We start from the raw sequence: 280,094 nt of genomic DNA, 5'->3' as shown, positions 1-280,094 counted from the left end.
GGGCTGGGCTGCCCAGGCACGCTGGATGGTAATCCCCCCTTGAAAGGGCAGCGGGGGAAAGTGATGACAAATTCCTCCAGTTCATCAAAAACCCCCAATTCAACTATGTAGCAGAACTTTTGAAGTAATTTATCAGCATTTATTCATTTTGTCCCAGCACAATCTCTATGGAAATGTAAAATTCAGCTACTGTATGATTTTCGCTTTGCATTGACTGGAAAGAGAAAGAAAGAATAGGTTCTGTTAAATTAATTATCAGCATTGATTTCTTGTCTTTTTTATATTTTTATCCCAAGACAGAGCCCTCGGTAACTTTGAAGAATCTCTAGCACTCAGGCTCAGAAAATCGATCTAGCAGTTTCTGTGAAGCAGCATTTCCAAGCCCCCCCTTCCTCAAAATATACTCTAAATGTTAATTTGCATGCTTGAAAGGAACCAGGTGATTTGTCATTATATTTGCCTCTTCTCCCAGATGTAGCTACTCTTTCCCCTCTTAATTGATTTTCATATTTAGATTCAGTTCTAGGGAAAGTAATTTGGGGACTGAATTGGAGAGGGAATTAATAGCTGACAACAAACGGGAACTTCGATGGGACTTCATTAGGCCATCCAAGCGCCCAAACTGTTCCTCTCTTCCTCCAGCAGCTTCATTTCCTTGATCTATTATAAATCATTATATTGAAAAACAGCTGCTATATAGAGACTCCTCACTGCTTTTGCAAAGCAGAGGCAAAAGCTGCCAGATAAAGGGGAAGAAGTTGTTTGCAAACATTCATTGGAATAAAAGCCCTGGATGGGCTCGCCTGGCCCTGTCAGTCATTGCAGCTCGGGTGTGCAGGATCCGCACATCACCGCAGCCCGCGGCCGGAGCACAGGGGACCATGGCCAGCAAAGACAATGCCACAGGGGCTGCTGCGATGCATGTCCACATGGATCATGCGTGCTGTGATGCACGTTCCCGTGCATCTGCATCTCCGGCTGCATGCAGTGGGAGCGGAACCCACACTGGGGAGGGGAGACGTGCCCAGGGAGGTGCTGTGACTTGCCCAGAAGAGATCTTGTGTCCTGAAGGCACCCAGGGAAGTGCAGACATAGAAAACAGCACAGAAATCTCCCCGGATAAATTGCATTCCAAGCCTTTGACAGCTGGCAGCCACAGATTGCAGCACCCTTCGCCAGCAGAGGACACATGGCAGTGCCCACATCCCCTCCCCGCTCAGGGACCTCAAAGCACGTGGGATGCTTCTGGTGGCCAAATACCTGTGAGCTTTGCTTGAAAGAAGCCTGAAGCTCCAAGACACCCTGGTGCTGGCAAGCCCTCCTGCCCCTGGGGCCACTCCAAGCCTCCTGGGCAGCCTCACAAGGCATAGCCCAGGCAAGCCTTTGGTAGCCTCTATCAACCCAGAGCTCTCGATAACATTACTTAATTAACAGTCACGAGGACGCCAGGCAGTGTAGCTCCAGCTGATGGGAATTACCCAACACCAGAAGTTCCCTGGGTTGACCTGCCCATGGAGTTGCATGTCAGCTTCAACCCTGGTTTTACTCATTGCCATTGAACTTTTAGCACCTGAACTTGTCAAAAAAAAAAAAAAAAAAAACCACCAAAAAACCAACAACCCACCAGCCAAAAAAACCCAAACACACCACCTGGAAAAAACAACCCATCTTTTAAAGAAGAAATATTTTTCCAGCAGTATGTTTCATTTTAGGGCCATTCCAACACTAGCTAGCTAAAGAAAGCAGTTTCTTCCTCTCTCCTGCTGTTCTAAACACAGTTAATTCTTTTATAAATTAACTTGCACAATGTCACAGTACATTACCTCACCTTGGTATATTTTTATTCTGAACTTTCCATGGCTGATAAATGGAACAATGCTTGGATTTTCTCTGGGGGTGTTTTACCCGTAGTGTAACTTATTAAAATACAGCTGACTGCAGAAGAAATAGCACTTTTTCAACAGGGTCCAGGTTATCCAGTGAAACATAGATAATGAATAATGGTTTATGGCAAAACTGATAAATCAGCAGCTATTACACAGACTGGCCCTGTGGTTTCCTTTAAGCATTGGGAATTGCTAGGCAAGGTGCCATGGACCAGTGGCTAGCTGGAAAGCAGGGGTCACCTCGGGGGGTGACGACTTGGGTGAGCCCCCAGAAATGATGTCCCTGCCCACTGCTGCCACCAGGGAGCTGTACCCACTTCTGCGGCCACTCTAGTTTGTTCCAACATTTTACCCCCGGCTGTGAAATGCTGCTTTATCTAGTAGAGCAAGGCGGGTTTGCTTCTGTGTGTGTCTGCTCGCCCCCGTGCGCAGGGCGGGACACGGCAGCAGTGCCCAAGCCACGAGCAGGAGCCTTGTCTCGCTCAGCACTGCTGGCTACCCCTGCTGGGTCTGGGGGTGCACATCCCTTGGGGTACCCACCCCCTGCCAGCCAAGGGATGAGGATCCCAGCTGGCTGTCCCTGGGGAGTGGGGAAGGGCGCTCCCACTCCCAAAGGTTCAAGGATGTTGGGCATGTTTCTCCAGTTATTACCCACCTTTGCAAAGGCTGCCCCCCCCCCCCCCCCCCCATCAGCTACAGCCAGCTCCTAACATCAGCTGGCAAACACCTGTCATTCAAGTCCCCCTGCCCACCCCATAGCAGAGGTGAGGTGGCTGCTCACACCACCACATCCCCACTCCCAAACCAGCTCCAGTTTTATCCACCGGCAGCCTGGCTTGGCTTTGAAATTGAAACAACAATTTCAATGCAAAAATTTGAAATTGAACAATTTCAGCAGCCAAGAAGAGAGAAAGCAGCTCCCACGAGAGCCAAGAAGTCATCATACCCCTGGGTGCTCCCATCTTCCCACGTTTCTAGAGACAGGCACATGCCATGTACCTCAGGTGCTGGGGACAGCAGTGGCTCTGGACCAAAGGCACCAGGGTGCCTCCAGCAGCATTGCAGCTCCTCTGCACTGTGGGGCTGGGGGCAGCTGTGGGGTGGGGGGAGCAGCCATGGGGCAGGCAGCCCTGCCCAGCCAGGGCTGCCCTGAGCCCTGTGCTTCCAACAAGCAGCACCTGCCTCTAGCATCCTCCCTCCTCAAAGAAGAGATGGAAACCCTCTTTTTCCCTTTCCCTCTCTTTTATAGCACCCTGAGCCAGGGAGGGACCATTAACCCTTCCCTGCCTGCAGCCCCTTGGCTGTAACCCAGCTGCCCACCAGGCTGGGCACCAAGGGGACATCCTAGGGGTAACTGGTGCCTGTGTGTTATTCCCATCCCATTTTTTTTCCCTTTGCAGACCCCATCATTACCCAGGGCATTGCTTGGCTGCTGCAGGTGGTGATGAGAAAAAGCAGATGTTAAATAGGCTCATTTTCTCAAGCAATGTTAACCCGGGGAATAAGCAGCAGAGGGGCAAATGGAGCTGCTGGAAGGATCAAGGCATCGGGGGTGGGGGGGGTGGGGGTGAAGGACATGATGGGCAGGGAAGGGAGGTGCAGTATGCCTGTAGGTGGAGGAGGACAGCACTCTGGGATCGCTCCAGCCAGTCAGCGTGACACCATCCAACAGGCACACTGTGTTGTGTGGGGAGGCTTGGGCTGGCCCCCGCCCGGGTGACGTCCAGGGATGCTGCCAGGAGGCCTCGGACTCTGCCGGGTAACACTGAGTGACCCCTTCAGTGCTGTGCCTCAGTTTCCCGACTTGTACCCCGAGGCTAACCTCAGTTATCAGCAGTGTCGGTAGCGACGTGTCACGCGTCCAAGGTACAGTGAGAATCTCTGCAGAGAGATGTAAATCCAAGTCAAACACTTCTTCATACCTCTGCGGGAGCTCAGACAGCAAAGGGCTCAGCCAGCGAGCCCCAAGCCGACAGGAGGGCAGGAGCGTGTCTCGCTCACAAGCCCCCAGTGCTGCTTGCTTAGAGATGGCTCCCTGTTCCTGCCGCATGCTGGAGCATCCCAATTTTACCCACGGTGTGACTTGACAAATCCAGGGGTTGCACATATGGTCTCTGCTCAGTGTTTAGTTGGGCTTCAAAAAAAAAACTCCTTGCATTTCTGTACCGCCTGGAGCTGAGCCTGGCTGGGTCTCTGGGATGGGCAGCAGTGAGCAGGGTGGCCGGAGGCACCAGGCTGCTGGAAGAGGGCAGCTGGCTGAAGGATTTGGGATTTCATGGAAACCTCCCTCTGCATCCAGCACCCCGGTGCCAGACCCCGCACAGCCCGTACCCGCAGCACAAGGGGCTGCAGCTTTGCAAGGCTGGGCTTAAACCGCCCCCGACAGCGTGTGAAGCCTCCCTTTTGCTGGTCAGTGGGTGTCTTTGCTGACAGCTCCCTGAGACTATTCCTCCTCTCTTTAATAAATAAATATCTCCTCTTCCTCCAGTGGCAAATCTGCCGGCATGGGCAGGAACCCCGCAGCTCGATGGCTGGAGCTGCTGGGGCAGAGAGGTGCTGGGGAAGCAGGGCAGCAGCCGTGGCTTTCCCAAATCCCTTCTTAATTATGAACGATGAACACTTGAAAATCTGACCTGAGGTGGCTGTTGTTGAGTCATCCTCTGTTTAATTGCTTGCAAATATTACACTGTCTCACAGTGTGGGCTGTAAATTACCAGCAAATAAAGTGTAGAAGCTGCTTTACAGCTAATACATTGCTTCTTGGGAAAGTTTTGGATTAAATGCATCTTCCTGCTGAGCTAACAGTCCCTTCCCCGGGGATCAGGCTACGGCAAGGGGTGTGGGGGGAGGCAGAGCAGAGGATTGGCCTGGGGGATGCTGACCTCTTGCTGGACTATGCCTGCACCTTGCAGGCAGGAAGAGCCATGGGGGTGGGGGGTGTAAAACACAGAGGCATGCAGTCCGACTGCTGTGACAATGTTTGTGCCTCAGAAGTGCCAAGCACTATTTATCAATATTTCCCAATACCCCCCAAGGTGAGTCTTTCTGAAGATTTCAACATGAGGGTTCATTAAGTGACTTCAAGTGAAAAAGAAAAAAAATATAAAATCCACTATTCAGCAGTACAGATTTCCTCAGAGGCTTCTGTTATTATCATCTTCCCAGTTATGAGTGATTTATCCTTGATGTTCCTGGCTTGGCATACATTCTGCAAATTATCACTTCCGTTGTGAATCCAGTCTGTCTTGACACCCGGGCAGAGGGGAGGCAGCCACCATGGGTGCCAGCATTCCTCCACCTTCCCCGGCGGTCCCCAGGGTCTGGGCTGTCCCTCTGCCCCTCACAGAGCTGGGGCAGCATCCGTTGTTGATGTCTCTTAAGCTCCGGCCATGGGCAGCCCTGGGTGGCTACAACTTGTTGCAGGATGTTTTGAGATTGGGATGAAACCGGGAGGTCCCTGCTGTGGGCTGGTGGAGCCTTTTGGGGCTACTTGGCTGGTGCCGTGGGGGTCTCCATCGCCGCAGGTGGTGGTGACCCGGCTGAGGCAGGACTTCTGACAGCAACAGCCCTGTTAGGAAGGTCACTAAGAACAAGACTGTTGAAATTGCCCCCAAATTTAATCTTATTTAATAATTCCCATCTCTGGCCTCCAAGAACATCTGCCCATCACCAAAATGCATCTGTCTGAGGGGAAGGAGGTGGCAGCTGTTTGGGAAGCTGAGCAAAAATGAGGATAAGCAGAAAATACCAGCAATGCTGCTGAGCCACCTGGCTGTCGGGGGAGCAGAGCACCTCCCAAAACCAGACGGTGGCCAAGCAAAGGAAGAAAGAAGTGTCTCCCCTCCCTGCCTGTAGCTGATGGGTTTTTTTCTAGGCACAGGGTCAGATGAATTGGGGGGTTACAGATAGCCCCAGGGCTGAGCCACTGCCGGGGGAAGCTCCGACAAGGGATTTGGCGCCGGCACTGGCTGGTGATAGCTCAGGACTGCAGCAGGATCTCCAGTCACATTACAATGGCAGATTTCTAACCTGTGACAAGCTCAAAACGATGACTTGGATGTGGTTTGCCCATAACTAACAGGAAATAATATTTTACATTGTTTCTAGATCATTCTTGTCATCATGCCGAAAAGGGAATGGTACTCTTTGAAGTGAAGCACCCCCCAGGACAATCAAGGTTATTTCGGGTTTTATAACTTCCTGTTGGCCATTGGAAAACAGGAGGCAAAATCAACAGCAGCCTCAATCAAATGTACCCCAACCCACTGAGCCCCTCTGATTTCCTAGAAAAGGCAAATTAAGTGTTAAGAAGCACTACTACTTTTTCCCAGTCTTCCTCCGTGACTCCAAGATGGAAGATAATTAATTGATGAAGGAGCCTCTTTCTGTGAAGGCACTTACTCTACTTCGCAAAGAAATGCAGACTGTAATTAGCAGGGTTTTTTCGTTCAGCGTGTGCAACCTGCAAATGCTCGGCAATCCTTTCGGGCTGCTGCACTGGGGGATGGATCATTTATAGGTGTTGAGCAGGGGTCAGTCCTTCAGGCATTTCAACAGCAGCTGCTGGCACAAATGAGGATTTTTCAGAGTCAGCCAGTGAGTTTAGCTACATTTAAACCCAAAGTATCACCCTGAGGCAGAGGGAGATATGTCCACGCTCTGTCAGTCCCCATCATTGATGGCTTTTAAAAGTCCTGCAGGTTCCCCCTCCTCCCCATCTGCTTCAGACACCTTGCCACGACTGGGCTGCAAAAGAAAACCACGGCTCCTCTGAAACACAGGTGGGAAATGAGATTTATGTTTACACCAAGCATGACAGGTAGAAAGACTGAGGTTGTTTTCTGGGGGTGCCCCGTCGGTGTGCTGCTTGCCCAGGGCTCACCCAGCATCTCTGGCAGACTGGTCTCCCTGCCGGGCACCCACCTCACTCTTTATTTGGGAAACATTAGCCATCCCTTAGGAAAAGCCTGGGGCAGCCAGAAAGCCATTTCCTTTACCAGAAATACCTGGAAGAGAGCAAAAGAAGTGGGGAGGAAGGAAGCTATAAAGCAGAGGAAGCTGTAAGGCATTTAAAACCTTGATTCTGCCACGCTTAGGAGCTGGAAAGGAATAAAAGAGTATCTGGTCTTTGTTCACCCCTGGAGCCACGGTTCTGGCAAAGATGAGCAAGAACAATAAAACTTCCACCAGTCCTAGGTTTGTCCTTGATGAATGTTAAGGATTTTCTCAACAAGGACTCTGAATAGTGTGAAAATAATAACAGAAAACATTTTTGTTGTCTCCAGGGAGGAAGATGCACATAAAGTGTTTTTTCCTGGCTGGGCTGTGCTGCCTTAGGTGCAAATAGCTGCTGCACGGATTTCAGGAGCCACCCTTGGAGAAACACTGGAAGGAAATTTGTCCTTCCCTCCTTCCCTCTCTCCTTCAGCTAATTTTGTATTTCTCTTTCTGGCTGTGCTGCAGAGAGTAATGAATGTGGGTGATTTGCCATCAGATAAATTGTATGCCATTAGCTGCCTGTTTAGAGACCATATTTCCTCTTTGTGATGAGAGCTCAATATCTTTCCAATGAGTTATTACTTGGAGATCTTCTAGACCTGGACTTTAAGTACCGAGCAATTACTGTGTCGTAATTCCAGGGCTGCTCACCTCCCTGCTAGACACAGTCTGTTAAGCCTCGTCAGGTTGACTGGAGGAAGCTTCTCCAGTTTTAAAAGAACAGCTTAATGCCAGCTGTTTCAAGCAGCTCCCTTTTCCATTCTCCTTTCCCACCCAGCATTTTCCGTCACCCACTGCCATCTCCTCGCCCTGCCCAGCAGTGCTGGGTGGTGAGGGGGCAGGTAGCTGGGGCTCCAGGGTTGCAACCTTGCAACAGGAGTGTATTGGAATTAACAGAAAACTGGCCAAAAGCTTCTACCTCCACATGCATTAAACCATGGCACTGCTGCCCCGTTATGCCTAAGCTCTCCCAGAGGGCTGGCAGAGCCACACAGCCCAGCTCAGCATCTCCCGGGGGTGTAGCCCATCGCTAACACTGCTCCCACCTCGCCTGCTTGGTACCTCCACCGCTGCCAGCCCCATCAGCCTTGGGCAAACTCCTTCTGCTCTAGGGCCGTCTCCCCTGTTTACAGAGTAGGAAGAAAAGTCCTTCCTTCCTTTTGGGAAAAGCCTTTGCCCTGGGACACAACTCCAGAGCCACGTTTACATCTTTAATACAAGCGATTCCTGTACTCCAAGCTCCCAGTCAAGGCCAGAGCTCAGTGTGGCAGCAGCAGAGGTTCAAGCAGTGGGTTTGTCTTTAAACCTCAGTTTTGGGGAGTATCAGCATGTCCTGAACTTTCATATATCTCAAGGAGTAGTTGGTGATGTTGGAGGGCACATTTGGAGCTGTTTGAACAAAAGGTTCCCAAGAGATGCCCATTTTCCCCTCCTAAAAAATGAACTACAAAAGTAATCCATGCTACTCCGAGCTTCGCAGGGCGCTGGAGCTGAGCCTGGCTCTTGTCTGACGTGACCGTGGCGTGGGCTGGAGGGAAGTGCTGCGGCTGCAAGAAATGGGTGCTCTAAAACCAGAGGAAAAGCACCAAAATGTTGCAAACAGGGCAAGCCAGCCCTTGTGCTCCCAACATGCCCAAGCACAGGCAGTAATGCTGCTTCCCTCAGGGACTGGAGGCCAAGAAGAGACGACGTACCTGGAGGCATCGTCCCTTTTAGCAAACCACCAGTAGCTCCTCTGCCTGCAAACCTGGGCAGTCACTGCCATCCATTTAATCCTGAAAAAAAGCATTTATTTTTTATTAAAGAAAACAGGAACAACAAGCAGAAAACTCAGGTCTCGAGTTGTTAATGTGGAGGGCACGGTGCCTGGGGCTTCTCATGCATTTTTAAATGTCTCAAACTGCAGAAGTGGAGAAGAGGAGAGCAGAGTGCCCCCGGGCTGTCCCACAGCCCCCTGGACTCCTGCTCCGGGCACCTCAGCTCCTCCCAGCCCCAGGGCACACTGGTTCCACAGCATCCCCAGCAGCCTGGGTGGTGGGACAGGGCAGGGTGCAGCAGGACGGGATGGGATCAGCGAGATGGGATCAGCAGGATGGGATCAGCAGGATGGCATGCAGTGGGATGTGGTGCAGCAGGATTAGATCAACAGGATGGGATGCAGTGCAATAGGATGCAGTGGGACGGGCTACAACAATAGGATGCAGCAGGATAGGATGAGCAGGATGGGATGCAGGGGACAGGGTGCAGTGAGCCATGATGCAGCAGAGAAGCCAAGCACTGGTAGGTGCTTCCCCAGCCCTGCTGGGAGCCACTTCAGGAGTGGGGCCCAGCTCCTGCAGCAGCCCCAAACACTGACTCAGCAAACAGGTTTACTCATGAATGACGAAGAATATTAGTTAAGGGAGAACATCCCTGATAAGCAATTAAACACCTAAGTAAGCCTCAGGTGGATGGATGGATGGATGGATGATGAGCACCTGATTTACCAGGGTAAAGTCTCTATTACAGTAGAAATGCTAAAACTGAGCTAGCCAGGAAACTTGCTTTTCTTCTCTCTCTCCATTATTTTTTTTTTAAGGCCTCTTCCTGCTTTTGACATCGCTGCATCTTCAGGCCTTGCAAAATCTCCCCATACACTCACAAAGGCATCGTGTACCTGACAGGCTCAGTGGGGTGACCCTGGCTGCTCTTGGCTGGAGCTGCTTGTTGGCATTGAAATCTCTTTCTATGCTTCCCACGGCTGTATTTCCAACATCAGATGCAGGAAAAGCACCACATCATGGGACAAGCCAGGCAAAGTGTCCCACACCACAGTCAGGTTTGTCTCCCCCTTTCCCTCCTCCAGGAAAGAAAACAGGATTATTCTTTGCAGCACTGGGTTTTTTCAAATGACCAAGTAATGGAACAAACCTATGGGAGATGTTTCAGCCTTTCAAACTGCTGATGGTGAAATGTATCCAGGAGACCAGGCTAATACCAGGAGTATTTTTAAATAGATCAAATAATCATTGTTTCTCAAAGCCAGATTTTTATGTCTCAGGCCTCAGGCAGGTAGAGTTCAAGTGCATTTCGATAGCGTATTAATCGTGTATTAATGAAGCCCGCATACACTGCTTGCGATCTTCAAAGGCATTCTTGTTTTTGAACTGTAATTGTTCACTGAGAAATGACAAAACAAACAGCAATTACACTGGAAAAGGGATTTAAAAAAAATTATGCCAGTAGGACTGGAGCTCATAAAGCAGCGCCAGTGATACATACACATTAAACTGTTGCCAATTCCTGGAGAAGTGAAAGCACAGAAGTGCTTGTTTTCCTGTTTTCTCTCTTGTGCCTTTTTTTATTATTAAATTTTTGCAGTGTGAGCAATGCCCAGGCATGAAGGCAGATGGTGCATCTGCAGCCAGACCCATGAGGAGCTCCCAAAACATCCCCAGGCTGAGATGGGGACTGGAGCTGGCCTTTCTGGTCCCTGGAAATGCCAAATAATTCCTCCGCAGCCAAGGTGCCCAGCGGAGCCACGGTACCGGGAGCTCCCCTCCAGCATCGCTGCCCTTTAGGAGCAAAGCTACAGGACATGCCCTGAAACTGCTCCAGCCTCTCCAAAAAGACGAAAGCTTACGCACCCAGAGGGCATTTTTATTAGCACGGTGTTAATAATCCATTATATTTATTAGAGTGGCACTGTCCCCCCGTACGTGCAATCGGCAGAATTCTTTTCCATGAGATGATATAACCCATGCCAGACCTGGTGTGCAGAAAACTGTTGATAACAACGTGGGGCCATTTATTTAGTGTAGTATTGTTAAAGTGAAAACGCCAGCCAGGCAGCGGTGGCCAATTACTGTCAGCGCCTACCTGCAAATAGGGAAAAATTCCCCTTCCTAGGAAGGAGAAAGAGAAGTTATGGACTGGACTCGGTGCTGTGGCAAGGCAAATAATAATAATAATAATAATAATAATTATTATTATTATTATTATTATTATTATTTCTGTGCCTGGAAAGATTAGGGGCTGAAGTGCTCCCTGCCTGCTCTGCCACTCTGGGCTTCCACCTTTATTTTTGGAGCCTTTCTAGTTTCAGACTGGTTTCTCTTTACCTTAAGCACACTTTCCTATTAAAAACAGTGTATTGTTGAGACCTAACCTACTGTCACTTAAGTAGCCTGTATAAAAACGTTAAGCAGCACATGGCTGCTGTCAGCTCTATAAAGAAGCTCTAAAACCACTGAAGCATTAGAAGGCTCTGGCTGAAGGGCTGGATCCAGCACCTGCCAGCATCGCCGCCCCCTGAAAGCACAGGCAAATAAATACCTCTCTGCATCGACATTTTCCACTAATTTGCAAAACTGAGTCATTGCAAAACTGAGGAATTTGGGATGACAAAAAATGGAAAAGCTCGTCTGCCTTTTCCTGCCTGTGAATAAAACCTAAGTAATATATTAATTTTAAAACCATAAAGAATATGAAAATCAGGAACAAAGTGCTCAGCTCCCTCATTGCAGATAGTACTTATCTTGTTTAGAAAATCAGTTTTAAATGCATGCTCAGATAAGCTTATTTTTTCATCTGTAGCTAGCACATTTTAAATGGTTTTATTTAACTAATAAAAACCATTTTTGATGCTGTTTATTGGGCATCTCAAATTGAAAACCAATTTCCATCTGAATAGACCATGGCACATGTTGTGAGTCCAAAATTAATAATCATCTCATAAAAGAGAAACGCATCATTCCCTATATTATAACATAATAAAAAGTAAACACGAAGAATTGCCATAAATGTACATTAAGCTACATAATTGCTTAAGTAACCTCACATACTTGAAGTGTTTTCTTCTGTTTAGCAAAAAAAGGAGTTGTAAAAGAAGCAAACCTGTAGATTAGTGGTTACCAACTAAGAAGAATCGAGTTAAGAAAATACTTAAAATGTACAAATGTGAAAAAAGTTCAAAGCCAATCATTTAAACCAAGCTTTCTGCTGTGCTAATTTAAATCATGATTGAAATAGGTGGCTGGAATGAATAGCCTCTGAAGTCTTCATCTTTAAAGTGTCCTGCACCCTGTGAAGGGCAGAGGAAGGGTGTGGGGCAGCCCTGGCATGCCAGGGGACGTGGTAGGACAGTGGCAGGGGATCTGCTGGGTCTTACCCCCTGCAGCCCTCAGGCTTGTGCTGAGCTCTCATGGATTAAAAAATATAAATTACGAGTGCCAAGAGCTGCTCAGGGTCATTAAATCCTTCCCAGCCCTGGCTCCATCCAATGCTGCACACTTGGATGGATGCTTGTTCCACAGTTGTTCCTGACTGCACGAGTCAAGGAAAGAAGACAGTGATCTGGGGAGAGTCAGAGGTATTAGAAAAGAAGGGGTGTGATGGCTGATGCTCCATTTTGATGCACATCCCATGATGTTCAGGAAACATGACCCATAGTCATGGAGCAGGGAGATGGGGTCTCAGAACCCGGCAGCCACCAAATTCATCCCTTCTCAAGCTTTATATGCAAGTTTTATAGGAAAGCATTAACCGGGATCCTCACAGGTAGGCATCCTACAAGCTGGATGGGATTACAAGGGGCGGCAGATGCTTGCCAGCCCCACAGCAGCATCCCATCTGCTAACACATCCCACCTTGATGAGAGATGGGAACCACCTTGCTGCTGCCATCGCTGTTGGGTGCTGCGGGGAGCCCGGGGAAGTGCCGTGTTTGCAAAGCCCCACGAAAGCACCCATGCCAGGACATGCCCCGCACGTAGCCACGGGTTTCCCACCACGGTGGAGCAGCAAGGACTTCACGTCCCTCCGTGCTAGGCTCCCGTGGTCCTTCACGCTGCTCTGGAGGAAGCATAGTCTTTTTGGAGTGGATGGGGAGATGTCTGAGGAGGTGATTTTGGATTTTAGCAGGATCCAGGGCAGCCCAGAGGACACAAAAGGATGTGGCGGTGCAGCTTCCCACTAGCTATGGCAACATCCTGGGAAGGTACTTGGAAAAAAATCCAACTCCTTCCTGGCATCTCTCCTTCTGACTCGCTTCCAAAGCACGCCCCCGCTCCCAAGCAAACCAGACCATCTTTCATGTGAAAGAGAGAGGCTCAGCAACATGTAGCAATAATCTGTCGTTTTCTATTCCACTGCTCAGTGAGGAGCCTCTGGGGATGGCAGGGAAGGAAAGGGACCTCAGAATAGTGGCAGATTTTCTGTGCAGCTGGAGAAGCTTTCTGGAAGAAAGAAAAACCTGGAATAGAGCAAATATTCCCATTCCTATCCCAGGGAACGGGCTTGGGTACAAGCGGAATGTTTTTGCTTGGTAGGGAATAGCTAGCAGCATCTGTCGCAGCACAAACTAGCCGGCTGCAACAGGGTCTTTTACCATCACATACCAGCATACTCTTCATGCCAGTCCCTCTGCTGCCTTCTCCTAGTCTCTCCTCACCCAGGGCATGCTCTCTCTCTTCTCTCTGCTTCTTGCTCTCTCACCTTCTCTTCCTCAGCCACTCTCTCTTCACTGGCTCTCAACCACTTAACCAGTCACACCTGCACCTTATCTACATCGGCCAACCCACAGCTGTATATTATCAATGCTAATTAACCCAGCTTCATTCCTCTACAAGCATCCACTTGGAAGAGGTGGGAGGCTTCAAAGGGACATCTACCATCCTCAGCCATCATCCCCAGGGCCAGGACTCCCTGGTCATGTCTGCTTTGGAAGCTGGCTTAGCTTCTGCTGCCCTATCAAGACGTTGCCCCGCTTCGTGTCTTGGCATCAGTTGCTCCATCCGTGGAACGGGCACCTCTCGCCTTGGCCCAGGATGGCTGCGCAGTGCCCTGCCGGTGCCTGGCCAGCACGGCCCCCGGCTCCCACCTCCACCTTGAACCCTCCAGCAGTTGGTGCTTTTGGAGTGAGAGCAAAAAGGGCATTGGCAGAGAGATGTACTAAAAATGCCACCACCTCCTCTGGGAGGAGCACCCACATGCTGGCACCCGGGTTGGCTCCAGGCAACGAGCATCTGCTGTGCGTGGCTGGAACAGGAGGAGCAGGACCAGGCTGCACCACGCCAGACCCTCCCTGCTTCGGGACTGCAAGAGGGACGGTGCCACCCATCCCCACGGGAGCCACCGGGTGCCTGCAGGTGCTGCGCTGACTGCCAGAGCGCAGGCAGGCAGCAAAGGCACGGCCAGTCTGAAGCCCCTATTCAGGCCTGCAGGTGGGACCACACCGAGCTGCGCCCATCCTGTCTCCACCATTGGTCCCCTGCCGTGCCTCCAAAATGAGACCTGAGCATCTGAGCTTCATACTCTTCATCAAACACTGCAGGCCTTCATCCCCTGCCCCCATCCTGCAGAAAATAGAGGAGATGCCTCAAGCCAGCACAGAGGCAGGTGCCCTGTAGCCAGGGCTGCTTTTTGCCAGGGATGGGACAACAGAAGGACCAGGACAGCATCGTTCCTTCTGCTGGAGCACACAAGCAGAGAATTGGTCTCTGGGCAGGTGGGAGGCACCTTTGCACGACCCAGCCCCAGGAAGGTGCAGACCCCCAGCCAGCTCCCTGCCTGAGGAGCAGGCAGCAGGCACTGAGCTACCGCGATTTTTGGTGCCTGCCTGACTTGAGTTTTGGCCACATCCCAGCTCAGTAATTTGCAAGTTCCTTACCACCGCCTTGTTAAACCAAGCTGAAAGCAAGCCGTGGCAAGGAAAGCATTTGCAAAGCACCAGCACCAGATGTCCCAAGTCCCAGGTGAGCCTTGCCTACCATAAAAAGCACCAGCTCGAGGGTTTCTTTGTCTCGCCAAAAAACAAGTGCTAAGGCTAAGCACGGCCTCACGCTGCCAAGGGGTATAAATTGGCACCTATTAGCCATCCTCAAAATAACTCTAACTTGTTTTGACATAATGAGGTGATTAAATCAGCATGAGAAATTGTGCTTCTTGAAGCCAACAGGACATGGCAAGATCAATAGTGTTTCAAATCTCAGCACAATTAGGGAAAGGTTTGGGGAGGGGGGATGCCTGCATGGGCTTCATTGAGCTTGCTATGCCCTGCCAGCCATGCTGGGCTGGGACAAACGGGATCTGCATTGACCCACAGCCCTGCCTCCTTTGTCAGGGCTCTGAGGGCTGGGAACACACAAGGATTGCCTAATATGCCTAATTTCACCCATTTTTCAGCCTGCCCAAACCCATTCGGTCACGTGAGGACATGTTGCAATGGGTGCCAGCTCCAGTCGGTGACCTGCCACCATCTAATCACACCTACTGCCCACAGGTTTTCCTGCTGCCAAATTCTTGCTGTAGCAACCAACTCGATGTGTTAAAGCTGGTGTTAATACCGATGGACTCCCCTGGGACAGTCTCTGTTAGCAAAGAACATTTTGGCAAAGAGTTTGGTTTTGCTTCACCAGACAGGAAAATGAGCAAGAAAGTCACTGCCCAGTGCGTAAGCCTGGCAGCAAACGAAGGGAGTTTGCTGTGTGGTGAGAAACACCCAAGTAGCATCTCGGGTTGGTGTCTTCAGCTGCTCGAGCAGGAGAGCATCTCCACACCATGATGCAGGAGAGGATCAGCCAAGCATGAATACATGGGTGACGGTTCCAAAAATCAACCTTCTGCCAACACCAGTTGACGCAGAAGCAGCTCCCGGACCCCCAGCCTTGCACTGCTTTGTCAGACCTTCAGGCTCTCCATGTCAGCGTGGATCTGCAGAGCTCCACCAAGCCGTCCGCCTCCTTCCCGCTGTACAGACATTTCCAGCAGATTTGCAATGACCTTCAAAGGCTTGTCTCTGTTTGGCCAGCTCTCATCTCCGATGATTTGGTGTCTTTCTGGTTCCTGCCATGCAAATAGAGGGATGGGAAATCTTTGGGCAGCAATAATTCACATCTAGACATCACAGGGACTGAAGATAATGAAGGTTTTTGAAATCCAACAATAGTCCCTAAATGCTATCGGGTGCTGCCTTTGCCTTTCTGTCTTCATGCTTCAGGGGCAAATTATTCCTTACAATCTGTGTTCCCAAACCCTTTCGCCTGAACTCCAGAGAAGGATTTCAGTTAGGTCTAGCACAACGTATGGTCATTTGTCATAAAATTAGTTTTGTTCATTTATCTCCATTCTGCCTTTTTAAGTCCTTTTCTTGCGTGCTACTTCGGCCAAATTCCCAATTCCCTGAATTTATTATCACTATAAAATGGTTGCCTGCTCCACAGCATGACCTAGACGCGCACCCCACCGCGATGCTTTAGAGGCCTTCGTCTGTTCCTATGGCAACTGGAAAAAAAGAGGCAAGCACTGCAGCCAGCGTGGGGACGGATCCTGCATGGATGCTGACACCCCCCGCCCAGCTAGGATGCTGCGAGGAGGCCCAAAGGACATGGAAGGGATATGCAGCGCTGGGATGAGCGGGGCAGAAACACACCTTCCCGGTGGTTTCTGTTCCCTGGTCACCTCATAGCAGCTCTGTGCTCGGTCCTTGCATGGCCAGGAGGACGGCTCTGTTGGGATGCTGGATGGTGCTCGATGCTTCGCGTGTTGCAGAGGGGCACAGTGTGCTGCGCTCAAAGCTGGGGTGGGATGGAGAGAACAGGCACTTAGTGGGTAGTTGGGTTGTGGGTTTAACTATGGGGACATGGGTATCAGCCCCAGGCCACCTGGGTACCCGCAATGCTGCCCACCCAAAGCCCACCCGCTGCCTAAGGGAGCGCAGCTGGCACGGTGCAGGGGCCTGGCACCTCGCGATGCCACCCAGCTGGGTGGCACAAACCCCTGTGCCCTGCTCAGCCAGTCACGCTCTGGTTTCGCACTCTGCCTTCCAAGGAAAATAGCTCGCACAACCCCTCTCCCTCCAAACCAGCCACCTCTGCCACAAAATGCTGCTTCTGCAAAATCTACTGCCTTTAACCTGTTGATAGACATTAAGGCCTTTACTTTCATTTACTGATGTTATTCTCTTTTAATTCTTCATTAATCAATCCCCACGTCAGCCACTCCATCAGTTTGCCCAGGATCGAAGTGGAGCTGGCAGGCCTGTAATTACCCAGGTCATCTCATTTATCCTTTTTAAACACTGACAGAGATCTCACTTGGGAAATCAGCAGAGCAGATTCAGCTCTTGTTTTTGACACAAATACGATTTTGTTTTTCCTTCTGTGATGGGTCCCTGCCCTCAGGCTGGGGAGCCTGGGGGAGTTGCCTAACCAGCACCTTGAGTACAGACACAGCACCATCCCAGTCTCCTGTAGCATCCCAGCTTTCATTAAAAGCTGGGAAAACAGCATGGAAGGGCCCCTTATTCTCTCTGCAGTGCAGGGACTGGCTGCTCTACTGCTTGCAGAGCATGAGCTGAGTTTCGTGTATGGCTCTTAGATGTCATGATAAAATACAGTGTTGCCTAAGCATCCCCTGCTCTGGGGTCTATGTCACCGCCTCACACAGCAGGGTGCTTCCCCCCATTTCCCAGCTTGAAAACAAATGCTCAAAACTAATGCAGACTCTGGCCTTGCCCCAGCAGGAAAATTGGATTATTTTCTTCTGGAAATAACCCAAGGGAGCTACAAATCTCTCCATCCAGGGTGTCCACTGCAGTTCCTGACCCGGTGTCCCCATGCGGCTCGGGGTGCCGGCGCACATGAGCATCCCTGCAGAGCTGGCCACAGGGCTCAGCCCCGAGGGGGAGGTGATGGGCAGGGCTCTGTGTGCCCCCTTCCCTACCCAGGGCAGCGGTGTCAGGGCCAGATGCTGCCCCTGCAAGGAGTCACAGCTGCTCTTTACCCGAGGCTGAGCTTTCCCTAGTCAATCAAAACACCGTGATGTCGCACCAGCCTCAAGATGAGAAAAACAGCATTTGCAGGCAACAAACATTCATATTACGGCTCCTTCAGCAGATAACTTATAGCCACCTATAAAAGCTACGTGCAGTGTGCCTTCTGAGGCCAGGCTGCTTTTAACACCCATCAAAAGACACTGAAAAAAATGAAGGGGGATGAACAAAAGAAGTGATGCTACCGAGATGCACCCTGGCTGCATCACAGGGGAGGCAGCGTGTTTACACACACCTATCACCTTTGATCTGGCACTCCTCGTTTCTGATTTCACACTTACAAAGGGTGCTGCTTATTCAGGCAGCGCCTTAAGCAACTGACCGAGCACCACAGGTTCCTGCTGCAGACAGTACAAAACGTGCCAGAGATGGATGGGAAATAGCGTCTCCTCCGTCTGCAGCCACGCGGTCTTGACATGCTGGCAGGAGAGATGGGCAGAAAAGCCTTCGCTTGCTGCCATCTGACAGCCAGAGTCCAGGGAGCCGGGGCTGGAGGTGAAAGAGAAAATAGCTTTTCTGTTTAACTCACTTGTAGGAAGGAGGAGGAGGTTAAATCGGGACCAGGAGCGGGTTTGCAAGCCTGGCAGAGAGCGCAGAGCCACACTCATGACCTCCGCTCAAGGCTGCAAGAGCTTCTCCCTGAAGGCAGATTAAAGCATGGGGGTTTTTGGTGCTGGGATGCACGGGGAACCTAAGCAGACATCACCAGGCTTCATCCAATGTTGATCAAAACCCCTCCGGGAAGCGGCTTTATACCAAAGGATTTGTGTGGGATTGCTGTTCAGCAGCAGAAGGGTTTGTTATGAGCAAAGGCGCTGCGGGGAGGATACCAGGGGATGAAAAAATGCTGCATTTTAATGCCCAAGGCTGGCTGGGTCTCGGTGGCATTTGCCTCTGGCTGTTGCTTTGTAATCCTGGCTTGTGCTTCCCAGCCTCCCAGCAGGTCCCAAAAGCTGGGGCCCAAAAGCATGAAGCAGAAAGGCAGTCTGCTGCGCGGAGGAGGTGGTCCGATTGTAAGGGATGCTCTGCAGGGCTCAGCACCCTGGGGACTGCTCAGTGCTGCTGTGAGGAAGGAGACAGCAGCAAACCCTATGGCAGCATTGGCCAGCCAGGAAAGCTTGCAAAAAGGTAACAGCCTCCAAGCAAGTGTTTGTGTGTGAGTTGCAGAGCAAGCGTTGCTGCAAGACTCCCAGAGGATGCTCAGCACTGCTCCAAAGAGGCTAAAATTTGGGTTAAAGGAAAGGATTGAGTCAACTGCCTTCCTTCCCTCCACCTGAAGGCATGTTGGCAGGGTCCTTGGGGGTGGGAAGGGACCCTGGCTCCAGGGCAGCCTAGGAGACATCATGGGGGCTGCTCCCACCCAACACTTTGAGCTCCAGCTGAGCAGACCCAGGGAGCCTGTGCTGAGCTGCCTGGCGAGGGACACTGCTCCAGTACTGTCAGCTTCTGTCTATGCCCAGGCTACTTCATTTTTTGTCTCTCCTGGCTGCAAGCTGCTCCTTTCCTTTCCAACTGACCTTGGGCTCCTCTTCCTATCTACTGCCTGGCCCATCCCTTTACCACGGAGGTGGGATGCACCTGTCTCCAGCATCCCAAGGGGATGGCTGGAGGCAGCATGGTCACCAGGGGTGAAGGAACCCACCAGGTCCTTCTGCCTTCCATGGCCAGAGCCATCAGCAGGGAAGGGTGTGCAGGACCACAGGCTGTACGGCCCCAGCGCCACAAGCCAACCTCACGCTGTACTTTGGAGAACCACCACCAACATGGAAAGGGTGAACACCAGGTGATTTCTGAATGTGGCAGGGAGCGTTTCTACCTGTCCCTGTTTCTGACATGATAAACCCTGGCACATTATAAGGAAAGAGCCCACTGCTGTCTGAAAGGCTTTTAAAAAGCTTTGTTCAATACATGTGTGGTTGTTAAAAAGCCTGGCATCGATTCTCCTTGCACGTACCCGCCAGCCCATCCTTCCCTGACCTCCCAAACCTGCTGCTTCTCCAGCACTAGGATCCCTTTGTGTGGCAGCACTTCACATAACGCACTCGGTATGATGAAGCTATGCAGCAGAACTCACGGAAACGTCTTTTGAGCACACCTGAAGCTGCTTGTTAACCAGAAGGAAGATACAAAGAGCACAAGCTACTTACTGGGATATTATGGCTTGCATGTGCTGCTTGTGCACAAGCCCCATCGCTACCTGGCAAACTTCTCAGGAATTCAATAGTGCCGGGGATTTTATAGCTGTGGGGATGAAGCTGTGAAAAATAAACATGCTTTGTTTGGTAGCTTCCTGCCACTTGTGGAAAACAAAGTTGTTTCAAACACTGGGACTTTAAAGCTGGGTATTTTTAAAATAATAATAAAAAAAATATTGAAGGAGATTTCCAGTCAACATCTGAACAGTGAGATGAGCTTGTTTGGGAAGGGTGGGGGAAGGAGCTGGAGGCTTTAGAAACACTCACCCCTTCTTCCCTCCCGTGATACCATTGCGACAAACTGAAAAAGCCCTCCGCCTCACGGGGTCTGCATCATGCCACCTCGCTTCTCAGCGCTGCGCAGGGCTCGGGTGGGTGTTATGGCTGGGTGCTGGGGGGTGAGATTTCTTGCAGGAGCGAAGGTGTATGTGCTGTGGGGCGAGCACCAGCCCCGCTTGCCCCACACCAGGTGATGGGGCAGGATGAAGAGCCTCTGACCCACAGCAGGCAGACTGCAAAGCAAAAGCTGCTCACCTGTGGAAATACAGCCCAGCAGCTGCAGGAAGCATTTCCCTTATTTACAACAACTTCCTGGGACTCCAGGTCTGAATTGAAAGTGTTTGCTCACTTTCTGAGAAGCTATTTAGTCCTGTACAGAAACACACAGCATCTCCATAAATTTCAGCAATGTCCAGAGGGCAGCATGATCACAGAAAATGCCCTGACCACGAATCCATCAATCTCTTCAGGAACGAATCAATTTTTATGTGCTTGTAGCTGTGGGGATTATTGTTGACCTTGTGAAATCATAAATAGAAGGCACTTTTGGCACAGTCCCTGCTTTCATCTGGTTTATTTTTCTCTTCCTCTCTCCCCCACCTCCCCATTTTTGGAAGGTAACTGCCTACTTTGCAGGCAGCCTGCCTACAGCAACCTCCTTTGGAAAGATCCATGCATCTTTTTTCGCTAAAGACAGAAGAGCCTCTTGATGCTCCTGGGCTCCATCTCCTGCTGGGGGAACACACCCAGCTGGTGCTCAGGTTAGCATCAGCACGGCATGGCCAAGGTGGGCAAGCATGGCACTTCTACAGAAACAGGATCAGGAATTCTAAAGGTTTTTGCAATAATCCCCCCTTGCTCTCCCACCTCCTGAGCCTTCCCACAGACAGCTACGGGTTTCTTCCTACAGCAGTGCAGGTATGTCTTACAGCATCTTACACCAAAAGTGCCTGAGCAAAATGCCATGAAAAAAACACCTTACTTATCTTGGATTTTAACTATGCCACCCTGAAGCAGCAGTGTGGGATGCTCCAAGAGCCTGTTCAGCCTTGGATGGCTGCCTGGTACTCTCCCAAGCTATGTTAGACCCACACTGAAATGACCTGCCTTATTCCTTGGGGCATTTTCCTTGCCTGGCCAGCTAAGAAAACTAGGGATGTTTTGGTGTTTGGTAGATTGCAAAGTGGTTAAGCTTTGAAGAGGACACAAATGAAGAACTGATACAAATGAAAATGTTATTTTTTCCCTCCCGTGCTTCTGGAGCATCCCTACCAGCTCACTTCATGCAGGTTCCTGCTTGGACCAGAGCCCTGATCATCAGCACCGTGATGCAAGGAGCAGCTAGGCACTGCAGGATCCTTCCCTCCGATGGACCATTTTGCCTCATCATCAATTACCCATCTAAGGAAACAGCAAATATTTTTCTGCATCTTGCTTCGGTGGAAAATAACGTTATATTTTGATAGAAGTTCTAACACCCCAAGACAGCAGCTAAATCACATCTTCACATCTCTTGCCTCTTCCAGGCTAAATGGTTCTATGATTCCCACTTGCACAGGCTCTGGACAGGACAGCTGTGGATTTGAGGAACCCCCACACACACACCCCATGCCATGAGCATCACCTATCACCCTATTTCTGACTCCCAGGGATTTTTGGTGGTCGGAAGGTGAGTGTTGCCCATGCTGCCCTTGAGCAGGCCCTGACATGGCTGCACGGTTCAGGGCTCATACGCCAAGAGCCACGGAGAAGGAGGGTCAGAAGGGTTCTGGAGGGAAGATTTCACAGTGCTTTGGTTTTGCCATTGTCTTGGCAGTCAGTGCTATGTAAGCATCTTCCTTCAGCTCCCTGCCACAGCTGCGAGCCAGTATTGCCTGGGACTGGCACTTACCATGCCTGAACCTGATCTTTCCTTCTCTTTTCTCCCCTGCCTAATAAAACAGCAAACCGACCATTCCTCCACACAGCTGTTTGCACCTAGCACCTTTGCAGAGCCCATCCCAGGCTTGGCACTTTCTGCAAGACAGTAACACTCTATTCCCTCACCCACACTAGTAATAAAAACAGGGCTCAGACTTTCACAGGTTTTAAAGAAAACGAGAGCAGGGTCTGACCCTCACAAAGGATGGGACCAGTGCTGGGATGCTGCTCCCCTGTAGCCCGGCTGCCTGGCTCGCAGCCGTGGGCAAACAGCTCTGCTGCTGAATAAAGGCAATGTAGTGCCCCAGCAGAATGTGGTGAAATGAATAAACAAAATGCAAGGCAGCCAGCATGAGCAGTGCTTTAATCAGGTCAGATGAAAAATTAAGTTTAAAAAAACCCAAATCTCAGATTCAAATCTATTTTCTCAACAGTTCATGAGTGGCTCAGCTCCGGAGAATGAGCAAGAGGAGAGGATGAGGGCTCTGCAGAACGTGAAGAGACATGTCTGGGTCCTGCTCCCCTCTGCTCAGCACAGCACCAGCTTCTGGCAGATGTCCCAGGGGATGTTCAGTGCTAGGCTTTGTCTGAGCAAGCCTACTCGCAGCCATCACAGCTGGTCCTCTCACAGGGATCACGAGCATCCCACAACCAGGATTTAAACCCAGAATTGCCCTTTGCCAGATGTGAACCCAGATCTGGCAGGATCAGTTCCAAGCAGCACCTCAGGCTCCCCACGGGCACTGAATCATGCTGATCCAAGAGCTCTCCTCCCTGCTTATCTACTCCTGGGCATCCAAGTACAGGAGGTATCGCAATTGCTTGCACAGCCCTCCCCAGCTTCAGCCCCCCCTGGCTGGTAGGACCCCTGGATGACCAGCAAAGTTCATTTACAATCATCATTAACTCATGGCCACTACCAGAAAACAGGGACAACTGCAGGCAGCCCAGCCAGCAGGCAGCATGGGTCCATCAGCTGATGGCCGGGAGCACAGTGGCAGCCAGCCCTGCTCCTTCCCCAGATAGAGAGCCCGGGGTTGCCTTTTTCTTCCTCTCCAGCACCCAGCCAATTAACTAAATAAACAAGGAAGCAGCAATTAACCCAGTCTTGGCCTCCCTAGCACCCTGCTAGCAATCCTCCCTTGCATGAAAGCTAACAGATTTCCCTGCCACTCCATACAGCTTGAGGGCACAAAATCAGCCATAATTTCTCATCCCCTACCCCTCTCCAGCATCCCATCTGTTCCACAATTCCCAGCCCCTCCAGCCTGCTGCCCTCACTGAAACGTGCCCAGCAGATGCCTTTGAAGTGACATCGGACCTGGAGAGCTTTGCCTGACCCAGCACCTCCAGTCGCTTGGCCTGGGGAGATTTGCAGATGCCGGTGCCTCGGGTGCATCTCAAGAGCTGGCTGAGCCCCCGCACGCGGTCCCCCCCTGTGGCTCCCAGGGCACGTGGCCCAGGGGTCACTTGACATCCCCCAGGTCTGGGAGTCAGGGTTAGCGTGACCGGTGCTGAGCAATGCTGAGCAGGGGAGCGTGGGGCAAGGGGATAGTGCAAATCTGGAAGACCAGGAGCACACAGATGTATGTGAAACCCAGTGCCAGCAGAGCCGGGCAGTGGGATCTGTTTCCCAGCCAACTCCAGACAGGCTTTGGGGCTCGCTGCGGTCTGGTCAGACCTTTCATTCCCCCTGGGCTTGAGTTTCTGAGCATTTAATCTCAGATCAAGAGCGAGCTGCAGTTTCCTTCCCTAACTACAGACATTTGCTGGACTAGAGGGGAGTTCCCAGCCATGCCAGGGCATCCCTAGACTGCCTTGTTCAGTGCCTCATCCATCCATCAAACATTTCACGGCTCTTGAGTCACCATGGGGCAGCCCAGCCCTACAGCTCGGGGCAACCCTCCAGTTCTGCCCCATTTGCCAGCCCATACCCTAAATCACCCCCCATCTCTCCCCAGACTGCCCTCTGTCCCTGACCCTGTTGCTCAACTCTGTTACCTGGATGTCTGCCCCATCCCTGCATATCTCCAGCTCACCCATCACTCGTGGCATCAGGGCAACCCTTCACTGGCACAGACAGGTGGCTGGTGAGGCTCCTTCCACCCACACCCCGTGTCAGCCTGAGCTTCCCCAAAAATTAAGGACAAGCTGTTCTGCAGCTGGGGCAGGGCCTTGCTGTCACACTTAGCTGTGGCCTGGGGTCCTCCGTTCTTCCCGCAGGTGGAGACACGCTGCAGCCTCACGGAAATATCATGCCCGCTTCCTGGGAGCATCGCAGCAGCTTTACTGCTCCGGGATAACTTACAAGGCCGGATCGCATTTCCCCACAAAGAATCATGCCCTTACAGATCCCACAGGAATGAGGCAAGGCACAGGTTTTGTAAAAGTACTAAGGAAAAAAAAAATTATGTTTTACAGACCCATCTTCTGCACAGACAGGCAGCTCTTTGAAAGCCAGAGTGCCTTGTAAAATCTGGGTCAGTTTTGTGAGATTATTTTGAAGGAGTGGAAAATCATTTTGACAACTTTTCAAACTACCCCATTTTGGCTTTTTTATTTTTTTTCCCCCTGAATAAAGCGCCTTGGAATGACTTTTTGTCTTTATAATCTACTGAAGTTAAATCAAAGTTAAGACCCAAATAAAACACCCCAAATGATTGGCGACAGCTCTGTGAACTTTCCCTGCAGAGCCAGCGGGGAGCAGCCGGGTCTCTCACCCAGACCAGCACTGCCACAACTGATTAACTGACTCGGTTAAATCACTCCTTGTCTCCCTGATGCTCCTCATTTAAGCCCAATTCCCTTTTATTTCCAGCCCAGCAGCTATCAGCCTGTGGGACAGAGACCAGGGAGCTGCATTCCCATCTGGGAACCACTGATGCCCTGTTTACAGGACGGGAATGAGGAATAGTCACATTACAGAAGAGGAGCATCCCCAGCCTGGGGATGGAGCTGGCTATACCTTGCCCTTAACACAGGCTGCGGGCACTGCCCTGAGCCCCTAGACTCGCTGCCCAGCCACAGGCAGGAGCTGCCTACAGAGCCCCCCGGCTTCCCACTGCATGCGGATGGGCCAAAACTCACCATCCCACATATGAGACCCACCTGGGGACATGAACCTGGGTGACAGCAGCACCACAGTGCAAGCATCCTGGGTGCCACTGCACCAGGATTCACCTGCTCCAGCAGATCTCATCCTGATCAGCATCATCTTCTCCCCTTACCCCACTGCTGCTATTTCAGGAAGGACTGACCAACATCCATTGCCGTGACCTTCCCTAAATACAGACTGCACAGTGCAAGATGAGGCTTTGATGAGCAGAGAGGTGGTGAAGGAGATAACGAGCCCACCCCAGGGAAGCAGGTCACACCCAGACCCCTTGGGGGGCTACTACAGCCCCATCTGCATGAGGACCTGCCCCACAGGGAGGACACCCAGGCTCCAGGGGGCTTTGATCCCACACCTGGGTGCTGGATGCTCCCAGGGCCACCCCCTCCAGCACTCTCCTAACACAGCTCATCAGGCTCTGCAGTGCAAGGACTGCAGACAGAGCAAGCGATAATTTCATTTCCCTTGCAAATGAGGCCCCATTCCTTCCCCGTCCCCAGCACCTCATCAGCAGAGCCGTCACCTCCACTCCGCTCCCCACCAACCCTCACCGCCTCCTCCACTCACTTCAATTTGTTCACCCAGCCCCAACAAACAACCATTTCCACTTTGTGAAGAGCTCTGGCTGTCATCGTGTTCTTACCATCTTGTCGCAGTTGATCAGGCAGGTTTGCTTATTAATGGAGTTATGACAGTTAACTATTAATAACAACTCCCTTTTCTAGCGAATGTGGTTCCCAGAGACCTTCCCTGATGCCAGCTGCTGAAGGCCATTGCCATGTGGATATTCTGTTTAGGATGGGATGATGCAACAGGCTGGTGCTCTGCGGATGCAAGAAAGGGCTGAGATGTGGGTGCAGGGAACTGGAGATCCCTGGCGGGTCCCATCTCAGCACGATGCCCCCCCTGAACCCCCAGTCCTGCAGCCCTATCGCTCACTCCTGGCAGGGAGTATTTTATCCCCCTGTTTCCCCATCCCTTGCCCTCCTCCATCAAGGCTTTCCCAAACCCACCCATGCAGGGTGAGGGTCCAACATCAGCCAGCCCGAATCTGCAAGTTTTGCCAAGATGCTGACTATTTTGTTATATTTAAACTGCCCTGGAAGCACACCTGGTCACGACAGACCTCTCCCCAGCAAAGGTGCTCTTGAACTACACTGTATCATAGCACAGTAATTAAAACCAAGCCTGAAATCTTCCCAGGGAATTCAGAACACAATTAAGGCTGCAGAAAACTCCAGAGAACAAAGACTTGGCGCTCCAGAGTCCCTTCCCAGGCTGGGGGCAGGGGCAGGTGCTGGGTAGGGGGCACAAGGAAGCAGCCACAGGGTCACGTTACCTGCTGGGTAGCACCTGTCTCAGTTTCCCCGCCTGGGTTAACGCATGGTCTCCCGTGGCGTGGATTCAGATCTCAGCAGTCGCTGGCCTCCCAGAGAGCTGCACCCCACAGCTGGGATCCTGCACTGCCTTGGCTGGAAACCCTGCAGGGAGCAGAGAAGGACCTACTTCTGGGGGCACCTTGCTACCCTCCCAGACCTCTCCACACCCCGACCCAGCCCAGCACGTTGGTGCCCCCCCAGCCAGGCTTCCCCACACTCCGCCCTGGCTGGTAAGGTACCCAGTCAGTCCTGAGTAGCCCCGAGGCACCGGGGATGGGCTTCAACCTCCCCCTACAAAGCAGATAGATGCTGGCCCCACTAAGAAGAGCCAAGACATCCAGCTCCACTTTCATTAATTTCTGTTGAATAATTAAACCCTGGGAAGTTAATACTTACTGCTTAAAAACTCAAAATGCAATGTTTGTAATTACTGTTTTATTGAAACATTAAAAATTAAAGGGCATCCTGAGGTTGCAGTTAGTGCAAAGCTGTGCTTGGCCCCGGGTAAGGCGAAGCTGAGCTCTTAGGCACCAGCCCAGCTGGGGGGGTGTGAGGCACAGCCCCTCCACCCCTCCCACTGCTGCAGAGATTAGGCTCTGGGATCAGCAGCTACAGGAGGATAAACCCGCCAAACCTGGGGGTCCCAGCCACAAGCCCTGCCCAGTCTGGCTCCTGAGACTCAAGCTGCCTATCTCAGGATGGAGGGGACCCCGACAGCCCCAAACCATCACCTACATTGCTGCCAAACCCCCCCCCCCCCCCCCCCCCCCCCCCCCAGGGCACGGGATGGGGATATCAGCTCACCGTGCCAGCCTTGGGGGTCCTGATCCCTCCTCCTGCAGCCAGGCTCCAGGACCAGCCCAGAGCCCCCACCCACAGCAGCACAGCCCAGGTGGCCTCTATCAGCCCTTTGTAGGCTCCAGCTGCTCCCACCCTCCCTGCACTGCTGGGTGGGCTCGCTGGGGGCCAGGCTGCTACATCTTGCCCTCTGGGAATAGGTAGCAAGGGCAGAACGGTGCTTTTAGGACCACAGCTGTGAGGAATCCTCATCTTCTCCCCCTGCCCAGGTCTTGTGTGGTTCCACCCCTTTTCCATCACTTCACTCCATCACAAGTGGAGATACTCAGTCTTGAAATTTGTAGCCAGAGCATCTGCTGGCCTTGCAGAGCTCGGGCATATCTGGGGTGGCAGAATGTCCTGATGGGGGGCGGGGGTAGTGGTGGCTTCTCCCACCCCGGATCAAGGGTGCACAGTCGGTGTGCCATGTCTGACGGGGCAGCTTCATGGCAGACAATAAATGGCTGGAAATGTCAGCAGGTGTTTTCATGCATGCAAAAAGACAAGCGGGTGGGCTGGAGAGTTACCAGCTCGCGGTGAGGTGCTCATCACCCACACATGGAGGACCCTTCTGCCAGCTGCTGGCCGGGAGATGCTGCTGGGTGCAGGGGAAAGGTGCGGAGGGGGCACGGTGAGACAAGGCAGAGCTGCTTCTCCTCTGCCATGGGTGCTGGGGAGGTGACCCTCAGACGCACCAGCCCAGGTGTGCCAGCCTGCTCCGTGCCAGGAGCAAGGCTGGAAGGGCATGGAGGCATTGTGTTTAAAATGCTGCTGCACGGCACAGCGAGCATGGCCCGTGGGAGGGCTGACAAAAGCCACCTCGGTCCCCACTGAGGGCATCTCTCTCTTGCAAAGGCTCAGCCTGGGGGTGATGAGGCTTCCCGTGTTTTCCCAAAGTCCTATTTTAGGAAACAAAATAAACACAGAACCCAAACACGAGATTCTTTATTGGGTCTGGGTGGGGAGGAAGAGCTATTAAGGGCTATTCACATCACCTCACTGCTGCCAAGCTGAAAGCACCCCCCCATCCCTCCTGCTGCTCCACTGAGAGCATCCCCCATCCCTCCCATTGCTCTCACCAACCCCTTGTCCCAGTCCTGCCCTTCCCGCCCAGCCTCCATGTCATTTCTCTCAGGAGATGTGTCTCCTGCTGCATTTCCACCCCCGGTCACTTTAATGTTCATCTTTCTGCACAATTCACAGTCCTGAGTGTTGTGTGGCTGAAAGCCCAGAAATATCCATCAGCTCTTTCCCCACCAGCCCACATCACTCCAGTTTGAGCTGCTCGGTTCCCCAGTTTGGGGCCAGGTTGCTCCAGTTTGGCCCCCTAGTAGCCCATCTGGGGGTTGCAGTGGGGCCCAGACCTGCTCTGGAGCATCTGAAGGTCCCAGTCATCCCATGCTGCATGGACCACACCATCCCCACGAGCCAGGGACCAGCCTGGCGGGCTGGCCCCACAGATTCCCAAACTGGTTTCCATGGCAGCTAGTTTTCAACTCTCTCATCAGTCTCCATGGCAATAAGGCTTCTCCTTCCCCATCCAGGGTGGTGGGGTGTTGCTCAAGGGTTCCCACAGCAGCTCACTTCAGCTTGAGAGCATCTCCCAGGTTCCCAGCAGCTCCCCCAGTTCACCCCAGGAGCTCTGCCTTGTAAGAAAACCAGCACAACCAGTGCAGCTTGCTACACCTGCACAGACAGCATCTGCCCACATACCTGAGTAGCCAGATGGGGCACAAGCTTGCTGCAAACTCAACGAGAGACAACAATAATTTTTCTTCCTTCTGCCTCCTGCTCACCCCCATCCCTGATGGTTTCCTGCTGCTGTCTGCTGTAGCTGGGGCTGCCTGGCAGGTACTTGGCGCTCTCTCAAACTGAGACAAGCAGGGTTGTAAACCATCCCTCTGGTAGAAAGAGACAAGCTTTGTAAAAATGATGCACAGCAGATGCAGATTAATTTTTTTTTTACAGTCCTGTTGAGGATTTCAAGCTAGTCACCGATACGGGACTAAAAATACCACTGGAGTCCTCGACTTTTTATTTTTCCCATTCAATGACACTTATAACAAAAACGCCCAACCAAAATAGCACCTAGAAAACTGGACTGAGCCCCTCGTGGGTGATGGCAAGTGCTGGAGGTGGGGAGGTGCAAAAGCACCGGCTGCGTGCGGGGTGGCTGAGGTAGGATGCAAGGATCATTGCCTTTCCTCTGCAGCAACACAGGCTCTCATTGAAGATAACCCCCGAGATCTGCTGTGCACAAGTTCTCTGTGGCTTTGGATAAAGCTGAGCCAAATGTAAGAAGAAGCATAATCCTGTATTTTCTGCACTGCTAAATATTGCCAGTAATCATTCTGGGGGCCGCTGCAGCAAGTTTGTGCTCTCCAGGGCATTTAATAGTGCTTTGCCCAACTGCTTTGGTGCATCCTGCACACCGGACACCCGATATTCCCTTTGGGCCATGCTGGGAGCCAGCCCTTGGGGTGAAGCCTCTCCAAGAGTTCCCCTTTCAGCTGCCCAGCCAGTCCTCGGTAGGGCAGGAAAGGACCTGAAACCAACCCGGCACTGGCAGCAGCTTTCCCAGCACCAGGCAGCAGGCAGGCAGGCAGGGGGGTTGTGGCTGCCGGGTATAATTCTCACCCCACGGCCCCAAAAGCAAATTCCCCAAGGTAACAGCAAAGCTGGGCTGCGATGCTCCCCGGGAGCTCCCACCAGCAGGAGAGGGGTGCAGGGAAGAGATGTTGGGGTTTTGCTGGGTGGGCTCTAGGGAGCAGTGGGGGGAAACGGGGGGAAAGGGGGTTGGAGCTGGGGCTGGGCTCAGTCCTGAGCTGCTGCAGGGATCCCGAGGAGTTCAGAGCCCACCGGCACCCAGGGGACAGCAAACGCCGTCAAGAGCGGTGCAGGAGGAAAGGACTGCTCCATGTTCCTGCTGGGACCAACTCGTCACAGGAGGACGCTGCTTAATTAATGTGCTCAGAAAAAGAAGAACAAGCAGATGTTTTCATTCAGGCTCTTTTTAGCATAAAGCAGCAGCGGAGAAGGACAAAAAAAGTCAATGAAAACTCCCTGCAGTTTAATTTTTTTGGTAGCAAATTGCTTAAACGGGAGCACAAGCAGTCAAACTCAGTGTTCTTGGAAAAGCAGCAATGATGCAATCCAGTGCATCACACCCTGGAAGTCATGGGGGGGTCTGGGCCACACAGTACTGCCTTCCCCCTACCCCCAGCCTGGGGAGCAGCATGGCGAGGGGACTAGACCTGATCCCATCCCCCCCAGGGTGCGCCCGGGTGGCAGCGGTGACAGCTTTGGTGTCAGGGACGCATAACTCCGTGTCCTCTGCTTTTATAATAAAGGCAGATAGTGCAGTTGTTGCTTGGGGGGAAAGATGATTAACCACTATAATCCCAATTACAGCTTCTAATTAGGATTAATTTGTTGAGTTAATTAGGTGTGGAAATCTGTTGCTTCCCAGATTTCTTTTACGAACTTCTTGCTCCCAAGCCCAGTCTCTGCACGGCCACAGCTGGAAGGGCAGAGGACTGGTTGCTACCGTGTGATAATGCAGAGATTGCTGTGGCACTGTCACTGCTGGTGACAGCTCACCAGGCTCCACTTTAGCACCCAGTTGCTGCTCTTCGTTTGACCTAGATGGAGAGATGGCAAGATTTGGGGACAGGAGCCAAAGTGGCTCAAACCACAGCACCAAGCCTGAACAAGCCTTTGCAGAACAGAAATGTTGCAAGAGCCTGGGGACGGCTGTGGCCAAGGAACATCTTTGTTGCAGCTGCATCAAAGCATGCAACTGCATGGTTGGATCCTTAGAGGTAGAAGGGGTGCAACACCCTCCCCAGTTTCCAGAGCAAACGCTGGAAGGAAATCGCAGCGTGCCAGGCTCGGTGAGAGCAAAGGACGTGGGGCAAAGCACATGCAGGGGGCTCGGTGGACAGCAGAGGTGTGGGGCTGGCAGGGACAGGGACAAGGAGGCACCGCAGTTGGAGGGCAGCCAGGTTTACCTTGGCCTGAGGAAAGCGCTGCTGGAGGGGTGTGAACCAGGCTCTCCCCAGCTGCAACTGCTGTACAAGACATGGGCCTTGGAGTGGGTCCAGAGGAGGCCACAAAAATGGTCAGAGGGATGGAGCAGGGACGTCCTGCCGTGAGGACAGGCCTGAGAGTTGGGGCTGTTCAGCCTGGAGAAGAGACGGCTCTGGGGAGACCTTAATGCAGCCTTTCGGTGCTTAAAGGGGGCTTATCAGAAAGATGGGGACAGGCTTGGGCTTGTAGCGACAGGACGAGGGGGAATGGTTTTAAACTGAAAGAAGATAGATTCAGACTACATGTAAGGAAGGACGTTTTTTACAGCGAGGGTGGTGAAGCTCTGGCACAGGTTGCCCAGAGAGGTGGGAAATGCCCCATCCTGGCAGGGTTCAAGGCCAGGCTGGATGGGGCTCGGAGCACCCTGGGCTGGTGGGGGGCATCCCTGCCCATGGCAGGGGGTTGGACGAGGTGGCCTTTAAAGATCCCTTCCAACCCAAACGGCTCTGTGATCTCTGTGATCTCTGTGATCTGCCCCAGCACTGCCCAGCCGGGCTCACCTCGCTCCCCTGAGCCACACGTACAGATCATGCCCGTCCCCACCGCAGCAAGACAGCTGGCAGAGCTGCCGGCACTTCCTATTATTTTTCTCAACACTCTCCTGAAAATTAATTAATTCAATTAATTGATTAAATAAACAATCCTCCAAGCTCAACAGCACTAAGCCAGCTGTGCACCACGTCAAGCTGCAAGAACATCACCCATTTCCAGGCTGACTTCCCAGGTCCCAGTCTCAGCAAGATGAAACTGGGGTAAGCTGGGAAAGGATTGGGGCTGCCGAGTGAGGGGTTGCGATACAATGTTCAGCAAAAAGTTGCACGCACACCTCTGAAACAACTGCATTTCCATGCAGGTTGCAAAGTCTTTCCTTATTTCTTACAGATGATGTCAGATGCTTTGAATCCTTAGATGAAAGGAACTAAATTAGGGCAGATCGTTATTCCTGGTTTATGGTTTGTGATTATAGAAAAGCTGATACTTCTGGTAGCTTGCTTTCAAATAAAGCAAACCTTTGTCCTGTTTCCAGTGGGCCTCTACTGGGAGCTGGGTTCCAGAGGGTGAGAGGCAGTGGAAACCCTCTGAGGGACAGCAAGGAGAGGGGCTGCGCACCCCACCAGCCCCTCTCCTCCCAGCTTTCCAAAGTCAGCAGCCAAGTGTTGGCAATGGGCACATTATTCATATATTTTTTGCCCTCCTGAGGCCCTTTAGGCAGCAGCGGCACCTGCACCCATAGTCCCTGGCTGGAGGTCAAGCCCCACAGAGGTACCTAAGCCTCCCCAAAACACTCCCTCCTCTCCCCATCCTCCCAACCTTTAATTTTATTCCCCTTTCCAGAAGACCTGGATGCTGAGGGCTGGATCCTGGCTTGGCTCCCACACTGCCCAGGCTGGGGGACATCCTGCTCCCCCACGGGTGCTGGCGGGAGAAGCTGCATCCTTAGCATTTTTGCTCTGCTTTGTGGATGGCTCGTTGGCATTTCTGTGCCTGCCTAGGGAATAATATCGAATGGGCCCTATCTCTCCTGAGAAAATATCGATCCAGAGTTTTAACGGCTTTCCGCTAACGAGCCACAATGAGTGTCACTGGGCATCACTGCTCGAGCTGATAAGAAAGGGAACACTTAGCCCCACAGCTTTGAAAGGGGGTTTCACACACACATACACACCCACCCACCCCGCAGGTCCTTTCTAATGGAAATTAAGAAAAAGAAAGAAGAAAAAAAGAAAAAAGGCAAAAGATTTCTCTATTTTTTCACTTGATAAGTCTGAAGACAGATTTTCAATTTGTTAACTTTCTTTATGGCTTTGGCTTTGCCAAAGGCAGGCAGAGATGAGGGAAGGGGACAGGAGATTAAATGCATTAGTTTATTTTGGGAAGTCTTTCTACAGGAGGGAAAAATAATAAAAAAAAAAAGAAAAAAAGTGTGACACCAGGGAGACAGGACTCAATTAAAGCAAGACCTTGAAATACATGAGCCAGTAGTCCTGACCACAGGTCCATTAGACATCCCTGTCAGGTGGCGTGCTTTGGTTACCAGAGGTTGTGTGGCAGCTAGATCCATCACCTGGGGAAATAACCACTGGTGCTTACATCTTCAGCAGCTCCTTGATCTAGCAATAAACCCGTTAGGGGAAATAAATGGGTTTCTCTTGCCTGGACTGTCCACATCATGGATGCAATTTGCCATTTTACCGGGCTGCTGATAAGCAGGGGATCAGGAGGGAAAAGCCGTTTAAACGATTTCCTAATAAAGGCCCAGATAAGAGCTGAGCAGCCCTATTACCTCCCTCCGGCTGTGATTTACAGCCCAGATTGCTGCTCCAGGAGCTGAGCCTCTGTAGGGGACAATGCGCCCAGCTGGCAGCGGGATGCTGAGGGGATGCCAGGGCAGGGACCACCTGCCCTCCCGCCAGACCCCCCCCACTGCCCCAGCCGCACTGGCAGCGGAAGGTTTCGATACCATCAACATTAAAAACGGGGGGGGGGACACACACAAAACCTCCAGAAAGTTCTGAGTGGAATTACTAAGAAGAGTCAGGCTCAGAAACAAAAATTGCCCCTGGCTCCGTTTCTAGGTATGGAAAACAGATTTCCAGAACAGTATTATTCTTTAGACATGCCTGTCCTGGTTTCACAGCCAACAGAAGAGGAAAACAGGCTTAAAAACACACCTTCCAGGAGGCTCTGCCTACTGGATGACACCAGAGATGCCATCAAAAGGTCCACACCTCCCTGCCCCAAGGAGATCCCAGGGGCTCCACACACACGTGCTCTGGTTGTTAAATGAACTGTCCCATCCACCAGCATCAGAGGGTGTAGGTGACAGCTCCTCTTTTGATTTTTAATTGATTTTATTCATAGTTTTGACACTCTTCCCCTCTTTTCCCCCTCCCAGCTGGGGATTTCTTCTTTGTAATTAGCTGTGGTAATAAGAATCTTTTATATAGCAGCGCCTCAGCTTCCCTTCCAGTGCTCCTACTAAATAAAAAGTTACTTTAATGTCTGTATCACTCTCAGATCTCCCTTCCAGATGGACATGTCCTGGCCGGGGAGACCGGGCAAGCACCAGAGCCCTGTTTGGGCAGGAGCTTGGGAAGGCAGCGAGATGCTCCAGCGATTGCTCAGGAACAGAAACAGGCAGAGAAAAAGCATTTCCAGGTGACAAAGTCTCTTCTCTTTTATGCCAACTCCTCTGGCAGCTGCTGCTGACCCAGTAGTTCCATCCCCTGCTGCCACCTCCGTGTCGGGGTGCCAGGACTCAGTATGCCCCACAGGCCTGGCACACGCACCCCCACACACAAATTGGTGCCAATTCTGCACCCAAAGCCACCGCTAATACCCAGCACCGGTATTACCAAACCAGCCAAGACCCCACCTTGCCCCTACATGGGATTTTACAAACCAAAGCATCCTCCTGCTCCCAGCAGCTGGGGCTCCACATGGAATGAGGCAGGAGGAGCTGCCCTGAGCACCCACACTCCAGTCCCTGTTACATCAAGCATCTGCGAGTGATGTGCGATCACCAACAGACCAAGAGAGGCTTTTCCCCAGGCAGCATCCCACCCTCAGGGCAGCACCAGGAGCAGACCTCAGCACCAGCTGACAGGGCAGAGATGTGACAGGTAGTACCAGAGCATTGCTCAGCCCTATCACCCAAATTTACAGGCTGGCTCGAGATCCAGCAAAGTTCCAGACAGATCATTATTTCCCACGACAGCAACGAAGGTGAGCCAGCTGCCTTGTATTTCAGCTTGCACAAAAATGCTGCTGCCAGGGGATAATTGGGACTCCGCCGTGGGAGGCAGGCGCTGGGCTGCCGTTAGGTGAAGGATATTTTAAAAGCAGCTGAGCAGAACCGGTGGAGAAAGCTGCCCAGGGAGGTGGTGCAGTGAGCACTGTCTCCGCAGGCATCCCGAGCATCTTGGTCTCTAAAGCTCGCTTAGATATCCTATAAAACCAGGTTTTATTTGGTCCTTACAACCCTGGGAGGTGAATCGCTGGTGATTCCTGCTTGCAACCCCCCGTGCCTCTCACAGGCCAGCTCCTGCCCAGCCAGTGCTCACAGCAGCTGGGCGAGGCCCAGCCAGTGCTCACAGCAGCTGGGCGAGCAGGGCGGGAGCGTTTGCCAGGTGATGCTTTGAGACCGAGATGAAAAGTGCCGTAGAAAGGCACAAGGTACAGTTGTTCAGCTCTGCAAAGAGACACATATTTATACACATGCTGGCTGCAAGACACAGAAATTACTTAATCAATCCTTCCTCTTGTCTGGTGTCGCAGGCAGGACGGAGGCTGCCTATGCAATTTTGTGCTGAAGATGACAAACTGCTCCGGGATAACAGCAGTCTCCAGCTCCTGCCTCATTGAGTGCAGGATGCGGCCGTTCTCACCGTGGTGGGCTCGCAGGCTCAGCCAAAGGGATGCCCAGAGGTCAGGAGCACCCTGCAGTGTTCCCCTTCCCAGAGCCAGAGCGAGGAGATGGCAAGGGGAGCAGGGGAAGCCTGAGGTCTGTCTGATGCTGTTGCACAGCTGAAGAAATCCGATTTTCTCCCAAAACCTGGCTGCAAGACACCAAGTCATGGGGAGGACAGGCTGGAGGTGCCAGGACCACATGGCACAGCTGCAGTAAATGGCTGGGTCAAAGGGGAGACCTCATGCACTCATCCTGCCATGCCACTGCTCTCCATCAGTCACTTTGAGCCGTGGGGGACAAGCATGCCAGGGCCTGGGACCCTGCAGTGACATTGCCAGGACAGGCTGCCAGCCCACCAGCCTCCCTCGCCTGCTGGGCCAGGGGCTCTTCCAGGCAGGGAAGGGCTGGGAGGGAGTTTCCAGCTCACAATTTCCCAGCCACGTGTTTTATGGGATGCAGGAGTCTCACCATCAAATGCTTCCAAGCAGCAGGAGGGCTGAGTACCAACCTTACAGCAAGACACTGGCAGCCTGGCTGCGGGGAGCAACACTACAAAACCCACCCAGGCCACCCCAGCCAGCACCCACCCAGCAAGGGGATGTGCCGGGAGGGGAAATATAGGAAGCAGTGAGAGCTCCCCTGAAGTGAGATGAATGTCATAAAGAAAGGTTAAAAAAGCAAAGACCACACATGGAAGGGGGTTGCTTGGGGCTCACCTCTTCCGGTGGCTGCAACATCTGGGGCATGCAGAGATGTGATGTTGCTTTCACAGCTGCTGAGCTGCCCCCTTTCCCTGGCCTCGGTCTGTGCCCACCGGCAGTTCCGCTCAGCTGCTGCAGCACGTCCTCCTGCCTGCTCACTTGAACCCTGAGCAGCCCCGTGCCCCCACCGTCACCTCTGGTGCCTCGGTCCCCGAGGGATGTACAGCCCCAAGCCCCCGCCATCACCTCCAGTGCCTCAGTCCCTGAGGGATGTACAGCTCCATGCACAGCCCAGAAGAGAGCAGAGAACCACGGGGGGCTGGGGGGGCTCACTTTGGGCACCTCTGCCCTGCCAGCAGCATCGCTGCGGGGTCCAGCATCCCTCCTGGGAGCCCTCCCCAGCCCCATCCTGCCCCTCGCTTCCCATGGACAGTCTGGGGGCCATCCAGCCCCTGCTGGCTCTTCCTGGGGACACCAGGGGGACAGACCCCACTGTGTCCCTCCAGCCCAGCCACTCTTCTCAGGCTCCCCCCAGCCCCACAGCCAAGGCAGGCACCGGCAGCCTCCCTGTGCCCCCCAGCACAGCTCTGCCCAATAACTCCCACAGAAAGGCTGGGTGTTGCTTCCCCTTTAATTTACCACTTGTCATGGGGAGGGTTAAAAAAAAATAAATCAATAAATAAAACAACCTAGGATGCTTGAAGAAGATGAAAACCCTGAAACTGCAGTCTGCTGGTGGCTTGTCCTGTTGCCAGAGGAGGAGAGGGGTGTCCCTGCCCCCCCCCCCTCCTCCCCACCACCCCACCCCAGTGCCACCAGGTCCAGGTGGGTTCGGATGCGGTCCGATGATGCTCCTCGAGAAGAAAATGAAACCAAACATCAGGACATGGTCACTCACAGTTGACTGGCGGATGAAACAACCCCCAGCGTCCGACACCCCTGGCTCACCCGCCAAGAGGGACCTGTCCCACCTCCAGCTATTGCAGAAGCTTTGAGAAAGCCACTCGTTACACGTTGCATGTCGCAAACACGGGACACACACACACCAAGTCACAAGCAGTCCCTGCACAGAGCCACTTGTCCTTTGCGGTAGTCGCGGCATGGGCAGAGGCGCCGGTACTTGGTGTTGTAGCCCGCGCAGCTGAAGAGCAGTGGCTCCTTCTGGAGGTAGCACTCGTGGACGTTCTCAGCCACTGCTGGGTAAAGATGGTTCATCTCATACTCGGTGCTGTCGCAGGTGATGCTGAGCCTGGAAACAAAGACAAAGGTGGGTCAGTTCAGGTGAGGAGGCTGCCTGAGGTTTCACTGAAGGGTTTTTAGTGCTGTTCCGTCCTTCCCGGGGAGGTTCCTTCCCTAAGCGTTGGGGCAGATCTTTGCTGGTTGCATCAGGAACCGTAAGTGCTCTGCTTGGCACCCCCTGGCTGGCTTATTACCAGCCCAACACACCATGCAGGCAGCGGTGACTCTTGCAACGCAGCCCTGCAGCCCAGAGACCACCCCGACCCTCATGTGGGCCAGGGATGGCTTAGGAAATCATGCACAAAAATCCACCCAAATCTTTTATATCCCCCCACTGACCAACAAGCCTGTCCACTCTCGTGGACACCTTCCACAGCAGCTAACGTCCCCTACACAAAAGCACACCAGTTCAACAGATGCCCACGTGCCCCCTGCTAGCCTGGATCAGCCAGCAGAACTGGGGCGGGCATCACCAAATGCCCCGAGGAGCAGCAGAAATGCCCAGTGCGGATCTCAGCATCCCTCTCCTACCACCCATGCCCATGCCAGCAGACAGAGAGGCAGTGCTGGCATCGCCCTCCCACCAACCCCTCTCAACTGGTGAGTCCCTGAACAAGCTCATTTTAAAGTCTGGAGTGGGGCATGGAGGGGAGGGTGAAATCCAAGCCCCAGCCCTAATTTATCGCATAAAAATGTCACTGGGATTCACAGCACCTGCCTGACCAGCATAATAGCAATAGTAATGCTCGCATTTTAATTGCCCATAGAGCAGCATGGAGCTTGGTGGCAGATTTATACTCTATTAAAACTTCACCGCTGTGTGTTCAAAATGCAGTTTTATAAAGAAAGATTATAAAAAAAAGAGAGAAAGGGAGAGAGCTCGGAGGAGGTGGAGAGGAACGGGGTGAGGGAGAGATGGAAACGTGCCTGGAAAGGCTATTGTTGCCTTCTGAAGTGTGAAGCTGGTCAAGGCCAACACATGCAAGCAACGGGCTGCTCTCCGGCAGCACCCTGCCCGCACTGCCTTGTGCATGAAGGCACCTCAATGGGATTTCAGCAAGGAGGACATGAGGAAAATGGGTGCTGGGGATGGGGGGAGCAAAGGGATCATCCAGCTGATGGTCCCCACCACCACCTTGCTGTGAAGGTCACAACTCACTGGAGAAACACCTCCTTCTTGTTGAGGAATCTGAAGAAGGTGGGCTCACAGACCAGCCCGTGCCGCCGGCACGTCTCAGTGCAGGCGTGCTGGGTCTCCGACACCCACACCTGCAGCGAGCCCACTGGGGGCCAGGCGTGGGGGTCCCAGCTGGCACTGGGGGACCACACCAGGTGAGTGGCATTGGGGGACAGGGCCAGTGGGCTCGGAGGGCTTTGCATAGCAGGACTCTTGGCCTTGGGAGGCAGTGGAGGAGACGACGTGGTGCAGAAATCCTGGTGGGAGAAAAGACAGTGGGTCAGTGTCCAGAGGGACAGGGTGAGATGTTGGGGATGGAGAAGGGAGGGTGCTGGTGGGACAGAAGGACACTTGGGCTGCTGAGTTTGCTTCTCAGGTTGAGGTCACCTGCATGCATAGATGGCATCCCCTGCTGTGGAAGATGAAGGCATCAACCCCCTCTTCTCCCAACGCTACCTTACTTTCTGCAGCAGAAAGGTCTTGACCCAGACTCATTACCTCCAGCTACTTGCAACCACCCCCCCTGTGTCTTTGGTTCATGGCAAATCTCCCCCAGCCCCCATCTCCTGGTGCTCTCTTCAATTAGGCCACCAGCTGCACAGGGCTGGGACCCGGGGTGCCACGCTGGGGAGCTGCACTGGCTCAGTGGTTACTTACCCAGAGGAACAGGAACAGACCCATGGCAGAACAGGGACGGTTCCCCAGGGAGGACAGGGATGCTCCCCCAGGGAGGACAGGGACGTCTCCCCAGGGAGGACAGGGATGATTCCCCAGGCAGGACAGGGATGCTCCCCCAGGGAGGACAGGGATGCTCCCCAACCTGGTGCTGAATGTAGGCGTGGATTCGCTCCAGCATCCCCTCGCAGGTGTACTCGTAAGGCAGGTAAGGGTCCACCTGTGAAGGGGGAAGAGCAGAGCACAGGCAGCAAGCAGGGACAGCCTTGTCCCCCCACTGGGACCGGTGGCCTGGGACAGCAGTGCCCCAACCACCGAAGCCCACGGCTCGTGTCTGTCCACCAAAGCAAGCAGAGCATAAAAGTAGGGCTGGAAAAACTTCACAAGCCATAAAGCACTAGAGAAAGAGGGTGAAGGATTAATTTTGATTCATCCCATGTATCGGTGACAATGAAGTTACCCTGTTCCATTTTAGTCTCACTTTTCTTCGGTTTTGGCACGTTATAAAATAAAATCGTTTTTTAAGCAATAGGTCACTTCCAATTAAAGTATGAACTGTTTCAGCCCAAGAAACACTCCGCAAATGCAGGCAAGGGGCTGGGGGGGGGGGGGGTAATCTTAAAGTAGAGGGGTGTAGTTAAGACTGGTAAAGATGCCAGGCTAATCCTGGTTGGTGCCCTGGGTCTGGTCCAGCATCCTCTGTTCCTCTGCTCCTGTGTGCTCTGACCTCAGCACGGCTCTGCTTGCTCAGAGGAAGGTCCAGGCTTTGCTGCCCCGGTACTGCAACCCACCAAACTGGCCGGTGAAAAGCCCAGGGCTGGGACTGGCTGTGCACAACATAGGAACAAAAATCACTCTTCTCCCACTGCCACTTCACTGAGGGTTTGCTGCCCAGGGCAGATGGCTGTGATGGGGTGGAAGCCCAGTCCCAGAGGCTTGGTGCTCCCCGCTGCCGCCGGCACAGGCTGGGACAGGGCAGGGATGCAGCAGCCGGGTACACACTGGAATAGAGGAAATGTTAATGCCCACGTATGTACATGCCGGTGCTGCACCCCCACATTGATAACTGCTATTTTTACAGAGCCAACGGCACTTAAACCATGGTGTATTTTTAGCGTGGGTTACAAAACACTGCAGGTCTTCGGGAGATTTCTGCCAGTGCTCTCTTCCTGACGTCACATCTCCCTGTCCCAAGAGCCACCCTTGGGTCCTGGCATGGAAACCCCCTTCTCTACACAGCGACTCAGCAGCATCCCCCAAACAAGCATATCCCTGGCACACCGAGAGCACAGGTTCCGGGCGAGCAGGCAGAAGCAGGCAGAAGCAGGCAGAAGCAGGCAGCTGGGCTCACTGCCCTCCAGCAGTGCCAGCGCACAGCTGTTGCCCCAGAGTCAACAGTGATTTTCCCCAGGGGAAGAGCATGGCCAGGACGGCTATGTCATTGATCCACCCCCTTCTTCTGGAACAAATAATTTTTAAAGGAAATTTCTGCCCTGGGAGGACAGATTTTTCCATACTCCCTTATTTTTCCAGAGAGATGTTACATGAGATGCAGACGGTGGCGCGTGGAAGGGTCTGGTCCTCGCCCCCCCCCCCCCCCTTTCCCCCCGTGCATCTCTGCAAAGCTTCATGTAAAAGGATTATAAGCAAGAATACCCTAAAGGTAATTAATCCAGAAAACACCATTTCTTCCATTTTCTGAGCTCTGCGCCTCCAGAACAGCTAGCTGCTTTTGTAGTACCCATCAAACCCAAGCTCAAAGGCTCACTCTGCCGAGAAGATCACTCTAAGCATCTCCCTGCCATAAATACCCCACCTGAGATCTCAGCCAGGCTGGAAATCACAGCTGCTCCATCTAATTACAGATGTGCACGCTAATCAGGGCTGACACAATGACAAGCAATTCTTGGCTCTGAATCGCTGATGGGTGCTCAGTTAACTGGGGTAGAGTCCTCCACAGAGCAGAACTGCCCATCTGGGTCACACAGAGCCTGAGCCAGGCAGGGTGCTGGGTGCTGCCTGGCACCCATTCAGGGGGGAGACAAACCCCCCTTGCTCAGCACCACCAGTGCTCAGTCTCACCTTACAACTGCTTTCATGGCCGCAATGCCGGGGGGGGCTTTTCCCAGGACCCCATCACACCAGGCATGGTGCAGATGTAATTCTGTAAAACAGTCTCTTTCCCCCAAAATACTGCTGTGGTACCCAGTGGGATGCAGCACATCCACAGCCAGGTGGAGGCAGAAAACCTCCTTGTACTGGCACATGTAGCTGGAGGTGATGTTCTGGGCACAATCCCACCTGCCCGCAGGCTCCTGGGAGCCCTCTGGGGTCCAGGAGCATCAGGAGGCTGCAGCCCCCGCTCCTCCAGCCCCAACACCTCTATGTGCCCCCCTCATCTGGGGGCTCCCCCAGAGGCTGTCATTTCCCCCTGCTCCACTTTCCCAAGCTCGTTAGGATTCAGCTCCTGCACCCAGGACTGACAGAAAATGCCAATTTTGAGAAGGTAATTGTTTAATTAAAATCTGACAGGCTTGGCCTCCTCTTGACAGCCGTATCGTTAATGCCACTCCCCACACTGGGAGCTCAGGATCTCTCCAGAGCCCTGGGAGGGAGGAGGAGGAGGGGGGCTCTGAGGTGGGGACCACAGCATCCCGCTGCCCAGTGGAGCGATGCACTGGATGCCACGGGAGGGAGCAGAGGGGGCGGTGAAGATGGAACTTTGCCATCCTTTCCCCCAGGCATCAGTGGGGAACACAGGACCAGAGCTCTCCACCAGCCAAATGGGGAGTTACTGATGCCCCATGGGGATACCTCCATAAGAGCCCTGGTTTTATAATCTCCAGCAGGAATCCCAGAGCTGAAAAGAGCAGTAAGTCTCCCTCGCTCAAAAGGAAAAGAAAGGAAAAAAAAAAAAATCCAAACGTCCTCAGACAAGTAAGTAGAAAAATAATGCCATTCTCTACTAGCACGTAACAGCAGGCTGGGAACATTTTAACCAGCTATTTTCGCTGTGATGTTTAATACGCCGCTCTTTCAAGCATAGTCTGAAATGTATAATTTTCCATTATATTCCTGTATGTTTGACTTTAATATAATGAAGCCTTCTCCCTTCACTACATCAGAATATTGGGTCTATTAAATTGCTTGTGCAAGGACTATTTTTGACAATAGATGAAAAAGGTGAAGGCTAAGAAAATGGTGGTACCTGCAAACCTCTCTCCTTCTCCAATCTCTAACCCGTGGCTAATGGCCATAATCCATCATGAGGACAAGCCTCCTGGCATCACCTTTCCCTGGGGGACACAATTTGCGTCTTGGCCCCGTGCAACTGTGCCAGGATTTGATCTCTGAGCTGGAGGGGTTTGGTGATTCCATGATTTCAATTTTCCTTACAAACAGGTCAGGGATGCAAGCCAGCAGTGAAACGCAAAACTGCTCCAAGGGGGGATGAATGGCAGAGGCACAGCTTGCCAAAAGCCTTCCCCAGCAGCTGCAGGGTGACCTGGAGCGGGTGCCACCTGCAAAAGGACAAGGGAGGGGTGCACAAGGGCTTTTCCTCAGGGTGAGGCTTGGACAGCTCTTCTGGCTTAGGGGGTGGCTTGGATGGGTCTGCTCCATGGGTGGGTAAAAAGCTGCCCGGACAGCTGAGCCCAAGGCATGGTGGTGCATGGGGTCACAGCCGCTGGCGGCGGGCACAGCGGTGTTCCCCAGGGCTCCGTGCTGGGGCCAGCCCTGTTGAACGTCTTTATCAACAATCTGGAGGAGGGACTCGTAGGCATCAGTTCGCAGATGACACCAAGCGGGGTGGGAGTGCTGATCTGCAGGGGGGCAGGAGGCTCTGCAGGGGGGTCTGGGCGGGCTGGACCGATGGGCTGAGGCCAAGTGCGTGAGGGTCAACAGGGCTCCGTGCTGGGTCCTGCCTGTGGCTCACACCAGCCCCAGGCAGCTGCGGGCCAGGGGCAGGGGGCTGGGAAGCTGCCCAGTGGGAAAGGGCCTGGGGGTGCTGGTTCACAGCCGGCTGGGCATGAGCCATCTGTGTGCCCAGGTGGCCAAGGTGGCCAGCAGCCCCTGGCTGGCATCTGAAACAGCGTGGCCAGCAGAGCCGGGGCAGTGCCCATCCCCCTGCGCTGGGCACCGGTGCAGCCGCCCCCCGAGCCCTGGCTCAGCTCTGGCCCCCCACTGCCAGGGGGACACAGAGGGGCTGGAGCGTGTCCAGGGACGGGCAGGGGGCTGGGGAAGGGGCTGGGGCACCAGGCTGAGGGGGGGCTCAGGGGGGAGCTGGGGGGGCTCAGCCTGGAGAGGAGGGGGCTCAGGGGGGCCCTGATCGCTCTCTGCAGGTGCCTGACAGGGGGGTGCAGGGGGGGGGGTTGGCCTCTTCTCCCAGGTAACAAGCGACAGGACGAGAGGGAACGGCCTCAGGTTGTGCCAGGGCAGGTTTAGACTGGATAGTAGGGAAAACTTCACTGGAAGGGTGGCCAGGCACTGGGACAGGCTGCCCAGGGAGGTGGTGGGGTCACCATCCCTGGAGATGCTCAGAAGATGCACAGATGCAGTGCTGAGGGATGTGGTATGGTGATGGACTTGGCAGTGCTGGCTTAACAGTTGGACTTGACAATTTCAGAGGTCTTTTCCAACATAAATGATTCTATGATTTTGCTAACCCAAGCCATGTGTAAACCATGACTCAGATCCTTCTCCAGAAAGAAGTTTCTTTCAAGCACATCGAGGTTGGTGAAGGACACTGGCTGCATCTCAGCGGCTTTATTTGCACATAGACAGCAGCCAGCCCTGCCAGCAGACCCGGCCGGCTCCAAACACACCAAAGGAAGCTCTGCCAGCTGGGCTGGAGCTGGGGCAAGGCTGTAGCTGTAAGGATGGCACATCCCACCTGGAGGTCCACCACGACGGCTGTACAGCCAGGCCAGCAGCCACCTGGCCAAGGAGCCGCGGGCAGGCTGGGGCAGCTGCAAATAATGCTAAAATATTGCTGAGGCCTCAGCAAACTCCCCAGAGCCACTATGCTCTAAGCCAAGGCAAGCTTGTTTGTCAGCTTGACTGTATCAGAAATACTACCGGGTTGATAAAAGCAGCTTCCCAAAGGCTCTCAGGGGTTCCCAGCACCCCGGACCCTGGATCCCAGCACCCAGCACGGCACAGCTGCTGCCAGGAAAAGCTGTTGGCAGAGGCAGAGCAAAGGAGACACCTCACAGCTTCCCACAATATCCCATATCCCCAAAAATGTTTTCCTGACTTTTGCCTGGAAGATGCAAAACTAAAGCTGTGGGATAAGTGATTTTTCAGTTGCACAACAACAACAACAAAAAAGAAAAGAAAAAAAAAGAAAAGAAATATCCTTTTCAGGTCAGTTTTCAATTTCTAATGCTTCCACCCATCAAGGCCAGGAAAAATGCTGTGTTTCAGGTTCAGCAATCTGTTTGGGTTGGTGAAGCAAAGGGAAATACATCATTTCAGATACAAGCCGTCCTTTCAATAAAATGGCAGGGTATTTTTAAACAAAGGCAGGCAGATGGGAAACAAAAACATACTATTTCATTCCAGTAATGTTGAAATGAAATGTTTTGACTGGAAAAATAAATTGATGGTGGTTATTCTGAAACACAGACACATTTTTTAGATATTCTGATAATGAAACACCCCATTTTCACTTTGGGGGAAAAAAAGGCATCAGTAAAATAGTTTCTCTGAGCTCCAGTGCCTGGCTGGGAACAGCCACATTAAACTGCCCAGCCACCAGCTTTCTGCCGCTCCTCCTGCTAATGCCCTTGTTTTCAAGTCCTGCTGTAACAAACAGTACTTTAAAGACAAGACACCAAGGGATCCCTGAAGCCAAAGCCCATAATAAGGCTTTTAAACCTGTAAGGTAGGTCAATTTTTAAGCTTAATTGCCTTGACAGCATCTCTAATAAAGCAGACCTTTCTATTTAAAAGATAAAAAGGGGAAAAAAAGGAGGGGGAAAAAAAAAGTTGCTGTGAGTTATTCACAGTCCCTGCTCTGCTTCAGGAGGATTTATACAATATCTTTAAAAAAACCCAGAGAGGTGAGTTGGAGATTAAACCAGCACGCCTCTTGGTGGGAAGGAATAACTTTGCTCCAGAACGACTGCACACTTTTAATGCAAGCGGGATGTCAGCGCCTTGTTTTATCATCTGAGACAAATTTAAGTCTTCAGCCTCCCAGCAGCCGAGGCTAATTGCAGCGGTCGGGATGCTCCGTGGGAGGGGACCTCAGGGTGGGGTCCCTGGACCCACAAAGATGGGTGGCAGCTTTAGCTGCCCTGTGGACCCATAAGAGAGAGTTTCTCTGACTATACATGGTGTCACGCTGGAATGGAGAAGAGAAAGCAGCTGCCCCGGGATGCCTGGCCATGGCAGCCTGGCCGCACAGGCAGCTGTCGGACCGCGCTGGCGTGTGGGCACCCTCCTTCCAGCTCTGCTTCCCCTGCCCTCCATCAGCTGTTCAGCAACTGAAGGAATGTTAATTAAGGGAGGGAGGTAGCATGTGTTGTGACCGTACCACAGCTGCATCGACATGAAGAGTGGGAACGGGGAGAAAAGCCGAGACGGGAGCTTGTCTTTGGGCAAAACAGGAATCGGCACAGCAGTGGCACGCACTGGGCGAGCACCTGGTGCTGGGAACGGCAGGTCCCCACACCCGTTCCTCCTGCATGGTGCCTATCACACCACCAAATCCTTTCCTAAAACCTTTTTTCTTCTTTTCTTTTTAACCAGACATTATCGTTAAGCATCTAAACAACCTGGTCCACATCCAGTCAACACTGCAGCACAGCACAGCTGCTCAGGAGCCAGCAGAGTCCTTTCCCCCACCCTTTAATCCTCCATCATTTTTAAATTTTTTTAGTAGCATGACAGCACCAGACTTCACTATTTTCTTTATCCTTTCTGGAAAAACTGAAAATCTCTTTTTGTCTCCTGAAACAGAGAGCAGCAGCTCCCGGCCACCCACCTGCAGTGTTGCCATCTCTTCAGCTCAGATGGTGGAGGGTCAAGCACTAACAGCTGGCCTGGCAGCACAGCAGCAGGGATGTAATTATTTTTAATTTAATTTTAATGGAGATATGGGAATGAATGTGCAAAACAACAACTGTTTTCGTAAGTTGGGTTTGTTTGGTCTTTGCAAACTCATAGAGAAAATCAGCACAAGGTGAATCACTGCGGCAATCACTGGGGCAATAAGCTGCGAGACCTAGGCAGATGGCATGGCCACATCAGCTGAATAAAAGTCCCCAAACTGTGACAGACACCAGCCTCTGCAGCCTCTAATGCAGGAAAAAGCAAGAATGACACCTCTCTGGCCACCATCACCCCAGTCCCCCCCAGCACCACGAACCCCAGACACCCACAGCCTGATGCAGAGCCCCAGTTTCACAGCACATCACCATCCTCACGAGGGGACGGCTCATCCCAAGCGAAGCAAATTGCACGCAAAACGGCTATCAGCACTTTCCTCCCCTCCAGGAAAATTGACTTTAATAATTTGGACAACTTGAAAGGCTCCTGCCACAGGGCAGGAGGTAAATATTCATGAGGGAGCTTTTCCAGGGCAGGCGCAGCGGGAGCGCTGCCTTCCCAGGGGGTCCCTGCATCCCCCTCCTTCCTTACATCCCTTCATCCTTCACAGAGGCAACTCCTGGCGCTCCTCCTATTGATTTGCTCAATCCAAATGATAATGATAAACAGTGAAATGTGGGAACAGCAGGTGCACAGGTCTGCAACTCTCCGGGTACATGCATAGAGATGCTCTCCGGGTTTATCCTTGCTTCATGCCAGGTCCCAGCAGTGCCATGCATCTCCAGCAACCTCACCCTCCTGCTCCCAAACCTCATCTCCCTTATCTTAGCTTCCCCTTGCTCTGGCTCTGCCCGGAGGATTCCCGGGGGATCCCTCAAAGGCACAGCTCTGCCCTAGGGAAGCACCTACCACACTTGGTACCAAAGTAAGGTGGGAGCACGCATGCCCCCGAAGATGCAGGAGAGGAAGATTTCTGCCTTGCACATGCAAATAATTTCAAAGGGGAACCAAGGAAGGAAAAGCAACCAGTGCTTGAAAGGGAGAGCCAGGCACCAGCAACCACTGCTGATACCTATCCCTGCAAACCCAGTAGTGGGGACATAGCCCCACCACCACCTCCGAGCCGTACCTGGGTCCTCACGATAGTTTTGATAGCAGCTTCAAACTCTTCGGAGTTATTGTAGTCGACAGTCCACACGTGCGGCTTCCCGATGAAGTCTTCAGCATATGGGTGTTGGGAGGACACCTAAAACACAGTAGCGGGAGCTGGTTTTTGCAATCCCTGCCAGAACGGCTGCTGTGTACCGCTCACAGCCATGATGGCAGAGAGAAGCAGCAGGCTCTGGCGCAGACACACAGTTGGGTTTTAACCCATTGCACATAGGGACATGCTGGAAAAAGCCTGCCTCTGAAGCCAGCTGCCCCCCAGCCTCAGGCTGATGCTCTAAATTCCTGCTGGGTTGGGATGCTCCATTCCCATCAACACTGAAATCGCCTCCATAGCCCTGAATATCTCTGCCTTTGTAATACAGGTACAATGTAACCTTGACCCGAGCCATCTGCAGGTCTGGAGTGGCAAAAATAGACCAAACCAGCAAGGTCTGTGAAGGCACCATGTCTCCCAGGTTTGCTAAATCCAGAAACAAGGCAGACAGAAAATCCATCACCACTGAAAGCCAGGAAAGTCTGGCACCAGGAGAAAGCGGCGCTGGAAGCTGTATCACCCTGATGCCACAGGCAGCCCTACGCACTGATACCCACAGCCACCCGCCCCTCACCAGGCAATTTTTGGGGATCTACTTCTTTGATTTCAGCCCCAGAGCTGCCTTTTCAGCCCCATGCTGCTGCAAGGCAGCCAGAGCCCAGATCTCCTCTCAGGAAGGGAAAAGAGAGGATGCTGAGCAGAGGAGGTGTTTCGGGGGCACTGTGAAGCAGTGCAGAGGGGCCTGAAAACCTGCCAGCTGGAGGAGGAGAGCAGTGCATGCTCTGTATTTTATGCTCCAGCTTGCTCTCCTTTCCTATTTTTTTCCTCAACTGGTTTTGATCACCTCCCTCCCCCTGGTGTATAAACACCCTGGGGCATTTCCCAGCCCTCACTCCGGCCTCCAAAGCACAATCACAGCACCCACCCAGGATGGGTGCTAACACTGGCAGCTGATTAGGGGGGTGCATGGGACAGACATGGGGGGGTCTAGGACAGGCTAGTGCCCCCCACCCCATGATGGGTGCCACTGAGCTGGGCTGTGGCAGGGCTGAGCCGCAGAGTCCCCCAGCAAAGCCCTTCTCAGCAGGAGTGAGTGTTGCACTCCATTATCCACTCTATTAATAATAAAAGAGGCTATTTTCTCAACCCTTTAACTTTTAAAGAGTTCCTACTTCACTTAGATTGAATTCCCAGTGACAGGCAAGCCTGGGAGGGATTTTGCCCCCCTGCACACCACAGAGGCCCTGGTGTCCCTCTGGGTGTACAAAAGGATGAACAGGGGAGCATCACCCCAGTTTGGGAGCAGGGTATGGGGGGTGCATGGATCTGGGCTGATGGGGAAGAAGCTGGGGGTTTTGGTCTGCAAAAGTCTCCTGCACCACCTTCTCTTTTGCAACCTCAAACCCACAGCAAGTCCCCTTGCATCCAAGCGCTCCAGGTGGAAACGATGAGAGGATGGAAGAGGGGACCCCGTCTGTAGGTACCCACGCTTCTGCATTTGGAGGGGATTTCACACAAAAAACCCAAAAAACTCTCCATTTAGCTACTGCTCCTCCCGGGCTGTCCCGAACCCTGGTGTAAAGGGAGTGGCTCCATCCAGGCCATCCACTCGCCTCCTGCCAGACTTGCCTCTCTCGATGTTGGCTTCCCACGGAAGAACTCGTGGTTGAGGGAGCTGTGCGGGGGGTTGAAACGTGCCTGCAGGAAAACGCAGCCGTTGGCGATGGCCTCCAGCGGGGCAGGACCCTCGTAGGGGAACCCAAAGCCAATGAAGAGCTACAAGGGAGAAGCCCGTGAGCTGGTGAGTGAACGTGGCCAAGCCCATACGAAAGTCTCCCAAATAACCCACCAGCATCGCTCTCTGCCGCGCTGGCCCTGCACACCGAGCCTCTAAGGCAACTCCTTGCAGTTCAACACCCCATAGCTTAAATGTGCTAAAACCTCCCCCTGCTCCATGGCTCACAGCCCACCCCTGCAAAGCAACGGGGTGTTCAGGAGCTGCAGGTTCCCGCATGGTGCCTACGACCACCATACTGGCCCTGTATGGAGAAATACTGCTTTGCCAAAGCCATTTGGGCTGGTGAATCAAAAACGTCCCCCCCAGACACCAGCTGAAGGTGACTGGGATGTGCCTGCACCCTGCACACTCCCTCTGCAAATCCCATTTATTTTTATCATAGCTGTGGAGGGAAGGGGGGACCCACCCTGCTCAGCAATAAATGAATTAATGAGGAAACTTTGTGCTCCGTCTGCGGGCAGTCTGCAAGGAGAAACTCATCAGACACATCTTGATTTGAAATTATGTGCTCTGCTCTACTCCTGGCTAATTAGCCCTGCTGATAGCGCCTGCCAGCCTGGGAGGAGTGCAGATAACCGCCTCTCCCCACTCCCCACCTCCTTCTTTAATTATGTTTGAGTCCTCACTGCTGGCTGGTTAGCAGAGGCCGGGGTCTGCTGACGCCCCGTCTGGCCCTCACCTACCTTCGCCTTTCTCAGCAGCTGCTGGAACTCGTGCTGTGGCAGCAGCCCATGGTTCTTCACGAATGCTGGGACCTCGGGCGGCCGCTGCGTCTCATAATAAACTGTACCATGGATCTCCATGTACTTGTTGAGGATGGTCAGGAACTTTTCCTTGCCCTGGGGACGAAGGCATGGGTGTGAACAGCACCAGGAGATGCAGCTGCCCGCAACCCCCCCCCCACCCCCTGCTCCCCAAACCCGCATCCCCCCCTCCACATCCCTCGGACACATGTCCTGGACCACCCCAGGCTCCCAGTGAGCCTGGATGACGGTGGGATCCACCACCCTGCACATCAACACCTCAAGCCTCTGCCTTGCCTGCTGTCTCTGCAGGCAACTTCCACTCTGGAGCTGATGAATTAAAGGTTTCAAGAGGTTCAGAGGGAAGTTTCCAAAGACCAGAGCTTGCTAAAGGCCTCTTATTCCAGGTAACAAGTCCCCAGGATTTTCTCACTTAAATTTAATCCTGTTTCACTACTTGGAAAATTAAGGGGGTCATCAGTTTTCTTCTTTTGGAAGCTTTCCTCCTTTTGCTCTCCAAAGAAGCCTTTTATTTTAACAATTCCTCTACTGCAGAATTTTTTGCTTGGAAAAACCACAAAGGGACCATCCTTTGGATACTGCATTTTTAGCTTGTTCCAGTGCTGCCTGCAATAGGCCCTGAAAGAGCAAAGACTGGGAGGGAGTAAGGAGGTATAAATGGGGAATTTGAAAAAACTCCCTATGTTACCTTAAAGCCTCTCTGAACACTGTATTTCTTCCCTCTGCCACGTATCCCTGGACTTCTCTAAGGCTAAACCCAAGTGCTTTTGGTGGGATTGAGGCTGCAGGGTGAAACCCTGGCCACAGTGCCACTAACACCCAAATCAGCACGGTTTTGACATCAATTCCCTAATACAACGGGCTTGGGGAGATGGGAGCGAAACACAGTTTATAGTCCCTGCGTAGCGCCTGGCACCACCGAGCATCACCTGGGGGGACCGATCCCCCTGCACGGTGGTGGGGCTGGCATGGGAGGCCCCCGCCACCACTGCATCTGGGCACCGTGAGTTGCTTTGACCCATGGAAGCTGGGGAACAGCCTGATGAAAACAGCTTTTCCCAGCTTATTAAAACTTCAGGTCCTGTTGCGAGCCAGAGGTGAGAGGTTCAGAGGGGTGGGAAATGAGAAATATGGGAAGGTAGGTTTAATGAAATGTTTCTAAATGTCAAAAAAGGATCCTGCTCTGGAGACAGCACTTGATCCAAGGCTTGTAAATAAACACCCAGCTCCAGAATACGGAGGTGTTCTCTTCCTTCCTAGACCTCAAAATCACTCAAGATGAGGAAAAGCCCCTCTTCCCCCTTGTTTTATTACATGGGGTGGCACAAGACGTGAAGAAATGCCCAGGCAGCCTGGTCTTGAGGAACAGCCACTAGCAAGAAACAGCCCTAGCCCCTTCACCCGGTAATAAATTACCTCAAATATGCAGTTTTTGGGAAACTGATGATATTTGTGAATTCTGGCTAAAAGGAACAAACATTCATAGTACTAAGGACGGAGGGAAATGTGCGTTCTGAGGTTTTAACTCTCTTTAGTGCCTTCCCAAATTAACCTATGTTCAGCTGAAACTTCTGAGTAAGAAAGGGCATGGGAATGATAGAAAAAGAAGACAAGATGTGGCATTTCCCCTAAAATGAGATGTTGTGGGGTTTCAGTAGGTCTTTCAGAGAGCCCCTGGCTAGGCAGATGCTGGAGGGATTTGCTGTCAGACATGGGAGGTGATGAAAAAGCCACAAACACCAGTGAACAGGAGATGGCATGGCTGGATTCTGGCCCACCGCAGGCATTCCTGTGAAGGCAGAGCCCCTAACCAGGGAAGGTGGGGATGGAGAGGAGATACAGCCCTGGCTGCACCAACCCACAAGATCCTGGCAGCTCGGGAGGACTGAGCCTGTGATGAGTCACAGCCGACTCCGGCAAAACATTTTCTCTCATGAGAAGATGCACAGAGGTAAAGCCCAGCAGCAGCTGGTGCGGTACAGTACCTGCAACTGGAACAGCCCCAGGCGGTGCACAAAGGGAAAAAAAAAATAAATCAAGAGACAGTGAGAATTAGCTCCTTTTTTCAAGCCCTGGAAGGAAAAGCCGCTGGCTAGCTCTGGATAAGATGGCGGGGGGAGTATACACATCCCCTGGCTGCTACAAGAGATGCAGGGGAGATGTTTCAGGGGGGGTATTGCCCCCATGCAGCTGCCCACCCCTCTCCCTGAGGCGCTACAGGTGGGGGCAGGCAGGGGACAGCACAACCCCTTTCACAGGGCACTTGAAAGCAGAGAGAAACCAACTCCCATCGTATCACAGGAAATCATCTAATCATTATAATTAATTAGATACAATCATTGCTATGAAATCCTCAGTCTAAGCAGCCTGTGGGGAGGAAGCATCACCTAGAGCAAAGAGCAGGGGCCGGGGTCTCACCACCCTCTACCCCGTTTGCTCAGAGGCACTGGACATGTCACATCATGGCAGCAGCCTCAGCTTCCCCTCTATGAACAGGGCAAGGATGCTTCTCTGCAAACGCACTGAGATCTGCACCGTAAAAACTGGGGTAAGAGCCTCACAGCTCTGCCCAGGACTGCCCCTGCCCACCCGGGGGCTCCCCGCAGTGCCGAGGACACCCACCTTCCAGATGCTGGCCTCCTTCCCGTACACCACCGCCATGCTGCTCACTTTGTTGGATTTGATGAATTGCCTCTCTGTCTTGTTGAGCTCCTCCGACACGAAGCCCATGAAGGAGTTGTCGGGGGTGTGAGCTGCGGACACCAAGGGGAGAAGACACGTGGCTGGACAGATGTTTTCTGGAACCTCAGCAGGGTTGAGGCTGCAGCCCCACTGCAGCACGGGGGCTGAGATGAGCCCAGCTCCAGATCCTTGCTGGAGCTTGGAGGAAAAATGACATGAATCCCTATACAAGCAGCTCATAAAATACAGGCTTTGGAACTCGCTCAAGCTACTCTTTAAAAAGTAAAGCATTTTTAAGGCTCTAAATGGGCTTTATCCGGCCAGGAAAAAGCAGCCTTTGAGTCACCCAGCGCCCAGTGGGTCACCAAGCTCCTTTCAGACAAGCACATCTCCTTTTCCAAGCCACATGCCGAATCAGTGAGCTGCCTCTCACCTTCAGAACCCCAGCTGAAATAAAACCAGGCTTTGCAACCAAAACCACCCCACGACTCCCCTCCCAGGGGCTGGAAGCTCCTGGCTGTGCCCTGTGTTCGGCCCTGACTGGGCTGGAGCCAGCAACCCATCGCAGAGGAGGGAGGGTCTCCCTCCTTGGATCATTTCTATAGCCCAGAAAATGGCCAAACAGATTTGGGAGCTCCTTGCAGGCAGCGAGCAGGCAGGGGAAGCAGGAGCAGAGCCAGGGAGGATGGCACTGCCTGTGCATCACCTCCCGAAGGAGGTCAGACCAGCTTCTGCGGTGCCTCTGAGCCCCTGAAACTGCACCGCTGTGCCCCCATCCCCCACTCACGGAACATGGTCATGAACTGGGTGGGCTGCAGGTTCCAGTAGCCCCAGTTGGTGCGGTAGCCACGCAGCGTGGCGTACTCCTCGTGATTGTACGCTGGCTCTGTCCCAAAGGTATCGATGACCCGGACACGGCACCTGGGAGAGGAGACAGGACACGAGGACCTTGGTTTGAGAAAGTCCCACTGTCAGGGACATCTGGTGTCCCCAGGCAGCTCATCCTTTGCCTGTTCCCCGAGCAGAGCATGCAGGAACATCCCAGGCAGCTCTTCCTGACCCACCGCTCCCCCCTGTAACTAGCAATTCCCCCTCGCAGGCCTTTCATCTCCCTGACCGTCTGGAGAATGATGCATCTCCTGAAGACTTGTTAATGCTTTTCCCAATATCCCGGGAATGCTGAGGCAGGCATTACCAGCACAAGACTGAGGAGAGAAGGGGAGCATCAAGCAAGAGAAGAGCAAAACAAGCGGAATGCGAGAGCAAATGCATTTATAATAAAAGCAATAACACCGCTTGTCATTTTTCTCTCTAATAAAATTGTGTAGGATAGTGGAATAGATGGGAGAAAACATAATAAATAGCAGGACCATCAGCACTAAATTAAATCACATATTTTCCTGGCTGGTGATGTACCAGGGGATGATGACATTTGTCTTGATGCTGAAGGAGCCAGGGATGGGGCTTGTAAATACAGAAGGCTCGCGCTTTCCTCCGTGGTGTGGCCACCCCTGTCTGCACGCTGCAGGCACAGTACTTGGAAGCACACACACACTGCAGGCACATGCAGGGTTTTGGTTGTTTTTTTCCCCCAATTCAATCTGTTCTAATGAAGTTTTATCTTAAACACGTGAGGCTCTGGAGCAAGCAGACCGCCTCGTGCTGCAGCAGCAGGGGACACAGAAAGGCATCAGCTGGCAAAGCCAGGCAAAAATCAAAGGTGCAATCAAAGGGTTCGACTCCTTGGATGTGGGGGCTATCCTTCATGGTCATTAGCATTAGTCTTTGCTTGCTAATTAATGAAATTGAGAGTAGAGACAGGAGTGACTTTGCTTACCTGTATTTCTTAAAGGAGAGCCCCATGTGCTGCTTCATCTGTTGGAGGCCGTGGTAGTCAGTGTAAATCAGGTCGAAAGGCAAAGGATTGGTCAAGGGGCAGTTTCCCCGTCCCGGAGGCACCCCTAAGTGACTGGGGAGAAGCAGGAGGGATCAGACCCCCAGTCCCATGAAAGCCTTGCAACACAAACACTCCTTTCCCTGCCAGGTGTTGAACAGGGGCCATCAACCAGCTCCCTAGTTGATAGAGAGAGAGGCAAAGGATTGTCCTCTCCCCAGTCTTTATTTCCTGGGCCAAAATTCTGAGATTTTGGGGAGTCCTCGTCCCTCCCCACCTTTGCACCTGCTCCAGCCGAGTTCCTGCTCCTCCCGTGTGGATGATGAGGTTTGTGCACAGCATTCTCAGCCCGGCTCACCAGCATCTCATTCAACAACACACACTCCCCTGGACTTCTCTTGCGGCAGACACCAGATTTCATTTGCTTTCATTGCAATCACATTGGTGACAGACTCGTAAAGCCACCTCTTTCCCCTCCTCCCTGCCTGCAAGGCTCCCAGCTTAGCCTAAATCTCCCTGTTCCCAGCCCCATATCCCTCCCAGCCCCATGCACCATTTCTCTTACTCCAGTCCTTACAGGTACCCACCACATCCCCAAGCATCCTCAGCTTCTCTTTGACTCTGGCGGCGCCACCTGTCCTTGGATGTTGTGCGTGCTTCTTTAACATTTCTCACTTTTTGCCCCATTTATGAAACAGTTCAATAAAGCTGGGGCAGCGGGACCCTGGGTCTCAGTGGGTTTTCAGCTAGCTTCTTACAACAGTACTGGGTCCCTCTTCCCTCCTCCAGCAGATAAAATGCATTATGAAAATCCAGATAAACTAGGACTGCAATCTCTTTATCAAGATCATCAGTTACCTTGCTGCCAGGGTGATAGGTGATTAATCTGGCATGATACGAGGCTGGTAAACCTGAGGCATGTCTCCTTCTATTTTCAATTACCTCTGTGAACTGATGAATCCCTCTCTCCAAAGCTGTTCCACTAAGTGTACCATTGATGTCAGCCTGACAGCCCATCTGCTTGTCTGGACCATGTTTCCTCCTTCTCAGAAAAAAACCTGTGACACCTTCCAGCTTCAGCAGGCTTCTCAAATATCCTTGTTACATGTACTTGTGATTTCTGAGTGCCAGTTTGATCAGAAATACAAATGATCCACCCCTCACTTTCAATGCTCTTGCATTTTTTTCTTCCTCCTAAAGAAAATAATTTCTCATCCTCACCCTCATAATCCCACTCACACCCAAAGAGCAACAGCAACATCCTCATGGAAAACCAAAATGCTGAGCTGATTTGGTCCGCCCGGGCTCTGCCCCACTCCCACCAGTCACCTTGTTTCGTTCTCAGTCCTTCTAACAGGGCTGAGGAACTTCTGTTTTATTTTGCAAGTCTGAGCTCAGACAGTGTGAAATCTCACTCTCAGTTCCTGCCTGCCAAGATGTCTGTCTTTGTTTTCTTCTGGGCTCTTCACTTACTCCTAGCACCTATGTGGAAATAGGAATTTATCCCAGCCATCCCCCTAAGTGTTTTCCCTTTTCTAAGGAATAAAAGATCCAGCCAGATTTTACATTCTCAGGCTTTGAAGCTTTCCCTCTTTGTGACCTCTCTCACTGGTTCTCCCAGTTTCTCTGCATTTTCCCTTCCGAACCTGAGAATCCTCTTTCCAGCCCTACCTGGCTTTTATCTGTTGCTCAGCTGAAGCTCACATGGACCCACAGCCCAGGGGTCCATCCTCTGAGAAGCACTGCCAGAAGGTACTCACCCCTTCCACGACCTACGACAATGCACAGCGTTTCATCTGTGGATGTCGTGGTGGCTTGCAGAGGAAACTGCTGGCTCCCCCAGCCGGGGAACAGCCAAGTGATACAGTTATCACAAGCATATCACAATCTCTCCGATCTCTCACTGATCTTCACCAACATCATCAGAAGGGGTCATATGCAGCCAGTGAAATTGGTTAGCCGTTATAGATATGATAAAGGGCTCTTGGTCTCCTCCTGGCCACATCTTCCTCTTCTTCTCATATGGCTCGCAAGCCCTTGAGCGTTAGGCACCAAGATCCTTCTTCCAGCCCCATCCCAACCTGAGACCAGTGAAAGGTCATCCCAAAATCCTGACCATGACTGTGACTCCAGGGAGCAAGGAAACATAGAACCACATTGCTCGCCAAAACCAGGCAAACCACAGATTTTTTAATTTAAGGCGAAGAGCTGCACTTGCAGCTGCTTCATTGCTCTTGTCACAAGGAATATAAGCATCAGCACAGGGCAGCCCGGCCGGGTCAGCCGCAGGGGAAACAGGTTGCAATTTTACCACTTTTCTGCACAATTTTACATGACATGGCTGATTGGGAAGATGGCAGGAATAGAAAGGCTCTCACTTCCAACAGCCACCTCAGTATGATAAAAAGGACAACAAGGCGACCCACCCCTCCTGGGAAGGCTGAAGGGGAAATTTTAAGCCAGTAAAAAACCCCAGAATTTTACAGAGATGCAATACTAAATATCGCATTTGCTCGCATACATGCTGTTCCTTCCTCTGTCATCAGCCAAATGGCAATGCTGATTTACACCAACCTGGCACTGCAGCGCAGCAACTCAACTGATCCATAAACCTTGTATTTATCTAAAAATCCCCAAACCCCACTCTTCTTGCAGCACACCCCATCCTCTAGCTGGTACATATCGCACAAGCTGCTGCATCACAAAATCGTCCAACATTTTAAAAAGCCCTGGCCAAGCTTGACAAGGGGCTGCGGGAGACAGCAGGGAGTGTACCTCACACTGAAGCCTCCAACAAACTCTCCACCGGTTAGGCAGGGCAGGTCTGGCTTCCCCCACTTGTCCTCATCACCACAACCTGCCACACGTCCCCTCTCTGGGTGCTCGGGACTTGCCACATCCATTTGTACTCCCAGCGCCAAGGCTGTGAGGCTGGAGTAGATCTAAAAGCAGGGCTGGTGTCTTTGAAGCAGAGCATCTCTCTCATTTACCCCCCTTCTCCTTCCTAAAAGCTTTATAACCACTGCTTTTAATATTCCAATCACGGAAATCTGGGCTGCACCTCCGAGGTGGGGGGGGATTTCTTTTTTACATGCCTCCTTATTTAAACATTCTTTATTCAAGCTTTCATCATTTGCCAGTTAAGTCAACTAATTTTCTACTAAACCCAATTTCACTCATGGTTGGAGCGAAGTTTCCCTGATTTTTCCTTGTGCCATGTACTATTAATGGCACTTGAAATTACGCAAATAAAATTGATGAGCGCAAATGCCTTCTTCTCAGCCAGCACAGCTGAGAGATTTGTTTTTGAAAACCGCTTGATCCCTGCTCCTGGAGAAACCTTCCCTCCCAGACCAGCCAAGAATGGCGACCAGCTCGTGTCCGGGCTCAGCACCTCCAGAGCCCCGCAGGTGACCCGGAGACTTGTCCCATCCCGACATCCAGGATTAGTGCATCGGCTCAGCCCTCACTCCTCTCTGGGAGAGAGCAGCCGAAGCAGCTTCAATCCAAGCGGATGCAAGTGCTGAGCTTGCCTCTCGGCCAGCCGCTTCCACCAGCTGCACCTACTCCAGAATAAATCTATAGCAGCTTCTTGTCCTGCTATTTTCCCCTTATAGGTACTTTAATCAACAAGGAGATGCATCCCCTTCCTAAGCATGGTGCAGGCTCTATGAAATCAGATAACTGCGGGGTTATCTTTACATCCCATTGACCTATTTTCAAATTAACCCAATGTTTCCTTCCACATTACCACTCCTGGGGCTGAAAAGTCCAGCACTAAATGGACCTCATGGGCATCTGCTGGCAGGCTGGGCCAATAGCCTATAATATATTTAATTGCATCTTCTCTGCCCCCATCTGCTGTCATCAGCAAGGCAGACTGCAGCAGGGAAAATGGAGGAGGGCTTCTGTCCTTTCTGCTCCCTCAGCTTCTCCCTGTCTACAAATGCCCAACAAGCACAGGACCATTATCTGGTGGATGAAAGGTGCCGGAGCCAGGCTCCTGGGGGTCTGTGATGAGCCCATCATGAGCAATTTGAAGTGCAAATCGGAGCCCATGAGATGAACGACCCCCTGCCTGGCCTCTGCTCCCAGCTCTTCCTCCTGCTAGAAGGGACATGACAACCTCAAAAGTGAGGTTTTTCAAGCAATTGCAGCATGCTTTTTAAGCTACACATGGTTTTACTTTTGCAACATGCATCTGGTCTGTTTCTCTGGCCCATCATCGATCCCGTGTGACACAGCACTACCCATCTGGGGGGTGAGGTTCAGCAATCAATTTATTTATTTACAAGGTTCAACAAAACTGTTTTCTCATCATGGAAGGATGCAGCACTTGCTGGAAACCTTTGCAGCATGTCCCTAGAAGACACCTAATGCTGATATTTTGCTGCTCATTTGAGCAACAGCAGCTCCAGTGGGTCCAGGCAGGGCTCTGCTGGGAGATCCCCAGGAAGGCATTTTTTCTGGGCTGCAAAGATAATCCATGAGGAGTGAAGACTGCTGGAGGCTTTGCATCTTGTAAGAGGACTGAAAGCCAGAAATGGGGAGTCAACAGTCCTGCAGGGCTGGAGGGGGGGTTTTATCCAGGGGCTCCCAGCTGGACCATCTCTGGGTGTGATGGAAACTCCACCCTCCCCAACCTCACCAACCCAGAGGGGCTCTGGGCCCCCGCAGGGAGGATTGAGCCTCCCCCAACGCCAGGCGTAACCTCCTCTCACCTCTACAAATTACCCAACAATTAAGAAGGTTATGATAACATTTATGTGACAATGCAAGTTTTCTGCAATGGCAAAGAACTCAGCGAGCAAGTTGTCACTTGGCTACAAAATAAACATATTTCATGAAGGAGTGCAATTTAACAGCTCAGTAATTCCTGCTAATTTATGCACCTTCCTCTCCTACAAAATGAAGCCCTCAAAGGTAGAAGAAATCCCCCTCTGCCGCTCCTCACCACAGCCGGGCGGCTCATCCCCATTCCTCATGTAGCTGCTACCAGCAAAGCTCCGAGCCACCTCCTCGGAGGTGCCAGGAAGCTGCTGTAATTACGGGGAGCAGCTTTCGCAGTCTCGTTTCGATGTACCTGGCTTTTCACTGCAGAGCTGCGTGGCTGTAACTCTGCAAGCAGCTGTAGCCGGCTGAAGAGAGGAGGAGCAGGGGAGGTGCTGGGACCCACCATCCTCCAGCAAGAGCTGCCCTCCCGGCCAAGCAAAGTCAGACTTGGAGATGCACAGGAGGGTGCCAGAGCAAGCAGCTCTTTCTGGTCAGAAATTCAGCAAATAATGAAGAAACTTCCTGGGAAAGGGATATAAATACTGGGACTCCTCCAGGGAGCAGCAGAAGCTGAACACTCAGGTGCTTGTGGTGCCTGTGCAGATGAGCTGTCCTCTCCAGTCCCAACTGCTCCAGCAGCTCAAAAGGGAGGGACAGTTTTAGCCAAATCTTCACGAGTACCACTACAGCAGAGCCGATTTCTGCCCACTGACATCCTGGACCCATGCCTAACCCATCACCTAAGATATGTCTGCTGGAAACGTGTCCTGATTAAACTACAGACTGGAGAATCCAATGAAGCTTAGACATACAGTGGTGTGTCCAGCATTTGTGTAACCTCTTGGTTCAGTCTTCATCGTCTCTCTTTGCAAGGGCTTGCAGCAGTCGAGCACCCACAATAGGGGGCATCATCTTCAGCTCCCACCAAGACCTGTAACCAAATGTCCAGCTTTTCCAAAGCCTGCAACATCCCATACACACCTTATCTCAGCACAAAGATCAAAGCCTGACCAGAAAAAGAACAACTCAATAGCCCTGACAGCTTACAGAAACACTCACTCAAATAATGAGAACATCGGATGCTGCATTAGAGGCTGAGGTTTCCTCCTCACCAGTGCAGAGCTAATAAATCCCACAGCCATGCCACGCAGCTCCATCAGGACCACACACAACTTGTCACTTCTGGCTGTTTCCACAAGCAATTCCTGGCTCGCCCACACAATGGCAGGACTGTATTTGCCAGCTGGCGAGGGAAGGTGAAGCCTGGAGCCTGGGCATTGTGCAGGTTTTCATGTGAACAGATGCAAGACAGAAAGATGGGGTTTACCTGCCAGGAAATAATTAGAAATGTCTTCGTCTGGACATCGTGTTTGCATTTGAATGGCCCTTTTTGCAGCCTGAATACACCTTGGTGACTGTGGAAAGCGCAGGAAAATACCAGTTACAATACATTGCCAGGCAATGAGAGCGGTGGCAGTGGGAGGTGAGCCTTGTCCTGCCGTGGTGCTGACCCCACCGCAGCCCATCCAAGCCACCTCGGCACACAGAGGGTGGCTCGTTGCCCAAACCACACACTGGCCACGGCTACTGCTCAGCAGGGAAAGGGCTGCCAGCATGGGATCCAAGCATGTGCTTAATTTTAAGCGCTTTGCCAGCGCCAGTATTAGAAATCCAGAGCTTAACACTGGAGCAATTAAGCTCCAGGAACACTTTGTAAACCCTGACCCCACAAGGCACCAAATCCTGTTTTCTTCGACTTTCTGTCCTGCCTTATGAGCAGTTAATTTCAAGGGGACCATTGCAAAAAGCATCTTTCAGCATCTCCAAGATCAATACGCCCCACAGTTCCAGCAGCTCACAGCACCGCACCCCCATCTCCCTGAGCCTTAGCCATGCAAAAGCAGCCAGAGATGCCGACATCACCATTCCCAGGACCTAAGGATGGGGGTAGGAGCTGGAGGTCCCAGCAGCGCCCATTGTGCCCGTTTTCCTGGGGGGAAAGGCTGAGCACATCCCTTCCTGCCTGACCTTGGGGCATGGGTGCTCCAGAGGAAAAGGCTCAGATTATTGCAGTTTTTGCACGGGCACAGCCATCACTCCGAAGTGCTGCTTGTAATTTTCCAGCATCTACTCATAAGCTGCCTGATCAACAACCCAGCTCAGGTCTTTCAGGCACTTCCCACTCCTCCCCTACAAGCAACACACATGCACACCGGCCTCAGTTCTCACTTCCCTGCAAGCACATTTTGGCTACCAAAGCAGAACAAAAGGTCTTCAGCAAGAATAGCGTTTGCATCCGTATTTGGAATGTTTCTTCCCTCCCTGCTTCAAGACAGGGCTCAAAATGCTGCTGGGCCCCTCCACTGCTGCTACACACCCAGCACAAACTCTGGATGGGAAACAGCTCCCGACTCCCTGCTCCAGCTCCACGCTTCACTTCCCTCCCCAGGAGCTGCACATGCCCAGCGGTACTTTGCACCAGCCACCAGATAGCTCCATGTTTCACCCCTTGCCTCTCAAGATGCATCAGAAGATCCCAAATTCACCAGGAAATGCAGAAGAGAACAAACATCTGCACTCCATTCAACTAGAGGAGGAAAATTAGCCTCTAATAGGACACGGCAGTGGAATTCACAGGTCTTTAAGGACTACAGAGGGCAAAAATAGCTGGATAAGCTAGCCCTGGAACACCAGGGCTCAGCTCAGTGGCTTCCATCTCACACCTTGCAGAGGCATTTGGACAGTGCCTCGCTGAGCCGTGGAGCAAGCCTGCAGATCCCCAGAGCTCCTTGGCTTCACTCCCAATTAACACTGGTCCCCCAAACTGGGGCAGGAACCATTTAACACCCCCACTATTCACCACTTCGCATCTGCTTCTCTCCCCGCCGCAGCTGCTGGCAGGGAGAGGTGCCCAGCACACACGGTCACTCTCCCAACTTGTTTTCACCCCCAGTCCTCCAGCACCAGTTTTTTGGACCAGGGTACTTACTTTCCCTCCTTGTTTGCCCAGTCTCCAGCATTTCAGGGCCAATCCTGATGACTGCCTCCAGGCACTGCTGCACTGCAATCAATATAGATGCTAATAATGAACAGTTCTCAGATAACTACTGTGTACGAAGGCAAACCTTCCAGTGATCCCTTGCCAATGATGAATACACATCGAAAAACCATCTCCGAAATTTGAAGAGACAAAAAACAAACCAGGCGAGAGGTTATTTTGTGCTGAATAATTTACACATGCCAGCCTTTGCTCTGTGAAGGCCGTGCTGGGCAGGAGCAGCTACAGCTCCAAGTCATGAGAGGAGCAGGGGGTGCCAAAGGAAAATAAACAAGAAGCAGACTCAGCATTGCACATTGCTGGAGCAAAATATCCCCAAACCTACCCCAAGACTGGTGCCTGCCCTGCTGCAAGCTCAGCCAGAGACACCTGGTATGGGAGAGGACAAATTTAGCCCCAGCCTACAGCGGAGCAAAGCTTTGCTGCTTCAGGAGGTTGCACAGGGGCAGGAGGGATAAGAAAGTACTTGGCCCTTCCATGGCAACACAGCTTTAGCTTTGCTTCATCCCCCAGGCCAGCTCCAGCCCCTCACACATCCCCCAGCTTCACTCTGGGTACCAACCCCTGCCCAAAGCTGCAGCTACAGGTAAAGTCCCCTCCAGACTTTAATGAAGAACCCAAGATCAACTGCTAGCACAACCCAGGATTAAATACACACGTTCTGCTAAACCTCCCACGTGCTCGTGGTCAGGCAAAGGCTTATCTCAACATTCCTTGGAGCCACCGCTGATGCTGCACCAGCCCGATGACAGGGACATTGCTGAGAGATCTGCAAGTACCGAGCGGGACTGCTGGGACCGCTCAGTCCTCCTCTCAGGGGGGACCTCTGCTTCCCCTCTGACACCCGCACTAACCCATCTCCTGACTGAGCTGCAGGAAGGTCCCAGTGAATACTTGGGCTTGGTCTCCAAAGGGACAGAAGGGACCCAGCTACAGTCCCGGCTCCTGCCCTTACCCCAGCCCCATCCAGATGGAAGTGGGCCCACGGTGTGGGTGTTCAGCATTTCAAATGTCATCAAAGCCAGGCACAGGACATGCACATGGGGAGGTGGGAGTGGTTTCTATCACTGGGACAGAGAGAAGTACAAGATGCGCAGCCCCAGCCCAGCTCGCTCAACTCGCTCCCCATCACAGCTACGAAGGGGAAGGGATGGACTGCTGTCCCAGGCATCCCAGGCGACACAACTAAATCCACATCAGAAGAGGAGGTCTCACCACTACCAGCTGACGTTGAAGCTCCTGCACTTCTGAGAAATGTGAAATACTACAGGCAGCAATGCAGCTCTCCCCAGAGTCACTCACAGAGGGAAACACACTGCAAAGTCCCCCTAAGACTCAATTGGCTCCTGCCCCTCCTTAAACGACCACCGTGAGGCTCTTCATTAAAAAACACAAGAACCACACAACAACACAACCCTCCCAGCCATTAACTTCTTTCATCCTTGAGTACACGGATATTATTTAGCACGTCAATTTAGCTCAGCACGCCACGCGGAGATCGCCATGATGTATGCCCGCCTCTCTGAGAAGCTGCTGCCTTTTGCATTAGGACCAGGATTATTTTTTTGAGTTAATTAGTCGGGAGCTAATTCCGTTCATTAATTCTGAATGCCGCAGGGGCTGGGTTGTTTTTTTTGTTGTTGTTTTCTTTCCAGGATTGTTGGGTTTTTTCACTCCCTTTTCAGCACAGCTCATTATGGGGCCAATGCTATCTTAGAATCACCCAAAACCTGCCCAGTCCCCAAGGCAGCTTCAGGTTTTTCTCCATTTATAACCCATCCTGATTTGCATTTTCCCTGGCACTTGTCCTCCACTCGAGATGTCTCACAGGAGGTGAGAAAACCTTGCGGGTTACAGGAGGCATCAGCATCAGCCCAGTAATAACAGAACTGCATCAGCAGAGAGGAACGCAGCACAGTTATCCTCTCCCTCTTACTTTTTCCATCTATTGGTCCCTCTTGGAGACAGAGTCCTGTCTAGACACACTTGTAGGGTGTCTTGGTGTAGCTCTTGGCACACTCTCACCCTGCATCGCTCCATGCTCCACAGCAGAAAAAACCCCACCCCTCTGTGGGAAGTGCCCCAGCAGCAGCAGATTCCCCCGCAAGACCCCAAGCCACCACCAGCACCTCCTGAGGGGGGACTCCTTGGTGGCTGCCACCCCCCTGCAAGGGACACAGGTTATTTTTGGCAGCCACCCCAGCTGCCTGCCTTGCAGCGGGGCAGGAAGGGAGGGAGGGAAGGAAGGAAGGAAGAGAGCACAGCTGCTGCTCAAACAACACCGGCAAAGCCATGGGGGTTGAACACAGCCACACACGGTGGGAAGATCCAGCAACCTGCAGGACACCTGCATCCTGCAGCCACATGGCCACCAGCCCTGCAGACAGCACCCCTGGGGAATGGAGGGGTGAAAGGGAGCCTTTCCCATACCCAGCTCTAGGCAGGCGTCAGGGAACACAGGTGATGCTGTGTGCTGACAGCAAGGGACTAACGCTGCTCAGATCCAGCGCTGGGAACCAAGGGCAGAGCCCTGTCCCAGACACCTCCTCCACATCAGCCCCGTGCAAAGCCCTGCTGGCAAAGCCTTACTTTGCAACAGTACTTCCCACTTTCCTGGGATGCAGAAGGGATGGGATTGACCCTAGCCATGATGCTGGTGGTCTGCTGCCCGAGACACAGGTTGAGGAAAAGCCACCCCCCAGCCTTTGCAGACCTCATGCTCTCATGCAAGACCTCGATGCAATCCACAGACGTGCAGGGAGCAACCCTCTTGGGGGGGAACCACACACCCATAGCACCACAGCACCCACCTCTGCAGCTCCTTCAGGGAGACGGTGACCCTCAAGCTGTGTCCCAGGAGAAAGAGGGCAGCCAGGATGTCAGCCCACTGCACCATCTCGCCCAGCGGGCCCCCCTTCAGCACCCGTGGGCTGAAAACATCCCCCGACTCCTCCGTCAGGAAGCCGATATGGATCAAGATCTGGAGAGACAAGAAGAGGGGTCAGTGCTGGGATGGGTGGCACTGGGGGAAAGGGACAATTTGGGTTTTCCAGCCTAAAATGACTTATAGTCCCTGATTCTCTCCAGCTCCTTTTGCACACTGTAGTTACTCAGAGAAATCAGTCGGGTGTAAAGACAAGTGATCTATGTCCAATTAGCAAAGACCCAATAGTCAGAGTTTACCAGTTCCCATCGACTGGCGCTCTGTATCTTGAGACCAGGTTCATGTTCCTGATGCACATCACGGTGCGTCCCACGGACTGCAGCCAGATCTCCTGGCACACAGAGACCGAAGGGTAGGGCACCACAAAAACACCGACGGGCGGGCCAGCAACCTTGGCATCTCCCTCGAGGAGATGTGCCAGACTCCCCACCCACCACTGCTGGCTGGCTGCCGGCTGGACACTGACTCCCACCCACCAGGACCCCTCTCCAAAATTCACTCCACTTGTTCAGCAACACCAGAACTGCGACATCCCAAATGCATGCAGAGTCGTGTCTATGGACCACAGACTGACTCTGCAGACCTATGTGCTTCCATAAATGAATTTTCCTCCCAGCTCACTCACGTCCCAGCTGTCTCCACTCCCTGTATTGCCAAAGGCTCAGCTTTTTCATCTCCACACCACAACCCCATTGTAAAATTTGCTCGTACGTGTTTCTGGTCCCTCTGCCGGCCCTTCAGCTTCTGCTCAAGGCGCCGAGCCGCCCGCAGCCACTGCTGCGCCAAGTGCCGGATCCTCTTCTTCATGAAGCTGAGGGACTCCTTGCCCGTGCCGATCAGCTCCAGGAGGTGAGCCAAGTCGCTCCGGAAAGCTGCCTAGGAAAGGAGCATGCTCTACATTTTGAGTGTGGGAAAAGCAGCTGCCAGAGGAGCCCCTGGGTTGCCACGGGGGCTGGCAGAGGTTTGCCCACCGTAGCTGAGGTGCTTTGGGTTTTGCTGGGTGGACAGCTTCCCCTGGCGCCACCAGACTTGACACCAGAGCTCCTCCACTTCATGCACCAAATCCCAGGGGCCCCGTTGGACCCAGAGCATCTCATGACTTCCCGGATTCCTCAGCACAGCACAGATATGGACTTGTTGGAGTGGGCCCAGAGGAGGCCACAAAAATGGTCAGAGGGATGGAGCAGGGACGTCCTGCCGTGAGGACAGGCTGAGAGTTGGGGCTGTTCAGCCTGGAGAAGAGACGGCGCCGGGGAGACCTTACTGCAGCCTTTCGGTGCTTAAAGGGGGCTTATCAGAAAGATGGGGACAGGCTTGGGCTTGTAGCGATAGGACGAGGGGGAATGGTTTTAAACTGAAAGAGGGTAAATTCAGACTAGATATAAGGGAGAACTTTTTTATGATGAGGGTGGTGAAGCTCTGGCACAAGTTGCCCAGAGAGGTGGGAGGTGCCCCATCCCTGGCAGTGTCCAAGGTCAGGTTGGATGGGGTCTGAGCACCCTGGGCTGGTGGGGGGTGTCCCTGCCCATGGCAGGGGGTTGGATTAGGCAGCCTTTGAAAGTCCCTTCCAACCCAAACCATTCTGTGACTCTCTGAAAACCCTCAAGAGGCATCATAGCCCTGCTGACACTGCTGGCTCTGTGCACATTTATTTGCAGCAGCCTTGCAGCCGTCCCCCCCAAGCCCCCTGGGACCAGCGGACACAGGCTGCCCACCTTACCTGTGCCCGAGGCAGCGGCTGGGGCGAAGGCAGAGCCGCCGTCCGGTTTCGCCACGGCAGGGGAGGGCAGAACCACTCGACTTCGCTGAGGTAGATGAGGAATGAGCACTCGGTGCCGTCCACGCCAAAAAACGCATAGCAGGGGTCAGAGGTCCACCTGGCCCTCATCCACTGCGGGGGGGCAAAGAAACACACGGGGCTCGTCCTCTGGCCATGAGGGGACATGGCAGCCCTGCGAGCTGCCCCTGCTATGGGCAGTCTCTGTTCCCCACCACCTCCCTCTAGCTGGGAGCTAGAAATGAAGGGCAGAGGGTGGATGAAGGGCTGCAAACCAGCACGCACCCAGTGCCCGTGTCGTGGTGCCTCCAGGGCACATGGGGCACAGGCAGAGAGAGCAGGGTCTGCTGGGGGCTCCCTGGGTTTCTAACACTGGTTCCTGGGGGCTCCCTGGGTTTCTAACACTGGTTCCAGCACCAACACGTGCCTTCCCCAGGAGCAGAGCCATTAATCCTTAGAAAATGATATACCACAGGGTTTTCTTCTGGTTAACTTTGCTGGGGAGCAAGCTGAGCTGCTGATCTCATCACCTGGGGCACAGCAGGGCAGGGAGACAGATGTGCCAGCGGCCCCCCCAGGGATGATTTCACATGATGGAGAATAACCAGTGACCAGAGCAGTGATTTATCATCCACCGCAACGGCTCTTGCCAGCCTCTTCCTAATTCAACTACAAAAACAAATCTACTCAGGAGACAGGTCACTGAGCCCAATATGTAAAACACAGCAATCACCCGGACAGGAGATCGAATTACAGCCTTCCACAATTAAATTACATTATGAATTTACTCAAATTGTGGAAGGAAAGGATGCCTAGCACCAGGGGAAGAAGAAAACACAATCCCTCGGTATCATTTTAATATACACTTCAACATCTTTTCAGGGGGATCTGGCCCTGCAGAAGACTGAGCTTGAAGAAGGAGGCTGGGACAGGGAGGGAAAGAGGGTGATGCTTTTAATTAGTTCATGTAAATATGCTCTCTGACAAAGCAATCATGCTCCAGGCCGAATGCCAGGCTGCATTCAGGTGTAAAGAGCAGGCTGGGTCAGGCAGGACATCCTATTTGAGATGGAGGTCCTGGCCAGCTTAACAAGATGCTCTTCTGTGCAGTGCTAAAATTATTCCCCAGACACTAGCTAACCAGATCTGTAAAGATGATGTGACAGTGCCTTCTCCTCACCATGCTTCTGTCATTAAACTGCAGGCAGAGGTGGTCTCGCAGAGCTGATTCTGCTGCTGCCTGCATAACTGGGTACCATGGCTTCAGTGCTTCATATGACTAAATATGAAGGTTTACACCTTATTACTGGGGGAAAACAGTTACACTCGTATAGCAACGGCTCCCAGAGGAGGTCAGACACCTCCCTTGTGTTTTCTCCTTGCAGCACAGCCATGCTTTGCTTTCTGTGTCTTTGGCTCTGCTCCTCCTTCTGCAATGGGCCATACCTTTCCCATTTTAAAGCAGTTTTATTCTGGAAAGCATCCCCCTCCCCACTGCCCTTCCTAGTGTAACCCCAGGGTCGTTGCTCTGTGCTTTTCCCAGCAGCTTCCACCCCAGGTCCAGACCCTCTCCCAGACCGGGAACTCTGACTCACCTCCACTTTCCCAGCGCAGTCAGGGTACTTGGGGTCCCTGGGCACCTCGCACTGGTCCCTCCTGCCTTCCCCCACTGCAGAAAGACAATTGGGATACGGGGAGAGCCAGGACGTGCCAGTGGAGCAGCTAGAAATGTGGGGAGGTGAGGGGTCTGCTCATGGGCACCTCGGCTGGACCAGCAGACAGACCCATCCCACTTGATGGACCACAATACCAAGATGTGAAGTGTCTTCCCCGAGGTCAGGAAGGAAACAGGAAAACCCCCAGCCCTGCTTCAACGCCAAGAGCACATTCCCTTTTCCCAGACTGCAGCACGTCTCTTTATAGCACCTCTCCACTGCTCTCAGCCTGGTCCAGACCCCAGGTCCCACTTATCCATGCTCCTATTAACCATCCATAAGCAGGCTGCAGTATCTAAGGAAGCACTTGACAGCCTTTACACTGTAAACTTGCAATACAAATTGTCCTGCTGAGCTGTTAAGAGGTAACTCAGCCCACAGGGTCAGCCCTGGAATAAGGCACAAAAGTGGCTGAAAAGGTAATAGGATCTTTTCTCCTTCTGTGGTTAGATTACTAAAAGACACCACCCCTCTTATAAGCCCTCCTTTGCCTGTAACTGAAAACACGTGAAGAGGAAGAGGCAACAAAAGCATCTTCTACTTGATGATGCCAGCCCAAACCCTAAGAACAATGCAGCCATGTGGAGAAACATCTGGAGAGCCCAGCTGCCCTCCCAGCACTGCTGGAGTGGGATGGGAATGACTCTCCTGACGCTGGATCCCAGCCCCTGGACTTTGGATTCAAACTACCACATTTTTCTATCCAGGTGTTTGTGCTGGCAGTATTCCTCCTCTTTAATACTTCATTTAATTCTGTGGCATTTGTTTCTGACAGCAATTCAGATTTGTCACCATTCCTCCCCCTTGCATGCATGAGTTTCCCAGGTCTTGCTCCTCTGCAGATTTATCTCCCCCGCTCTCGAGTCGTCCTGGGCCAAATGACTTGATGCTTTTAGGAGAACATTACTGCTGTCAGAGACCACAGAGGCTGGTTCCCTATCTAGCCTCCTTTTCCAGCCTTCCTGGCTGTAACAACAAGGTGAAAGTCCTGGAAACCTCTGAGAAGGCTCAGACCACACTCAGGACCTCCTCTCTCTCAAAACAGTGGTGTGACCGTGTGCAGCATCCACACGGAGCAGGACACAAACAGCCCTAGCAGGTCTGCTGAAGAGCATCAGGTGTCCTACTTAGCCCTGCAGTCAGGAGTGATGTTGGGTAACCTCAGATCAGCTTCCATCACCCTGCATTTTTACCAAATTTTTCACTACCGGTAGGCTTGGCTGGATCTCCCTATTGCAACTGCATAACACGTAGGAGGTTTGGAGCACAGGGACCCCCCAGGGACTCTCACCTTTCCCGTTCAGGAGGCTGTTCCGGAGAATCTGGTCTACTTTTATTGCAATGTCTGAGACGTTTTGAGCTATAGCTTGAATCCTCTCCATCAACCCGGCTGCTGGCGGGAACCTGTGAAAAAAACCAAATTGACTCTGAAAACTTGATGTCTCCCAGTGGTGACACTCAGGGGTGGCTATGGCAAACTGGTCATCCTTGGAAGCTGCCTGCAGGTTGAACTTAGCTCCGGGATGCAACATGGGAACACCTGGTCCAGTATGTATGAGACAAAGAAGCCAGTGCCTTCCAAGGTTTGACTATAAACCTGCATAAATCAGTATTCTGCCATTTTTCACAGCATGCTGATAAACACGGGTTCATCTGTGCATTTTACACAGGGAAATATTAAATAGGCTGGAAAAAATTGTTTTTCTTATTTCAGATACGCTGTGTTTGAAAAAGCTCTGCTGTGATTATTGGCATTGCGGTGCATGTAGGAAGCCGTGCTGGGAATAAAAGGGAGAAAAAAACAAAAATACAGAGAAAAGAAAGCAAAACCAGAGGAGGGATGAGGAAGCTTATGGGCCTGGAGCAGGCTGCAGAGAGATGCAAAATATGCAGGACATGCAGGTGGCCTGAGCCAGTCCATCCAGCAAAGATTTAGGCGAGCGGATTTCCAGGTCCTGCGGCGAGGAGCAGCAGCAAGGGCTGTGCAGGGACAGGGTGCTGGGGCAAGCATCAGCAGCTCTGCATGAGCCGGGGTTGAGCTGGGTGTTGCAGCCCCAGCAGAGCCTACAAGCACCTTCGCACCACAGCCTGAGATCAGATTCCAGGGGTTTGAATAGCTGTGTATGCTGTCTATCGAATTAAACCTTGCAATCAATACCGTCCTGGGTAAACAGCACCATTAAACTCATCTACATAACACACTGTGTAGATGGAGTGACAGAGCACTGTAAAGGGCCGGGTGTCAATTAAAACCTGGTGTAATACATAAAAGGGCAAGAGAACTCCATCCATCAGCAGTGGTGCCCTGCCAGGCCTGACAAGCAGCAAGCTCTCCACCTGCAACGCCTCGCCTGCCGTTTCCACTGCAAACAACCACCACGTCTCGATGAGCGCCGTTATTGCAGTAAATAATTTCCCCTTCTGCAGCATCTGGGTCATAAGTTTTTTCCTCCTGCTGCTGCTGAGATCATTATAATACAAGGAAATGTCATAAGCAGTGAGCAAAACCGAAAGGGCTACCTTGAATACTCTTGGCACAAAAAATATGTGCTGATGTCAGGTCCTTCCCGGTGAAGTTTTATATTTGTTCTCCAGCAGATCAGTGAACCTGAAGGCTAGGATTTAAAATACCTCTGTCCTCAAGGCTAAAAAAATCCTAGTTTTATGAACCAATACTGCTTCAGTTGTTGATTTAAAGTCCATTCGCTAGCAGCAAGCAGCCCACATTTTTCCTTCTGGCATGGTTTATGACCATCAATATTCAGCCTGCGTACCTCCACAGGGAGCCACATATCTTAGGCTTTTAAGAAATAGTAATTAAATGCAGAGGACACCATTGCCCCCAAGTAACTTTCAACCTTTGCAGAGAATAAACCCCAGGTATCCTGCCAGCTACTGTAACCGCTGCAGCAGGGACGCTGCTCCCGAGGCCCTGGTAAAATATGGGCACAAAATTGACCTGCAATAAGCTCTGCTTGTCAGCATAACTCCGAGGAGATAAAATGTTCCTGGTCTGAGGGCTGCACAGCCCAACCAGCCCTGAAAGCTTGCACCCCCCTATGTCTGCAATGCTTTTTCCGCCAGCAAGCAGCCATCAGATGATGCAGGTGATGTGCAGCAGCTCAGCAAACAGGGAACAGCTGGGATGGTCAGTTTAGGAGCAAACATCACAAGGACGCAGCGAATTTAGAGCCAGCAAGCCCAACCTCCTGCTCCAGCAACAGGAAAGGAATGTTGGCTTGGTAGAGATGCTCCTTGGGTTTTTCCATCACTCGTGGCAAGGAGCAAGGATGACCACAGCCACAGCAGCCCTACTCCCATGCTTCAGAGCACCTACATTAGCCCATGATCCAGCTCCCGCTTCCTCCCAGAAGCTATCCCAATTCTCACTCAGGTCCATACCCTCTCCCAAACACCCAAGTAATTAGGTGAATGTCAAAAGTCAACAGCAGCCTCAGTCCCCATCTCCTCTCTGATGACCTCCAGAGCTCGGCTCAGCCAGGGCTGAGCACCCATGGAACATGTTCAAACAAAAATCAGGATTGTTATCCTAAATAAATGGTTTTCTTCTAAGCCCAGCCTTGCAGCCAGCCTAAGTCCTGCCGGAGCTCCAGCCACAGCAGCAGTTTCCACCGGGTGATGGACCTGGCCCAGCATCTATGCCAGCTTGCCCAGCTCTTGTAAGCTACAGCTGCTGCCCAGACACAAAGATTTCAACTCAGAGCCCTGTGGTTAACACGTATGTTCCACCATCACACTCGGGCAGCTCCAGCTCTCACAAACAAGACAGCCACGTTGTACGGGCTCTGCAAGGCTTTCCCTGAGGGTTACTACAAAGTGATGCAAAAAACATCCACTGTGGTTCTTGGCATGTATTAAGAAGATAGAAAAAGGTAGAAAACGTCCCCCCAGTATAAGAACCAGGCTCAGATCTCCCACCGCTTGCCGGCTCATCACATTCACATGTCAAATTACTTTCCTCCAAATCCCCGTGACTTTGAGCGAGGGATTTCATGCTCAGGGTGAAGAGCTACGCTCCCACATTGGGAGCACTGATGGGCCCTGGTGGCAGCACTAACACGGCAGCACTGAGTCGGCTGCCTGGGTGTTTTTTTCTGCTGGGCAACAAGGCTATCACTTGAGCAGCAAATTTCATTTAATGTATTAAAGAGATGACAAGAAGGTTAAGCATAAGTTACATCACCTATCATTACAGCGATTTGTCACCTGGGCAGAGGACAAGAAAATAAGACATTTAAAGCAAAACCTCAAACGCAAAAAGGTTTTCTGTAGCTCATCAGAATTTGATGCTTTATTCTTAGTAACTGGAAACACCAGGAAAGACAAGGTAAATGGCTTATTTTGCTCAGTGGCAGCTAAGCAGAAGGGGAATATCCCACTGCCTGTCTCCATCCGAACTGGGATGCCAGCACCGCTTCCACCTGCCCAGCAGAAAGAACTCGCTTCCAGTGCTAACACTACCACTGCACAGGTAGCAGTGGTGGGCTTTTTTTTTTTTTCTTTCCTTGTTGCTTTTTACATTTTTCTATAGCAACAATATAAATGCCACAAAAATGCACTGGGGCTGTGCCAGCCATTGAAACTACGGTAAATTACTATGGGTTTTCTAGAACGAATTTTTCCCTGGGACCTTAAAATCGTTTACTACAGCAAATACAGTACTTTTACTTCTAACCATCAATATTGATTTCATCTTTATTATTTTCAGATTTATAATTCCCCATGTTGATTAAGATTCAGATCACACAGCGCCTTATAATGCACTGTATACAGTATTCATCTTGTCTCAAAAACTGCTATTAAGATGTATCTTTCCCCACTGGCAGATCATTTGCCATATAATATAGCCAGAGGTTGAGTTTTCCTTTACTTTTTTATGCATTAATTTGGTCCACTTCACTTTGTCTCTTGTCCCCAACCCCGCAGCAGCAGCTCAGGTTCAGCCTGTTTATCCCTTTACAAGGCACTGTATTTTTATTGCCTTTTATAAAAGTGGCATTACGAAAAGATGAATCTCTTTCTATTTGTGTGTTGTCTTCATAATACAAGCTCTAAACATATTTGCTTGCTCATCCGATATTTCTTGCTATTAACTGGTGAAAGCAGTGACTTTGGGAAGACCAATACAGATGGAGAAAAGCAGATGTTTTGAAGATAATACATCAATAAATGCACCATTCGCACAGAGCAGTTAACCAAAGGATTTCAGCTTGCTCATTACCATGTCTGTGCTACCATTTGCCTCTTTAAAGATACTATTATTTTAATTTTTTTCCCCCCTCAAAGACCCAAGGCAGAGCAGAAAGCAGCTGGGAAGGGCGACAGGGGTTGGTGCTGGGCTCTCGCTGCTTCCCCCTAACATCCAGCCCCATGACAGCCTTGCTCTCCAGCGCAGGGAGCTGAAATCCCAGAGGCAGCACTGATGGATAACCCTTCCTGGCAATGGGAACAGGGCTTTTCCCATCCTCCTGGCTCCTGTTGCAGCTTTTGAAGTGCTACCCATTAAGATAGCTGGGGTACCTCCTGGAGAAATGAGCACCTAGGGCATCTCCAATGGGTCACCCCAGGGGCTCAGGCTCCTTTCTCCCCATCCATCCATCCATCCATCCACCCATCCCCTTAGTGGGACGAGCTCAGAGCCACCCAACAGCCGAGGGGTCCCCAGGGATGTGGGGAAAAGCCCTCATCCAGGCGCTAGATAACTAAAAAAGGTAATTCAGTTATCCAAGAAGACAGAGCAATTAAGAGCTTTGCTCCTCTGGAGTAAGATAATCCAAGTAAACCTCATCGATGCTGGAGGTAAAATTTGGGGGGGGGGGGGGAGATCCATGCCATCATGCACATCTCTGCACGCTCTCCGAGGTGGCTTGCATCCAAAAAACTGGGAGCCAGGGCTGCCCACAGACACAAAGGGACTACTGGGTGGCTGATGCTCTCCCTAAAATGTGGGTCATGGTCCCCTGACACCAATGGTCCTAACAGGGGGTGCAGAGGGAGAGGCAGCAGTGGCTGGGCAGGTGTCCACTCATGAGACTCAGCTGTGTGTTTTGTGTTTATTTGACTTGTAATCCTGACTTTAATCTTCATAACTCTGGTGCTGGAGCTATTACCCTAAGCTTGGATAAACAGCCTTGGCTTGGTTTGAGCTGGTGGTCCATGCAGGGGAGGGGCAGCACACGGGGTGCTGTGACAGCGAGTGCAGGGAGGGTCCCGTGCCCTGCTCCACCCAGGCAAGGCGCAGACAACCAGGGAGCAGAGAAAAAGCCCAAAGCCCTGGTTGCTATCAGCTTGGCAGAAATTTATAGCAACATTAGGGGGGCAAAAAAAGTGCTGGGGCTGAAGCACAGGACTCTGCTTTTCTACCGCCAGCACTGGCTCTGCCAGGTCATTCAGCTGCTCAGCGCCTTTCCTGACATCAAACAAGGACAGCGATGCTGTACCCAGCTTTGCAATCTCCCCAAGGGACATGTACACGAAGGCCCCTGCCTAATAAGTTGGTTTATTCTTCACAGGCAGCTCCAGCCAGTCAATAATATGGATATTGACCAAAAAATGGATAAAAATTTTAAAATAAATAAAAATATTTTTTAAAATATCACAGAATAGAATATTATTTCTATCTGTATATGCAATCTTTTCCAGTACACCTCAGAGCTGAGACAAACAGCTCAGTCTCCTCTCCATCAACACCTGAATAAAGACCAGAGTTCGCTCTGGCTGCATTTGTGCTCGCTGGGAATTCACCTGGGGCAAATATCCCAGAGAAAGCATCTGGGGACTAGAACGTTCCTTGGAAACTCACATGAAGCAAATACCAGGCGATGCACGGGCAGAGCCCTGCCTGAACTCCTCCAAATCAAGTTGCATAATAAATCACGCCATAAATACCGGAGTATTTAACTCACTGAAGTTACTTCCATGTATTTTAATTTCAGTTTACTGTGGGTGACGTTTCTCACACAAATGCATTTAGAGGACCAGACCCTGAGACCTGACCAAAGCCCACAGCTGCACATCCCTGGGAAGGATGCTGCCACTTTAGCAAGCTAGCAATAAATTTCAGGAAAAAAATGATGAAAAAAACAACTTTCCAAAGCCAGTATCTCACTGACACAGGGAAAACTTGCCAGCAAAGTATAACCAAGATCATTAATTAAAATATTTTATGAACGTTACAAAGGGCTCTGAGATCCTTCCCAAGCAGAACACAGGGCCAAAGCCACAATCCCAAACCTTTGCTTCCTTCCCGTCTCCCAGAGCAGAACTGAGCCGAGCCATACACCTGGGCAGCAGCGCGTTTTATTTATGTGAACAGAATTCACAGACAGGGGGGTCACAGGATCATCGCTTTGATGTATGTTGATCATCACTTGATTGGGGCATAAATCAGATCTATTTGTCTACATGCTTGAGTAGCCTGATACAGGCTGCGAGAAACTGCCTTTGGTGAGCCGTGAAGACGTTGCCAGTCTCGGCTAAGAGGGACCTTCTCAAAAGTGGGACTAAAAATACCCAGTTTTGATCATGGATCCCTGGGGCAGGGGATCCCCTGGGTGAGATGCTCTCCAGAGCCCGTGCTTTCCTACAGCCCTCAGCCTCTCGTTTGCTTTGCCAGCTGAAAGGGTTACTCTCGCAGCCTGTGTTTCCACCCTCAGCACTACAGCCTCCCTCGATGCCCCCCTCCATCGTGCCGATTCCCCCCCGGCTGGGAAGCCCCCAAGCCTGCCCCTGCGGGGGGGCACTGCTTGCTCCCAGCTACTCCGAAATCAGGGACATCTGATGGAAGGTTAATAGAATCTTTTTCCTTGCAAGGTAAATCAGACACACAGCCCAGGCCACGCTCCTCCCCACCCCATATCACCACCACCCCAGCACTGCCCCAAAGCCCTGGGCTCTGCTCGCCCCGGGCCACCAGGTGCCGAGGGCTTTCCCTGTACGAGCTGCCCAAGACAATACAACCAACCACAGCACAAAGCCACCAGCAGCAGTACTTTGCCTCCATGTGTTAATGCACCAAGAAGCCTCACTTGCAAAGCCCCGTGATAAAGCAGCACCCAGCGTATTGATGCTTTGGGATGGAAAAGCACAAAAAAAACAGAAAGCAAAGCCTGTCGCAGAATTAGGTTCAGCTAGCTGAGCTGGAGTTGGTACATACAAGCCTGGGAGCAGGAGGGGAGGGTGACGTGGGCACCTATACCCCCACCATGCTGGCAGTGCCCATCACCCCCCTGCTGCAAGTCTCTCCCAATGAGCCCAGAGCCCCTCAGGCAAGGTGGGGGCACATAGGACCCTGCTCCCCTTGCCACCCTGCTAGTGGTACGTAGCCACCTTTCCACTCTGCCTTAGAGAGAAAACCAATTTATCTCCATTGCCCAGGCATGAATTGCCCCGTGCATCTCCTCCCCTGACTCCGGTGGGCACCCCAGACTGGGGTGTCCTCAGTGACCCCCTGCACTGTGCCCACCATGGCCAAGTTAAGACTGAAAGCATCCAGTACTGGCTGGAGACATCCTCAGCAGCCGGCAAGAAACAACTCATCACCTATGCCAGGATGAAATGGGATACAGAAGCTGTGAGGAAGGAGAGTGCTGGGGAGGAAGACTCCCGCAGTGCTGGCTGCTGGGCTCTCCTGCCCAGCTGCACCCCAATGCTGCTCCTGCAGCCGAGCTCTGCTTGGCAAAACAACCACCCACCAAAGCCAGGCTGGACCACAGGACAGGTCTTACCTTCCCCACAGGCTGCGCTGGGGGGCTCTGCCCACACCAGACAGCTTTCACACCATATACCCCCAGCCTCACCTTGCGGATGCCCTGGCTGAGCCCTGCAGCGCGCCAGGGAGGCGATGCAAGAGGGGTCTGAGACCGCTCCAGGCTCACCTGGATAGCAGGGGACCGGGGCATCTGGCAGCACTTGCACTAAAGCCAGCTTATCAACAGCAACGACTCAGGAATTAATAGACCCAGGCTGGTAGGATGCAGGAACATCACCCACTTAGTGTCATATTGTGAGACTTTTAATTACTGGGGGAATATGGAGTCATGTAATGATTACAAGAACAAATACTCAAAGTGTGTGGATATTAACTGAGCCTTGGCAGTAATTAAGCTTGAAGATTAATCAGTCGTTAGCAAATAACAGCCTTTGCAGGCTAACCGCTATGTGGGGAAGAGGGATGACCAGGGATGCCAGCACTGCAGACCCCAGCCTTCCCCTCTGCCACGTCCCCACAGGCACAGGGTGGGCAGGGGCAGCCTGGCTGCTGGAAGAGGGCTTCTCCGAGCCCAAACACTGTTGGGTTATGGTGCCAGCTTGGGTCAGCCACATTGGATCCCTCCCTCCCTCCCTCCCAAGCACTTTCCAGCAGGGGACCGACACTCCCACTGCAAACGAGTATTTCCCTTGCCCAGTAAATAGCTCTCCAGGAGGTTTCCATAAGTACTTCTAATTTCCTTGCCCTCTGATGATTTACGAGGGTTGCATTCAACTAACGGTAGTATTGAATTTTCTGCAGCTGACTGGCAGGCTGCTTGCCCTCATTAGGGAACCCATCTTTACCTTCCCAGCAGGGGGAGGGTGCGGGCAGCATGTGGGCAGTGGGGAGCCCGGGGAGGGCTGGAGAAGGGATGCAGCAATGCCTGGAGCCACATCAGGCTGGTGCACAGATGCAGCCTGTATCCTCTTACCACAGCATCACATCCCACAAAAGCCCTGGGCAGCTCTTCTAAGGAGAATGTTGGACATTTGGGTTTTCCGAGAGTTTTATCTCAAGCACTGCAAGAGGCTGGTGGGCTATGCATAGAGGCACCTGTAGAGTATTCAATCAGATAGCACCTACACCACAAGGAGCATCCTGGAGCAACTTTTGGCCATGTAAAGCTGCCTGCTCTGGCAGCTGGGAGGCTATCCAAGGCAGGTCATAACACCTTGCATATTTAAATTTCTCCTTCCACATTCCAAGGAGAAAAGCCACCCCTGCCCTCCGCTGCAGTGGTGCTGGAGAGGAACAGCACTCACTGGCTATTCCATAAAGCCCACTGAAGCCTTCACCCTCCTTCCTCTTCACTGGGGCTCTGCAAAACCAAGCCCTCCCAATTCCATCAGAATTCCAGTATCAAGCAGGGGAGCACTTTGTAAAAACAAGAATTAATCCACTTTTATGCAAGAGGAATTGCAAAGCCCACGCTCGCAGCTTTGCTGAGCAGGGAAGGAGACGAAGGTGGCTGCCGTGCTAACCAGAGATGATTTAAAGAATAAAATCCCTTTGAAATTAGTACCCTTTAATTGTATTATCTTTTGCTGACAGCTTCAAGTCGGTCACTGGTGATCAAAGAGACAGAGACAGGGATGGTGGAAACAAGCCCTTGGTGAAGTCCCACAGCCCTAATAATGAACAGCAGCAGCGTGTCTCTGCAGCCACGGGGCTGATCGGGGTTCAGGAGACACTGCTTGGACCCAGTGCAGTTGGTGGTGACCATTCCCTCTCAGCACACGAGGTCCCCAGGGGCTGCAGCTGGTTACCCCCAAAGGGTCGGGGACCTCCGGACCCCGACTCTGTGGGGTCTCAGCCCAGGCTCTGCAGCACCTGCTATTTGATCCCCGCCAGGATGCTCCATGCAGCTCTGGAGAGCATCCATCAGAGCAGCGGCATCAGCCCCGCACCAGGCTCTGCTTGGAGCAGGGAAGCAGAGGGGGTGTATTGGCTCTGCACCCTTCCAGCTGCCTTGTGCACCCCGCAAAGGAGGGCAGGGACTGAGACAAGCCAAGAAAGGGCACTACAGACACAGGAGCAAGTGTGGCAGGAGAAACAGAGCCACTCAAACCTGCTGAGACCCAGCACAGCTGTAACACTTACCACAAGTCTCCTCTGACCAGAGACCTCAGCCAAACCTGAGGGGTGCAGGGAAGGAAAGCACTCAGGAAACACTTCACAAGCACTTGCAAAGGCTGCTAGTGCTTCATTACAGACAGCACAGCAAAAATCCATCCACAAGAAATCTCCCTGCAACAGTTGCTTCATCTGGAGATGCTCTGCGCCATGACCAAAGCCTGACCTTCAGCAGCTAGGTGAGAACAAGATGACACAGATTGGTTTTGATGCAGGATCAAGTGAAGGGACTTCAATGTACTTAAGGGGTAATTTATAAGAAGCAAAAGGTGATAAAGTAGTTGTCCCTCATTTTCTACCCCTGAAAATGAAGACATCTGTAATCTTAACTGCTCAAGCCCATCTCAGCACACGCACAGAACCCAAAGCTGTTTTGACGTGCTGGGTCCATAAGCTCCCATCCTCTCCAGTCTCTCCAAGCGGTGGCCCCGGAGTCACCAGCCACACAGCAGATCTGAAACACAAGATCCCCATTTACAGCAATTGTTGCCAGCTCACAGAAATGCTTTTAAGTTTCTCTCTTGGCTGCTGGTGTACAGAAATTGCCATCACCTGAAATTACTGTTCTTTTAAGAGGAGATTGGCCAAGAAAATCATTGAATGTGAGTGAGTGCCTTCCAGTTGCTGGTGGTAATAGTCCTATCCATTCCTCTTCAGGTTTACTGTTGTCCTGGATGCTTGGGTACCAGCCAGCCTCGTAACAACAAAATCCCCAGCACCTGCCATCACCGAGGTAAATTAAATTTTTCAGTGGTTGAAATTATGCTACTTAAAAGGCAAGACCATGTGCTCCAAGGCTGCCTGTGCAGTTTTAATTCATGTGTGCACAGCCTTTAATTACAGGCTCACTTACTCTATTTTCCATTATAGGTGCAAAAGAGACTCATAAGGAAAGCGGGAGAGAGAAATGGAAATGCTGATGGAAACAGGGAGGCACAGGAACCCTACCGGCTGTGGAGCGCAGCCGCGGCAGGAGGCAGAGGTGGGAATGCCAGGTGGGAGCACTGGCTCCCAGTGGCACAGAACAGGGCAGCAGTGACCACTGCATGTCACACCCCTGCCACCACCACTCATGTGTCACCTGTGACTTCACCTGAGTAAAATCTATGCTGGTACCTTTTCCACATTGCAAAGTCTGCCCCAAGCGCTGCCCCTCGGTTTCTTCATCTCTGCCCCTCCACATTCAAGTCACTTTAGTTACCATTTTTGGAGGCCTTAGCATGACAGCCAAATTAGTATTAATAAATGTTTAAAGGCTCTCAAAGCAAAGGGAGATGTCCCTTTAGCAAACCAGGGTGTCACAATGGGAAGGTCTGATGGCATCTCTCAAGCTGCCAGCCGGGACAGATGCCATGTGCACATCACGAGGAGCCAGGATGCCAGCTCTGTGCAGCCACCGTTTAAGTTTGCTCCTATTTCATTTTAAGCCTTGCTCAACTCCAAGGCTGAACGTATCAGCCCTGGATTTCAAACCACAATCACTTCCACAGCTACCTGAGGAATGCGGGTACAAAGAAACCAGCCTGAGCTCACTCTGGGATGTAATGGCGGAGGAAGCAGAGCCCACGCACCAGGTACTGCTCCAGCCATCGGCGAGTGCCCCCTCCAGCTCCACCACGTGAAGAGACGCCCTCCCACACTGCAACGCTAGCAGCTGGGACAGGTGCTACAGGAGACCCCCAAAATCACAGTAATTTCAGAAATCCCCAAAGAAAAAAAAAAAATGTCAAACGATTGCAAAAGATCTGCCCAAGCCCCGTGCCCCAGTGGGCTCCACCATTCCCACGTGGTGGCTCAGCCCAACACCGCAGAGCACACCGGGGGCTTGGTGCTCCTGCACGCCCCCCCCCCCAGCCTGGTGCCGCCCCACGGGGTCTGCATGGGGCATCAGCACAGCTGACTGACCTGTCCAGAGGGAATCGTGCTTCATCCCCTTTGTGGAAGTCAGTGCTATTCTCCAGCCTGGCCAGGATGTCCATCCTCTTCATCAGCATCTCCAGCATGTCGCTCATTCGCCGCAGCACCCCTCGGGACTCCAGCGCGCCCATCACTGCAGGCACACAAACATAGCAGCGTAGGTTAATCCCTGCCTGTGCCCAAATCCAGCTGGGCTGCTGCAGCTCCCAGTAACCCCCAGTTATACCAGCCCTGGATCCAGCTTCCTCACCTGCCTCTCTGGGCATAATCTCCTGACTTGTCCACCCAATCCAGCCTGTCCTTGGTGCTCACAGGAAACCAACTTTGTTCTCAAACACTGACCAAACAGCCTTTCATTTTGCACTTCTGTTTTTCACCCTCCTAGACCCAACCTAGCCCAGCAGCCTGCCCTTGCCAGCAGCCTGCAGGGGATGCTGAAGGAAAAGCATGCGAAATGGAGCAAATAGGCAGCCCTCCCCCAACATATCCTCCCAGCAGCACCAGATTTTCCTGTTGCAGAGATTTTCTTTTCTACCCAAATCTGCTACAGGGTGGGTGCCACAGCACTGGAAATAGCTCCATCTCAAGAGCTACATCTCAGCAAATTCCCTCCAGCGGGGAAGGCCCCTGATTCCCAGCCCCGTTTAACACCTTTTCCTATGGGTTTGCATGGCACTGACCCACTGCTGTGTTGAAAGTGCCGGGGGATACATGAGCTCCTGGCTCACAGTTTGATCTGCTGTCTAGTGACAGGCAGCCCTGAGCCTGAAGCCAGGGAACAGAAAATAAAGCTCCTGTTTCATCTCAGCACAGCTCATTTCACGTTAGTAATAACTTAATCAGTGCATAATCCCCTGAACTTCTCCCGTTTAGCTTATCTCCGCCGTTCCACTCACATGTTCTTTTTCAAGAGGCAGCACATATTTAATTTAGGGAGCAGCAGGAGCTGGGCGAGGGGCTACTGGACACTCCAGGTGGCTATCAGGTCCTACAGACAGCTCATGCATCTCCAAACAGCTGCAAAACCGAGTCTTGCAAAGCCAGAGGGTGGCTGTGCTGGTGCATCCCCTGGGTCCCCCATCCCAGCACAGCACGCCGCACCCAGCTCAGCCCCGGCGGTGGGATGGAGTGGGGCATCCCAACAGCATCGCGTGCCAGGGACAGCCCCAGCACAGACTTCTCCTCAATACAGGAGCTGACTCAAGCCATTGCACCTGTCAAACAGCACGGGCGCCAGCCTGAGTGTGAGGTCTGGATGGGTTTGGTATTCGGATGAGAGCAGTGCTTATGGCCATGGTGGGAACCGGCTCACCACGATGGCTCCCGCTGCTGCAGAGGTGGAGCCCCAGCTCCATCCCTACTCCTCCACTAAATCACCCGCTAACTCCAGCTCCAGATGCTGCAGCACTGGAGCCCCAGCTGCCAGGGGTCAGTTCTCGAGCTCTGATGGAGGTGGGCTGCATCAGCACCACTGTGGAACTGTGGGCTTCGGCACTCGCACACCGCCCTGCCAGGCTCTCACCACAGCGGGTACAGGAAAAGCACCGCACCCCTGCAACTGCCTGTCACTGTCAGGCAAACACAAGGGGTCACAAGCCAACCCTTAACCCCTCCAAGAAGCTGACACCAGGCCAGCAAGCCCTCTTCAAAGGTTGGAGGTTCCACACTTAGCTGAGATTATCAACAACATGTTGTTTTTCCTGACGCTATCTAATAAAACAGAAGGGAAACTAAGTGCAAAAGCAATTCCTCAAAAAAAAAAAAAAGAAAAAAAAAATTAAAAAAATACTGCTCATGAAAATTGAAACTGGGCTTTTCCCCAAACACTCCCTGGACAGAAGTTGGTGACTTCTTGCTTGAATCGGTGAGTGCCCAAGATCCTGAGCAGCCTCAGACCTCCCTGGATGCGTCTGGGAATTCAGGAGCCAGCTTGACCCATCCCACCAGGGAAGTCGCCTCATCCCCCAGGTAGGACACAAGTCACAGCCTGCCCCTTAAAGGGCAGCAGTGCTAACAAACTTGCTATTAAAAGATGCTAGTTGGGGAAAAAGGGGAAACTTGGACCCTGGAGCTCAGTTTGTACAGGGGCCTCCCCAAACACAGCTGAGCAAACCAGGCAAAGACACGGCCAACAAAAACAAAAGCTCTGAGACGGTCTTAAGTCAGAAAACCTACGTTATTTCCCCATTGGACTGAGCCCACTCCGGTGACATCCCTACATCAGCTGGGCTGTGTTCACAGCTTGCAGCCCCTGGCAGCACCACCACTCCCTGCCTGCCACAGGCAACTTCGAGGACCAACTGGCCCCAGAACGGGGATTTTTGCACAGGATTTGCTCCTGCTTTGACATCCTGGCACTGCCAGCTGGTCAGAGTTTAGACCCTGAATGCAGTTTTTGAGCGAGATGGAGACTCAGCATCCGTCTTGCGTGCTTCTGTGCTGGCAGGTGTGTCTGGAGGTCAGGAAAAGGACCTGATACATTCCTGACAGCTGGCCAGAAGAGCTTAAACCACAACCACCACATTTCCATGGACAGAGTAGTACCCCTGGCCTAAGGATTTGGATCCCAGCTTGTTTTGGAGGGGTCAGGTCACAGTGGTTCACTGGAAGGATGCAAGGATCATGCCTGGGAAGACGATGGAGATGACTGAGAGCCGCTGCTGCCTTCTCCACTCAGGGCTGGGCTCTCCCCCCAGTTCATAGCCAGGCTGCGTTCATTTAATTACAAAGGCCTGTTTAGTGGTGTAGTTAATCTGAAATTTAAATATCTGCTTGCAAAGCACATGCAGAGACACAGCTCTGGCCCCTAGTTAAAAAAATACACAGACACGTGTACAGAGCTCCTCCCAGCAGAAGAGACCTGGAGGGTCCTGAGGGGTTTGGGATGGGTCCCAGCAGCCTCTCCAGCCCCTCCAAGGGAGCCCAATGCTGCCTTGGGGGGAGGGGCGGAAAGGGAAACTGAGGCACGGAGCTACACAGGGCTTGCTTTTCCAGCAGGCAGCAGTGAGCTGATGTCCTGATGTCCGTGCTGGGCACCCAGGGGTGCTCAGCACCACATCCCCACAGCCCAGAAAAGCTCCTCAGGGATCACACATGCTCAAGCAGGAGCAGGAGACAGAGATTTGCTGCTGCCTGGGCTACATCCTCACCCAGGCAATCCAGCCAAGGATGCCTGCTCCAAGTCCTCACTGCAGGAGCACAGTTGACAACAGCTCTGCTCCCAAACCACTAGGGCAGGACAAGAGTATTCCCACTGGGGAATGAAACTGTTTCCCCCTGGATCCCAGAGATGCCAGCAGTAAGCAGAGCCGCAAGCCCCAGCCCCACAGCCAAGCCCCTGGCACCAGTCCCCCCAGCTCTCCTGCTGGCTTCATTGAGATTTCCCCTCATGTCGCTGCCACCATCCAATTCCCCAGCTGGTTCTGAGCAATACCGGGATGCTTTTCAACAGCAAAGCCCTGAGTTTTGCTGTCAAGTGAGCGGAGATATTCCTTCTCCAATGAAGAAATAAAAAAACCATCCCAAATCCTAAGTAAAAACAGCAATTAAAAAAAATAAATAATCTCAGCCTTCACTGGGTTATCTTTTCAGGCACCCTGCCAGAAAGCAGAGCTGTCATGGGGCACATCTCCCCCCAGCCTTCCCCTGGCTCTTGGAGATGAAGTCAAAGCCCTACCTCATCAACACCTCTCTTTTTCTGTTCTTGGTCTTTTGTTGTTGTTGTTGTTGTTGTTCCAGAAGCTTAAGGAGGATAACAAGAACGATTTGACATTTTTGGCAATGATTATTACATCTCTTGGAAAGTGTGTCTCATTAAAACCAAAAGAAAGGAGGAAAAGTGCTGAAGCGACTTTTAAAAATGCAAGAGCCAGGATTAATTTGTTAACCTGAAGCGGAGACCCAGACACCCGCCAAATGGCTGCTTGGCTGCCTGACAGCGCGTGCCAGCGATGGGGATCCGGAGGGTCGCAGAGAGCCCCGTGGCACCCCCAGCCGCTCCCCTTAAGCCAGTGATGAAGATCCCCAAGGGACTTGTGAACAGCACTGCAGGCAGACGGGATAAACCCAAACCTGACTCAATACCATGAAGACCCAGTAAAACAGCCCTGTGAGCCACTTTTTTTTTTTTTTTTTTTTTTAAACCCAGCAAGCTGCTAATTACAAAGGAGAAATATTCTAATCACCCTTGATAATCCCCAATGATGGGAAAGAAAGCACAAGTAAAACCGGTCCACAGATTAATTGGAGTTTGCTAAAGTATGACAGGTTTTTGACAGTTTTCCTGAGTGGCAGCCACTCTTTAAAAGCAATCACTGAACCTGACAGAGGTTTTCATAGCAGCACTAGGAAATAATGATTGCAATCAATCATATCTTACTGGATTTCATGAGACATGCTGGTAAACACAGCAGAGGGAGGAGAATTATTTATGGTGCTTCAGAAGAGCATACAGCTAAGTAATTGGATGAAATCAGGGAAAAAAAAGAAAGCATCCCCTTAGGGTGATGTCTAGTGGAAGAAGAAATAGTTTCTCTGCGAAACCAGTGGAAGAGTCAACAGTCAATATGCTCAGATTTGGATGGGTTGAAACCCCAGGGAATTCACTAATGATACACTTGTCTTTAAAATTCCTTCTTGGAGCAAATACATCCCCGGGCAGGCATCCCACCCCCTGCCATTACCTGCCGCTGAAGCCTCCAGGAACGGGAGCCAGGGCAGGCATGTGGGTGAGTATTGCTGCATGTGCAGACCTGGAGGTAAGGGTGAAGTTCAATGCCAGATGCCTCACAGTGACCATGCAGGAGCGGAGAGCAGCTGGGAAAGGAGCATTTCATGGAGCATCTCCAGCACAGGCATGGCACAGGGGACTCCCTGCTGGGCAGCCCAGCATAGGGCTGGGACCAGTGGAGGTGAAGTGGCGCTGGCAAAGCCCAGGTTATGCCATGGCAAAAGGAGCAGATGGGAAGGAGTTTCCTTGCTCAGGCATCATGTTTTGGGATCATGAGCATCATCCTCCCCCTGCCCCACCACTGCTCATGTTGGGAGCCATCTCCACCCAGCACTCCACAAGCACAGATGGACCGTGCAGGATGTCAGTCACCCTGTGACACAGGTTTATGTGGAGCTCTTGGACACTTGGGCTGAGGTTTCCAAAAGGAGCTAAAACACCTCAGGAGGGAAAAAAAATAGCACTCTGAGGGCATGTTCCTTTTAGCCACTTAGACTGATTCAAATCTTTGTATAGCTGCTGGACCCTGATGGCAGCTCCCCCTCCCTTGGTCATGCAGCCCCATCCTGCTCAGGGACACTCATGCTGCTCAGCATCAGCTTCATGCCAAGAAGATTGGGAAACTGAAACATGTAGGGGTAATGGTGCTCGAGCTGCACACTGGTGCCCTGTCCAATGTATCCCTTGTGTTTTCCTCCTAGGGGGTACAGGACACCGGTGCCACCCCACAGGCGCGGAGGTAACACCCCACCTTCATCACTACAGGGAGCTTTTCCACCCAAAAACCAGACCAATTTCAAGGTCAGAAAAAGCTTCCCTCACCCGTTGGCCACACAAACCCATCACTGACCGTACCAAGGGGAGGCAGAGGTACAGCCTTGACCCACGCCTCTGCAGACCAATGTGAGCACACCACAGCATCTCCATGCCATTTAAAATGCAATTCCACCGTATGTCCACTGTTCATAACATGGCTGATTTGTTGTTGATTTTGTTCCCCCTCCTGCTCAGACATAAGTTGTATCCCTGCCTGGCTGTCTTGCAACAGCTGAATGCTCCAGTACAAGAAGGGAATTTGCTCAGAGATGGTAAGATATTACTTATGTCCATTGAAAATACCAGCTGAATTAATTTCAATCTAAAGCATCATTTGCTTTGCTTTGTTTTTCTCCTTTAAAGGACAACTCCAGGCTACTTAAACCCCTGAAAAGGACAATGTACTCTTGAAGGATTTCTTGGAATAGAAACTGGAGGATCCCAAACATGGTGCAGCTGGACCCAGACCTCACCGCCCAGCTCCTCCAGTGGCTGGTACCTGGGGCTGTCCTGGGGATCCCAGCCTCCTGGGAGGGCACCCACCCCAGCAGCTCCCCGCTTCCCAGGAAGCAAAGCACCAGCTTTTCGCTTCCCTCCCCCTCCCACACTCCTCTATTTACTTTCACTATTGATTGTGATTCAAGCAGATTAAAAGACCAAAAAGCCAACTAGCCAAGGGCTCCAGCTAACCCTGACACATAATCCATTACAATCACAGCCCAGAGACCTAGCATTAACCGGCAGCAAGAAAGCTCAAAGCCTGGCTGAGGCTGGTGGCGATGGCCCACCTCCTGTCTCCATCCCTTCGGCACCCACCCTGGTGGAAGCTGCTCTGGGGATGGACCAGGTCCCGCTGGGTGCCTGCACCCCTCGAGGGCACCCGCTTGCCAGCATGAGCGCCCAGCCAGTCATTGCCTCCAGCAAACCCAACCACATTTGCCATTAAACTGCTATGGATTTCTTATTTCAGTTATACAGAGAAAAATACAGACCTGCTTAGCCAGAGCCCCAGTGCAAAAAGCACAAGGGGCCACACAGGGAGCTGTCACACCAGCAGCAGCAATTTGCACCTGGAGGTGCCCACAAAGCAGCTTGGGGGCTGCCAGTGAAGCGGACACTTCGGTACAGCTCCAGCTTCACCATCGATCTGCTGCTGAGCTGCTGGAAACGGCTGGCAACAAAGTGCTTCCCTGGTAATCAGCCAAATTAAGCAGACTTAAGTCACCGGCTGGTAAAGTAGATTATGTCCCACCTGCCCACTATCATCTACCCCCTGGATTTATCCATCCCCTCGTCCATTGCTGTGCAATCATTGGCAAATGTGCAGCCTCAGGGGTGTTCTCATTCCCCCTCATCACATCCCTGGGCAGACAGAGCCCATGGCAGAGGCCCCGCTATGCCCTGCACGATGGCTCCGGCACCGTGGGGCTGGCAGCCGTGTGCCACGACCGAGCCAGGCAGGAGCCACCCCAGGGCTCTGCTAACAGCCATGAACAGCAGCAATCACAACTGCTGTGGGCTCCATAGACACCCCCCCCCCCGGCTTTCCTACAGCCCCCTACATGCTGGGGGTGAGACATCGCAGCTGGGGGTGGGTGGGGGTGCCAACAATGACACCGATGTGCTGCAGAGTTCCTTGGCTGAAAGCAGCAGCCAGCTGTCCCATAGCTGCCCAAAACAGCACCAGCAGATGGAAACCAGCCCCATCAATCGCCCCCGCAAGCACCTTGCCACCCCTACGGGCAGGCACCGCTCTGCCCACCCCACTCCCGGACAGCCGGGGCAAAGCCACGTCCCTGGGCTCTGCTCTCCCACACTGCCAGGGGCTCCACGAGCGACCAGCGGTACCCCCAGTGTCCCTCTGCAGCCCCACGCCCCAGCACACCGCAGGTCCACTCCTGGCAGGGTGGTGATGCCCCACTGCCTTTCAGAGAGGAGGTTGGTTAGAGGCCACTGAGAGGTCCTGGGCAAACCTCAGCCTCCACCCAGGGCCCTACCAGCCCTCCTCCAGCCTAGTGTCCCCCCTACCAACCCCGCTGGGGCTGGGGTCTCACTCCCTCCCTCCGGGCAGCCCTTCAGTGCAGGCCCCCAAGCTGAACCTGCAGAAGGGGCTCCTGCCACTTTTCCACCCCAACCAGCTCCCCCTGCCCCCCCACCCGAAGGAAAATGCCTGTAAGAGCAGGCTGCAGCTCTCTATCTCCACCCTAACACATATTCGCTCCCTATTTCCATATAAATAAGAAAAGGCAGGAAGCTGAGCAATACAAATAGACACATTCACAGACAAGAGCGTTTCACTGCCACAAGGGAGAGCGCAGGGCTGTTCCTCCCAACTTTTATTACTTCTTACCCCGCCCCCCACACACACACACCAGACACCTGGTGTCCCCTACGGGACACAGAGACGGTCCCACAGGTCCTGCCACAAGCCATCACTCTGCAGGCAAAACGCACTGGGTCACCCCCTCCTCTCCCCAGCAGTCCCAGGAGATGGGCTGGGGGAGGTGGGTAGCTGGGGATGGGGAGACAGATACACACAACCCCAGCACAAGCCGCACTTCAGCTTTTATTTCATCCTTCTCCTCCTTTTCACCGCCCCCCCCCGCTTCACTTTTCTTCTTTTTTTAAAAAAGTACCAGCAGGGTATTTTTAGTTGGTCCTCTACTGCCAGCCAGCACTATTTTAAATTGCATTTTAAGCTGTTCTGCAGTGCTCCAAACACCTCATGCTGCAGGCGAGGCTTTCAAACTACAAGATTAACATCGATTTTAAATTGCTTCCTAAAACACAAGGGCTCCAGCACAGGGCTGGCTCAAGGGCAGTTGCCAGCAGCAAAGCCCTGAGGACACCAGGGCTCCCAGGGCACAGGTGGACCCCACACCGGGCTGGATGCTGTCAGCACCAGAGGCAAAGCTGGACCCCACTTTTGCAGCTGGGACCCCCAGTTCCAGGTAAGGAGCAGCACACACCAGTCCCACGGCACAGGGGCAGCCCCAGAGTGGCTCCACAGCCCCATAAGCCAGGGACCCCCTCCATCACCAACCCTCATTTCAGTTCTTAGTCTTTACAAGACAGGCATCCTCTCCAAGGGCATCGGCATTTAAGACTAGTTCTTCTCCTAACAGCTCCTGTTGCTGACCTCAGGGAAAATCGTATTATCAGGGTCCAATACCCCAACGTCTGCAGGAAATCAGCCCAAAGCCCTGGGGCAGAGAAAGGATCCGACCCAGCATCTGCACACCCCAAGGTCAGCCAGAGGAAGGCTTTGGGAGGCTCAGCACCACCATCGCTCCTCTGGCTCCACACGTTCAGTGCTCAAGCCCACAGTCTTATTTACAGCTGCCCCAAAACGTTATGTTTCAGAAACAGCAGAACTCACTAATTTAACACTTTCAAAATTATTACCATCTCTTCTTCAGCCAAAAATACTGGCCAAACAGTGCCGGGCATCCTGCCACTCTGTTTCCAGGGGTGAATAAATCATCCCCTTCCTCCAAACCCATAAGTCGCTGCCGAGCCCAGCAGCCAGGTCCTTCCAGCAGCAGCAGAGCGGGGCAGCAGCACAAACCAGAGCCCGCAGGAGCCGGGGGGCATTGGCAGAGCCACGGGATGTGCCTTGGCTAATCTCTGCCTGAGCTGAACCAAACCCTGGTCTCTCGTTTAGGCCAGAGAAACAAATAAATCAGTGGGAAAAAACCAGCTTTTATAGAGGCTGCTATGGTTCCCACTGTGCTAGTTTTATTTTCTGAAGTACCTGCTGCCTCCCGGGCTCAGGATGAATTTTGATTTAGGAGTGAAAAGGGGTAATAAAAGCGTAAAGAGCCATTAACATTCCTCCTGGCCTTGGTGGGGTGTTTGCTCATCACACGTTGATGGAAATGCCATTTGACTTCCTTATGAGCTATAGAAAATCAATTAATTGATTTAATCATTCCCTGGGAGTTGCTGCTTATGGAGATAACAGAGTGCTGGAGCCAGCAGGATGATGCTGCTCCCTCCTCCAACACGGTGGCTACAGGGAAGAGGTCAATGCACATCACTGCACCGAGACCTCCATCCCTGCTCCACCAGTTCAAGACTCATGAATTCCCACTTCCATCTTCCAATGAGTTTAGCGGCTTTTTCTTTTTTTTTTAAGCCTGCAGGCATCCAGTTCTGAGCAGCAATTGTATCAAACGGGCACTTCTGCAGCATTCCCAGGGTGGATTAAGCTTTAACCACTAATACAGCAGCCCTTACACTTCTTCTTACCCCTCTGTGCCCTACAAAGCACCAATATGCATTTTGCCTCGCCAGCCCACCCCTGCAGAAGTGGGCAGTAACTCCTGGTGTCACGTGGAGCCCCCACGGATGCCTTTCTTTTCCTTATTTTAACAGCACTCGTTTCCCTGCCTGCAATAGCAATTTAATAAGAGCAGTAAAGTTTTACACTTCCACTTTAAGCTTCCTTTCCAAGCGTGGGTTGGAGATGGGAGCACAGTGCACGTTCACCAACCCGACAGGGGATGCAGTGCTCCGGGACCAAAGCGGGATGGCCCACGGGGACAGCAGAAGAAGCAGGCACAGGAGAGAACACATGCTTTTAATCAACCCACACTTTTTCCATCTGGGCAAAGCAACGGTCTGCTCCAAAACAAATGCAGATTAAGGACACGCCTGTGTTACCATGGGGGTTCGACCTGGGCACGAGCAGCAGACTCTTGCCACAGCACAGTGGACCCAATAGCACTCGCACCGCAGGGTGCTGCACGGGGCAGCTGACACGCACAGCCACTCTCAGCAGCACCCATCACCATTGCCATCAGCCATTCCTCAGCACAGAGCACCACTTTAACCCATAATTAAAGAAGTCTCCCCATACTCAACAGGAAAAGCAGAACAAATTATTGCTGCCGCATGCAGCGTTATCCATTTAAAAGAGCCCCTGGAGCAACCAAGCATCTGGCACGAGCCAGCAGGGAGTGGGGCTGGGGGAAGGCAGCATTTGAAGCAGAAAGCCCTCACCCTGCACCTGGGGTCTGCCTTGCTTTGGGGTCTCCATTAACCCCCTTCTCCTCACCAATGCTTGGACAACGGGGAAGCAAGAGAACAGTCCCAAGCGGTGGGAGCTGCCAGAGTGCAGCAACTCTGGGCCCACTGGAGAGCTGGCCCCACCACCTCAGCATTTTTCTATGGGAGGAAAAATCAAAAGCCCATCTTCCCCAGTACAGCTCCTCACCAAGGAGGTACTCCCAGTACCGACCAGCTCAGCTTGGCACTGACCAGACAACTGCTTACAGAATCAGCTGGCTGCTCCAGCCCCTGAGGCTGCCTGGAGTGCCTCCAAAGAGCTGCACAGCACAGTCTTCCCCATGGATGTCCCCTGGCTGGCACACCTCCCATGGCCCAGGGGCTCCAGGAGACTCTAATCCAGCTCTGGATGCAGCAGCAGAAAAATTAAGCATTAGAGATGTGCAGGACCCGCATGTCCCAGCTGGTGCCGGGGAGGCAGCACGTGCCCACACCCTCTGCGCAGGGACCCAGGGAAACACTCCGGACAACTGCCCCACAGGCCCTGCGGGAAGAGGGGATCAGAGAGGGGAACCTCCTGCCTTTCGAGAGGGTTTTGCATAAGCAAATTGTGGATTCAGGTCATGAGAATAGCCTCATCCCTGTGCCTGGACAAGCATCCTTGTCGCCGCCTGCGCCTTCCAGTGAGACACGCTCAAGCAGCGGATCCTGACAAGCTGCTTACAAGTTTCTGCAGACAGTTATCCAGAGCTGCTCAGCAGACAACATCAAAACGTAACACATGCAGCCCAGGAGAGGGCTGTAACTCACTCAGGAAGAAACTGGGAATAATTAATGCCGAGTTTGCACAGCAAAGTCCACCCGGCTCCCTCCTGTGCCCCCCCATCCCCATCACTTGGTTACATGAGGCTTTGCAACTGGTTCTCCTGTCACCTTCACCATGCATTAAAGGCAGCAAGATAAATTTATAATTTGCATGACTTTTCAAAAGCAAAGGGAATACAAGCATCCCTGGAACCACATGACTGCGTGTCACACCTCAAGGAGGCAGCAGTCCAAGTGCTCACTCCTAGATGCTCTCTCCAGCGAGGTCAGGTAAGAAAAGGGATTGTTAAAGCCATAAAGCAACTTTTGGGTATTTTGCCCAACTCAAGCTACTGTCAGAAGATCTATGTGCTCTGCTGAGAACAGAAAAACTGAGGAGCAGATTGGGATCTGTCACAAGTGGCAGTGACCCAAGTTTGCAAATGGGTCCAGAAATTATCTTTCCCGAGAGAGGAAACTGGGATGTGAGGACGAACACATCTCTGTTTTGATTTAAAGCTCTTCCGGCTGAGCAGCATCTCACCACAGCCTGGACCTCACAGGCGGAGCTGAACCAAGCCATCCCCTCCCCTGCTGCCCTCCCTCGCGATGAGCCACACGCAGAGCGCAGCGCGTACGCAGCAGGTCAGGATCATGCACACAGACCTTCTCCTCCCCCCCTCCCAGCACAGTTGATGGTGAGGGAGGACAGCAGAGTTATTCAAGCTCACTCTGATCATTAGCAAATACTAGCTTGACCTTTCTGCATCTTCTGTGAGAACAAACGGCAATGGTACCTGGCCACGCTAACCCAGCTGGGATGCTGCTGGAGCAGAAGGAAAACCAGCAGAGACAGGAGCGGGAGCAAAGGACCCCTCCGAGGAGATCATGTAGGTTCTCACATTTCTATTTGGCTTTTCTGCTCTGCTCCTCGGGGAGCGATTCAAGGCATTGAAATAACATAAAATCCCATTGCTTCACGGTACCATGACTCTGGAACGGTGAAGATGCCCTACAAAACCCCAAGCATTATCTTCTGCATATCAACATCATCTTCTGCAGCACAATTCCTGCCTCCCTCCACCGACATCCCTGCTCTGGAGAGAAACAGAAGCCACAAACACCAAAATATTCAGCTGTGCTGCACAGCCCTAAACAATCTCCCTCTCTCTCCCATGTTCATTGTTGGAAGAAATTGCTTTAAGCAGGTGAGACTCCATCAGCTGGAGCAAGCAACAGCCATGAGAGAGGCAGAGCACTCCAGTAGCCGGGACACAGGAGGGGTACTGGGTTTGGGGAGGGCAGGGCAAGATTGCTGCCAGGTGATGTTAAACACCATTTCCAGCGTAACGTGCCTTGGCTGTTGTCTGCTGGACCTCTCCTGGGAGTCCCATGCCCTAACAAAACAAACCATAGCCCTTTTGATGCCCCAAGAAAGCAGCAGTGCTCAGCTGCACCCAGAGCCTGCATCCAGGACAAGGTGCCCCAAGACAGCAAGGGGGGGGTTCCCCAGCAGGCTGTCTCTGTAACTTTTCCACATTTAATTTTCTTTCCCTGCAAAATGAAAGCGAATGGCCAAATCTCAGAGGCTTTTGCAGCAGAAGCTGTTCTCTGGCCATTTGCACCTCTGCTGTGCCACAGACCAAGGGAAGTCCCCAGGCACTGGTGCACTGCTCACCTCCAGCCAGACTCCAGGTTAAGGCAAGTACCATTGCCCAGCTGCAGAAAGTCCCAGTGGCGCAGGACTGGGAACCCCGTGCCTCAGTCCATAAGCTGTTTAATATCCCATCAGAGTCCTTATCCTTCAGCCCTGAGAGGATCAGACCCCAAAGCATGTGTCAGCAACCTAGGACAAGGTGCGACAGCCTTGCAGAGGATGTGCTTCACCCCTGCTCACTCACATTTTCCAGCTTGCGCTCTACAATCAGCTCTCCATCAGCCTTCCTTTGTCCCCTTGTCCCCACCGATCCTGTTTCCAAAGTCACTGAGGAAACACAATGCAGGAGCCCAACTGTGGTCACCAACAGGAAACCAGCTGGAGATGCTGCTGGGAGCTCCGTTTGGGGTGGAAAAAGGCAGGCGTTGAGTTCTCAAGCTGAGCATCAATCCAGGCAGGAAACACTTGAAAATGGTTTGAAAAGACAAGTTATGGGAACAGTAAACACAGAACTCCAGTGCTCAGCAAACCACCACTTCCCAAAGGCGTGGAGACTCAAGGACTGCAGTGTGAGAACTGCTGTTGCAGCACGCAGACCCCAAGCACTGAGATATCTATATCTGCATGAACCACTCAAAGCACTTGCATCAAAGTACCACTGAGGTCAGCTGAAATTAAATCAGAGCCCTCTTGCAAGAATCAGCAGCCCACAGCGAGGGCAGAGCTCAGCTCCAGCTATCTTGGGACATCAGGACCTGTCCTACACATCCCCTGGGTCTGCAGCAAATTCCTCCAGCACCTCATACCCTACCATACAGGAACCAACAGCAGGAGAAATCAGAAGTGTTCCCATCTTTTAAAACTACCTACAGCAGCTGCAGGCAGTATTCCAGCCACATCTAATCATGTTCTAACACTTAACCTGTTTTCCTCCGCTAATCCCCTGCAGCAGCAAGCTCCACCAGCAGGACCAGGACGTACATCATTGCCCAGACCAGGCTGGGGCACAGCAGCGGGCAGAGGGACCACGGCCAAACCCCTCCCCAGCCCCGCTGCAATCACCACGATTAAAGATTCTGGTGTTTTTTCAGGATCAGCCCCCTGCCCCAAGACAATTTGACTCCAGCAGTAAAACAAAACCAAAACAAAGATGCTTGGGGGGGAAAAAAAAACAAACCACCAAACATTTTAAATTCTAAGGAGGACAAGAGAAGAGGGCACAGAAAACAATCTCTTGAGCCTAGAGCCCTTCCCAAAGTGTCTCCCACATTCAAAATTTATGGACTTGTCTATTCTCTTTTTTTTAATCTAGATCTTTGTAGAACAAATTCTCTCAGTGGCCATTTCAAAACAAAGGAACCATTCTTTGTCTGTGTTTACTTGACAGCAGCAGATTAGGATAAAATAACTTGCATTTCAGAAGGGTTTTTTATTTATTGTTAAGACGCAAAGCCTCTGCTGCATCGAATCACCAAGCAGAGAAGCCATCTGAGGAATGATTTCTGGCACACACCAAGAAACTCAGCTTTTGGAGAGAGCCTCTGAGAAGGAGATTCATATACAAAAATAAAATTAAAAATGGGATTAACTTTTGGACTGTGACATTATCCATTTCTCCTTTTCATGCTCCTGCCTCACATCTATCTTCATTTTGGTTTTAATTGGCTGCTCACACAGTTCAGAAGCCAGGACAGCTCTGGGCCAGTCTGGGGCATTTTCCTAAGCTTCCCCTTGGATTGCGATATCCAACACTCAGTGCTGGGCTGGCCAGGACACCCAGGAAGAAACAGGAACAGTCCCAGCCTAGACTGAGCCATGAACCATGAGCTTCACCACTTATCCACAACCCAACAGGATCTCTCCAATGCAAATGATTTTTAAGTGCCCAGGTGCTTGACCCCCAGCTCTTTGGGGCCGCCCCAACCCTGCAGGCATTTAAGTGCATGGGCAGCTTCACTTGCACAGCATCGCTGCTGAGCCTGGCAAGATACGTGGAAACAAGGACCAGAGCCAACAGCCACAAAAGCCAGGATCACCCCCAGGAAGGACCACAGAAGCTGGTGCTCACTAGCCACAAACATACTCAACTAAATACACCGGTGATGCTGGCAAAGCAGCCCACACCCAGAGTGTATGGGGAGAGGATGCTGCCAGCTTGCAATGCAAAATTAATTAATGAATAATGCTCAAAAGAGCCCATTAAACCCAATGCTTTCATGAGCCCATGCAGAGACGAGAGCAGCAGCAAGGACCAGGCTCCTTCCCCAGGTGGGACCACCAGTGCATTCCAGAGGTTTCACACCGGGAGCCCTGTCCCAGCAGATATTCAAGCCCAGGCTCCAACCCATGGCAGACCCGGGGCCACGCACCCATCAACTCCTCCAAAGCCAACAGCCCTGAACCTGTCCAGGTCTGTGCCAATACTGGCCCAATTCCCACTATTACTCACATCAAGAGCTAATCAGCCTAGCAAAATTAACCTGCTCCTTTGAGCTCATCTTCAGACCAGCATTGTGTGCTTAACAGCAACAATAACAACCAGCAATATTTCTTGGGTTTCCTTGGGATCCATAACGCATGTTAATTAAATGCCACTTTGTTATTCAAACAGACCCATTGAGACTTCACAGCACTAATAAGAAGTATATCCATTTCTGGTCCCATCGACACGCACCAACTTCAACACACATTCGGTGCCCCTCCATGTCAGCTCAGCATCACCCCGGCCGGGAGGGATCTCCTGCTCCAAGTAGAGCAGACCTGGGGTCAGACCTCACATCAGCCAGATGTGTTTTGAAAGTCTCCAAGGATGGGGTTTCCTCACCCCACCAGCTTCCCACTCCCCATTTCCCAGTGGCACCAGTGAGGTTGCCTTGCACGCATCGTCCCTCCTGCCTTTTTCCATGGGTGCGACAGTTGGGTTTTCCAGCCATGAGATCCTCCCACAGCAGCCGCATTTCAAAGGTGACAGCGAGGGGTCCACAGTGACATTGGCCGGCTCCTAGCCAGCTCCAGCCTTGTGCATGCCCTGAGGTCTTGGTCCCGCTCTGCTTTCAGGGGTCCTAATCCCATGTAGCTGCGCTGTGTGCGGGGAGCTGTGCTGAGAACAGCGACTTACCACACAGGACAGCCGGTCCCTAGGTACCAGCATCACGGGAAAGGCTGAACCTCAACAGCCTGAACCTGGTGTTAAAGAGCTAGAAAGTCTCTCAGGTTGTGCCTGCCAAACCCTGGGGACAAAGCATATAACCTTCCGAAACAGCATCCTTCCTCCAGAGACAGGAGAGGGGATGCTTCATGTTTCAAAACAATGTGTGAGATCATGAACAAACCAAACCTTCCCCAACAAGAAACACAGCAACAGCAACATTTCCAGCAATTTATTTGGAAGCAATACCTTGCTTGGCAATTCAATCCGGGGGGGGGGGGGGGGGGGGGGGGGAGAAGGGAGGAAAAAAAAAAGTTTTACATTGAATTTCTGAGCTTGCTAATGAAGGAGGACTTCCCTTAGCCAGATACAGACCTTAAAGTCCAAAAGCTTGAAAAATTAGAGGACCTTGATCATAATTTTTATCTTCTTCTTGAAAAGAGACAAACCAGCAATCACCAGAAGCAACACCCACACCACGCAGCCTTGGAGCCAAGGAGCAGGCATCGCTCCTGGCCGGCAAGGCAGGCGCTCACAGCACACCACCCCGCAGGGCCAATGGGACCCACCATGGCCAGGAGCTCGGATGGAAGAAGGTGAACCCACTTGCACACCTTGATTTAATCACCTAAAGCAATGAGTGTGGAGGACTCTGAGGTGTGAGAGCCTGAACAAGGAGGTTTCTTTTGATCCAGCTCCAAGGCTGCGCTGACGTTGTGCCTGGTAAACAGGAGACACGCAAGGACGGGAATCAGTGGACTCAAAGACCTGGGTTAAACTGATGACAAGAAAAAGAATGGGAAAAGCTATTCTACTCTAAGGCATCCAGAAAGGGGATAAAGAATCTGAATAATTGTCTTTTTGCCATCACTGGAACAGGCTGCCCAGGGTGGTAGTTGAGTCACCATCCCCAGAGGTATTTCAAAGACAAGTAGACGGGGCACTTAGGGACCCGGTTTAGTGGTGGCAGTGCTACGTTAATGGTTGGACTTGATGACCTTAAAGGTCTTTTCCAACCTAAACGATTCTACAATTTCACCACAACTTTGAAGTCCTCTGGGGTGGGACCAGGGGCTTCTGCAGGCTTCTAGAAACCCTTGCTGCTGTTTGCAGCATGACCTGTGCCACCCTCAGCTCACACTGGTCCCACAGTTACTCAGGTCCCTCTCTGCCTTTCTTCTAGTTCTCTGCAAACTCCCAGAGGATGCTGGGGCTCTCCTGGGTCAGAAGGCAGCCGTAACAAGTGACACTTTTTATTCCACACTCAGGAATCTTTTCAGGACCCATCTCTTCAAAAGCCAGGTTTGGAGAAGGTGGTGGTCCAGAGGCTTCTGCCCACCCTCCTCACATGCTGCTTCTCATCCCAAGAAGGAAGAAATCATGTATTATATGACCAGGTTTCAGTCACCAGCTATCCTGGGAGCAGCGCTTGGCATGGGGACAGGGACATTAACAAAGCACCCACCCTTGCCGCAGGGGCAGGTACCCCAAACGTGGTAAACCACACAGAAAATACCGAAAGGCACCGATCCTGCAGCCTGCTCTGGCTCCGGCTGGGGACAACCCAACCAGGCAAACACCAGCTCCTTGGAGAAGGGGCTTAATGGAGTTGGTGATGGGAACAATTAGGGGATCACAGGGAGAAACGCCAGCCACCGTGTGCTCCACCCGTGGGGGAGAAAAAGCCAGCTGCCGCAGGCTGCACATCAGTCTCTCTGAAAATCAACTAAGTGGTTGACAAGCACCATCAGACTTCTGGAAACCGCCACTTCAGTCCTCTCCTGTAGGAAAGCAGCTAGGGCTTCTTCGAGCACCACAAGGAAAGGATCTAATGCCCCAAAATCACATTCCAGGCAAGGCTAGGGAGCTCAAATCCTTCCATGCGTTTGGTATGGAGGAGGGGAAGACCACGGTGGCCCGGCCAAGCCTATCTCACCCTGCTCACCAGAGTTCAAGCTGGACATTTCCCCCTTTGCAGTTCAGTCATGCTGTTCCAGGTTGGGGCCACAGAGAAAAAAATTCAGGGCAAAGCTCAATTCAGCACACGGGCAGGACACAACCCTCCCACCATGGAAGCTGTCTCCTGAGCTGACTGCACATCTTGCCAAAACAGGTGTTTTAAAAAATATAACAGAAAGCACACTTGCTAAAAATCAGAATATTTATCTTCTACATTTCAGTACCTCCATAGAACCACAAAGGCCTTTTATTTTCCCATCCCTAAGGAACAATTTCTACTCCCTGCAGACCAAAACTGCTCAAAATCACTGAGCTCTCCAAGCACCCAAGCCAAATCTTCAGCACGTCAGACTGGGTGCAGCCCATGCAGCCCACACCTCTGCCAGCTGAAGGTCTGACTCCACCAGCCGCAGCCACTGGTGTTTTCCCATCCCTCTGCTGTGAGCCACGGTCAGCATCCACACTCCCGCACACACGTGTCCCCGCTGTGCCTGTACACCTCTGGATGCAAACACTGCCAGGTTTTAGCCATGTGGCTGCAAAGTGCTCCACGCCACAGCAAGAAGAGCCAACAGGACCCTGAGCTGTCCTGACATCCCTGAAATGGGTCAGGAGGGAGCCTTGGGAACAGAGGCATCGAAGCACCATCCTCCCTGCATCCCTGGTGCTCGTCAGCTCGGCTGCACCATGCATGCAGGGGTCATTGAGCATCACATGGGACAGGACGGGCACGGAGCCACGCTTACCTTCGGTCCGGATGGTGAAGGGTGAGTCCCCCAGGCGCTTGGCTGAGAACTGCCCTCCCAGCGATGTCATTAGGAAGCACAGGGTGAAAAAGCCAACGCCCAGCACAAATATCCTGTGTGAGGGAAAGCAGAGCTGTAGCAAGGTGTGATGAGGAACCAGCTCGCTCCTGGGATAGCCCCACCACCCTTCATGCCCCTGGGGTAACCCCCAGCAGGAGCCGCTTTGTTTTGGGGTGTCTGGAAGAGGCAGCCTGAACAATCCCTGCCTCCTTCCCAACTGCTCCATCCCCATGGCTCACACCACCCAGCCTGGGCAAAGAGCATCTCTGTGGCCAGAGTTCCATAAGAGCACACCAGTAACTCACCCAACCACAGCCAGACCCACACACGCTTCACGAAGAGTCCTAAGATGTTGCTGCCCAAACTGGCACCAAGCAGGTGGGTTTTGCCTGAAAATACCCTTCAAAATCCCTGCAGTCTGCTCCAACAGGCAGGCTTCAAGAGGGAACGGAGGACTTGCATCTTAGATGGGAAAGCCCTTACCATGCTCCACTAGATCCAGGCCATTCATCCACACCATAGGAACCACCACAATAAACAATACCCGTTTTCCTCCTGGGAGACTCCGGAAAAAAGAAAGACCTTGTACCTTCCCTTCCTCCCAAAGGATCTAAAAATATAAAAACCAAAACTTTTTTTTTTTTAAAAAAAAAAACGGTCTTTTGTTCCCCCTGTAACTAGGTCACTGGTATTTGCCATTGTGTCCAGCATCACCTGCACAGCACGGGCAGCCCTGTGCACAGCAGAACGAGGAGGGACCCACACTGGCAGCACACACGGTGGCCTGGGACCATCCCGTTGCTACTTTGTTCATCTGGGCTGGTAGGAAAGCAGCTCCCATGGGGATGCACCAGGCAGGATGCTGACCCACACGTCACTCCCAGCTGAGCTTGTGGTCACCTCCAGCTGCAAGAGAGGCAGGAGCCCTCAGCGCTGCTCTTATTCAGGCCAAATTCAGGCCAGAACTTTTGGGGAGGGTACAAAGGCTGAAGGCAGGAGCTCTGTGCAAGCAGGAGGGTTATTGTGCACCAGGGAGCATAAAGCCAAGCCCCCCCCCCATCTCCCCAGCATGCAAGCAGAGCATGCTGCACCGAGGGATTGGATGCCTGGTCTCTTTCCACTGCTTGGAGATGCTGCCACTGCCTCCAAGTCTCCATGGAGGTGCAGCATCCTCCAACAGACACACAGGCACAGCCCCAGCAGAGCCACTGCCAGGCACCATGTACGACAGGTCCCAGAGCCATGGCTATACGGAGGATCTCAGCCAGTTAAACCCAAGAAAAATTTCAAAGAGGAGAAAGAGAAAAGACAACTGCCAGCCAGCCTCGTGAAACAACAGTTCGCCTTCAAATAGACAAATCCTGTGTGAGATGGTGAGCTGAGCAAGCCCGTAGGGGTGCCTGCTGGCATTTCTGCCTCCCAGCGTCCCAGAGCCAAAGGGAACCAAGCCACCGAGGACAGGAACCTGTAACTCTCCTTTGCAAGTTCACAGCATTATCCGCAGGGCTCAGGAGCTGCGCACGGAAACGCAGCAGAGCCACCCAAAGCTGAAACCAGGCTTTTCCAGAGAAAGGGTTGCAAAGGAACACCACAGCCCTCCATCTCATCATTATTGTGCAGTTAAAAGGCAAAGGATTAGGAGCCAGCCATTAAGTCTGGACTACAACGTGCCAGCATCGCAATTATCTGTTGCTGGAAAGGGCTGGCAACTAAAGCAACTTCCTTCAAAGCACTCATTAGCTACAGGAGATGTTTTGGAGACCTGAAGTACAGCGTCAAGCAACTCAAAAAGGACTGGCCTTCCCTGGAAAGATCTACTGGAGGAGCTCCCAGGGCAGGTCCGTACTGTTCCAGTACAGCATGGCCAGGCTCGCCCTGCCCGGAGAGCCTCCTAGACAAGACATGGTACCTTCACAGGACCCCACAAGCTCCCTACCTCCATCCCACCAACTCTGATGCTGCTCTCACGGAGCCAACACACACCTGAGCCCCAGACCCAGGGCAGCTTTGCTGTCAGCATCAGGCAGCTCAAAAGCAAAGGGTTTCTCCAGCCCTGCGCGCTGCAGACAGGCATCTAACACCACCCATCCGCCCTGGCTCCCAGGCATCAGCCCTGCCCCATCCCCAGCTGGGTCACAGCAGATCAGGATCACCTGGCCAGGGGCTTCAGACAAGCAGAACCCTGCAGTTCCTCATCCCCTTCTCACCTCACACCTAATCAAGAGTAAAAGAAACATCCTGGGCTTGTTAGCCTTAACAAGCTCTGCCAGCAGCACACAACACCAGCACAAACACTTGCTAATCCTTTTGGAGACCCACAGCCAGGCATTGGGAGAGCTGACCCACCTGGGAAAGGGGATGTTCAAGTGCATCAGTGAAACTGCCCGACATCCCTGTGCATGCACTCTGGGAGTGAAGCAGCTCTTATTTCTGAATGAGCCTGCCCTGGGGGCTGGAAAGCAGTTTAAACAAGCTGTAAAAAGCATTGTTCACTGGGCTAATCCAGACTTCCATCCCTAAAAGCCTGGCTATAGGCACAGCTGGTGTGCCCTACAAGCAGCTGCTGGTGGAGCACAGCCATCCTCTCCCCAGCAGATGCTGATGAACCATCGAGCTGCAGTATTTGCATGCAGAGATGACTACGGACCTCATCCCCTTTCCCAAAGCAGACCTCAGAGAAGGGTTTCCAGAGAGCTGTGGTCCAGCTCTGGCAGGGAGGTGATTGAGCATCCCTGATGCTTCAATACAACATGGTGCCCCACAAATTGCTTGGAGCAGGAGCGATTCAGGGACATGAGTCCATTCCCATTATCACACCCTGCGCCCGGCCACAGAGCACAGTGCTTGATCTGGAAGAGGCTCTCAGGAACACAAATGGAAGGGACTGCAGCACCCAGCTTGGCCTTGGAGGGCTGAATTTATCCTTGGAGCAGGAGCAGAGGAAACGCTGTCTGCCGTGGCACCTCCCTAGCAGGAAAGGACAACAGCACAGTAGAGAAGGCACAAGCTGGAGGAGGAGGAGGTCAAAGCCCAGCCATGCCCCATGACCAAGGATCCTCCCTGGGAGCACGTCATGGTACAAAACCCACCCTAAAGCTCCATCCTGCTGCCAGCTGCCCCCTTCCCCAACGGGCATTTTAACGAAGTATCACCTGATTAAATAATCAGATCTGATCCTGCTCTTCATTCTCAGCCTTCCTACTGACAATATCTTCATCATTATGCAAGACCTTGTTTATGCATTTTAATCTTCATAATTATACTCTGGCAAGGAGTGATGGTTAAACATTGAGAAGAAAGAAAAGGAGGAAGGAAAGAAAAGGAGGAAGGAAAGAAAAGGAGGAAGGAAAGAAAAAGATACAAAAGTGATCTGTGCTCTAGCATCTCATTAGGAGACAAAATCTTTTTCATTTTGACTGGATTACAGAGAGTAGGGGAGACTCAGGATGGTTTTTTCCCTAAAAAAAAAAAAAAAAAAAAGAGAGAGACTAGAGCATAACTGGAATTGATATGCTTAGGAGAGAAGCAGATCGAGCCCAGCAGCATCACTCCACAGAGCAGGGATGCTGCAGGGATGGGCTCTGAGCCCGAGGACCCCATCTCTTTTACTTTGTGCTGATCTTCTCCAGGTGAATAAAAATGCTTGGCCCAGCCTTAACTAAGCAGAAACTCCTTATGCAGAAAACAAATACAGCAAAGCAGGTAAAACAGACTCGACCCCAGATCTTCCAAATTGCCCATCAAATGCACTAGGTCCTCTGCCCCCAAAATCCTAAATCGCTGAAGACCATGGAGCTCCAACCACCAAGTAGCATCTACTCTGCATGCTGGTTTTGCCTGTCATCCCACATCACGTTTAATTAATTGCCTGGGCACGGTTCTGGTGCCAAGTCCCTCTCCACATCCTCCCCACTGAAATGTTCATAGTTCTGGGTTCTGGCATGGTGCCCAAAAGAGAAGGAAGCCAAATTCTCTAAGTCTTTAGTGAAAATTGGAAGTGACACCCCAGTCATTTTTGGCCCATGGAACTGAAAGCTGGATGCAGCCAGGAGGGTCTGAGCAATGAGCTGGAGGAAGGTGAGGGGAGGAAGGCCAGCAGCACCCAGTGGGATTGAGCTATGACATTGGGACTGTCTGTCCATGGTGCTGCATCACTCAGCTGGGACTTGCAGGGAGAATATTATGCAGGTGCATGGTGAGACCAAGGGCTACAGGGACAGGTAGGATTTTTTTAGACAAGTTTTCAACACCCAAGTCTCTTAAGCTCAAAAGCCGAGCAACAATTTCCAGCAGCAGCAGTAGTCAGGCTAATAAAAGATGCTCCCTCTCCTGAAAACCCAGTTTTGCTCAGAGCCCAACACCATCACAGTGCTGTCAAAATGATGCTCAGCAGTGGGAATCATCCTCCACAAAGGGGACTAGAGTGAATTCTCTTACTGGCCAATGTTACAGACACATGGAAAGCCTGGCTTTGGTTTCCAGCTGGCAAACTTGCCTGAACTCCCCACATTCTGCAAAACCTAGAGCTGGGCAAGCTGGACCAGGGCTCCAAAATAGTGAATTCTTGCCTGAATCTGGCAGTCACAAATGAAACACCCTTTCCTGCTGAGATGAAGTCAGAGCCATCCTTGGACGTTTCTACACAGATTTGCTCTCTCTCTCCTTCCCATTTGCTGCAGGTGCTTTCACAGCTCAGAGCTTTGCATTGGTTGGCATGTCTGGAGCATGGTTAATGAAATGTTTTGGTGCAAAGGGTCAGGTTTCCTGTTCACTGTTTGCTGATGGCACTGCTGCCAGGAGTCCACACCAGGCAGGGGATCGCACCGTGGGCTTCCCTAGAGCAGCAAGGCTTTGCCCAGCCGGCAACAAGCACCCGATCTACTTGACCCCCATCCTGACTGCCAGTATATTCTCCCACTCCGGTAGATCATCCCTGATTCACATCAGCTGAGAATGTGGGGTGCTGATTTTAGGGGAGCAGTACTGATTTGCACCAGGTTACGGCTGGAGTAGGGCAGTGCCAATGCTTGCCCACACTGGGCTGGGAGCAAGGTGATGCAGGACCATGACATGGAGGGGTGAGCTGGACACTGAGGGACAGCTAGGATTGCATCTTGGGAATTTCTTCTCTCACACAGGGAAAACCTGACTGGTTAACAAGAGGGGACCCTCCAGCCCAGTGCTCTCCTGCCATCACAAGCCCCTCATCCACACATATCCTCACGTCCAGTGGGACTTTGTGATCACCCTGCAGCTCACTCCCTGCGCTTCCCCATCCTGATCCTAGGTCAGTGCTGAAGGTGTGCTTCCCCTGCCCCAGAGGCGATGGATGCTCCGGCCAGTTACTTCCTCACTACAGGCTTCAAACCCACTTGAGAAAGCAAATAACCAAGTAAAGAGCATACCCCTGGGGTGCACGTGTCCTTCCCACCTCTCTGACAGTCATTCCTCATGCTCGGAGCAAGCCCGAGCCGTGGGGATCCTCACATCCCTGCTCCACCACTGCATCTGACATCCCCTTGGCCAATTTCCCCAGCCCCAGGGCACTGCTGTGGGATCTGGCAGCAGGAATCCCTCCGGTCCACCCGCTAGCGCAGAGCCAGGCAGCTCCCGGGGAGACAATATCTCCCACCCCAAGCACAAGCCAGCAGTGCAAGCAGAGCCCTGTCCTCCCGCTCAGCTCCAGGTGGTAGCCTGGGCTTTGCAAAAAGGCACCGGGGCAGATCCCACCAGTGATCCCAGGTGATCCCCGGCCCCCAAACACAGCAGGGAGCACTGGCAACCGCCGAGCTGGGCTCACCCCACCCTGTGCTTCACCCACCGGCACTTGCCCCTTCTGTGGGTTTTTAGTCCCTCACCCCAGCGAAAACCCAAGCAATTCCTGGCATCTCCCATGTGTCTCAAGCCTGGGAGCAAGCAAAGCGCGTCTCCGGTGAAATAAGGAAGCTGGAGAGCAAGGACTGGAGAGGGGAAGCGAATGCATGGAGGCAGAAATGGGAGAGAGTTACACCAAGGGGAAAAAAGCAATAGGTGGGCACCGGCGTGCTGGAGCCGGAGGGTTTCAGGTTGGATATCGACCCTGGCCAGTTGGGTATTAATGATACCCCAGCCCCGCCGCCAGTTCAGGGTGGGTTTCAACATTCCCATCGGCACTAGCGGATTTAAACCAGAGGAACCGACTCCCCCCGCGTACCAACATCCCCGAGGACGGTATTAAGAAAAGGCAGCGGCAAACAGCCCTGTCATTACCCCAGGGCACCGGCGCGGCGAGCGCATCGGCAGCCGCCGGACAGCGAGGGCTGCGGACCCGCACGCTGAGCCGCGGGCAAACTTGCCAGGACCGCTGACATCCTGATCCGGGGTCAACCGCCCCCTCCCCCGCAAAATGTGCTCCGACAACCGCTTCGCATCCGACAACCGCAGGGGCCGAGCCAGGCGGCGGCGAGCCGGGAGGAGGGACAAGGGAATAACTTTACCTAAAGGGTCTCAAGGTGACGAGGCATCTTCTGACCATTATCTTCCCATCCGCGTTGACTGTGATCATGGTTCAGAGTTGCGGGGGGAGCGGGGAGGGGCCGGCCCCCGCACCCCCCCCCCACCCACCGAGGCAGCGAGCGGGGCTCAGCGGGCGGAGCGCGGGGCTCCGCGGGGGCGCATGGCGGGGCGCGGAGCGGGCGCGGAGCACCTCCCCGCCCGCCCTACCCCTACCCGCTGCCGGCCGAGCCCATCGCGGTCCAGCGCCGCTCCGCTCCGCGCCGCGCAGCCCGTGCGGGGCACCGCGCCCTGCCCCGCTCCGCGCAGCCCCGCGCAGGCAGCTCCGCCCCGCACCGCCCCGCGCAGGCTGCGCCGGGCGCCGAGTGCCACCTAGCGGCAGCCCGGCTGCAGAGCGGGGGGGCCGGGGCCGTGCGGGGGGCGGCTGCCCCCGGGTTGGGGCATTTGCGGGAAAGGTGGCCGTTACGCGGCGGGGGGGTGCATCCCGGGGCGGGTAACAGCCCCCGGCGTGGTGACCTGGGGAGCCGGGGCCGGCCCTCGGTGGGAAAAGTGGGGGGGTCAAAGCAGGAGCGCCACCGTGCAGCTCCCACGGGTGCTGTTTGCTTTGGGGGGCTGCGGGGAGGAGGGCAAGCCCTGATTCGGGGGAAGGGGGGGGTGTCTGGACCCTGACTCGGACAGCCCTGGCCTGCAGCTTTGCTTCCCCATCACCCGGGTTTCTTTTGGGGGGGTCACAGTCCACAACGTGGCTTCCCAATGCGCCGGGACACCCCTGGGTGCTGCTGAAAGGACCAGGGTGGCATGGGGGCCGGGGCTGGGAGGCGTCCTTGGGAAGGCAAGGAAGGGGCCGTGAGAGCTGAGGCAGGAGAAGCAGCTGCTGAGCTCAGCAGAGGTGTTTCCAGCTCGTGTGTGAAAGGTGACAGGCAAAAAGCCTCTCAGAGCTTGGGACTTAAAGGAGCCAAATGTGCGCAGGGCCAGAGGCACCCCGTTTCCAGCCCCTGACTCAAGGGCACCCCGTGTCCCAGGTGCACCCCAGCAGTGGCGACACAGGGGATGCATTGGCGCGCGGCGTGAGCACACAGTTGCAGAAAGCTGGAAGGAGACTGGGCCAGGACCAGTCTGGGGCGGGGGGGGTGGGCTGTGAGGCAAACAGGGGCCCCTTGTGCTGGCCATCCCTCTCTGCACTGGATATCGCCATGGGCACCATAAGGCATAGGGTGACACGGAGGGAGAGCTGCCCCTTTGCCATCCCCGGGGTGGGATGCTCTCTTCCCATGGTCCTTCCCAGCCCTTCTCCATCCCACTTGCTTATGGGCAGGAAATGTTCCTCCAACCCCAACAGCCCGGCATGGCTTGGCCATCTCCTCTGCGAGTGCTGTGCAGTTACAACACACACCCCCCAGCGCCAAGCAGCCAACCACCCCCTCTTTATAATCTGTGAGCTCCTTTGCCTGTGCAAAATCCCGGTGTTTTCCCACGAGGCTGGTGAAGAGGAAATGCCGTATTATCTCTGTTGTGATACCGTAGCTCTGATTTCCATAGGGATCCCATGCACTCACTCTGCTTCCTTCTCCCTGATGTAAACCAGGGGTGGCTTCAGCCAGCAGGGCTCCACGTAGCGTATGCTGCAACAGCAGCAGCCACAGGCAAGCTCAGAGAGGGAAGACAGCTGAAAATTTTCCACGGAACAGCACTTTCTCTCTATGAAGCAGCACTTTTTGTCAAGAAGTGAGAAGAAACCTATCCTTTAGGGTTTCATAAATACAAAAGGAATTACGTGTTCATGCACACTTTTCATGGGCAGGGGAAAGGGAAGGTGTCATTGCCACACCAGGTCTGAGCAGAATAATATCGGGCCAAGGCAAATGGACACACAGACTGAGGATTTGCAGAAAGCATGGCTCAGACACAGCAGTCAGCACTGTCAAGCCAAATACAAACCCTTAGGTCAGCTCTCCTTGATCTTCCATGCAGGCAGCCCAACATCTTGACAAGGACACCCCTCCCCGCAGCGCATCCCATGGGGACCTTATGGACACGGCCATGCAGATCCACTGGGCTGGACAGACACCCAACTCGAGCTGCGGGGCCTCAGCCCTTGCCATTTTAGGTGCAGCTGTGAGTCTTCGGTGCATCTGGCCTTCTCTGGAAAAAACACCTGGTTTTCTTAACCTGGCCTTTGGGCAAGGAGGGAAGCAGCAGACTAGTGAAGGTGCTGTGGGGATCCTGCCACCCCTGATGTCCTTGCTCCTGCTTGTTATCTCCATTCCCAGCTTCTGCTCCTCTGACAGGAGACCTTCAGTCCTCATCTGAGCTGTAAAACCACTTTAAAACCTGGTGTTCTTCCACTTGCTGCTCTTGCACCACTCCAGCCAGCAGCAGGAGGCAGAGCCTTTTGCTCTGAGACCAGCTCAGCTGGAAATCTTCCTAATGCACGTAAACACACAACATGAACTGGTCAATGGAGCAGCCAAATCACTGCCTCCCGTGTGCCAGGAGCCGGCTGGGCCTTCCCAAGAGCATCCCATCCCAGCCACTGCAGAGCAGGGGTCTACGAGAGTTCCAGTGTGGGATGAATTTTGCTGTGGGACGGGACCCCCGTCTCACCTCCATAAGGCTAGTGCCAAGGTCCTTCTGCACATCACACGGGTTCTGGGTCATGCCAAGTGGCAGCCCTTCCCTGAGACCAATGGCAGCAGCTTCCCAGCAGGAAAAGGCTGGGGTATGGCAAGGCATGACACATTAATTTTGTAAGTCTTAGGGGTGAGGGTTATTGGGGAGGGGAAAGGAAGCAGAGAAGAGATTGTGCCGCTCCTACACCTCCCTCCAGGGCTGACAATGGCCCCCTGATGACCTGGCTGCTTCTAGGGCAGGCAGAAGGCAGCTCAGCCACCTTGGCTTCCTCTGGGTGCTTGCTGCAGTGCCAGCCAGGGAAAAATATAAAATAAAATAAATGCAGAAATCTGCTCTTGGCAATCTCCATTCAACGAGCTTTTCTTTTGGCTCCGGTCAGCACATCAGGCTGTAACTCTCTGTTGCCCTGCCCGGCAGCGCCCAGGCATTAGCGATGTTGTAACAGCCCCATTAGCAACAGGCAAAACGCAAAATCCTGTGAACTGGTGATTAGTGGGGAACCCCGATGCGCAGGGACACCTCTACGGCCAGGCGAGGGAAGGAGGCAGGGCAACCACCACAGCCCGCTGCTCCCCTTGCTGCAGGTCTCCCACCTCCCGCTACAGAACACCCAACCTCAATCCAAGCCCACCAAAGCCATGTGGGAGAGGGATTGTCCGGAGCTGGGGAGGAGGTGGGGAGAGGCATGTCCCGTATGCGCAGCCTGGGGGGTGCTGGGGTCCGCAGGAAGCAGTTGCACTCACAGTGCTGGCCAGGGGGCCAGGCAGGGTTCTCTCTGCTGCTCTCAACTCCTGCCGTCCCGTGCGGGATCCATCACCCTGTAGGCAGGATCACAGCATTTTCTGGCCCCTGGAACCCTCATCCCCGAGAAGTGCTGCAGCAGACAGTCCCTTCCTTCTGCTGCTGCTTGAAACAAAAGCTTAATTAACTACCAGTTCACTGGTGTGTTTAGAGGGATTCTAAATCTAAAATCCAAGGATGGTAATAAAGTGGTGAATTATCTTCTTCAGCAGCTGAGAAGCAATGGCCCCAAAAATCAATATGCTGAAGTTATACGTACAGACACACATGTATGTTTGTTATTATTACAAATCAGGCAGCAGCAGGGAATGGAGAGAACCAACTCAGCAGCTGACTGGTATGGAAGAAACCAGTTTCCCACCAGTTAGAGCCCCTTCCCAGCCAGAGGCAGACATGGAGCATCTCCAGTACAGGCTCCAGACATCCACCTCCACAGCACTGTCTGTAAGCCAGGCAGAACCGCAGCTCCAACTCCAACACCAGAGCATCCTTCGGCAGCCAGGACTCATCCAGAGCATCCTGCAGCAGCCAGGACTCATCCTGTGCTGCTGGCCCAGCAAAAGACCTCAGGACTTTTCAACGGATGTTGAGTAACCATGTTACTATGAGTCCGAAAGCTCCCTAACCCAGTCATCACTGGGAAAAAGATGATGGTTTAGATCAGCACAGTGGAGAAAAGGGGTTATAAATGCAAGGTGGGCTGGAAACCACCATAGACCTTATCATATTCCTCTAATGGTCATGGACTGACAGTCACCACTGCTCAGCTATGGACAGCACAGCCATGGGCACCTCCAGACAAGTCACAGTGACAGTGTTTATGTTGGCTCTCGGTGAACAACGCCCCAGTGCTGCCAGGGCTCCAAAGACACCCCAGGACTCTCCAGAGACTCCCTGCTCCAGCCTGAGACCCTTCTTTAATGCTTTCCAAAGCCTGGGGCTTGGACTCTGTCCACGTTTCTTCTCGGATCCTCCTCTTGAGCCCCGAGCTACTGGATGTCCATGGAAAACTAATGATCACAGGGGAGGAGAATCACAGCAAACCACCAAGCTGTAATGTGCTATGACAAGCTACTTCCTCAAGTTCTCCACACACACAGTTTTGCCCTTGAGATAAGAAATATAATTTGACTGCAGGAGCTGCCGTGCCCAGATGCTCTGGGCTTATGATCACTTAGTCACAGTAACTTCTCTGTCCCCCTCAAGCAACATTGCTGGGTACAAGGCACTCTTTATTGACATAAAACAACTTAGCTCCATCACTGGATCAGCCTCAATTACTGCATTCACACCTCTGCCCATTTCTGTAGCAACAAGGCAGAAAGGCTTTCAGCCTGGTACCAATCTCCCGCACCAGCAAGCATCACCAGCTGCCCCACTGGCGCAGAGCTGCCTGCCAGCACCACGATGTGCTCTCACTGTACCAGGGGCTGCCACAGGCACCACAGGGCTGCCATGCCTGTACAGGCAGCCCTGCGCCACCCCTGCAGTGCATTGAGGTTTGCTGCCTATTCCTAGGGGCAGAAAAACCAGCCCTAAATTAGCTCATCCACTGGTGTTTGGAGAGGGCACTGGGCAAGGAGCAGGGAGAGGATGGTGATGTTCTAAAACCACCCCTGCATCCCCACACACATGATGGTCAGGAGCCACACAGGTCCCCCAAGACTGCTGAAAGGGACCAAGAGAAACTGGGAGGGACTATGGCAGATGGGACATCTCGAGCAGCAAGCAGCATGGATGGCCTTGCTGATACCAGAGCCATGGGTGTTGAAGACATTCGCTGACTTACAGTCCCTGCAATTGCAGCCTCCAGAAGATGCAACATTTCCCTTCAAAGCTTGAAAACCAGAAGCACTGCTCAGCTAAAAGACAGCTATAAGAGCACACCTGACACTACCCCAGGGAGTGTTTTACCCACCATGAGGGTTCCTGGGGCTGTTCTCCTGTCCCTGGGGCTGTCTGCATGCCTGAGGTCTCTGTGGGGTGCAGTGTAACCCCAAGCAGATGCTGATCTCTGCCCTCCCCTTCCCTGGGATGACAGCAGGGAGTCTCGTGGTGATGTACAGCACTTCTGAACTGCTTAAAGGATTGAGCCAGCAGCATCCCCTGGGGACAGATCGGGCAGCGTTAAAGGCTGGTTGCAGCCCTCAGCAGTCAGACCAAGCTCTCCCAGCTTGCCAGATCACTCCATGCTGCTTGGGGAGCAGAAGGAGCATTGCAACCCTTACCAGGCTGCAGATGCAATGGCCACAGCATGCTGCAGCCCACAGTGCTGGTAGCACAGCACAGGGGACACAGCTCAGGCTGGGGTACCTGCTGGAGGTGCACAGCCAGATCAAGTGTAAAACATGGGATTCTACAGCTCCCGTCAGCACAGGGCAGTGTCAGCACAGCCTTGCATGGGGAATTTGGGAAGGTCCTGCCCTTGCAAGCCTGTTAGCACCGTGAATCCTTCACTTCCATTAGCTGCTAATTCACTTACAGCAAAGGAAGATAATAGAGGTAAGGATCACTCCTCAGCTCCCAACAGGATTATGTGTTTTGAGAGCCGAAGGGAAGCTGAATTTCCCTTTCTCTTCTTGGAGAAAGAAATAAGTGCATTTTTCTTACAGTGTTAATTCAAACCAGCAACAATCCTGCCTTCATCAAGAAGAAAATGCAAAAGGTAAAAGGAAAGCCTGAACCATCTTTACAGGTAAGAAAGGTTTCCTGACTGCCCTGCTGCAAAGGGAGATGTCCAGAGGAAACAAAAGCAGAAATTAAAAATTAAAGCAAGAGAGAGAGCTGTACAGCAGATTACGGAGAAGTGTTTGTACCGCTGCAGTGCATTAACAAGCCTGCAGCTGCCCTGGGGGGACGCCTGACACCCTGGGGGACCACAGCTACCTGCCGTCGGCAGCTCTGCCCAGCCCAAGTCCAGGCAGGGAAGAGGAGACCAGGAAAGGACCAGGCCTGGGGTAAATGACAGCAGCAGGGCAGGTGGGAGTTGCTGAAGCACAGCTCCTGAAGGGAAGAGCATCCTCCCTTTGGGCGAGGTTATTTGAGGCTAAACCCACCAGAGGACCCCCACCGGGAAGGGGACAGGGTAGCACGTCTGGGTTCAATCCAGACATCTCCAAAACACAGTCAGACCTGAGGGCTGGATCTGTCCTTTGCCGGGCCGACCTCTCAGAGCTGCCAGTTCAGGTTTGCTGCCTCCTCCTCTGCCTTGCTGTCACACTCAGCTGAGCAGCATTTCCCAGCCCAGCATGGTCCTGAGAGGACACTCCGTTGCTCAGCCATTGAATTAGCATCAAAAGGACATCGTGCAGGGGAAGCCACAAGAAAAATAGGCTGGAGGAGCCTCCCAGGTTTATTAGTTAGTACGTTATACTGAGCTCCTGCAGCAAGTGCTGCCTCCCCAGACTGGGAGTGTCCAGGGGCTGCTGGTGCTCCCCCAGCCATCCCACTGCATAGACTTTATATCCCCCATGGCCCCAAGGCTCAGCCAAATGAGCTTGCTGACCTGGTGGCATCAACATGCACAATCTGTTGAGCTCAAGAAAGGAGGAGGATACAAAATGTTGTGCCACGGGCCAGGGAGAAGGGAGAGCTTATAACCCCCCACGACAGCCTGCTGCATGTGCCTGGACCTATGCAGGGGCTCAGGGTTCATATTGACAGCCCAGAGCGAGCCCGGGGGAGCCCGGGCAGGACACTGACACCCCCTGCATCGCGCCTGGGGAGCGCCGGAGCTGGGAGGCACTGCAGCCAGCAGCAGGCTACTGGAAGGCTTGCACCAGCCTTAGCCAAATTAAGAAGGACAAGGTGTATCGAGCTTCAGCTGTAATTAAGGAAAATAAAGTCAAGGGTTAGAAGAGCAAGAAGTCTCCAGCCTTTTAATTACTGCAGGAGAGTCGCTGCTGCTGAACTGTGCTTGCAGCCCTTCCCGCTGGGGTTTGTAAGGAGTGTGCCACCCCCGCCCCACGTGCAGAGTGCTCCTGAGCCCAGCAGCCACAACCCAAGCACCTAAAGGGGAGCTCTGGGTGCAAGTGCCCCCCCACCCCATCCCTTGCATCCCATCAGAGGGAAGAGAACCACCGTCATCTCAGCCAAGGCAGCCCCAAAGCTCCCCCCAAATGCTGGCATACCCCAGCAAAGTGCTTCTGCTCACATGCAAGCACGGCTCTGCAGCCAGGCAGGCAATGCAACCCCTCTGTGACGGGAGCCATACCTCTTCATTTCACATCTCATAAACCCATCCCACTCCCTCACTTATTCCTAACAAAGTCCCGGCTCTCCGCTGGCACTGCCTCAGCTGCCACATCTGGGCAGGCTGGGGGGATGCAAAGCCGGGATGCCCCACGGCAGCTCCCGTTTCTCTCATCCTGGCTGTCCCCAGGGAGGGTACAGAGCCCATGCCATCATAACTGGGGAGGTGACAGAGCCCTGCCGGCAGCCAGGGCTTACGGGCTCCTACGTTGCTTACTAACACACGTTCATTAGCTGTGAACAGAGCATTCATGCGTGGCATTTCCATGACACTGACCCCAGCTTCTCACTGCCCTTATCTCGTGCTTGTCACAGATCATGGGGAAAAGGGTTCAGCCATTGCTGCTGTCGGTTCCCCGGGGGAATGCCAGTGCTTCGCTCCAGTAACGAGATGAGCCTCATCTCACTGAGAGAGCTGCATTTTGGGGACACCTCTGTGCTGGGGACTGGGCCTGGGCAGGCCCAAACAGGGTCTTCCACTGTCCAGCTTTGGACACAGGAGAAGAGCAGGAGAGCCCAGCACAGGGCTCCCTGGGGCGCCCTCGCTGCAGCAAGGGCATCGGGAGCCTCCAGCTGGGTTTGGGGGTCCCTGCCTCCTGCTGGGCTTTCCTTCCAGGCACCTCTTCAGTAACCGGAGGGACAGAGCCACCACCATGCTCTGGATGCTGCCCAGGCTCAGCCAAGCTACTGCACCTCAACAGCCCCAAAACTCACAGCAAAAACAGCCACACTGGGCACCCAACACAGCAGCAGGATTACACCAAGCACGCCAGCCTAGTGCTGGTGGAGGCAGGCACAGATACTAGCTAGGCACAGTTAGCTTTTGTTATCAAGCCTCTCCCTTAACACAAAGCACCTGGCGGGAGCCGCGAGCACCTTCCTCATCCTCTCCAACCCATCTAGAAAGCAAGGTCAGCTCCAGGCATTGGGCACAGCCCCGGGAGCTGCTGGTGATGGGGATTATCTGAGCACAGAGCAGCTGGGGACTGAGAAGGAGGTATCAGCCCACAGACCTCTCCAGCCAGCATGAGGGGGATGCTCAAGGTGATTTCTTTGGGTATCCACCAGCCCTGGTTATGCTGCAGGTTGCTAAGTTGTGAGGCAGAAACTGGGAGAAGTCTCCTTTTGCAGCCTCTCTCTCTCTGCTGAAAGACTTCAAAGATCACCCAGGAAATCATATATTGTCCTGACTTATTCAAATTCATAAAGCAACAATTGGAAAGCCCCCAGCTATGGGCTGAGATCATGCAATTAGGCCATCAAAAAATAAACCTCTGAAACCCTCAGACGTTTAAACCTGATAGGCCATATGAAGAAAAATGTTCACTTTTCATATACAATGAGTGGAAATCATTTTAGGTTTTTATTATTATTATTTTAGAAGTGAAATAAGCATATTTCAATCCAGTCAAGAGTGAAATTGAGTTTAACAACAAAGCAATTTCTATTAGCGGAGACCCAGGGAAAAAAAAATTATGGATGAATAGAAAACTCGGAGAGAAGTGTGTCAGACAATGGTGGAATTAGGAATTAAAAGCGACTTTGCTTTACTGCTGATAATATAAGCACATAATGATCTACCTCATTGCTAATGTGCTCCCTTCCCATATAAATACTAAAATCACAACAGCAGAAAAGACTGGGATTTAATCCTGCCCCACTCCCAGCAGGGAAGGGAAAGGAGTGCTGCACTTTGCCGACCCCTGGCAGGGCTGAATCTGCAGCAGGATGCCTTAGTCTGGGCTGAGAACAGGGTGGTCATTCCCCCAGCTGAACGTCCAGAGCTGCCCTTCACAAAAAACAGCCTCATGGGCATAACAAGGGAGGCAGGGGATGCGGGATGCCCTCCATGGTGGGCTGCTCCTGCCCACCCTCCGGCTGCCTGGGCTGCAGAAAGGGACACAGCCAGCAGCCTCGCAGGGCTTGTGTTTCCTGGGCCATCTGCCCCTGCCGCCGAGGGGACCTGTCCTTGCACGTGTCCAGGAGTTCGGGCTGAGCTTCCCATGAGGGCCGTGGAGCCATCCCAGCCCTCTCCTCCAGCGCCCAGCCCCAGTAACCTCTTTGGTGAGTAATAACCTGTGATGCTTCGTTTGCTTTGCTGTGATGTCTGCCTTGCTTTCAAGATAGCCTGCTGCCCCATCACCGCCACAGTGACAATGGAGAAGGGAGAAAGGTGTTTCTGCCCCCTCCAGCCTGGATGCCCTGGCATGGATCTGGCCATCACCAATGGAGGCTGTGGGAGGAGAGGACTCCCCATGTTCCCTTCCCTTGCAATTCTGGGGTCCAAAGTGGGGGTGCTCAGCAGGAGCAGAGGCACAGGGCAATGATGAGCACATCCCTGCTCGGCAGAGAGGCAAGGGGGAGCTGCCAAAGCCAGGCAGACCTGCATCACAGCCGCAGCCTGCCAAAAAACACCCCCATGAACCTCAGCTCCTGGCCAAACCCTGCTCTGCCATGCAGGCTGTGCATTCCTCTTTGCCTCCACCTATATTCTTCCCCATTCCACTCTTCTTCACCTTCTCTACTCACTCTTTGCTTTTGGGGACAGGCAGCATCCAGCTCTCACGTGTCCCCCACCACCGAGCCAAGGGTTGGCATCCCAGGGCACACAGCATCACCATGGCTTCTCTCCAGGACACCAAGGTGTCGTTGCTCCTCATCTTGAAGCATTTCCATTGCCAAGGATCTAGGTCATTGGAGTAAAAATTTAAAGTTTGAATAGTCTAATGTATCAAATCTTAAGGCAATCACACTGTCCTAAATCTTTATTGGCTTTACAGATTAACTTCTCATCTTCAATGATTCAGCTCCACTTGTTTCTCCTCAGCAGGATTCACAATTTTAATATAGAGACAAAGGTATATTGATCATGCCATATATTAATAAACAGAAATTTTTGTACCACTTTCTTTTATTTTTCTTTCTTTCTATTGTTCTTCTTCTCTAGATGAACCAGTGAAGGTGAACTGCTGCAGGAGCTGGAGATGGGGTCAGCCGGCGCTCCGTCACGGAGGCCGGGAGGAATGCAGAACTCAATTTCAAGCAAGTCCTGTTCCCTTTGAAGTCAGTTAGGCAGCTCCCGAGGACCTTGGTTGAAAGGAGACAGAGGCAATCAGGGGGAGAAGTAGTTGAGTAAAAGAGCAGTAAAAGCACAGAGCAATTCTGTAAAATGCTGCTAATCCACCAGCTAAGAGGGTCTGTGAAAGAAGACAGGTTCTCAACACCGGAGTTTAGAGCAGCCCTCCACCCACACCCCGGCGGAGCATGGCTGGGGCACACTGCCGAAGCCACCCTGGCCATGGGACCCCGGTACTACGCTGGGACAGCTGTGACATTGCACACCGTGGGTTCTCCCTGGGTCGGATCCAGCTGTGAGTTAGGGACCCAGATGTGTCCATTAGGGACAGGACCTCAGCCAGCCCCAGAGGGCACTTGTCCCCATCCAAGGGGCATTCCCCTTGCTTCAGCCTCAGGATCCGACACCGCGCCCCCCCCCCCCCCCCCCGGCACAATGGGTGTCCAGAAAGGGGCACTACAAGGAACATGTGGTGGCATTTGTGTGACCCAAAGGGGTCCTGGCAGGGATGGATGGAAAGTTGACCGAGAACAGGCAGCTCCTCAGGGCATGATGGTTTGGGGTTTTTTTCCCTTATATTTACTTACACACGAGGGACAGTGTGCTGCTGGCAGAGCGTGCGTCCCCATGTTTACCCACGTCAAAGCTGTCTGGGAGCCTGTCTCTTCTGAATTTCCAAAAACCAAGAGGAGAAAATCAGAATCAGCAAATTGAAGAGCAATTGGAGCTGCACTTGGTGTTCGTGAGGACTGATAAATCACCAGTAAATAACCCGACTGCACTCCTTGCCTGGAGGAGGGAGCATCCCCCCTCCAAACACCTGCAATAAGACACTTGCAATTACTGCTTTGTCTCCTGGAAACTAGTAAATAATTCAAACAAACCCCTTTTTTTTCTTTTGTTTTTTATTTTAATTAATCCACATAGAATTTTGTCCTCCAAACACAATCACAGCAGCACAGGAACAGCAGGTAGAGAATCTCATTACCCAGCTTACCAGCCAGATCCTAGAGCCATTATTAATAGAGACTTCACTGCATGAGGAATTAATAAAACCCAGTGGTGAGGGGGAAGGGAGAAAGGGAGACACTCCTGTACTGCATCACCCTCTTCACTTTGTCCCCGTGCTGACCGACAGTTAGAGGTGCTGGGGGGTGCTGTGCCTTAGGGACAGCCAGCACCCTGCCTCCTGCAGCACACGGCTGCCTGGCCCTGCGGCATGTTCGTGCATGTGGTCTGGGAGGAGCTGCCGGGTTCAGAGCAAGGCGAGGAGATCAGGAGAGCTGATCAGCCCAGTCCCATGTCCAGCCACTGGCAGGAGGCAGAGTCCAAACACAGGTTTTCACGGTGCTGTGTAAATCCTTCCGTTCTCTCTCATTACACTGGTTGCACCCGTAGCAGCCACATCCTCAGAGGACTGCCTCAGCACTGGGAATTGCTCTCGTCTGGGGGTGGCATTACAGAGGGGCAAACACCCAGGCCCTCCCAAGTACCTGTGCTGGGAGGAGAGAGCAGGACCGTGTCCCCCAGTACCCCAGCTGTGGGGACAGAACCCATGCCCCATGCTGCTTTTGGGGGCTGGATCCTATCCTGACACTCATGCCTGCAAGCCCCCTGTGCTCATGGCTCTCCTGCAGCCTGCACCCATCCATCCATCCATCCATCCACCCCTAGATGCTGGGTCCACTTTCTGGGTGACCCCATGGGGAGGGTGTTTCTGTAAGTGCCTAGAAGAAACCACCCCCTCCTCGGAGCACTCACTGTACCCACAGGGGTTTTTCATTATGCAGCGCCATCCCGATGGGGCAACACTGAATACGGGCATGCACACCAGGGACACTTTTCTCCCCAGCACTACTGCATGCACAGCATGCTCGTGTCACGGCAGCCAGAGAGGAAAATGCTGGCGTTACCTGGAGCCACTTGCACAGAGACAAAGCATGGCCGCGGCTGGCTGGCGGCACACACTTGTTCTGCACTTTCTTTCCCATCTGGATGCTTTCCTCCCTGTCTCCCCAGACCTGGGAAGCACCATGTCAGGCATCAGGCTGCCGTGCTGTAAGGCAGGGAGATGTGATTCACTGAGGCTCGATGGCTTCTCTGCGTTCATCAGCTGCACTTAGACAAACAGCGGTACATCAATAAGCAGCTCTAATTAGACGTGTTAATAGTGCTGGGAGCTGGGGGAAAGCACATCGAGGCAGGGGGGAGAACAGTTTGCAATCTAAGGAGAGTGACAGGAGGAGCTGGGAGACCTGGGATGCTCAGGACCTTCCCTTTCTGCTGCAGGGGGTGGCACACACCCAGCAGGTGGGACAATCAAGCTCCAGGAGCCCACATGAAATTGCCAAGGAAATATACCCCGTGCTGATTATCTTGAATAATTTATGCAGATGCTATCATGCATTCATATTTTATGGAAGTCTCACAAAGTCATGCTTGTGGTTATTCACAACCATTTGCTCCCTTCCAGAAACCTCCATCAGTGGCGGGTGTGGGGACAAAGCCAGTGTGCAGGTTACACCTTGGGGACCTGGGCTCCCCACGACACCAGGGACAGGGCACAGAGCAGCATCAGGGCAGCCACATTCCCAGGGCACCAACACAGGCTGGGGTTTACCCCTCCATCCCAGCATCCATCCCCCAGTACCTCCAGGGCACAGGCACCCCAGGACAGAGGGGACACTGACAGTCACACAGCAAGGCAGCACCATTCCCACCACAACCCTGCTCCTGCATCCACCCCCTCGCAGCCCTCTCTGGCGCTGATTCTACAAAGCAAAAAGGCTCTATGGCCCCAAGGAAGGATCCAGAACAGGGTCCGTTCCCACAGAACCATCCCCTCTGCCCAGGAAGCTGTCACACAGCGATGCTGAGCAGGACAAATGGACAGGAGCTGCTCCCAGGGAAGCAGGTCCCTCTGTCTCCCAGTGGGTGGGATAAAGGCTGGGAGGGAGGGGACCACTGGGGCACCCACTACCTGATGCTGGGCTGTGCAATCCTGGCAGCTCCAGTGCTTCCACTACTTTCCCAGGGGCTGTCTCCCTGGAAACTGGAGCCCTGCTGAGGTGGGAGGCAGGAAGGGGCATCGCTTCTCTTTAGGAAAGGCGGGTGGACAAGCTGCGCAGCCATCCCTTCCAGCAAGAGGGATGGATGAAGGGCCATGGCTCCTCTGCGGCCCCGCTCAAGGTGCAGCAGGCAGGACCCTTCCTGCCCAGGACTCCCCGAGGCTGTGGAGGGGCACAAACCATTCCCACATCTCCACATTGCTCCACATCTCCATCTGCTTTGGCATCAGGAAGACCTTAACTGAAGGCCACGTAGCAGGGTGACAGCCGCTGCAGGAGATGCAAAGGACTTTGTGGGGAGCCAAGAGGGAAAGGAGGAGGAAGGGGCAGGTGGTGGATGGTGTGGAGGAGGGAAGACATGAGGAACCCAAGAAGAGGTGCTTAGACCACGCCAGAGGAGGAAGTGGCTGCAGTGAAGCCTGCTGGTACCCAGCAGAGCAGAAAGTCAACAACATTAAAGCAAAGACACTGGGTGTTTTAATTCCCTGCAGCTCCTGCTCCTCAGAGGGCAGCAACGATATCTGAAATGCAAGCAGAAATTAAGCAACAGGCATCTTGATCTGGTTGCTAAGCCTGTAAAAGGGCCGGGGAGCAATGCAGAGACATGGCACAGAGCAGGGCAGGAAGGACTGGCACGTGCCCCCAGCCAGCCCCATGCCACACAGCTCTGGGAGGTGCTGCCAGTGCTGCCTGCCCCCTGCCACGCTCCAGCTTTGTTGTTCTTTCTTCCCCTTCAGGGACACCCCAGGAAGCCTTTGGTCAAGCCTCCACCTGCAGCAACTTCCATCTATTTCAATTAGAGGACTTTTCCCCAAAAAGGAGGGCTGAAACCTCAGCTGCTGCAAGGCAGAGCAGGAGGACACAGACAAACGGCCCCTGCCCCACTTGGGGCTGCTGCTCAGGGCCTCGTTTATCATCTGCCAACACCACGGGCGTGCCCAGCCCCCCCGCGCCAGGCAGGGGATGAGCAGCACCCCATCCCTGGCCAGAGTTAATCATGTTTGGCCTCTGCCAACAGCATCTCACAGCCCGGGGAAGGAGCACCCCGCATATCCAAAGGCAAGCAGGAGCCTGGGGACTCACCCCGAGTGGAACATCCTCTGCGAGCTCAGCTCGGTCAGAGCACTAGTGATTTATCAGCAGCTGTGAGCCCTAAGGCTGGAGTACAGGCATCTGCTTCACCAGGGAGGGGTCGTGAACAACACGGGGTGATTTATGGGGCAAAAGCTGCTGGTTTAGCATAGGGTGTACAGCACAGAGTGACCCTCAGGGCTGGCTGGGGCAGGAGAGCTGCCACCAAGCCCAGAGGGTCCCTGTACGATGACGTGAGGGGATACAGTGCTCAGGGATGGGGACCCCCCCACCTCCCTGCAGCCCAGCCAGCAGCACGATGCAAAGCAGGCTACAAGCCCTACTGCCAGCAAGTCGAGAAACAGAGGAGGCAGAGAGACCACAGCTCAGCTCCAAACCTACAAAGAAGCTTTTTTTTAATCTTTTCTAGGGAAATGGCTTCTCCACTTTTTGTGTGGAGCAGCCAATCAAACCCAAGGAGTTGCATCCAACTGCTAAGGGGGGGCGGGGAATATCCAGGGCTATTAAAAATGATGAAAGACACCTTGACAGTGTCCTTTTAATGTAATTAAAAACCTATTTAAAGGCATGCCAAATATTTACTAATTAAACAAGTTCTGCATTCTGTAGCTGTAATGAAAAAAGTAATTGTGATACTTTTAGCAAATCCCCTGTTTTTCAAGAAATAATTACTTTATAGAAAATTAGTTAGTAAATTAAACCATTCTTTACCTGCTGTTATTTTTGCTCTTTTGCTCATTCTGTGCAGCAAATTGAATCCTGAAATTACCTGGGACAGATTTTTATTGAATATTTCAAAGGAAATGGGACTAGAGAAAGGGCTTTTCGTAGGAACTGTTAGTGGTCCCCAAAGTTTAGTATGCAGCTGGTGGGAAAAGCATGACGGGGTTGGAACAAACAGAAACATGCCTGTGTGGCCGTACACCTGGTGCACCGATGACAGATCTCCAACAAACTGTCCCACTACTGCTCCATTACTACCACAGAGGCCACCAACGAAGGCACAGCCCCCACAGCCTGGGCTCAAAGGCTGGGCCAGCCCTCTGAGTCAGACCGCTATGTTGTTCATGGACTCAGCCACAGACTATGCTGATCACCTGAGGATCAGGGACGTGGTGGAGTTTCCACCCTTGGAGATACTCAAAAGCCAACTGGACATGGTCCTAGGCAACCTGCTGTTGGGTGGTTCTGCTTGAGCAGGGGGTTGGAGCAGATGACCCCTAGAGGTCCTTTCCAAGCTCAGGCAGTCTGGGAACCTGTGATAACCAGCCCAAGGAGCAGGAGGGCAGGAAAGATGGTCTTGTGGGAAAGGCAACGCTGCACGCCACAGCCCTGCCAGCAAGTCTCAGCTCGGCGCTCAGATGCCATTGAGAAGTCAGGTAACATCTTTGTGCCCTACCTGCAAAACAGGGTCCTCAGAGCACAAATTCCTCCGAGGCAGGACTGTCCCCTTGGTGAGCATCTACAGAGACCTAACGTGCTGGAGCCACACACCCCAGGGCTACCCCGACACTGCCAGTGCTCCCCTCCAAACAGGTCTGAGCTCAGACATGGAGGGAGGGGGAAAGGCAGCCAAGCACTTCCACACATGTCATTAATAAATACCCATCACAAGAGTTTCCCTCTGTCTCCTCCTCCTGCAGATGCTCTCCAAAGCAATCCTGGCTGAGCGGTGGCTCTTATTTCTGTACCAGAGCACACAGCACTAAATTGAACATGGCTCTATAAACCACCCAGCACTTGTTTTTCAGCCAAGGTGCATGTGCTTGCTTCAGCCCATCAGCTCTACCTGGCTCTTTCCAAGAGGAGATGTAGACTTTGAACACAAGCTCACTAATCTAAGATGACAGTAGGCTGAATCTAGAGAGAGGCAGCAAAGGCACGGCAGTGACCAAGCATCTGTGCAGGCAGGCAGCGGATGGCTGGCTCCCAGTTGTCGGGTTGCAGGGGCCTTTGATAGCAGATGGGGAGTCTGATTGCATTTGCTGATAATGGATTAGGAGGCTTATCTTTGATCTTGACTTTCTCCCGGTTAGCCGATTTCTTGAGGGGCTCTGCAGGGAGGTGTTACAAGAGATTTATTAACAAGATAAACTGCAATGCCAGGAAAAGCTACTTCTGCAAAATGCACTTTCCCTCTCACGAATGCACAGGCTTAAACACACCCCATCTGAACACAGCATCCTCCCTCCTCGGGGGACTTGAGCAGATCTCTGCTCCTCCCCTCATGGCGGGCTGGGAAAGTTTCTTCAGTGCCATGGAAAGCTGCTGCAGTCCTTGCTCAGCCATCCAACAGCCTCCAGAATCTCCTTATTTGCCAACAGCGGCAAATATAAGCACCTTAAAAGTTAGGCACCCGGGGCAGAACAAACTGCAGGTAGAGGCAGCTTGTCCCCAGCACCATCACAGCCCTTCCCCAGGGCCAAACTCCCCTTGGCTGCTTCTGCAATAGGGTGCAGGAGCCCAGCTCTTCCCAGGGCTGGGGAACAGGCAGCATCTCCAAAGATGTCCTGGTAAGGTGAAGGACTGGTTTTAACACCTACGAGTTTTTGGGAGCTGGGTCTAACTTGCAGATGAGCCTCTCGGCTTAGTTTCTGCAGAAGGCGGATGCTCCCTGCTTACCTTATGCAGCCTCTAAATGTAACCCAGCACTTCCAGCAGCATCGCCTGCTCCCAGCTGCACATCGAGCAGCAGGGAAGTAGCAGACACACAGTCCCACAGTCCCCTCCTGGGTGCAAGGCAGCCTGTTTGGGTTAGCTGATGGCAGGCATCGCATCTGGAAACCCTGCCCACCCACCCAGTGTGTCCAACCAAAGCAGGGCTGCTCCTGCAGGGATCGCTCCCAGCCCCAGGAAGAGCTAGCTACTGAAGATACATGTTGCTGGCCATCAGTTCTGATTAACACATTTTCAGCTGTTCTGCCTTGAACCTGATCCACCCAGTTCACCTCATGCTGCCCCAGAAGTGGGCTGTTTCAGCAACAGTCCCATCCTGCAGGTAAGGAAGCAGAGACCTGCCCTAAGGCACCTGCCTAAGGCCAGCAAAGGAGCCGGGATTAGAAATTCAGAGCTCAAAGCTCAGCTCACTAGACTGCCTTGTCTGTACCACACGTGGACATGGCACACACTGACACTGCTGAACCTTTGAGATAGATGTGACCGCAGCTACTTATCAAGCAGTAGCTACAGTGGAAGGAAGGAGCAAAGAAAAAAAAAGAGATAAAGTGATGGAGGAGGCAGACGAGAAGCAGAAAAAGTAAAGGAGAGAGAGGAAAGCAGTGAGGTAACATGCACATTCATCACCCAAGTCCACCATGGGCGTTTTTGTTTCTCTACAGGCACAAATCTTCACTGCTGCTTTTTGCTGCTGGGGAACAGGGTGGGTACGGTCTCAGACACAGACCTGGCTTTGGAGAGAGAAAAGTGGGCCAAAACCAGCTCCTCTACCCTTTCTCCTAGACTTCAGGATCTACCAGAGCACGTCCTGGAGCAGCAGCAGGGAGGGGGAGGTAGCGCTGACCATGCGTCTGCTCTGCCCAACAGCCACATCCCAAGCTGCCTGCTGCCACCCAGTACATCCCATCCTGGCCAGCACGGCTGACTCTGCTCCCTTCCAAAGCAAACACAACAGGTGAAAATAAAGCAGACATTGCACCTGGATGGATTCTGGATTTTCTTTGCCAGCGATTCTCATCAGCTGTGCTTTCACACTTCACTGCTCATCTGCAAACCCTTGGCTGGTGACAGAGCAGAACTCCCCTGTCCATGCAGCCCATGAACACCTCCGAGTGATGCAAAACTAAAGCACACATTCATTTTCCCCAACAAAACCACTCACCGGTCCACAGCACCGCTCTGCACAAGACACACCATTTGACACCGACATCACGGCTTGTATTGCAACAGCCTTTGGAAAGCCAGGGCCCAGGTTGTACGGACACTGCTGCATAGAATCAGCAATTCCACTCAACAGTCCTTTATGCAGCTCTCTGGTCCTCCTGCAACATGTCTGCACCAGCACGGCAACAGCCAGCACAAGAGAAGGGTTTCACGGTTGACCCTAATGGCAGTGATGAGGATTTGGCCAGAACCCAGATTTCTCCAAAAGGACGCACTAAGTGAGCACAGGGGTACAGGAACAGGAGTTTCCCTTAAACATTAAGCAGCCTCCACGTTTAATCTTCTGCTTCACTACAAGCTAAATAAATCGACTTTTTCTGAAACCATGGCCATGGTGCACGCTGTTGCTGCACCTGGGAGCCTGACAGCATCTCAGAACCAATGTTCAGGGTGAGCTGTTGAGATTAACCAAATGCCAGGTCAGATCAGAGCAGTTGCATTGCCTTTTAGCAGCCTGCTTGCTCTCTGAGAATTAACCCCTTCTCTTGTAACCTTATCACCCCGGGAGCAGTATTGGACTGTCTGGTCCCCAAACGCCATTGCAAAACCCAAGCACAGGTAACCCCCAGGAATACAGACCAAAAGCCTTGGCCCTTGTCCATCAGCAGATGGGATATTTGCAACAAATGAGGCCCCAGGCAGAGGAGGAGTGTGGTAAGTGTGCAGCTCAGACTGCGCGGGAGCTATTCCCATGTCTGCCTTCAGACTCAAGGATGAAAAATTAATTCAGCAACCAAGGCACAACTCATCTCAGCTGGCTAACGTCTGCCTTTGCAGCTGGGATTCAAGCACAAAGGCCACTTAGCCTGGCCAATTTCCTGTGTTGATGCTTCACCCAAGACCCTGGTGGGAGAGAGTCATTAATTACAGGGGCTGGAATTGTCTCTCCACTAGATAAGGGGGAAGCCAAACACACAGGTCAGCAGCTGTACCTGCCCAACAGAGCAATAAACTCTGCCAGCGAGCGCTGCTACAAACCAGTATTTCCCCTGCTCCTAGTGACCTGCCACACAGGAACTTTCCTGGTGAGATCTTTATTCCTTGACTGTGTCCAATCTCTCCTCAAATATGCATGGGTTTATTTGCAACCCAATGTCCTGATGGCATGAGCAGCCAGCTTAAATTACCTATTGCCTAACAAGTATTTCATTTTGCTTCATTTGAACCTGCCACCACTTCTCTTCAGTTGATGCTTCCTTGTGTATCTGAAGCTTCTTCTGCACTGCAAGTCCAATAGGACAACCCCCGTCTCTGTTGCACCTCCAGCCTGCAAGGAAAAAACTGGCACATATGCCAAACAGATAGAGAGAATGGGAGGTCATGGCATGGCAATTAGGTGAGGAGGGTAACAAACAGCAGCCAAGAAAAGCATCTGTAAGTCTCAGTGCTCCTGCCACCCACAGAATGATTGTTTCCAAGCCCATGCTCTGCTCTGCTTTGCACCTAATTGCAAAAGAGCCCCTAAAATGTGTTAAGCCAAGTATCTTATGTATAACTGGGATCTCTATTTGTGGCTAGCACAAACCAGGAGATCATGAGGACAGGAAACCTTAAGTGGTTTGCGCAGAACAACTCCCAGCAGAACATCAGTGTCACCACCACCAGAGGCCCTGGCAGTTGTGCTGTGTTCACCTCTTTGGCCGGGAGCAGTACAACAGGGGTGGAAGCAAATTTAAGGCATAAACCTGGAATAAAATTGCTCTACAGCAGTTTGGCTCAGTTAACTGAGTGCTGTGCTCAGTTAACTCCAGCTGCGGGCTGCCCCCGATACAGGTGCAGCTTGGTGGGAGGAATAACGATGCCTCGGGGAGCAGGGACGCTGCCACCTTCAAGACTTTATTGCCCGCTGTAGCCAGCTAGAAGAGGCTTCCTCCTCTCCCCTCGGGCTCTTCGCACCGGCTTATTTCCACCCACTCATCTGCAGACGCTTTGCAAAGGAGGTCAGAAGCTCTGCAGAGGCACCGTGCCCCAGGGTCAGCCAGCAGCCACAGGGACAGGACCAATTCCCACTGCGCTGACACATCCCCACCCCAGAGTGCAGCGGGTAGGTGGGACCTCGCCTCCTGCATCCATGGTGCAGTGTGGACCGTGTCCCTTCACTGCTCTGGGGCTGGTTGCCTGTGCAGTCACACTGGGAGGGTAAAAATTCTATCAAGGTCACACACAACCCCCCTGCCAGGCTTCTGATGAATCACCAAAATGCAAAAATACCACAAAGTGCCTCCCATTCCACACAATATCCTCAGAGGATAATACTCGGAGGTTCTTACCTTCCTGAACCAACAGGATGAAGCTGCCACTCCACAAAGAGCAGGGGAAGTTTCCAGGATCAATCTCATCCTCAAATGCACATCCAGACCAGCGTCCTGGCCACCAGTCTCCTACCAGCTGCCCAGGAATTTCCCACCAATGCCACATCTCCCCATCCCTGCCTGTGTTCTTACACTCCCCCCTCTCCAGCCCCCCTTTCCTCCACAGCTAGGAAGATTTGCTCGGAAATCCAGCCCTCTGCAGCGGAGCAGTGACCAGCTCCACACCTCTCCCAGATCCTCCCTCGGTTTCCCACCCAAGCTGACCCCAGAGGCAGGACGTGCAGCCTCCGCTGCCATTCAAGCAGGGACAGCAGCCCCTGCTGCCTCTTAGCTGGAGCAAGGAGTTACCTTTACACCTGGGTGCTGATGCAATGAGACGTGTCGGTTGGCTCATCACAGGGGGCCCAGCTCCCCCATCACCCCCCCACCAGCAATCCCTGGTTTATGCCCTGCGACAACACAACAGGGCTGCTCACATTTAGTGCCTGAAAGCAAACAGCATCGCTTCGTTCCTTCCCTTTTCCTCTGCCCCAAATACGCTACAGAGGCCTCAACTATAAAATTAAAACCACATCCCCCATTCGTGCTGTACAGCGCTGAGATCCTTCTTATTAATGGAGGACAATTATAATTATTGAGACAGAGGTAACTGCAGAAACGCCATCAGAAGAGCTCATATTTGAGAGCAGCTGTATCCCACATCCTGAACCACAGAGCATCATGTTCTGGACACTTCAGGAGGATGCAAGAAACCCTTTGCAAAAACACAGGGTGACCTGCCCTCACTCAAGCCTCTCCCAGGTTTCTAGTCCTTCGAAACTGACTTAAACTCCCCGGCACAAGGTCTAAGAGCCCTTCCGCTATTTCTGTGGTTAATTATGACAGCTGGATCTATCGGGGTTTTAAATGCTGCAGGTACAACAGCTAATTAATGTTACACACCCCCTATCATTTCTCGGTCCCCACAGCCTCCCATCCAAGCCACAGCTCTGCAGAAAGAGTTGCTACAGAAAATAAAGGGGGAGAAAGAAGAAAGAAGGAAAAAAGAAAGAAAATTACCTTGGCTCTCAGCCCAAGCCTTTCTGGTTTAAGATGCATTTCAAGAATCTGCTGGCTGGTAACCTCCTTGAGTTACAAGGGAGGCTGCTTGTCAAAAGCTGACTTGAGCCGGATTTAATTGAAAGCCAGTCACTGGCAGTGGGAGCAAGATGCAAAAGGGCACCTTGGGGATGCTCCGCAGGGAGCAGCCAGGGCAGGAGCATCGGGAGTGGTGCAAGCAGAGCGCACCCTCTGCAGCTGCGCCGAGGAGAGCCAAACCCTGGCTTTGGAGAGTGGGTTCTTCAGGTTTGGGTTCCAGAGCCCTGGGCTCCTGCCCGTTAAATCACATCCAGGCTGTTTGCTTTGCACTGTGCACCAAGCCTTCCGCAGGGGACATTGGAGGGACAAGTGCCACTCGCATACAGACCCTGCACTGGGACCCAGTGCCAAGGCAGCAGGAGCAGAAGGTCTGGCTCACGGCCCCTGCACGCAGAAGCCCGTTTCAAGGTGTTTCTCCGCAGAGGTTTTCCCACAGCGCTGCCAAGCACTGAGCAGATCCAGTGCATTTCTCTCTGCTCCCCCAAGCCGCACAGCTTCCTCTGCTCAGGCTGAATGCCCACCCTTTTCTTTCCATCAGCAGTCAGGCCAGCAAAACCAGGATGAGCCAGGGGTGGACGAGCCCGTGTCTCCCCCAGGATCTGCTGCTGCAGGTCCTCGAACAGCTTCACACAGCAGGGAGTTCCTCAAGCGCTCACAGCCCGCCTCTCTCCATCATCCTCCCACCTCCCCACCCTCAGACAGGAAAGCTTGTGTTAAATTTTTGGACAGTATTTTAGATCTGGGGGGCTAGAAGAGCTGTTTACAGCTGCCGGCATCTCCCCGAGCGGCAGTGGTGCCTGGGCATCTGCAAACTGGATTAGCTGGGAGCAACCAGCTGCTAATCCCAGCTCCACCCCTGAGGATACCTGTTGCCGTGGGCATACCACTTGATTTTTCTGTTTCAAAATTCTCCTGTTTTGCAATATTTATCTCCTGCATGAAGTTTCTGGGGCAAGGAATTTATTAATAGAGGAAAAACAAATCGAGTATTCACAGCAGTACTCTGCAGTAGAAAATACTGAGCAGTCTCCATATCTAAATATTATCGATATCCGAAGCCTTTAGTTCCACCAGAGACAAACTGAGTTCATTTGAGAGTTTCAGTCAGTGACCCAGGAACATTATAATTTCTGCTAAATATAGCCTCTCATGAAAATATTGATCATCAAACTGCACTTTCAGCTGCTTAGAACTTACCAGGGTATTCCCGCTCCTTTTCTCTGCAGCCTAAGCACCCGCCACCTTATGACTTCATCACCATCTGAAAAGAAGTTTAATTTTTAATGGTGTAACATGACCCTTCATTCCCGTCAAAACTAAGTGACACATGGACACACACAGAGAGTAAAGTCAAGCCACACCATGGCATGCTGCAAATCAAAAAGCCTGTGCAGAGGGACACAGAGCAGGCTTTCTGTGCTCTGCCCCAGCCTGGCTTCTAACGGACAGGCAGAACCTGTGCTTTGCTGATCCCTTGTTATCACTATTTACCCACACATCACCATTTTATAACTCCTGGTTGCTTAAATGTGAAAAATAATCCCCTTGTTTTCCTTCTATGTATCTAAGCAGTCACCTCTGCTTTTTCTTTTACCTGTCCTGTTACCGACCTCGCCTGGCCATGTGGAGCTGCAACAGCCTTTGGCTCCCACACAAACTGAAATCTTTTGCTTTGATCCTGCAGTGAATCCAGACTCACAGTGTGGGTGAAATGGTGCTGGAAAGCAGAATGAGGCCCATATTTTTTTTTCTTTTTTCCAGAGTTTCAACTGGAGTGTGTGAAACTGTCCAAGCAGAACCAGCTTAAGCCCTAGGAACCCTTTCCCAGCCTGATCATGAATGCCAAGCATACTTTACTTGTCTGGTGAAAAAATTGCTCGTGGTGGGTAAAAGCAAGGTCGGATTGTCCATAGCCTTGCGACACCTCCAGGAATGCACCCATCAGCCCCGGGCTCCATCCACAGCAGAGCCACCAGGTTCCCCGAGCACACACAGTTATCAGGGCAGGTTGAGCTGCTCAGCACCCCAGAGCAGCAGAAGCGACAGCTTTGCAAGGCAAGCCAGGAGACGGCCACCACCAGCAAGGGCACAGGCCCACCGCACCCAAACAAGAAGCAGCAACGGCAGCCCCAGCCAGCAATCCGCAGACAAGGCAGAGCTGAACAAGTCACACCAGTAAGACCTGGTCAGGACCAACACAGTAGAAGGCCAGGCATGGGCACGAACCTACTTTATATCTCAAACAAGGATGACGGCAAGGACCTGAGCTCAGACACAGCTCTGGAGGGGAGCAAGAGGTTGGAGCAAAGTGGCCAGGCAGGCTGTGGAGCCAGGGGAATGGCCACGTGCAACTATTCATAGCTGGCCCGCAGCAGGGGGAGTCCCAGTGGGCATCTTGGGGCTATCCACAGCTGCTGGCCCTCCAACTGGAGTCCAGCAGGTGCTTTCCTCAACTAACAGCATTACACAACATGCCTGGATTCCCCTCAGTACAAAGGCTCTTATCTAGGAAGCATGTCTTGAACACAAAGCCATGAAGCTGCCAGTGTTGCAGCATTCCAAGTCATCCTCCCCTCCCAATCCCAGTTTGGGATAAACCACCCAGGGACCAGTGGTTTATTTGTTTGCTGCAGAACGTCATAAATATTTTCACCAACAACCAAACTTTTAAATCCAATTGCTTCTGCACGAAATGAAACCCAGTGTGCATAATGCCCTTTCCTTCCCCTACAGTCATTTTTTATGTGTATATCAAATCACAGCGGTGCTAGCATGAAAGCACAAAGCGTAGGCAAGTGCCGTGCCAGGCTGATCCTGACAAACACCCGCAGGGGTGCTGAGCACTGTCCTCTGCCACTGACTGTGAAAGGGCAGCACTCCATGTCTTACCGACACGTCTGAGAATTTGCAGAATTCAGTTTTTATGAAGCATAATTATTATAATTATTCATAAATGTCATTGAGATCTGCCTGTGATTGCTGCTCAGTTTCACTCTGCAATGAGGGAAGGGAGGCCTGTGAATGTGATCCCTGTGACACTCGTTTTCCAGACAGTCTCACACCCTGTTCTCTCCAGTTCGTAATTCTCTCCAGTCACAGCACCAGTGCCAGTTTCCCCGGTGACTTCAGCACTGCCTGGTGTCTGCCTGCTGCGTGCCCCAACACACCCAGGGAGAGCACCAGCCCCCTGCCAGCACCGTTTGCCTGCTGCCTCTGAAGGCGGAGAAGTCATCCTGGCCCTGCGGGGAAGAAAAGCAACTCCTTTCAGCTGCAGTGGGTCACCTAACAGAGAAAACACCTAAATGGAAGTGGCAGCTGATGAACGTGTTGGTTTTACCCCGTGTCAAGCTTGGAAGTGGCAGCTAATGGACTCGTCGGTTTTACCCCACGTCAAGCTGAGCACAGGAGTACCTGACAGATGTCATTTGTATCCTTATAGCTAATAGGAATATGTATAACAGGAAGGAAGGTAGCTTAGAAATGCAGCCTGCAAATTTTAGATGAGCATTTAGAGAAATTTCAGCAAGGGAAAAGGATGAGTACTCACCACTATCCTCCACCTGTGCTTTCCTCCATCAGTCACGCTGCCTGAACAGGGCAGAGGCACTCTGGCAGCTTGCAATTCTTCACGCTGCCTTTCACCACCAGCCACTCCATTCCATGGCAAAGGGGCCCAGCACGCAGCCCGGAGCATCCTCCGCTGTCCTGCTGCCACAGAGGAAACACTTCACCTCCTTAACACGATCATTCAGCACCGGAGCTGTTAAAACAAATGCTCTGTACTACAGTTATACTTTTGCAAGCATTAAAAAAAAATGATGTATGGTAGTGAGGCTCTTTTAAACAGGTTATTATCTATGTAATTGGCTAGTTGTTCTGTTTGCTTTTTTTTTTTTTTACAAAGATTAATAATCATAAACTCTGCAGGTCAGGCATTATCACAAGATGAGTGGCTCTGACAATAAGCAGTCACCACTGCATTTAGTAAGGATGCTTAATTGAAGCTAATTTCACTAAGTGACCTTAACAAATAGCAATTTCCCTTTAATATGACAGAATGAATGATTTTTTTTCATTTAAGGCACAAAGTTTCTCGGGTTTTTTTTTACCCCTTCATGATCTAGCTTTGAAGTGCAAACTCCTAAATGTCCTTTTATCCAAAGATTCAAAGGGCTGCACACAGCAAAAGCTAACCTGCAAGGTTCTTTTCTACTTGTTCACATAAAGAATTTTACAGTCAGCTATTGAATACAGATTCCTTCTCTCAGAAATCAGAATACCAAGGCCATCCAAAGACCACACTAGTGGAACCACAGTGGATTTTGATGAATGCGCAAATGACTGAATCTTGAAGGAAAAATGCAACAAGCAAAATTTGTCTGTACTGGCCTCCTTGCCTGAGGCACTTCTTACCTTCCCTCAGCATCTTCCATCTCTGCAATTGTATTTTTTCACATACAACCCAGCCAAACAACAGCCAGCAAAGCTGTTCCCAGTTGCTCCCCCTGTGCCTGCTAACTCCAGGACTGACTCCTGCCTTTTAGCTGAGCAGTTTCTGACTGGAGAACAGCCCTCCACATCTGCATTTAATTTTAGATAAAGAGAACCCAAATACTCCACAATCCTGATGAATTTTGTGGAGTCTTTCAGACATACAACACTTGAATTAGGAGAACAGTATCTGAAGTCGTCGGAAAGGATACCGGGAAGAGGAACCCACAAAACCCCCACAACATTAGACAAGTTCTCATATCAATAATGGCATCAGTTTTCTTAAGATGGGCTCTCAAACAGGACAGGGGAAGAAAATGGGAGGCCGGGACTGAAGCAGCCACCCTGCTTTCCCCAAGACATTTCACTAGTCTACACTACGACTAGAACGAAGTGGTTCAAAGCTTGGTAGCACTAAACCAAGCATTTTCATTTTCCTAAGCAGGCCCTCACAGGTGCCACAAAGCACTTCCGAGACCCGTCAGCTAAGACTGCATCTCCCTTTTCCAAAGCCCGCGGCACAAGTGTTTAGTGACACAAGAAATTCTGACAACCAGCATATTAACAAAATCATTGTCTGTAATTCACTTTTATTTACGTGGCTGTGTCCATGAAAAGAAATACACGAAGGGTAAGTACACTCGAAATCAGCATTTTCATTAGGATAAATCACTGTGTGAGCCTGTTCCCAATTATCACCAGTTCTAACCCAAAGACACCTTTTATTAAGGTAAAAAGGTTTCAATCATTCAAACTTCTGCACAGTGTCAAAATGTAAACAAAAGAGAGGCGCCAGCTTGGAGAAGGACACGTCAACAGCTGAAATAACTAAGATAAGAGAGAAAGTATGAAACTAATAGAGCCAATGCCAGCAGCAGCTAAATGCCCAAACTCCACTGAACAAAGCACCCCCTTCATGTGCCCACTGAGAATTCTTCTCAGTTCCAGCTTTGATCACTCTTGCACTCTAAGGATGTTTCCTCCACTCTCACATTACTTCTCTGTGGTACTAGCACAACCTCTAAAATTAAGCTTATCAAAGCATAGTTTTGAATTTACCCATGAAAACTACAACAGTCTCAATCAACCTTGCTTCTGAACCAGTGTGGTTGTATCAGCATGGCAAGTATCTTGCTAAGCAGCTAACTTCTTAACTTCATCTCTATCTAAATTCCCCCATTTATTAATATTTCTGCCAGCATGTTAGAAGACCCAGCAGGGAACAAGGAAAATACGGTATTAACTACTGCTGCTATTCAATCAGCATAAGTGGGGCTACAAAACTTGCAAGGAAAACAGTGATATGGATAAAGGTTTTGAAAACGCATTTCACTAGAAAAATGAATGATTGTGATTGTAAAGCCCTGTCCTAACTAACATACTTGCACAATTCCAGTTAAAGTTGAGTACTGTGTCTAGTAGCACGATGTTGAACATAGTGGCTCCTAATTATACTGACAGCAAAGAATTAATCAGTGCCTTAAAAGAATCCTTGGGGTTCTCTGCATACACGCCTACTCTTCAGAGGCACGCTGCTAGGCCACCTCCGTAGTGTTAATCACTGGCACTAAGGCTGGTGTCCAGGGAATCACATCCCCCAGCCGAAGTAAACTTGTGGAATTCAATTAAAGTCAAGTGGAACTTTGTCTGGTTCACTGACACACAGTCCTGAATTTATGGTTTTCCACACTTAACTTCCTGCTGGGATTTGCCGGTATAACGTTATAGAAAAATAATTTCTTTCCAGTATAAAGTGGTCACAAAAATTGACAGAACTATACCAGTAGAACACTACTTGTTTTTAGTAACTATACCACAGGAGAGACCTTGGAAAATGTTATGAGGTTTCCTAGTGGGTTTTGGTTTAGTTTCATGTTGTTTTGGGGTGGGTTTTTTTACTTTTTGGTGTCCTTTATGAGTCTAACTGTATTTCCAGCAATTTATAGATTAGAATTATTTATAAAGAACATTTTATAAATGGTTATTTTCCTTATCTCTAACACAGATTGCACCTAATGAAATTAACACAACAGAAGTAAAATCACATGACTTAATTATGAACAAGGTCAACAGTTGCAGAAGTTTTCTTTTTCCATACATTCATATATCAAAAGGCAAACCAAATGGCAAGACAAAAATATAGATATGCTTATATGATATGCATTAAATACTAATTTGTAGCAGTTTCTTTGGCACTCAAATGTCACGAATATCAGGTTTTACTTTCTCTTTAGCATTTGTTTGAAAACCAGATGGGGATGTGATATGTCAAGATATTAAACTTTAGGGTAAGAGACACCTTGAAAGGATTAAAAAAAAACACCCACAAATGAAAGAAAGACTTCTTTTCAATAAACTCAAGCAACTTAATGTGTAATTTCACTTACAAAGATAAAACCCCTGATATAAAATAAAGCCACAGTACCACAAATACAGCAAAAGCTTTTTCTCAAATCCCACTTAATTTAACAGCAATCTCCCAATTCAGATTAACACAAAATTGTTCAAAGGCCAAGGAGGCAAAATGAATGGGAGGCTGGTAAATGCTGATAAAAAGATCAAGAGATGGAATCATAAATGGATGTCAGCATTACTATTCTTAATATTGCTGTACAAAAAAAATTGACCAAACTAACAATTGTCTGTAGCTGGGTAGATTTTTCCACCTCCTGACAAATCAAAGACAAATAAACAGGTGAAAACCAATCACATCATGATCAGCTTGACTAACTGAGAACTGCCTCTTCAGATCAAGTATCAAAATCAATAATTACATAGTTAATAGTTAAAAAAATGGCTATTCATGATGCAGTTTTGAGAATTTCATGAGTTCTTGTAAAACTTGTCACAGAGCAGTAATACTTCACTTTAATGACCCCATAAATAGCTCTGAACAGCCTTCTAACATTATCTGATACTGAGTCAGACCAAGCAGAACAGAGAAAAAAGGAGAAAAAAAAAAAGCATCAAGATTCACAGAGGTACTGAAAATCCTCAAGTCCTAGTTCATTAGTATCCCTGAAAGTCAGTCTCAAAATGCTTTTGAAACTACATAAACTTAGCAATTTTCTTTAATTTCTAATAAAATAGTTCATATAACTCTTGTATGGCAGATGAACATCACAGAAGTTCATCAGTAAAAAGGGGTCAATTTAAGAAGTAACCTCTTGAGAGCCGTAATCTAGCTACAATTAAATGGCATTACTTTAAAAGCATTTATAACTTACTCATCACCACAAGACCTGAGAATAATTTTTTTTTTGCCCCATAAGGGGAGGGACTGTAAGACAAAAATTATTCCTTGTGAACTTTCAAGTCTTCCTTCTCTCGTTGATATGTAGGGGAAAACAGGTTCCAGGAAAAGTTCAGAGACAAAAGTCAGTAATTCCCCATCTTAAAAAAAGCTTTTTATCCCTTTTGGTACTTGGTAGAAAATACAAATGTGTAGCAACAAAAGAATTCTAATCACTAACAGCATCCTATCGTTTATACTTTTTATGGTGCTCAGTATATAAAAATAGTATGCTTCAACTTACAAGATAACAGGAGTGCATAAGAGAGAGGCATTAGAGCTGCTAGTCACATTAATCATACATATTGATTGAATACTGAATGCTTTTTCAGTTTGTCTGACAAATTGGAATGGCTTCAGTAGCCCCTCACTCAAGTGTGTGTTATATCTGATTCTCTTTTACATCATTCATTAAATCTCCTGGGAATACATAAAGGCTTTCTCTCCTGTCTGTCCTCATGGATTTCTTTGCTTGCCAAATGTTCAGGTGCCCTCTCATCCTCCCATTAACACTTCACTGATCTCACAGCAAAAACCTGCAGTGAATTTCAAAATCTCTTTCTATATGCCTTTAAAATAATCCCTCTCTGCTGTTTCCCTGTGCATGAAGAGGGCTGTGCTTCGTGGGAGTTGTGTTACATGTCCTTTGAGAGCCAAAGTGACAGCATCTGTCACAGAAGATACCCTAGTCCCTTCACCAAGTTTAACCTTGGGTACACCTGTGTAGTTACAATGTGCAGGAGCTACTAACACATACTGAGGTGACTTTTTTTTAATTGTCTTTAAAGATAGACATTAACATTCTGACTGTGCGTAAAGAAAGGTTGGTGAATGGTACTTTACTAAAAATAGCTACACGGAGTGTCTAGAAACACCTTCTCAGCGTTCTATACCTACTCTCGGTTGCATCTTGTTTGCCTGCTAGACAGAAATACAACTGCAAGTACTACGGAGTCATGTAGACAGATAAAATCAAGGTGAGTTGCACTCACTGCCTGTATTCTATCATCTATAACAGTTTTTGCATTAAAACATAGTTACTATGCTAGTAACCTCAGGTTTATATTTGGCAGAATAAGATTACAGTACAGTTTTCCCAAAACATACTGAAGGAACAGCTTAAGTCAAGCATTTCAGGTATTTTTACACTATGCAGTAGAAGAAACACCGCAGGATTATTCTTAGAGTTCACATTCTGAGTCTATTTGTACTTAGATGTCTTAGACAATGCTTCCATCACAGAATATGATGAAAATGTCATCAAACTCAAAAGAACTATTTGGGAGTCTGGGAGGGAAGTCATGTTTTATGGTCCTTCACATAGCGTTACCCTGAGAAAGTTTCAGCAGCTATCCCAACACAGTTGGATTCTGAGATGCTGAACCAAGAGACTGTTTTCCATTAACAATACTTCACAGATTTCAGGATCACATCCTGAAGATGGCTAAGGGTAACTTGTAAAAATCTTTCGTGTCACACTACAATCTGATCCACTTTCTTAAAAACAAACAAACAAACCCACCCATAGATCCGATAAAATTTAAGCACATGAAATAGATTAATAAACAAATGACTTGGAAGCAAGGATCTGGGTGATACAGAATAAGAAGGCAACACTTCCCACAGAAATACTTCTGCGTATCTAACTGATGAACAAGTCAATAACAAATTGATTTCAGTTGTGCAGGCACATTCTGCAATATAATGTACCTTATAAAAATATCACTCATTCAAGACTAGAATTCAACTGTCTGTAGAACTAGAACAGAAGAAAAATAATGTAATAGAAAAGGGAAAAAGCAAAACTGTAATTCTGTAGTGCATGGTAGAGTGAAATTAGGCAATTACATTCTGAAAGGTACATCTCAGAACAGACTTGTTCATACAGATCTCTACATTTCCTTCCATTTCTAATACTGGATTTTTAAGAACACGCACAGCACACTCAGTTGATTAAAGCATGAAAAAAAGCCTTTCAAATTTGGCATTTTTTTTCTCCCATGTTTCACATTCAATTAGACTGATGGTGATTTAGTAGTAGCTTCCTCCATCTTAACCTCCACAGCAACCTGATCTTTTCACCTTCTCACATCACTTCACTATAAATGTGCCTGTGTTTTTCCTTACGTTGGACTAGGCATGGTATCCAGATCAAATGCTGCTGTAGTCTGAGCCACGGGCAACAAGAGCTGCTGCTGCTTTCCACTCCACTGTAAAGAAGGTCATTGTTCCAAAGAAGCCCACAATCACCATGATCAGGAGTTGCCACTGCAGAAGGAAGTAGTTGCTGTAGAAATATGCAACTGCAGCACAGATAGACTGAGAAAAAAAACACAATGCAAAAAGATTATCAGTGGAGATACCCAGGTTAGTATTTGCAACTCTCAGCAGTATGCTTCTGTAGAAGACTTCATTATATCTCAACATATGTCTTGATGATATACAACAGATTTAGTTTTGACTTGTTATTTAAAGTGTTCACTGTAGAAAACGAACACCAAACCCAAAAGTGTTTGTAACATTACAAGCGCAGTTCTCTGGTATTTCAAAACATTTCATCTAGAAACAACACAGCCCAAGGCTTCAAGATAACAATCTAGAAAACTATTTCCAGTTTTACAGCATCACAAACTATACCAAAAGCCAGACGAAATTCTCTGCAAAAACAACATTTTTCTCAGCTCATTAAAATACTCAACCCAGTATTTCAATAACATTCTAACAGTCATACTTCCAAAAGGCCGTGTTATGTAATACCTGAACAAACTTAAAGATGGCAAAGGCAGGAGCACTGTCTTCTGAATACAGGAATCCTAAAATGCTGAGGAGCTGGGTGTTAAAGCAGCTGTCCCCCAGGCCCAACAGAAAGCTGCAGAATATGGCCACCTCTTTGCTGAAGGAGAAAGTGAATCAAATTTAAAAGCCATTCATTCAGCAGCTTACACATCTATAAATTATTTTTGGCAGACTTATTTGGAAACTGAGAATGGAAGAAATTTATCAACCTTTAAATTTCACTGGAAAAAGAACTGGAAATAACCTGGCTTGGCAAAAAGAATAGTTTCATCAGATTTTAATTGCTTGAATGCTAAGACTTCTGTTACTGTTACCTGCAGTCAATTCTACACTGAATTAGCACCACTAAAAGAACTCACGTTGGTGCTTGGAGCACAGAACTGCCAAGGCTGTGATTAAAAGCTGTGACACACACACGGTGAGTTCATAAAAACTGCAAGAATATTAGAGAAATACTAATTCATCTTACAGAAAAATACTCCAGTTAAATATAGAATACTCACCTCTGCAGGCACAAATGCTGAGAATTGCAAGTAGCAGCTGTGTCTGTACAAACTGACAACGCTGCATTTTCACACAAACTGGCAAAAATGCAACCCCAAAAGAAAGTTGCAGTGATGAGGTAAGAAAGCTCCCTATATTCTTCCTCTAACACTGAGCAGTCTAAGAGACAGGCATAGCAAGGCTCCAGTTACACCAAGCGGACTCTGACAATGAGCACTGAAAGACTTTGGAAACCAGCGCAAGGCTGGTGCTGCCTACTGTAGCAAAACTGAGCCCAACACTGTTTTAAAATAAACTGAATTCCTAGTATCTAGTACAATAGCTGTTGGTCTTGCTATTGTACTAGATGTCAGGAATGTCAGTTCTCAAGTGACAGAATTGCTACCAAACACCCTCATGCTTTTTATTCTCATACCATTTAAGTTCCAAAATTGGGTGCACGCTGGTAGAATATCTACCTTTAATAAAAACAGAATTCCTGAAAGCTTTTTCTACGGAGTTAGCCACTACGCAGAAAAGAGGTTTCAAGGAATTGTCTGTTAGAGGAACAAGCTGTTTATACACACCTTGAGTTATACCAGCCAAAGGAGGAAGTTTACATACCTTGGAATCATATAAGCAACATCATTTGTTCCTTCCATAGGAGCAATAGGGGCATCATTTGGCATGTTGAAAAAAATTAAATAAAAGGCTATGAAATGAACAACAATCCCTAGCATCACAACAGGGTTCCTGCCGAAGCGATTATTCTTGCTCAGTAAACCAAAGATTCCTCCACCTGTAGCAGTGGAAAAAACTGGATAATTAGAACTGAAGACGTAAAGAACAGAACCAAATTTAAAATACTGAAAAAAATACTTTAAACTTCCCCATATTGGTTACCTGAAAAATCAACAGATATGAAAACAGCCCCAAGGAGTTTGCCAGATCTGCCAGCCCCATTTGCCAGATGACACAAAACTCTGGGTTGTGAGAAGTGTCTGATAAATGAGGGCAGATTTATCAGATGATTGCCAATGAAGACACTTAACCTTTTTGCAAGTATTTTGCCAGCAGCCACTGTTTCCTCCAGTACTGCAATAGCATTAAGTGAAAGTGGATGGCCTTGTGCTTAGCTCTTAATTGCAAAAGCATGCACCTCTCTATGGATCCAAGTTGCTAGTGAACAAAGGCTATGCTTTTTTGTTAAACACTGTAAAACTTGAGTTTAAGCAAACAAAGATATTTACTTAATGAATATTACCCCAATTTAATCTTACCCAAATATCAGATCTCACTTAACACAAACTAACTTTTTTAAAGAAATCTTTAGGGTACCAATTTATTAAAATATTTAAAACAGTTACAGTACCACTTAAGAAATAATACAATGTAAATATAATACTATTTTAAAAGAGAATATCAAAATGCTGGTAATTCCCTAATATTGTAGCCTAAATGTTTCTCTCATTCCAAGTCCTATGTATTTCTTTGCACTAATCCAAAAAGAATGCAAAATCTTAGAATTCATAGTCATCAGTATTTCACATACTAGTCCATATCCACTTTACGCAGTGTAACTCACAGTGCAGTAAGGAACCACATTGCCAATTTTATTTCCAGTATTTCTTTTATTGTTCACATAATCATTCCTGTAAGCTTGAAAGATACTATTCAGTTAAACCGAAATAGAATTTTTATTAACTGTATCATCTTAATCTTTTTTTTCGTCTACAAGATAGTAAATCTAGACTCACCCAAAATTTCTCCAACACCAATAAAAATACCAGAGAGACCAATAAGGCTTTTCTCTTCACTGCCAAACCTATTCACAGCACCAATACATGTTCCATATACTCCAGAAAAGAATGTTAATTCCAAACCTTTGAAGGAAACCAAACAAAATTGATAAATGAACCATTATGAAAGTTATGAAAAAAATCTTCATGTCTAAAGGCTGTTTCCCCCTAAGGTATCTTTCAAATACATATATTTAAATGCTCTATGTGTAACAGAAGCAAACAGGGAATTTAAAACTATGTGATTATAATATTGTGCTATGCCACGTTACAAAAACTGTATTAGAAAAAACAGTGTCACTAAGTGTGCACTTAGGTTCAGTACTGCTGCTGTTGCCACAACCCCTATATATTGTTTATACTTCTACTTCTCAAGAACTTTGGAATTTCATCCAAATGAAAACTGTCATGTGAAATAATACTTACAGTAATTGAAGAAATAAAACACCACTGCAGTGTAATATTTTTCTCCACAAGTTACGGCATTCCTAAGAAAGTCCCTGCATCCCCAAATACCAATAAGGAACCAAGACTCCTAAAATGGACTGCTACTTTTCTATACATACATAATGAATTAAAACTGAGAAAGAATGACTGCTATTTAAAACACTTCTTTCTTTCTATTGCCATTACTGTGAAGAAAGGTGACATAGCTGAGTCCAACTAGCATGACTATAAGCAGCCATCAGTATAAAAATAATAGCTCCTTAACAGAAAGTATATTTAAAACTATGCAAAGTGATATGCCTAAACAAAGAAAAACAGTTCAAAAATAAAACTGTTTCTAATTTACCTCCTTTACCTTTTGCTACTGCAAAAATACAGTACACCATATCCTGGTGTACATGTAGCAGGCTACCTAACATGGTATATGAACTGCACAGCTTCAAAAAGGGATAAACTTTGAGCAGTCTTAATAATCTGACCATCAATTTTGAAAATAAAATCTTTCCTTGGCCTTAGAGGATTTTGTATTTTCCTACATAAAGAGGCAATATTGACCAAGAGCCACCAGATGGCAGCAGCTATTTTTTCAAAGCTGGCCTCATGTTTTTTCTACTACCTGTAAAACTAAATTTCAGATTAATCAGGCAAAACCTGATTGACTCCCTTCCCTTGTTCTCTTGCTTCATATTCCCATTGCACTAAACATCTACGAGGAATTCAAGTTAGTTAATCGGGGTTAACACAACACTGGAGATACTGTGAGGTAAGTTGTAACTCAGACTAGTGGCTGGTGCAAGCTGACTGCATAGCTACTATTGAGATTTCTCTACCAGCAGCTGACTGTACCCTTCGGTAGATGATATGACACTCCCTATAGTTTGTTCACATCTAAGTTTTTCTTTTCACCTACAAGAGCTAACAAGAATTTTTCATAACGGTGACTCAGAGCTGAGGTACTGAAAATGCATCTGTTCTTCCTAAAACTTAATTTGATCATAAGCAGAACTAAGGACCAAAAACCCCCTTTAAATCCATTAAAGGCTCCTGCCACAGCAAATACTAATGAGAAAAAGTTGGAACATTCCTAAACTTTTTCCCAATAGAACAAACACTAAAATGAGGACTGTTAGAAATCTCCCACACGTTAATCAAGATGACATTGCAAATGTAATGTACAAAGCTTTTTTGGTTTTATTTTAATAAATATTTTAATAAATAAATATTTATTATTTTAATTCAAATGCAATGAAATTGCATTAAACATGATCTAAAACCTATTGATAGTGTCATGCCAAATCACATAAAAGCCAGCTATATAAGTTTTGCCTCCCTCAATTTGGGACCCAGAAGTGTACTAAACCATTACTACATCTGTCAGTACTTGCAAATTTAAGTGCACCCTTCCTTCCATACAGAAATGCTTTCGAGCACACAGAAATGTCATAAGTGAGTAATCAAAGTTAATTAAAATATTCAAGTAATGTTTGCAGAGATACGGGATTGAAATTCTGCTCTGGGGTTAAAATTCAATGTCCTGACACTGCTACATGATTTTACAGTCTGCTTGCTTCATACCTGTGTAGGCTGTTGTAACACTGAGAAGCATGATCTCTTTGGTGAAGCTCAGCTTTATAGATTTCTCTGTAAAGACATAATAATGCAAATTAATATAACTTCTGACAACACTACTAAGATAACTTGCACTTTCTTTTGCTCTCAGCTTAAGGCAAAAATAGGCTAAAACGATGCAAACTGTGACTTTATTACAGTAAACAGAGTGCTAAACAAACCCCCCCTGACCTGCCCTTTAAATGAAATGCGGTGATCTGAAATTCTTTTTTGTAAGAAATGCAAGTGGGCACTATTAAAGAGGGTATACACAGTTTTCAATTAGCAGATAATTTTCTGCTCATTGTATTTTTGTATTCTCTCTCAGTTCATTGCAGTTGTGTCCTAAAAGGATAAATGAATTCTCAGTGAAGATCCCTGTGTTCTCAAAACACACTTAACAGTCACAAGCAGACCACATCAAAACTGCAAAGGAAACTGCAGATGCCACAGTTCAAAGTTGTTGTTAACTGGTATAATTTAGTGACAAAATAAAACAGTATGAGTGAATTTTGTAATTTAAAAAAAAAAACAAAAACAACAACTTTCATGCACTAGCTTTCCCAAACAGTGACCTGCTCTTTTTGTGCTCATCTATATAAGGATGCTGATGTAAAATAGCTTGGATTTGAAACTACATCAAACAACTAACCTTCCACACCTCTCCTAGTCTACACTAGTATGTAATTGAAGTCTACTTCACTTACTTTACCTGCAGTCAAGCTTTGTTTGTATTACAGTGTCACCTGAAAGGAGCACTTCTGAAATGCAGATAGCCAGCTCACACCAATCACATGTCAACAGTAATTTTCCCACACTTTAGTTCAGGGGTTCCCAAGCTTTCAACTGGAAGTTGAAAGCCCCATTTTGGCTAGGATTAAAACTGCAAATTCTCACACAGACAACTGAATTCCTGTTCAGGCTCAAAACTCATTCATCTCTGGTCTGAAAACCACTGTCATCTGGCAGTCATTTTTCTAAGTAGGCCACCCCTAAAGTGGAATAACTGAAATGCATTTTAAAACCTTATTTGTTCAGAAGTTTTTGTTCCAAGTGATTTGTACATAAACACATTTTCAGCAGAACCATGGAGAGCTGCAAAGGCTATGTCAGTATTTTTTGAAGCAACTCTTAGGTGACACAGTACTTACTGAAGGCAGCCACTGCTCTCGTCACTTTGTTTTGTGCAGACCTAGAAAAATAAATTACTTGGTCAAAATGGAAAAAGAATAATCACACTGTATTGCTGTGCTGGAAGGCAGCTTAATTTCTCAAATTTTCTGTACATTTTCTAGCCCATCACTATACGCTAGAATATGCTAGTGTATTATTAAAAGTTTCTGAGAGTCTAAACTATCAACTACAAAATTTATTTGCCTTCTGCAGTAGTGAATGCCATTCAAAAATTAACCTGCTTAACTGAACCCTTCTTCTGAGCATTTTTAGCTTTAAATATTTTTTCATGGGCATACTTACTGACATTTTTCTAATATTTTCATTGTTCTTTAAACAAAGCAAAAATATATAAACTGATGTCTCAGGCAAAACTGCACTGACTATCTGTGTACCTAAGGAATTGTGATGTAAATATCAGGGTGGCATATATGTATTTAGAGATGATATGAAAAACATGTTTCAGTATGTAAAAGATAACCTATAGAAAGGAAGTTATTTCTGCTTATTCCAGCCTTTAAACTGGTCTGATGAAGGCAAGTCAGACTATGAAAGGCGGACACCTGTTTAATAATAATCAGTGGAGAACAGAGGTAAAAGGTATCTCTCCAAAGGCACTTACTTGAAGTGGATAAAATGGGCACTACTACACTCCACTCTTGAGAATGTGTCATATAAAGAACATCAATTCGCACTTTAGTTAAAGTACAGACACTTTTCTACTAAATCTATAAATTGTACAGGTGGTTCATAACATCCATGTTTCCAGAGTAGAGAGGAAAGCAAATGCACGATGTTCAGTTGAGGAACAGGAGCACAAATGAGTGTATGTGACAACATGTTATTGCCAGGAGCACTTACAAGCTGTCCCCCAGGATTTCATTAGTAGAATTTTCCTCCCCTGGGGCTTTTGTGTCTTCTTGTTTCCTAATCAGAAAGAACAGAACTGTGCCCACAAGACTGATAACAGTCAGAGCAATGAAGACAGTTCTGCGATCACTCTCTGTGGAAAAACAAACAAGAGTCATAACTAGATGTGCAAAAGCAGTTCAAACCAACTCAGCCACCTTCAAAGAACTAATACAAACATACTACATATCAGTATTTAAAATGCATACTAATTTTCTAACTTACCTTCCACATGGAGTAAAAGGTACCCAGCTGCTGGCAAATTCCTGTCTCAGTTTTATGATGCTAATAAAATATCAGCATATTAAAGACTGTCACTCACATTTTCTGCCATGCAAAGGCTATGACCAAGGAGGAACCAATTAACAAAGAAAGTGCCTAACTTATTAGCAAAAGAAAACACATCTTTCAAGGCTTACATAATTCAGAGCGGACATAGCAAGCTACCCCAAACCCCTTCAGATTTCTAAGAAAAGCCTTTACCAGCACCAGAAATACTAGCACTGTAACATCATCAACTGGTAAGCTTGTAAAATACAAAGGCCTTAAAACCACTGAAACTTCAGTAACCAACGCAGCACACAATGTGCACCTGGAGGAAGGTAACCACTGCCCTACGCGCACCAGCTCTGCTGCACCAACCAACTTGTTTAGCGTGGACAAGTCTAACACAGAAGTCACACTCATTTACAAATATTAAGCAGGGGGTGGCGGGGAAGCCAAGAAACAGCTAAGAGTTCTGATTGAACTAGCACATGATTCTGAAGATATTGCCTATGCTTGTATTTATTTCCATTTTAACTTAAAGGTAAACCTAAAATTGTTCTAAAAATAACCCATGTATAATGATTACAGATCAAAACCAGAATATGTGCTTCACCTTGAAATACCTGTACTATTTTTATATAGGTAGTAAAAGGAAGCAGGAATTGATTTTTAAATACTGCTAAATTTTCTGATAACAACATTTTTTATAAAGTGCAGTCTCAAGCCAGGTTGGATGAGCTTTGAGCAACCTGGTCTAGTGGAAAGTGTCCCTGCCCATGGCAGCAGGGTTGGAACTAGATGATCTTTAAGGTCCCTTCCAACTCAAACCATTCTATGATTCTATGAAGACATTTAAAGATGGAGGAAAATATAACAGCAGAACTCCCTCACCGTTAATTGCTCTATTCTGTGGTTAGCAAGAGCAATGAAATTTAAAATGCACAGAAATTCAGGCCCACCAGGTTCTAAGTGTCTCCAATACTTTCAATAACATTTAAACCCTTGTATTAAAGGTGAGGTAATGTGGAAGATGATCTTTAAAAATTAACCTATGCTGTGCTACCAAGCCTGTGTTTGTGGAGAACCTGAAAAGACAGATCTAACAGAAGCATGAAGTGGACTATTCACCTCAACAGGGCAGTATTTCTGAAGCCTGATAATTACCATTTAAAAGTCAACATCTTATTCCTACTTGACTAAAGCAGAAGTATCCTTACCTTTTAAATGTTAAAAGAATTGACCATGCTAGTAGATATTTTACTTTAAGACTACAATAAGAAAAACTCTCACAGTCATTATAGAACAGGACGATCAAACCTATTTTTTTACAAAACGTTGTTTTTTCCAGCAATGCTCAGTTTTTATAATCAAATCTTTGATTTTGTTCTATTTTCACCATTGCAGTTTTCTTAGTTCACTCTCCCCACCTACCTTTCCTTGCTTAAAGTTGCCAGAAATCTCTGCCTTAAAACCACTGAGTTTTAACCACTATGCAGCTTCTTAAGAATATTAGCGAAGTCTACTGTTCTTTAATTCCTGCTCTTTACCAGTGTAGCATGATGTCAAACGAAAAAACTACAGTATTAATTACAATCCCATCAGGAAATTAGTCTTCATAAACTATGCCAAGAATGGAAGACTGAGTTCTTTACACAGCGTGCCAGCAATGCTGCCAGTTCAAGCAGCAGCAGCAGCCTGCTCTCAGTCCAGCTGCACGTCTCAGCCTCTGTCTTCCTGCACTACTTTATGCCAGCGCAATGATTAGTGCAGCCATGAAGTGAACAGAAATGGTTTTCTTTTTCTTTATTTTATAAGTTAATCTCCATTCTGATCTAGAAGGACAGTCTACAACACAAACTTACTTTGGAACGGGATAGTGGTATATTAAAGGTACAGCCATTCCAGAATATCTTTTCCCCAAAATATGTGTATTTTGGCATAAGCGTGTCTGCACAGGGAAAAATCCCAGAATAACTATTGAGGAAAACCTTATCCTAAACTAGCATACTGAAGGATTTCATAGACAATGTCCTAAAGGAAGGTACTCAAAGTGCATTGCATGCTGGAAAACACCACACATAATACAGGGGCTGTGAGTACCATGGAACACTGAGTCAAAAACATACTCCAAAAATAGTCTGTCTAACAATAAATTGAGAAAAAATTGTCTGTTATTGTGTAAGTTTCTTGCCACTTTCCCATTTATTACTTCATATGTTTTTTCATGCTACCATATTTTAAAGAATGGCTTCACAGATAAAGAAGCAATACCCACCTGATATGTAAGTTTTTCCTTGCCAAGCAAAGTATATATAGAGGTTTCCAAAAAACAAGCTGTTAAAAAAAAAAAAAGACAACAAAAGTGAACAGCACTTTTTGAAGTAAGATTAATGTTGTAGCACCACAGTAATACTAATCTATGCACAAAAAAGTACTGTACCATTGTGAAAGAAATAAAAGACACTAGTCACTCCCCATGCAAACTGCTTACTCTGTATAAAACTTCAAACACAGTAGAGGATTCTTCCCCATAATTCTGGCTATTCATTTTCAGCAATCAAGACACAAGGTAGTACCAAAAATGAGGCAATCTGCACCTAAGTTACCTCTAATTTTGGAATGGTGTAGGTTAGAAACCCAACATATTTATGGAGATGATTTTGTAATACTTAGACGAGTCATGTGTCTCGTCTGAAGTATTGCTCCAGCAATGCTGAATTGGTTAACAGGTGAAGGAAAATTCTGTGTTCCTGCCTACAGTTTCCTGAAATACAGTAATTCTGAATAGTGATTCAAAACAGCATTGAAGTCAACTTTCCTCATACAAAGCCATTCATTTTATTCACTAAACAAACACACACATTAGTTGGGTTTGTGGAAATTGCTACTCCGATAACATACTGATATGTTAATCTGTAACCTGAAACTTAAGAAACACAAGAAGTAGCCACTGGTTCAGACTGATGTTCTGCTAATCCAGGTTTCTGTCCCCACAACAGCATTAGCAATGCCATCTAGTGCAAGCTCACCAGCTTAAACACTTTCTTCAATTCATTCCCTTCCCCATCTCCCAATATCCAGAACTGCAGTATTGGGGATGGTAAAACGCATCTCTCTTCAGGAACCATTTGTGGACCCTGTTGCCAACAAATTTGTTTGATCCCTTCCTGATCTTGCAGAAACTGTCCAACCCCATACCCTCCAGTGGCAGCAAGCTTCAAAAATGTATCGCCTAATGTATAAAAAACCACTTCATCTGTTTCAAACCAATCCTCTTCCAGTCCCACCAAGTGACCTAAGTTCTAGTAAAGCAGCATTTGGTGAGCAACAGTTCTAAATTCAGCTCTCCTGTGGGCTTCATGTTTTGGTAACTCACCAGTATTAATCCTCCTCACCTGATTTTTCTGCAAAGAAAAGAGTCCCAACCTTTTTAGTCTCTCCAAGTCAGCAGCTCCATCTTCTTGCATAATTTCATTATTTTCCCCTATAATCTAATTACATTACATTCTCCTGAGAGGCATAACTGTATCTGCACAAAATACTCAATGGCAACAACCACATCCACTACCTTTCTCGATGCCAAGCATTTTCTTGACTTCTTTGGTTGATGCAGCACTCAAACCTTAATATCAGAGAATGATTAACAGCAAGCACAAGAGCGCTCTTCTTACTTTTGACTGCCAAGCCCAGCTCCATCACCTTCACTTCAGTTTGTCAGTGAGCAGCAAGGTCTGGCTGCTCCCTTAGGGAAGGGGGGCTACGAGTGAAGGGGGAATAACACATCCAGCAGAGGAGATGCCTCATCAGCTAAAGCCCAGCCCTGCAGTACTCAAGCAGGGCAGATCCAAACATTGTAGGCAGGGTCAACCAAGAGTCCAGGCCACCATACAAGTTTGTGTTGACAAGGCAGGTCTGAGATCAAGCCAGGAAGCCATCCCACAGGCCAGACTCAGTCCAGGATAAGAAATCAGTCTGTGGACTTGTAGACTGGGATTTAGACCACCAGGATCCATAGCTAGACACGTGTATGGCTGTGGCTGAGCTGGAGACCCATACTCCTCCAGTGCAGCACTAGAAGAACTGAAGCTCCACGGCTGGGTTTAAACGGGGCTCCTGAGCTCGTGGGCAGATGGGAAGGGTGTGGTGGAGGTGCTAGGTGAGGTTGTTCAGGACCATTAGGGCTTATTAGTGCACTTAACATCCTGACACAAATCAGCACAGCCCTCAACAATCAGCAAAATTTTTGTTGTATATCAAACACTCCCCTAACAAAAATGTATCTTTCTAGCATGTTGAGAGCAGAGGCTTGCAGTATGTAACTTTTGTTCTTTAATGCACAATAGCAATAAAAACGTTGCTTCCAGCTCTCCCTCCCACTTCATTGACTGCAAGGTACCAGTGGAGTATTTCTTGATGCAGTCTCCCACTTCTCAAAAAATGTAAAAAGTAGAATGTGTACACAAACAAAGAAAAGATTAACAGATAAAGCTTACCTAGACTGTAAAAGTGCCCAAAATACTCCACTGTTCCTTCCAATGGTGTTTTCATCAGAATTTACAGTCAAGCAATTTCCCTGTGCTGTCCAGAGTACTGAAATATACCGAATATATTGCTCAGGAAATAAAAATGTTTTAGAAGTATATTCAAATATAGCAAAGAATAATAAGCAAGGTAAGAACAATGCTTACCAGCAGCTGCAATGCCAATAAACACAGAAGCAGTGTAGAAAGCCCATGTAGTAGGTTGGATAAAAACTGCAATGTACAGGCTAGAATAGAACACATCAGTTTATTGAATATAGACTTAAAGTGGACAATGCTCTTTAACAATCGGATATCTCACTTAGCTTCTTCTAAATCAGCTACTCCCTCCTAAGTAACATGGAAAAAGTTCAGGTCATAGGTCATATGTGAAATAAGGTAATCTTTTTACTCCACTAAGTATGTAGTTTTTTTTTAAAATATATATAATCATTAATCTGAGACCACAACCTGAACTCCACAGTCAGCAAAGTCTGGAAATGTTGTGGAAAAAATACACTCTGTTTCCAGTAGGCTGAAGTACTCTGCAGTTACACATCTACTGATACACACAGTATCTCTGCAAGATGCCTGCTTAGCTAGTACAATTTCATGCATGACATGGTAGCCTTAGGTTTGAAAAAATGAAAGAGAGATTTCAAAGGAAGCAGACAAAAATTCAGAATTAATACTTACCTATAAAATATGCCACTAACAACCATGGAGAGCTGAGGTTCTACTATCGCAACCACTGAAGGTGATACAAGATTTGATGCAGAGAATACTCCATAAATAATAGACATGCTACATAAATAAACAACAAAAATGATTAAGTACTTAAAATAAAATATCGGTTGTAAGTGCAGCTGATTTAAGAATGTTCAGTTGATTCCAAAATAATTAAGTACATACATAACTTAAGTAACTGCGTAACTTTCGTGGTCAAACATTTCCTTCCTTTCTTCTGCTACCTTGACTTACTGCACTCCATATGGGAATACAGGACTGTACAAGTGGGTTTCTTGGATTGCTGAATAGTCCCAAACTACTGCAGGCAAGCACATCTTGTAAATTATAACACGCATTTGTCAAACTGTGCCACAACAATAGTTAATTGTATTTTGTGTCTCATACTTCTAGAGAATGTTCCAGAGCCTCATTTGTCTATCAGTGAGGTATTCATTTTCTGCCAATACACCACTGAAATTTTATAGGTATGTATTGTGCCAGTTGTATTTTTAGTTTAAATTAAGACAGTAAACCTTTCAAAGCAGCAACCAGGTTTTCCTATATGACAGATTAATTGGCATACAAAAGGTCCCTGATCATGCCTGGCGAGTTCAGCTACACCAGTGCAATAAACAGAATGGCTTTTTGTGGCTTTGCTTCTCATCTTTCTGACTGCTCCTTTCACACTTATGTTGCAGTATTTCCTGGAAGCTGATCCACACCACCCATCCTATGCATACACACAGAAGTGTACAAGGGCAAACAACCAACAGCTTAGTTAGCAGTTTTATTTATTTTAAAACTTCCACATTTGCCATCTCCTAAGATAAAATGCTGAGGATGTGCTGACTATGTATGTATGGTGGTTTTTCTCCCTACAAAGAAAACATACAAAACAGATAATGTAGTTCAACTAGAAAGAATTCAGAGTAGAACTAGAAAGAAGTGAGAAGCCAATGTTTCAAACTGCTTTTAAGTACATTATTAAATTGTGAAGTCAGCAGAACACTACAATCTCGTGAGAGTGTATCTCTATCAGATGGAATTAGAACTAGCTTCACCCTGCAATGAGCAAAGTAATAAGATCTGTGTAAATTACCTTGTGTAGCCACTGCCATGAAAATCTGTGTTGTTTAAATTTGTGATAACAGTTTGCTGTGAGGAGAAAATCATACATTGTAATACATTAGAATGTATCTTGTAGTTTGAGAACACTTGCATCGGTTTGAAGTCAGTATCAAACGTTAGAACTAATCATTAATAGACTCTAAAAAGTACTTAAAATATAAGTGTTTATTACAACTCACAACACCTCCACAATGAAAGTGAAGGAGACATTTGGCAGGGAAACATCTGTGTTTGAAGCAGTAATTAGTACTTTAGGATTATATCATGATTTCATCAGAGACCTTAAAATATTTCACAAAACTTTTGCTTCACTAAAAACCTCTCTTAGGTAGATACGTATGATCCTCTTAATTTAAGATGTAGGGGGGAAAGGAGAAGTTTCAAAATACTCTTAATTTGACCTAACTATGAGCTTCTGGTAAGAGTTTCCATCCTTTTTGTCTTCCCGTTATTCCCTTGTTCCTTTTTTTCCCCCTTGAATCAGCTTCAGTGATCATGAGACCACGTAATTAGTTGGACTGGAGGGCAGATCTGATTGAAAGCCACTTCTAATGACTTTAATGACAATAAATTACATGATTGCATGATTACTAGGTTCAATTCAGTGAGGTGCTGTGAATCATTGCAGAACTCTAAGATCACTGGGCTGTACTTATGTACTCATGTACAATATCACACTGCACTATGACTTTTACAAAAACTATCCTAAGTAGTTATTTCTATAATGCAGTGAAGAACATTTGTCTGTCTGAACCCAGAAAGGATTCTTGCATGCAAGAAAAGAAAAGCTGCAAGACCTGTAGGCTCAAGAGGTATGTTGAAATCTGTGCTTCAGGCGTGTAACTAATACTGAAAGCAACGTCAACAACCCAGTAAGTTAGAGGATCTGGGCTAAGTCTGCCAGTATCAGGATTCTAAGAATTTAAGTAGTAAGAGGGTAGTCTTCTTTTAAAAATAAATTTGGTTTATGTTATGCTCAGTTTTGCTTCAGCACTCAAATAGATACATGATACTAAAGCAGTAAATTACGTATTCAGATGGAAGGTGACTTGGCAATTTTGGCAATTGTGGAAGTCTGAGTGCTTCTCAGACTTCCCCCTCAATGCCTAGTTAGTTAGAACAGAAAATGATGTTAGATTAAGAAACACACTCTAGGAAAAACTAGGTTCATGGTTAATAATAACAACACAGGCAAGTGTTTTGAAAGGGACTATACAGAATAATTAGAAATGTGGAAGGTCCAATGTAATTCAACTGTTAAATATTGTAAGTGTCAAAACAGACACTATTTTAGAGTGCAAACATTTTATAAGATTAATTTCCTACTTTCTAAGCAATCAGGCACAGTTACAGGTGTGGCTATGCTATCTTAAACAAAATAAACTGCTTAATTATCCAGTTAATGAACTTAATCTAGTTAACACTAAACCAAAAGCAAGAAGACAAAATGTCAAGGTGTCTTGCACATTAAAAAGATCCCAAATAAAACAATTCTTACATTAGAGTACACAAAAGACAAGAAAGGATTCATAACTGTGATACAAATGCGGCATGTTTTAAAATTCACACCTACCGCAATATTTCCACATGTTTGGAAAGCAGTGAATATAAACATAAATGAGACTCCCAAAATAATTATGTTGGAAAGTTTTTTTGATTCAGGAGACATTTTATGGGTTTTTGCCAAGTCCTCAGCTTCAGTTTGGAAAAATTCTTATTTTCTTCTAAAAAGTTCCTCTTAACCTCTGTCAAAAACAAACAAGCAAAAAGAATAAAACAAAAAAAAAAGCAAGCTTCAAGAATGAGTTACTTAGGGCTACTGATTAGCTGCTAGGACATAACCATCAACCAATCAAGAAATCTGGTAACTCTCTTAAATAAATAACATACAGTAAAATCAGTAACTCAAAAACAAACTCAAAACAACAAAGAAAGGTTTGGTACAAAAGGTACAGACGAAGATTCTCTCTACCTTTTCCCATGAAGTTAACAGAGCAGACTGCAGTAGGTTACTTCATGACATCACTTTCACAAACGAAGCAGTTTTCCAAATATCAAGCTAGTTCGTCGGCTCAGTTTCCTGCCATTGTTCTAAATCAGAATTCTGGTCCACAGCCTTTAAATCACCTGACGAAGGAAAGATGAGACATTTGTACACACAAGTCATTTCCATGCACGTTGGACAGGAAATAAGGACCATTTCACAATCTAAATCAGCTGACCCAGCCTAGAAAGCCCTTGTGCACTATGGGAAATGAAGTTTTAGGAAAGTACACCTTTTTCTACTTAAAAAGGTAGAAATCTCCTAATCCTTAAAATAAAAAGAGCTGTACTAGTTTTTAAGAACTATAATCTCTATCCACTAAATAACACCTGGCAAGATAAAAAAAAAAAAAAAAGTCTTAGAAAGTCATCTAAGTTAACTGCTTAATTAGCTGAATTCAAACACGCACAGTCATTCCAAAGAGAAAATCATTCCCACCACAGAAAAACTACGTATCTCGGTGCCACCACTGAGGCTCTGCACAGTGCTTCTGCCTTTCATTGTTTCAGTGACTCAGGAAAGGGTCTTCATTATCTTTCACTGCTTAGTCTCAAGGAGCAACATTAGTTTTTAGCAACTACCTACCCTTAATATTTTATTTCACAGTACTTCTAAATAATAAATTTAAGACAACTGATCTATAACTTGTGACGGTCTCTGTTAAAACGTCAGCAAAACTAAACATCAGCTGAATGGCTGGGTTTTACTGTTACTGTCTTCTGTCCGTTCTGTTGGGCCTCCAAGTCAGGATTAGAGCATTCAGCTAAACCAGCTCCACTTAACTGCCGCCAAAGAGGAAAGGAAGGAAATCCAGAACTGATTGAAGTAAATGACAAACCACCAAATTTTACTATCTACAGTAGAGGACTTCAGTAAAATCTGCATCGCAACTGTTGTTACATATTTAATATTCTTTTGATTCCCAAGCTGTATTTTCTAAAAAATGTAGTAGAATATCAAGGTGTGTTTTTTAACACAAGCAAAGCTTTCTTCTTCCTTTTTTATATTATGAATTTGTAGTAAGAGATTTTTAAGATCCCCTAGGCACTGTGTCCCACTCATACCTTCTTCCTGTGGTGCCAGCACAAGCATTCATCTCGCTGCATGGCAAACTGGGCTGATGTGCTGGACCAATTCTTTTGGCAAGAGCAGCAGCTTGTATTGAAGTAACTGCCATTTGGGAGGAAGGGACACAGGCAAGTCTTTTAGGGAACTCATTGTAAAGATAAACTTCACGTTCCTCCTTAAAGCATTACAGCAGACAAATCACAAAATTTTGAATCAAAATACTGAGGGGGAAAAGAATAAACCATACAGCATAAAGAAACACAAACTAAATAAAAATAAAATAAAAGTAAATAAAAATAAAATTAAAAAAACTAAAAAAAAAAAAAGAACTAGCACTAGTTTATTTGATTTCTCATGTCTTTTGTGGCAGGAAACAAACTTTGCTTCTGAGTTTATATTGATGTCACTGTTTATTTTTAGACTTCTTCAGTGAAAAAAATATTAAATACAATTACAGTAAGAATAAGGATTTAAATTCTAATAGCGAATTTTCTTCTCATATTGATACTGTCCCTGCATTAAAATGATCAGTTGAGAATTGTCTCTTCACTTCTACTCTTTCTTTTTTTAACATAGCCTTGGGAAACAGATGGCTAGAAACATTTGTGGCTTATGAGAACTAGGTACTGTAGTTCACCACTGGGACTTTGGGCACTTTATTCAGGACCTGAAGCGACAAGGCCACAACTTTGGGGGCTGGGCGAGCAGCTTTCACTGAATTCCCTAGGCAAAACTCCGGGAATCTGCCGCTCGTCCCGACACGAGGGCTGTGCTGATCCCCCCCGGTCCCACACCGCCGCGCGTGCTGCCGCGGCACCAACCGGCCGGGCGCGCCCTGCGGAAAATCCGGTTCCGAACGTTCCCCAGCACGGCCCGCGGCTCCCGCAGGCAGCGGTGCGGCCGGTACCGTAGCCTGCGCCACCACTGCGCGCGTCCCGCCGCGTCCCCGGCGGCTGCGCCGGGCAGCGCCGGCAGCAGGGCCCACCCGCCCGCCAGGCCCCTCACAGCAGCGGCGGCAGCGAGAGCGGGCAGCGCACAGCGGGCACGGCAGCCGCCCGAGCGACGGGCCCGGCCCGGCCCACCACCCCTCGCAGCGCTCTCGCCTCCTCGCAGCGCTCTCGCCCCCTCGGCCGCCGCCATTTTAAACCGTCACCTCCCTGCCCACGCGAAAGGCGATTCCCTTCGTTAACATTTGTTGGTTTTTTTTTTCACGCGGCGGGGCTTTCCCGCCCCTTCTCCCCCTGCCAGGGGTTGGCCTCGCCTTATTTCCGTTTTTTTACCGTTTTCGGCACACATTGTTCAAAATTTCCCCGCCTCCGCCGAGTCCTTCCGGGTCACGGCGGAGCCTCCTCAACGGTCACCGCTAACGGCGGCTGCGTTATTAATTGAGAGGACGGTTTTCTGCGCGCCCTCCCAAGCCGCTTCCGGGATCCCCGGCCGGTGAGGAGAAAAAAGCCAGCGGCTGCGGGGCGCGAGGCGGGCGGGGCAGAGCGCGCGGCGCGCGGCACTTTCACTTCCGGGTCGCCGTCGGCCATTTTGTGGCGTTAAGTAGGCGCGCGCGGGCGGCGCCCCGCTCATTTCCTCGCGGCAGCGGGCAGGGGCGGCTGTTGCTGGCGCTTCGTCTCCGCTCCGGCCTTAGGCCGCTTCCCGCCCGGATCCCAGAGGTGGGTGCCCGCTCCTCCCTCTCCGCTGAGGACCCCGCGGCGCTTCCCCTATGCCCTGCAGCTCTCCTCCTTACTGGACTCTGCTGGGCCGCCGCTCCGGCGCCCCCCCTCCGGTGTGAGGCGCCACCCCTCAGGGCCGCGCCGTCTCCTGACTCGCCCCCCTTCCCTCGGGTTTCTTCTCCTCAGCCGCCGCCGCCCCTCGGGGGCTGTTGCCCGCCATGAGCTACGGGCGCCCTCCGCCGGACGTGGAGGGCATGACGTCCCTCAAGGTGGACAACCTGACCTACCGTACGTCCCCGGACACGCTCCGGAGGGTCTTCGAGAAGTACGGCCGCGTGGGCGACGTCTACATCCCCCGGGACCGCTACACCAAGGAGAGCCGCGGTTTCGCCTTCGTCCGTTTCCACGACAAACGCGACGCCGAGGACGCGATGGACGCGATGGACGGGGCCGTGCTGGATGGCCGCGAGCTGCGCGTGCAGATGGCCCGCTACGGCCGCCCCCCCGACTCGCACCATAGCCGGCGGGGGCCGCCGCCGCGCCGCTACGGGAGCAGTGGCTACGGCCGTCGCAGCCGCAGGTAAGCGTCGGGCAGGCTGCGAGGGGCAGTGGAGCTTCAGTAATAAAGCGGGGGACACAAGGCTTAGGCACGCACCCGCTCGGCGGGGCCGCTTGGTTTTGTTTCCTTTTCCGAGGGAGTTTCGTGGTGGGGTCGGAGGGGAGAGTAGGCCGTTAGTAGCAAAGGCACGTGGAGTTCCCTCGGAGCGGAAGGGTTTCGCCCTGTAGTACGTCTAGCCCCCGGCCACTCACTCTGAACAATGGCGCCCTCTTAACACTCATATTCTTGCCCACGTGGGTCCCGTTCCGCCTTCTCTGTCCCAAAGTAGTCGTTGAAGTGTTCAACTTCTAACGTCCTTTTTTATTTTACTACTTCCCGGTGTGTTTTAGCCCTAGAAGACGCCGTCGCAGCCGGTCTAGAAGCAGGAGCCGCTCTAGATCCCGCAGTCGGTCCCGCTACAGTCGATCCAAATCCCGGTCTCGCACACGCTCTCGGTCTCGCTCCACCTCGAAGTCCAGGTCTGCCAGGAGATCCAAGTCAAAGTCCTCATCTGTCTCCAGATCCCGGTCCAGATCTAGATCCCGGTCCAGATCTAGAAGCCCTCCCCCTGCCTCAAAGAGGGAATCCAACTCTAGATCCAGGTCTAAGAGCCCTCCCAAGTCTCCAGAAGAAGAAGGAGCTGTATCCTCCTAGGAACATGGTAATGTACCTCGGGATCAGCACATGTTGCATGTTACTTTATTATAGCACTTAGATGGGGTGTTGGGTAGTTCTTAGAGTATTAATAGCCTGAAGCAAGTGAATCCTAATGGGGCACATTGTTAGCTGTTTTTTTTTTCTTGAGCAGTGTTTTTTGGTTATTGGTTTAGGGAAATTAATACCGAAGGGCTTTCTACGGAGAAATTTCTTTTTTTTTACAGAGAAAATGTTTTATTGAAAAATTAATGGCTTGGTTTTAGTAAAATATTGTATGAGACGCAACCTATGATGAAAATGACTATTTCTTACTGTATTTATCCAACATCTGCATTTTCCCCTTTAAAGCTGCGGTCTCCTGTTTGATAAAAGAATATTGGCCAGTATTGCAGATTTTAACTGATTTGGCTGATCCTCCAGGGACCAGTTTCTGTGGGCGTGTATTGGAGCAGGTTTGTCTTTAAATGTTAAAGATACACTATCCTTTTATAATGGAAGATCGGTTCAGTGGCCGTTGTACTGACTGGAGGTAATTGTTCTAGAAAAGTGGCAAATTCCTTGCAACGAGACAACCATGGAAACTAGTTTTTCCTCAAGTCGACACCTTGAAGAGGCATCTAAGGATACACCGGGTGGGGAAAGGATAGTGTGTCTTTAACCCTTCAAACTGTTTGGTCCTATTTTTAAAAGGAAAGGGCCTAAGCTAGGTCTGGAGTTAGATAATTGTAGCAAAATTAGTCACATTTTCTGTTTTGAATGCTAATTAGAGTTTAGTTAATTCTTTATGAAGTATTAGTTTTAAAACTTTTATATAACTTTTAATAATCTGTTGTTGAACAGGCTGAAGTTAATGGTGGTTTGATCTACAGCCTGATGTTTATTCTTTAAATATTTTAACAGAACCTTGTATTTGGCCTCTGAAGTAAAGCAACACATGGGGGGAGGTGGAACATAATGGAAATTCCTAAAACTTAATTAAAGTAGGCAAAGCCAGTTGAAACACAACTAGAATTATACCTGAAGTCATCCACACACCCAAAAGAGACAAGGTAGAAACCTGGCTGAACTTTTTTTTCTTCAAACCTAGATGCATCAGCTAAATGAGAGTCTACATAAAGGACGCCTTTGGGGGGAAAAGATCGCTTGAGTCTTCAGTCCATTGGAGAGACCCCTGGCGAGCAACCAGCTGTTGAAAAGGTTATTTTGTAACATTTTGTCTAACTTTTTACTTGTTTAAGTTGCGCCTCAAGTGGCAGATTTTACATTTTATGTGCCATTTTGTTGCTGTTATTCAAATTTCTTGTAATTTAGTGAAGTGAACGACTACAGATTTCATTATTGGCTTGGATATTTGAGGTAAAACTTCATTTTTGTTTATATAGTGCTGACTTTTATTTGAAATTAAAACTGATGATAACTTGCTGCTTCCAGTTTCATACTGAGGAAACATGCAGCCACTATATGCCGAGTAGCTAACTCTGTCAAAGTATCCTCAATTTTGTTTTCATTCCTTAAATAAAATTTTGCAAAACTTCAATTTGAAACTTAACTGTAAATGCTTTTTTTTACTTTGAATTCAAATAGTACCTTCAAATTCAAATTGGTAGAAATCTTTTCAGGTGACAGTTGATATTTGAAAGGATTGTTTTATCAGACTCAATTCTAATCTCTTCTCTTATGTATTTTTGTGCACTAGGCGCAGTTGTGTAGCAGTTGAGTAATGCTGGTTAGCTGTTAAGGTGGCGTGTTGCAGTGCAGAGTGCTTGGCTGTTTCCTGTTTTCTCCTGATTGCTCCTGTGTAACGATGCCTTGTCGTGCAGAAACAAATGGCTGTCCAGTTAATTAAAATGCCTGACAACTGCACTTCCAGTCACCCGGGCCTTGCGTAAAAATAATGGAGCATACAGTGAGCACATCTAGCTGATGATATACACACCTTATTTTTTCCAGAATGGTAAAACTTACCAACCTACATATATGAACTTACATAGAGAAATGTAATGTTAAGAAAAGAAATGGTTCATTCCTTTGTAAGTACTGATTGGTGTATCTTTTGCTTAAGACATTCTGTACTATACCCACTGTCTCTGTAGTTAAAATTAAACATTTTTCTGTGTTAACTTTTCTCAACTTAATGTCTGAGTCAGCTTATTTTTGGCTTGAAAAGATTTCTGCAATTTTACTGTCAATGTTTAACTTCTGTATAGTAACTGAATGCATTCTACTGCTTATGAATTTTATCCACTGGGGTTGCTTTAAATTTCTATGGGCAAACTTGTGTTGCGACTAACACAAATCTTGTATGGAGAGTATTGCACACCAGACTAAACAGATTCAGACAGGTCCGCTGGATGTTGTTATGGAAGATATACACTGAGTAGTATGAATTGTTTGCTGTGTGCTTGCCCTGATTCAACAGGCCTGCTGCTTGATGGTAGCTAATCTTACAGTGATTTTTTTTCCTTGATTTGGATACCAAATGAAATGTATACTTCAACCATCATGTGTCAAGGGTTACTGTATTGCTTTGTTAACTTTATGCATGTATGTTAAATGGGAATGGAAACATCTGAATACTTGCAATCTGGCTTGATTGAGGATTAAAAGTACTTTTCTATAAATTGAGAAAACAGTTTGTATGTTCCAGGACTGCATGGTCAGTGGCAGTCTATGCAGATTCCTTCAAAAATGAAGGGGCTGGCTTTTGTATATGAATCTTTGGGAAAGAGCCTCAGTCCTGGGAAACAGATTTTTATGGGGATATTTTTTTATCTTGAAAGAGTGCAGTTAACTTTTCTTCATAGCTGAAGTTGTGTATTTTAAGTTGGATCTTGTGGATTGTCAGGTTGTTAAGCTATGTTGTGTAGTGGCTTACATAATGGAATTGAGTCTTTGAACTACTTACTACATGGTCTTTGGGGAGGAGCACAAATTTCTCAAAAGCCATAGCTGAACAATCAAACAGCTTTATTTTTACAATGCATGTTTTAAGAATTATTGCTAAGGGGATCTGCTTCCCAAAAAATTATGCATGAGGTTTGCTGTAAACAGGATTGTTTTCTGCAGATCCATGCAACAGTAAACAGTTAAGTATCATCTTGTATTGGAACCAACAAGTGGAATAAACTTAAGTACCATCTGATTGTGCCAGTGAGATGATCATCATTTCAATTGTATGTCTTCCTGGTAGAGAAGAGCTTGCCAAGTGCTCTTTGTCTGCACTGAATGAATGTAAGGGAACGTGGGTGTTCTTCAGTTTCCATTTGCAGAGCAAGGCTTCGATAGACCAGTCAGCACTGGGGGAGGAAATACCAGTGTGTGAACACAAGTTTGTAACTTTTGCAGTAATTACAGGAGATTGTCACCAAACTTAAATGCAACAGTTCACAAGACTGAGTTTGTAACAGTTTTCTAGCCAACAGTAAACTGGTGGTTCTTGGATTATTTTCTGGTCTGGTTGCTTCTGTCTGCTCCCCCTAGGATTTACTCTACTAATCGCAATCTGCGATGAATGTTTCTGGAATGCAGTGGTGCCTCCCAAGAAGTTAATGATCTTTAAGAGCTAAGATGGGGAGACAGGACTTAAGATTCAGGTCTTAAATATGCAAAAGTTTACCTCCGGACTTGATAAGTAGTCCAGAATTGAGCTTGTGGATTCTTTCCCAGCAAGAAGTAAACTGTAGTTAAAATATCTTCAAAATCTGTAGTTTGGGGGAAATGAAGCAGTCTTGGTTAGTCTCTAGGTGCCAGGTATAGTTAAATATGCCTGGTGATATGAAACATTAAAAATCAATACAAGACTTGACCGCTTATGAGAGATGTGGGAAGCATGGCCTTCAGTGGTTAGCTAGTTACTCCATTTTCTACATGTACCCTCTGGTGGTGTTTATAGCTGTTACCCCAAGAATTGCAAGTTCGATAGCACAGTACTGCCACAAAGGCTGTCACCTGGTATCTTGACAGTGTTCCCTGTACTGCTTGGATGTGAAGTCCTAGTTTGTCACAAATTGAAGATAGCTGAGAGTATTAACATACCTTTTGGGTCAAAGAAGACATCTGATCCTAAGATAATGTCTACAGGAGCAAGCGAGAGCAGCTGGGGTGACAGCCGCCCCCACGTGAGCCCTATGACAGGTACGTGGGACAAGTCGTTCATCAGGCAGCTGCGCCGGCAACTCTGCAGGCAGCAGGGTAGCTCCTCGTTGTCGGACAGGATCACGTCGGCCCCACACTTGGCAGCCACCACACCGGGGAGGCTCACGCCTGCACCGACCTGAAACCACAGCCCAGTGAAGGGGACCGAAGCGGGGATGCGTCCCCTGCGGCTAGAGACAGGGCATGCCGCGGGGTACCTCCAGCACTCGCTTGCCGGGCAGGCTCCTCCTGTGGGCCCAGAGGTACTGGGCCAGCACCACGGCGCAGGGCCACACGTACATCCCGTACTGCGAGTCCAGCACCTGAAACACACCGGGCGCCGCGCTGGGAAGGTGGGTCCTGCTCTGCCACTGAGACGGGTGCACCGCCGGCCCGGTGCCCCAGGGATGGGGTGCCCGGGGGATCGGGTGCCCAGGAAAGGCGGTGCCGCGGGGGATCGGGTGCCCCGCAGGATGGGGTGCCCGGGGGAGGCGGTACCTGGGGGATGCGCAGCGCCAGCATCTCCGGCCCCTCCGCGAAGCGGTAGCACCGCACGCTGCCCCGCCGCTGCCGCCGCGCCTCCCCCATGGCCGCGCCGCCGCCCAATCGCTGGCGGCCACGTGCAGAACCAGGCCGCGCGGGCCAATCGGCGCCCTCGCCGGCCGTGGCGTCACGCGGCGCGCCGCTGCGGGGGCTGATGGCGGCGGCCCAGAGGCTCACCGTGCGGCCTGGCCCGCCGCTCCCAGCCGCCTCCGCCCAGTGCCGTAGTTAAACCGGGCCCTTCCCGCCCGCGCTGGTGCCCTGGCGGGGCAGTACGGGCGGTTCGGTGCCGTGAGGGGCACCGCGTCAGCCCCGCACGGAAACTGGCTGGCACGCGGTCGGTTCGCCGTCTTCAGGGCGGCGGCGGGCGCGGAGCGCGGGCCCGCTGGGGGAAGGGGAGAAGCGGCGGGGAGTTCCCGGGGCTACTCCAGCAGCGAGCGAGCGCGGGGCAGCGTGGCCGAGGGCGACCAGCACTAGAGCTCCCTCCCTCTCACCCTCAGCACCCTTCCTCCCAACATGGCGGCGCAGCCGCCCCTCTTCCTCGCCTCGACCAATCAGCGCCGGAGGTTGGGCGAGGCGTGGCAGAAGACGGCGGAGCAGCGAGCCAATAGGAGGGCGGCGGGGGCGGAGCCGCGGCGACAGCGGCGGCAAGGGGGTGAAATTTCTCGAAGGTGCGGCGGGTGCGCCGGGGCCGGGCCGGGCGCGGGGCGAGGTCTGGGGAGCGCCGGGGGCAGCGGTGGCGGATGGTGACGGTCCCCAACGCTGCCGCCGACACCGCCGCCATGAATCATAAGAGCAAGAAGCGGATCCGTGAGGCGAAGCGCAGCGCCCGGCCCGAGCTGAAGGACTCGCTGGATTGGACCCGCCACAACTACTGCGAGACCTTCCCCCTCAGCCCTGCCGCCTGCAAGGTGCGCCCCGGGCGCAGCCCCGCCGCGCCTGAGGGGAGTGGGGGACGGGTGAGGGGCTGAGGGGAGTGGGGCGGACCTGAGGGGAATGTGTGGGGGGGTGTGTGCCTGAGTGGGTCCTGAGGGAAAGGGAGAGGCCTGAGGGGAAGTGGAGGGGAGAGGGGCGACTGAGGGGGTCCTGAGGGGAATGGGGGTGGTGACTGACGGGGACCTGAGGGGAAGGAGGCGGGAGGAGTCTTGAGGGGAATCGGAGGGTGCCTGAGGGGAAGGAGGAGGCTTGAAGGGAATGGAGGTGGTGACTGAGGGTTTTCAGAGGGGAAGGGGGAGGCCTGAGGGGAATCGGGGTGCTGACTAGGGGGTTCCTGAGGGGAAGGGGGAAAAGGCCGCTTTCTTGTGGCCGGGATTGCCGCAGGGCTGGCAGGGCTCCCTGGGGTTGCTGGGGTGGAGACCCCGAAGGAGAGGATTAGGGCGGGGAGGGGGAGGCCAAGCAGCATCCGCGGTTTTTCCTCCTCCAGTGCAGGGCCCCGCCGGGGTGGGATGGGCACCCTCAGTGCCGGAGTGCCCACGTAATTCCCAGGCACCTTCCCCGGGGTTGGCGAGGGGGGTGAGATGCAGTAGGGGGTGTGTAGCCGAAAGGGCAGGGCGGGTGGCCTCGCCGGCTGGAGAATTAACTCGGTGGGGAGTGCCCAGCTGCTGATGTTGATGGTGTGCAGAAGGAGCGGGGCATGCGAAATAGAACTGCAGCCTCGGGGAGCTTAAAATAATATGTAGGCTGCTTAATACCCTCGTGGGGTATTGCAAAGTACGAGTGCAAAGCTTCTCCACACAAACTTAGAAAGCACTGTTCTAGGACGTTAGTCTGTCCTAATATCTGTTCTGTATTCCGCGCTTGGTTTCACAGGATAACGTGGAGAGGGCAGATGCACTCCAGTTAACAGTGGATGAATTTGTTGAGCGTTATGAAAAACCTTACAAGCCTGTAGTCCTGCTGAATGCTCAGGCTGGCTGGTCTGCCCAGGAGAAGTGGACTCTGGAACGGCTGAAGCGCAAGTATAGGAACCAGAAGTTCAAATGTGGGGAGGACAATGACGGTTATTCTGTGAAGATGAAGATGAAATACTACATAGAGTATATGGAAACCACACGTGATGACAGCCCACTCTACATCTTTGACAGCAGTTATGGAGAGCATCCCAAGCGCCGGAAACTCCTGGAGGACTACAAAGTACCCAAATTCTTCACTGATGATCTCTTCCAGTATGCAGGGGAGAAACGAAGGCCACCTTACAGGTACAGTACAGTGACACCAAGATAAGACTAGGTATTTTCCATCTCGTTAGCTATTCCTAAATAGGTATGATTGTCTTATATAAAGCAAAGCGCTAGTTTTACATCCGCTCTTTCAAAATGAGTGTACATCCATAACCCCGAGAGGGGGAAGGGCAGATTTGTGTATCACAATTTCTGATTTTGTTACCAGCATTGCTGTGGGTTTATGGTTTGGTGGTTGGGGTTATTTTTATTTTTTGCGTTTTGTTAAGTCAGTTTACTGTATTTCTTAGATTTAAAAATAACTTAGTTACTGAAAGTTATGAAGATTAATTTCTTGCTCTGTATGCCTTCTGGCTTTCAAATCTTAAGTACCTGAGGACTAGCTCCTGGGTTGTACACCAGTGGCTTATGTACAGTCTGGAATTTTGTTTAATTATGTCAGTTCTTTTAAGGTAAAGATCTTAAGCTAGATTAGTATGAAGTGTGGAGACTAGTTATTAGCTCCCCTTCAGATGATTTTGAGAGAAAATGATATTTCACCTCTGTGTAGTCTTTTGAACTCCTTTTTTGCATCTGATTGGAAAAGGGTTGAGATGACACTTCACCCCTGAGTCCATATGCAACAACTTTGTATTTGCACTGTTAGAGACAAAACGATTTTCTACCTGTGTTAATGTAACATTTAATAGCAGTACGCACATAACGTGAGCCCTCCAAAGTAATTAAAATCTTTACAGTGACATTATAATTGTCAGAGAATGCCTTGCCCTTCAAGTGGCATGAGGCTGTGATGGGGGGGAAGTTAAAATGAAATAGAACAAGTGATGAATAATGGTGCTCTTTGTGCTCTCTCACATGTCTGTAGTCCAGTTGTGCTTTAGCAGGAGTGAAGCAGGAAACTAATCTGTTAAAAGACCACTGAAGTAGGTGGTGTTAACACTGTTACAGTGTTGTAACAGACCCTTTTTATAATTCACTTCTAGGAAGAATGTACAATATTGTGATAAAATGCAAAAGCACACCAGGTGTAGCCTCTAGTAGAAACTGAATACACTTAGACAACTGGGAATCATTTATCTTTATAGATAAACCAGATAATCTGGTTGTGACTCACTTATATTGCTGTCTACCCCACACCCTCCCCACCTACAGGCACATGCTGAGCTCCTTACTTGTGATCTTGCTATTCGAAGTTCTTGTAGTTTGAGAGATGAGTGATGCAAGAGAGCACACTGATGCCTCCAAGAGTTAGGGATTTCATCTAGATACAGAAACTGATGAAGACTATCCAGTAGTTTGAGAGCATAATGGAAAATCCATCAGGAAGTGGTGCTTTCTAATCACATGATCAGGATATGAACTGTACAGATTGACCTCTGGATTGAAAGGTCTGTGACAGCATGTAGATCTTAAAATAAGAACACAAGCTGTTTAGAGCATCTTTATTTGATTTGTTCCTTTTTAAATAAAGGCGGTAATTTTTTGAAGCTATTTACTGAAACAACTATTGGGGGGGTGTATTTTAAACTGAAGTTACAGGTTGTGAGGTTTTTAATGGTAAATTTGATGTCTTGTGGCAAACTAGGTTATGTTCATTGTAAATTAAGCACCTGGAGGAAGATGCTGGTAAATGATAGCCTTGCTAAATAAGGGTTTTTAAATCTTCTGCATGTGTAATTCAGGTTATAGTTAGAAAAAATGGTATTGAACAGTGCATCCATCTGTGTACCAGACAGATCTTTATGTGTGTAATTTCTTCTGACTTCTTAGTGAAAGCTTTGGCTGTTCTGTTTGTGGTTTAATTAGCTTTCTAAGGCTAATACGAATCTAAAGACTGAATTGACAATGGAAGTGACAGACACCTGCTTATTTACGTTTATATGGCTCCTTTGCGAAGTAGGAAGAGCACAGCTTGGTAACCAGACTTAGTCCTACAATTGGTGCTAGCAAATGATACTTGAAAACAGCTTAATTTGCACCTGCATTGGAAAGGGGTGATGGAGAGCTTGCAATGTTTCCTGAACCTTTGAACTTGCTCGGTATCCCCTGCCTGTCAGCCATGCAGTTAAAGCCTGTTGTTAAGCATGTATCGTAGATAAAGTTCTCCACTGGGAGAAGTAAACCTTGCAAACAGGGAATGAGAATATACACACCAAATCCTGAATGGTCACTGGAGAATAAGCTCCATCTAGTTAAATGTTAAAATGAAAAGCCTGTTTTAAGTGAACAGAAGGCACAGAGAGAGGCCACAGTTGCATAACTTTGCTCAATTCCTTACTTGTATTGGCGTTTGTTTGTTTCTCATTGTTCTGTGGTTCTGGATCTCCTTGAGTAGCAAATTTTAGAAAACCATAGGATTAGGAGAATCCTCCTGCATAGTAAGAATCTTAATGCAGGCTGTTGTGTTTCAATCATTCATAAACTTTAAAATCACTATATATTTTATTGACAAACTGTTTAAAACAAAATACAGCTGTGAAATATAAAAAGCTATCTTTGTTTGCTTGTCCCAGAGTCATTCCTGTCCCAGTTCATGTTGTTTTTTAGGTTAAGCACATGTTGCATCTTTTTGCTATAGTGTGAGCCTAACAATCTCAAGAAGGTAAATGAATGAACTGTAACTACCTTGATTTCTAACTGTATGTAAAATTAACTGTATGTAAAATTAACAGCTGTAATTTTCTGTCTAATAGGAAGAAAAGAGAAGGTAGTTACTTGCTTGCTCTGACTAAAAGATTATTTTATTCCCCCCGCCCCCCATGCAGATGGTTTGTGATGGGCCCACCTCGTTCTGGAACAGGAATTCACATCGATCCCTTGGGAACTAGTGCGTGGAATGCCTTAGTCCAGGGACATAAGCGCTGGTGCCTGTTCCCTACCAGCACTCCCAGAGAGCTGATCAAAGTGACGCGAGAAGAGGGAGGGAACCAGCAGGATGAGGCTATCACTTGGTTCAGTGTTATCTACCCTAGGACACAGCTCCCCACCTGGCCCCCTGAATTCAAACCCCTGGAAATTTTACAGAAACCAGGCGAGACGGTCTTCGTGCCGGGTATGTACGGATCTCTCCAGTACGGAAATCTGGGAGGGAGGAGCATTTTTTTAACATTTGTGTGTGGTAGAGATGAAGAGAATATTTCAGCTTTGTTATCTGGTCCGTCTCTTACAAAAGAAAGTATTCTGACCTGTTTCAAAAGGAATATATATATTGTGATGTGCGTTTCGAGACTATTCAGTTATTTTCTGAATGGCCTGTAGCATAGGATTGCAGGTTGTATGGATGACGAAACAAATGGGACCTGAGTTGCAGCATTGCAGGAATGTGATCCTGAACTAAATTGCATAATAGGAAACTGTCAAGGCATAAAATAATAAGTGTTTGAGCACTAGTTACTCTTAGACAAAAACGTTTTGAGTTCATATATGCTGAAGCAAATTCATGACTGAATTTTGTTGCCTGGGTAGTCTGACTGCATATGAATTTGTCTTAGTTGTGGGAAAAGAACTACTTAAAAGCACCAACACCTTCCACCCACCTCTCTGTGGTTATGCTTCATCTTGCATTTGAAAGCAAAAGCTAAAGAAAGATCTGATGAAGATGCCATTCTCTTTGGGTGGCTACGCACTGTGCGTCCATTGTAACTGGGAGGTGAGATGGCTGGTGGATAAAGCAGGTGAGTTCAGTGGCAAATTGTAACTTCTAAATGTTGCATCGTTTTTGTGCAGCATGGCCCATAGCTTCTGTCCATATGGCTGATCTCATACATACATACAGCTGACATCATGTTTGAAGAGTGCCTTGTGATTGTCTTGGCACTTACTAGTGACTCCTCAGTTACCTTCTGTTAAGATTCTTAGCTGTTGGGTTTCATTATACCGTTTCCTTAGTCTTTTTATGAGGTTATAAGTGGGTAGTAAGAACACCACTGTCTATTTTTATACTGTGTGGGGAAACAATTTTATATCTATTTTTAAATGAAAGGTTGGTCTGTAGTCATAAGAACCTTACTAAATCAGCATGGAAAGGGCTCTCCAGCTTAACAGAAAGGGTCTCTGTGCAGTCTGGGTTACAATGGCTCTTGCTGTTAAATGAGCTGTCAGTAGCCAGTGTGCTGCTGTCAAGTCAGATCTCGGTACTGTTTGTGAGCTGGATAATTTGGTCAGAGCATTGAGCAGCAGCCTTTTGTAACAAGAACCTGTAAAGCATTGGAGCGAATGCCAAAATAAGACTGAGGAAAGATGACATGGTGGCATCCTCACCGGCTTTGGACAAAAAGGTCCAATTTCCACCTGTGCTATGGGAAAAGTGTTCACAACTGTTCTTGAACTTGCTTTCTGCTGTGTAGACAGAAACGGTCATTGGTGTTGTATGTTTATAGGTGGCTGGTGGCATGTAGTTCTCAATCTTGACACAACCATTGCCATCACACAAAACTTTGCCAGCTGTACCAACTTCCCTGTGGTGTGGCACAAGACAGTAAGAGGGAGACCCAAATTGTCACGGAAGTGGTACAGGTGAGAGATTTAGTAGCTTGCTTTTCATATTCTCTATTTAAAACAAAAATACCCTGTTCAATTATGTGTAATGTTACTGTTCAAAGGCTGACTCTGAAATTTCAACTGTATTTAGGATCCTAAAGCAGGAACATCCTGACCTGGCAGCCTTGGCTGATTCAGTTGACCTGCAAGAATCTACTGGTATTGCTTCCGATAGTTCCAGTGATTCTTCGAGTTCCTCAAGTTCCAGCTCCTCAGACTCTGATTCAGAGGTAATGCTTTTTACTACAGTAGGTCATCCATATCCTGCATTTGGATCGTTTTTTTCCATACCTGATCATGGTCCTCATCTTAATATTCTTGTCTTAAGGAAAAAATTGATAGAAAGCAACTAAACAGATCCACATGGCGGAGGAACCTTTGGTTCTGTTTGGTGAAGCCCCTCTTTGTATTTTTAAATGAATTCAGTTTGTCTGATCTTTATATGTATTGTAATAAATCTGTCACTCAGCTAAGCCATGCTTGTGTAAAATGGCTGCAAAATTAATGTTTTTAAAAATGGGGAGGGGGAACAAGATCCAAAACAGACTGTCAGTTATGACAGTGGACTTTTCTAGGCACCCAAGTCCTTCAGAAGGCATGGATTCTGCTCTCGGAAAATTAAGGCCTTCTAGGAGCCAGAAGGAACACACTCATTGTCTTGCCCCGAGCCAACTTAGTAATGAAATCGAAGAATGTACCTGTTCCTGATTTTTAAACACTTAATTTAAAATTGATTTCATGTGTCTTATCTAAAATAGCACATGCTTTGAATGTTGATTATTCAGGGTTGCTGAGGTAGCTCTTATGGTGAATTACACAGCACAAACAGTTTACTTAAGTTTCTCTGAATTCTGGTTTCATCTCTTCATGTTTCAGTGTGACTCTGGCTCTGAGACGGAGGGGATGATGCACCGGAGGAAAAAAAGGAGAACATGCAGCATGATGGGTAACGGTGATACAACTTCCCAGGATGACTGTGTGAGCAAAGAGCGAAGCTCCTCCAGGTGACCTAATGGCAACTGTTGTTTTTAAACAAGCAAAAGGCAATACAAGGCAGAGCTGGCTGACTTCAGATAGGGTGATACATCAGGACAGAGGGATGGCGAGTGAGAGATTCCTTACAAAGCGTAAAGCAGTTGGCCAGTGGTGATATCTTCCCTCCATGAATTATTTTAATTGCTCCACACTGGAAACTAAGATTCTTGATTATTTTTTTAATTAAGTTTTTTATTTATTAAATAAACAGTTTTATTACTTTTCCTAGTTGTCTCTTTTAATAGAGGGAAGTATTTTGTTTTAGTTCTGTTAATGGGAGAGGTGGGATATTTTAACTGCGCTCTTCAGAGAGCACAAGTGAACAGTAAACAGTTAAAGATGAGGAATGATCAGGCAAGACTCAGGTTTCAATGCTTTGTTGTCCAAATGGAAAACCTTCAAGTAGTTGTAGGGTTTCTCTCACTGTTGCCTGGATTATTTCAGTTTGGCCCACTGTTTATTTGTTATGGGCATAATTCATCCCAAACTTCTGTTCACCTTTGGTTTTGGGTGTTTGGGTATTTTTAGGAAGAAAAAAAAAAAAAGCAAGTTGCTAGTCAGTCTGGAGGGAGGGAATATTAACGTTTCAGAACCAGCATTAGATACTACTTAGGGTGAAGTTGCCGAGGGAGCCAGTTCTCTGGCCTTGCGAGGTTAAAAGCAGTGAAACACTGGGAGTCTGGGAGTATACTGCATGGCAGGACTTAGAAATTATTTGGTAAATGAAGCATTTTCCTCATATAGCAGAGACTTGCCAAAAATCTTAAGCAAGCTTCTTGCAGTTTGGTTAACCGATGCTGCTGTATTAGCTGCCTGCCTGCATTCAGCTGCTGTCTAGTTACTGCGCTGTTGGATGCTCCAGGTCTGGCACAGATGCAAGTGCTGTGGTGGCTTACTGTGTGGTCTGCTAAGGAACTACTTGGGGAAGTCCAGATTCCCAGTAACAGGCCTGACTTCCTGGTGTAGGGCACTGCCTGAAGGCCTGTTAGCTCCTGTATGTGTTACCATTTATCTTGCTCTCTTGTTTTCAGGAGTTGCTCATAGCTGAGTACAATTGAATTACAAGTACAGAGCATCATTAAAAAAGTGGGAGAGAACGATACTGACTCTTATTTTGCTCTGGAGGCTTTAACAATTTGTTTGTTACAACATTCTCAAATTCTATTTCAGCAGCCAGTGTGACTTCAGGCAGGCAATGAGCAGCAGATCGTAACAAACCTTATTGCAGACCCTGTTTGTTTTGTTGGTTGGTTGGTTGGGTTTTTTTAAAAAGCTGTAAAATGCAGAGCACACATGCAAATGTTCTTCTGAAAATCCCATGTATTTTGTTTGCACTTCAAACTTCGAAATTTATACCTTAAATATTAAAAATTAGCACATTGCTTAGATCACTTGCTTTCCAGGTTTCACTGTTCTTCCTCCTGTACCTTGGTTGTTTCACTCTGTGAGGATGGGTGGCTTTCTGTGATGGATAAATGGATAGAAACAGTTCCAAATGTAAAATGTTACCTAGCTTGTACAATTCTGTAGGAGGTATAAGCATGCAGTTAACCTGTATGCTGTGATCTTGTGTCCCGATATGAGACGAGTGCTATAGTTGTTGACAGACAGTTGTACTTTTTTTGACAGGATTAGGGAATCCTGTGGAGGCCGCAGCTACCCCTGAGAGATGACATCACTCGCCTAGAGGCAGCTGCCGATCGAAGCTCCATTAGCAGCCAGCCAGCTCTGTTCTGCCCCCTTCTGCTTCTGTTTCTCACAGTCCTTAACTTTTTGTCACTCTTCCTTGATCCAGACCTCCATCTTCATTATGTGCTGTCAAAGGTTGGCTCCTTAATAACTTCTAGGGGAATGCCCCGACTCTACATTATTGTGCAATGCTTTGTCCCCTCTGCGCCCCAAGTGAGTGCACTAATAACCCAGCTCTGGGTAAGGACATGCCAAGTATTTAATGGTTCACATAACTGGCAAGGAAGACGACGGTCAGTTTTTAAAGAACTCTTTTTAAAAACCAGCAGGTAAATGTAAAAACCTGCCTTGCTTTGACACTGTCATATGTTTACATGTTGTCCTGTACACTTGAGGAAAGGAACACCAGCCCTTTTGGCCTGTCTGAACGTCCAGCGGATCTTGCACCAGAACTTCAGGAAGGGAAAGTGGTATGAATGCTCCAGACACTGAAGCAACTTCAGTGGAGGTGACCGCCGACCTGAAGCATCTTTCATGGTCTTAATCTACATGCATACATCTAAGGTGCAACACCTTAACCAGCAACAGTCCATTTACTTTTGCTCTGTGTTTGTTATGATGACTGGTAACAAAGATGCACTAGCACCTTGCGATCGGAAACTTGATGGGGCGGGAGAATCCTGGGTTTCTTGCACAGCAAAAACTGTGGGGGGAAAAGCCAGCATTTGCCAGTAATTACGATCCTTTAGGTGCAGGCATGATGTTTAGCACGAGGCAACAACTGACAATGTCTGGCTCTGATACAACAGTTGCTGGGCTTTAAATACCAAGCAGTTACAGGGCTGTGGGCTCATTCAGGCCAGTGTGGTTCACATACCTAAATGGCTTTTCTTCGAAGCTGTGAGTTCAGATGTTTCCAGAACTTGCAGTGCCAATTTTAAAGGACTGGGAGGGGGACATATTGTTGTTTTACGCTTTTTAAAAATGCGCTGTGTTGCTTAAGTCTGTGTAGATGCATTTGTGTTATGCTGGGTAAAGCTCTCATCCCCAAGGGATCTGTTGGAGCTGCTGGGTTTTTTTAGCAGGGGCTTGTGCTGGTAGTGTCAGCGAAAGAGGTCTGGCTGGCTGAAGGCGTGCTGCAAGGAAGTGATCCTTCTCTAGCTGAACAGCACAGCCAGAAGCTAGCTGTGTTGGGGTGCTTCCTTGGGTGCTCTCCTGAGACCTAGGAGATAGGTATTCCATCTCACTTCTTTCTTTGGGAGAGAAACCTTGAAAACAGAAGTGGTGTGTGTGCAGTCAACATGCAATAATGCCCAGGCACAGGTAGCAGAATTAAAAAGCAGATTGCAGCCTTAACTGTGACTTTCTTATACATGTTGTGTTTGATGGACCCCAGAACATTTGTTTGTCTGGGTTTTCTGACCTTTATTTTTTAACCTTGTCTCTTCCTATTTAAACACTCTCTTCTTGGAGACCAGGCCATATCCTGTTGTACAAGGGAATCCTAAATATGTTTGTCAGGATTTCTGTTTCTGAATCTTCTGTGCCAGTCACTTTGTGTAGGAGCAGCGTGGTGGTGGAAGAATGGAGAGAGGGAAGGTTTTTTGGTACATTATTTAGCTGTCCAGACTCCTGGATTCCCTGTGATAGCCAGGCATAAATGAGCACGCTTGCTCTGTAGACTGCTATAGATTCTTCTGCAGGATTACTTCTTTTTTCTAAAAAAAAAAAAAAAAACAACCCAAAAACAACTAACAATAAAAAACTAAACAAAACAAAAACAACTTCTCAAACTCCTGGCATTTCTGGCCAAGGTTGCCTTTTTTCCTGGCCAGTTGAACAGCCTGGGAGCCTGCACAATCTGTATGTCTTCTCAAACAGAGCAGGCTGCAGCTGCTGCCTTTTGGAAGAACATGGGGGCTTGGAGAGGTGTGAAGGCTTAGAGGTCTCAGCTCTGTCATGATGAGAGGTTCCCTCAAAGAACTGTCCGCTACCCTCTTCGGTGGCTTGACAGCATGCCAGTAAGATGGCTTATGCTGTAGCTTGCAGTTGCATTTAGCGTGCGTGGTTCGGTTTTGCAGTCTTAAAATCTTAGATGTGTGTGAAAGCATGATTGCTGTACTGGGAAAGCTGCACCTCTACCACCAGAAGCACAGTGGGAAGATCCAGAGCAGAGTATTCTTCCGTGCCTATGAGCTCTTCCATGGTGTGAAATAAAACACTTTCAGGTTGAAGCCTGCTTGTTTGACATCCCTTGCAGAAAAGTGGTGTGTTTGAAATGGACTGCAGGCATCATGATACCAGCAATGCTGTACTGACTTCTTCACAAGGCACTTTCTGATCTAAAACAAAGGTGTATTTGTTTAGCTACCTGGGAATCGTGACTCCTGGGATCTCTGGTTCTTCCACTTTTGGGCTCTTGCCTCAGCCGAATTGGTGAGCTTCTGTCTTTGTTTTGGTAGATGAGGAAAATACCTACCTCATATAGGGGTGTTGTGAGGCTGAAATGTAATTACTGTGTGAGATGCTTTGAAGTCATCCTCCCACAAAAAGTGTTCCAGACATCCTAAGCAAACTGAGACTTCCTAACCTGGTGTTAGCTTTTTGTAGCAGAAAACATTGGGGATGTTGTTCAGCACCCTTGGCCACATGGTGGTCTGTGGTGGCCCTTCCAGAATTGCTGTGTGGTACATAAATTGTAGCAAAACAAGGCATTTTGTTTTCACCAGAGTTTAACTATTGGCATTTCATGGTCTGCTCTAAACGGGGTGTCCTGCTAGATCAGGATGCTTAAGAACAGGACTAGATTAAATTATCCCTTATCAGGGGGTCAGCTTCACTGGCCTTGACAGAAGGGGGAGAGCTGGTGCTTCCCAGGCCCTCGTTCCAGGCTGGGGGAATGAGGAAGTTAAAAACTGTGCCTGCCTTGTGCCTAGCTGCACGTTTGTGGGAGGCTGAATGGGGGGGGGGAGTGGGTTTTGTGCTCTCACTTCTCAGGCTTGTGCTTCTTGGGGCATCCGTGTCTCTTGTCCCATCCCCACCGCTTTTGTGTACTGTAGAGCCCCTGGATGTAGCAGGCCGCTGTGGTCCAGCACCCAGAGCCGGTGGGCCCCTCATTTCCTTGAGCCCCAAAGCAGCAGCACTGCCTTGCCTCGGGCCCTGCAAACACTTTGTCAGCCTGCTGGTGTTTTGTGGGCTGCCCTTTTCCCCAGGGACAGGCTTAGAGCTGCGTGCTGGGCTTGGACCATGAGCTTCCCGATTGTACTGTGCATATCTGTGTCAATTGTCCTGCCTGCTCTGGTGAAAGGTAGAGAGATTTGTGAGCTCTGGCCATGCTTTTGAGTCTAGTAACCAATACAGGCTTGTCTGCTGTGACAGTTCAGGAGTAAACAAATAAATACGCCGTCAGAACTGTAGATGTGAACAACAGTGCCAGTCTCTGCACCTGTTCTCTGCACAAGTGCTGGGGGAGCAGGTGATGCCGAGGAAGCGCTGGCATACCTTCCTCCCCTTTCCAGCTCGGCTATGTTGGCTCCAGTTTGTCTTCTCAGTTACATGAAGCTTCTCCAAATGCTTAGGAGAAGGACAGCAACCTCTTTCATAATTAACCTAGACCCATTTTCTCCCTGAATCCCCAGCCATTGTGGGGCAGGAAGCAAGAGTGTTGACTGAATATGAAATGCCTGTGTGGGCTAATTGTAATGGGAGGGTTTTGGCATCCCCCCTTGCAAAGGGGGGAAGGAAAGAGCTTAACTGATGGATTTGACAGTCACACTGTCGGCTCCAAGCCCTGCCACTGCCGTTAGCTGCTTTTATCACCCCATCCAGCAGAGCTGGGATACTCCTAATTGTCTTGTTCAGATGATTGTGGTTTTGCTTTTTATTTTAAATAAAATCAATTATTTTGCATTATCCTGTTGGCTAGCCACTTTTTTTTTTTTTTTTCATATCATGACCTGGGGAAAGAACCAAACTAAAACTGGAGGTGTATGCCTCTGCTTCACCAAGTACTGCAGTGTGCTAAATGGGGTTTAGGTAATAGCTATGGGGGTGCTTTGGGGACTTTCTCTAGCTCTTTCTCACACGCTGTGATTAGTATGTCTGTATGGTGGGGTGTGTATTGGAAGCTGCTGGGGCTGTAGTGGCTTTGGGAAAAGGTTTGTGTCAGTAGCTTTTGTTACCAGATTGCTTTTTGCCCCTTCCCTGTCCTCTCCGTGCTGTATTACAAGAAGCGTTGTGTTGTATTTCTCTTGCCACCTCGTACTGGTGAGAGGGGTTTTCATCTTCCAGGGGTTGCCTGCTGCTTTCAGCTTAGCTTCTAGATAAGGCGCCCAGTGCAGAGGATTGCTGTGGAAGGGCTGGACTCCGAGCAGGGAGCTGAGCAACCGTCCTCCCATACCTGGGAGCTCAGAGAGAGCATCACCTCCGAGGGTGCTCTGGGGTGTCTGGAGCTGCCTCTTAAGGAGTTTGGCTGTGTGGTGGAATGAGGATTGAGAAAGTGGGAAAACTTGTGTATTTTGTTAGTGAGCTTTGTTGAAACCGGTAACTGTAGGTAAATAAGCTGAGTATGGAACAGCAGCCTGGAAGCTTTTGAAATACTTATATTAATATTTTGTAAAAGAAACACCTCAGAGTAAATGGTTTTATGGCAACAGTAAGTTTGCTTGTTTCTGCATAAACCTCTGTCCTTCCCAAACTGATGTAAACACTCTTCTGGTGTCACCTATAAAAATTAAAGGGATTTTTTCCCTCCTTTCCAATGGCTGTCCAGAAGATCTGCCCCCATGCCCTGTTGATGCCTTCTGCTAGGTGCTGTCTAGCTGGATGCAGCCAAGCAGTCACAATTAGCAAACGAGCCCCTGTTCTCTGTGGGTGCTCTGGGCACGTCGGTGCTTGGCATTTAAGAAGACCCAAATCCAGAAAATGGTATGAATTGTGGTGGCTGAAAGCTATGTGGAGCCATTGTTTAAATACTTTTATAACATATATCTTCTGCTTTTAATTCCCAAGAGAGGCGATTTTGCATGCTCCCAGCTTCAAGATAATCCACTTTTTCTTCCTAATTTGCAGGTACCGCTGGTACCTCCTTCGGTGCTGCTGTGGCCTTGCAATCTGGACTTGACTTATTTGTATTCCTCTGACTTATCTACCTATCTTTCTTTTTGTGACAGTTGCAACCTAATACCTCAATTCAACAAGGACAGCATACTGATTTTTTTTTTTTTTTAATTGTTACTGGGGAGCCAATGGATGAGGTTACCTGAGTGGGATTGTGGAGGTCGAGTTGGCTGTGCTGCACCCTTGCTGATGTTCTTGCTCCTTCCCTCCAGTTTGATGCGAAAGCAAGTAACTGCCATTTCTGTTGTGGCACTTGGAAAGCAAGTGACAAGAGAGCAGGGCTGCATTCCTACTTGAGCATTAGGTGCGGCACTAAGTAGCTACATGCTGTAAGACTGGTTTGGGATTGAACTAACAAGCTTGTAGCATCTCTTTTCCCCAAGGCATATAAAAGACTCCTGTGCAGGACTGCGCTTCCTCTGGGTGTGGAGAAGTACAAACTGAGGCAGGTAGAGCTGATTGGGAATGTGTTCAAAAGGAAATAACGGCTCCATGTCCCTTGTGGTTTGAGAGCTGGCAGCTCCCAGCTGTAGGTGATGTCTGTAACCATTGTGTGTCCTCTTGTTCAACAGAAAGGCCTGAAACTGGGGGGCTGCCACCGTCTGCGCTGCCTGCCAGCAAGAGGAGGAGGAGGGTGGCTGGCAGAGCAGCAGCTGGTCTAGCCATGTCCCAGCTGTGCTAGCTGGGAGGGCGTACGGGGGGGGGGGGGGGGGGGGGGGCAGGAGGAGCATTTCAGAATTGCTTTTCTAAGGCAGCGCTGCCTGGTGTGGACACAAGGCTGTGCCTTTCTTCAGCGGGACTGGCCGCCAGTGTCCATGAGCTTTTGGTTCACTGTTAAGACTATCAGCTTGCCTTCAAGGGCAAGGTCAGTCATCCAGCTGCTTCAGAACTTTGAAGATCAACAACAACTTGGAGCCTGCCCTGGCTCAGGGGTTAGGTTGGAAAATGAGTTTTAATGTGATGGAGGAAGAGCTGTAGGGGTGAGACCAGAGACGTAGCGAGCAGAGGGGCTGGTAACAGGAGCTTAGGGAGAAGGTATAGAAACAGGCACTCGCAGGAGAGCTGCTTGGTAGGGTCACTCCTTTGGCAGGGCCTCTCCGAGGGAGCAAGGTACAGCCACCCTTCGCCCTTGTGCTGGCTCAGACCTCTGGGTGAGCTGAACTCTTCTTGCAATGTTTTGTTTGCTGCCACTTGTGACTTGAACCAGCTCTCTGAGCATCACTGCAGCACCAGAGCTGGCACATCACCAGGTGTGACAAAACACAGGAACAGCAGATCGTTTGGTGACTTCCAAGCCTGTGTTGGCTGAAGAACAGGGCAAGTACGGGGACATTTCCTGGGATAGCTCCTCATTTTCTGTCATCAACACGGAGAGGATGTTACCGTCCTTGGCAAGAAAAAAGCAGTACTGGTGACTGGGAGCGTGACTGGGGGTTGCAGAAATAATTTGAGTTTGGAGCAGTTACAAAGACCAGTCTGTGCTGGAGCTTTACGTGAGGGGAATTGGGTTCTTGGAGGGCCTGGGAACAGAGAACCGTGTACGGAACAGGCGCTGCCTGAAGTCGCTAAGGTCTGTGCAGACCAGCAGTTGCTGCTTTCCCTGCTGGAAACCAGCGTGTGTCTGTTCAGCTCGCTTCACAGCTGACCCGTGCTTGGGTTACGGCTGGGGACAGGGGCATGGAAACTCAGCTTGCTTCAGCTGACTCCCGCTTTGGGTGGGAGGGATGCGACTGTGTCAGCAGAGAACCTGGGAGCAGCCACTGCCTGCACAGTTCAGGTGCTGTGGGAGAGAGTAACATGCGGCGTGGTGAATCGGCCCCTCAGCGTCCCCGCGGAAGGCTCTCCCGCGTGTTGGGCACGCTACGCCCGGGATGCCAGGAGCAGCGCCGACCGCAGGGACCCAACCCAGCCCAATCCCTCTAGCAGGCAAATTTGCAGCCCAGCATTTTCCATGGCGGGGCTGCCTCCCGGAGCAGTTGTCACCGCGGCTGCCCGGAATTCCCCTTTGTTGGTGAAGCTCTTCAGCTGTCACCCAGCCCCTTATCCCCCCGCTGCGGCCTGGGGCTGGCAGCCCCCGAAAAGCAGCTGGTGTGCGGGGCCGGGGCTGTCGGCGAGCGGCCGCCCAGGCAGCCCCTTCCCCGGCCGGTGCAGAGCGGCTCGTCCCCCGGGAGAGGGCAGCGTCCCCACGCCGCGTCCCCACGCCGCTTCCCGGCCCGGGGCTGGCGCCGCGGCCCGGGGCTGGTCCTGGCCCCTGCTGGGGCGCCGTACGGGGGATGGGGGGCTGCCCTCCCCCACCCCGCCTGCGGCAGCCCCCTGCAGCCGGCGGGCAGGGCCAGGGCAGAGCTCCCCGGCCTGGAGCTGGCGTGCGGCTCCAACCCCGCCCGCCCCGGCAGGAGCTGGCGGCATCAATCTCACCTCGCAGGTTGGTGAGGGAGCCACGGCAGATGCCCCCTGCCCCCCGCAGTGCGAGCCTCGCTGCGTCGGGGCAAGCTTACTCCATCCGGGTGTCCCTGGAGAGCCACGAGGGGACGAACCACTGTCACACGGGACCTGCTGGGCCTGGCTTCTCCCTGGGGGTTCGTCACCCTCAGATCGCATCCTGCAGGAGGGCCTAGCTGTCACCCCCGGGTTTGGATGTGGGGGGCTGAGCCCTGCTGCTGATTCTGCCACCTCTCTGCTGTATGAAGCGATCTTGGCTGGAGCAGCGGCTCTCGCAGGTGCGTCCGTGACGCTGCTGTTGCTCTCAGGACCAGGGGTGGTGTTTTTCAGAGATGTCTGAGCCCTGCAGTTCTCAACTCGCCTACAAGTGCGGCAGGTTCCAGCAGCCTGATAGAGAATCGCTGCAGATCCAGAGCCAGAAGCCGCCAATGGTCGTCTCTGGCTGCAGCTCCTGCTTGGTTCCCCCGCCAGTCACCTCGACTACAAAAGAAGCCGTGAGAGCCGGTGCCTCTTATTTTAAGGCACTGAGAAATCCTTCTTGGGAGGTATGCGCTGAAGCGCTCCATCTCTGTGCTGGGTTAATGCAAGCCACGTGCCACTGCATTCCTGCGCGGGCAAACACCCTCTAGCAGACTTCCAACCAAGAGCCATGCAAAACATATGGTGCCAGGGAAAAAGAGCAGGAGATGTCCCGGATGTCAGCAGTAATCAAGGGAAGTGTGACAGCTGCAAATGTGTGCAAGGCCAAAACACCCCAAGTCACCCTACTGGCACGCCACAGTGGCCAGTTTCTGGCAGTCTTGCCACAAATCCCTCTTTGTCCCCAAAACAGACAATCAGCATGAACACAGGAGCAAAGACCCAGTCCCGTGAGTGTCCCCACCCTGGTTCTGTCTCCAGCTGTGAGCGATTTCCAGGGCTCAGGGGAAGTCTCCGAAAGCAGGTGATGCATTGGACTGGGGACGATGCCTTCATGGCTGCTGCAGGTGGGTCTGCTCAGCTCCAAGGTTATTTAGAAAACTAGAAGAAATAAACCCAAACCTGATTAACTACTGATTCCCAAATCGCCTCTCCAAACACACGGTGATGTATCACATACCCGAGGCTGTGCCAGGCTCTAATCAGCAGTCAGCCTGTCCTGTCAGACAGGCTCTGCTATAAATCCTTCGGCTGAGGCTCTTTGCTCCTTCGGCCCCTGGAAGGGACTTCCAGAAGCTTGAGCGAGAATTCTGGTCTCACTATACTCCAGACCTATTCATATCCCTTTATATCTACCTGACTGTCACATCCCTCAAGCTTTTCCACTACTTCCATCTAGTGAGTCAAACCTTTGGAAGCTGGTAGCTTCACCAAACCAAAGAGTGGATTTGGACAGGGAGGGAGAAGGGACCAAATATACATCAAAAAAAGATGCCAAACCAAACAGTGCTGTGATGCTGGCAATCTCTAGATGTTTTGGCTGAGCTCTAGAGCAGCTCTGATGATCGTGGCCCAGGAAATGCAAAGTATGCAGGGGCAGGGAAGATAAGTACCATGGTTGGTTGTTACTAAGAATACAATTAGCCATACGCTAACGATTGCCTGCCTGATAGGATTACCAATAAAGACAAATGGCAGTGAGGATCATGGCCTTGCTTCCTTCCTCCCATCCTGGGGATTTAATCCCGTCTTTGTTCGTGTTTTGTTTTTAGCCAGTCAATAAAAAACTCTGCTCCTGGAAATATCTCCAAAGCCTTTTCTCTGGAGGAAATTCTGGGGGCGGATTCCCACGTCCGCTCTCCTCATGCGCAGCTGGGCAAAAGCTCCGCGCTGGTTTTACCCTGGCAGGAATAGCTTAGGCCTTCTAATTTCAGCCTGCTTTGTAAAAGGTTGGCTAATCCTCCCAGCAGTCTCAAGAGGCAGGAAATCAGAAATCCTTGGTGGCGGAGTCTGGAAGGACTCTTGGAAGACCCTCGGCCAGTCTCCTTTGCCAGCTTGCGATGGCCTTTGGGCACCTCCTGTTTTCTGAGCCTCCTGTTTTTCAGAGACCCCAGCAGCACGGTGCCTGGGAGGAGGCTCTCGCAGCCCAGCTTCTCTCAGCACCCAGTTTACCTGGTGGGTGCAACAGCAGCTCATGGCACAGACGTGCCACCGTTGGTCTCACCCACAGCTCCCGGGCAAGGTGGAGGGATGCCCTGAAGCTTGCCGTAGATGCACTGGCAGATGCTCCTGGCCAAGGAGAGCCAGGACAGCCAGGACAGCCTTCCCCTGCCCTGCCAGCTCCTGCACCACCCGGCCGAGGGCTAGCAAGGTGCAGTGGCCCATTAAGCGCTCCAGGAGGCCAGCTGCCGCCCACCAAGCTGTGGGTGTTTGCCCACAGCGAGCATCCCAGGAGACAGAGACTTTCCCAAGCCAAACAGCTGGGAATGATGCCAGCGACTGTGCGGAACGCTCTGGGAATGACTTTTTGGATGCAGGGCAGTGTCTAATGAAAGATCCTGCTGTCCCAAGCCAGCCGCTTGCATCGGGCAGAGCCGGGCTGGGGGCAGCGCCAGCCCCCCCCCCGCCGCCCCCCCTCTCGCCCAGCCCCACCTGGGGGTGCGGGGGGGGGCCGGCGCTGGCCGCCGGCTCCGTGCAGGAGGTGGGTGCCGAGCCGGAGCGGGGGGGCCCGGCGGTGGGCAGGGCCCCGGCGGTGACGCCGGGTAAAGCCGGCTGAGCGCCGGCCCAGCCCCGCCGCAGGCCGAGCGGGCTGACCGCGCACCTCCGCGGCCGCGCAGTCGGGGCGGGCTCGGGAGCAGGGCAGGATGGACGTGGCCGTGGACTTGTACCTGGCCGTGCCGCTGCTCTTCACCGTCCTGGCCCTCGTCCTCGCCTCCGTCTTCGTGAGGCTGCGGGGCGCCGAGGGGGAGCGGCCCCAGGAGCCGGCAGCGGCCGAGCCGACCCGGGAGGGCGACCCCGGCGGCGAAGAGGCGGCGGGAGCGGAACCGGCCGCGGGGCCGGAGGCCGAGGGGAGCCGGGTGCCGGTGGAGGAGGTCGGGGCGGGCGAGGCGGGCAAGGAGGCGGCTGCCGAGCAGCGGGAGGCGGCGGCGGAGCCGGGCCCCGCGGCCGAGCCCAGCCCCGCGGCGGCCGAGAGCATCCCCCGGCCGCCGCCCGCCGAGCCCCGGGATCCCGGGCAGCGGGAGGATGCGGAGAGCGAGGTAAGGCGGCTCCCTGCGGAGCCTCTCCCGGCCCCGGGGGCGCTGGGTCCCCGCAGCCGGGCTCTGTCCGCAGCACCCCCCCGCCCCCCCCCCCCCCCCCCCGCCCCCGGCTGCCTCCGTTCCGCGGGAGGGGGAGCAGCGGCCGGGGGTCTCCGCTGCAAGAAGAGAGGTGCCGGCAGCCGGGCTGTGGCCTCCGGTGCGGACAAGCCCCTTGTCCCCGGGGGAGGGGGGGAGGGGGGGTGTCTGGCTCCTGTCCACCACCGCTCCCCAGGGTATACTCCTAAAAATCTTGAGGTAGCGGAGATCTGGGGGAGAAGAAGCGTATGTGGGTGTGAGCCTCCCCCATCCGCACATCTGCCCCGGGGGGGCTCTTCCCTCTCCCGAGAGCGAAGCCGGGCACTGGGGGTGCGCGTGTGTTTGTTTCCCATCCACATCCCCTTGCGCCAAGCGGTCCCCTCGCCATCGCGGGGTCCTTACCCTGTCCCCCGCCAGCTGTCCTGGCCTGCCCGGGGGAAGGGGCAGCCTGCCCCCTCCCTCCCCAGCCAGCAGGGTGCTGGCCCCGAGGTCTGACCCCTGGCTGAACTGGGGGGGCAGTGATGCCTATAAACACCCGGTAAATCCTCCTTCGGCACCGGATCTTGCTTAAAAATAAAAAGGTGACCCAGCATCCGTGGAAAGAGCTTGCTCAGCTCTTGTCCAGCTCAGATGGGACTCGGTGACAACCCAAAGTGTCTGAACTCCCTGCAGCGGTGGCTTTCTCCCGGGGCGGCCCCCTGTCCCAGTGGGGAGAAGTGAGTAATGAGGTGGCTCAGGAATCAGGGAGCGATGTGTCGTCTGTGTGTGTGCAGGCAGCGTGTTTCGTGTTTCAGTTGGGGAGCTCAAGGCCTGGGGCCCAGGTGCCTGCTGGCTATTATTAGCAGCATTTGTAATCCTCAGCAACTGTATCCAGGCTGCTGGGCAGTGCGCAGACAGCCCTTGTCTTGGGAAGCATCACCACTGACTCACTGGATGGCCTTGGGCAAGTCCTAGGGCGTTTCACGCCCCCTCTGTACCGTGATGCTCTGCAATGCCCAGGGCTGAGCCCCGACCCTCTCTCTGGGCTGGGGCTTGAGTCTGCCTCCCTGTGCTCCTCCTTGCCTCCCCTTGTTGTTTCTGAGCCTCAGAGCTCTCCCTCTCCGCTTCCCAGCACTCTCTGGCTCTTGAGCAGCCTCCTCCCAGTTTCCTGGAAGCCACATCTGTCCCTCTGCTGCATGATCTGTTGGTGCCTTTGAGTACCAGGATCACTGTCAAGCTGGAGAGCCCCTGGGCTGCCATTAGCTGGCTGGGTCTTGGCTGGGCTAGCTCGGCGCTGAGGCTGGCCACCCAGCCCGAGCTGCTGTAGGGGCTGGGGTGCACCCAGCATTCTCTGATGAGGTGCAGCACCCTGTTGGGACAGGTGGCCGTATCCAGTGGTGCCACAGCTCACAGGTTTCTTTGCTGTCTTTCTAGCTTGAGTCTCAGGAATGCTTTTCCTCCCCTCTGGCTGCTCTTCAGTCCCGATTTCTTTGAACGAACGCTGCTGCAATGCTTGTTGCCTTTGGAGAGGGGCCCCACTTCTTTATCCCTGCTCTGGCACAGGTGCAGTAACAGGGTTTTGCATGCCTGGAGGTGAGCCCTTACTCAAGACACAGGGGGTCTTGTGTCCTCCAGAAGCCTGGCTGGGCTCTGTGGGGCTGGGGTCTCTGCTGCACTGCCCTCAGCCCCTCTTACAGCAGAGCAAAGGCAGGACTGGAACTGAGTAGGGTCCTGGCCAGTTTTTCTCCCTGGGAAATGGTTACCTCACTGTAGGAGCAAGGCAGGTCAAGTCACCCTGGACCTGGGCAGCATCTCTTTGGGAAGGACAGGGACCGGGCAGTGGCTGCAATCTGGATGGTGGTGGAGAGCAGTGGGAAGGGGGAAGGGTGCTCCTCACTGCTGAGTAAGTGTTTGGGAGTGCTGGCCCGCGCGTGATCCCACAGCTGCCAGGACTGCTCAGCACAGGCTGGCAGTCCCATGGTGCTGGGTGGCACGGCGGAGCATGTACGTGCGTTTCCAGCAGGCACCGCACACATGTGAGCTGGGAGCAGTGCCCGGGCTGCTGATCCAGGGGTTGATCCTGCAGGCAGAGTTGGGGAGACCATCCGCAGCTCCGCAGAGTCTCCCCTAGGTTCCCTGGTTTTGCTGTCTGCAAACATCCTCAGAGTTGCTTCATTTTTCTCCTCCAGCATAGCTTAGGCCAAACCCCAGCAGATGTTACAGGCAGGGACGGGACTGCCCGTGGGCAGAGCAGCGAGTGCGTTGCAGGCGGCTGGCTGCTGGTGGATATGTGCCCTATCAAACCCGCCTTGGCTCGGCTGCAGCCTGCGGTCCCCTGATGTGACTCAGCAGACGAGGCTCCCAGAGGCCGCCCTCCGCTCAGCTGCGGGGTGTCCGGGCTGCTGCAGGCTCAGGGCTTCTCAGCGCATCAGCAAGCAGAGGGCTATGCTCGGGAGTTGGAGAGCTTGCTATCCTTTTTTTGTTCCCCCTCCTGTTTGCTCAGCACATACCGTGCCAGGCTGGTTCGGAATCACTGCAGCCATTAACCACTCGACCAAAATGCTGATAGATGAACCCGCTCGGGGAGAGCAGTCTTGGCGTGTTTAATGGCTGGCTGGAGCCATGCACCTCGCTGCCTCCTTCTTTCCCTTCTTCCCTGCCTGTGCAACCCAGTATCTGCTGGGGCAGCTGCGTGACTCAGCCTCCCTCCTGCTCCCGCCTCCCACAAGGGCAGCCTGTGATGTGAAACTGGCTGGTAAAATCAGTGTGGGTCGAGGCTTCCCTGCCCCTCTCTGGGAGGAACGGACTGTTACGGCATTGTCCCCATGGCTATAAAATGAAGCCGTGGCAGAGTAGGGAAAGAAGCCCAGAAGTCCTTGTTCCCATTAACTGCTGGTAGTGGTTCCCCTTGTCTTTGCTGGCTCTCATCACTGAAAAAAGTTAATTAGTGTGTCGCTGTCTGTTCTCATCCCCATCCCCAGCTTGTTAACAGATGAGGCAGTGCTGTCAAAGCCGTTCCCTAATGAAAACCTGTTGGGTGGAAACTCGGCATCGCTGGAGCTGATGAGTCTCGCTCTTGCGAAAACAGTCAGAAAGCTTCAATTCTGTAATGAGTATTTCTGTTCTGGAAGTGGCAGGTGGCAAGGACAGGGCAGGGTTTTCAGTGGTGGTCAGTCCCTCTGCTGGGGTGCCATCCTGGCCACAATGCTCTGGATGTGCAGAGCGGGCAGTGCCAGGCTCTCTGCCGGGCATGGCAGCCTGGCTGGTTTGCCAAGGGTTAACTGCAGCCCCGGTGGCTTCAAACAGAGCAGGGGCAAGTGGGTGACAGAGGGGACAGCTCTGGAGGTGATCCAGCAAGGGGGAGCCTTGCACTTGGAGGTGCCCAGCTCGTCCTGGCCAGGGAGTCAGGCAAACCCTGCCTGACCAGGGCAGTGTGCGGTGCTGTCACTTGGATAGCAAAGGCACGAAGGGGATGTCACCTGCCTCTTCTACAGCTACCCAGCACCTTTCCGCCATACCCCCTCTGCCCCCCGCCCCCTCCCCAGATCTGTGCCTTCCTGGGGGCTCCCTGTGCCTCTAGACATGCCAGGCAGCAGAAATACAAACCACCCGGCTCCCAGCAGGTACCTTCTTAAATTTAAGAAGTCGGCATTTCCCCCTCTAGTACCTCTACCCAGTGCTGGAGGGGAGAGGGTGTCTAATTAGTCTGGTTTTAACTGGCAGCGGCGCAGGCTGCCTCTGCGCTGCCACAGGTCTGTGCAGGAGCTCCGTCATCCCACAGTGTTGCTGGGGGGGGGATGTGGTGATGTGCTACCCCTTGTTGCAGCCTTGGCAGCAGCGTGGCCCGTGCTGGTGGGATGCAGGGCTCGCTGGCTAGACTCCTAACTGCTGGGATGTGTCCCGGCTGTCGCCCAGGGCAGTCTGTGCCGATAACAAATGCATTGTCTCTTGCAGAGGCCGCAAACTGGGAAGCGAGGCAGGACATGTGTCACACACCCCCGCAAGGAGCCTGTGCACACGTCGTGCCCTCCCCTGTATCCCAGGCACATCCCTTTGTGATGCTGGGATGCAGCATGGGGCACGGTTGTTTTGGGGCTTTGTGCTGCCTGCCCTCGCTCCCTGCCCAAGGATGCCATCTGGCTTGTCTGTGGCAGCAAGGGGATGTCCCAGTGTCGGCGCCTGTGGTGTTTGCTTGCCAGAGGTGGGAGACAAAAGGGAAGACCAATGGATGGGCTGGCTGGGTGCAGCGCTGGGGATGCTGTGTCGGGGTGTGATGGTCGCTGCAGGGATGGGTGCTGCTGAGCTGGGACTCCTCACCCTACCATGCAATGTGCCGGTGTTTTTCTCATCAGATCTGACACTGCTTGGCCCCTTGCCGAGGGCTGGGTGGGCCCGGAGCTTTGGCAGGGCTCTGGCTGCTCCGAGGCTCGTCTTTGCCCGCCGTGGTGAGGGGCACTGGTGGGAGCAGATACTCTCCACACTTTGCAGGGAGCCAGACCTGCGAAGTGCCACGTCCTCACCAGGCACCCCAGGGCTGGCAGGACCATCCCCTGGGCCAGGAAAACTGCTCTTATTCTGTAATAGCTGCTTCTCTGGCTGGCAGGAAGATGGGAGAGCCCCAGTGGTGGGGTGAAAGGGAGCTGCCGACATAGCAGCTGCTTTGCTAAATTCTGCCCAACATTATTTATTCTTTTTTTAAAGGCTTCTTCCTTCCCCTTTTCCTCCTGGCTTTTCTCTTTCTGGCTGTCTGTCTCCTGTCTGCTTTCTTTCCCTCTTGCAATGTCTTGCATCAGGCTTGGAGCAGAAAGTGCAGCCATAAATGGCAACACACAGGGCTCAGGAGTTTAAGACAATTTTCTCCCCCTGCTTTGCAGCCTGGGATCTGCCCTTTTCCCAGAGCTGGAGTGGAGCACTCATTTGTCCCCATCCTGCCCATAGGTGCCAGGGTTGTCCCTTCAACTAAGGAAAGGGGGAGGGACACACCAGCCCCATGGCCTTCTCGTGTCCTTTCCAAGAAGGGAAACCCATTGCTCAGAGGGGTTTGTGCCGTGGATGGAAGAAGCGGAAAGGAAACAGCTGGAAATGAGCTGAAAACCAGATGATGCTGTGATGGGGAGCCTGGCCTCCTTCTCCCATAGAGCTGAGAGAAGGCTCGTGTGGTGGCAGAGCCATGAGGGGGTATTTTGGGGTCATGATGCCAAGCTCCTGCAGCTGAGCCATTTTCCCCTGGGAGACTGTCCATGGTCAGTGCTGCCTGTGCCCAAAATGTCCCTGGAAGTCTTGCCCTCGCTTCTGCTTTGGTCCAAAGCCTCTGCTGCCAGAGTCACCTTCACACACAGGTGTCTTGCTTGTTGGCCATGGAAACTAAAGGGCAAAAGCATGTTTCGAATGGTCCAACAAATGTTTCAGCTCAAAAGCCAAGATAGATGTATTGCTGCATTGTTATTTAAGGTAAATGACTTGCTGGATTTTAAACCTGCAGTGGCGGGCGCTGGGCTTTCCAGAGCCCCTGGCAAGCTGCACAGGGGTATGATTCAGAGAGAAGCAGGCATGGGATGTGCTGTGGAGTGGGCTGGGTCCATCCCGCCTGCAAGCAGGAGCAGGCAGGGAATGCAGGGTACATTCCCGGCCTTGCACAGCCTCAGAGCTAGGCAGCTGCTGCTGAATGTGTCCCCTTGCCGATGTCAGCAGCAACGCAATCTTTGTTTGCTGCAGAAGCTGGCCTGGGCGTCCCTTGTCAAGTGTCCTCCAGATGCTCCTGGATAATGATGTGCATGGTCTCCCTGCAGTGCTCCTTGTTGCCTTTTTATTTTTTTTCCTGCAAGGAGGCTTTCTTTGTCGGCATGCAACTGTGGAGAGATGCTGGCTCACAGGCTGGTGGCTGGAGCAGTCAGGTCCCTGCTTCTCCAGCAGTTCCTGCTGCCACCTGGCCCTGGGCAACGCTTCCCTTGCTCCCCACAGCTTGAAACAGTCTCCCTGCATTGCCTCTGGGCTGTGCTTCTTATAGAAGAGCAGTGCCTGGGGTGCGGGTGCTGTAGTGTCCTCTTTGGTTGTCGAGTCTCCCAGCATTGCCCTAACACCTTCCTCCTCCGTTTTTTGGCTGCAGGATGCTGCCCTCCTCTTGCAGAGCATCACATGGTTGGGGGCACAGCCCCCAGTTTGGCTGCTCTTGCCCCTTGGCTGCAAAGGAGCCAACACAGCAGCACCCCCCGGCCACAGCAGGGCTGAGGAGCCCTGAAATTTGGGGCAGGCTCCCTGGAGGTGCTGGGATGCTCCAGGCAGGGAGGGCTTTCCCCTCCAACTCGGCTGGCAGGGGCTGTGGGCACAGCCAGGCTCAGGTGGGGGTTTTGTCCCTTCTGACAGATTTTCAAGCCAGTCCAGAGGCTGCTTCCAGCCTGGCGCTGGTATTCTGCTGCAAGGCCAATGGACATGATGTTCCTGCTCCCTGCCCACGTTTCCTCCTCCACAGCTGCCCTCCCGGCACCACGGGGAGAGTGTTCAGTATTACCCTGTGATGGAGAAGGCAGCTGGCAGAGCAGGCCCTGCAAGCATTAATGAACGGAGCATACTGTGCCTGCTCTCCTCCTCCCTCCTGCTAGCCCTGATCTGCTGCATCAGCATCCTGGGCAGCTGCTTCCAGCCCCGCCAGGGCAGCCGAGCCAACGGCTCCTTGCAAGGGTGCTGATCCTGCAGGCTGGGGCTGCCACAGCGGGCAGTGCACCAGTTCCAAACCCTGGCTCCAGGGCTGGGCATCGAAGGTTTCTGGCGTTCCTCACTCCAGCAGTCATGCCATGGCTTGGCACATGGATGGGAGGCTCTTGGGCACTGGGACAAGGCAGGCTGCTGGCCGCATCTGGAGATTTGTCCATGTGTACTGATGCTGCTGGGGCACAGGGAGGGCTTGGGGGCATTTGTGCTCAAAACTTTTGCCTCTTTCCAGATAACACCTTTGGGTGCCTCACCTGGGTCCAACCTCGGGCACACAGGACAAGCAGAGGATGGATGCAGCCATGCAGTGCTTTCCAGCAAGGCAGAGGTGCGTGGGACAGAGAGCTAGCCTGGGGACGGTGGCACAGCGAACAGTGTGCTGGCGTCCCTGCACGGGTGGGACATCATCCCAGGGTAGCAGGGGCCATGGCGGGGGGCAAAGCTTGCCTGCTGCGCTCCCCTGGGCAGGGGTTGGCCAGGCTTTTAATGGCTTGGTCCATTTAAAGCAGAGAGCAGCAGTGCTCCAGGTGCAAATGTGCTTCTCTGGTGTGCAGGGAGGGATGCCTGGATCCTAGGGGTTCAGCGAGGGGGCAGCCTGGGGGGGCTCCGGCAGTGGGGCAGCATGGCTGTGGGTGCGAGGGTGCGAGCAGCCCCAGCGAGGCAGACAGGCGGGGATGTTGTGGCTGGGGCCGCAGTGTGGGAGGAAGGGAGGTGCTGGCATCTGCGCCTCGGCCATCCAAGCAGGAAAATGTTGCGCTGCAGTGAGCTACTGGCTGTCACGAGTCGGGGGTTCCCCGCACGGCCATGGCAAGTTGCTGGCGCCTACTAGCCTGGCATCCCCAGCTGCTCCCTTTCTGCTCCCATTGAATGTTTCTTCCTCTGGGTTGGAGCAGAGATATTTTCCTTCCTTGAAGGTTTGGCACCCGAATTTCCTACTTGCTTGCACTGTTAAATGCTCAGAAACGTGCAGTTCCTAATGGCTGGGCAGGGATTGGGCTAAAATATCCCTTCTTGTGCTGGCTTCTGGAGGATCAGGTCTCCCTGGGGGCATCCAGGCTCACTGGGAGAGATGGATGTGACAGGGAACCTCTGCCCTGGGCTCATAGCCAAGTCGCCAGGGCTGAGCATCCCCTTCCCAACTCTCCCCAAAGCCACTCCTTTGGGTGCTTCCCTGCTCCCAGCTGTCCCCTGGGGAAGCCTGTGCTTCTGCCGGGAAGTGCCCATGTTTGGAGGCAAGGTCCAAAATAGCGGTGGCTGCAGGGGCATGTCCTTCTGGAGAGCAGGGTGGCAAGAAGAAGCCAAACGGCTGTGAATAATGTGCATTCCTCACCGATGACAAACTAACCTAGTTCTGGGTTGTGGTTGCATACCGCACCCCAGCAGTTTATCTAAAGCCGGAGTGCACTGCACTGCAAAGCCAGCGCTCAGCTCTGTGCAAGGTCCTTCTCAGATCACCTTCATTTTTTTCACTTCTCCTTCACCCTCCCTTTTCTGTGTCCCCCTCAAAAGCGTGGTGGCTCACCAGGCTCCCCCCGTGCTTCCCCTTTCTCCCATGTGCTTTGTCCTTTGCATGCCAGCCTTATTACCTCAAATGGGATGCACGGCGCTGGGGAGGATGCAGGAGGACACATGCTCCAGGGTGCTGTTGACCTCCAGGCTCAGCTTGTAGGGGTTTGCAGCCGGAGTGCTGTGCTTTGCAGGAGGAAGCACATACATGGGGGCATTGCTGTGTGTCCTCTGTCTTATCTCCAGAGCTGGAGTGCCCATCTCCCTCCCTGCTTGCAGTTTGCTTGACTTTCTGCAAGGGAAAGGAACCTGGGCTTGATAAAGCTTGTTGTGACTTGTAGAAGGCAACCCCCAAAACTTCCAGAATTGCTTTGCATTTAAAACTAAAAACATGCTGTTGCTGTTTCTGTCTGTACTCCAGAGATCAGCTGTACCGCTGCAGTGCATGTGGGCAGGCACGTCTTAGGGGGGTGAGGGGCTGGGGGCCCATGGGCAGGAGGCAGCGGTGTCTCTGGGGGTCACTGCCGGGCAAGGCTGGGAGGGGTGCTGGGGGGTCTCAGCACAAATGCCCCAGTGCTGGCTTCGACCCCCCCAGATGGTGAGTGCTCCTGTGCTTTGGAGCAGCTGCTTGGCCCATGGCTGCAAGGTGGCTTTTGCTGGGGACCCCCCTTTTCCTAGAGCTGGGATGGTCTGCCCAAGCCCGACCTGGGGGCATGCAGAAGTCCTGCAGCTCCCTGACAGAGCTGGGGGTGCAGGGGAGCGGGGTGCCAGTCCAGGAGGGTGCTCAGGCACAAGGCTACGCCTGGGGACACCAGCTTCTTCTTAAAACCCATAATATCCCCTGGACTGTGGGGAGGCACTTGTAGTTCGCAGCCTTTGGGTGGGACTGCAGTAAGCAAGGCCAAATCCCTCCCGCTGACTATTGAGAGGAAAGCAGGCTAACGAACCTGCTCATTAGCACACATCCTTTTGGCCTATTCCATGAAGGAGGCAGGGAAGGGGGGTACCCAGCCCTCACCGCAGGGGCTCTGGGCTCTGCTCCCTGCCCTGTGGGCTCTGATGCCCTGACTGGGCACAGGTTATTTAGTACAGCACCTTCTTCTCACGGCTGCTCTGTTTTTAACTCCTCCAGGAGGAAGATCTGGACTTAGAAAACGAGAAGCTGGTGGTGAGAGAGCCAGAGGATGAGGACGGTGAGTGCCAAGCAAGCCAGTACCCTGCGGGGAGGGTATGGATGGGTCTGAGGGCTGAAACCCCAAGTGCCTGGGGACGGTCTCCTTCCTCCAGGAAATGCAGAGAAAATTCCTACCCCGACAGCAGCCCCTGTTTCCTTCCCCACATGCCCTTGAGCTGTTTGCCATGGGGTAGCTTTGTGATAAAGCTGCCCAAAAAGCTCCTTGCTCACATCCAGAACGATCTCCAGGGCTTTAGTCAGAGCTGTGTTTAACTGATTAACCAATTAGTTGATTGGAAAATGATTAATTGACTAATTGGTGTGACAACTGCTGCACTCGTAAGAAAATGAAAGATGGTGCCAAGCAAGAGTGTGTGTCTGAAGGGGACTCTGCTCTCCTGAGCAGCCCCAGAGATGCTGGGACATCCCCAGGAGCCCCTGCCCAGGGTAGCCAGAGGCAGCAGGAGAGCTTGAGGTGTTCCCCCTTCCCTGCCCCACTTTCTGCTTGCCCTTTTTAAGGCGCTGTGTGGCAATCCCCCAGCTCAGGAGGATTATGCCTAATGCCATGGAGAATCAAATTTTAATCCTGGTGCTGTGCCCACAAGGTGGGGGAAGTGCCTTTGGAGGTGGGGTTCTCAAAACACACTTATTCCACCCTGTTAGGCTTCCTTGCAGCACTGGTGATCAGGTATGTTACCATGCGGGACTGCAGGAATGATGGATGTATCCTGCCACATAGAAGCTCTGCCAGGGTCTGCCTCCTTCAGTTCATCTCTGTTTCAGGGCTGCTCCAGCACAGCTGCGCATCACCCCAAAGCGGCTGTGGCTTGGGATCAAAAGGAGATGATGGTCCCTGGCCGTGAGTTGTGGCTATCCCAGCATTCTCCCTAAAGCATCTCCTGCAGACAGCCATCAACCCCTCTCCTGAAATATTTGCACCATTTCTGAAGTGCTTTATAATGGGACTGGGTAAAGCAATGGCTCAGCCTGAGGAGGCAAGCAGTTTGCAGCTGGGAATAACGGCAGTGCCCTGGCTTTGCTGAGAAGCAACCTCGTTCCTCCCTTCACTGTCTCCTGTGTGTCGCTTGGTCCTGGCCCAACTCGAGCTGCTGAGCTGCTGCCTGGCAAGCCCGCGAGCAGAGGCTCCCCTTGGACATCATGCAGGTGGTCTGTCACCAGCCTGGGATGCTGCTGTGGTGGCCAAACCCACCGGAACAGCCTTCTGTGTGCTTTGGGCAGCAAAGCTGGCAGGGAGCAGACGCGGTATGTGCCAGAGTGAGCATGTTCAGGGAGAGGTGCGCTCTTGGGGCTGCATTCTACCTGCCAGCTCCAGGTCACGGCACTGGCGACGCGAGGGCAGAGAGATGAAAGACAAATGTTTTCTTTAATATGAACTCATGGAGGCTCTGAGTAAGCAGGTCACCATATTTCTGTAGTGTTTTTGCTGTCCCTGTGAAAAGCCAGCCTCCCCTTTTCTGTGTGTTTCCTGAAGTGTTTTTTTGGTCTGCAAAGAAAGTTCCTGAGCTCAGAAAACAGCCAGTGGTTTCCAAAGCTGCAGACTGGCTCCTTTTCAACCACAACATGTGGGCAGGGAGATGGGTAGCTTCCTTGCCTCCCCCTTCCCTTACTCTTTCCTGGAGGGGTGGCGATTCAACTGCCCTTTTGGGGACAGGCAAAGTCCCAAATCTCAATTTACTTGGCAGAAAGTCACATCAGGGAAATGATCTTAACTGTTATTGAAATCAGGCGAGCTATACAAAGGTAACAAAACGGCTCCTGCTCTGCATCAGGGTAAGAAACAGGATGTTACACCTTGCTTTTTTTTTTTTTTTTTTCTTTCTCTGTTAATGTCTCCCAAAGCAGCAGCCAGCTGAATTTTCTTTCTGTTCACTTTAATGGCCACCCAAAAGGCTGATAAGCCACAGCATTACTGCTTGCTTCCAGACTTGTTTGTCTGCCTGTTTGGAGGGTTTTCCCACCGAGGGAAGTGGGATGTGGCCAAGCTGAATGTTTGGGGCTGCAGGACCGGAGCATCGGGGCGCTTGTGTTCAGACACTTATGAAGATGCTAGGGAAAGGGTTTGCCTTGTAGTTCCCCCGGGAGCTCTGATGGCGTTTGGGGATTAGAGGAACACTCTTGATCAGTAACTGCACAGTAATCCACCAGCACTTCCCAGGGAAGCTCCCCAAGATGAGGGACAGAGATATAGAGAAGGGAGGAAATGTGGGTATCTGCAGGGAGGAGGTTTCTGTGAAATTCCCAGCCCGCTGCTGTTGCTCCAGGCAGACTCTATGCTAGTGGCAGTGACCTTGCCGTTGCCGGCATGCTCGGTCCTGTACCTGCCCACATAGCCTTGTTTTTGAGATCTCAGGCATCCCCATCTACAAAATGTGGCTCTGCCTTGCCTTTTGCGTGGGGGTCCCCAAGGTCTGCGAGAGCTCTGGCAGCAGCTGAATGCACGTGTGAGCTTGGGGTTGGGAGAAATCACTAAATGAAGCAGCTGACCTTGGATGTGGGCAGAAAATCCTTAATGGCAGTATTGACCAGAAAATACAGGGAAGCTGCTTGATGCTGAATCCTTCTCAGTGTGAGGAAGGGAGGAAAGGGGCTGTGGGGTGTTTTTTTTCATTTGGGCAGGTGGAGGAGAGACTGTCATGCATGTGGTGCCTGCAGCAGCAGTGGCAAGGATTGGAAGGGTCTTCTTAGGTGGCTGAGGACAGGGGATGGGTCCATGGGTGATGCGCAAGTTGGGGCTTGCTCACCTGCCACATCAGGTGAGAAATTCGGGAGAGTTTCACCACTTTTGGGGTCTTGCTGGTTCTGGGAAGTATCACCCTGGATATTTGGTTTGTGGATGATGTGCAATTTTTCAGGGCCGTGCAGATAATACCATAACATCTTCCTTTTGCGGACTCTTTGGAAGTATCTGCAGATGTTTCTGGGTGGATGTGGAAACAGCAATGCTAGATGGCTTGATGTGAACCAGCCGCTGAGTCCTGCAGTCCTTGGGAGATAACAGCTTGCAGATAAACAGCCCACAGATAACCAATAAAGGCAACTAGCCGAAGCAGCTGCTCTTCCTGGCCTGCCCTTTGGATTGACCTCCACTCTGTTGTTTTCTCCCCTCTGTAGTAAGATAAAGCAGAGGAGAGGTTTTTAAAAGCAAATAGTGCTCGAACAAAATCCGATTGGAGAAGGATTGGCTTTGGCTCAGAGTCTGTGAGCTTCGGTGCTGTAATTAGCACAGGACTGAGGCTGGCAATGTGGGTAGGAGACCATCCAGGCTTGGAGAAGGAGACCTTGGTTTCCTCTTCAGGTTTGTCAGCTGGTGACAGAGGGACTTGGACCCAGCTATGCTGGTGCTCCTGGGGCTGCCCTGGGATTTGCAGTGTGGCACCTCCTTTTTTCACAGGCTTTGCCAAGGGCTGAAGGAGAGCTGCTGGGCTGCGTGGCCTGGGACGGCTGTGCCTGTGGCACTGTCTGGGAGCCCCAAGCTTGGGAAAGGGCCCCTGGATGAGGAGAGGGAGGAAGGAGGAATGCAAGTCTGGAGAGAAGTGGGAAATGCTGTAAGCTAATCAGGGAAGGATTACCATGTCTTGATAAGCCAAGATGGGCCTGCAAGGCTTTGAATCCAGGGAGAGCAATAGCATATGGTTCCCGTGCTGTAGGATTTACTTGTATCTGCTTCCAAGCAGGGCTGCTTGCTCACAACAGTCCGTGCTGTTGCCAGTGCTAGCTGCAGCCAGGACTCCTGCCATCCTCTGGCCAGCAACACCTCGGCTCTCCACTGCAATCCACACAGTTTCCCCAGCGCTGCCCAGGCTTTCTGGAGACTGGAGCTGTCTGAGGAAGAGTGGTTTTGGGGTGGCTGTAGTGTTTGGGGTATGTGTGCAGGAGCAGGGGTCAGCAAGCATCTCAAGGGAACAAGCCCGCTGCTGTTGGTTGTTGCTCGCGGGAGGTCTCTGGCTCACATGATCTCTTGATTTTCTTTTTCTCTCCCCCTTTCCAGCTGCAGATGAGACATTCTCTTTTAAATACAGTCCTGGAAAGCTGAGGGGAAACCAGTACAAGTCAATGATGACCAAAGAAGAACTTGAGGAAGAACAAAGGTGAGTTTCCTTTTTCTTCTTGCCCAAGGCCATCTGGTTATCATCCTCTTGAAGCAAGCCTGGTGTGTTCAGACCTCTCTCTCCCCATACTGCCTTGGTAGCCTCAGGCTCAACGTCTCATTGCACAGTGGTCCAGACCTCTCCCACCAAGGAAGGTACGAGAACAAATAAAGTCACACTGATTTAGGAGATGGAAACACTGTGTGTGGCTCCTTCTCTGGATGCTTAGACCAAATCTTCCAGCTGATGCAAGTTGGTGTAGTTCCCCTGATCCTATTAGTACCATGTTGATTTACATCTGTTGAGGAGCTGATCTCTAGCTACTTCCCCTCCCTTTACCCTGTGGATGGCCTCCAAACTGAGGACACAGGCATAGCTGAGAAATGCTGGAGCAAAGTGAGTGAGTGTGGAGCTTTAGAGTTCACTGTGATAGGGCTGAGACTGGAAATGTCTGTACCCAGGGCTGGCTCCTCAGCTGTAAGTAGTGGGGATTTGCCACGTATTGGGCCTGGGAGAGCTGGAGAATTGTTCATCTCACGCTTTTTGCTAGTGTCCTCCTGAGCCCTGCATGAAGAAAGGAAGAGCCTGTCCTGTTGCTGAAACCAAGCTTTCTAGCTGAGGATTTCACAGCCTATGCAACGGAAATCAATGCCAGCCTTGCACCTCGAGCTGCAAAGCCCTGTCCAAAGCCAGTCTGTGCTGTCAGCATGAAGCCTCTGCCCATGTGCAGAGGGAGCCCTTAGCTCACCAGCATGCTGAACCAGAGATGTCAAACCCCACAGCCAAGGGCTTTGCCCTGCAGGCAGGCTCTGTGGCAGGCTGCTCCCTAGCAGATGTGTGCAGCTCGTACCCCTTCCCTCTTGGTCAGGCTGCAGGGAACTCATTTCCCAGTGGTGGCTCAACAAGCCTGGGAGATGTTGTTCTCTCCATTGCTGTCCCAGGAGCTGCAGGACCCAATTCTGCACCCAGTGGTGTGCACCTCCTAGAATGATTTGTGGGAATTTGTCACCATTCGCCTGTGGTGTCGTGGTCTAAGTACCACCACAACTGATATGGTGTAAGGGCCTGATACAGACCAAATGGAAACTTGAGTGCAGCAAGGAATGCAAGGATGGAGGAGGGATCACACCTCACCCCTGGGCGAGGCGTGCTCCTGCTGGCAAGCCTTGCCTCAAGGCCCTTGGGCAACATCTCTGCATTGCCAGTTGCTGGGCTGGCCAGGGTTTGTCTCTGTGGCATGAGCAGGGCATTGCGGTAGGCAGCGTAAATCCAGAGACCTGCCCAAGGCACTGACACACGCTCACTCTGGTCCTGGGAAAGACTCAGGTGGTGCACGGGGCTTTGTGCAGGCTGCCTTCACTAGCTGAGCCTGCAGCTATCCTTTCCATGTCAGCAACAAGAGATGTCTTTCCTTTCTCCCCTAGTTTCTGGGCTCCCAGTTGTCCTCAAATCTTGGGCTTTACCTACCTTCTAGCACTGCCAGGAGCAAATACCTGCAAGGGCTGTGTGTTCTGGGGTCAGGAACAGAAATGAACTCCAGTTTCTTCTGGCACACGGTTGAATCTGCATTGGTGGCATCAGGAAAAACATTGCTTGCTTGCTTCCTTTTGTTATATCTTTATTGTGCCTGAAGCCCCCAGCCTGTAAAGTGCTAAGCAGGTCTGTTAGTGTCACTGTATTTTTCACCTGGGGTGGGTGGTGGTGGATTGAACCGAGTGGATGTGGGAGGAGGCCATGGGGCTCAATGGGAATTGCTTTTCAGGACCCTGCTAAGTTCCAATGCAAGAAGTCTACCTGCAGCAAGACCAGCAGCTCCATCCAAACCAGCTGAGCAATCGTTGCTCAGGTTTTCAAGGCCAGGAGTCCTGTAGGGCCTTGGGCTGGTTCCTCTGTGGCAACAAATGCTCCTGCTGTCACCCTGGGGACACTGAGGGGGCATTGGCTATGGACAGCAGTGGGATGGGGGTTTTGTACTCAGGACTGTAGAACAGGCTCCAGGGGATGATGGACCTTTCCCAGGCATGAAGGACCTCCCAGACATCACTTCTCACGTCTGTCTGGAGCAATCCCAGGGCAGGACAGTGCACCTAGAACTGATGGATAGTGCCCAGGCATTGGGTCCCTCCAAGGGACCAAGCAGCCTTCCACACTGAGGACCATTGGCAGATGTGTTTTTTCTACTGCTCCTTTATTTTCTTCTCTTCCATATTTGTGTTGTTCATTTCTTTAAGGCAGCTTTGTGAATTTTTTTTTCTCTTGCTTTGTTGCTGGCTTACTTTCTCCCTCCCCCCAAATCTTCACTGCGGCATCAGCAGCTTTTCATTTCAGGCCTCGCAGATGGTGTAAGGGGGCAGGGCTGCTGCCAGGTAAGCTCCCAGGTGAGCTGAGCGCAGTGGCTCAGCCCAGTCCTTCATCCTTCTCCCTCGGCAGTCCCATCCCTTTCCCTAACTCTGTGCACCCCGACCATGCTGCTGATCTGCTGTGACCCAGGTTTGCCACCTTTATGTTGCAGGATTGAGCTGACCTCTGATCTCACATCTCTGTAGCCAGTACATTAGGTCCTCGACCACAAACATTCTTGCAAATCTATTTGGTAAGGACGCTGCTTCTTAGAAGTAGTGGTACCACTGATAACATCTGCTAATGTGTTTTTTGTTTATTTTTGCTTTTGTGTCTCATTTTCTGGGGGAGGGTTTGTTTCTGAGCTGCAGTTGACCACCTGTCTCACCTCCCTCCCCCTTCCCTCCTCATAACAGGTTAATGAGTCCTCTCCCCTCTGCCTGCATCTTGTTTTCCATGAGCACTAGGGGAAGGGAGGGGGGTGGGAATGGGGCCTTTCATATTCAGATGCTTATCTCTTCTGTCTTAGATGTCTGAAACTGGATGTCCCACAACCACTTCTGTTTGCTGATTTGGAATAATTAGGGCTGCTGAGTGAGTGGGTAGCTAGTCGTAAGGTGTGTTGCCAAAGCTGAGACAGGCTTAGTCTTTGCTTTTAGACTTGTCACTCCTCCAGCTTTCCCATGGACCAACAGGTTCCCACGTGAAGGAGCTTGTAAGCAACATCCCAAAAATGCAAGTGGGTCCCCCAGACCCCCTTGAGGCTACTTGTTGTGTTGATCGGTGTCCACAAGTCTTAATTTAGGGACCCCTAATTTTGGAGGTGCCATTGAAAGAATTACTTGCCTTTTCCAGGCAGAGCTGCAGGACTTCAGACAGGTGAGGACAGGCATGCGGTAGACTGGGATATTTAGCCAAAAACCCACTTCTGCTCTAAGCTGCATCACTCCAGAAGTTGTGGTTCTTGCCTAGTATTCACTTGAGTCTTGTGGCTTCGAACTGGTGCTAAATCAGAACTAAAAGGAGAAGGAATGTGACCTTTACTGAGCGATGCAACTTCCTCCTTCTGGTTACTTCAGCCTTAAAAAATAGAGGGACTGCTCAATGAGGGAGGAGGACAGTAAATCTAGTTGGCAAATACATCTGCACAGGTGGTGGCTGTGCTCGATCATGCTTGGGAGTCACCAGTACTTCTAGTACAGAAGCACGTAGCATTTGCTTCCCTGGGGGAGAAAAACAGTCTGGGCAGGAAGGGGAAGAGTGCAGGGGAAGGATGCAGCTCTTAGTCAAGCCAGCACAGCTTATTTCCCAAACCCTTCTATTCTGCACCAGAGGCTTTTGACCATCTATTGCCAACTGCAGCTGCCATGGTGCAAAGCAGTAGCTCAGGCTGAGATATGTGACTGGTAGCAGTGCAGCTCACCCCTGTTCAGACAGGGCTGAGTTGTGTAGGAATGAGATGCAGCTGACAAAGGCTGACTGTTAGGTGTTGCTGTCATGGCTGGGCACGTCGTGCAGATGAGGGAGGAAGAGGAAGGGCTCCCCAGTGTGCCTCCGGAGCCTGGCTCACATGGATGGATTGAAGTGGTCTCTATCAGCTGCTTGTCAAACCTCCCTTGAAGTTGAAAGAGGTTAAGTGAGGGGTTTTTTGCAGTTAGAAAGGAGAATGATCAGGACTCTCTTAAGCATCGACAGCTGCGAGAAGGCTCCACTCATAGTAAAAGAGAAAACAGTCAGGAGAAATTACTCCCCTGGGTCTCTGCTTTCAGTTCTCTCTTTTCCTTGAGGCAGGGCAGTCTTGGTTGGCATCGGTGATGCCAAGGGGTTGAGCTGTTTGTGCTCTGTTCTTGCCACTCTTTGCTAGGTGTTTTGGCTGGAGAAAGGAAAGCAGAACCCATCTGACAGTCTGTGCAAAGGTCTCTCCTCTTTGTCCTCTCTCTTCTTTCTGGGATTTAGGTTGGGCTGGAGAGCCAGAATCTGCCCCATGAGCCTCAGCTAGGGCACCCCTTGAGCAAGGTCCGAGTGAATGGCACCAAACTGCTCGGACACGCTCCACTGTTTGCAGATGCACTTACATGGACTCAGTCTCTGTAAAACTGAGGAGAAGGTGGAGATGGCTTCCTGGTCTCCCTGGCTAATGGGCTCAGTTCCTGCAGCCAGGTGACCCATTCTAGGAGCAAACTGTCCTCCTGCCTCTCAGTCCTCTCCTCTCCTCTCATGGCTGGCCAGGGATGGGTTGAGGGGACACTGCAAGTTGGAATTAATGCAAGGGGAATTGAGTGGCTGTAAATCTCATGCTCAGTCCTTTTCTTGGTGGGAATTTAGCAATGGAAACCTGTCTCCTCCCCAGCTGGGTTCAGAGTACCTCTTGGTTATGAGGCACTGAATAAAAACTGGGCTTGAGCCCTGGAGTTTCAGCAAGGCAGGGTGCCCTGGATGGACCCTGGCTCCAGGGAATGGCAGAGAGGAGAGACCTTTCCCTGCTCTGCCAGACATCTTGGATCAAAGTGGGGATGCAGCTGTGGCTTTTGAGGGACAGCCGTGCTGAAGATTGGTTTTGAATGAAACAATGCTTGTGATGACAACTCTGGAGCACACAAGGGCAGGAAGCAGCTGCAGGGGTTTAATGACCGTGTTGACAGACCCTGACCTATTCCAAACATCTCCACTACTGGCCCTCCAAAAATAAGTGGGTGGACTGGGCTGGGGGAGGTTGCGTTTCAGGAGAGCTCTCCATTGGCATGTGTCCCTGTCCACCCCCTGCATTGCCATCACATAGCCCTGGCTTGCTTGCTTGCTCCCCGCTCTGTATAGCATGGGATCTGGCCTTCTTTCTCCTCCCTTCTCTTTTGCTAACCTTCACCCCCAAGCCAGCAGCTTTGCTGTCCTGTCCAGCATGGTGCTTCTTTTGGATGAGGGAAGCTGGTAAGTTTGGGTTTTCTTTGAGGTTTTATTATTTGTTTGCTTTTCATCTTCTGCAGCACGATAGTCATCCTGGGCAGAGGGAGGAGGAGTGGCAGCAAAGGATTGCAAAGCCATGGGACTCTTCAGGTCAGGCTGGCCACTGCTTCACTGTGGCCACCAGCCATGGGGATGGCACCCAACATGGGCAAGGCTGCTTTCAGCTGCAAAACACCCAGTGCATGAGGCACGTTTCCTTCCCACCTTCCTCTTGTAGGAAAGGGGCACTGTGTGTTTGGGAGGTCCCTGCTGAGCTTCCCCTGCTCTGATGCTCCCTCCCTAGATGCTAGGCTCTGCTTGTATGAGGAGGGAGTCTCCTGGTGGCCCAGTGCTGTTCCCTGCCTCCACCATGTCCCCAAGGAAAATCTCCTCTGATCTATGAGATGACAGTAGGCTTGAGCTCTGTCCCTATTTATAGAGCATCCGATTGAGTCATGAGTCGCCAGCAGCTTTAACAATTGAGCAACTCTGGATACCTCCCTCAGAAACCGAGGGAAGGGGAGGCCAGGAGGCCCCTTCCCCATCTCCTCCTCTCCTGTTCCAGAGAGGAAAGTTTTGCAAGTTCCTGCATAGTCTTTGCAGGGTATGAGTCTCTGACCCTGCCTTGGCATGAGATTTCAGACCAAACAGCAATTCTGCTTGAGCTTCTGGGTTTTTTCTTTCGGCTCAGGTCCTGAATTGTCCTAGTTTGTGGCTGCTTCTCCGTGTTTCCCTCACCCAATGCTCACAACTTGTCTTCATCTGCTTCTGCTTAATCCTGTGCAGCATGGGCAGCTTGCTGTTCTTTATCTGCTAATTCTCTGGGAGCCTGGCCCTGCCTCTCCTGAGGCTCCCCTGCGGCCAGGGAGTTTAATTTCATTCCCCAAGGGCTGCAGGGAATGGGGGCATTACACCAGGCTGGGTGCAAGTGGTAGACAGTTCACTGGGGCACAAACACCGAGTGATGGAGGAAAGCACCGGCTGGCCTGTCCATGGCTTTCCCCGCTGCTGTGATGTTGGCTGGGGGGGTCAGGGGTGTTGCAATGAGATGGGCACACAACTGAAGGAGGCAATTGTGGCCTTTTGGCTGAGCTGGCCAGGAGCTTGCGCCACTTTCCTGGCTGTGCTCTGGCCTTTTCAGCTGTTGCTGCTGTGGCTGGGAGACATGAGAGGCTTCTGCCTTGAAACAGCAGTAGGCAAGGTCTGCTCAGGGGGGTGATGCAGTCCCCAACCCCACTGACTTCTTGCTGGCCCCTGTCCTAAAGACAATGGGACTTGCGTTCCCCAGTTATGCAGGCACTGGTAACCTCAACTTCTTTCCTGGTGTTCCTGAGAAGCAGGGGTGATTCCCAAGGTCGAGTGCCCCTTTCAACTTTTCTGTCCCATTGGAGGAATTTTGGCTTTATGTTGATAGAAGCTCCCTTTGGTACCTCTCACTCTCCTGCTCTTGTCTTTCCTAAGCACTGACTGTCTCTCCCTGTTCTGCATTTATGTCTCCTCTCTCTGTGTTTTACCTGTTGGCTGAAGCAACTGGCCCACACTTTTGGGACCACTGGGAAAGCTTAGATTTAGTGTGTCATTCCTCATATTCTTCTTGCAATACCCCAGTCCTGGACAAGACCAGGCTACAGTTGCTACCAGAAATGAGATGGTAGCTGTCCTTGTGGTAAAGAAATGGGAAGCAGTAGTGATGGGACCATCCCCAGCAGTGAGATGGGAGGGATCTGCTTGGGGAGGGCTTGACCACCCATTGCCAGGTCTGTCTAGGGCCTTTCTTCACTGCTTTTGATCCTCAAGGGTCAATCCTAGCCTGACTAGAATAAGAAGAGTCTGGAGACAGTTTGCCATCTGCCCTCCTTGCCAGGATTTCAGACCAGAGGACTGATGGTCCCGACAAGCTAAGCACCTTCTCCTTCTGCCAGGGGAAGGAGCTGGAATGCTCCATGCTTCTGAAAATCAGCTTCCTGAGTGACACTCTTCCTGGAAAGGGCACAAGCAATTACCAGAAGTGGTTACAGCGGGATGCTCTGGGATCTCCTTAGAGCAGGTCAGGACTCCTTTGGAAAGCTACAGTCTATCGATGGGCTACAGGATTTCCTGACCCACTGCAGATTTTGCACGCTAGGGATATATGCACACAGGAATGCCACCAGCCCACCCTGTTTGTCAGTGCTGGGACGCTGTCTGCTGTCAAAGGCAAGAAGCCTTGTGCCAATGCCATGGCTGAGAGGGAGCAAGGGGAATGCTTCTGAAGCCACCAGAAGGACACTCAGTTTCCATGCTTCAGGAGAAGCATGGTCTTTTGAGACCTTCAGCACCTGAGCGTCTCTCATAATCCAGGACCTGCTCTTGTCTAAGCTCCTTATTCTCCAGCTGTTCCTTGCACAGAACCATGTCCAGCTGAAAAATCGTATGATTTGTGGACTTGGCCCTCAGCTTGGGCCAGAGCAGAGATATTTGGGTAATATATATCTGAAGAAAGGATATGGGCTTCCAGCAAAAGAAGACCCTAACCTGGCTTGATTGCTGTGCTGCTGGGGAAAAGCATGCTGATCAGGTGGATTTCATTGTTCAAGGTGAACGGAAAGGAGGGAAGAATCAAGGATAAGCAGTGGCTCAAAGCTCTCAGCCTCCATCCCAAGCTAATTAAGTTTTTCAGGCTCCATGGCAGCAATGCCAGAGCTTCTCAGCCTAGGCAGTTATATGGCCCTGATGTCCCCAGTGAGGGACTGCCTCATGTTCTTTAGTCTAATTCCCCTCACAGCTTGCTCCAGCAGCAGAAAGGGGGAACCCTGTCTTGCAGATGGGGAATTTATGGCTCTGATGGACTTCCTCCATTAAGTTCATACTTGGTTTAAAATCATCTTACCCCAGCTGTTGGCCTGGCCATGTCCTGGAGGTGAGTATCCCTGTGAGGGGCTGTAGGCTGCCACTGAGCCTCAGCCCCCCTCCCCGACGTCCTCCATCCCTCCCCGCTCCAACTGTGGCATGCTGCAGGGGACCTCTCCTTCTGGGCCCCTGTGGCAACAACCTTATGCCCTCACGCGTGAAATCTGATTATGCTTGCGTGACTTGAGCGGGATGATCTGATCCTCAGCACTGTGAATCCCACAGAGCGATTATCTACTCCGGAGAACTTCCTTTCTTTGTCCTAATGGGCTGGCCACTGAGCCTCTGCAGCATTGCTCAAATAACCCTGGTCCCACGTGATGCTTCACTCTGCATCTCCCATGGGGGATCCAAGCTGCCAGCAGCACTTGCAAGGCTGCTGGAGGAGGCAAATTTTTGCAGAAGAGTGAGGAAGAATTGAGGCTGTAACTTGCCTTCATGCTGCGGCTGGCAGGAGTAAGGACCTTTCAAATGGGGTTCAGGCATTACAGACAGTGAATCCTATTGAATTCAGGAGGAATTAGGCTGTGGTGTGTCTGCGTGTGTTTGCAACTACCCAGGTAACGTGTATTGAGGCTTCCTTCTCCCTCAGTGCAGGTCTCTCTCCGTGGGCAGCTGCCCAGCCTACTGTAAGGTGTTTCCCGTTGTGGATGGTTGGGCCATGGGAGATGCTGGGGCAGTAAGGGCAGAGTGTCTGAAAGGCTCAAGCTGAGAATGAGGGATCACGTTTTTTAGCCCTGGCTCTGCTAACAACGTGCTGCAAGACCTCAGGGAGTGCCTGGATGTCCCCACACATAAAACATCTCTAATTATCTCACCCTCCTTCCCTGGGACATTAGGAGAGCTTCCCATGAAGAGGAAGCCTTGTGACCTGCAGAGTCTGGGGCTTTTTGCCTCCTTCCCTTGAACAGACACATCTGTAGGAAAATTGAGAAAGGTCAACCTGTTCAGGCACACTGCCCTGTGAAACCAGTGCTAGTTCCCAGCTCATCTGGCTGCAGGGAAGAGGAATCTGGGCTGGACGAGGGTGCCAGCAGCTCAGGGAGGCTCTGCACAGGACAGTGAGGCAATAACCCCTAGAGCTAATGAAGGCTTCCAATTAGCTGGGCTTCTCCAGCTCTCATCAGTAGGTCAAAAGGGCTGTAACTTAGATTGGTGCCAGATGAGAGAATTTACATTTCTGATTGGGTTTTGACTATCCTGCTGCAGTTGATGAAGCAAAGTGTCTCCTTCTTAGAGGCATGAGGTTTGCAAACAGCAGCTTGTTCTGCCCTGAGGTGGGAAGTTGCCTTGCCTTCTCCCACGTACACACCGAGTTTTCCCCCTGCTCATTTATGTGAATAATAATGAACCAGCCTGAGGGGTGAAAATGACTGAAATTTCTCTTCTCTCCCTGTTTCTCTTTGCAGAACTGAAGACTATATGAAGTTGTCCCTAGCCTCCTCCTAAAGGCATCCCTTGGCATCTTTTAAAGGCTTGAGAGAAATACCAAAACCAACCAAACACACCCATAAGAGAAATCCATAAACCCTCAAAATTTGGGATCCCCTCTTGGTCTGAAGTTGAGCTCTTCAAAAACTCCTGTGGTGTCAAGTTTAAGGAGATCCTGTTGGTTTAAGGAGATCCTGTTGTGTGGCTCCGGGGGACCGGGGCTGGGCCCAAGCAGTGACTTGAGTTGTGTTTGGAGGGGCTGGGATGAACCTTTCTCCCCCTCCCCTAAACAGAACCCGCATTTGACACTAAATATGCAGTGAGTCTGTTAGTTGTGTTCATTACCATGTATTACTTGTCATGAATTCTGTTGTTCCTTTATTGGGGTGGGTGAACCATAGCTCTTCTCCAGACCAGCCTGGACCTTATACTAGACTAAGTTGTTTCTTCCTAGGGCCAAACTCCCTCTTTATTGCTGGGGGGTGGAAACTGTCTATGATTTAAAATGTTGTATGATGCTGCTTTATTCTGAGGGGTGGAGGGACAAAGTGGGGTCCAAGTGAGGGATGGCAGATGGTAGCTGGACTGACTCAAATCTTGCTTCTGTAGTTATTTTAGCAGAAAGCTGATTCTGTAGGTAGACAGAAGACTCGAGAAGTGACAAGGATTGATAGTTTAGCTGTTCTGTTTGTGGTGGAGGTTTAGGAGGCCACACTTTGGCTGCTGTTAATATCTGGATTCTCGCTTTTCCCTACGCTGGTTCCCAAGAGGTGACACCCAAGGAGGTAGCTATAGCATCAGGGGTTCCCTCTGGCTCAGGATGATTTAGTGGGGGTCCTAGAAGAGACATCCTCCTCCTCACCCTCTGACTGCTTGCTGTTCCAGTGCCCTCTTCTCTTGCTAGCCCCATGGCTTGTCCACTGGAGCCAGAGCTCAGCATTGCTCCTCAGCTTTGTCACGTATAGATGAATTCGGCTGGGTGTGTATACCTGCTTCAGACATAGCAGGTTTCAAATCAAACCCAGCTGGTTTGCAAGCGTGACAAGAGGATCTGAGTCTTCTAGCAGTGTTGTATGAGTACCAGGCTGGGTGGGGATGGGTCCTTAAGTTCCCGTTTCATTGCCGGACAACGGCCTCTTGGCTAACGCTGCAAACATATCGGAAACCCAACAGGCTGCTTTTTTTTTTTTTTTTTTTTTTTTCTTTCTTTTGAATTCCTATGCAGACAATACTTGAAACGTTGTACACAGTTGTCATTTCCAGCACCTGGGGTTGGCAAACTCTTAATAAAAGGGCTCATTTAAAGAACAGCAGGAGGCTTCAGCTTTAGAAGAGGCTGGGCTGCCCCTTCACAGCCGACAACTGCAAGCGTGTTCACTGGTTTGCATATGAATTTAGGCACATCTGGACCCTCTGCTTCAACATCCCGCTGGTACAGCCGCTGTCTCCCCTTGGTGCTGGCTGGCTGACTCTGTGTCCCAAGCACCCAACTATGCAAAGAATGCCTTATATACATTGTGTTGAAGTTACATGGCAACATGTACATTGAGCAAAGTCTAGAGCCGAGTCCAGATTTTTGCTAGTGGCAGCAAGTCAAACTATTTCTTCAACTCAAATGGCTGTCTGGGTATTTTTTACTTTTGTTTGTTTTGTTTGTTTGTTTTGTATCTGATGGTGGCTCTTACACAAAGGACTGTAATTCTAGTGGCTTGAATCTGTAAAAATTGCCTTTGTTTGGTCCAATAAACCTTTGAATAGTTTATTTGGTTTGTGCTTGTTCTCCCTGCCTCCAGCAGCTTGTAACTTCTTTCTCAAGAGATTTGTGTTGAAAAATTTGGATTTTAGGTTAGAGGTACATTCTGTCCTCCTACGCCTTCTACCCCATAAAAGATTCCAGTGGCTTCCTTAACAATAGTGTCAGACCCATGGTGAAAGTCAGGGATTTTCCCTCAGTTCTGCTGGAGCAACAGGGTGTCACAGCAGGATCCTGGTCTTGTTTGGCTGCAGAGTAATTACCAATGTTCCTAATGCAGAGCTCTGCCCAGGATTTTAGCTGCTGTGAACACGGGTGCCTAGCAGTTCCTGAAACTGAGATCTCCTTTAAAATACCTACAGCTCACTGCCCAAACCTCCAGCTAATTGTAAACGTCTTGGAGTGAAATGCCTAAAAAAAGCCTAAGGGAGTTAAGTATGCAAATTCAATTGCCTATCAAGGCAATTTGAAAATCCTTAATTAACCTATTTTGTCAGCAGTAAGTAAAATCCTGTTTGACCTCCTGAATCCAAGTAGTTCTGAGGATGCCACTTATGGGAAGAAAGAATGATTTTATTGAGAATGGGATAGGCTTGATCTGAAATAATAATAAAAAAGCAATGTGGAGCAGTACAAAGTTGTCTTGCAAGGCCGCCTTTGATAGAAACTCCTTTTTAAAATCAGTTTCATGTTTTTGATGCCTTACTCTTCCTTCCCAGGCTCTTTTCTCTCTTTATCTTTGTTTTGCTTTCCTGTTGTAATTATGTAGTACAGAGAAGTAACAGCAGTAATAGCTTTTTTTAATTTCTGTTTTTCAAATACGCAGTCATGATATTTAAACGTGAGGGAAGAGCCAAAGTGCATTGATGTTGTGCTTAAAAAAATAGAGTGAATATTGTCTGTGATCTTGATTTTGGAGATTTGGAGACAAGGAAACAGACCTTTGGGGAGGTTTCACGGGTGTTAATGTCTGTGAAATGATGAGTGAGGGATGCAAGACCTGTGTGGAGCACTCCCAGCTGGCATGCATTTCAGACACATGAGGCAAAGCTGTGTATTGAATTTCTCCACACCAGACTGGAAATGTGCCCTCTGGTGCCCAGCAGTGATCTAAAATAAAATATTGATCATTAACGACTGTGCTTCCCTTCCTCTTGTCTGGAAAGGGCAGATGGATGTTATTCATGAGGGCACAAAAAATTACAGAAGAGACAGACAAATCCAGGCGCTTGACAGCCTATGGGCAGAGCTTTCATAACCAAAAGATCCCACATCGTTACCAGGATATGTTTGGCCTTAGGACAATTACATTTTAATTGCAATAGAAAAGAACAGACAAATAAGCTTTCTTTTGCCAGCACCTGCTTTTTTCCTGCCCTGCCTGCTCCAATGGTGCTGGAAGGACAGCCTGCTGGTCCTGCTTCTGCTGGGGCTTAGCCCAGGAAAGGAAAAAATGCAGAGCTCCACTCAGCAGGAGCTCAGCACGCAAGGGCCCCTCTGCTTGTTCCTGGCTGTCTCGTTCTATTGATCTTATTCGTGGTGGTGTTGCTTCTGATGTGTTGATGCTGTCTTCTTCTTTCAAGACAAGATTGTGTCCCGGTTTTGTCTGTCAATAGGTATTTCTGCCCCTCCTGTTACTGGAACAGCTAACACCTTGTCCACACAGGACTTGCAGGAAGACTACCCCATGTTAACTAGTGGCACGCGTTTAAATGGATTAATGACAGTGTATTAAAGTCCTATGTGGAAAGCTGGCTGTGACAGAGAAGAGGACTCCTGACAGGGTGACCATATGGAAGTAAAAGCCAGAGTCTGTCTTTCTAGCCCATGGGAGGTCTAAAGATGCTAAGCAAGCAGGAGAGCTGGGATTGCAGCAGGTCTGTGCTCTGAGCTGCTGAGCTGTCGCTGAATTCTGGCCCCGCAGTCACGTAGGGGGCAAATAAGCCTTGAAGTAATAGAAACTGCTTCTCCCTTGTTAAAGCCATAAAGCACCACAACCTCATTAGTTCTTTTAATCTCACACAGGAGAGTCAGGTATGAGATGTGCTAGGCAATACTGCAGTCTGATCCCAATCAGGCAGGAGTCTGGCGATGAGAACGTACCAGCCCGCAGCCAACCCTGACTGGAGCCAAGGTGCACGTTGGTTTTGCCCTAGAAGAGGATTCTGTAGATGCTTGCATCAGTTCATGAGCTAGTTGTGCACAAATGACACCCCTGTGTTGCCCACCCTTCTGTATCTCTGAATGATGATCAGTAGATGTATGACCAATATAAGCCCTCCTACAAACCTTCCTCAAATAAAGCCCTGTGACAGATACCAATCTTCATGCTGCAGGACATACAACAATGGTTAACTGCTTCAGCTTAGGGAAAAATCAGGATATCATCTGTTATGGGGAGAAGGGTGTTAATCATCTACTATGGGACTTTCCAGGGAAGGAAAGCTGAGCTAGGTGGTCTGCTGGTCAGCCTCTGCCCGCACGGGGATCACTTCACTGCTGGACTGGCTACATGAGTCCATCTCTCTATTTGACACTGGCAGGCAAATTCTCAAATCAAAGCAAAATTCTCTCTGTGATCTTATCTTCCAGTGGCTGATTAAAGTCATGTCCCCACTAGAACGCAGTTTGGTCTCTAGTTTTAAGATAGGGTATGCATTTAAAATTTAATAGCTCTTTCCGAATTACTCTGTATCTACATGCTGTCATTACAGAATGAAAGGACACTGTGTTGATGAAGCTTAATCCAGTTTCATTATGGAGTCTGCTAAATTGGGACATGTTGGTCTTATGAAATTCTACATGTCATCTTGAAACTCTGAGCATAGTTAAGCCCTAAGGATCTCCGAAGCTAGAGTTAAAGCAGCCTGTTTTATGTCCATATTTAAAGAACTACAGAGAGATGTGCAGGATGATTGGATAGATGGGAAGGTGGAGGAAGGAGAACCAGAGGCTACCTCTTTCTTATCTCACATGGGCAGATTTCCTGTAGCCAGTAAGGCTTATAAAATGACCTGCGTTTGGCTTTGTGTTTGACTTGACCATAGTTTTTTTGCTCAAAGTGCCTTCGGGGACTGGCTATTCCTACTTCTCCTTTTCTTCTTGACAGGGTTCAGAGAGAGCAGCTGGCTGCCATCTTCAGGCTCATGAAGGAAAAAAGTGACACATTTGGAGAGATGTCTGAAGGAGACATGAAGGAGCAGCTTAGACTGTATGATATATAACCTTGCAGCCAGTGGAGACTATGCCCAAACCTGATCTTGGCCCTTACTATGCAGGACACTGGAGGCTGTAGCGCTATAAATGTGTTCCAGTAGATATTTTGCTGTTCCAGTTTGTTTTGCAAATGCATATAGGCCTGTGATATGTATTTCAAAAGACCTGTAATTTCTCACCCTTTTTATTGTATTTCCTTGAATAATGATGATATTTTCATCTCATACAGAGATTTTTACCTCTTTCTGGCTGGGTCATATATCTCAGTCACGCAAAGCAGTTAAACTCACAACTTCTTTCTGGCCATGCTTTATAAAAATGAACTTTCAAACCTAGTGTTTACCAGTTTGATATCTGAAGAAAGCCAAAGAAAATAGATGTAAAATGAATGAAAATAATAGAATCATGGATTGGAAGGGATCTAAGGAGGACTGTAGTCCAACCTCCTGCTCAAAGCAGTATCAGCTATGAGATCAAGCCAGGTTACTCAGCGCTTTATCCTGTTGGGCCTTGAAAACCTCCAAAGATGGAGACTGCACAACCTCTCTTGGCAGAGAGGCTTCCAATCCTACAGTCGGAAAACAAATAGCCAAAGGCAAGGCATTAGTGCTCTGATCAGAGGTGAGTTGTCTTTCTCAACTCCTTGGAAGGAATGCTTCATCCTCCTTCATGCTGGCTTCTTGAAACAGAGCCAAGTCAGTTCCGGCTGACCTCGTTGAGCTCATCTTCATACCTGAAAAAAACCAGCAGCTAACTTCAGCCTGGAAACACAAACATCTCTTCGCCTCTTGACACTGGTGAAAGTAGTGCAGAAAGGTGGCATCCTTTTCTATAAGGATGATTGTGTCAAACTCAGATCCTGTTACCACCCTAATTTAAAAATTATGTGGGAAACTACATACTTAGGAAATCTCTTGAATTTATCAAGTCTTTTGAACAGTCTTAACCAGCCCTGGGTTTGGATAGAGTAAATCAATAAGCATTCCTAATTTTAACTGAATGTCTTCTGGTGTGCTTATCTCTCCTATGAAATCCTGTTAAATGCTTCATTATCAGGGAGGATTTTCTCAGTTTTAATAACTGCTGACAAAGGAAGGCAACATTTTCTGAGCCAGTTTTAGGGAATGATCTCTTAAAAGGTTAGGTTTGCTTTATTTTGTGTAATCCTTTTGAGTCTGGGAAACCAAATATCTCATTATCTGGTCACTGTTTCCCACTACAGTATCTTCTATAACACCATACTATTTGACTTCTAAGAATCATTTTATCTTCTAATCGTTTTCACTTAGATGAAGGCATATTTATCATGAGATCAAGCTGGGTTTGCTACCAGTCATGACTTAATCTAATGTCTGAAAATCACCTCTTCTTACTCAATGTGAAGGAATTAAGGGTGAAAAGGAGTCTCATGATGGGAAACATCATCCTAGCTTGCTGTGTATCTAGGCCACAGTTTCCTTTGTCAAGCTGTGCAAGGGGGAAAATGTAGAAAATCTGTATATGAGACTTCTCTCTAGTTCAAAATTGAAAGCAGGATCTTTTCCAAAGCTCTTCTTGAAAGCAAGCAATGGAGAGTTAAGGTTTAGTTGATTTTTAGTCTTTCTCTTGTAGACTTTACAGATTATTTCCAAAATATTTTTATATTTCTTCTTTTACATTTGGGCCTTCTCTGAATAGGAACATTTCTGGAAAAATTCCTCAAACTCCTCAGCTTCACATCATGCCAGCAATGATATGCTGAATAAGGCAGAGCAGCTGGCATTAAACCTGTTCTGTCCAGACCAACTACAAGCACTGTCACCAAAGTGTTACAATACTGTTCATAACAGGACAGTGGTAAAAGATCTGACATTTCCTAGGTCGATTTAAGAAAGAAGTGAAGCAAAGTAAAAAAGCCTCTGCCAAAGACATGAAACAACGGGATGCCTAGATGTAAACCCCATGGGTTTTAAGTGATGTTTTCTCTGTGTGCAGTTGGAAGGCTGAAATAAAGGCACCCTGGAGTCGGGGCAGCTGGGGGGAGGCAGCGTTTGGAGTCCACAGGCTGCTGCTGGGCCTGCACTGGCAGGCTACGTCCCGACTTGGCCGGCCGGCTTCTCATTTACTTCTCCCTCTGGGCTCATCAATATTTATACAGGAAATTTCACCAGTTGCTATGGCAGGATCTCCCCTTCCGGGTATTGTCCTTTAAATGACACTGACAGCGTTTCCTCAGCCTCACACAGGGTCATAGGGCACTGAGGTGGCCGTAGGGTGGAGAGGTGGCTGTATGAACACCTGCGGGCAGCGGGGGCTCGCTGTCAGCGCCCCTGGGGAGACCCTTCTCCCTTCTGACAAGCTCTAGGCCCCCGACACGGGTGGGAGGATCCCGAATCAGCGCTGCCACCGAGGGGCCTCTCACGGCCCTTCAGCACATGGAGGCCCGGCGTCCTGCGAGCCCCAGCCTCGGCACTGCCCCCCGCCCTGGCACTGCCCCCGCGGCCGGCGGCAGCTCCTGCCCCGTCGCGGACGCTTCGGAAGGGCGACGGGGGCCAGGGCCCAGCGTGGCGGGTCTCTGTGGCCGCAAGGCCGGCGGCCTCGGCGGAGCCTGGGCAGGGCCCGGCGAGGGGTCCCGCTGCTACGGCAACCAGCCCCGGGCCACCCGCGACCGCACACGCGATGCGCCGCGCGGAACGGGCCTGGCTCCTCCCTCGCTGGCCTGCGTGCCCCGGGCGGGAGGGGAGGGGCAGGGTGGGACGAGGCCGAACCGCCGGTGTGAGGCAACGCGCATGCGCTCCACGTGGGCGCCGGGCGCTGCGAGTGACGTCACTCCGCCGCCTGCCCGAGGCGGGGCCGCTCCGCGCCCCTCACCCTGAAATGGCGGCGGGCCGGGCTGGTTGCGGGCGTCTGTCTCGGCGGCCCGCGGCAGCCTCTGGTGATACGCTGGCCCTGCGGGGGTGTGGCGGCGCTGCGGGCCGCTCGGAGGGGGCCTGCGAGGTGGGCTGCCGCGTGGGGGTGGCGGGGGGGCTCGGCCTCACCTGCCGCCCCTCCGCCGGCCCCCGAGCTGCGGCCTTGCCGCCCGGGCTGGCCCGGTGTGCGCTGGCGGTTTTCGCCGGGTGTTTCGCCTGACCCGGCGGCCGTTGAAGGCGTCAGGGCAGTCGTTTCCGTCGGGGTTCAGTGGGATGAGGTGCTGACGGTGTAAACTGTTTAATAAATCTGTGCTCGGTGATGGTCTGGGGCTCTGCCTGTGCTGAAATGGATTGTCCGCCCCTGCAGAGCGCCCAGTGCAGGGTGTGCTGCCGCCCTCTCTGGCGTACTTGTCACGAATGGTTCATCCTGGATCTTTGCTATGATGTTTTGTAGCCACGTATTTTCTGATGCTCTTATTCGTGTGTGTTCCTGACATCCCACTAAACGTGCTTTAGTGTCATCTACTGTTAACAACCCTTGATCCTGCACATAAGGAATAGATTATGTTGTCCCAATCGAATCATGGGTAGATGAGAAAATGAGAGCATTTTGTTTTGCATCCTCAGCGTTACTAGATGTGTTTTCCACTTCACATGCAAACTTGGGCAGTCTTTCTAAACCACAGATGCAGGTTTAAAAAAAATCTGAAATTATTTAATTAAGGACATCTAGTAGGTGGAGAAGGAGGAGGCAGGAGGAAGTGAGCAGAATCATTCTGCTGTGGCTCTGTAGGTAGCTTTGATAGGGATTTCAGGTTTAGAGACTGTCTTATACAGGTCATTTAAATGGGTTTTTTTGCATAGGTTGCTTCTGGAATTGGTAAACCTTATGTTCCACAATACAACAGCATCTGCTTTACATTCTGTAGCTGGCTAAAGTCAGTAAATTGGGCTTGGCCCAGTGCATTAGCAGTGTAAACAGATGGCTGTGCCAACAGTATGGGGAATTGTGCCGGTGAACTTGTCAAGTGTATCTGATAAACCTGTTTCCACCGTCCTTTCCTTTGAAGGAAATGGGAATAGTTACAGATGGGAAAGAGTGTGGCCCTAAACCCACCATATAAACCTGCTTTTTGCACCTACAAGGTTGTATTCTAGCTTTCTCTGTTGTTCAGGGATGTTATGGGATTTTTTTTTCAAACTATGTTAAATATTTTGTGTAAGTTCCTCAGGGGTATGAATCAAAGGCAAAAGTTCTCATTGATATCCGCCAGAGGAGAACAAGCAGGAGTTTTCGGACAAGCTTTGGGGGTTATCATAACACTGAAAAACCTTCACTCCTTTCCACCCCTGCCTGCCCCAGTCCCTCATGTCTCCTAATCACTGTATCCAGGCTACATGCATTTGACAGGGAATTAAATCCACAGTCTCTGAATTTATAATAGACTTGAGTTTATTCACATAAGAATGGTGGGGAAAAAGTTCAAAAATCATGTTGTAGATAACAGTCAATTTTAGAGAATTTAATTTCCTCTGGGGAGTGAAATAACTGGTTCTGAAACTTGGTGACTACAGGGAATTTGTGTAGTAATCAAGCAGTGAATGTGTGGCATGAGCTTCTCCTGTTTTAAGGCGGCAGCTTTACCTTTATGACCACCCATGCTTTTGTTGGTGAATCACATTTTGATATAATGTAAGAACTGTATTAAAAGGGTCAGAGAGACATATATCTACAAAATCCTTGATATTGCAGCCTTTTCTACCTGCATTTCTCTGGAAATTGTCTGACCAACCCAACCTCAGGTGGTGGAAAACATAGTGGTGTCTGCTACCTTCTCTTTGTGGTAAGTCAATGGTATTTTGTTTTATTCTTTCTCCATAATGTGACTAAAGCTTTTCTCACAAAGGTAAGATTTTGTAGGCATTTTGACGTGTTCTAGTAACGTGATCTTTCTTGTGAGTCTTCTGTAAGTGTCAAGTGAAGCAGCAGAGACTCAGATCTATGAGTAAGTGTTCAGACTGAGTTATGGAAGCGGCACTAGTTAGTAAGAATTCCTAAAGATAATCTCAGGGGATGGGGACCAAGTGCTAGTACCATGGATTTGAATCTGGCTTTCTGCTAGGATGGGAACAGAGCAAAACATGGAAGTCTTTGTGATTTTCATTTTTTTTAAAACTTTGGATAGATTTATTACATTTGTTAACTGCTAAATTGCATTGGGAACAATAAACTAACAAGGAGGAGGCATTACATAGTTTGTCTCATCTTCATTTGTCTCAAAGAAAGGGGATAATTGATCCTGTTTCCTGTGAGAGGGCGTAGTGTCAAACCTCCTGGGGGGGTTCTGACTGTTTGCAAGTGTTAAGACAAATTGTTAGGGATGCCGCTGTGGAAAGAGATGAAACAGCCAACTGTCATCGTCCTGGGGAGTCACAAGCAGTCTGGATGCATCTGTAAAATTGGAGTGTGAGCAGGGCCAAACGTGCAGAGGAGGTTGCCTGCCTTCTCTAGGGGGTCACGTGTGGACTCACTGCAGCGTGTCTGGCTGTGAAGCTGTTCCCAGTGGTAAAATCCAAGGGTGAGGTATGGTCAGTTGTTACATCAGGGTCAATCTTTTCTCCTCTACAGGGGTTAAGAGATTGCAGCTCTGGTGCAAGGAAAGGTAACACCTAGAGAGAGATGGTGCTATGTAATCTGCTGCTGCCAGAGCTGCCTGGCAGTAGAAAGTGTAGTTCTTTTTGGAGATGTTTTTTACCACTCTCCTGAAATGGCTCACGCTTTCTAATGTGGTCTAAAATGCTCACAGCTGGAAGAAGGTTTATATACTGCGTGTTCTATAGGTAAATGTAGGTGAGGTGGTGGGAGAGGAGAAGCAAGTGCTGCTTATCCGCTGGATGGTGCTGTTGTATTCAAACAGCAGCCGCGTTCTGCCTAACTCGGACTGAAGACTTCAAGCACTGTTTTTCTTTCAGAGAGAATTAAGGAGGATATACACAGTCCTTTTCTCCATAGCAAATCTCTTGTGAATCCATGTTGTGATCTGCCTGTTATCCAGCGTTCCTGTAACTTGCTAAACTTAACTAGTTACTGCAGATAGGAAAACTGTTTTCTGAGCAATTACTCCTGACCAGAACTTTTCTGAAAAATCTTATTTAAAACTTCCTTCAACCCACCAGCCCACCCTCACCCACCCCAATTAGGCTTTGTTACACCTGTATGTGTACACCTGTATGTGTACACCTGTATGTGTACACCTGTATGTGTACACCTGTATGTGTACACCTGTATGTGTACACCTGTATGTAGGATGAGTATTTGTTGGCTCACTCAAGTGCAGTAAGCTAGCTGGGAGTCACTGGAGGAAAAGCTTGTTTTCAGATCCTGTGGTTATACTTCATCGTGGGGGAAGAGAAGACCTGTTCCTCTGACTACTAAGCCACCTTTCCAGAGGCCAGGACTTGAGTTTAAATGTTGTTTGCTTGCCATAACATTAGATAAGATCTGAAATAGGTATTTGCAATTTATGTGACATTGGTTTAATGTTCCTGTAACTTTTTATTGTATTGTTTTATAACTCTTTCTTAAAATGGTAATTCTTATGAAGGAGAGGACTTTGTGGATCACTGCCTCTGTAATTTGTCTTCCTTGTCAACACTGTTACAGCCTTTATTGGAAAGGAAACAAAGAATAGTAGCCTGGTTGTTATGAGAAATTGTTTTGCAAGCTCTGCCTATTACTCAGTTGTTGGAATTCTGCTACTGATAATTGATAGAAGCAGAAACTAACTCAAGATGCTGATTTTAAGGAAATTGGAGGGTGAGAAGTGGTGAAAGTATTAGTTTGTAGTAAGTGAAGATGGCCACATTGGTTCAGTAACTCTTCTGAAAGGTGATACTTTGAATGTTTAGTGCCTTCCAGCATCAGAGGACTGAATGTCAACTTTTTTGTTTCCAGATACCCCGAATTCTGGTAGCAGAGGAGAACTTTGCAGAGAAAACTGCAGTCTGCTGGCAGTAAATAGGTTTCTGATGATCACTGCAAGTCTGTGGGCTACAGGTAGAAAACCCCTGTGTTGGTGGCACTGGTTCAGCGCATTGTGTTCTGTGTCAGTGGCAAGGCTTTCATCGGTACCCAGGTTCCTGCAGCAGTCATGTCTGAGCTAATCAAGAGCAGATTTGGTGGGGTGCGTGTGTGAGTGTGACTAACCAGGGTCTAGAGACTGGCTGCTACAAAAGCGAGGTCAGAAGAGATAGCATCTTTGAGGATGCTGATGATTCGTATATGATGCAAGTCCTGTGTCAGATTCATGCCTTAATGTCTCATCTTATTGTAAGCTGTTTGGACTCAGGGTAGTGGTTCCCCATTGAAGCACAGGATCTTTCTAATCCCTCCTGTCACCCTGAATTCCCTTTAGCTGCTACTCGTTTGTGCGGAGTGTGTACTTTCACGTCAGCAAGGACCATCTGAAAATCCAGCAGTTTAATTTTGGAGGAGAAACATTACAGCCCAGCAGCTAATTGAGATGACTGTGACCTTTGGAGGGAAGAGGAACTTACTGAAAATATGACTTGGTGGATAAACCAGAACTGCCTGGGGAAACAGATTTGCAAGGAGATAGAATGACTGGCTGCCTAGGCATGTCCAGTATCTGATGTTTGTACTAAAAGTTAGAGCTATGTCTTGCGAAATGGAGGAGTTACCGTTTCTAGATACTTCTAAGATGTGGTTTGTGTGTGATCAGAATGGCTGGGAGAGAGGCTCACACCTGTTGATTCCTGAACTTTGTTTGTTTTGGCTTTTTGTTAAAAGATCTCCTCTGTGTGTGTATACACTTCAGTTTCGATCTGCCAGGTAGATGTTGTCTGTTCCTCTTCCATGGTTTTTGTTCTTTCTGGTTTTCCACTGTGATGTGAAGCTATTGGATGAGTTACACAGGGTGTTACCTGCATATTGGCAATAGGCAGACCAAAGGAAGCTGGATGGAGAAAGTAGAAAATTCAGCCTTCCTCTGTACAGACTACGCTGATGAGATTTTCACACCCATGCACTTAAATCAACTTTGTAGTGGTGAAGTTTGACTTTTGGCATGAGCAAAAAGGCTTCTATTTCAGGGAGTGCTGCTTGAAAATTGTAGTTTGGGTATTGCCATTTCTTTCTCCTCAGTGGGCTGTGTTTCTTTGTCCTGCAATAAAGGATTTCTGTTTATCTGCTGTCCTTGGGGTAGCATAGAACTGTATGACCTTAGTGAAGAAGGGGAGTACTGCTGTGTATGAACCTAGCAACCTTGAGATAGGAGCAGAGGCATTCTGAAAACTTGTTTTTAGTGAGGGATTTTATCATCCAGTTATTCTCAAGCTGCCCATGAAAACCCAAGAGTGATGAGTCTCGATTCTTTCTTCTTGTTTTGTGTGTAGACCATGACAATTTCAGCAACCGTATAACTGCACTGTGAGTGGGTTGATGAGATGGTTCTCTAAAACGTCCTGAGGAAGTTGCACCCTATCTTACACGCCTCCTTTGTTTTTTAAAAACTGCTGTCAGCACAGTTGAGGTGGGAAATTTTCTGTTTGGCTATTTGATTTAACACACCGTTCAGGCAACTGAAAGATCCAGCAGTCCTTTGTGCTGCCTCTGAGATCTGTGAGGGACTCTGGTCCCAAGCTTTCCTTTATCATATGTTCTCACAGATGAGAACAGAGAGCAGAATGAGGGGAGAAAATCTGGGAATATAATGTATTGCAGAACAGAGAAATTCCTGTGTGATACAAAGTCATAAAAATAAAACCCTGCACCAGTGGCTCATGGACCTGTGCCTTCTGGGAAGCTTTCACCACTGAAATGTTCTGCCCAGGACTCAGTACAGCTGTGAAGATCCTGCTAACTGGTGTTAGCAGGTGGTTTCCTATTCTGAGGGCTGAGAACTTGTGCAAACAAAATTTGGGATGGTCCCTCCCCTCTTGCACTTCTACCTCACCTGCAGCTCAGCAGTCATCTCAGTAGAGGTGCTGCAGGTTTACAAGAAGCCCCTTAATCCATGCAAGGCTGCTAGTGGAGCTGCTCCACTGCTGCTGGTACTGGTTGGGGGTGGCAACTTTATCACTGCAAAACTAGGTGCACAAGCAGAGAAGATGATGGACCTGCATCCAGTACCTTTATACTGGTTTCCAGCAGAAATACTGTTTTTGGGAGGCCCCTCCGAAAGCTCCTTCATGGCAAAAGTCTGTCTTTGCAGCCAAGTGATGCTGCCTGTCTGGGTAGGATCCCATGGAGCTGTGGGAGCATCACCCGCTCTCTCTGGCTCCCATCATCCTTTTTGCCAGCTCCACCTCAATAGCCTTTTGTGGCAATTGGTTCCTTAGTAAAAGGTGGGTTATGCTTGTTTGTACATGGCTATTCTGTATCCGGGATCAATCTTTGTTGTGCATGACGTTTGTTTATACTGACAAGCCTGTGACAATGGTATTAATGTCCCTATTCACCTTTCTGCAACAAGAGATAGGGCAGACACCCTTTTGCTAACTGTATCAAAACATGGTGGGCTTTATCCTGCCCTCTGCAGTTGTGGTGACTGACTCAGCTGAGAAGTGACTGTTCTAATACAGGGAAGGGGGGGGGGGGGGGTGGCACACCATGCAGACACTTGGGATTAGGATCTGGGAGTGCAAGACTGATCCACCGTGGTGTTCTGAGGTGGGAGAGCATATGTGGTGATGGTAATGGCAGGGTTCTGTCCCCTCAACCCAGGAGATCATCAGCATGTGGTGTGATCCGACACCCCCTCGTACAAACCTTGTTTCTTTCTAAACAAACCCACCAAAGGTCAGGAACTCAATTCTTTTCCCTTCTTTGTGAGCACAAAATATGATAAAATAGCCATGTGTACAGCTAGTTTTGGAGAAAGAGGTGGCTGGTGTACTGAGAATGTGCTTCTTGAGTCACTTAGCTGAAGGTATTGACAGGTGTGTTATTTGAAGTTGTGTTTTGGTGCATATAGGAAGAGATGGTGTAAGGATTGTCTGTTGTTTGCCAGTTCTGCTCATCTCTTCTTCATGCATCAATTCTACTTGCCAATTGCAGTGTTGGAACAAAATTTCATCACCTGGACTCTGCTCTGAGTCAAACCAGGTTAATAAAACTGGTGACCAAGGGTTTGTAGGCATGATTGTGACTCAGATTTGGCCTGCAGGAAAACCCCAGTAATGCTGGTGGCCACCAAGCCTGTCTTGATTTTGGCATTTCAGGTGCAGATGGCAGAGTGGGCAGGTAGAACAGGTATCTGTGACTGAGCATATCTAACCCAGAGTCCCCGGCACAAGATCAGGCGGCCTTAAAATACCATTTCTGTTGACCTTCCAGACTGCTGGTGCACTTGAAAGTTTGTAGCAGATAAACTTGTGCCTGAGGTATGTACAGTGAATGGCGTTTTTGGTGAAGGGTGCACTATGTATTTATGCATTAACGGAACTGCAGTCTTCTGATTTACTTGAAGTTGTAAGGCCAGATCTTGTCAAATACTAATATTAAGAGAAGTGAGAGCCTGTCTGAATACAGCATTCTACAGAAAACAGTAGACAACTGAAGGAACTGACCTTCTCGAAAAACTTGCAATTCAGCTGCAATCCCTAGGCAAGAAATTCTTTTGCAGGATAACAGAGAACCCAAAAACTAACCACATGACAAGATGGGATATTCCCCACCCCAACCCCCCACCCCCCACCCACCCACCCCACCCCCGATAGATTAGATAGCAAACCATGTGAAGTTCCATGAGTAAGATGCCACCTATTTATCTTGAAAGAGACAATCTGCATTTTGCAGATGGGAGTTATGGGTGAGAGAAAGCTAATTCTCAAATTGTATTTTAAGGGAGAACCTGAACTTCCATGAAACAGTGTAGTTATTTTAATGTGTTTGTGGGGCATTTGATGATATATCCAAATGCTTTAATAGATTGGCCTCTTGAACAATAGTGAAATACTTTGGCAGTGGCAAAACAGATAGCCCACCTTAGACTCGTGAGCTGCCAGAGCATTGTGGCTTCAGCCATCAGAGTTCTGAGGACATTGTGGTGGAGACACCGGTGTCTCGATAAAGCTGAAGACAGATAATCCATGTAGGTCTGGGTGAAAACAGGACTGTCGGCACCATCCTTGTTAAATTCTCATGCGATTAATTGCCTTTTAATGATATGGAGAAATAGTGTGAAATGGGGACAATGGACATCGATTGTGATTGTATATGTCTGCTCAAGGAATGTGTGGGTATGGTGACTGGTCATGGGTGTGGTGTATGGTCACATACTCACACAGCTTTGAGGAGACACCTACCCTTCTTCCTCTAACAAAGGGGCTATTTATAAAAAGGATGAGAAAAGGATGAGAGACATTCCAATGTTATCTAGAGGGAGGGAGTGCTAAGGCTTCTTGCTGGAGAAGATCTGATGGTCACAAGGACATGAATCACCTACAAACCTGCAAGACCACCACATTCCAGGCAAAGGACTGATAAGCTAATTAACATACGAAGCGAGAGTAAGCGGGTTTAGGTAACGAATATGTATAGGCGTTAATTGAATATTCATTTGTTTTATTGTATAAATGTGAGATGGTTCGTCACTTTGGGCATGCACGCTTGTGGAGGAGCGATCTCCCGTGCATCTGCGCGCAATAAACATACCTACTTTATAACTTTTGAGCTATAGTGTCTAATTCTGTACATCATTAATACTCCTTTCTGTTCATTTCAGAGACCTTCTGTCTGGAAAAGTGTGTGGTGCTGTAGCATCACTCATCATACTCCTCTCAGCAATGACTGCCTTTCAATGTCAACTGCAGGAAACACAGTAAGGTAATTTGCAAGTGTTTTAGCATAAATTACATAAAGTTTATAAACCCCAGGGCCTGTTATTTGCCCTTGGATTCTCAGAGCATTTTACCATATGGTTTCACAGAATCATACATGTAGTTAAACAACCAGAAGAGTCATTTTCCACAGTCCTTATTTTTCTACAGAGCTTTCGGTGTCCTCTTGCTCTTTACTGTTTTGTGCATTTACTCTTAAGATACTAATTATTGTGGTTAACTGGGCTTGTGTTTACTTATGGTTACAATATCAAGGTGTAAATATGAACTCAAACATTGACCAAGCTGAAAGGTGGGGTGGAACAAAGAGGGTGCCCTAGATGATGGTCAATGGAGTGTGACGCAGTAGTAGATTGCTTAGGGAGAGGGAGGGAAACCTCAAGTGCCAAAAGATAAACAAGCCCCAACTGACATCTGCTCTGAGTCACAGGGCTGGTTTAGATATCACTTAACCCTGGAGCAGCATGGGATGACCTTCCAGGATGTTTCTTCCAGCCTTTGCTGCTGTGCCTCTCTAGTGTAACTTACTCTAGATGAATGGGTAGTGTCTCAGTGAGTGCAAAATGCTCACTACAGAGAGAGTTGTAAGGGCAGGACACCACCTGAATTTGATATCGTCCTGTTAACAACACAGCTTAGAACGTTCCTGTTGTAGGCCTGGTCATTCCCATTTGATAACTAAAAACTGGGGACACGAGGCTTGAGATGCAAGCTGCAGAGCTAGGAACAAGCACAGTCACTGTATGTCCTGCCTGAATCCTCTGTGCCACGCTTTTCACTAGTGACACCCATCTTTAGGAGGTGCAGCGTATGGGAGGAGATGAATAATGTCATTGAGCAGCATTACTAGAAACAGACTGCCTGATCCTCTTGGCCCTGGCTGAGACTGTGCAACAGGAGTGTCCTTCCCAGAGATCTAACGCCTGTGAGACAAATCCCAATTGAACAGATGCTAAGCAGCTCCTAGGGTACCAGGAGAGAATGGCATGCCCTTCCTGAGCACAAAGATCTCACATTTCCACTACAGTAGCACAGTGTGGTGCTCTCCTGCCCAGCAATTACTGTGCCTGGGCTTCTCTCAGTGTGAGGCTGATAGATGTAGTGCAGTTGTGGCAAAGAATTACCTTCTCTCCATGGCTGGCAAAAGCTTCTGTCAAGTTAATAGGAGGAGGGTGGAGATAAATAGCACTGGACCCTCGAGGTATCTAAACAAAGCAGCAGCAGAAGACAATAAATGTCTGTTAAATAGAAGACAATAGACAAAAGACAGAAGGAAAGAGAAGCATGTGATTCCCAGCAGTATGCCCATCTTGCTTCTCACAGGACCCTGTGGCTGTGCTACTATGGCAGCTAAAAATGTGACTGCACTTCTCTGATGTATCTGTCAGGAACAGAGACAAAGGCACTGCGAGGCCCCATTTTTTTCAAGTGTAAGTCAGGGACAGTGATTTATACCACTCAAGAAGCAGACTTACATTTTGCATTCCTATAGCACTTTTCATCCAGAATGATGCCAAATGGCACATTTGTCCTACCAGATGTCAAGAGGGATGGTTTCTGATGTTAAGTCGGTGGAAGAGTGTAGGAAAGACCTGTAGCAAGAAATATTTCACTTTTGGCTCTAAAATTAGTAGACCCCTGCACAGATGTGGTTCTGCAATCCATATCTGTGCAGGGCCTGATTTTTGCAGCCAGATGTGAAGTGTGGAGATAATATACCTGCATTTTTTGCCAAGGGTACAGAGAGTGATTTGAGCTTTGTGATTCTTGTGTTTCTCTGGAGCAGTGGAGAGTCCTAGAATGCTCCTACTCCTGGCAGCTGTCAGGGACAGGAACTGGGGAGGCTGCTTTTCTGATGGGAGGTCAGTTAGCCCTGAGTTTAATAAGTTACCTCCTCGCCTGTCTGCAGTACTGCCTTGCTTCTTGGGGGAACAGCTCTCCGAGAGATTCCTAGTCAAGGAGCAGAATAATTTCTTCCTTTCCATCAAACAGATTTTAAAGGGGAAAAAAATCCCACAATCCATATCAGCCTTGAAGTGGTGTCAGTTTGTATCTCTGTCAGCTCTCGGGCAATATGTTAGGCTTCCTGCTGGGATGGCACAGACAAAAAGCTTGTTGAGGGAGGCATTTGAATAAAGGATCCCTGGTTCTTTCCAGCTGATGTTTCCAGGCATTGATACTGGGAGTGTATTTTTCTGGTTTTGGGTTGGTTTTTTTTTTAATTCTCTCAAATGAAGTGGCTCATCAGTCTTCTCAGCTTTGTGTATCTGAGAAAGGAATGCAGGCACCAGAGCCATTTCAGTGTTGTAGCTTAAGCAGGATGGGGTGAATGGCAAGAGCTCAAGAAGCAGAAAAGCGGTGTGATGTAAGACAGTCTGCTTCACTCAATACAGAGTGGTTAGTACCTATAGCTGTGGCCATAGGGAACATGCTCAGTAGCTGAGTAGTTATTGTGCTTGCAGAAAGAACTAAAACACATTCCAGTGACCAGAGGCTATAATATGACCAAATTCAGAGCACTTACACCCTATCCCCCAGTGATTTCTCTAGGCACGGACTTTCCCTGGTGCATGGGAGCTGGCTAGAAGAGCCTGCCTATGGTTCCATTACTGTGTGGGAGAGGGAAATATTCCAGCTTGGACCCATATTACCTGCTGTCACAACATAAATTCAAAGCAGTTTCTTTACTGGGGCATTAACTGGGTGAGGCTGGATACCAAGCAGACAAAACAGCACTAAAAAAACCCTCAAAGTTTTGCATTCTCTGCAACTCTGCTGTGTGGACAGAAAGGTGCTTTTTAGCATTCCACCATGAAAGTCTCACACTCTCTCTCTCCTGGGGCATTTCAGCCTATGGAGAGCACGGATCAGTTGGCTCACTAAGCTGTTCCCCACCTCCTGGCACAGTTCTCTGAGCCTTTGCTCTGTAGCAAATCTGCAGGTATTCTGGCAAGTAGAAGAGGTGGGGGCTTTGCCTCGATAAATCCTGTTGTCTCTGGGTGTTTGTTCCGTGTTTTTGTGAGAAGGTTTGGTGCAAAAGGGAATGGACTAGCTGAAAAATGGCTAGGGAGTGGGGAATTAAGACAAGCTTGGGAGTTTTTGGGCTATTAGTTTTGTTTGGTGAAAACAAGATGAATGGCTGTGCAGAGCATGCTCTTGTAATTTCTTTCCTCTCTGAATTCCCAGCCTGAAAGCATGTGCTTCTGAAGATGACTACTGAACTGGGAGGGGAAAACAAGAATCTTAACATATTTCAAGCCAAGCCTTTGCTAACTCACAGGCATGACTGCAAGAAATGTCATTCTTTTTCTCTCCCAGTTATAGCTCACTCAGTTCTTATAGCATCAAGTAATACTGTGAACCAGTCCAAACAACTCCCAAGCTGTTTTAGCAGTTTCTTATTCCACAGGCTTCCAGTCAAGTACTCATTTTGGCATGTTGTGGACATCACTGAAAGACAAGTTTGTCCTATGTTGAAGCTTAATCAATTTGTAGAAGAGCTCTGTTTTTAAAGCACATCTTGTGATCCCCTGTTCCCTAGCCCAGAGCCATGGGAAAATGGAAAGCATACAGTGCACAAGCAAGTAAACAAGATTTAATACACAGCCCTCTGGAGAACATGCACGCAGATAAATTGCTGGCGTAGTTCAGACTCTAGCCAACACCCACAACACACACAGCTTAAGATCTAATGGAGATAAAGTTTGTTCATTAAAAATAAAAAAACAAATGGAAGAAAAAAACCAGAAAGGGAAATCTGCCCTTTTTATCTATCCAGGATGTAGTTAAGTAGGTGTGGAATTAAATGGAGTATTGGAGATGGAAAAGGGCTGACAGATAACCATCTTCACATGATGATCCCAGGTGGAATTAGCAAAAAAAAATAATAAAAATCTTTGTTTTCACAAACCAAAGAACAGAACTTCTGGTGTGGGCATTGATATTGGTAGCTGGACACACTGAACATGGAGTAATGGTGCTGAGCTCAGAATCTCTACACCATGAGAGAAGCAGCATCTCCTGGGATTGCCAGTAGGACTACCAGAGAACATTAAAAACCTTGTTTGAAAGAGGAGGCTGGCATCTGGCCTGTGACCCTTGAGAGGTTTCCAGCCCCTGTGTTAGGTGCAGTCTTTATTTATTATCTTCCTGTCTGTGGGCTGGGACCCCTGTGTATCCCCAGGGTTACAGAGCTTTGTAAGGGAGAAGCTCTGCTCTTGGCCTCACTTTTTATAGAATGGTTTGGGTTGTAGGGGACCTTAAAGATCATCTAGTTCCAACCCCCCCTACCATGGGCAGGGACACCTTCCGCTAGCCCAGGGTGTTCCAAGTCACATTCAGCCAGGCCTTGAGGATTCCCCATTCCTGGCAGTGTTCATCTTCTCTGGGCAACTTGTTCCAGTTTTCACCTGGCCATCCCTGAGGAGCTGCAATACATCCGCATTTCCCAGTGTGACCTCATGTTTGAGCTAACCAGCCTGGCAGCCTGAGCTCTGACAGACTAATTTCAGCAGTGGGCAAGGAGGAGGATGAAATTCCAAGCCAAGTGAAAGCCAGTACAGATTTTCTTTTCTCTATACCAAGAAGGTGAAAAGCTCTGTGTTTTGCATAGCAAGCCTGCTTTTGGCCAGTGCACTTGCCGCGGATTTGGATATTCCCCCAAGCGCAGTCTTTCCTGAACACGGAGTACTACAGACATGCTCTCCACAATTGCCAGCCCAGTTCTTTAAAAGCAAAGAAAGCTGTCTTTTTCTGGTTGTAGGAATCTTGCTATCCCTTGTGGGTCTTGACTTCACAGTAATGTTACATGGGGGAGGTTGAAGGAAAATGTTTGCTGCCTCCAGAATTTCCCTTTGGGACCCTATTAACAAAAAAAGTCTTGTAGTTGCACACAGGCGGCTTCTTCCAAGCATTATGCCTGAAGGTGCGTAGGGCTTGAAAGAGGAAGGCTAAAGTGAAGCCGTTACGTTGCATGCTGCATATCAGAGCTTCAGGCCTCCGGTACTTGTTCCTGTAAGAATGTCCTGTTGGAGATCTTGCGGGCACAGAGTTGCTACTTGCCTGCTGCACACTCAGACCTGTAGCCCACCTCTCTATAATTGCCTGGAGCTAGTGATGGCCACCTAGGAATATGGCAAAATCTTGGCTGATCCCTTTCTCAGTGCCTGTAATTGTTCCGTGGATTTCCTTTGATCCCATGCTCAGTTTGAGCAATAGTGAAATGTTTTGCTGTAGATGGCGGCAGGGTTGTACCCTGGACTAACAACCTCCCTTGTGTTTCTTCAAGGGCTTTTCAAACCTGTGTTATTGTTTCATTTTTCTCTCCTAGGTCCTCTGATAACCAATGTCTTGCACTTAAATCTAGAGAGAATAACTTGTCAGGAAGTATGGACAATAAAGAAATGCAGCTACTACTGAGCAAGGGAATCCTTGCAGCTTTTTGCTGTGATGCATGGAGGGGTACAAGGTAAGTATGAAACCTGTTGACTGGCTTTCCTGTAACTTAAAGCAAACATTTTCAGTTCTCTGTGTATTCAGTAACAGTGTGAGTGCTAGCTTCTGAGATTTTCAACAAAAGCTTTTTTATATCTGAGCTTAATTTTTAAGAAGAGCTGTGCAACAGCAGTCTATCTTGTAAGAAGCAATATAGCCATCTCACCTTGAACTGTCAGGGTTAATATTTAACAGGTCCCCATGAATTAAAATAGCCCTTTGCTGTAGCATGTAAAACGGCATCTCTGGCACAGGTAATCGTTTCTCTGGCTGTGGTCTTGATCTCTGCTAATCTTCCCTTTGCTGGTGGGGAGATGTATTCTGGACTACCAAAGATCAATCTCCAGACAGACCACTGATTTTCATGAAGAGTATGAGATATGTATTGTGGAACTTGGGATGGGGAGATTGATTGTCAGGTGCTACCTATCAATAAGAAGCAACATATCCCAGGTCTGAATATGCTCATAGCTCAAATCAAGTGTAGTGCAAACTCCTAGGGTTGTGGCAGGGATTCATTACTCTTGGAGCATTTCATTTGCGTGTGGCATTAGTGAAGCTTTGTTTTAACTGACACTGTTGATGGGCAAAGCCTGGTTGTACTGTACAAAATCTAAATGACCAGAGTCCCACTAAGGGCAGTAATGCAGAAGGTGATTGTCTGTCTGTCCATGATGGCATAGTTCACAGATATGAGAAACATGAAATTTATCTTGGTGTCATGTGGAATAAAAATTCAGATATATTAGATGCTCCATTGAAACCAACTGGATTTTAAGGAGTGGTACTGTGGGGGTCTCCAGGGTGATTTAGTTCTTTTAAATTCTACAGCTAGCCACAGACTCAAATCCATACAGGTCCTGTTTTAGTTGTCAACTGACATAGCTATCTTTTCCCGCCCACTCAGTGATCCCTTTGAAATGCTGGGATCGTTCAAAAGTCAAAAGACTAGTCCTAGTGTTGGTACTGGAGGCAGCTTGACTGAAAGCTCAAAAAGAGGAGCAGCTGAAGAATGTGTATTGCTGCTTTGTCTACAAGCAGCTCAGAGCTGAAGTGGCAAACTTGATTCAGCCTGGGAACCTGAGCTGCAGGCAGGCCTGTGTAACAAGTTTGTCAGAAATAATGCAGTTAGATTGTGATGGAGTTGACACCTTTCACACAAGTGAAATGCTGGACTGAAGTTTTTCCAGTTGCCCTAAAGGCAGGTCAGCTTTATTAGAGAGGGATGGGGCTGTCTGACTCTAAGCCCTGTCCTCTGATGCTTTACCCAAGCACTCATCTGCCCTTAAACACAAACTCCTCTGTTCTATGGCGGACTTGCAAGGACTCTTTATTTGACTTACTTCAAAGCAATCACAAGGTAAAATGGATGTGTATGTAGCCATTGGTTTCTGGGGGCAGGGATGCTTCTAGATTGGAGCTACAAGCAACTAATGCATGAAGAAGAAAATAAAGATATGTTTATGATTATGCCTAGAATCTTGCCTGGGCCCTTGGACAGATGGTAGTACGAAAGCTAATTTCTTTGGCTGTAACTATGGCTACTTCCTTAATTCATATGAATGTTCCCAATGATGTTTCCAGCAGATTAGGCTGGGCTAACCCCATTAAGGAAAACGTAGCAAACTTCCATTGTTTGCAGTAAAAGGTTTTCTTTTCCCACTCTGTGTTGCAATAAGCTCAGTGGGGTAGATGGAAACAATGTAAAGCTGCTGTTTTGTTTCAGAAATTGGACCTGTGTGTAGAAAGTCTGGGAATGTTGGGAGAGAGGGTGTTTGTTTTCTTGTACGGAAATCCAGAGAGAAGACCAACCCACTCATTCAAACACACCTTTGGAAAAGCACTGCTGATGAGCACCTCTGGGCAGCAGTAGCTGAGCCTTTGTAGCTCTCAGGCATCTCACCATGTGTTTTTTCAGGAGAAGGCTTCCTAAAATTCCCAGAGCCCTCATTTGGCTCATTGTTTTAATACACTTTTGTGTCTTCATTACTAATTTCAGCTCCTTGTTTGGCTTCTTGAAGATGAGGACTTTCAGGTAGGAGACCAGCTTCTTTGTGATATGCACTGTCAGGTGCTTTTGCTCGCTTTCTTTCTCTGTCTTTGTGTCTTTTTACCCTGAAACTTGCAATTCTGATCTGAGTTAGATTACCACTTTGCTTTAGCAGACCATGTCGTGTACAATTGGAGCACAGTGTTGGAAGTTCCACAGTCAAAAACTTGCACCTGCTGGATTGCTAGTTTCCAGTGTTTCCATGTGTAGCTGTTTGAGAAAGCAGCTTTTGCTTTCTTAATGCTGTTTTTGTACTTTGACACTACATAGTATTTGCTGTTTCTGGTGACTTCCAGAAGGACCTCATTCAGCCCTAGTCCAGTTTGCATTGCTGGGCATTGAATTTGGTGGGATAGCTTTGAATTTATAGTGAGTTCAGCATTTGATTCCTAACACAAATATGCTGCAGACTGGGAGACCAATGTCGTGCAGACATGATGCATATATATATATTATTTTTTATGTAAATGGTCAAGTAAATACTACAACAGTGGGTGTGGAGGGAATTGCCATGCAGTAAAATGTCTCCAGCATTGTTGGCAGGAAGCACTGTTCCTGGCATGAGCACAGCAGATATCTGAGCCTTTCCTACTACAAGCATGGCACCTTATGCATAGGAAGCACTGCTCCTCAGCCTCCCCACCAGTCCTCATATAGCCCCACCTGCCCTGGTGAGCTTGTCTGGCTGATCTTGGTGGGATTAGTTTTCTGTCCTGTCAGGGCTGACGCTGTGGGGGCAGGCAGGAGGGGAGAGGCTGGGAACACCTACATCTCTTCTGGAGGTGGCATGAGTTTAGCTCAGCTCCAGCGACTTGAGACCACAGGCACAGTGATCAGTTTGGAGAGGTCGGAATCTGCACAAGGGAGGCAGGGGAGAAGGAGAGGAGGAGGTGCAGAGAAATGAAGTGAGTTGTCCTTGATCACAAAGCCCATCAGTACCAGAGCTGGGACAAGAACTGGGTCTCCATGCCCAGCTGCTTGAAGGCATTTCATTCTGCTGTAGTTTCAGGTAATGGAAATGTCCATGTTTTTGCAACTTAAGTAAAACACAACTAGGCACATGCTGTATGTGGTTATCTGTGTGTCAGTTCTATTTATGTACCTTAATATGTAACATAAAATACACAAAGCAGCGTTTTCATGGCTTTATCCTCTATTTGTCCTAGGGGTCTGTAAATGGAGAGGAAAATGACAGTAAATGTCATTGAGCTTCTGCAGTTGTTTGCCAGATGGACTCTAGAGCCTGAAATTTGATGAGCTGCTTTGACCATTTGTCTGCATTTAAAGTGCTGGTCAGGAGAGCAGAGTCCTCTGTAGGCATGAGTGCCTGGCCATGTTGGTCTGACTGCAGGGAGTAAGGTTTTGGGTGTGAAGGGCCCTCAGTTTTACATTTTGGTCTCTGTATATTTGGGACAGTATTTGAAATTAAAGCTGGGGTGGACTCTGTGCCCTACAAGACAGCACATACGGAAAGTCTGGGGTAGGGGGTGGTTTGTCATACTGTCCTGTTTCATTTTTCTCTGCTGTTTAATTTCAAAATTTTAAATGTCATCTTAAAAATACAACAGAAGATCATCCAGGGATTTAAGATCTGCCTGAGCTACCTTACCAAATTTCTTTTTACTTAAAGTGTATATATAAAATACACTTTTTTATATATAAGTAAGTATCCTCTTATTAGGCAGTAAACAGTAGCACAAGTTTATACATGAAGCACTATGGTAGAGAGCAACTGCTGCATAGTTAGTTGAAACTGTTAATGATTATGTCGGGAAGTAGAGGAAGAGCTGATAGGCCATTTACTACAACCTTTTTTTCTTAGAAATAGCGTTGGAAGCGTTCAAATATTTATCTGGTACAAAATGATTTTTAAAAACCTCCTTAGCTGATAATTTCCTGAGCACTTTAATGAATGCCATACCACTCTGAAACTTCAGCAGCAATTGAACTGTTATCTACAGCCTGCTATCTGCAAAGGTGCTTTTTCTTCTCATTTATCACCTCGGAAGCAATCCACAGCTCTCCAAAACAAATGTGTCATGCAGAGGGTGAACATGAGTGTGAAATCAAACTGCCACAACTGTGCTGGTTTATCCTGAAGAGCTTTGCTGTACATAAAAGCTCAGCTGCAGAAATTTTTCACCTTCCTTTTTCCTGTTCCACCCTCCAGACATGTGCAGATAAGAATTAATGTTTGGGACAAAAATCCTCCGCTTCTGCCTTGATTTTTTTGCTGGGTTTCAGCCCAGTCTTGCTGCAGGTGGCTTTTCTGCTGTTGGCAGCTGTATCCTCCTACGATATCCTTGTACCTGCCTGTGCCTCTGAATCAGGCAACAGGGCAGCTGCAGTATTAGAGGCAGTTGCTGAAAATGCAGAGGTCTTTACGTTTTTAAGCTTCACACTGTATTTTAATAGCTTCAAAGTGCTGGTCTTAAGATGTGTGTACCTTATGAGTGCTGGGTGAGGCCATTGCATTAGCTGGCTGAGTGGGAGGAGGAGAGGAAGAAGTGCCTTCCGGCCCCAAATGTTTAAGAAGTGGCGTATGGTAAAGGAGTCTTTCACTTCTTATTACACTTCCCTTACTGAATTCTGGGAGATCTTTATGCTTTGTTGCTGAAGCACGTGGCTCTGCTGGCAAAGAAGAGAACCAGATGGCTGCCTTCATGGTGTGTACCATGTCCTTAGCTCAGGATCTCCAAAACTGTCCTGCGGTGCTCTGGGGACATTGCCAGACGTCCTGCCCAGCACAGGGCAAAGCTGTTCTGTACTGGTTTGTAGTTACTGCTAGTGTGGATGTTTCAGGAGCCAAGTGCTGAGAACGTTGTGTAGCCTCTGGGATTTGCTTAGTGGGGAGAGAAGTGGTATACAGGCCAGAATGGTGTGGGAAGCTGAATAACACTTCAGGGGCAAAGCTGAGAATGAATTCATACAGCAGGGGTCCTCAAACTTTTTAAACAGGGGGCCGGTGCGTGGATGAAGTGGCAGGCAGTCATCTGCAGTTGCTTGGTTTCCCCCCCAGCCCCCCGGGGGGGGTGGGGCAGGGGAGGTCTGTAAATACCGGGGGCCAGATTGAGGACCCTGGGGGGCCGTATCCAGCCCGTGGGCCGTAGTTTGAGGACCCCTGCATACAGCATCCTACAGAAACTCAGCAGCAGCTGCCAAGGCATGCCCTCTGGGTATGGTTGTCATGTTCAGTGGTTGCTCTGAAGCACAGAGCAGTGCTCAGAATCAAGAGCACTAGAAATGGGCTGGAAGATGTGGGAAGTGTGTGTGATATGTCTTCTTTTCCTTTAATTGCATTCAGGCAACTCACCATTTTCCAAGATGCCCCAGATATGCTACAAGTGGACACTCAAGAGCAACAGGATTTAAACTTTTCTGACACTGGGAACTCAAGGAGATTTTTAAAGATGACTTTGGGGAGAGACATTTCCAGGCTCGAGCTAGATATGGTTGAGAGGTCATCAAAATGGGAAGGAAAGGAGGACCAGAAGAAAATGGTGAAACCAATCACCAGGGTGGAGGAAGCCAAGGAGAACATGACTGTGAAACCAGTTCCTGGACTGGAGGGAATTAAGAATGCAACAGTGAAAACGGCCCCTAAAGTGCAGGGAAACCAGGAGAAAACAACAGTGAGACCAGCCCCAGGGGTGCAAGAAGCCAAGGAAAAGACAACAGTGAAACCACGTCCCATGGTGGAGGGAGCGAAGGAGAAGGCAACAGTGAAACCATCCTCTGGGGTGAAGGGAGCTCATGAAAAGAACGCATCAAAAGACGAAATAAAGCCAGAAGAGCCTCCTGCATCAGTGAAAATTTTAAGACCTGTTCTTCCGGCTGCAGCAGTGACAAAAAAGAAGAAACTGAGGGCTGCTGACTTCAAGTCTGAGCCACAGTGGGATTTCGAGGACAGGTACCTGCTGGACAATTCATCTCCACCATCGGTAGGTGAGATGGCCCTGTGTGTTCACCAAGATTGATGCCTCCTTGTTGACCTCCTTGTCTGCTGTCTCCTGGGCATGTGTGCTCTTTGCAGTCAAGGATGATCTTCAAGCTGGTAGGTCAACTCACTGGTATATGCAGACGCTGCTGGGACCCAGAGAGGGAGACCTATATGTAACGACTCAATTAGCCTGTCCAGTCCTCCACCATGCTCCAGTATGGGAACTTACTGCAACTGCACATATTTCCATGGGTTACTTTGAAAGTCAGCCCTAGAAGCCCTTTCTGGAGTTCAGGTGCATAAGATGCTGGGGAAAATATCTGTCTTTCTACATGTGCTACCAGGTGGTCCCACTCATAAGTGCCTTAATATATTGCATAGGGGACTTAAGCACACAATATGACATGTATGTTCCCTGTGACATGGCACCCTAAGGTAAGGTGGGTCACATCAAGTCTTTGTGATGTGTATGAGCAGGCATTAGATATCTGATACTAAATGGTCATACAGGCATCTCATTTCTAACCTGATCTCTTGGGAAACTGAACATTTACATTCCTATGAAGACTCAGGTTTGCAACCCCAGATTTGCCTTGATCTCAGTTTTATACAGCCCAGCTAAAGAAAACAAGCAGGGTCATGGTGAGGAACAGGAATAGGAATTCCTCTGTGTGAATTCCCCAGCACACATGTACCAAAGTAAACCAAAAGCTTTGGCAGCAATGGGGCAGCAGTGACACTTGTGCTGTGCTAGGCTGTGAAGAATGATGCTGACCATGATGGTAAGGAGAGTCTCAGTGCATGGGAACGGAGGCTTTGTTAGTTGCTTCTATTAAAGTCAAAATAAGGTCAAAGAAGAAGGGTTTGATGAGGATTGATAAGCATGTACCTGCCTGCTTTGGAGACAGTAGGGTGGGGACTCTTCCCATTTTTAGGGTTTCTGTCAATATTGGCAAAAATTCAACTATGTGTATGTGTTCCCCATTGGAGAAATGGTGGTTAAAAAGTAACTCTTTTTATGTTCTTGTGGTTTATTATCAACAAGAGGAGAGTCTTTCCCAGGTGCTGCCAAGTCACATTTTCCACTCTGTGTGTAGACACCTGTAGTGAGCAAGCTGATTCTTTACCCATTCAGAGCTCCATGACACAGATGGTCCCAGCATGTTGGGTTGCTGTCTAGGATTTTCCTGCAATACATTGAGCCTTCATCACAGCAGAGCAAATAATACATAAACGGATGTGGCATTCAACAGTCTTGCTTTGTTCCTCTTTGTTAAATAGAAACAACCGTAGGCTTGGTCAGTGCAGGTGACGTATTTTGGTAGAGGTGAAGATGGGAATCTCAAATGATACAGTTGTACCTGTCAAGGCAGTAGCACTTGCACAGCTACAGCTTCAAAGTTTTCTTACAGATCCTGTTTGTTGGGAGTGTTGTTCTGTAGGTTAGTTTTGGTGATCACCTCAGCCTGAATAGGTTATGTTACTGATGCGATCTTCCAAAATGCTAAATCTGGTGCCTGCCGTCAGGTTGTCTTAACAGCCATGGAATTGAACGCCTGGCTTTTTCTTTTCTGTTTTGCACTGAACTCTCATTCTGACCATATTTTTGACCTTTATTTTGTAGCTATGAGGGTTTGGAACTAATTTAAAGTGAACTTTGAGTATCTCATAATTACTTGGGTCCAGGAACAGGGTCTTTAGGAAAGTTGTAAACTGTAGTAAAGTTCTCAACAAGCAGATGGGGCTGATTGTGGTGCCCAGTACTGTCTCTGTCCCCCATCTTATGCTGGTAACTCTGTAAAACTTAGCCAGAGCAGTTTTCCCTGGCACTCCTATTGCTGGAAGGCTTGGACAGGTGTGTAAGCCTCTTTAGAGTGAGGAGAGTCTTTGTACATGTGTCTAAGTGGCATTTACACGCTACTCCTGTTTAGGGAGGAGAGAGGGTATGGGCAGATGAGCAGAGGATGGGTGCCCCTGCTCTGGCTCAGTGGTCTTAGATGAGCTGTTTGCCCATTTAAAGTCCCAGAGCCACAGTCTTCCACTGCTGCCATGTGTCATTTTGGTGGCATTGGGGGGAATGTAGATATTGCTGCAGTGGACTGTCAGGGCTGCAAGCACTATGTTGTTCTGCTCAGACATCTCCCACTGGAGCAGGAGCTACTCTTGAAAAATTTAATCCCATTCCCCAACCCCAGGGTTCCCAGGATGCCCTGGGAGACATGCAGCAAGCAGAGGTAGGTAAGCTGGGCTGATAAAAAAAATAATCTTAAGATGAGTTTTATTGTTTGATGCTTTATTTTTAAGTTCTCTCTCCCTTCTAGTATTTTGATGTTATTCCCCATTGCCCCTTTTGGCAGCATTCTTTTGCTGATGTGATGTGCTCTTTAGTGTGCATTGAGCCGCTCGAGAGGAGCAACTGGCCCCAAAGATACTTCTGTTATCCAAAGATCTGTGACTATTAAATATGGAACTTGGCTGTTAAACGCTTGAGTTCACGCACTGGCCCAGCCTTACTGAGTCACAGCAGAAAGGCCTGGCAGATGATCCAGTCTGTGGTTTGAGCAGGATGTGCATCCTTCTTCCTGGGCTCCACATGGTCTCAAGGCACCCAATATATGATGGAAGCAGGTGAATTATATAGCCAAGAGCATGTATGCCACCTGAGACAGTACCTCACCCCACCTGCCTAATGTTACTGCCTCTAGCAGTGGGGTTAGGTCACCGTGATCCTGCTCATTTACTGTCACATGCTCCCATCTTCTCACCTGATGAGCTGCAGAGCATGTGTAGCCATCTCAGAAGTGCAGAGCAGGAGCTGGCAGAGAAATATGAGACAGCAGTTCACAGCAGGAAGCTGAGAACATCCTCCACTGTAACTGAGGCTGCAGAGCATCTGGGTGTGCATAACATCTGAGACAGTGGGGAAGACCCTTCCCCAGTATGTAAAAGGGGTGAAAATGCACACAGAAGGGTCTTCAGTGAAGATGCTGATCCAGACATCACATGTTGAGTCTCACTCCCACACCTGATCTCTAATTCTGCAGAGAGAGGGAGTGACTAGAAGCATTCCCACCTCCTTCATTTCCTGCATAATCAGACTTTTCTCTAGTTCCTCTGGTATCGATCCAGTCTAGCTGTGGAGGCACAAAAAGTACCAGGCCCTGGACAGTACAAAGCACAGCTTGAACAGGAAGGGAATGTCCCTGTCTTTGGCCCTGAAATGTGCTACAAGTGGAATGATGCCAACATGAAACCCTCCACAATGTTTTTCTTACTGAACTCCTGTTGTGACAGGCAGAATGAGGGCTGTCTCCTGAGGCTGTGACTGGATTGTCATCCTCACCCATAGCAAAGAGCCCAGCTCAGCCGTGGAGCACACAGTGAGGCTTTGGCAATGTGGGGTCCACTTGAGCTGGGCATGCGGGTCCCCTTGGTCTCCTGTTTTGTCTTTCAGTGGGTATTACAGTAGATATTTGGGGAAGATGTCTAAGAAAGTAGAGCCCAGACTGACCGGGTGGAAAAACCAGTGTAGCGTAGTTGCTTGCTCTCCATCTGTACACACAGCCTAACTCTTGTCAGCTACAATGAGACCCCTCTTGTTAGGATAAGCTGGCTTGGATTCCCTTCTCAGCTGCACACTTCTCTGATTCATTTATGACACTGAACAGGTTGTTTGCATGCTTTTTTTCATCTTTCAAGGGAGTGATAAAGATGATCTGATCTCACATATACCTCAATGTGTTTGCTCATGTGCACTCTGAGGCCAGGACCTTGTGAGGTGTGTTGCCAACAGAGACTGCTAGCCTTACCTGGTATGTTTAGGTTAGACCTATTACAGATAGTAGTTTGCATCAGTTAGTGAGGCTTAAAGCCAGTAAAACCTGAGCATCACAGGCCTGTTGTTCTGAAGAGGAAAGTCTCGGAGACCTGGGTTCACTCTGGCTTCCTTGTAGGTGACTTTTCACCAGCTCATTACTGATGTAGTGCTGAAATTATGCCTCATGTTCATGGTTACAGGGACGCTGAGGGTAATGGTTGATGTGCCACTGGAGTTTCTATGCTTCTTTCCAATAATCTCACACACAGGCAGACAAGCACTGGTACTCTTTCAGGAGTCAGGTTTATCAGCTCCCTGCTAATCAGTCCTTATTGTTTTCTTTTTGTTTTTCAAGATCTGCTCTGAATCAGTAAAGGCCAAAGCTGCCAAGTCTGACTGGCTGCGAGATCTTTTCCTGCCCAACATTGTGCTCTTCACAGACAAGAGATACTTCAGTGACAGTGAATGGGACCGCCTGGAGCATTTTGCACCTCCCTATGGCTTTATGGAGCTGAATTATTCATGTGAGTCCCTCAGGGCATGTCAGGATGGGATCATCAAACTCCCAACAGGAGCCTTATGCCAAGTAGCTGGGGGGTTGCAGCATCTCCCTGTCAAAGGCATCAGGCTAGGTGGATTGCATGGTGGAAACTGTGGTGGTTTCACTGTGTCCATCCCGAAGGCTCTTGATGCTAACTCTCCACCGTGTTTCCTTCATAGTGGTGGAGGAAGTCATGTCCCTGCTGCCCCCGAATCCCCACCAGCAGCTGCTCCTGGCCAACAGCAACACCAGCATGCCAACATGCATCAGCTGTGCTGTCGTGGGAAATGGAGGAATACTGAATAACTCTGGGATGGGCCAGGAGATTGACTCCCATGACTACATCTTCCGGTAAGGCAGGCTTCCTTCTTAGAAGATACACAGATAGCTTATTCTGGCTAGCAGATGATTACAGCTAGATAACTTCACCTCTTTTAGTATTACACTGACTCCCAAGTGCCAAAATGAGTGGTGGCAGGAGGAGATGAAAAAAGTTCCAAAGCACACAGGAAGAGCCTGGATTCTCACAAATAAGCAGTAAAGAGCCATCTCCAAAGCAGGGGCTCTCCTGTGGACCAAGAGATGTAGCTCAAAATGGGCCTAATCCTCCCTTCCTCCACACTACCATTGTATTTTCCTGTTGGGAACACGGATGCAAGGGTTTTCAAGGGTGACCTTCTAACTCTGCTCCTCTCTTTGATTTCCTTGGCCAGGGTGAGCGGGGCTGTAATCAAAGGTTACGAAAAAGATGTGGGAACAAAAACCTCCTTTTATGGATTCACAGCCTACTCCCTGGTGTCCTCTCTTGAGATCTTGGGACACAGAGGGTTCAGCAACATCCCACAGGGAAAAGTAAGTCAGGTCCATGCTGTATGCATGCACAGCTTTGACAGGATGCTGTTAGTCTGTGGCCTTCAGTTCTGACCTTGCCGTGCATGAGGAGCAAATGGGCTGAGCTAACACTTCAGCATTACCCTTAGTGAGGGAACCTGCATTGGCTTGGCTCGGGGTGAGTATTTGCAGTGGTAAGCTGTGTCACTCCTACCCTGGCCTTTCGGTGTGTAGAAGTAGCTGCACATCAGGTGTTATGTCCATTCTGCTTCTGTGGGATAGTTAAATGCTGCAGACCGAAGATGTGTGTGTGAGAAACTCACTGAGCCTAATGCCTACTTGCTTTCCATTTTTAAAGGATGCACCTCTCTTGTGCTGTTCACTAATGCTCACTTGTTTCCGTAGCATGTCAGATACATTCACTTCCTGGAGGGAGCTAGAGACTATGAGTGGCTGAAGGCTCTTCTGCTGAACAAGAACATCAGGAAAGGATTCTTGAGCCACTATGGGTAAACAAAACTAGCCCCACCTTTACATCCTTCAGTGTGGAGCTCTGTATTTTGTCCTTTTTCTCTCCACAGTGCTCAGCCCTGCCGAGGTGCAGGCCAGGGTAAAGCTAGGTTAAAGCATCCCTCCTCAGCAGATTTGTCTGGAGAAATAGCTTACTGCCTCCACAGCTCTGAGCACTGCTGTAACCAGTATACCACCTTCCCAGAAATAGCTGATTTTAGTGATATGCAGACAGAGCTTGGAGAAAGCGTTGTGGTCCTCTGGGGTGAACACGTGCTGTTGTCTGGTCTGGTGTCTGTACACGGTGGCCTACACATGGATGAAGGCCTGATTTCACCAATTCTTGTCTATACACATACGTGCTTTTGTTTTTCCTGTCTCCTGTTGCCTCTCCTTCCTGATCTCTTCCTCTGCAATGCACGCAGGTTATGGAGGCTTTGTCATAATCTGGGAAGTGTTGCAGAACAACTTGTCAGTGTTTATGGTTCTCCTCTTATCACCCAGTGCATCAGGGCTGATGCTTTCCAGCTGTGATGAAATATAGGAGCTTGTCCTGAGCCTCCACATTCTTGTCCTTAGGCAGAGGCCCCGGGAGAGATTCAGTGAAGATTTCACGATGGACAGATACCTGGTGGTTCACCCTGATTTCCTCAGATACATGAAAAACAGGTGAGCTGGCACTTATGTGCTCTAACGGGCTTTCTGGCCAGCACCATCTCTGTCTCTGGGCGCTCTCTTCACAGCTCACTCCCTTGTAGCTACAATTTAGCCACACCACCAGATTTGGGGGGTAAGCTTCATCAGTGTGCATCCAGTTAAAATTCTCCGTGGTGCTGCAGTGGGATGTTAGTGTAGATGTCCAGCATCTGTGAGCTGGAGAAGGAACAGCTGTCAGAGAGTTTGGCTTTCTGCATCCAGAAGAGGTCCTGGGCAAACGGCAACTTTAGAGCTGGGAAGAGTGCTGCTAAAGTGCCAGAATAGCTATTCTAGTTCAGGAGCAACCTTTCATGTTCCCTATTGCTTAGCACCTTTGAGGCAGGCTCTGTAACAGCCCTTCTGTCCTGAGATCCCTTCTTGACTTGGGAAGTTGTTTGTGCCCTCAAACACAGTAATAGGCACCTCTTCAGTATCCCATTTGCCTGGCCTGGCTGCTTTTTTTCACCTCTCTAATCCTTTTCACAAGCTTGCTGGCCAGTGAGTGTCATTGTAAAATCTGCCAATTGTGGGCCAGACATGACCAAGAGGCATAGGAAGAAGAGCTCCTGTTGTGTCTGGCTTTGGCTGTGTTTACCCTTTGATCTCCGAGTTGCGCCTTCTCTGAGAGAAGGCAAATGCAGTACCAGATGGCTTGTATCTTCCTGCTTGTTCTGCTGTCTCCCCTCTGACTTGGGTCCTTTCCAAGGCCAGGAGGACTCGAATGCTATTTTTTCCTGGTGTGGACTCCTGCCTTGCTAACAACTGCTGGCATAAAATGCTGCAACTCCTAGCGGGTGTCGTGACCTTCCTCTGCACCTTTCCTATGTCTTGTTTCACTCCTAAATGCGGATGGGGAGCAGAATATACCAGGGAGCTTCAAAGCTACTTCTGCGCTGCAAGGCAAAGGACAGATTTGAGTGGGCTTTAATGTACTAGATCCTTTAACCTACCCCCTCTTTATCACCACTGCCTCAAGACCTACCACTTCCATAAAGCTGGGGCAAAGCTGGGCTTAGCTTGCAGTGCAGGTGATGCAGGTGATTCTGGGCTGGCCTTGTGCTTTACTGAGGACACAGCGGTACCCACGCGTGTGAGCACACTGTGGCTTGTCTGAAATGCCTTGTATGACCACAAACTGTTGCAGGGAGGGAAGATGCCGTGCAGGCTACAGGAGGACAAGGTGTGCCCAACCTGAGCCACCACACCCAGCTTTCTGTGCTTGCTTCTCTCTTGCTGCAGGTTTTTAAAATCTAAAAGTCTAGAAAAGCCCTACTGGCGGCTGTACAGACCCACAACAGGGGCCTTCCTGCTGCTGACTGCCCTCCATCTCTGTGACCGGGTAAGGGCACAATGATTCTTGCACACAGCACTGTCTGGAAGCAGGGATAGAATAAGAGCAGGGGTGGCTGCAACTCTGCCTGTCATCTGCCTTGAGAGTGTATAGGTTCTTGTCAGCTGTGGAGAAGTAGACTGAAGACAAGAGAAACAGCCCTCTAGTTCACGTAGAGGTTGTGAAGCTTGCTATGGCCTGAGAGCCATCTTACTTCCCAGGGAGGCCATGGGAGGCCAGCAGGCTCTCTGGAGCCGGTGTTCATAATCTAGTTCTTCTGGACCCCCATGCAGGGTCACCCGGAGGCACCCTGACTGGCACCCCTGTCCTGTGCTCCCTCCCACACAGTTTGGAAAATGTGTCCTGTATTTCACTTGGCTCCTTCTGTCCTTGGTACCTCTCCCCAGTGAGCCATCTGTGTCTCCCAGGTGAGTGCCTATGGCTACATCACGGAGGGTCACGAGAAGTACTCAGATCACTACTATGACAAGAACTGGAAACGTCTGATTTTCTACACTAACCATGACTTCGGCCTGGAGAAGCAGGTGTGGAAAAGGCTTCATGACGAGAATATAATGAAGCTTTACCAGAGATCCTGAGATCCAGAGACTGTGTGGCAGGGGTCATTGCCTGGGAAATCTCAACAAGACCTCCCTGGGAACAGAAGAGGACCACCAAAGCCAAGGTTAACTCTGGACTTCCAGGCACGTTTCATTCTCACAAAGATATTTCCCTTCTTCAGCACCTTTATTTTCTTACAATGTTTTTACAAATGTGCAAATGCTGCAGAGCAGAGGAACAGCAAGAAAATGCAGCACACCAAAAAAAATTTTCCATCTGGTTATGCTGCAAGACTGTTGCTGACGGTTGTAGGCACTGGTATTGGGAGAGAAGAATCCAGGATGGATCTGGGTAACATATGGTCCAGTGTCCTGCATCTTCATGCAGATTTTCTCTCTCTGCAAGGACATGCTTTTCAGGCTGGGGCTACTTCGGATGGATCCTCTCCGTTAGTGGTGCCCATTTTGGAGTTGGGTCTATTGTCTAAGCAAGCTTTCTCAGCAGGCACTGGATGGAGGTGGACACACAGATCTTGTCTCAGTTTGACTTAATTCCTGGAGGTGCTGCTCTTCCTCTGCTCCCTGCAGATAAAGAGGATGGACGGGACACTTCCAGGTGGCTAATCTGAGAGAGAATGAGTCTCATTTCTGCTTCCCAGTGTGGCCTCGTCATGACACCTCCAAAGGAGCACCACAATCAGCTCAAGAGCAGGTAAATGCTCTCTGTGGCGCAGCAGGCATGCCAGACTTGGTACCTCTTGCTCTGGGGCTCCCCTGACGGCAGGAGATGTGGATTTTGTGTCACAGTTCTGGTGTGCCAGGTCCTTGCTTAGCTGGGCTTTGCCATGCTTGGCTCCTAGCTGTGCCAGAAACACCGTGTTTTCCCTCTTGCCTGGGGAGGTCGGAGCTCTCCAAGTGCAGGGCTGGATGCTTGTCGTCCTTGCTGCTGGCTGGAGTGCCTGACCCCATTGCACTGAGAGGAACTCAGTTGCAGCCAGCATGCCTGCAGCTTATTTGCCTTCTGAAAGGGGGTTTGCAAGCAAAATAAATGGGCATACTTTGGCCAAGCTGATCTTTCATTGCAGCCCTGCGAGTTGTGGTTATTTAATATGTGTCCAAAGTGGTTGCTTAAAGGCTGAGATAGCAGACAATAAAGTGAGTAAAGGGCAGGACTGAGTGTTAATGAGAATCTCTCCATCTGCAAGTGCTCTGCTTGTGTGGACTTACCTGAGCATCCCCCACTTGTTCACCTTGCCGTCAGAGGGCAGGGATCACACCTGGCCAAACACCTCCCTGAGGAAGTGGGTAAACAGCAAAGTTTGTCCCAGCAACTGCTGTCCAAGTGTATCGGAAGCTGGAGATAAATGCATGAAGGGCTGGATGTGTCCCCCATGACAACATGCAAGTGAAAAGCCACTTTGGGTGTCCAGGCAGCTCATCAGGCTCTAGACTGGGGGCCCAGCTGCACACTGACTGGTCCCAGTGGACCTGCTCTGGCTGTGAGCAGTTCTCCTTTTGTGCAGCATTTCTGTTGAGGACAACAGAATCTCCAGGAACCCTTAGGCTCCAAGGGAGGCATTTCAGTGCAGATTGTCAGCAGGGTTTGTCAGGCCTGATTTCCTTTGTCCCTTTCTTCCTTGTGCGGAGAGGCAAGCAGTTTCTCATGTCTCACTAAGCTTGTTTGCAAAGGACAACCCCCCACACTGACAATCTAAATGAAGAATCCAGCTTATCTGGGGGAAGGTGTAGCCTGCATTTGGCTGCTTTGCCCATACAAGCCATGCAGTGTCTGTGGGAGCAGGGAATTATCCAAAATGCACCATGCCTCTGTTGGGAGTGATGTATGTAGCCCCACATGAGCACCAGACCCATGGGGAGCCACAGGCTTTGGAGCAGACCAGAAGTCCTTCCTGAGCAGCAAATGGCCTCCCCGTGAAGTGGGAGCCTGACAAAGGCTGGTCACCATCCAGAGCTGACAGAGGACAAACTTCTGCACCCAGGAGCTCTGGACCCTGCTGGGTGTCTCAGCCCCTCACAGCGGTGGTCTATGGCTGGTGTCCCCCGTCCCCAGGCCCTGCAGGCTCTCCCAGCCAGTCGCTTGCTCGGCTGGGCTCTCGGTGGGCAGTGAGGCAGCTTTGTTCCTTGTGGCCATACCAAATTGCTGCAGGTTGCTTAGTGACCAGCTCCGCACGGGTATTCTTCCTGCCTGAATAGGGATTTTCTCTTTCCAAGAAGTTGGAAGAAGTTTTTCTTAGGCCCTTCCCTTCCCCCTCCTGCTCTTTTGTTTCCTTCTGGAAAGTGAGACGGGGCCGAGTCCTGTTGAGCAAGGGAATCATGGTGGGCAAGGAGGCTTTGGGAATGGGCTGGCAGCCCCCAGCCCATGCTTTGCCCCAGCACCTCTGTGCTGCTGAGGCTTCCCAGAGTCAAGGGAAGGCAACTTCCTAGGTGGCTTTCCCTTTGGCAGAACCTGTTCCCTCCAGGCTTTCCTCTCAATATAGCTGGAACAGTTTGATGTTTTCAGGGATAACCTTGGCTGGAAAAGGGCCTTTGCTGTGGTCTGGAGTTTCCCAGCAAGCTCAAACCCACATCCTCTCTGGTCCCAGAAAAGCAGTTCTGATCTGGTGGTGCTCTTCACCTCCTCACTTTGCTGCTGTGCCCACTGCACCAAGGCATCCCATCCCACCATGCGCTGGCTGAGGTGCGGCACACATGGAGACATGTCCCCTGCAGCACAAACCCAGCTGCGTCTTTCCAGAGCTGCCTGACCTTGCAGCATCAGGTCTAGAGTGGCCACGGGAAGTCAAGGGGATTCGGAGGCAGCGTTTCCCAGCCACCTTCTAGCCTGGCACAAACTAATGGAGCAAAACCTGTGGAGAGCAGCTACAGCTGGAACACTTGGCGAGAGCCAGGATTCAGGGCTTGGGCACTCCCCCAGCTGGGGCCGTGTCCCTGGATGAAAGCAGCAATACCAGCCTGTGCCAAAGTACCCCTAGCCTCCTCAGCACAGCTGAACACAGCCAGTGCCATGGTGCAGGGCCACCCCAATGTCCCCATCCAGGTCCTGGCAGCTGGCAGGCCAGCAGGATTGTCCCCGTGCCACCAGGTGGCAGCTCCTGTTCAGGGACCTGTCAGCATCATGCAGTGTCTGGCGCATGCAGGTTTGGCACTGGCGGTGTCGGAGTGCTGTGCGTGACACTGCAGCTGCCCACACCGCATCAGACTGTTGTCCCCCGGTGTCTGCTTTATAAGGCCTGCCTGCCCATAGGATTTCTGGCCCGGGAACTCCTTGGTGGGGGGGTATGTAGGGACATGCACAGAAGAGGTTTGGTACCCGTGAGTGCCACGCTTGCAGCTGCAAGTGTGTGCAAAGGTGTGAGTGACCTCAGTGCAATGTGCATGGTGCTGAAGGCAGCACAAACGGAAGGACCGACAATGAGATCAGGTCACACCCTACGTGTTGCCTCAGACACCGTGACTCCTCCTGCATGGCACAATACCCAGTGCCAACCACTAGCAGCATCTTTCCCCACTGGCAGCCAGGAGCTCGAGGGTCTGCCAGTTTTAAACAGAGACATCTGATTTGGGGAAGAAATACACAACTGTGCTTTGGCATGTCTGGAAGCTGCTGTTGTGGCAGCCCTGCTTTTCTGGGAAGCTGCTGGTGAGTACCATGAGCCATTGTTACAGCCATGTCTAACTCCTCCTAGGTTCCCCAGGAGTTAACAGCCTCTAAATACTGCCCACCAAGTTGTGGGAAACAGATCCACGTAACACCCAGAAGCTCTTGCTGTATTGCCTTCCTGGCAGGGCTTTGAATCTTTTGTTTGGTTTCTACCTCTTTCCTTTTCGTGCTGTGACTGCTTTGTCTGTCTGGCAGAAGCAGGGACCGTGTCTTGCTCCATGTCCGCCAGCACGTAGTTGACTGGGACTGGGTCTGAAACAGGAGGAAGCAGATGGGGACTTGCTGGGCTGGGGGACAGGGATGCATCTTGGGGATGAGTGGGCTGTGCAGAGCCCATCTCGTCCCCACTCCTGGTCAGCCCAACCCACTGAGCCAGGCTCCAAAGAGCGGGGTTGGGCTGACCAGAATCGAGGATGAGATGGGCTCTGCACTGTGTCCTAGGACTTGGGGTGCCTGCTAGCGCTGGCAGCCAAGACCAAACCCAGCCAGGTGCTGGAGGGAGCCGCTGCATGTGCCACACGTGGCTTCAAGGCAGCCTTGTGCCATGTGGCACATCCAGATTGTCACTCCTGTCTCTCCTTCTCAGGCCAGAAACCAAGGCACGGAGCAGCCAGAGCTGGCCACCAGTGCCTGGCTTGCCAGCGTGGGGCAGGTGCTCCCTCTGGACGTGTTGCTCTCAAGCAGCTGTGGCTGACTAGGCACTGTGGGAATGTGGCAGAGGTATGTGCCTGCTCCAGGTCAGCACAAAAAACCCTGTGCTGATGACTTACCAGATGCAATTTATGTTCCCCAATTGCAGGGAGGTTTGGGGCAGGTCCTTGGTGTGCCAGGGTGGAGTGTTCACCCTCCTCACCTCTGCTGTGTGGACCTTCTCCCCTTCTCCCTTTGCTGGGGATGTGGCATCAGGGAAATCCAGTCAGACCAGAAAAACTATTGATAATAGGGGTGGGAGAACAAGATAAAAGAGCAGCCCGTGGCTTTGTTGTGCAAAAAGCACTAGATGACTTAAAGCACCCCTCCTGCAGCGAGCGAGCCCTCATCTGCAGGTGCTGGGGCAGGGCCCTGCAGGCAAACAGCTCCTGGGGGTGCAGCAGCTCCTGCTTCCCAGGCCAGTGGGCTGTGGTAGTCTGGGTTCCTCTGCCAGGCTGAGCAGCAGGACCCTGGGTGCTGCAGGTCTTTCCCAGCTTGGCCTGACTGGGCCCTCAGGGCGGCAGATACTGGAAAGACTGAGTCCTGAGGAGATCCCAAGGCTCCCTCCCCCGGCAGCCATGTAGTGTCAGGTGGGGCTGCACAGGTGGATGAGGTGCCCACCCGCACTCTGAGAAGGTGTCCCATCTCCCCAGCTGTGTGCTTTGGGGACAGCCTGGCCTGACTGCTGTGCTGCATGGCTTTGAGGCTCCCATGTTTCAGCAGAGCTCAGGGATTGTTTATCTTCCTAAGAACAGCGCAGGATCAGTCCACGTGGCTCTGCCTGGTCCAGAGCCAGCAAGAAAAGGGGAAGGCAGCAGTCTGTGCTGTCGCCCTAGTTTCTCAAAGGTGTTTCCCAGCTCTGCACCCCTCCAGGGCATAGCCCGGCGCCTGACAGGTTTGCCTCCTGCCTGGCGGAGAGGGGATGCCCTTTGGACTGTGTGTTTGGCTTATCTCAGCCCTGGCCAATGGTCCAGGGGTGACAACAGCTGTGACAACAGCTCTGCCATGTGCAGACGTCTCTGTGATAAGAGCCGGGCTGGGCCCCAGCAGTGCCAGGGGCAACGAGCTAACGTAAGTCATGTACTGCCACCACATGTGAGCTCCCAACCTGCCACCTCGGCTAGTGGTGCTTGTCCCTGCAACCTTACTGCTCTTGGGAGGAGCAGCAGGAGGGTGTGTTTCCCTGGTGGCATCCTGCCAGATTGGCATAAAGATGGGGCACATCTGCTTGGTTTCACTGCACAGCTGCATCCCTGAGCCCCTTTCCCTGCCCGTAGCGTGGGGCTGTGCTCAAGGCAGGAGGGCAGAGCCCATCGCTCGGAGCTGCAGTTGCCATGGGGTGACGCTGAGGACAGCCCTGAGCATCCCATCCCACAGCTGAGTGGATGAGCTGTGGGATGTCCACTGTGGACTGCACTGCTGTCAATGGGTGCTGGTGTCCCCACATCCAAGCATCCTCTGTGTGGTCACTTCCCTGCTCACCTCCTCGCTTTGGTTGCAGCAATACCTAAAATTCCAAGCTAAGACTATCAGGGAGCATCCACAGCACCACCCAGGTGGTGCTGACCCCCGTTTCTGCAGGGAACCCGGTGAGAGGAGGCTTGGCTGAGGCCCACTCTTGCTGCTCTCCCCACCTGGTCGGGAAGGGGCTGTGCGTCAGTCTCCCGACATCTGCTGATGAATTTGTCATTATGCGATGGCCTTGCCTCCCTCCGCAAGCAGCCATATGGCCCCACATTCTCCGGCGAGGCTGACACAGCAATGCTTTCCTAGGTCCAGGCTTTGAATTTCAGGGACATGTTCTATTAGCAGATTTTTGGCGCTTTCTTAAACACACCTCTGACCTGTGCTGAACAAATCGGGATATATAAATCGTCCAGGAGATGTTTGGAGATCTTTTTCTCCCACCTGGACAGTTATCATGGCAAAAGACCACAAGACTTTCCTCCACCAACCTGTGGCCAACAGCCAGCTAGCGCAAAATGTGCTTATTTTCCTCCCGCTCTCTCTAGCTGTGTGGATGGTTTGGGTTTTGTTTCCAAGAAGTAATCATTGGAATAAAAAGCCGAGGCTAAAAATGATGCTTGCTGGTTTACATTGTAATTTCTTTTGTGTTCTTTTCCTAATCTTTATTTGGCAACTATCATCCTAAAAGGTTTTCACACTTACTTAACTTCTAATTTAAGCACCACTTAGTTTTGGGGCATGGGCCAAAATGCATTGTAGTACAAAACAAGTAGAGCAGATGAAGAGCTGTGCATCTCATTTTCACCCCTTTGGAAAAAAAAAAACTACAAACAAACAAAAACCAACCAAATGTAGAAAACCATAGATCATGGAAACAGAGACAGGAGAGCAATGTGAAGAAACCAGCTCCTCCATCCCCCTGGGCGAATGCACCGAAGCTGCTGCTCCACCAGCGTTTGCATAGTTATGTCTGAATGGCAGCAAACTCCTGACTTTCCACAGGCCACCCACTCCAGGCCATCCCTTGTCCACCTCCAGGGCCAAGCATTTCTATGTCCCTTGTGACTTACTAGAACAGCTGGTAATAATTAGCCACGATTAACAAAGGACCAAAGAGCACATGAGCTGAGGAGCAAGTCCCTTGGGTCAGGGCGAACAAGGGCAACTCCTGAGTCACGCCAGGTGGGGATTGGCTACAGGCTGGGGGACCCGTGAGCAGCACCCCAGACTCCTGTCCCCTCCTGTGCTGGCCCTGACTCTTCTAGATGATGCTGATACCTCCAGGGGCTGGGAGAGGCAAAAAGCATCACATTCTTCCATCAGCACACCCACATTTCTCTGAGCTGCCCTTGGCTACTAGGGTACCTGTTGAGTCCCTCTTCCTGCCCTTCCTTTTGTAGTTTTAGCTCCAGCTGGGCTTTAGACCTGATTTCATCCCGTGTGTCCAAGCAGTGACGGTCTGCCCTGCTTCTTGCCTGCTCTCTCCTTCCCTGAGCTGCCCCGTGCCCAGCCCAGCGCCTACCACACCCCAGCCCCTGCGCAACAGCAGGGCTGCTTCCCTGTAAGTTCTCCTTAAAATCAGCCTGGCTGGCATCCCCCCCGTGGTGACCCAGGTCCAATGTCCACTCTCCCGGTGGGACAAGGCCAGCGCTGCCACCGGTGCCACCAGGGTGGCTGAGCTGCTTCTGTGTTTGCAGCAGGGCCTTGGCGCTGATGCAGCCTGGGCACTTTGTGGGTGCCGGCACGGTGCCATCCCCACACAGCCAAAATTCCTAGAGGAAATGGAGACTGATGTAAACTCATATAAAATTATTTTTGCATTTATCTTCCTTTGAATGAGCAGCATCTATGGAAACGTGTCTGCGCAGGCAGGAATGGAAGTGGGGGGCGCTTGGATCTCGGGGGGCGGGGGGAGGATAAGAAGTGCTGGGGAAGGTGCAGCTGTGAATATTCACAGCGGAGGGGTGCGCGGGTGGGACTCGGAGCAGGGACAGGGTCCACAGCGGGTATTTGGGGAGGGGCTGGAGGTGGTTGACACCCTGGGGCAACATGGTGCTCAGGGATGGAGCAGGGCTCACCATCCTGCTCTTCCCTGAGGCTGGCGGCTTCCTAAAAATCCAACCCCCGCAAACTGCTGCAGATCAACTAAAAAGGTTTTCCTTGCTGAGTCCCTTCCCCCGCTGTAACAAACTTTTTGGTATGCATATGCTTCAGTCTGCAGGGCTGTTTTCTTTGTTTCCATGAATTTAAGTAATATCGAAATAGTCTAAAAAGAAACTGAAGCACCTCCCTTCTGAAAATGTCAAAATGCTTTGTTCAGATTTTCCCCCAAACCCCACAAACCCGTTTTTCCTTTCCGCCAGCCCAAACTATTTGTCGAACTCTGCGCAAAGCCCCGAGCGGTTTTGTTTGCTGCAAAGCCACGTTACGGGGGCGCGATCCGTTCAGCCAGGAAGCTGCCGAGGACGCGGAGCCAGCACCCAACCAGTGTCGCCCCACTTTTGCACCCCGTTTGCTTCCCCGGCAGTGAGGCAGCTGGGTGCGGGTCCATGCCGTGGTGCTGCTATCGGGCACCTCAGGGGCTGATGTGCGGCTTTACGTTGGAGCCTGGAATTTCTGATAAACTTATGATAAACAGCAGCTGCCTCCGGCCATGCTCAGCGGTGGCTGCAGCCGGGGGGGTGGCGGTGGGGGGGGGTGACCAGGTGTTGGCGTGGGCTCTGCGAGCTGCCGGTTGTGAAAAGCACGTGTTTTAGCCGAACAAGAAAGTTACAGAAAGGGGGAACCGCCGTGCTTTGTGAACCGTAGGTGGGTGGCATGAAAAGGAGGCATAAAAAAGCACATTTCCCCGCTGGTCTGAGTAAATGTTTAATCCTCAGCTCGGAGAAAAAGCAGCTCAAAAGTGCTCTTTTTCTCAGCAAGTCTGAACCAGTCAGCCTGGTGCCTCCTCCCTCCGGCTCACACCCTCCCTCCCACCGCTCCGAAGGAATATCCCAGCCTGCTCCAAGGTGCAGCTGGGCACCCAGGGCAGGACGGAGCAGTGGCCGTAGCCAGCGGGCCAGGAGAGCAGAGGGGTCGGGAAGTTTGCGGGGCCCCTGGCCGGCGGCGGGGCCCGGTGTGGCCGCTGCGGGCGGCGTGGGGCTCCCCTCGTCCCTCTGCTGCTCCAGCGGCTGAAGTGCCCGAGATGGGGTCCCCGCACTGGAAACGGCTCTGCCTTCTGCTCCTGGCGGGGTTAACGTCCTCCCTGCTCCTCTACGGTCACTACCGCGCTACGGTGGAGTCGCCCACCAGCCAGAGGATCATAGCGAGGTACGGGCAGGGGGGCGGCAGGGATGTGCAAATCCAGCATGAGGTACCGTGAGGTACTGGGATGGGGAGGGGGAAGTGGGGGGCCGGTGGGGATCCCGTAGCGCAGGTTATCCTAGCTGTGCCCCCCGTCGTCGGCTGGTTTGGGAGATGTGCTTGCAGCAGGCTCTGCCCTGCCCCGAGGTGTCCTCGGCACCGGGTCTTGCCCGCGGCGGCCAGCCGAGCCCAGGGGTGCGCAGAGCCCGACCCTGGAGGGCTGTGGGGGTCCGTGCGGGGGTTCAGCCCATCACAGTGCAAAAGAAACCATGGCTGTGTCTGGGTATGGCTGAGGGTGCTCAGCCCCCTGGCAGGATCAAACTCCCTTCAGCAGCCAGCTAGACCCGCTGCGAGTCCCGTGTGTCCCCGCTGGGCTGATTTAGAATCGGAGCCAGCCGATTGTCCTGGGGGGAGGTTTGGCCCCCATGGAGCTGCACTGACCCCCTCCCTCCCCCACTGCAGCGCACTCGGACCCCCGGGGCTGCCCCTACACTGCTTGCAAACTCCCAGGGGCTGCAGCATTTCCCAAACTCCAGCAATTTGCATCTCCCCCTTTGCGGTCACATCTACCGCCTCTGCACCCTCCAGCCTTTCCAAGCCCCTTCCCTTAGTCCCTCCAGTGCCAAGCGGACAGGGGTGCTGAGGTCCTCCAGGGAGCCCTGGGGAGCGTGGCTAAGTGGGAAGGGTGTAAGGGAGCCCGCACAGCACCCAGCCTGCAGGACCAGCCACCCTCCTCTCCTGCAAGCAACAGGTAATGAGAGTGCCATGGGTGTCCCTCACCTCCACGCTGGGTGCTCTTTGGTGCCAGCAGTGTGACAGAGCCCAGTTGCCTGGGTGCTACCCAGGAATTGAGGATGCTGTGTGGAACAGAGCTGGTCCTGCACAGGGTGAGCTGAGCGCAGCCGGATTTGTGCTGGGAGTTGCTGGGGATGCAGCTGGCTGGGCTGTCCTGGGGTCCAGACACTCTCTCTTTCCAAGCTGGGGGCTCTCCTTGCCCCTTCTTGTCCTGCCCAGGTCAGAGATCCCCTCTCGTGCCAGGCTTGCGGAGCAGAAGTGCCCCAAGCAGCCCAGGCACAGGTTGGCTGTTTCCATCCTTGGACGCGCTGGGTGAGCCTTGGTGCCAGTGGCAGCAGCGTGAGCCCATCCCGCACGGTGCTTGGGGTAGGTTGCGGCTGGAGTATGGAGCAACTCCCTGCAAAGACCATGGTGTCCATGAGAGGGGAAACTGAGGCACATGAGGGCAGCAGGACGTGGCCAAGGACTATGCTGGAGCTGAAAATGGAAACCAGCCATATGCTGGCACAGGGTCCATGACCCATCCCAGGAGCAGGGTGTAGGGGAGACCGGTGGGATGGGAGCCAGGAGCGGGTCCCCCCACCACATGGCAGGCTGCAGGTAGCTCAGCCACTGCCTAATGCTGCCTGGACATGCCCCAGCCCCAGGTCCCCCTGCTGCAGGGCCAGCCTGGGCTCCTGCCCCACCACTGATGGGACTGAGGGTCAGCTCGTCCAGCCCCGGAAAGGAGCCCAGGGCGAGGTAACAGGGAGCTGACCTGTGCTCCAAAGCTCTCCTGGACTTTTCCTCTTAGCTTTAATCCAACCGCTATGGCTAGACCCAAACCAGAGCAAGTCCTGTTCGCTTCGACTCCCTGTGTTTACAAACACGCTGCCCTGTGATGGCTGCTTGTCCAGCCTGAGCTGCACACCCAGAGGGATCAGTGCTGTTCTGCCAAGGGATGCGAGGCTGAGGCTGGAGGCGAAACCGGGACGGTGGGTGCTTTGCATGGCAGATGCACGATCACGGAGTACGTGCTTCCCTCTGCTTGCTGTCAGGGCAGAGAGGGAGAGGCAGGGGTGCTCACGCATCGGTGCAGGTGACAGAGGCAAAGGAGGTTTGTGTGAGCAGTATCTCCACGCAGACTTACAGAAGGATGAGGAGAGTCAGGAGGAAACTGCACACACAGACACACCCCCCCCACTGATGTTGGCGGCTGCCAGCACCAAATCACCTGAGGGCCAGATACCTGTGGCAATGACGTCTCCCCCTCCAGTTCAGCACAAAGCTGGTGACAGCAGTGAGGCCCCTATGCATATGGGCAAAATGGTCCTGTCTCTGCAGAGCTGACGACCCTGTGGTCAGGGGGCTGCGGAGAGCCAAATCCCTGGAAGCCCCTGGGGTTTGGCTGGGCACAGCCCCATCTCACTCCCTGCCTGGCCATCTCTCTGAAACCCCACCGGTGAGCTGCTGGCACCACTTGTGGCTTTATTGTTAGGGCAGATGGGATGAGCATTGAGCTGTGCCCAGCCTTGCCATGCTGTTCTGGCTCTGTGCTGGGACAAGATGCTTTCTGGAGCATGGCCCTTTGCAGTGGGATGGAGCAAAAGCCTTCTGAGAGTGGGTTCCCATTGTTGCTTCAGCTCCGTCAAGTGGCTTTGTGGAGCCCTGGAAGTGTTTGCTGAAGATAAGGCTGGAGTGTATGCTCACAGCACTCATAGACGGTGGTGTTATCTTCCGGAAAAGGGGGGTGGTCACAGACCAGAAACGTCATATTTGTGAATGCCACGGCAGTGAAAGAGCACACCCAGGCTTGGCTGGCCCTTGCTGCTGTGGCTGGTGCCCAGGCAGCCACGGGCCACTCCTTCCCCAGAGCCCCATTGTGCATCAGCCGGTCCCAGGTAGGGTTGTCATCTTCCGAGTCAACCAGGCATTACGAGGTGCTTTGCCACATCCTGGCGGGTGACGTCAAAGCGTTTGGCTCCCCAGCACACAGCTGAGCTGCCATCTGGCAGGGTTGCCCAGCCAGCCCACACCCTCCCTGGCATCCCATATGGCTGGGGAGCTGGCTCCAGCACCCACAGCTGGGATGCAAGTGCCAAGGAGGTGCTGACGCAGGGACTGGACTTACCAGATCAGCACAAGCCCTGGAAGAAGTGATGAACAAGTGCCATGCCCCATGTCTGGCCATGGTGGCTCCCAGCTCCCACTGAATGTCAGCAGGAGCCAACCTGCCAGGCTGGCTGCACCCACCTCCCCCCAGCCAGCCTGGGTGTGAGCCCCTGGTGCTGCCCCCGGTGCTCCCGCAGCATCCCTGGCAGTTCAGAAAGCAGTGCAGTCCTTGCCTTGGCTTGTAGGCACGGGGATGAGCTAGGAAAGGGAAGGTCTATACCAAGAAACAAGAGTGGGAGAACTTGGAGGGGCTGGGTGGGCAGAGATGTGCAGCTGGGGCTCGTGAGCCTGATGGGGAAAGGCTGGGGAGGCGGTGGGGCTGGGAGAGGCTGTTCGTGTGGGGCTGCTGGGCAGCACGAGGAGCCTGGGCATGGTGTGTGAGGGTGATGGCTTTTGGGGTTTGGTGGTGGGCTGTGCCTCTGTGGCCAGAAAAAGGGTGTGTGGCCAGACTGGGGGCTTTTGCATGCAGGGGTTTTGCTGCTACAGGGAGTTCAGGGCTTTGCAGGAGCTGGCTCTGGCACTGGGTTTGGAGCAGGGAGGTTTCTTCGGTCCCTAGTCCATCGTTCAGGTGCTGGTAGTGTTGATAAGCTCATGCTGGTGGGGCATGTGGGTTGGGGATCTTCTGCATCATGAGATGGAGGAAGCAAGCAGGGTGGCTTGCTGATGGTGGGTTCCCTGGGGATCCCACGGCAGCTGACTGCAGCTTAGCTAACTCAGCATGCGGGGCTTTCCTTGTAGCTGCTGCAAGACTGTTGCATGGGTGAGTTTTGCTCTCATCGGGGTGTGCTGCTTGTGCCTGGCAGAGCAGCCTTCAGCGTAACAACGAGGTCTCTCTCATACAGCCTTTGGATGGCTTTCCCCAGCCGGTGGCTTGCTGTGCACAGGCCCTGCCAGGGCAGCTCTGCTCCCAGCCACGAGCTGAGGGAACAGAGGCAAGTTTGGTCAGGCTGGGTTTATTTAGATACTCGCAGTGGTAACACCAGAAAGGCCCTGCAGAAAGCTGCAGCTCTAGCATCTCCCTGGGATGGCTCAGTCCCACCTTGGTAGACTCTCCCGGGCATTTGCCCTCCCTCCTCTCCCACCAGCTTGGGTGCTCCTGGGAGAAGCCTCAGGGATGGTGACTGCAAGGGGAGGTGGGAGCAGCGCCGGGCCTGACCCTTCTCCCGGCTCTGGTGCCAGCCCTGGTGTCAGCACTCCCATACTGGAGGCAGCAGGACAGCTCTTTGCATGTGTTTGGAGAGCAGGATGCGGCCATGGGGCAGGGCTAAGCTGGGGACCTTGCCCCTGGGCTGAAGCGTGTGTGTGTGTTTTGAATGGTGGGGGCTCTTGCTGGGGAGCTGCGTGTTTATGGGACGCTGAGGCAAGGCACATGGGCTTGATTTTAAAATGCTGCCCTGCTCTGCTGGTGGTGCTCAGCCTCCTGCACAGTGGGGATGCCTTTGCCCTTGGCACTCCCTGCCCAGAGCCAGCAGTGCTGGGATGGTGCAAGAGGGTGCTGGGGCTAAAGCTGCTTGGCACTGACTCCCCTTCTGTACCTGGGGAGATACTCCAGCCCCCCGTGCAAAGTGCTGGGCTGCCCCCCATGTCATGCCATATTCCTAGGGTGGCACAAAGCAGAGTTTGGGTGGGAAATGGGTCTGGATTTACTCCCAGGCAGGACTGTGGGTGCTGCTGGTGTTGACAGAGGACATGGTGGGGTCAGAAACCCAACGCCCACTGGCTGGGCTGCGTCGCGCCAGCGGGGCCGGGGGGGGGAAGCAGAGCTCTGCTGCCCACCTGCCTCTACCTGTCCCTGGGCTCCGAAGCGGAGATCCCATAACAAGGGGCCCTTGTCTCCTCCACAATACCCCCCTTCTGGCCTGAGCACCTGCTGGCTGGGCTGGAGGCAGCACTGGGGGGGTTCTGAAGGGCCCTTCTGTGTGTGGATGAATGGGAGCCTGTTCCCCTCCGGTGGGCTCCCACCTCCTGCTTGCCAGGCTGTGACCCTGCCTGCCCCTGGCCCCCAGCCCAACACGCTCCCCCCTGGGAGGCTGGGTCTGCTCTGCCTGGCCCCATGCAGCTCAGGGCACTCCGAGATGTCTTTTGTCCCCCAGCACTAAACGAAGGATTGGGGCATGCCCCAGCTGTCCTGCGGTGTGGGTGTGTGTCCCATACACCCGCAGAGCCTCCAGATCCCAGGTGGCAATGCTTCTCAGTGTAGCAACCACATGCGTCCTGCTGGCCTGCCCAGCTTGTCCCTGCTCTGACCCTCTTGGGCTCAGGAAGGGTGGGGATGGTGAGAAGAGCCAGGGAGGTTTCAGCAGGGTCCCCCCAAGGCTGCAGGCTGGGCTGGGTGTGGTATTTGACATGTGGGGGTCCTGGAGGTGGGACCCACTGGGAGACAGCAGCTGCTTTCTGCACAAACCCAGTATTTTGCAAATCCTTGGCTCTCCACGTGCAGGAACATGCACAGGCAGGGTGGGTGGGTGAGTGGGTGCAGGCAGTGGTGGCGGGAGCTGAGTGGAGCTGATGTGGACCTGCCCCGTGGCTCTCACAGGCTGGGGGTGTTGGGGTGCAGCAGTTTGGTGTCACCTCCCTGGCTGAGCCCCTACCGGCTTCTTCTCTGCAGCCTGCTGCAGCAGGACCCCCGCGGGCGCTGGCTCCGCCAGGGACATCGCACCGAGCCAGCAGCCGCAGATGGGCTCTTGAAGGCGGCATAGAGCGGTAAGAGGGGAAGGTGTGTGCAGTGGTCCTGCATGAGCTGGGAGCCCCTTGCCCTCTGTGGGGTTTTCCAGTGCCTGAGGGATGGATTTTTAACTCTGCTGTATGTTTCCCCCCCCTTTCCAGTGGGAAGTTCTTCAAGCCTTCTGCTGAGCTGGAGGAGCCCAAGCCCAGCAGAGAGCAGGTAATCATCAGCACAGCACAGTCAGTGTCCCCGCTGCCCCTCCTGGCTGGGTGTTGTTGGTTGAAGGTCTGTGGGGAAGCTGAGAAGGAGCAGTAGCACCTGGAAGGGTTTTTTTTTCGTGTGTGTGTAGGAGCAGCCTCCTCCATCCATGCACGTGGGTCCCCTCAGGCCTCCCTGCTGCGGTTGCAGCACCTCCCTGAGCAATTCCCCGGTCTGGAGGTTGGAGCCAGCATCACCTGCTCCCTCCAGCCCTGTGACACCTGGGCCACCAGCCTGGGCTGAAAACTCCTGCGGATGGACCCAGACTCTGGGAGGGGAGGGACCAGTCCTGGGCACTTGGGACTGTTCTTGTACAGCAAAGCCCTTTAACAGGGTGCCCACACTAGAAGGTGCTGAATCTTTCACAGGACTCATGTTCTCAGGTGACTCTGTAAGCCCTGGTCTGCCCCTCCCCCCCCCCCCCCCCCCCCCCCCCCCCCCCCCCCCCCGAGCTGGCTACCGAAGGGTGTTTTGCAGCAGGAAACTGAGGCATGAGGCAGTGCCCTGCCTGGGTGACCCAGCAGAACATGTGATGGACAAGGAGCATTTCTGTCCCTGGGTTTGTCCTCTCTTCGGTGCCTGCTGAGGGATGGAGATACCAGGGGGAAGGTAGACCCAGGCTGGAGACTGAACCAAGGTCCTCCTCCCTCCCAGCCAAGCATGTGCCTCCACTCGGTGATGGCCAGAGCAAAGGCAGACCGCAAGTTTGGGGAGATCTTCCGCTTTAACACCCCTGTGCTGATGTGGGACCAGCACTTCACCCCAGAGACCTGGGACAGGCTGAAGACACGACACGTCCCCTACGGCTGGCAAGGCTTGTCCCACACAGGTAGAGACCCAAATAGGATGAGGGTGGCAGCAGATGGGGCAAGGGGGCAATGGGAGGGAGTGGGGCAGCTCGAGGGGCCTGGGTAGCCCGGCAGAAGGGATTGAAGACATGGGGCAGGCAGAGAAGCCCTGCAGAGGAGCCAGAGACCTTCATCACTTCCCACTCTGCCTCCCAGGGTGTGGGGCAGAGGGGATGGCTTTGCAAATGCCACTTGCTGCATCTTGTGACATTTTCCTCGAATAAAAGCTCCAGTGTATGTGTGATTATTAACTGGGGCCGGAGGAGCTCGGACAACCCGCTTCATTGTTGTGGATGGAGATTGTTTCCCTTCCTACCCCAAACCCACTCCCTGCTCTCCCTGGCAGCCTCCAGCTTCAGTCCCTGGGCTGGGAAGTGCTGGGGATGGTGGGGTGGGGGGGTGGGGGAGCGAACCAGTGGCAGTTGCAGAGACTTTGTTAGGAGGAGACGTGGCTGGTGTGGGCAGCAGCACCTGCATGGCTGCGGCTGGAGATGTCCGAATGCGTCCCCGTGCCTTGCATGGCCTCAGGTGGCTGCTGTTTGGAGCGGGCTCAGGATTGTAGGGGGCTGCAAGGGGGTGACACCAAGCCAAGGAGAGGAGGGACTGGCTGGTGTCCCCCCATCTCACCTGTAGATCCCTCTCCTGCCTGAGGATGCTGTGAGCATTCTTGTGTGCTGCTCCTGGGTGTGCTCTTGCACAAGCCCGTCTGTGTGCATGCTTAAGCACGCACGTGCTCACGTGGGCTGCCATACACCCCACTGACCAGCCCCATCCTGCTCTGTTGCAGTGGTGGGCAGCACCCTCCGGCTCCTCAACACCTCTGCCAACAGGCACCTCTTCAACAGGGACACCTTCCCCAGGGGCTGTGTCCGCTGCGCCGTGGTGGGCAATGGTGGCATCCTCAACGGCTCGCAGCAGGGCAAGGCAATCGATGCGCACGACCTGGTCTTCAGGTGCGGATGGGTGCCAGGCAGGAAGGGGCCATGGGTGCTGGGGCGAGGCCAGCCCTGGACTCATCCTGCATTTTTCCTGTAGGCTGAACGGTGCCGTGATCAAAGGCTTTGAGGAGGACGTCGGGACCAAGATCTCCTTCTATGGCTTCACGGTGAACACCATGAAGAACTCCCTCATCACCTATGAGGAGTATGGCTTCACCCAGATACCCCAGGCCAAGGTGAGACTGAGGGCTTGTTGGGGAGGTGACCCCAAATTGTCCCTTCAGGCTGGGCTCACCCCCCCAAACGTTCTCCCCATCTCGGGAGCCCTCAGTCCTCACCCCACTGACATGGGCAGTGCCCCAAAGCCCCCCCAAGTGCCACGTCTGTGTCCCCGCTGCAGGACCTGAGGTACATCTTCATCCCTTCGGATGTCCGTGACTATGTCATGCTGAAGTCGGCCATCCAGGGCAGCCCAGTCCCCGAGGGCTCAGACAAGGGGGACAAGTGAGTAGCCCCCCAAGATCCCCCCAGCACCCTTGGTGACACACTGGAGGGAGCGTGACTTGCCTGCCCTCACCCCACATCTGTCCCTGCTGGGATGAACCCCAAGTAGCCCCAGGACTCCCGTGATGTGAATTCCGCTCATCTCCTCACCCCACTGCAGGCCACAGAAGTATTTTGGACCAGAGGCATCTGCAGAGAAGTTCAAGCTGCTGCATCCTGATTTCCTGCAGTACCTGACAGCGAGGTGAGGATGATGAGGACCGTGGCTATTGCCCAGCTTTGCTCTGGTCTGTGCTCAGACCGCCTGCCTCTCACCACTGCTCTCTCCAGCACGGACCAGTGACTGCTCAGCATCAAAGCACAGTCCCAGTCTTCCCCCGGCTCTGGAAGCACCCCTGCCCTGCTCTCTGCAGACGAGGCAGGGGCATCTCTCCCCTGCCATTCCCGTTCACTAGCACAGCTCACATCCCTTCCTACACCTCGCTGTGCTCGCCTTGCCTCCCATTTCCCAAAATAAAATAAATTTTGACCTAGTCTAACAGGAGCAGAGGCAGGGCCCAAAGGGATCATCTTTTCCTACTTTTTGTGACAGCAGGTGCCTGGGTTGGGGTGATTTCAGACAGCAGAGAGGTACCTTTTAGTAACCTGCAGCAAATGGGCTGAACCTTAGTAGCAGCCATCAGAGAATCCACACAAGCCCTGTGTTTTACTCTGTGCTCCTGCCTTACTGGTGTCACCAAGCAAATGGTGGGGGCTGGACAGGTGCTGGGTGCTGCTGGGTCTGGTGCTGGGGGCTGCAGTGTTGTGCCAGCCATGAGCCCCTCGGCCCTGCTGTGTCCACTGGCAGGTTCCTGCGATCGGAGCTCCTGAACACGCAGTACGGCTCGCTCTACATGCCCAGCACCGGCGCGCTCATGCTCCTCACTGCGCTCCACACCTGTGACCAGGTAAGAGGCCATGGGGCCACCTTCCCCTGGGGACAAGGGGATTCCCCCTTTGGCTGCTGGGGGCTTGTGAATAGCTGCTGTAAGGTGGGGAGCAGCATGTCTTGGTGGCTTTCCTATGTGTGTTACCACCTGTTCCTGGAGCAGGGGGTGGTGGTGCATGGACCACCTGAGGTCAGCCCTGACTCCATCCTTTGTGTCCCACCTCCCTCCCTGCAGGTTAGTGCTTACGGGTTCATCACCACCAACTATGAGCAGTTCTCAGATCACTACTACGAGGTGGAGAAGAAACCGCTGGTGTTTTATGCCAACCATGACATGATGCTGGAGGCAGCGCTGTGGAGGAGCCTGCACCGAGCAGGGATCATGACCCTCTACCAGCGGTGAGGCCAGGCAGCTGTCCATGGGGCCAAGTCCGAGGACTCCTGTGGCTCTTCTCCTCTTTCCTGAAGGCCACCTTCTCCTGAGGGCTCTCCCCAGCTGGCTGGCCAGCCCAAGGAGCAGAGCCACCACACCACAGCTGGTGGTGCTTGTGATGGTAAGGGGCAAGCTGAAGCTGGTAGAGAAATGTTGTGTTTCCTCAGAGATGTCTGGCAATGTTTCATGGCTCAGTGTGATTGAACATGGCCTTTGGGCCACCAGTAAGCACCACGGCACGTGGCTGTGATGTCCTAGCCACACGAATGTGGCTGTGGGCCTGCAGTGGCCCCTGCGAAGCCCAGGAGGGGCAGGATGATGCTGGAAAAGGATGCCGAGGATGTCTACATGTGGCAGCCTCTGGCTGGAAAACGCCCTTCACCTTGCCATCACACTGACTCAAACACCATGGTGGGACCACAACAGGCATGATGTATCCTCGGACTGGAGACTAGGTCATCCAGCCAACAGGAAGGCAGCGCGTTTGGAGAACACCTCCCTCCCAGACTGCAGAAAACCTGAACTCCAGCCAGCTGCGGGGTGATGTGTGCTGCTTTCCAGAAGGATCTGTGTGCTTTCATCATCAGCAGGGAAGAGTGGCTTGGTTGCGCTCTCCTGTGACAGATGCATGGTGTGTCTGTCATTTTCCCCATCCCTGGGCCATGGTGTTCTCCAAGGGCAGGACTTATAAGCCATCAGCTAAGAGCAGGGTTACTGCAGCTCAGCTGGGACATGGCGAACGCGGCCCTTGAGCATCCCGGAGATGAGCTGATCTACAGCCCACATGCATAGCAGGTTTGTTGAGTTTTTCTTGCACAGGGACCATGAGGTGCCCTCTGAGTGATTTGAGAAGGCAGCCCCATGGCAGGTTGGCTGGAGAACCTGCTAGCTCGTTGGGTCAATTCGTGTGGTTGTCACTTTTTCTTTTTTCCTCCCCCAAAAAATCTGAGGGAGGTGAAGGTCTTGAACCCTTCAGCCATCCCATGTAAGCCAGCGCTGCCAAGGGAAGACCCACTGGGGAGGCTGGAGGGCTGATATGGCTCAGCAGAGGGAGCAGGAGACACTTCTCCCATTTCGTGTAATGACATAAATGTTGAATGAGTCTGTTCTTTTATGCCCATTTCTGCTGTTTGGATGAACTGGGTGGGGGCGAGCGCCACTACCTCCCGCAGCAGATACAGGCATGGGGTTGAACTGTGGAGACCCAGGCTGGCAGGGGGGCCTGGTGCCCCTCGCAGAGGGCTGTGCTGGATCTCTGGAGGCAGCTCTGAGCACACCCTTTTTCCACTTGGGATGCTACCTGCTGTACCTCGGCTGGGGAGGAACAACTTACTGCAGAGATGGCAAGAGATATCCTGGCTGTGAGCCAGGGAACTCAAAAAACCCCCTCAAGCTCACAGCAGGCTGCTTTCAGCCAGTTCAAATAAGCATTACAGCAGCTTAGTCTGCAAGCCAGTTTCAGATGTAATCTCTAGTTTGGAGTCCATCTTTTGTTCCCAGGTCTCAAATTAACCACTGTTTGCATCAGAGCCACCTTACAATGGTACCAAGTTTTTTATAGGAAAGCACTCTGCAAAACCTCTTTCACAAGAACAAGCCTGGCCAAGACAGTACCAAAACCAGCTCCAGCCAAGCTGCAGCACAGCTCATGCAGGTGACTTTGAACACGGCCATCAGCAGCACCTTGACGCAAAAGGAACATGTTCTAAGAGTGCTGTCATCCAGCTCATGGGCAGAGGTAGCTGCACACATCAGGAACTATTACGCGCATGTCTTTTCCCATTTCAGAAGGGCAGGTTTCCTAGCTAAGGCTGTAGCCTAGCACAGGGGTTAAACTTGCTCCATTCTAAGGGCTTACCAGACAAGGAACCAGATGGCTGTGCTACTGCCTCTCGCTTCTCCCTTTCTGAGCTTCCAAGCAACCGCAAGAACCATTTCTGTCACCAGTCCTAGCTTACCCACACGTAGTTTCCGTCACACTTACCATTTCAACTTTCAGCGTCTGCAGACACTGAAGTCTTCAGGTATCAGGGAGAAGCAGGTTTTCCTACGAAGGCCAAGCTCACAGCTGCCTAAATTTCAGAAAGTATTTTAACTCCAAATCCTTTCTACCTGCTCAAAACCATTTATGTTCAAGTAGGTAACCTTTACAAAAAAAACAAACAAAGCCCAACTTAGCTTACAAGAACTTATTTTATTCTTGAACAGAGGACAGCAGAGAACCACTTTTTCTTCCAACCAGCTATAGATCAGGTCCTAGTGGAAAAAACAACAGTGTCAGACCAAAGCAACTGCAGCTGAAAAGCGTTCTTGATTTGCACTACTTAATTGAGAGTACAGGTCTCTGGAGGCAAAAATGTGCCCCCCCTCCGCCCCATGGCACTGGTACCCAAATAGTCTTTGGCTTTGCTGGGAACTTACCCTTCATGCAGTTGCAGCAACCACAGAGCAGCGCGGAGGGGCCTGCACTTATGCACAGGTGGCCATTTTACACTGTTTCAAATGACCTATCGGGGGCCATTTGTGAGACCCACTCCAGAACCATCTTCCTTCTGCTGCTTCTAGAGTTGGGAGACACCACAAAACAATGCCGTAACTCTTCCTAAAAAAGCTTGTTCTGAAAGAATTCCTGCCCCTCTCTATTCTCCAAGCACTGAGCAGATTTTACTTTTCCTAATCATCAGGCTGCCTCTTCACCTTTTTCCCCCTTTACTCCTTGGAAGCCAAAAGCCCCACATACTCTTCCCAGTGACTGGTCCTATTTGGAACACCGCTGTACTGACAGAGCAAACTCTGACTCAGGCTGGTGTGCACTACCATCCCTTCCCCTTCTGCCTACTAACCCTGATTTCTTAGGAAGTCCGCTGCTGTCAAGTCGTCTGGTTCAGCCTGTCAGTGAATGTTATTGATCTTCTGCAAACAAATGCAAACTCTGTTAAATAAAGCATGAAATCATTTAGCAGAATGCAGCTGTCAGCTACCTAGAGACAAAGTGCTGTTACAGCATGTGTATTCAATGACTGTACATCAGATGAGGCAACACATTTCTTATCTGCCCTTCAACCTGCCGCTGTGCCTCACTGTTCAGATACACAACTTAAAAAGATCTACACTGTGCTACAGGACAACAGCAGCCAGCGGTTATACTCCCTATACCGAGCCTTGGCCATATCAAGCCTCCGGAGAGCTGTCTGCTGAAAAGCCAGCGTGTATGGGACAGACACACAAGAGCAGGGGGAACAGGGAGATGCTGCTTTTACACTACTGGTGCCACTTGTGTCATCTGAATCTTTGCAAGGGGTAGGAGACCCGCCAAGGGGAAATATGTAAGCCTCAGAGGACAGTTGTTTCTCCCTCACAGCTGAGGTGTCAGACAGGGATAACAGTGCATCACAGGCTCAGTTTCTCTCCTGCCCTTGGCTATACAAACCCCTCAAGTTCTACAACATTACATACAGCAAAGACACCCAGATGCCAACATGACCAATATTCTTCCTGATGATTAGTATTTTTCCTAGTAAGCATCTGAAGATTAGTTATCATGCTCAGCAGATGAGTAATGCTGCCTAAAGATATGACAAATAATTAATAAATTGAAAATGAGCAGCATGCAATACTTAAGCATTCTCTTACCAGCCTGAAGCCCAGCTTAGCAGCTGCCCTCTTGCCAAAGATGTCTTTGAGCAACAGTACAACCCCAAGATTCTGCAGCATGATTTCCTCTTAAATAAGAGTTGCATTGAACAGTTAGCAACAGTACTTCAAATTATGTTTGTCCTCCACTCATTTCTTCTTCACCACTTCTGAAAAAAACAGCACTGGGTCAGAAGCAAGAATTAAAGGCAAGAAGTTTCCTGTTCAGGGGCAGGCAATTTTTGTCTCACAAACTTAGCACAGCAGAAACCTGTTCCTTGGAGACAAAGCAGCTTGTCTGACAGTGAGTTGTCTCACTCAGAGACAAGAAACTTTTGAGAGGTGGATGCTATTTAAATCTTTCCTTAGAAAAAAACCTCACCAGCTCTGAGACTTTGATGGTTTAGACCCTTTTGAGCTGTTTCAAGGAGACACATTCCCCATCATCACACAGAAACATCTTAATCCAACTCCCTTCTTGCACACAACAATAATCCATTCATCCAGGATGTAAACTGTCTATGGTTTCATCTTGAGAAATACATTCAAGCAGACCCAGGACAGTCACATCGCTTCTGGGAAAGAGTGTGTCCTTTCTAGGATGACCCTTTGGTCTCTGTGAACTGCACACACACCCCGCCCCCAGCAACCTGATGCAGGTTTGAAACTGTCCCAGTGCACCTCCAGGTAGCCAAACAGAACAATTATTCTTTCACTAGGTCTATTTCTGTGACATATATAGTTATGAGATGAACTGTGTTGAAGTGTCTCCATAATGGCCTGTCATCTAATCCCTCCTGTTTCTAATCCCTTCTACTCTTGCTCATCTTCAACCATGCTGACAAGCAGGTGCTTTACTGAGCACCAACAACAGCCACATTCCCATTCATTCTGTGCTGCCTTTCAACTTGTGCTCCATGGCAGCAAAGGGCTGCACACTCAGGTGGCAGCTGCAACAAAGCTACAGCCTTGATTGGCTTAATTACATTAATCAAGCCATTGGGTTTTTTAATCTCCCCCCAGTAGCCCTAGGGACACAGAAGGATATCATCTAACACAGCAGAATGAGTCTTACTTCCATCAGCTCAGCAAGAGGAGAAAACTAGACTGACAAGATAGATGCTGGTGTTTCTCACTATTGTGCACCTGGTGCAGGTTTGCTGTCAGTCCAGCGAAGGAATTGCCTTCCCAGGCAGGTGAGTGTTTTTACTGTTGCTTGACACCATGCCACGCTCTGAAACTGAGGAAGGGGACAGTGAGTTAGTTCACATAATAGATCATTCTTTTGCCTTTGTGTCTTTAATGCTGAGCCTCAGGGTTATGCTTCCACAGAGGAAAGATCAATTTCAGACAGGGATAACTTTATCATCACTAGCTCAGCTTCGAGAGCAGCTAAAACCCGGCCCGTGCAGGGCTGTCCCAATAATTCCAAGCCTGTTCTTGACTTTGTGGTAGCATGCTCCTCACTCGGGCAGCAACCACGCCTAGTGGGCACAACCTGCTTCAATGGCCTCCCGGGTATTCGCTCAAGTGCGATGGGTGACGCGAGTTGAGCCCGCGAAACCTCGCTGCGTGCGGGCTGCTCAGAGACAAGCCCCAGGTACCGTACTAATGGCAGCGCTCAGGCGGAGCTACGCCAGCTGCTATGTTAAATACCGTCCTACAGGCGCTACTGGGGAGGCATCGGCACAAGCGCTGGGAAAACCTGTGAGCCGAGCGCTGCCCAGGCCAGGCCGTGGGGCCAGAAGCAGTCCTGCCCGGGGAGGGCCGCAGCGCTGGGGCCTAGCGCGGGCCGACCCTCCCTCCCTCCAGCATGGCGGGGGACGGGCACAATCACGTCCCCACAGGCAGGCACCGAAGCCTCGCCGCACCCCTGCTGGCAGTCTCCCGACGGGCAAGAGAACCGCGCTCGCCCTCCCGCTGCCCCCGCGCCTCCCGGGGCCACTGTGCCCACGGATGGCTGGCGATGGCGCTCCGGCCCTACTCACCACCCGCAGCCGTCTTGTCCGGACGCGCCGGCGCAGGGGTGGGGCCAGCGCCGGGGCTGACGGGAGGCGCGGGGGCTCATGGGAACCGCAGTCCCGGCGGGCTGCGGCCTCACGGCGCCAGCTCTCCCCGCTGCCCGCCTGAGGCCGCTGCTCGGCCCGAGGGGTCCCCGGGGTCCCCGCCCCTCCCTCCCGCCCGCTGCCCGGCCCGAGGGGCTCCCGCTGCCCGCCTGAGGCCCCGGCGCCGCTTGCGGCCCGTACAGAGGTGCTGGGGGACAGGCCTCCCCTGGCAGCGGCTGCGTGGGGGCCGGCTCCCTCACTCGTCCTGTGCGTGCTGGGCTGGGGAAACGAGCGTGTCAGACGGACCGGTGTAACGTAGCACCAGCGGCCGGGCTGAAGCTTCCAGAGCCCGTTCCACAGCTGCCGCTTTGGGCAGGGGCTAACGGCTGATGGGCGGGGGGGTGGGGTCTGCCGTGTAGGTTTGTGAGCCCAGAGCTGGGCCTGGGCTCTGCACGCAGAGCTTTTGCACTGTCATGCTGCTCGTTAATTGCATTTATTCATTCTTCATGTGCTCTGTTTAATAGGGAGACACGCATGATTGTACTTAGCATGCTAAATGCTTCAAAAGGCTGAACAAGTATTAGCTCGTGTAGGAAGGGGCACACTTCAAAAAGACTAATTAGCTGGAGACCGGGGATTAGTCAGAGATTAGTTAGTAAATGTATGTGCTGTGCTTTGAATATGTGATGCTTCCAGTATATACTATGGTTGTCTGCTGTTAAAACCTGTCATGAGATCTATAGGATCCTGCCTAGCTTATGAACAATAACAAAGTGTAAACAGAACCAAAGGAAGGAAAAATAAGAATAGCCAATACCTGCTTTCTTGCTGCAAAGCTTTATCCACCCTTTTGGTGAAAAGCTCTGTGACTGGAGATAGAAAGCAGACAAATCTGAGTCTGAAAGTAGAGAAGTCTGAGTACAGATGAAAGCCCCGTATCTAACCAGTGTCAGCCCTGAAATGCCCGAGAAGTGGGGCATTCATAGTCTGTCAGGGCATTTGAGTTGCAGCTGTGCTGTGGAAAGTTGCCTGGCTCCCCACAGCCATAGCAAGAGTAAGCTTCCTACGCTGGTGGTGTATGGCATGGCCAACTCGTCTGTTGTCTGACCTGGCCACCTGGACTGCCAAGTCTGAAACCCCTGGTGTTATCCTGAATGGCTGAGTTGCAGGAGCTGGAGGGAAGCGCAGCTGAGGAGCTCAGTCTCTCTCTGCTCTCGGATTCCCTCCGACTGCAGGGAGATGACTCTGTGCTGCTGCCCACACTGGTCAGCCCTGTGCTCTGGGAGGCCATTCTCCAGGCAAGGCTGTCAAGTTCCCACGAAAAGGCAGTGTGACTTTATGTTTATTTTTAGTGCCTGAATCCTCCTGGCCTTGTTCCTATTTTAGAACCTGCTATTTTTTTCCAGAGTATAGATTTAACCTGACCTGGGAGTCCTTCGCTCTCCAAAATGGCCCATGTTGTTTCTTAAGTGTCTCTCTTAAGAAGTCAACAGACTGCAAGAGGGCTTTTTTTCAGTGGTGCAAGAAGGTTGTAAAGAGATGCCAATGTGCTGTTAAAAATAAGCCACTTCCAACATAAGGAGCTAAACACGAGGTTTTCCCCAGCCTTCTGTGCTCTCTGCTAGCAGCACAGGTTGGGCCAGGAGCCTGGAGAAAGCAGTCTGCAGCAGGTCCCATGTTCTAGCATGAGGACGTGAGAGCTTCAGCACCTTCCTGCCCCACAGGAGCCTGTTGCACGAGTGTTTGGCCTGGTAGGAAGGCAGATGATGATACAGAATGGCAGGAATTAACGCAGCCTTCATTGCAGTGGCTTTTGCTCTGTGGAGATCTGGCTGGCAATCTGCCTGGCTAGTTTTAGCTTTCCAAATAAGCAAATACATAAACCCATGCAACTAGAATTAGCCCTTTAGGTCCCCAAGGGACATAAGTTTTGTGTGTGTGTGTGTTTTTTAATAAAACAAAACAGCCAGAATTCCCCCTTGTGCAGAGTTCAGCTCCTGGAAGGAGAGAACACGTAGACTGGGATGTGCTGAGGGATTTTCCACTTCTTGACTTTTGGGTGGAAGCTGCTCAGACCATAGAGTAACTGTTTGCTTGTGCCTATAAATGGATAAGCTTAGACAGGTACCAAGTAATGAACTGACTTGACAATTAAAAGCTCAGAGGAAGGGCATGAGCTACGTGTGCAGTAGGCTGGCTGTAATTACTCATGGTTTCAGTGAACAGATAATTTTTCCAAGCATATTTTAGAGGCAGAACAGAGACTCTGGATGAAGGTCATCGCCTCACCCATGCCCACGTTCTTCCTAAATCTCTGCAGCTTCGCCTGTGTGAGTTAATCAAAGTTTCTCAGCTCTTCCCTTTAGAGGGCGTCCATGCCACACACATCTTCAGCGTGCAACCCTCAGCCGGGAGCTGCAGTGCAAGGCAAAGCCTCCCAGAGGTCAGCACGACATGGTGGCTCTTCTGAAGAAGCTGTGAACCCTCCTGGAGATGCGAAGGAAGTTGCAGGCTGGTCTGAACAGTCCTGGCTGAATGTATTCTTCCTCCTCACGTAGTTGGTATGCTGCTCCCAAAGGTAATTTGGACATAATTTTGATAGATTTTTCTCCATCAGTTACGGTATTTTCTTGCTTCAGTCTTTGAAAGGTTGAGCAAGTAAGGAAAGCTATTAAAAGGGCACGGAGATTTTCCATATGTGAACATAACATCTTGGGGCTGCTCTCAACTTCCCAGCAGAGGATCTGGAAGCAATTGCTTCCTCCAGCAAATTACATGCTACATCAAGCCCCCACCTTTCTGCTTTCTCAAGGCACTTCAGTATCTGTCCTGCCAAGCCATAGCGTTACCCTCTACAAAGAAGTTTGAGCTCAGCTGTAGGGTATTTGGTTATTCCTAGCACAGATAACAGGAGAATGGGCAGAATATGTGACACAGAAGGGAAAAGCGGAAAGAAAAACAGAAATCAATGGCAGAACTTCTGCCACTTCAGCTAGGCTTTGATCTCACGCTCAGAGTGGAAGATAAGGTCTCCTCCCAATTTCCCACCCATTTCCCCTCTTGGCTGCCTGTAAGTCCCACCAGGGAGAAACTCACCGTGCTTACTGACAGCCATTTGATTTCCTCTTGATTGTCCCCTCTGCCTGTCCTTGCCCCACCCTGCAGACAGGGTTCCACCAAACCTGGAGAAACAAAGCATCTGTTCATTCAGAGACACCCTACTGTGGTTATTGTCTATGACATGTGGCCAGGGGAAGCAACCAGGGTATTTGACCACATTAGAAAGCTACCTCACCATTGCTAACCACATCTGAAAGGCACCACCCCCCTGTATGGCTTGAGCATACAAAGCACAAGGAAATGCAGAAGTGCAGGGGGTAGCTAGAATGCACGTTTCTGCTGCGTGCACAGCAGTGCACAAAACAGTCCCTTGGGGTATGGCTGGAGATTGCTTGCTGGTATTTCAGGTGCCAGACTTCTGAGATAAAAGATATGTAGTGTTAAAAAAAGCCTGCCATGAGGTCCCAGATCATGGTGCCTGCTTCAAATCAGTCCCAAGAAATACCAGAAAGGCTTTTTGGAGCTCAGTAGCAGACAAGCAACATCTTCCCACACAGGACAAGGCACACTACAAACAAAATGTCTTTCCTTCTCCCCACAGCAAAGCTCTTAAGCCTCCGTTTAATGTTAAATGCATGCTTAAACCCATTCCTCCTCAGCATGTCCTGTGTGCTTACATAGAATTTTAACAGGTTCAGAAATTCTTGGCTGTAACTGGGAATTATCTAAAGTCTGAATCTTGCACACTGAATAACAAGAGCTTACCTTTACAGAATATCTGTGGAATGAAGGGGTGGCTTCTCTGGGAGCATGGTGGTATCTGCAGGTGGGGCTATGATATGACTTCCTGCAGGTGAACAGAAAAGGTTCCTTTTTCTCCCCCCCCCCCCCCATGGTGCTGAACAGCAGAGGAAATGGCAACTTCAGCCACTCAGCTGTTCCTCCCACTTCTTCCCCCTTTCCTCAACTGACTTTTGGGCAGTGCGACGAAACCAGCCTTAAGGTACTGTCTTCAAGTGCAACAGGGAACGGAGCTTGAGGAGGTTGTGTCAGGGGAATGGAGACAACCTGATTTGATCACTTTTGGTCTGATGTCCCAGCTAGGCAAAGTGACCATCTTGTCTGCACTAGCCAGATTGCGTTCACAGCTTCATCCTTGGAGGAGCTGATCAGAACAGAGAGCACACAACAAATTGTTCCAATTGCAGTGCATAGATAAATCCCGGGGCCAGACATATGCACTTGTTGAACAATAGCAGTAGGAATCTAGCTTCTTCATGGATGAATATGCTTAATTAGAATGTGTATTCTCAGAGCATATCCAGAGATGGAAGATGTGTACAGCTACACAAATGTACTCAAAGACAGTAGGAAAAAATTAACCCTGTAAAGCTAGTAAAACCAGGAGTAAGATTTCAATCACAGAAGGTCTTTAAGGCCAAGCTAGATAAGCAGCTACAAGGAATGGAGAGTTGGCCTTGCTTTGGGCAAAGAGATGGATCCTCTCTATTTTCTGTGTCAGCCTGCGAGATTAAAGGCATGGTAAGCAGAAAGGGAGTGAGCTGGTATAAAAATATCTAGGCGATATTAATGAGGAACTACTCAGGCCGTCTTATCACAGACTATTTCAGTTTGCTTGAATTACTCGGCCAACCAGCCGTTGATTCAGTTAACCCAGTCTGCACTGTCATATAAGCAATGTTTCATCTATCAAGCTTAGATACAAGAAATATGCTAGGCACGTGCAGAGCAAACAAGCATATTTTTGCAAGTAATTAGCATGAGCCGCATGGAGGTCAAGCGGTTGTATCAGAGCACAATACAAATCACCAACATTTCTTCCTACTGAAGACTGAAAATGGAGAATTGCAAATCCCATATCTCCAGCTTACCTTTTGCTTCCCATTCTTTGTACCAGAGGACGAAGATAATGTGAGGTACTTTTGAGAATAGCATCTCTGCTACTGTCATTGCTTAGTGGGAATGAACATGTTTAAATAATGAAAGGTCACATTATTTCAGGACATGTTAAGTCATTTTTCTTGCTCTTATGCAGGGAAAGCAGGCCACGCGCCTAATTTGACCAAGTCCAAAGAGGTAAACTGAGGCCTCACTAGATTACAGAGGGCAGTTGGTTAAAGGGCTGCAGTTATTCCTCCTGCTGTCTGTAAGAAGATCTGTTGGTGGCAGCTTCTGGGTAACATCTCCTTGAAGAAGCACTGCTGCAGGGCATCACACCAAGGACCATCCAGACTAATGTAATTTTTCCATGTCCAAAGTGGATGCCTAGTAAAGTGCAAGAGCAGTGTGATTACATATGGTATGTCTCCCCGTACCTTCCAGCCACCAGCCATTTGAGGGGTGCAGACTTCAAGAGCTAGATGTCAGTTCTGTGGCTCCACTAATGAGTTTTCTCTGGAATGGCCATTTCAGATTTCTTTTCCATGAACTTGCCCAGTCCCCCTGTGAACCTGTAACAGCTGTTCCCTCCTGTGGGGAGGACTTAGGCAGGTCAGCCCATGCTGTGAGAGGGACCAGCTTCCTTTTGTTTGTTCTGTGTCTGGCTCCTGTTAGTTTTCTTTGATGGCCCCAAGTTCTTGTCCAGGAAGAGACCATGAATGGTCCTTTCTACCCACCCTGCCTGCGCAGGCAGAACTTATGGATCTACTTAACCTTCCCTTCTCTTCAGGTTCCCAAGTCTGATCTCTTCAGAATAGATCAAAGAGTGAGGGTAGCATTGTTTTAAACCACTAGTTTCCTACAGAATGTCATCTATCCACTTGCAGATGGATTTTATGGTCTCTAAAGCCTCCCATGGATTAGCCCACGGCTGACTGTATAAACATTCTCTCTATCCCACATCCTGCTTTCACAGCATGCCTCGTACTCCTCTGTCATTTCACTCAGTCCAAACATCCTGCACAAAAGCCTCCAGCTCTCCTTGACAGCCTTCCTCGCTCCCTTTCCCCCCAGCCTCTGCCAGGTTGCAAATAAAACTCAATCAGCCCAACACAGCCCCCAAATTCTTGGAGACCTGCCCATGAGGGAGAGACTCATGTTCCTTTTTTTCCTCATTTAACTACCAACACATGTACTGCTGCTTTGCTGTTGACCTAATGCTTCTGCTGTTGCATAAAGGTCGGTCTGTCTTCAGCCATCTCTCCCCCTGCATATTTCAAGTGCTCTCCTTTCTTCCCTCAGCTGTCATCTTGAGCAGCCTTGCTGCTGAAGGAGGTGGGCGGGAGAACACGCACCGCAGGAGATGGCTAATCTGCCGTAGCACTTGTGCTCGAGGATGGGAGAACTCAGCCGTGGCAGCATCCTCCTCCACCTCTCTTCACTACATCAGGGAGAGAAAGGCCCACCATGGCTGCCCAGCACCTATGTGTGCACCAGCACCGGTGTGCAAGCTCTGCAGCTTGGGGAGTGCTGCTGAGGGAGTTAGACGGGGGGTTGTGAGGTGGCAGCTGCATGTATACCCCTTTATCTAGCAAACTAGGGGCTGTGCTTGCCACCACTCCTCCCGCACAGACACATGGCAGAGCCTGCAGAGGAGAGGGAGCTGCTGCAGTTCACTGGTCTCAGGGTAACCCCCTTCCCTGACAGCTGGTGGAGGCCTGACTGAGGCTTATGGGGGTCGTGGGGGTTCCTTCTGCCAGACCAGCTGTGGGGCAGGCAAACTGATGCAGGGGTAACCAGGACAGTGTGGTTGGTACTCTTTCAAACCACAGCACTTGATTTACCAGAAGTTGTGTGTGAAGTGCTGCCGACTTGGAGCAGCTGGCAAAAATGTAAAAGCAACATCCCCATGCCCCCAGTCATTATTTGAACAATATAAAGCTCTCTGTAAATGTTTAAGACAACAACGTGGTTGGGAGGGGAAGGAGGAAAGACAAACAAGTTTGCTGTTTCAGCTTTGCAGAAACAGATCTTAATTTTTGGCAGGGTTTTATTTATCCAGAGGATCCAGCTGCTACATGCTTTGGGAGGCTGCAAATTCATAATCACTTCCCTAACATCTTCCTGCAAGAGGCTGCAGTTTTGGCACAGGCACCACCTTTGATGTCTGTGTTTGGCCAGCATCTCACGCCATAGGATCCCAGTTGAGGGCCAGGGCATCTATGCTAGGAGTCAGTGGCTGTGAGTGCTCCCAACAATGTTTTTCTTTCCCAGATCAAAGGTTCACAGTGATCAAAACTCAGCAGGAGCCAGGGAGCTCAAAGGAGCAAGGTGCTGCAAGCTGGCTGACTGCTGGGGTACCGTGCCTGCAGGTGAGCAAGGTGGGAATCAGGAGCCCCTTTTTCCCCTGAGCACCCCTCTCAGGAGATGGGGGCTCCCACTTCCCAGCCCACTGCCCCTCCTTCCTCATCTGCCTTGGTTGCACCACCTGCACCTGGTGCATTTACCGCTGCAGAAACTCTGTGTAATTCCTGTTTGAATACACAGCTGACAACATGACTTTAATTCAGCTTTTTGCTGTTAAAGAGCTGGAGCTGTATCCTGGGTTGGCTCCAGGCTGAGAGGGACTTGATCTGAAAAGCCCTGGGTATTGCAGGCTGCTGGTAATCGGTGGCTGCTCTGTGGCCTCCATGAAGATCTGATGCTCTGGGTCCCAGATTCCAAGCCCTGGAGCAGGACCATCATCTGTGTGGGATCTCAGGGAAAGGGGGGCTTTCTTCTCAGCATGGGGGAGACTTTGGCATGGGAAATTGAGGATGCGCCCATGAGGAGAACATATGAGAGCAAGGTCCCTAGGGAGCAGAGAAGGGCTGTGCTCCCCACCAACCTGCCTGAGGTCTCAGCTGGTCACTGGCCCCCAGCTGGGACTAGTTTCTGCCCAGTCCCACCTGCTCGGCTTCTGCCCAACCAGGGAAAGGGCTTGTGCTCCTACCCAGTATTGTGTTTGCCCCGGACTCCTTCTGGCCCTGTCCTGCTTGGCCCCACGCTGAGTTGTGGGGTATATATCACCTCAGCTCCCATAGCGGGGTAGCTGCTTTCTGCTGTGAGTTGCCTTGACTGGTGTGTGCAACATGTATTGCTACAGAAATGCGCTCTGATCTGCTGTATTTGTTCTGCAGTCTCTAGAATTACAGTCTTGCCTCAGCTGTTCGGTTGGACAATGGCACTGAGCTGCGATCTGAAGATGCTGTTTCCAGAGAAGCTCAAATACCTGTTGGGTGCCTTAAGAAGCTGACCTTGCTGCTGCTGACATGTGTGGCTGTACCTCTGTGCAGACATGGGAGGGAAGACGCATGCATGTATGCAGAGGTTCCTCATACAGCTAGCCCAGCCTGGCTACTGCTGCTGCTGTTGCTGGAGTGACCTGATCCAAAGCAGAGAGACTGAGCTCAGCTGGACTGGTTCTTGAGCAGAGCTGCTTGTGTTGCCTGGGGCTTCATGCAGTTTGGTGGGGGAAACCCCTGATGCTACTTTCAACCAGAGTTTGAAGAGTGATGTGAGGGACTGGCCTGCTTATGTGCTGTCTTGTCTCTCCGAAGTCCTGTTCCAGTCAAATCAGTAACTGCCCACAGACAGCACCAGGAAAAGCTGTTGCTGGGGTCTCCTTTGCTTTTCTAACTTCATCCAGCTCCTATGCAGAACCTACACTGAGATAAAAGAGACTGACACAGTGTGAAACCTTCCTCCTCTTCAGCAGATGGTGTTTGTGACAGTGGACTTTGCTTGTGTTGTTATAACAGAACAGCCTGGTCTAGGCAAGAAACTGAAGGAGAAGCTGCAGTCTAGTCTTGCTGAGACTGGCTTGCTGTGTAAACCTGGCCTGAAAACCTGGATCACAAATGAACTCTTGCTTTTTCAAAGATCAGGCTTTTCTGCCATCTTAACTTACAAGCTCAAGTGCTGCCATGACTTGCCTGCAGTCAGTAGCTGTAGTCACTCTGCAGCATTCATGGCAATCTCCTGGGACTCTCGGTGACTGAGGACGTGATGCATGTTGCGACATGAACTTCATGTTACCTTCATAGAAAACCTGAAAGTATCTTAACTAGGGTGAACCTGGTGTCACTGCCTTAGGCTTTAGCAGATCATGCTACATCTGTCCTAGCTGTGAACTCTACATGCTTCAGGCCTAAAAATCCTCACAATTGGAGAAACAGTTATCAACTGGTACTGCTACTGACTGAGCCTGTTCCAGCATATCCTGCTAAAATGAAGCACTGGGAAGGTGAAGTTGAACCTCTATCAGGGCCTTTGCTATTAGACTGAGACTACTGAGCACTAGCTGCAATGGGTACTTTCAAGATGAACCTCAGCCTCAAGCAGGGTGAACAAGACAAAGCACATTGACTAGATATTATCTGAAGGCTGCCTTCTGCATTGTGACTGAGGGTGGAACCTGTTACCAACAAAAAACAGGTGTCAGCTGGTGTAAGCCCCCCAGGAAACTGAGTTACTAATATTTCTGACCTTATTCTATCTATTGTATTCAAGATGTGAACAAACACAGAGCAAGTGTTTTTCCTTCAGCTGGAAGGACCAAGAAATTATGTGTTCTGAGGCTGCTTGTGTGTCTCAGCTGGTCCCAGGCCTCCAGGAAGTCTTTCCTCAATTCCCTTTGGTAATCTCTGACCATCTCCCTGTTCCCAAGAAATGCTGCTTCCCCTGAAGCGTTGCTGGAGCTGACTGCATCAGCTACCTGAGCCGCTCTGCTCCTTACTCCTCCCAGTAACTAGAGATTCTGTACATCAGTCTTTAGCCTCCATCAAAAACCCGCTGAGCCACAGCAATCTGAGACTGTTGCAGGATCTGTCCCACACCAGGTTAATACATGGGGAATGTACTAACCTTCATGGGGAAAGGTGTTACATACATCTGTCAGCTCTGCTGTTCAAGCACACAGCAATCCCACGGACATAGACACCTCACCTGAAATCTGAGGGCCAGCTCAGCCCACATCCACCCCCCCCACCCCGTGCATCCCTCCTCATTAAGGCTGAGCGTCAGCACCAGGCTTTCTCACAGCTCTTGGGGACAAACCTCACTTAGCCCTGACAAGCCTCAAAAGCTTTTTCACAGCAAGCCACATGTGAACTCGGTGTGTCCCATATCGACACCAGCTACCTGCCTGGGTCCTGCTCAGTTACAATAGGCACAAGCCTGGACAGGTAGGAGGATGTTGGGCACAGCTGGACCTGAATGCTGGGGCTGAGGGTGTTCAGCCAGAGTGCACTCTCTCTCACAGTCCTCTGCCTTTAGCTCCTCTTTCACTTAAAGCTTTCAAAGTGGTACCGTATGGATGCTATCATGATGCTTATTAGTCTCTGTCTGAGCCCCCTCACGTTGCAAAAATCCCTGAGGGGATGTGCTGGAGTGGGATGGTTTTTGCTGCAGCTGAGCTGTGGTGGTTTTTCCCCTGGGCTTTCAAGAAGTTTTGTGCAACCCATGAGAAGTGCCTGGCATCAGGGGAAGATTTGTTTCTTGGCAGCTGTTCCCGTTTTGCTCTAGAAAACCGATGCTGTGCTAGGAATGCACCGTGACGAAAATTCCTCTGGGCTGCTCAGGTCAAATAGCAAATAGCAGTAATAGGGGAAACGGGACAGGAGAGCAGTTTTGCTGAGCAGAGAGCAAACAGGAGGGCTGAGTCTTTTCCCTTTCATCCTCCCCTGAGCCCAAAAGCAGGAGCTGAGCAGTTTGAGGGACAGGAGGAAGCTGGGGGTTAGCAGGCTGCCTGCCTCCACCACTGGCAGCCACACAGCACAGGCATGCATGCTTGGCTCTGCCTGCACCTGCTCTGGGGAGCTCTGACATTGTCTGATCCCCTTGGAGAACAGACCACACTCTCTCCATTTGTTTTGCAGAGGGCTCAGGGAGGCTTTAAGGATCAGAGGTTTAAACTAGGGGTGTGATGAGCAGTGACAGCTTGGGAAAAACACAAGCAGCAAAAGGTTTTGATACTGTCAGAGAACATGACAGGCAAGTTCACAGCCCCTGCAGGCCTTTGGCTTCTTGTTTTCTTTTGCCAAACAGGGAAAGCAATCCTGTGCAGTGACAGAGTTGCAGGCGGTGACCCTCTCACAGGCAGGGCAGAGCTGGAGATGCTGAGAGCAAAGCTGAAAGCTTAGGCAGGGGCTGGGAGGGGGGGAGATGGCCTGCAGGGGGTAGGGAGGCTGGACACCTCTTTTTTTGGGAGGATGCTGTGAGGCATCTGGAAACTTGGCTCCTCCAACGTGCTCAGCTCCATACACTACCCCCTGGATGATGAAGTTGCTCTCAGGGCATCTCTTCCTGCTGCTCAGGGGCTGCCAGGGCTGAGAGGACCTCTGGGGCTGAAGAGTGGGGTAAGAGGTGCAGGCAGCTCAAAGCCTGCCTCCTTGCTCTTCATCAGCTGAAGATTCCAGGACTGAGTATCAGGCCATGCCTGCCCAGCAAGCCCTGGGAGCATGGTGAGCACAGTGTGGACACAGCCCTAATACTCCAGCCCCTTGACACCACTGCAAAATGCATTGTCCCATGAAAACAGACCTTGCCTTGTTCCCAGACTAAAAGAGGGGCTTGTATGATAAAAAAACTGCAGCTGGTCTCTCTAATCTCCCACCAGTGTCTGCATTAACTGTCAAGACAGTGACTTCCTTGATGCTGGGCAATTTTTTCCTG

The 280,094-nt window shown here is 50.5% G+C and overlaps 8 protein-coding genes, 1 long non-coding RNA gene and 1 other non-coding gene across 37 annotated transcripts; 5 read left to right on the top strand and 5 right to left on the bottom strand.

Moving 5' to 3' along the window:
* Nucleotides 1-37,229: 37,229 nt before the first annotated feature.
* Nucleotides 37,230-107,899, bottom strand: MGAT5B (alpha-1,6-mannosylglycoprotein 6-beta-N-acetylglucosaminyltransferase B). Of its 4 annotated transcripts, none has more exons than XM_055797749.1 (17): nt 107,598-107,899; nt 101,062-101,174; nt 82,181-82,325; nt 70,661-70,773; nt 69,250-69,323; nt 67,598-67,768; nt 66,589-66,753; nt 65,744-65,913; nt 55,046-55,177; nt 53,996-54,129; nt 53,143-53,279; nt 50,446-50,601; nt 49,594-49,740; nt 47,890-48,006; nt 39,853-39,927; nt 39,015-39,289; nt 37,230-37,865 (listed from the first exon to the last, which is right to left on the bottom strand). In XM_055797749.1, the coding sequence occupies exons 1-17, from the start codon at nt 107,663-107,665 to the stop codon at nt 37,667-37,669; spliced, it is 2,391 nt and encodes a 796-aa protein (XP_055653724.1). In that variant the 5' UTR covers nt 107,666-107,899; the 3' UTR covers nt 37,230-37,666. The 4 variants fall into 4 exon arrangements, with proteins under 4 accessions (XP_055653724.1, XP_005233113.1, XP_055653725.1 ...); XM_005233056.3 differs by having other exon boundaries at nt 53,149-53,279; XM_055797751.1 differs by having other exon boundaries at nt 37,772-37,865; nt 38,991-39,289.
* Nucleotides 107,900-131,045: 23,146 nt separating this feature from the next.
* MFSD11 (major facilitator superfamily domain containing 11) lies at nt 131,046-158,053 on the bottom strand. Of its 4 annotated transcripts, none has more exons than XR_008746092.1 (16): nt 155,496-155,729; nt 155,097-155,268; nt 153,495-153,550; nt 152,363-152,470; nt 151,835-151,914; nt 151,640-151,736; nt 149,422-149,480; nt 146,832-146,973; nt 145,949-145,989; nt 144,765-144,830; nt 142,701-142,826; nt 141,568-141,742; nt 140,422-140,557; nt 139,792-139,983; nt 133,429-133,641; nt 131,046-131,142 (listed from the first exon to the last, which is right to left on the bottom strand). XR_008746092.1 is itself a non-coding variant. In XM_027780541.2 (16 exons), the coding sequence occupies exons 4-16, from the start codon at nt 155,190-155,192 to the stop codon at nt 139,816-139,818; spliced, it is 1,350 nt and encodes a 449-aa protein (XP_027636342.2). In that variant the 5' UTR covers nt 155,193-155,268; nt 155,496-155,650; nt 156,632-156,737; nt 157,916-158,053; the 3' UTR covers nt 134,934-139,815. The 4 variants fall into 4 exon arrangements, 3 of the variants coding, with proteins under 3 accessions (XP_027636342.2, XP_005233112.2, XP_027636343.2); XM_027780541.2 differs by lacking the exons at nt 131,046-131,142; nt 133,429-133,641 and adding exons at nt 156,632-156,737; nt 157,916-158,053 and having other exon boundaries at nt 134,934-139,983; nt 155,496-155,650; XM_005233055.4 differs by lacking the exons at nt 131,046-131,142; nt 133,429-133,641 and adding an exon at nt 157,916-158,051 and having other exon boundaries at nt 134,934-139,983; nt 155,496-155,650.
* A 97-nt stretch (nt 158,054-158,150) lies between these two features.
* On the top strand, nt 158,151-162,696 carry SRSF2 (serine and arginine rich splicing factor 2). 9 transcript variants are annotated; one of them, XR_008746098.1, is made up of 6 exons: nt 158,151-158,299; nt 158,486-158,879; nt 159,248-159,558; nt 159,903-160,006; nt 160,642-160,751; nt 161,251-161,684. XR_008746098.1 is itself a non-coding variant. In XM_055797535.1 (4 exons), exons 2-3 carry the CDS (start codon nt 158,518-158,520, stop codon nt 159,549-159,551), a joined length of 666 nt encoding a protein of 221 aa, XP_055653510.1. In that variant the 5' UTR covers nt 158,151-158,299; nt 158,486-158,517; the 3' UTR covers nt 159,552-159,558; nt 159,903-161,684. The 9 variants fall into 9 exon arrangements, 3 of the variants coding, with proteins under 3 accessions (XP_055653510.1, XP_055653508.1, XP_055653509.1); XR_008746096.1 differs by having other exon boundaries at nt 160,642-161,684; XR_008746097.1 differs by having other exon boundaries at nt 158,152-158,299; nt 159,248-160,006.
* On the bottom strand, nt 162,505-164,719 carry METTL23 (methyltransferase 23, arginine). The gene is made up of 5 exons (XM_005233049.4): nt 164,187-164,719; nt 163,907-164,011; nt 163,590-163,827; nt 163,171-163,255; nt 162,505-162,850 (listed from the first exon to the last, which is right to left on the bottom strand). The coding sequence occupies exons 1-5, from the start codon at nt 164,274-164,276 to the stop codon at nt 162,682-162,684; spliced, it is 687 nt and encodes a 228-aa protein (XP_005233106.2). The 5' UTR covers nt 164,277-164,719; the 3' UTR covers nt 162,505-162,681.
* Nucleotides 164,720-164,844: 125 nt separating this feature from the next.
* JMJD6 (jumonji domain containing 6, arginine demethylase and lysine hydroxylase) lies at nt 164,845-177,583 on the top strand. Its single transcript, XM_055797532.1, has 7 exons — nt 164,845-165,139; nt 166,038-166,426; nt 169,174-169,460; nt 170,788-170,923; nt 171,039-171,177; nt 171,824-171,951; nt 173,612-177,583. The coding sequence occupies exons 1-7, from the start codon at nt 164,972-164,974 to the stop codon at nt 173,646-173,648; spliced, it is 1,284 nt and encodes a 427-aa protein (XP_055653507.1). The 5' UTR covers nt 164,845-164,971; the 3' UTR covers nt 173,649-177,583.
* Nucleotides 177,584-183,841: 6,258 nt separating this feature from the next.
* Nucleotides 183,842-212,748, top strand: MXRA7 (matrix remodeling associated 7). 4 transcript variants are annotated; one of them, XM_055796724.1, is made up of 6 exons: nt 183,865-184,404; nt 191,399-191,494; nt 193,805-193,865; nt 197,856-197,955; nt 200,468-200,548; nt 207,534-209,317. In XM_055796724.1, exons 1-5 carry the CDS (start codon nt 184,012-184,014, stop codon nt 200,499-200,501), a joined length of 684 nt encoding a protein of 227 aa, XP_055652699.1. In that variant the 5' UTR covers nt 183,865-184,011; the 3' UTR covers nt 200,502-200,548; nt 207,534-209,317. The 4 variants fall into 4 exon arrangements, with proteins under 4 accessions (XP_055652700.1, XP_055652697.1, XP_055652699.1 ...); XM_055796722.1 differs by lacking the exons at nt 200,468-200,548; nt 207,534-209,317 and adding an exon at nt 212,418-212,748 and having other exon boundaries at nt 183,862-184,404; XM_055796723.1 differs by lacking the exon at nt 200,468-200,548 and having other exon boundaries at nt 183,872-184,404.
* Nucleotides 212,749-215,290: 2,542 nt separating this feature from the next.
* ST6GALNAC1 (ST6 N-acetylgalactosaminide alpha-2,6-sialyltransferase 1) lies at nt 215,291-245,121 on the top strand. 6 transcript variants are annotated; one of them, XM_027780522.2, is made up of 12 exons: nt 215,291-217,256; nt 224,160-224,260; nt 229,604-229,741; nt 231,767-231,802; nt 235,122-235,758; nt 239,930-240,035; nt 240,295-240,466; nt 240,829-240,967; nt 241,352-241,455; nt 242,036-242,125; nt 243,392-243,491; nt 243,911-245,121. In XM_027780522.2, the coding sequence occupies exons 2-12, from the start codon at nt 224,235-224,237 to the stop codon at nt 244,079-244,081; spliced, it is 1,719 nt and encodes a 572-aa protein (XP_027636323.2). In that variant the 5' UTR covers nt 215,291-217,256; nt 224,160-224,234; the 3' UTR covers nt 244,082-245,121. The 6 variants fall into 6 exon arrangements, with proteins under 6 accessions (XP_027636323.2, XP_027636325.2, XP_027636320.2 ...); XM_027780519.2 differs by having other exon boundaries at nt 215,292-217,256; nt 239,930-240,098; XM_027780524.2 differs by lacking the exon at nt 243,392-243,491 and having other exon boundaries at nt 239,930-240,098; nt 243,911-244,040.
* A 7,449-nt stretch (nt 245,122-252,570) lies between these two features.
* Nucleotides 252,571-263,857, top strand: ST6GALNAC2 (ST6 N-acetylgalactosaminide alpha-2,6-sialyltransferase 2). Of its 2 annotated transcripts, none has more exons than XR_008746043.1 (9): nt 252,571-253,190; nt 258,996-259,053; nt 259,747-259,921; nt 260,728-260,893; nt 260,976-261,114; nt 261,279-261,382; nt 261,543-261,626; nt 261,975-262,329; nt 262,546-262,593. XR_008746043.1 is itself a non-coding variant. In XM_013295647.3 (9 exons), the coding sequence occupies exons 1-9, from the start codon at nt 253,066-253,068 to the stop codon at nt 262,711-262,713; spliced, it is 1,119 nt and encodes a 372-aa protein (XP_013151101.2). In that variant the 5' UTR covers nt 252,573-253,065; the 3' UTR covers nt 262,714-263,857. The 2 variants fall into 2 exon arrangements, 1 of the variants encoding a protein (XP_013151101.2); XM_013295647.3 differs by having other exon boundaries at nt 252,573-253,190; nt 262,230-262,329; nt 262,546-263,857.
* Nucleotides 263,858-264,917: 1,060 nt separating this feature from the next.
* On the bottom strand, nt 264,918-268,451 carry LOC106112206 (uncharacterized). Of its 5 annotated transcripts, none has more exons than XR_003552665.2 (6): nt 268,365-268,450; nt 267,452-267,616; nt 266,377-266,546; nt 265,587-265,675; nt 265,165-265,304; nt 264,918-264,999 (listed from the first exon to the last, which is right to left on the bottom strand). It is a non-coding gene; the product is annotated as an uncharacterized LOC106112206 (long non-coding RNA). The 5 variants fall into 5 exon arrangements; XR_003552666.2 differs by having other exon boundaries at nt 265,587-265,656; XR_001226392.3 differs by having other exon boundaries at nt 265,165-265,675; nt 268,365-268,451.
* LOC114010977 (small nucleolar RNA R38) lies at nt 267,682-267,756 on the bottom strand. Its single transcript, XR_003552679.1, has one exon. It is a non-coding gene; the product is annotated as a small nucleolar RNA R38 (small nucleolar RNA).
* Nucleotides 268,452-280,094: the final 11,643 nt, after the last annotated feature.

The sequence above is a fragment of the Falco peregrinus genome, chromosome 2, assembly GCF_023634155.1.
Source record: "Falco peregrinus isolate bFalPer1 chromosome 2, bFalPer1.pri, whole genome shotgun sequence".
NCBI lineage: Eukaryota > Metazoa > Chordata > Aves > Falconiformes > Falconidae > Falco > Falco peregrinus.
This window is presented reverse-complemented; position numbering and strand designations above follow the sequence as displayed.

Excerpts from the sequence above, each read along its gene's own strand:
- MGAT5B (XM_055797749.1), bottom strand. The coding sequence starts at position 107,665 with ATGATCACAGTCAACGCGGATGGGAAGATAATGGTCAGAAGATGCCTC. Across the intron at positions 53,280-53,995 it reads CCAGTTCATGACCATGTTCC|CTCACACCCCCGACAACTCC; the intron begins GTGAGTGGGGGA and ends TGGTGTCCGCAG. Across the intron at positions 49,741-50,445 it reads AGCTGCTGAGAAAGGCGAAG|CTCTTCATTGGCTTTGGGTT; the intron begins GTAGGTGAGGGC and ends TCTCCCTTGTAG.
- MFSD11 (XM_027780541.2), bottom strand. The coding sequence starts at position 155,192 with ATGTCTCCTGAATCAAAAAAACTTTCCAACATAATTATTTTGGGAGTC. Across the intron at positions 152,471-153,494 it reads CATGGCAGTGGCTACACAAG|CATGTCTATTATTTATGGAG; the intron begins GTAATTTACACA and ends TTATTTATGTAG. Across the intron at positions 146,974-149,421 it reads AGGAAAAACTTACATATCAG|AGAGTGATCGCAGAACTGTC; the intron begins GTGGGTATTGCT and ends GTTTTTCCACAG.
- SRSF2 (XM_055797533.1), top strand. The coding sequence starts at position 158,518 with ATGAGCTACGGGCGCCCTCCGCCGGACGTGGAGGGCATGACGTCCCTC. Across the intron at positions 158,880-159,247 it reads TACGGCCGTCGCAGCCGCAG|CCCTAGAAGACGCCGTCGCA; the intron begins GTAAGCGTCGGG and ends GGTGTGTTTTAG.
- METTL23 (XM_005233049.4), bottom strand. The coding sequence starts at position 164,276 with ATGGGGGAGGCGCGGCGGCAGCGGCGGGGCAGCGTGCGGTGCTACCGC. Across the intron at positions 163,256-163,589 it reads TGTCTTCTTTGACCCAAAAG|ATTTTGAAGATATTTTAACT; the intron begins GTATGTTAATAC and ends CCCAAACTACAG. Across the intron at positions 162,851-163,170 it reads ACTACTTATCAAGTCCGGAG|TGCTGACTGGTCTATCGAAG; the intron begins GTAAACTTTTGC and ends TTCCTCCCCCAG.
- JMJD6 (XM_055797532.1), top strand. The coding sequence starts at position 164,972 with ATGGTGACGGTCCCCAACGCTGCCGCCGACACCGCCGCCATGAATCAT. Across the intron at positions 170,924-171,038 it reads TTGTCACGGAAGTGGTACAG|GATCCTAAAGCAGGAACATC; the intron begins GTGAGAGATTTA and ends AACTGTATTTAG. Across the intron at positions 171,952-173,611 it reads AAAGAGCGAAGCTCCTCCAG|GATTAGGGAATCCTGTGGAG; the intron begins GTGACCTAATGG and ends TTTTTTTGACAG.
- MXRA7 (XM_055796722.1), top strand. The coding sequence starts at position 184,012 with ATGGACGTGGCCGTGGACTTGTACCTGGCCGTGCCGCTGCTCTTCACC. Across the intron at positions 184,405-191,398 it reads GGGAGGATGCGGAGAGCGAG|ATAACACCTTTGGGTGCCTC; the intron begins GTAAGGCGGCTC and ends GCCTCTTTCCAG. Across the intron at positions 193,866-197,855 it reads AGAGCCAGAGGATGAGGACG|CTGCAGATGAGACATTCTCT; the intron begins GTGAGTGCCAAG and ends CCCCCTTTCCAG.
- ST6GALNAC1 (XM_027780519.2), top strand. The coding sequence starts at position 224,235 with ATGTCAACTGCAGGAAACACAGTAAG. Across the intron at positions 231,803-235,121 it reads TTGAAGATGAGGACTTTCAG|GCAACTCACCATTTTCCAAG; the intron begins GTAGGAGACCAG and ends AATTGCATTCAG. Across the intron at positions 241,456-242,035 it reads GGATTCTTGAGCCACTATGG|GCAGAGGCCCCGGGAGAGAT; the intron begins GTAAACAAAACT and ends TCTTGTCCTTAG.
- ST6GALNAC2 (XM_013295647.3), top strand. The coding sequence starts at position 253,066 with ATGGGGTCCCCGCACTGGAAACGGCTCTGCCTTCTGCTCCTGGCGGGG. Across the intron at positions 259,054-259,746 it reads CCAAGCCCAGCAGAGAGCAG|CCAAGCATGTGCCTCCACTC; the intron begins GTAATCATCAGC and ends CCTCCCTCCCAG. Across the intron at positions 261,627-262,229 it reads CTGCAGTACCTGACAGCGAG|GTTCCTGCGATCGGAGCTCC; the intron begins GTGAGGATGATG and ends GTCCACTGGCAG.